This window comes from Enhydra lutris, unplaced genomic scaffold (assembly GCF_002288905.1).
Source record: "Enhydra lutris kenyoni isolate GAN:26980312 unplaced genomic scaffold, ASM228890v2 scaffoldscaffold38, whole genome shotgun sequence".
NCBI lineage: Eukaryota > Metazoa > Chordata > Mammalia > Carnivora > Mustelidae > Enhydra > Enhydra lutris.
In genome coordinates this window covers 878132-1108154 of record NW_019154122.1, presented here as the reverse complement: position 1 = coordinate 1108154, position 230023 = coordinate 878132, and the positions used below count along the sequence as shown (strand labels likewise).

General features: G+C 51.2%; 2 protein-coding genes across 4 annotated transcripts; both read left to right on the top strand.

Moving 5' to 3' along the window:
* Positions 1-31833: 31833 nt before the first annotated feature.
* LOC111154798 (low density lipoprotein receptor adaptor protein 1) lies at positions 31834-55108 on the top strand. 2 transcript variants are annotated; one of them, XM_022514715.1, is made up of 9 exons: positions 31834-31927; positions 41768-41910; positions 42744-42856; positions 44768-44882; positions 50275-50347; positions 50901-50987; positions 51535-51665; positions 53273-53304; positions 54822-55108. In XM_022514715.1, exons 1-9 carry the CDS (start codon positions 31840-31842, stop codon positions 54964-54966), a joined length of 927 nt encoding a protein of 308 aa, XP_022370423.1. In that variant the 5' UTR covers positions 31834-31839; the 3' UTR covers positions 54967-55108. The 2 variants fall into 2 exon arrangements, with proteins under 2 accessions (XP_022370423.1, XP_022370422.1); XM_022514714.1 differs by having other exon boundaries at positions 53270-53304.
* Positions 55109-93761: 38653 nt separating this feature from the next.
* Positions 93762-229546, top strand: LOC111154597 (mannosidase alpha class 1C member 1). 2 transcript variants are annotated; one of them, XM_022514271.1, is made up of 13 exons: positions 94459-95015; positions 146778-146874; positions 195126-195241; positions 195526-195669; positions 197040-197120; positions 203013-203107; positions 208111-208237; positions 211185-211278; positions 216221-216336; positions 221853-222072; positions 224849-225021; positions 226223-226338; positions 227287-229546. In XM_022514271.1, exons 1-13 carry the CDS (start codon positions 94476-94478, stop codon positions 227411-227413), a joined length of 2046 nt encoding a protein of 681 aa, XP_022369979.1. In that variant the 5' UTR covers positions 94459-94475; the 3' UTR covers positions 227414-229546. The 2 variants fall into 2 exon arrangements, with proteins under 2 accessions (XP_022369980.1, XP_022369979.1); XM_022514272.1 differs by lacking the exon at positions 195526-195669 and having other exon boundaries at positions 93762-95015.
* The last annotated feature ends 477 nt before the right edge of the window (positions 229547-230023 follow it).

Genomic DNA, 230023 nt, shown 5'->3' with positions numbered 1-230023 from the left:
AAGTTAGGGGTGGGGTTGGAAGGTAGTTTGCAAGAAAATCTTTTGAGAGCAAATTTCCTTCCCATTTTCCAGAATCTTTGGGGCCACTTGGTGACCAGTAGCCTGTTGGGTTTCCTATCTGCTCTGGATCCTGAACTGACCTCCGAGATAGCCACTTCTAAGTCCTCCTGTTTCAAGAGGCTTTGTCTGTTTTCATCTTCTGAGAAGCCAGCTGCCTCTCTCGGTCCCGGCTTTCCTCTCTTGGCCATTGTTACAATTGATCTTGGCTCCGGTTTTGGAAAATTCTGCTCTTGGCACCTCACCCTCCATCCCTGTTGCTGCATAGCCTTCCTGAGTCTCAGCCACTTCAGCTCTTGCAGACACGCCCCACTTAATGCCACAAGCAGGGCTCCCCGCCCCCCACTCCCACCCCAGGGAAGCACCTTGGCTTGGCTTTTGCCTTCACCTTCCCCGGAGGAATGGAGGGAGGTGTCTGCCTACAGCATTCTCACTGGCACGTTCTTTTCCCCCAGGAAAATCTCTAGTTGTTGTCTTTGTTGTTTTAGGCCCATGGCGAAGGGGTTCCACTTCTTAGTACACTGTAATTGATGACTTGCCATAAAGCCGTGTTTGCCATTCTGTATGGTTAAATGTTTACAGAAGGAGCGGGCTGGGTGTGTTTTCACTGGCTGAATAACCTCTCTTTATTGACAGTCCCCCAGCTTGACAAGGAAATAGCTGTCGCGTGTCCATTCTCTGTGCTAATCTTTCCTATAAAGTGGAAACAAACAATTCCTCCTGGCTCCGGGCCTGAAGGAAGGGACTAGTCCTCTCCTAACAATCCCAACTCGCCCTGCTCGCCTGGCTCTGTTCAGGGGGCCATGCCAGCCACCCGGGACTGCTGAATGTTCTCAAGGCTGCTGTCCGATGGCTTCTTGGCCAATTCACATCGCACTAGAGGGAGCCAAAGCAGGAGACCTGAAGCCTACCCAGAAGCCGATTCAGTGAAGCCCATCTTGGAAAGTGTGGTCAGGCGGCTTGGGCTGTGGTGGCTAGGCCCAGCCGGTTAAGTGCCTGGCCTTGTTTCTCTCAGTGCTTACCCCTGTGAGCTGGCTTCCTCGCTCTAAGGGCTCCAGGCTGCTCCGAAGCCTGGTGGCTTAGCCAAGCCCTCTAAACACAGATGGGAGTCTGCTCCCAGCTTCGAAGCTACCAGCTCCATGACCTCCCTTAACCTCTCTGGGTGGGTGTGGTGCCCTCACCTTTAAGGAGCGTAGTTCCTTGCTGCCCTGCCTCCTGGAAGGAGTTGCTGTGGGAACTAGGTGACACAAAAGAGTGTTCTGCAAACTATCCAGGGCCTCCCAGCTTCAAGTCCAGAACTGTAGCAAGGAGTCATGGCTGGGCAGGGAGCCGGCTGAATTCCTATTCCTGGGGCTAGTTCCCTCCCCAACAACCTGACTCCCTGGAGAGCTCTCCCCAGCAGCGCCCCCAATCTCAATCTGCATTTTAGCAAGATCCCCAGAGAGGATTCCAGTTGCTTTGCAGTGTTTATGGGCTAGAAGCCCCATCCTGAGCTGACTTCCCCAACCTGAAGATTAAACACTGTCCCTCCCTCTCTTCTGGATCAGGAAAAGCCAACACTCGGGGCTTTGAAAAATCAGAGCTAAGAGTTTGGAAGATGAGGGCAAGCTGGAGACGAAGAGCCCTAGGCTTTACCCATTCCGCTGATTTTGTGTATTATTCCCCCTCCCCCATGGGCGTGTGAGCTTTGTGAGAACAGGGGTGTCTGTTTACTTACTTGCTGGAACCCTGGAAACCAGGACAGTGACTGCTACGTAGTTAAGTGCTCAGGAAACCTTTACCGAGGGAACAGGTGAATAGGTTAGACATGTAATCTGAACGACTATGTCTTAACAGAGCGCCTCTCGAGCAGTACTGTTAGAATGACAGTGTACACAGAACTGTTTCTCGAAGGAGACGGGAAAATTTGAAGTGGCATATTTTCATGACATCTTCCATCTGCCTGTCTCTGGTTTCTGCCGAAACTTTGTTTTCTTGTCAGATTTTTCTCTACAAACGCCTGCCTGACTTCACCAGGTGCAGAGATTTCCTAAACAGCTGGATGCGAGGAGAACACTCGCTTCCCTGTCAGGGAAACCTCGCCGCAGGGAACCTGCTGGGCCCGTCCATCCATCCATCCATCACCCAGCTGGAGTCTCAGACCTGATTTCCCCAAGAGCTGGCCCCAGTGCCTCTTGAGTCAGTGTGGGGATTTTTCATTTTGACAGTAATCGAATTGTAAAGCATTTCCTCCAGGAAGGTTAAATGAATGTCTCGAAGATCTCCTTCCATCTGACTACAGAGGCCACCCATCTCTTCTTGCCTCGGTCCTTCCTTGGGCTTACTCTGTTCCTGCCTCATTCCTGTCTCAGGGCTTGCTTTTCACTCCTCTGCCTTTGCCCGAGGTTCAAATCTTACATCGCCTCAGGATGGGCATCATAGGGTTCTGGAATCACCCTGCCAGTGTAGCTCTGACCTCCGTCCTAAGAGTCCCAGGCTTAGCTTCACAGAAGGCGCTGTGGCCTTTAAGCCCCACCCGAGAAACCCAAGAAGGGTTTGTTTCGCCTGGAGACAGCCCAGTCTACCCGTCTTTCCTGCCTCTGCAGTGCCAGGCGCGCTTTCGGGTTGAGAGGGAGGCCACACAGCATGCCAGTGACCTTTATGAGATGTGTCTGGTCTCCCTGTTGTCCTATGCAGTTGCAATACGCTATCTGGGACCAGGCCTGTACTTACCTAGAACAATGGTTCTCAAACTTCAGGGTTCGTGAGAACCACCAGAATGGCTTGTTAAAACCTAAATTGCCGGGTCCCCCCCCGCAGTGTTCTGATTCAAGAAGTCTAGGATGACACCTGGGAAAGTGTGTTTATTACAGGTTCCCCAGTGAGGCTGGATCCTGGGACCCCACTCTGGGAACCACTTCCCTGGGGCCCAGCCCTGCCTGAAGCCATCCCCTCCAGCTGCCACCAGAGGGCACCTGCGGCCTTGGCCAGGGGTCTTCTCTGTCCTCCAGTGGCTGCGCCACTGGACTGCAGAGGCTCTCCCCTAAAGATCTCTTTCTAATTGTAATCTTTGTTGTTAGGGATCAAGAAGGAGAAGTGTTGATCCAAAAAACGAGGTAGGCTCTCAAAACCGGTCTCTGACAAGTATCAAAGGTCTGACGGACAAGCCTTTTGAAGGTGTCGAATCTCCCAGTTTTCAAGAAATGGAACTCTGTACCCCTGAGAGGGGACCCTTCTCAGCACACGCATGAGGGACTTGCTTTCAGAACACCCTGAAATCGTTCCCTACTCAGAATCCAAGGGACAGTTAAGATTATAGGTAATTTTCATTTTCTTCTTCATGCTTTATATTCTGAATTTTCTATAATAAATTAAATGTTACTTTTATAATAAAAAGCAATACTTGTTTTAAAAACACATTTTAAATGTAATGAAAACCCAAAAAACAACTCAAAAAAGCCAACAACAGCCCAAAGGGGATCTTGGGTGAGTAGCTTAAGGTAAAGAGAAACCCCAAATGGGACATGTCCCCCTCTCCTTCTGGTTGGTTCTGCCCAGGTGTCTGCTGGGGGCGGGGGAGTGTGGAACCCAGTAGGCCACGTGCTCAGGGGGGGTCCAGCTGGACCAAGGGATGATGACCTGTGAGGGCTCTGTCCTCTCTGTAGTTCACCTGATGCCCGAACTTGTGACCTGACACCCAGCCCAGGCACAGCCCCGAGTCCCAGTCAGTGCTGCTGTGTTCTCAGACTCTGGGCCTTCCCTGGGGCCGAGCAGATGGGAGCAGGCCAGAGATGTTAAAACTTAGAGACTTTATGGATCAGATGTTCCTATGCAGTGGTTTGCAGATATATTTGGTTGGGCCTGCATAGAATTGAAGAAGTTTGAGCTAACACTTAAAAATTGGGAGTACTATCCAGATTTTTTTTGTTTTGTTTTCTGATGAAATATTGGTAGATCTGAAATCCTAGGGCTGGTGTCCTTCCCCATGCTCTGCGGAGCTTGGGGGGAAGTAGGCCTCAGGTCTCAACCCTGGTTATTCATTACAGTCACTTGGGGAGCTCTTTAAAAATGCCTATCTCCAGGCCTGGCCCCCAAGGAGCCTGAATTAACGGGGCTGGGGAGCAAAAGCTTTGTCGTTGTGGTTGTTGTTATTTAACTCCCAAGAGATGTCTAACCCAGCCAAGGTTAAGAGACTAGGAACTGGAGGGTAATAAGTGGAAGCTTCTGTCCTGGCTGGGATCTGGGGCCTCACAGAGCACCCGTGGACCAGGACTTAAGGCATTGGGCTGGCCAGGTTGAGAGGTGAGGGAAGGGGGGGGGTGTCTGACTTCCTGCCTTCCCTGTGGATACCCTTGTCAACTCTCTTCATCCTCGTGAACCCTGGGCTTCCCTGCAGGCTCTTGTCCTGATTCCCCGCGCCAACCACATTGATTCCACTGAACTACCAATTTAAATTGTTGGCCCTTGGGTTTCCAAAAAGAAATTCTGCTAGCATCATTTCAAGTTTGTTATTATGTGTTCTTTTCTTATCTGAGGTATTTTATATTACGAATCATATGAACAGATTGCGGCCGGTGTAAATCCAAAAGGGAACTGAGTGGAAAGGGAGGCGAGCACATACTGGGTTGTCTCGAAGCTAAGAAGGCAGCTGGGAAAGAGAGCCGGCTGCCAGCTTGGGCCCTCGGAGGCAGAAGCTGCTCAGCGGGCCGGGGCCCTGGCCCTGGGGTGAACGAGCCCATGACCCAGTCTGTCTTGAGCAAGAGTCAGGAGACCGTGGTAGACTTGTATCATTGTTCCCAGTGATCCACTCCGTCCCCACTGAGAGAATGATCCATCCACCCTCCCGGGTGTCCGAATTGGCTCATGGAATGTGAGTGGACATCACACGGGCCCGATCTGAGCAGAAGTTTTAAATGTCCCTGAGTGGTTCAGGTTAGCTTCTCGTTCTTTCTGCCAGAACAGTATTTCCCAGACACGGGCCATGCCTGGCTGAGAGGTGAGCAGGGTCGAAGCCAACCTTCGTGCCTACGAGCCAAAAACAAAACAAAACAAAAAAAGCGGTATATGTGTGGCTAGGTCGGTTAAGCGGCTGACTCCTGATTTCAGCTCAGGTCATGATCTTGGGGTCTGGGGATGGAGCCCCTTATCAGGCTTCATCCTTTGTGGAGTATCTGCTTGAGATTCTCTCCCTCTCCCTTTGCCCCTCCTCTTGCTCATGCTGGTGCTCTCTCTCTTTATTTCAAATAAATCTTAAAAAACAAACAAACAAACTAAATCCTGAGATTTGGAGGCTGTGACCAGAGCAGCTGCTGACCAATCCAAAGAAAGAGTCCAAGCTTGGGTTCTAGGCCCTCCCCTTGGGCTGATCCCGGGAATGGAGAGCAAAAGCCTGGGGAAGGATGCGCTGCTGGGCCCTCAGCTCCCCGTGGAGACGGAGCTTGTGACCACCGCAGGCTGCACCAGAAACAGGTTGTTACCAAGGAGATACCAAGCGAGCTGCGGGGCTCGAGCCAAAGCCCGAGGCAGCAAGTCCTAACCTGCCTTCTGCCCTGGCCCCTTTGATGCCTTCCTTTCCTGTGAGCTCCTTGTGTGAAGGGTCCTCCCACCCCAAGCAAAAGTAACCTCATGTATTAATTCGGTACTCCCGGTATTGTGTTAGCTCAGAATGCCTCTGCCCAGAGCAGTTCCAGGGGAGCCGAAAAGCAGGAGAAATCAACCCCTCCAGGCACCCGGGCAGCCTTTCTGCAACACTAGAGCTGGCTTCGGGAACGCATGCAGCGACTTCCGGGCCTCTGGATATCTGGGCCCCGAGTACCACCAGCAACCTAACCCGCTCCCTCTGCGGAGAGTGTGTCCCTCCAGCTGCTGCCATGGGAAGCCACGGATGTCTCAAACACTGCAGGACCCTCAGGGGCATTTCGGGCACCGGGCAGGCTGGCACAGCAGGTGCGGGCAGCCCTCTTTGGGGAGGCCCTGTGGGTAAGGCTGCTCTGTCCACTGATCAGTCCTGACTTTGAATCAACTGAATTCCTTATGAGAACTGAGGGGTTCGATGTGACCCCCAACACCTCCAAAATGCTTTCTGCTGGAAAGTGGGGGGCCATGTTCACTAAACTCTCTGTGCCTCACTCTCCTTGTCTGTCAAATGGGGTGATGACAAAGGCTCCCAGGTTACAAGGGGTGCGTGGATGGCCCGCCCCTGCCAGACGCCATGCTAGGTAGCCCTTGACCCCCCCCACTGATGCAGGAGGAACATTCAAGAAGTGGTTTGGGGAGGTGGCTGCAAGGATGACAGCAGCCATGTGTGTTAAGTAACCATGTGCGCATGTGCAGTGCCAGCATTCACCCTGCCTCGCCCCAGGGGATCTCCCCACCCTGGCTTCCAGAGCTTTCCCTTCTGTTTCCTTGCTGACGACTCCCACATTCATAATCTGCCACTTAGACCTCCCTCCGCAGCTCCAGACTTGTATTTCCAGATGCCTATTGACATCTCTGGGATGTCTCATGGCACCTCTGACTCAGTCTGTTTAAACTGAGCTCCTAACTTGACCCAAATCTGTCTCCCTCCATCCTTCCAGTGGCTCAGGCTGTCCTGGGATCCCCCTTGACTCCTCTCTTTCTCTCACACCCCACATCTGACATCCAGTCAGTTCTACATCCTACAAAATATTTCCAGGATCCAACCCATTCTCGCCTCCTCCACCCACCATCTTTTCCAACCTGGACTTCTGCAGGAACCACCTCACTGGTCTTTCTGCTTCAACTTCTGCCCTGCATGGTCCACTTTGAACAGAGCAGCTGGAAGGATGCTGTTGGAACACAAGTCCAAAGATGTCAGAGCCCGCTAGTGGTTCTATAGCCACCTCGGAGCAAAGGATAGAGTCCTTCGAATTTCCCACCAGCCTGCACACAACTCATCCCCCACCTAACTGTCTGACCTCCTTACCCTCCACTCTCCCTTAAGCAATGCCTCCTTGCTAATCCCACCAGGCACACTCCTGCCTCAGGACCTTTGCACTTGCTGCCCCCCCCCCTTTTAAAAGATTTTTATTTATTTATTTATTTGACAGAGAGATCACAAGTAGGCAGAGAGGCAGGCAGAGAGAGAGGGGGAAACAGGCTCCCTGCTGAGCAGAGAGCCCGATGCGGGACTTGATCCCAGGACCCTGAGATCATGACCTGAGCTGAAGGCAGAGGCTTAACCCACTGAGCCACCCAGGTGTCCCATGCTGCCCCCCTTTCTGACCAACGTTTTATTTTGGGATAGTTTTAGAAGTACAGAAATACTCATAGTACAGAAGTTCTTGTATACTCCCCATGTAGTTTCCTTATCATTAACATCTTACATTAATATGGTACATATGTTATAAATAATGAGCCAGTATTGATACATTATTATTAACCAAGTCTGTACTTAGTTCAGATTTCCTTAGTTTTTACCCAATGTCCCTTTCCTGTTCCAGGATCCCATCCAGCATATCACATTACATTTAGTCATTATGTCTCTTTGGACTCCTCTTTCCTATAACAGTTCTAATTTTTTTCTTTCTAGAATGTTCTAGACTTATTTTCTTACCTCCTTATCTTTATTCAAATATGACCTTCTAAGAGCCCTTCCCCGACCAGCTAACCAATAGTCTCTATCTTCTCTGCTTTATTCTTCTCAGTATTTATTGTTACCTATCATATTTAAATTTTTTTTTAAAGATTTTACTTATTTATTTGGCACAGAGAGAGAGATCACAAGTAGGTGGAGAGGCAGGCAGAGAGAGAGAGGAGAAAGCAGGCTTCCCACAGGGCAGAGAGCCTGATGTGGGGCTTGATCCCAGGACCCTGGGATCATGACCTGAGCCGAAAGCAGAGGCTTTAATCCACTGAGCCACCCAGGCGCCCCTCATATTTAAATTTTTAAACTGATTTTGTGGTTCGTCCCTCCTGACAGAAATGCCAGTTCCAGGAAGGCAGGGATTTTTGTCTGCTTTGTTTACTGCTGTATCCCTCGGGCTCCATATCATGCTTGGCATATAGTAGGTGCTCAATAATTGTTTGCTGGTCATCAAAAGAATGAGCACTAGAATCTGACTGGGAGCCTCCTGATTCTCTTCCATCCTGACTCTGCACGTCCTCCCAACAAGTAGAGAAAATCTCTCTGAGAGACTCCCTTGAGCCAGGCCCCACATCCATATCTGCTTATTTACTCCCACAACAATCTGGGGATGCTGGTTCTCATGGGCGAGGAAAGGCTTGAGGAAAGCCCTGAGGCTCAGGGAGGCAGGATCACACAGGCACGAAGTGGAGAAGTGTTTGGCCCCCAATTTCCCAGGCTCCCTGAGCACCCCTCCTGCAGTCAGAGCAAGGGCCTTGTGCACAGATTTGCAGAGGGGCTGTGACTCAACCCTCTCAGAACACCAGGCACGTGCAAAGATAGGTCTAGGGGGCAAGGTGACTTCCTGGGCCTCACCTCCGTTGGACCTTCCCCACAGCCCTGAGCAGGTGAGCACACTGAGGCCGGGTCTGAGCTCGAGCACCCACAGCCAACAAGAGGAGGAGCAGGCAGGGGAGGCTGCTTTCCCTGACCCCGGAGGGGCTGGAGGGAGGCGGGGATCTGTCTGCAAGTTCTCAGCTTCCAGCAACAGGAGCGAGTGGCTGGTGTGGCCACCTCCTGGCATCTACTTGCCTTCTCCCACCCAGACCCTGCCTTTTGTTTAAGGAGTTTGCCTCTCTCACCCTCTTCACTGCACCCAGGCCTGGAATGAACACCTGCCCACTTCCGGGGGCAGAGTCATCTACCAATGGCATCCTTCAGTCCTCCCTGATTGGTTCAGGGATGGAATCTCAACTCAACCAGGGCCAAAGGTAGGCGAAGAAACATTACCCATCTTCTGCGAAAGAGCGCTTCCTCTCTCTCCCACCCAACCTGCCGCTGGGTATGAGGAGATGAAATTCAAGATAGCAGGAGCCAATTTTGGTGGGCGTCCCACAGGTTGTACACCAGGCATTGGGTGAAGAGCCTCATGCTAGGGCTGGCCAGGGTAAAGAGGGAACATAGGGCAGTGCTTTCCTGGTGCTCACTGACCACAGGGCCTAGCATGGACCAGGGATCCCATAGACATCCAGCATCTAGCTGCAGCAAAATATTCTTAAATAAATGGATGGATGGATGGATGGATGATGCCTGCTCTCATCTCCCCATGCCAAATGTCTCTAAGCCCGAGTTCCCTAACGCATAAGTGTAATACTAGTATCTACTCCTAGAATTATTGTGGAAACTAAATGAATTAACACGTATCTGGCACATAGTAGATACATAACAGATATCAGTTATCATCATCATCGTCATCATCATCATTTCCCCTCTGGGGCTTCAGTTTCCTCATCTGTGAAATGGGAATTCATTTATTCATTCAACAAACTGCTGGTCACTATCCATATGCCAGGTATTACGGTTAAGGTCTGGGGCAAGTACAGAGATGCATGGGCCACACTCTCTGCCTGGAGGAATTCACCTTCTGATGTGGCAGGGAGTCAGGAGTTAAAACCCAGGGGCGCCTGGGTGGCTCAGTGGGTTAAGCCTCTGCCTTCGGCTCAGGTCATGATCCCAGGGTCCTGGGATCGAGTTCCGCATCGGGCTCTCTGCTTAGCAGGGAGCCTGCTTCCTCCCTCCCTCTCTCTGCCTGCCTCTCTCTACTTGTGATCTCTGTCAAATAAATAAATAAAATCTTAAAAAAAAAAAGAGTTAAAACCTAGTGGGAGGAGAGCTGCGGTGTATGGAAAGTCTGCTATACAGATGTGGGGTGACCTGGGGTTTGGTAAGCAGCTACCTCTGGAGTTGGGCTAATTGAAGTGAGGGATGAAGCTGACTCCACTTCCTCTGATCTTTCCAGTATGTTGAGCTGGCATGAAAACATTAGCGATGGGCTCTAGTTGTTGACCCAAGTCAGGCAGAAGATTTAGAGTTAGGTGGCTAGACATAAATTAAAGGTCAAGGAAGAAAGAACCAACTTATATTCAGGTGTTTTCCCCTAAAATATCTTCATTTTTAAAAATTATATGACAAAATGTATAAATCTAATTCTTTAGACTTTTATCTTTTTTGAAAAGTGACTGAAAATTTTAATTTAATGGACGTTAATGTTATGAGCAGCCAAGTTACACCGCCACCTGGTGGCAGCATACTAAAGTCCCAGGTTTATTTACGATGAGCAAAACGCTGCAAGCTCAATTTTTGGCCCTGGCTGGAGATAATCAAAGCCATTCCCTACTCTCCTCTTCTCCCTTTCCTTTTGCTATAACCCAACCTCCAGAGCTGAAGCTCCTAAGCTCCCAGGTTTTTGCCTGAGCTGTGCCTGCTCCAGTTTCCCAGCAAAGAAATCTACCTGCTCCTTCTCCCTGTGTCCTGCTCTTCATCAGCCCTGGGCAGCCTTAAGCCCACCCATATTCCCTTGCATTCTCTATCGGTGCTAACACCTCCCCAAGCCCTCAGCCCCGCCCCCAAGGGGAATGTGGGAACAGAGAAAGAATCCAGCCCAAGGGTAACGGTTAGGAGTTCAGATGCTACAGACTGACGTGCGTTCAAATTCCTGCTGACCGCGTGCTGCTGGTGGGTCTGTGGACCTCTCTAAGGCCTCTCTGAGCCTCAATTTCCTCATCAGAGAAATGGAATGGAATCTGGATTCAAGAGACTTCTTATTCTTTCTACTCTATGTCTGTCTGTCTGTTTTTCTTTCTTTAAGATTTTAATTATTTATTTGACAGAGAGAGAGAGATCACAAGTAGGCAGAGAGGCAGGCAGAGAGAGAAGGGGAAGCAGGCTCCCTGCTGAGCAGAGAGCCCCATGCGGGGCTCAATCCGAAGACCCTGGGATCATGACCTGAGCCGAAGGCAGAGACTTAACCCACTGAGCCACCCAGGTGCCCCTACTCTATGTCTTTCCACTTCTCATCAGGAGCTGGAGTGAGCAGAGACCAAGAAATGAAGGGGAGGAGCGGGTGGAGAGGAGCACAGAGGCAGAATGGCCCCCGCATTGCCCTTCCCCCGCTTGGGGTCCCTTTCCAGAAATGGCCAAGCCCTCACTGCCTGGAGCTCCCTCCCAGGCTCCCCTCCCATCGCAGTCCATCCGCTTGCTCCTCCAGCCTCCCCCCAAGCCTGGTTCCTGACGCCCTGCCCCATCTCATAATCGGCTGGGTCTGAACGGGCGATGACTGAGCACAGGCCATCGGCCCCTCCTTAGCGTCCAGAGAGGGCAATGTTTCACCCTCTCACACGCCTCAAGTGCACTTAGGAAGGGAAGAGATTCAGGGCTGGGCTTCCCTGAGAGCCTGTCCTGCAGCTTAGGAAACCAGCCTTCCGGCCTGATGCTAAGGCTGCCTGGATCCTGTCCTGTGGCCTTGAACGAGTGAGTCACTTACTCTCGTGAGCTTCAAGTCCCCCGTTGGTAAAAGGAGGCTCTCCAATCTACTCCAGCTCCCATGACCTGGCTGCCAGGGCCACTGAAGGGGTGGACAGGGTTGGGGTGCCCTCTCCCTTCCATGACTCCTTGGGGGACCCCAGGACCCTGCTTAGAGGGGAAGGCTCTTCCCCTGGGGAAGTCAGTCCTAGGGCAAGTCTAGGATGCCCCCTACACTCTCTGTGGGCAGCAGTGCTAAGTGCTGTATTAATTATTACGTACTCCCCTAGGAAGCAAATTCAAAGAGAGGTCACCATGGTAACCTAGACGGTGGCAATGTGACCAAATATTTTAAGTGCTCAACGTGTTCCAGGCAAATTACCTTCCAGTGGAAGAGAAAAGAATGGGGCCTCAATCCCACACTTCAGTGGCCTGGGGATCCGGCGGGGGCTCCCTCCTTTCCACAGGAGCGGGTGAGGTGGGGGCAGGGCCTGTGGATAAGACACCCTGCCTTGCGAGGCAAGAGCAGAGCTGCGGATGACATCCAGGGCTCCACATGAGGCCTGGCCAGAGAGCCAGAGGCCCTGGTGGCAGTCCCAGCTCTCGTCCCATCTTGTCTGCAGCCCAGGGCTGGTGCCTTGACCTCTGTGAGCCTCTGGCAAAGCTTCACACAGCAGCATCTCTTAAAGGACCGAAGAGATGAGCCAGTGGGTTTTTAGCCTCACTTACTGGGAGTGGGGGTTACTAAGGGGGTGAGGGTTTTGCTAGTCGGACCCTCAAGGCACAGAGACTTGGATTCAAGTCCCACCTCTGCCACCCGGCGCGGTGTGACCTTGGGCTGGTGACTTCACCCCTTCGAGCTCTGGCTCCCTTACCTGTGAGAGGAGGCTTAACAAGAGTCCCTCTTGCTCAGTGTGGCTGACAACCATGGAAAGTGCTCAGGACAGCACCCTGTGCAGCCCAGGTGCTAATGGCATCGCTGTTGCTATCACTTACAAAGTGTCCTGTGTGCCCGGCTCTGAGCTGAGCAAGTCACACAGGATCTACCATCGAATCCTCACCACGTTCCTCCCATGATATGGGGGTTATTATTAGCCACATTTCACCCATGTGGGGGCTAAGGTTAGCCAGGGAAGGAGGTGCACAGACGCCCACGAGGTGGGACCTGCATTCTGACCCGAGTCCCTCAGGCTCCAGAACTCAACCCTAACCCTTCCCCACGTGGCCTGAGTATGAAATGGGTCATGTGTTGCCCACAGCTGGTGCTCGCTAGATAGTGAAGTGGTGGGCCCCCATGGGCACAGCCAAGTTTAGGTCATGGCCACTATATTGCCGTTGACCCCTATCTTCTTGGGTTTGGGATCCTGGGTCTGGAGGGCTCAGGCAGTGATGGGGAGTTAGTCAAAGGCAGGGACACCCAAGAGGGCTCCCTCTTTAGGCCATTGCCCCAGGGAGGTGCCCATAGCCATCTGCATTACAATGGTTCTGCCTGTCCCTGGGCCCCTGGCTGCTCTCACACTGTCTGGACACAGAGAGCCAGGAGCTATCTCTGACCTCATCCCACCCTAGCCAGTCTGGCCTTGCAGGCCCCCACCTACCCTTTCCTGCTGGGTCAGCATCCCACCCCACCCTACCCTTACAGCCGCCCCTGGGCAGAAACTAGCTTTCCCAGGACAGAATGAGGTCAGACCTGCAGAGTGATAGATGGATTTAATAACTGGCCATTCCTCCCACCAGCCCATTTGCCCTTCACAGTCCCAGGCCCATGTAGGGACCAGAGGCAGCCTCACCTGCCAGGGGAGAGGAGTCCGAGGGGTAGAGACCACCCTCCCAGCCAGCTCAGGGCCCTCCAGGAGCCCAGAGCAACTCAAAGCTAGAAACTTGGAACACGGACACCCTCGTTTTAGCCCTTCTCCTTGATGGTGGTACGTCCTTGAGCAAACCACAGCTCTTCTCTGAGCCTCAGTGTCTCCATCTGCGAAATGGACTGGCTAATCCCTTGTTTGGGTTTCTGTAAGGACAAGCCAGCTTCAGAATCTCACCAGGTAAATCTCCTTGCACAAAAAAGGGTGATTCTGGTTATTGATCATCTTGGCTGCTCTCTGGGTTGGGCTCCCCCAACAGCAGACTCTGAGATAAGGATGGGGAGAAGTTCCTTTGGGCAGTGATCCCAAGAAGCACCGGTAAGGAAGAAGGAAACTGTGGCAGGGAAGAAAGAATCCACGTCAGGCTAGCCTAGTGAACAGGCTGCAGTGGGGACAGGCGAGGCTCAGCCCCTCTGGAGACTTCCAGGAGACAGGGTGGGCCTCAGATCTGTCCTAATGAAGAGGCGAGAGGGCTGGGCTCTTTGCCCACCAGCTCCCACCCACCCTTGGCTGAGGACTGTTTCCAAAGACATCAAGGTCCCAGCACTCCCAGCCTGCTGTATGTTAGCAAATTGGCCCTGGCTTGGTGAGCATGCCCTCCAGCCAGAGGAAGCTTCCAGAGAGCTGGAGGTACTTCTAGGAGGCTGTCCTATGCATGGGGATGGTGGTCCCGAAAGCAGGCAGGGCTCCACATACATGATCTCATTCATTGTCCACAAGCAGCCTTGTGAAGGGCGTATGGTTAGTTGTCCCATTCTGCAGATGAAGAATCTGAGACTCAAAGGTGACATGCACTTGCCCCAGGCCACTCAGCTCAGCAGGGCAAGGATTAGACCCCGAGGCAGAGGCTCTGGTCCTCCTACTGCCTCTCAGATGGGCAGAACCCATTTGCATGTGGGTTGCAACCAGTTGCACGCTGATAACTGTATAACCATAGGAGAAAAAAAGCCCTGGCTTATAGCATTTGCTGGTTGCCATGGTGTAAATACTCCCACCATGACCAATTTCATGCTACCAAAGTGAGGGCTGTCACTGAGCGCAGAGCTGGGAAAGGTTGCTGAGGGCTGGCTCTCCAGCGCGGGTGTGAGCTGACTCCAGCACACCAGTGTGGCCCTCCACACCAATCACACCAAATCTCTCTGTAGCTTGCAGACCCATCGCCCTGGTTTTGCTCCCACCCGCTTGCTTCTGGAACTTCCCTCTGTTCCTTCCCTCTGGAATGTCCGTGTGTCCAAACCTTACTTGCCTTCTCAGAGCCCGCTCTGGTCCCACTTCCTCCTCCAGGCTGTAGTAGGGTGAGTACCACCAGCTGCTACAACAAGCAGTCCCATCATCTCTATCCTTCAACACAGTCTGAGTTCATTGTGGCCTCATCCGGCCATCCACACAGTGGTGGGCTGGGGGTGCTTCTTATCCCCCTGGAGCCCAGCTTCATGTCCAAGTTCACCACAGAATGGGAAGGGAGCATGCATGAGTTTTAGGGCCAGGCCTGGAGCTGACACTCATCACTTCTACCTCCTTCGTTGGCCAGGACCACCCCTTCTAACTGCAAGGAGGCCAGGAAAGGTCATTTCACTGGAAATGTGATTTTCTTCTGCAGAGAAAATGAAACCATGAAAACGGACTAAAGCCAGCTTCTGCTTCTACCTTCCTCCAACCCCAACGTCCACAGTCCAACCTACTTCCTTCTAGATTCTTCCACAACATACTGTCCAGAAAGTGTTGCCTTTGGTCTTTGACTCAGACTGTCCAACATGGTTACTGGGTTGGTTTCTTCTGCTTCCATAAACTCACAGGCTGAGCTAGGGAAGGTCCCTAGTAGCAGGGTTCCCAGGCCTTGCTTGGGGTGTGAATCACTTATAGATTTGGGATTCCCAGACCTGATAATGCAGATCTGGGGAAGGGCGCATCAATCAGTTTTTTTAAGCAGCTTTGGATGTCCAGCTAACATGGGAACCGCTGATCTAGTCAAAATATCCCATTTCATGGATGTGAACACTGAGGCCCAGGGAGGTGGAGGAATTTGCCCTAAGCTATGGAGTAAGCTAAAACAGGATCAGAAACTTGAACCCAGGGGCACCTGGGTGGCTCAGTGGGTTAAGCCTCTGCCTTCAGCTAAGGTCATGATCTCAGGATCCTGGGATCGAGCCCCGCATCTGGCTCTCTGCTCAGCAGGGAGCCTGCTTCCCGCCCCCCTCTCTCTGCCTACCTCTCTGCCTACTTGTGACCTCTGACTGTCCAATGAATAAGTACAATCTTAAAAAAAAAGAAAGAAAGAAGGAAAGAAACTTGAACCCAAGGCTCTCGACGTTTAACTCTGGGCTCAGTCTATAAGCTATGGTGTCATTTCCCTGGAAGACCTGATGGTCAATTCCAGCATAAGACACTGGTAGATGCCAAGTTGCTCATAGGTCAACAAGAGGACCTTTGTGGTCAAAAGATAGTGAATTGAACGTGAGCTCTAGAAGTAGGCAGACCTAGGTTCAAACTCTACCTTTCCCACCTATTTGTTTGGGGACCTTGGGCAAGTCTCTTTACTTCTCTGAGTCTCACTTTCCTCATCTGGAAATTGGGGGTGATAACGGTAGCTGTCCCAGAGGGTGGCTAGGAGGTTAACATATATACAAATATGAAAAGTGCTCGATGCTGTATCTGGCAGATTCTCTATCGGTACTTATTTTGGCTCTGATTATCTGCCAAGGGGAGTGGTTGTTCTCAAGGAGCACGAAGAGGCATCTGGAAACAACCTCCAGGGGGAGCCTGATCCACGACCGAGAGCCTCATCTGGGTAAAGTTTTGGCCACTGTGCGACAGAACCTTCGTGAAAATCAGTTCCCAAAATGTACTCGCCAAGCCTTTGGAAATTCAAGCCACACTGCCTGCCCTCAGCCTGACCTCAAGCTCTGCTGTGTGTGTGTCTGCAAGCCTGGACATTGATTCCATGCACAGAGGCGGCCGATGTCCCAGCCCATGGAAGCGCCATGGCCGTCAAGGAAGGCTGGGCACTGCGGCAGTAACAAACGAGCCCCAGTCTCGGTGGCTTCCAACAGCAAAAGCTGCTTTCCCAGGCACTGCCCGTGTCTTTCGTGGCTTGGTGGGAGCCCTGCCCCAGGCCAGCACTCAGACAGAGAGGCCGGAGGAGCATCTCCCGACTCAATCCATTCAGTCAACTCGACGGGGCCCTGGAGGGTCTCACTTTCACAATAAAGTGCTGTGGCTTGGAAGAGAGTTGCGTTCTCACGGAGTCCCAATGCACACAGCGCCGCACTGAGGCAAATCCTGTCTGCATAAAGAGGAATAAGAGGGTACCCCCCTCAAAGGACTGGAGCGAGGGGCTACGTGGGACGATGCTGAGGAACTCTTGAAACGGTGCCTCGGAGAAAGAACTTGATACATGATGGGTTATAATAGCCAAAAAGTGGAAACCACCCGAACATCCATCAGGGGACAAATGGCTAAACAACTCGTGGTGTGGCCATACGATGGGGCACTAGTCAGCCGTGAAAACGAGTGAAGTACTGATACATGATCATGGATGAACCTGAAAAACACTTATGCCAAGGGAAAAAGCCAGTCATAAAAGGTCTCGGGCGCCAGGGTTCCTCTTACATGAACTGTCCGGAATAGGCGAATCCAGAGAGACAGAACGTAGACTGGCGGCTGCCAGGGGCAGCGGGGAGGAAAGGACCAAGAGCAACTACTGAGAGGTACCGTGTTTCATTCTGGGGTGACGGAAATGTTCTGGAATTAGTGGGGCCGTTGCACAACATTGTGACCACGCTAAAAACCTACTGAATTGCGTACTTTAAAATGGTGAAGTTTATGTACTATGAATTCTATCTCAATAGTACAAAAAATTAAAATAAATAATAATGATGATAAATAATGATGATAAACAATGGGTAAACAATGGTCAAGTCCCCCCCCAGCCCCTGCAGAGTTGTTCTCTTCCACCCCAAAACCGCCAGTCCCTGTTATAATGCCTTTCTCTGTGTTGTTGTTCCTGCAAGCTGGCCTGTCTCCCTGGCCCAGGGGCCCTCCAAGGGCATGGTGGGGCCCAGCTCTTTCGTCCTTCTCTGTGGCCCCTGATCCTGGCCTGCACTGTCAGCTGTATGACTTGTGCTTTCTCTCACTTTCACTGATGGAGCTGTGCCCATGCCATGTGTGTGTGTTGGGGGGTGGTGTCTGTGTGTCTGTGTGGGAGTGTGTGTGAGTATGCGCGCGTGTGCCCTGGATCTGGAGTCTGCAGGGAACTGGGCTCATGTCTGTTCCTGCCACAGGGACGACCTCTCCTCTCCAGTCTCTCCAGTCACTTCTCCTGCTGCCCCCAGGATCCTGTGGGATGCCTGGGAAGGAAGAGCCCTTGGCAGTCAGATATCCAGCCCCTTCCATTCAGTAATGAGGAAATCCAGGTCCAGGGCTGGGGCGGGGGCTGGGGGGGTGTTGGCGATTTGCCCAATGTCACTCAGTGAGAGGATGGCAGAGCTGGACCAGAAAGCCAGGCACCCCCCAGCAGAGCCGGTGCCCCCCTGTGGTGGTGGTGCCTGAGACAGTGGGCAGCAGGGCGGGTCAAATGCTCAGAGACTCCTGGGACTTCTCAGAACGCCTGACACCAGACAGGTTACCAGCCTGGTGTGTGAGGATGTGGAGGAGACAGAGGGCTGGTAGGATCGAGGAAGGTCTCCGCTGCTTGATACTTCCTGTTTTTATCACCGCTTTAGTCGTGGGAAACAGTTGTCACCACAAAACTGTAGTGCCAAACCCACAAGCTTCTCTTGTGCACACACCCATCCCTCCCAGTGGCCTCTCTCTGGGACCATGTCTGCCCCAACCCTCTCACTCCAGGCCCACCGAACTGGGGTTCCCCCTGTCAGGGCTGAGGCTGGACCCTGAGATGAACCAGCCTCTCTGGGAGCCCCCACCATAGCCAGGCCCCCAGACGCTCCTGAGGTCTGACCCGTCCCTCTTCCAAGAGCTCTGCATTCATGCATTTATTGAGCGCCTACTATTGTGTCAGCTCCTACACGACTGAGGTTAAAGGGTATCAAGACCAGCCTGTCCAAGACTCGCTTGAGACAGGAGTAACTAGGCTGAGGCTGGGGTGTAGCTCAGGGCCCAGCCCATTCCCAGAACCAGAGGCCCAGGCAACTCCCACCCCAACTCTGAAAGGTAGCTCTTGTCCTATGATCGGGACTTCCTGGGAGCCGTTTTTTAAAAGGAGGGGACACATTTGTGAAATGGGGTAGATGGGCACGAATGCCACATTAAAGGACTCAGACTCAGAGTGGGAGAATATGGTTCCATTCCTGACATGAAAGGGGAGTCTCAGGTGGATACCATCCTTCTTTCTGATGTTTTTGACCTTTGCTAAGCTCCCTTTGAACACAAAGACTGGCCCTCGAATTCAGAACACTCAGGGCACCAGAACCCAGCCAGAATTTCAGAACACGACTCGATTAACATTGTCCTCATGCGATTGCAAAGCTTCTATGTATGGCCATCCTGCAAGTTTCCCGTTTACATAGTTTCCTTTGAAGATAAATTATTTAAGTGACAATGAGTTGATTTTTCTAAAAACACTGAGCAGCTATCAGCCCAGGCAGAAGGGAAAGTGGGTTTGGATGTTTGGGAAGTTCGAGAGGCAGTCAGAGGTTTTCCCCAGGTCCAGGAGGCAAGGCTGACTTCTTCCTGGCTTCCTCTGCTGGAGGGACCACTGCCTGGACATGTCCTAACTGACTCAAGATGGCCTGAGTCTGGAATTCACAGAGCATCAGGTGTCAAGTTCGCTGCCTGCAGAGCCACCCTGGGGTGGGCCTTGGAGGTCCCGAAGGTGGACAGCTGAGTGGAGGCCACGCTTGGAAGCTGCCTCCTCAGGGCCCAGAAGCATCGTCTCCTCTCAGACCTCTCAAATCACAAGCAAGGGACCTGGCTACTTGGCCCTCCCCTTCTTCCCCTACTGTTCTAGCTAAAGTCGAGGTTCTCGGGCACAGAGCCTCTTCTGGCACCCCACCCCATTCCCCGGACCATGGTCCACCTGCCCTGTGTCTCCTCTTCTGGGAGCAGTCCCCTCCATGGCTCCCCGCTGCTGAGAGAAGCCTCCCTTAGCAGGTCTGAGGTGGTTTTCCAGCACCTTCCATTGCAAAGCTACCACCACCCGCCCAGATCTGTGGGAACCCAACAGAATGGGGCTAGGACTAAGGTGAGGCAGGTGAGGTGCCCCGTGTGCAAAATTTAAGGCGGCACCCATTGTCAATGGTCACCGCGACCATGACTGTCTCCTTAACCATGTGCCCTAGGTGCCTGGCTTGCCCCATGTAAGCTCCGCACCTCTTGCAGAGCCCAGGAAAAAGGAAACCTGCTGGTCAGGAGGGTGTTCCAGGGATTATTGGGGTTCTGGGGAACCCCACAGCAGTTACCCCCTTGGGATCACACAGCATCTCGGGAGCTGATCTATAAAGCTGCTGCCTACACACAGCTGTGTGGGCTGTGCACTGAACAAGGGTGGGAAGCCAGGGTGGAAGTGTGGCTGAAATCTACCTGTCTCCACCCCATGTGTCAGAGCGTGGGGCCCGCATCAGCCTGGAGAAGGGGTCAACTTCCTGTATTTTGTCCGTCGGCAACTGAGCCTTTCAGTACTACCTCTGAGAGTGCAGACCATGCCAACGGTGGCCCAGCACATGGCATGGAACAAAGGTGATTAGAGAGGGACAGGGACTTGCCCTAGGACGCACAACAGCACGGCCACGACCTGAGTTTCTGCAATCTTTACTTCATCTTCTTCCCTTTGCTTTCCACCTCTTGAGCACAATGTGTTAGAAAATGGAGTGTTTCCCACAGGCAGAGGTAAACCTAGCACATGATGTCCCTTTTAAGTCCTTTCTTGCCCACCCCTCCCCCACCCTGCCAAGCCCGAGTTAATTCCCTCAGCGTCTTTTCAGCAGCTTGGACTTGCCTCTAATCCTGCATCTGTCTTCCCCACTGGACTGTGGATTCCTGGAGGGCAGAGAGCGTGTCCTGTGGTCTCAGTCTCAGCACAGGGCCTGGGAGATTACAAGTGCACCGGGCACGTGTAACCCACATTTCCAGGGACCCCTGGGGGCCCAGTCCCTGCACCACGAGGCCAGAGCACTTAATAAGACACAGACCATTAAGCAAAAGTAATTTAAAAATAATTCCCCCTGTGACTTGTGTCTCTCTAATACCCTTAAAATCCTCTTCCCACTGCATTTCTGTCCCTTTTCCTCTCTTTTCCACTCCATGACACAAAACCTGGAAACCAGATTGTCCAAAAGCCAGAGTCACCTTACGAGAAAGGAGGTGTTGCAGATCAGCGGGCTGTCCTCCCAACCCTGGGCCCCTCCTCCTCCGGGCCACAGGGCCGCTCTGCTAGACCTCCGGATTCCCCGCCTCCCTCCCTCCCAGGAGTGGCCCTGGGACCAAGTCCCAGCCACCAGAATGTCACTGCAGGGATGGAAGTCACTTTCAGCCCTAGGCCTTGGGTCACCGTGTGCCCTCTTCTTCCTCCCTGCTGGCTGAGGGCCCACAGGCCAACAACCCAGGGTGGGGCCGACAGAGCCTCGGGGCAGAAGTCTCCCAGGGAAGGGAGCAGGACTCTCTAGGGGCATACACTCCTGTCTTCCTCACCGCTGCTTTGTTTGGGGGTTTCTTTGCCTCAGCAAAGAGCAAGAGGTGGGAAAGGGGAGAGGCCGCCTGAGTAGTCACAACCTGAATGCTCTTTAGGAGAAAGGGGGAGCAGAGTCTGGGACTCCCACATGATCGGCTCTGACCCATCACATGTTTGCAGAATGACTGAATGGCCGGGGTTGCTTGTAGCAGCAGTGAAGCAGGACAGTTTCTTGTGTAACTGAAGGGGAAGGAATGGGGTCACCTGGCATCCGGGTTCAGTGCCAACAGACACTCACAGGCAACAGAAGCAACTGCCATTTTCTCCGCCATTGTTCTTCTAAAGGACTCTGCCCCCGCCGCCCTTCCCTGGGGGGAGGGCAAGAGCAACCCCTCTTCATCTCACAAGGGCCTCCCCAGAGGAAAGCTGGACGTTTGCCCAAGGTCACCCTGGCCCTTAGAGGCGGAAGGGCCAAGGAAACCCCAAGAAAGGATTTGGAGCCAAAAAGGATTTGGACCTGGACGCAGATGGGGAAACCAGCAAGGGAGCCCTCCCAAGGTGGAAAGACTAATTCAAGAAGCTATAACCAAAGACAATGGATGGAAATGACCTAAGGAATTCCAGGAAGGAGAGAAACCTCTGGTCCAGGCACCTGGTGGGCTCCTCACAGCCTGCAGAGCTGCCACCATTCACACTGACAGAGCTGGGGCTGGCAGGAGACACGAAAGCTCTGGAAAGGAAATGCTGGAACCACAAAGTTCTAATAGGAACCGTCTTGGCCAAAGTAGACAAAACAGGCCTTGGGGAGGAGCTTGGGAGCTGAAGGACCCAATGGGCCTCAATCTTCCCAGGTAACATCGTTTCGTTCAACATTCCCTGAACATTTCTGCAGTTCCTATGGTGTCCTGGTCACCTCGGTAGCCTCGGGACCCAGCCATGAACCAAACAGAAAAAAATGCCACCTTCCAGGGGCCCCACATGCTGGTGGGGAAGCAGACCAGAAAAGACAACCACAAGAAATAAGTCAGTTCTGTAGTGCCAAGATACAGCGAGTGTTGTAAAAACAAAACAACACAACAGGACCAGGAGTGCCGAAGATGAGGCTGACTCCATAAGCTGTGGAGCCCCGTGCAAACTGAGAACGTGGGGCTTGTTCTAAAAGCAGAGAAAACAAGCTGTTACATGTACACAGGAGATTTTTTTCTTCTTCTTTCTGCAGTCTCGCTTCTCTCTTATTTTTAAAGATTTTACTTATTTATTTGAGAGAGAGAGAGAGAGAGCGAAAGAGGGAACACAAGCAGGGGGAGTGGGAGAGGGAGCAGTTTCCATGTGGAGCAAGGAGCAAGGGTTCAGTCCCAGGACCCAGGGATCATGACCTGAGCCCAAGGCAGATGCCTATCGACTAAGGCACCCAGGCGCCCATCTTTCTCTGTCTCTCGATGTCACTGTTTTCTACTTGCTATTTAATGTCATGCAAGGTAAAGAAAAAAACTTAAATTTAGGGGCACCTGGGTGGCTCAGTGGGTTAAAGCCTCTGCCTTTGGCTCAGGTCATGATCTCAGGGTCCTGGGATCGAGCCCCGTATCGGGCTTTCTTTCTTTCTTTTTTTTTTTTTTTTTTAAGATTTTATTTATTTATTTGTCAGGGACAGAGGGAGAGAGAGTGAACGAGCACAGGCAGACAGAGAGGCAGGCAGAGGCAGAGGGAGAAGCAGGCTCCCCGCCAAGCAAGGAGCCCGATGTGGGACTCGATCCCAGGACGCTGGGATCATGACCTGAGCCGAAGGCAGCCGCTTAGCCAACTGAGCCACCCAGGCGTCCCCGTATCGGGCTTTCTGCTCAGCAGGGAGCCTGCTTCCTCCTCTCTCTGCCTGCCTCTCTGCCTACTTGTGATCTCTGTCAAATAAATAAATAAAATCTTAAAAAAAAAAAGGATTAAAAAAAAAACCTTAAATTTAAATTATCAGCATGGGTTTTACCTTTTTCTATTGTGCAATGCCAGCTTTGAAATGAAAATATTAGAGCATTCAACTCGTATGTGGAATCACAGAAGTTACACAATTTCTATTTCATGGCTTGTCCCCAAGGGTGCCCCAAACCTGCCAGAAGAGGCCAAACAGAAGGACTGGAAAGAGGAAGAGCTGATCTGCCCAGCCACCCAGCCAGAGTAAGGGAGCTCTCCTGGACACAGAGAGACCCTCAGGTCTCTGGGTTCCCAGGAACCCTGCCCCATTATAAGGGACACATCCACTCTCCAGAGCCTGATGGCCACCAAGCTCCCCCTACCAAATCATCCCTTCCACCAGATTCAGGACTGATGTGTATCACCCCAGATGAAGGTGGGGCCCGTGGATCTCAACCTCTTCCCATGGGTCTACTGCTGCAACCGTTGGCAGATGGGTAACACCAAAGGGTCTTTAAACTTCCATTCTAGAATGTGCTCAGTACCTGGATCAGGGTCTTACCCCCAATGAGATGTGGCCTCTGGCCAATCACATACCAGATGTGCTGTGACGCTGCCAGTGAAGGATAGGAATGGCCATGCCCTGGCCCAAGACACTGTGGGGTGCATGCCCTTGACCTCCCCTGCCCCGTCTGGTGCCTGTGATCTGGGTTCTGCCAGGCACCCAAGACAGCCACAATCATTGGGTGGGGCCAGAGAGAGGAGGCTGACTGGGGCCAGAGGTATGAATGGGCGGGGAGCAGGCAGCCTGTGTGTGAGCTGAGGCCAAGTTCCTGGTGCACACTCCCTTGTCCCATCAGATTTCACTTACAACACACAAATCCGAAGATAAGATTATCAAGAACCTTAAGACAGTGCTGGTGAAACATAAAGTGGGAAGCATGGGGCCCTTCTGAGCACAGGGTCCTATGCTTGTGGGCTGGTGGTGCTCCCAGAAGCCAGCCCTGGAGGGTTTAGGAAAAGCGGTCACTCCCAACAAATGTTCAGAGAAGGCTTTGGTGAGAACATGATGTTTGAGCAAAGATGAAGAATTGAAGGAACGAACCACGCAGATTTCCGAAGGAAGGGTGTTATGGGCAGAGGGAACCACATGTACAGAGGCCCTGGCTTGGGCGCGTGCCTGATGCATCCACGGGGAGGCCAGGAGGCCCTGTGTGGATGGAGTGATTGGAGAAGGGGCCAGTTCTGCAAGGCCCTGGGGGACAGTTTAGGGATGACGGCTTTTGGTCTGAGAGAAAGCGGGAGCCAAGGAAGGGGTTTCAGTAGAGGAGTGACATGGTCAGACTTAGGGGGGCTCCTGCAGGGTTCTGAGGAGACCGTAGGAGGCAGGCAGACAAACAGGGGGCCACTGCAGTTGTCCGGGAGACGGGTGATGGTGGCGTGGACCGGCCTGGAAGGATGCGTGGTCAGATTCTGGATATTTAAAAACAACTCATATAGTTCAGGCCCCAGGATGCCACCTAGGGTTCAAGGCTCAGGGAGTTAAGCAGGAGACCCTAGATTCCAGCTTCTGGTGAGGTGGGAGCAGGGCCCCTCCAACATGTCATTTGAGCTGAAATCTGAGAGACATAAGGAGCCACGGTGAGATCAGGGGAAAATCCTTCCAAGCACAGGGCACAGCATGGGCCTCATTCGGCCCAGGCTGTCAGAACAGAAGCTTGCAGACTGGCTGGCTGAAATGAAACTGTGGTGTTTTTTGTTTTTTTTTTGTTTTTTTGTTTTTTCACAGATTTGAAGGCTGGGAAGTCCAAGATCAAGGTGCCCGCCAATTCAGTTCCTGGTAAGAGCTCTCTTCCCGACTTATAGACAGGCACCTCTTTTGTTATGGTCTTCACCTAGCCTTGCCACAGCGCCCGCAATTCATCTCTTTCTTTCCTGTCCTTACGGAGGCCACCAACCTTATCAGATTAGGTCCCCACACTCTTGACTTCACTTAACCCTCATTATCTCCCGAGAGCCCCACGTCCACATATAACCACACCAGGGAGCTTCAACATATGAATTGTTGGGGGGATGCAGAGACACAATTCAGTCCAAAGCTCACCTGAGGGGGATGTGGTGCTCAGCCCCCCTCCCCTCCGTACAGAGTAACCCTTAGCTGGGCCTGGAGGATGGGCCCTCCACACTGGGAGGCCTCAGCAGCGGACACTGGATTCCATCCCATGGAGGCAGACTGAGTCCCGCATTGGGCTTTCTGCTCAGCAGGGAGCCTGCTTCCCTCTCACTCTCTCTGCCTGCCTCTCTGCCTACTTGTGATCTCTCTCTGTCAAATAAAAATAAATAAATAAATAAATAAATAAATAAAAATAAAAAAAAAAATTCAGGAACTTTGTAAGCGAGTTGTTAAACTTTTGGTAACTTGGCAGCCTTGGTGGGTATTTTTACTGCATGGAAACCAGCAAAAAAAAAAAAAAAAAATCAAGGATTTTTTTTTAAGATTTTATTTATTTATTTGACAGAGAGAGATCACAAGTAGGCAGAGGCAGGCAGAGAGACAGGAAGGGAAGCAGGCTCCCCACTGAGCAGAGAGCCTGATGCGGGGCTCGATCCCAGGACCCTGGGATCATGACCCGAGCCGAAGGCAGAGGCTTTAACCCACTGAGCCACCCAGGCGCCCCTCAAGGATTTTTTTTTAATCCATAGAGCTGGTTAATCAGCCCTCCTTTGGACAAGGGAGCCACAGGCACTAGTGATGTGGGAAAAAAAGGCAAAAGAAAATTTGTTTCCTTACCACCTATATCCCACTGACAAATCCTTGAAACAGGCAGAGTGACATTCCTCTAGGAACTCAGCTGCCTTGACGTTAATACTTTGCTAAGGGCAAAAGACAATCTTAGTCTTCTCCCGCCCCCCTTGCCCAGGATCCTGTAAGTCTACTTTAACAGAAGAATTCCTTTGGAAACTTCCTTTATTTCTACCTGCCGCCCTCCTCCCCCAAGATAAATGTTGGCAATCATCCCCCAAGCATATGTCGCACTGATACACATCGGAAGGGTCTCAGGACTCAGGTTTTATTAGACAGTAATAAATTACCTTTCCCCAACAACAGCTAGCCCCCTCAAGGTCCCAGAAACCTTGCTTCTACATTCCTTAAAGGCTTACGCTATCCCTAAACCCCTCCCAACCTGAAAGCATACACTACTGAGTCACTCCTCTGGACCTGAGTGCAGCTCTTTCTGCCCACAGGTCCCATCCCTGTGCTTTGATAAAACCACCTCCTTGCACCAAGATGTCTCAAGAATTGTTTCTTGACCTTGGGCTTTGAACCCTCAGGTCTTCCCTTACCCAAAACACACCCTCTGTGCAAAAGTCCCTGCACAGAACCTGGGAAACATCTAGCTAGATACATCAGACACTCTCAAGTGTCCCTGCTCTTAAGGAGCAACCGGTCTGTTGGGAGACAGAAAAAACAACCTGGGAAATCAACCAGAGAAATAATGTTAACAACAGTTGTCGTATCTCAGGTATCTCCCATGGGTCACAGTGCTGGGAACTTTTCACACATCATCTCTACTCCTCACAGCAGATGCCACTGAATAGATGGGAAAAATGAAACTCAACGGTACAAAGGCACCTGCCTAGGATCACACAACCGGCAATGTCAGGTCCACATCCCACATTGTTCTAACTTTTGAGCTTGTATGTAGACTTGGCCGCTACAACATCCTGTCTCTCAGTAGCATGCTGCACTACAGAGCCCAGGGCAGGTGCAGGGGTGGCACTGGGAAAGGCTTCCCAAGAGTGGGGACATTTGGTGTGGGCCTTGAAGGATGTATAGGAGTTTGCCAGTTTTAGGGCAAAATGAAGAAGGGCATTCCAGATGGAAGGAGAAGCATAGGAAAAGGCATGAATGAGTGAGAAGGCATGGGAGGTTCAGGGTGGGGGTGGGGGGTGGGGAGGCAGGGGGAGAGCACAGGATTGTATTAGAAGGTTGTGTCGTGAGGAAGGAGGCGAGATGAGAAAGTAGGTTGGGACTTTACAAGGAGGACCTTAAAAGCCAGGCTAAGAGATTTGGTCTTCATCCTGAAGGCTTGGGAGCCACAGAAGTGGAAGGTCCCTGGAAATCACACTCTAGAACTGTGTAGATGTTGTGACAAGATTGCTACCACGTCTGTTTTACAAGGTGCTCTAAAGCAGTGCTTCTCAAACCATCTGTGGAGAAGGACCATTTTTAAAAATTTCTAATCTGTTACAGACTAATACTTTTATGAAATGCAAGGAAAATGAATTACTTGAAAAATAAAATAAAAAAAATACAAGCCTTTTTTTTAAAAACTATAACATTCAAGACATACAATTGCGCTATCAAATTGCACTACAAATTTTCACCCTTAATTTCTGTGTTCTTTTTGATAGAGATGCTCTTGTCCCGGGAGTCTCTGTTACAGACACACATCTAGGACAAATAAGGGTTCTCCCAGTAAGAGCTAAGGGCTGTCAAACAAATCCCATTTTGGTGATGTTCAGAGAAGGTAAGCAGCCTGCCCAGGATCACACAGCAGAGGAGAGGCAGGGCTAGGACGTAAACCCAGGGCTGTCTGCCTTATTGAGACTGTCTACCTCAACCCACCTGGCAGCTCCTGCCTAGTCCCTCGGCAGAGCCCTTTGGCCTGGCCCCGCAGCCTTGTCCCAGCTCTTAACACAAGGTTAAGAGCCCTGCGGATGGGGAAATGGATCCAACGGAATGGAGTCCAGGGTCCCATGCAAGAGGGTGGCGGAAGTAGCCAGCCCTCAGATCTCCTGATACTAGTCTGTGCTCAGTTTCACCACTCTGCCTGCCCTAGGCCTGGCCTCCAGGTCAGATGGTGCCAAGGAGGGCAAAGAGAAGGAGGGGCAGGAAGAGGCAGGAGACTCATCAATTTCTGACACTTAACCAGTGCTTTGTCGTTCTTAATTAGCTCAGCAGCTCCCTAAGCAAAGAGCTCCTCGCAGAAGCAGGAGATAGTTGATGGTCCTACCCAGGTGGGTAGTCTGGGTGGGTAGGAGCCCCTCAGGAGCACGTTCACCATCCCCTTTAGGTGCTGCTGCTTCTCCAACCGCAGAGGGTCCTCTCCCCCCCCACCCCCCGCCTTGCTGGGCAAATGCTGATAACCAGAGGACAGAATATGAGTGGAGTCCTTGGATGTGTACTGGGCATCTCCTTGGTGCCAGGCCCTGGTCAGCTGCTTCAGGGACCCCTGGGGTGAAGGATAATTCCCAGCCCCCATGCCTGGGGCATGTTCAGCTGATGGAGGAGGTAAACAGGTTCACCAGGAACCGTAAAACATGAATGGTCACCTGACTTACCATTGACAGAGCACTTGGCCCCTGGCAGGCACTAGGCCAAGCATTTCCCCCATATTATCCAACAGAAGCCTTACAAAGCCCTCTATAGCAGCTTTATGCCCACTGCACAGATGGGGAAACTGAAGTCCGGTTGGCTGAGTTTGCATTTATAGAGACAGAGGATTTGGTTTTAGGGCCCAGCTCTGTAGAACGCAAAGGTCAAAGAGTTATCACTGTTTGCCAGGGAAGACAAGTGTGTGGGTAGCTGTGACCGGGTATCAGGGAGGAAGCCAGCTAGGTCTTTGGGGCAAAGGTGGGTAGTCTGGGAGAGTTGAGGAGGCATTCTGATTGGATGTTTCTGGAAGAGGAAGGATCATGGGAAGGCTCTGAGGAGGGAAGGGTTCAGAAGCAACTGGTTGGAGTGGCTGGATCAGTGGAACACGGTAGGCAGGAGAGGTCCCATGGGTCAGGCGAAAGGTCAGAGCCGAGTCTAAGCAGTAATCCCTGGGCTCCTGACTCACCAGTAACCCAAGTTTCCTCTGAATCCCTGTGAGAGGGCTGAGCAGTCAGGAGCGGGGCAGTGGGGTAGAGGGGAGGACTCTGGGGGAGCTCAGACTGGGCCAGGCTGGTTCCAATTGCAAAAGAGCTCCCTTCCCTGGGGGCCAGTAAAGAATTATGATAATAATAACCATTCCACTTTTACTGCTCATCCAGTCAGAAAAGTGATTCTAGTTTTATTAAAATATGCAACCTATGTATATAGCACTTATTATAGGCCAAGCATAATCCTAAACATGTTCCAAACGTTAACTCTTTTAATTCTTGCAACGATCCGTGATGTATAATCCCCATTTTACAGATGAGGAAACTGAGGTCCATGGAATTTAAGTGACCCACCTAAGATCATGAAGTAAAGGTATGGGGGAGACAGGATCTCGGGCTCCAGTATCCACGTGTTAAGCACTGTGCTCTGCTGGTGGGGGGCAAGAAAACATACTCTGTTGTAAGAACTACCGTTTTACAGATGGAAAAACTAAGTCCAAGCCAGGTAAAGGGACTGGCTCAGGCAAGTAGGGAGGACAGATCGCTTGAGAAAATCAGGGCTCCTGGTCCTAGGCTAGGCTTCTGTCCTCACCCCACTGCAAGTCCAAATGATAGCTGGAGAGAAGCCGAGACCCCTCCCAACCTGCATGCACCCACTATCTTCCTGGGGTTCCATGAGGGCCTCGTGGGGGAGAAAACAGTAAAATTACAATTCTGGTACCATTTTCCTAAAGACAAAAGCCAGTTATAACTAAGGGTAGCTTCTCCCTCTCTTTTATTTATTTAGTTTTCTTTCTGATTACAAAAGGCTATATGATCGTGGCAAAATTTTTTTACAAAGTTAGAGCAAATGAGAAAAAAAGAGAGATAGAGAGAGAAAAGAAAAAAAAATCACCTTAAAATTCTTCCTTGAATACTGGTGTATTTTCAAGATTTCTCTGCTCCTTCTGTTTTTATAAGCATCCAAGACAGGAAGCAAGAGATTTGGCTTCCAGTCCTGCCTCGCTGTGTGACCTTGGGCAAGTCCCTGCCCTTCCCTAGGTCTCAGGCTCCTCACCTGTGAAAGGAGGTTTTGGGCATGGTGACCTCAGAGGAGGCCCCTTGCAGCTCTGACCTTCTGTTTCTGCTTCTGTTCCTGGATTGGCAGAAGAGGCACAGGCAGACTGCCCCTCTGCAGGGGACGCATGGCTGACAGCTCCCAGCAAGTCACCTCCGGGACGATGTGATAGGCCTGGAAACAGCCTTCAGTGCAGGCTCAGTGTTCCCAGGCCTGCCTGCTCCCTAGGCCCATATGGTGCCCCCTGCCAGCCGGACACCACCAGCTGCCCTTCACCTGCCAGCCCTGGGTGATTGCTTTTCCTCCAGGCTCCAGAATGCTCTCTCTACTGCCCCAGGACCCAGAAGGCTCAGGGAAAGAGAGCTGGGGGGCTCAGCCCCGAGGACCTACGTACCCATTGCCACAGCACTTTTGGGGGAGAAGATAGCCTCATATGGTAAAAAGCTAAAGAGAGGGAGAGAGGGAAGGAGGGAAGAAGAGAGGAAGGAAAGGAACATTGCCTGTATTCCAGCTCATCTGGACCCCTTGCTAGGCATTCAGAAAATGAATCAGAAAAACTTATTGGCCTTGAAGGACCCAAAGTCTAGTGGAGGCAATCAGAGTAGACACAGGCAGCAACAACACTCTCAATGGTGAGAGCTCAGGTCTGTGGGATCTCAAAGGCAGAAGCCTAACAGATGGGTGGCAGTCAGGGAAGGCTTTCTGGAGGTGAGCTTTCAAGGACAGATCTCTGCCTTTCCAACTCATGAGCTCATGTTCTTAATTCTTACAGACAGCCCTGTGGCATAGGTGTTGTTGCTGCTTTTACAGGTGAGGCTCAGAAAGGTAAGTTCACAACCACCAAAAGAAGTCAGGTTCAAATTCCCAGCATTCCACTCTGGACTACAAGCCTCGGTTTGAGTTTGATCCCAACCTCTGACTTGTAGAGACCCTTCTTGAGTGCTTCTCTCCCAGACTTTGAAATCTTATCTATAAAGTGGGTGTATTATTGCTGGCTGCAGGGTTTTGGAGGAGCAAAGGACAGATGGTGGAAAAAGCACTTAGTTTAAATGTCAGCGGGGCCTCACCGTCCAGCTGGGGACAGCTCAGCCCCATCTTTCTCCCAGCACAGGAACAGGACTCTTGTCTTCTGAGCTAGCAGCAATCTTAGAGGCTGAAGTTCACCTTTGCCTAAGTTCCCCATCTAGAAGAAGCCAGACTGTGGCATGGAGGCATACGCTCTTTTGACCGCAAAGCCCAACAGTTGAGTATAGGATCCTAGAGAGAATTCTAAATCTTGGACTTCACACATCTGTGCTGGAGGAATTCTAGAATCCAGACTGCCGGCAAAATGCCTCCTACTAAGCATGGCAGGCTCTGGGTCCAGGTCATGCAGCACCTGACCTTGGCAGATTGGAAGGATCACTAGAAATAGGATCCCATCTCCTTTGACAGATAAAGATTAAGACCTAGAGGGGGGAAGGAATTGCCTCAGATAACAGAGCAAGTCAGTGTTAGACCCTAATACCCAGGCCATATCACCACAGGGGGAATGGAGTGGGGGGTGGGGCAGCCCTGGAGCCCTGATCCTGCCAGAGAGCAACCTGGGTGCTGCTGGGTGAGTAAAATGCCGAGGTGGTCTTACTAAGGAAAACTTTAATAGTCCTGCCCAGTTCCCAGCAAAGTCCTACTACTCTCACCTCTCCTTCTAAGCCTCCCATTGCCCTCCGCATTACCCTCCTCTCGGGCAAGACCCTTCTCTCCGACCCTAGGTCTAACCATCTGTAAAACAGTCCCCAAGTATCTTATAGCTGGGCTGCCTAGAAATCCTAGGAATAAGGGGATTGGGAGAGGGGGAAAAGAAGGGGCCACTCGGGCTTTGGGCCCTCTACGTCAGAGGTGCCCGTTGTGTGGACTCCCTGGAGAGCAAGAGCAGGAGCCCGGGCTGGGCGGGGCGGTCGGGGGCGGGGCAGGGGCGGGGCCTGGCCGGCCATCACCCCGCCCCGTCGGACGTCGGCGCGGAGCTCGCGCCGCGGGGGGAGGAGCGCGAAGCCCGCGCGCCGCGCGGCCCCGGCGGAAAGTTTTCCCTGACGGAGTTTTGGCTGTGGCGGCCGGAGCGGCCATGGACGCGCTCAAGTCTGCTGGGCGGGCGCTGATCCGGAGCCCCAGCCTCGCCAAGCAGAGCTGGGGGGGCGGCGGCCGGCATCGGAGTGAGTGTGTGTGCGTCCGCCGGGCCGGGCGGGGGCCGGGCGGGGGTCCAGGCCAGAGGGACCGGCCTCCCGCGGGCGCCGGGGGACAGAGGCGCGGTCTTCCCGGTGCCCTGCGGCCCTGCAGGGTCCTGCGGGGGTTGGGGTCGCCGGGGGTCAAGTCGCGCTCTGCCCCCGGCGGGGACACTCCTGTCCCCGCTCTGTGCGGCTGGGAAGGAGGGGCAGAAGCTGGGGGAGAGAGCGGAGCTCGGGGTCCCCAGGTGCAGACGGCAGTCGGAGGGGCCGCAGGTGAGGGGAAGAGACGTGCGCGAAGCCCGGCACTGGCCACTTCGCCTCGCTGGGCGGCTGAGGGGAAACAGTGCTCGGGGTAGGAGGAGTGAGCGCTGGGTTTGGGGAGATGCCTGTAGCCCTGCGCCCTAGATGCGAGGTCCGCGGTCGGTGGGAGCCCATTTGGCTCCCCCGCCTCCCGCCACCCCCTCCGCCAGCCCTGGAGGTCGTCTTTGGGCTCCCAGACGCCCAGAAACCGACTCAGGTGTGAGCGGGCTTCTCAGGTACCTACTTGAGTTGGGGGAGAGACTCAAGCCTGGGGTCTCAGGAGGTTTCACACCCCGAGTCGTCCAGACCCCTGCGGCCCCTACTCTTGGCTCGCGTTCCGGCTAATTTTTGAAACCTGTTTTCTCTCGCACTTTCCCCCTCGGGCTTCCGAAGTCCCAGGGCGCCCAGGCGTATGGCAGACTCGTCGCCACCTCTCCCCTCTCCCGGGGGCATCTGGGAGGCCGGGAGGCCCCCCCCTCCCCGGCTCTAATTACTCTCAGGGAACCCGTCACCTGGCACCTTCCCCTGAGGCCTGAGAAACCCGGCCTAAGTCCCTCTTTTTTCTCCAGGAGAAAGGGAGTGGATTGCCTGGGGTTACACAGGCCGTCCTGGTAGATGTGGAGCGGGAGCCAGGACTTCTGTACACGCCCACCCTCCTATCAAATACCTGGGACTCCAGCTTCTCCCCTCCCCCTCTCCCACCTCCCCCCGCCCCCCGCTAGAAACCACTGACAGTACAGTCACACGCCACCAACCCCGTCCTTCTTTCCAGGGCTCCGCCAGGGGAGCCCGAGTTCCCAGTGCCAGCGTGTCTGGGCCTAGAAAGCCCGCCCTGCCCCTCCCTCTTGCCCCACTCCACTGTTCCAGCTGTGGCCATCTCCTAAACCAAGACTGGCACTGGGAACACGGGCCGTGTCCTGCTGGTGGGGGTGGGGTCAGAGACCCTTTAGGGCTGATCAGGGCCAGGCCAGGGATGCACCATCTCCACTTATTGGCCCCTAAATGTAGCCCCTTTAAATACTTCTGGGATTTGACTGGGACTTCTGAGAACAATGATTTGTTCCAGTGGTGGAACCCTGCAGTTCGCCTGGGAAGGGGGAGGAAGAGGGGTGCTAGGTAAGGGAAGAAAGCTTTAAAAGCCTCTGATTCTGGGGAATGGGGAGAGGAAGCCACCTTAAATGGTGGGAAAGAGTTTCTCGTGCTGCTCTCATCTTGAGCAAGTCGTTTTCCTTTCTGGCTCTCAGTTTCTTCACCAGAAAAATGGGATAAAACTTCTAACCTGACAGGGGTGTTGAGAAACTTATGATGATGCTTCCTACTGGCACCTCATTGGTGGTTTCCTTCTGTCCCTCTCCCCCTTCTTGTCATGTGGAACTTCAGTGCGACTATTACTGTGATGAAACAAGTTTTGAGGGCTCAGAGCCTATCTACACCTGCAGAGAAAGGGAGAGGAGAACTCCCCTCCCCTGCGGACCCCCAGAAAGCCCAGAATGCTGTCCTGAGCCTTCTGGACCCAGAGTGATCTGGGTGGAATTTTCACTGTCCTTCATTATTGTTGGTTTTCTTATCTGTAAATTGTAAATAACGATAGTACCCAGCTCAGATTTGTGTGTGTGTGTTAAATGAAATAGTGTTTTTTTACCTGGAATAGCAAAGGGAATCAATAAAAAGTAACTACTGCTTTTGTCACTTTATGTTTTACGCTGTTTTTGCTTCTGTTTTTTCATTTGCTCCTGTGAGGTGACAGAGCAGGGATTTTTTTTTTTTTAAATAGATTTTTAAAATTAATTTAAAAATTTTTTTTATAAACATATAATGTATTTTTATCCCCAGGGGTACAGGTCTGTGAATCACCAGGTTTACACATTTCACAGCACTCACCATAGCACATATTTTTTTTTTTTTAAGATTTTATTTGTTTTATTTGACAGAGAGATCACAAGTAGGTAGAGAGGCAGGCAGAGAGACAGACAGGGGAAGCAGGCTCCCTGCTGAGCAGAGAGCCTGATGCAGGGCTTGACCCCAGGACCCCGAGATCATGACCTGACCCGAAGGCAGAGGCTTTAACCCACTAAGCCACCCAGGCGCCCCCAGAGCAGGGATTCTTACCAGACCCATGTCAGAGATAAAAGACTGGAGGTTCAGGCTCCTGCACAGCTTCCTAGAGGTAGCACTCCGAATCCCCAGCCCAGGGGGGCTCATCACCATGCCTCCTATGAGGCACCATGACTCTGGCCATGGGAGGAGCTGGAGTAGACCCCATCCCAGGTTGGGCTGACAGCTCCTGAGAACAGTAGTGGCCACAAGGCAGAGAGGGAAGCTGTGGGTATGTCTGGGGTGGAGGTGCTGGGGTAGCTTGGCCTGAGGTGTTGTTCCGGTCATCTGGAATGGAGCCCCGTGGTTGACTTTTGGGGCCAAAATGAAGCCTGTGGAGTTAAGGAAGGTTAGACTTGAAACCTGCTATCAGCTGTGATTTACACCTCCCCAAACCCCTCAAGATCCTCCGCTGGGATTAGCATGATCATTGTTTTATTTGTGGAGAAACTGAAACCCAAAGAAGGGAGGCAGCATGCCTGAGGTCACACAGCAAGCTAGAACCCCAGGCTGTTTTGCACTGAACCTGATGGCCCTGTCTCCCAGCTGGTCCTGAGTCTGAAGAACTACCTCCCTCTCCCACACACGGTCTTTTTCCCATCTCTTCAGGAGCCATAATATTTTATCTCAGTCCCTAGCCAGGGATTTTCTTTTCTTCCAGCAGCTTGAAAGGAGGCTCACCCTGGCCCCTCAGTACCCTTCTTTTCAAGAGGGGTCCCCTCTGATCCTCAAGCTCCTTCCAGGCTGTCCGAGGACACAGCAGGTAAAGAAATACAGAGCACAGGTTCCAGGAAAGCTAGAGTACGGTGGTTTGTGGGGAACAGAGGATCTATTTGTACTTACTTACAATATTTACAATAGAAGATATTATAAATAGACCCCCAAGTCATAATACTTACTGATCACAGAGTATGTGCCATGTACCGATAGGTGCTGGAGAGTCTGGTGAACAAGCACCAGACCGTGAGCCAGAAGTGCTCACGGTCTGGTGGAGGAAGCAAAATGACCAGGGTGCAGGCGAGTAGTGGTGACCCTGTGAAGAAGGATAAAGTGGTCTGTGAGGAAATGGCGGGGACCGCTTCCTTACAGTGGTATCTCCCTTTGGGTTCTTCTAGAAAGCAGATGCTGAGAGAAGGATCTGAGTGCGAGTTATCTATCTGGGAACAGACAGTAGGAAATATCTTTAGGAGAAGTGAGAAGGCAAGAGAGTCCAAAACGTGGACAATATGAAGCCAGTCGCCAGTGTGGGTGACTTGAGCGCCATCCCGTGGGGAGCTTTGGGAAGCAGTGGAGAATGTGCTCTTCGGTTACTCTGTTTGAGGGGCAGTTCCTGGCAGTGGTGGATTCAGGGATGGGAGCCCTGAATGCCCCAGTCTGCATGGACATCGGCCCCTCTGGTAGCCAGAGAGAGCTGCAGGCAGAGATGTGGCTAGTCAGGGGTGTGTGTGGAAATTATGTCCGCTGAGGGGATTGAGGTGGGGGCACTGCTAGTGTCAGTGCAGGCAGTCAGGCCTCTCCAAGAAGGTGACTTGGAGCACATGTGAGAATATAGGAGGGAGGAACCTGGGAACAGCTTTCTAGCCAGAGGGAACAGCAGGTGCAGGAGACGTTTAACTGGAGGCTGGGGCCCTGCTTCTCACAGGTCTGCTGGCTGAGGGAGGCATAGGTGCCTTAAAGGAGTCAGGTCATTCCATGCTCACGGAGCGGCACTCTGTTCAGGCAGCCCTCAGGACAGGACGCCCACCCCTCTGGGTCATCCTGGACCTGACCCCTGGCTCACATGGAAAGGGGCTTGGTGGGCTGCCGGTATGGGTGAACAGCACGGGCTGTGGGAGGCAAAGACCAGCATTGTCAAATTATGAGTCATGGCCAGACTCCTCTGAGCCTCTTTTATCCATAAAGTGAGAATCCTAATATATCCTTGCCTCTCCTCACAAAATACAGAAAATGGCTGTGTGCCCATTCAAGCCCTTAGCCCTCAGCCCTTGGTAATGACAGTAGCTCACACTTCAGTGTGCTGGGCATAGTTCTGAGCCTACCTGGTGTGTAAACTCACTTCATCCTCACAGCAACACTATGGGGTTGTCCCAGTTTTTAAGTGAGGAAACTGAGGACCAGGGAAGTGGAGTGACTAAACCCACAGCCCATCTCCAAACCCCAGGGTTTTAACCTTGACAGCTCGTTTTTCTTTCACAGAGTTTAGGTACCCAGGAAATGAGAGCTTATGCGATGATAATTTTTTAATTATTTTCTTTTGATAATCTTAACAACTTCTGAAATTTACCTGGCACTTTTTACATGCTGAACCTGTTTCTGATGATGCTCTTGAGGAACTGAACCCATTTGTCAGATAAAGAGACTGTGGCCTTAGAAAAGCAGCTACATTCTGGGTCATGGTAGAGCTTGAGTTGCCTTCTGAGATGTTACCCTGTGGCTTCTGAGGCCATCTCCCCACCAGACTGGAAGAGGCTAGAGGCCAGGGCGCTTGGAGGTTCCCCCTGGCCCATGGGTTTGGCTGTTGCTCTGATTTTCCAGACACGAGCCAGGCTGGCTCTCCCCTTCTCCAAGAGGGGCCCAGGGGCCCCCTGCCCAGCTCTGAGTCCTGGGCAGGGGGCCTTAATAAGGAAAGGGCACAGTTTGCAGCCGCAAGTTAAACCGGGCATATGGTCCGTCCCCAGCTAACCCTGACAGCAGGTCATCTGTAAAATTGCTAAGTTAAAATAGCGCAGTCATTATTCCACCACAGGGCTGAAAATAACCAGGACCGGAACAGGGCTGTGGACTCAGGCCTGTATTTGCCTGAGGGCCTCTGGGAGCTCTTCCTGAAGCCCTGGGCTCCTCCCCTAGGAGCCTATGGCCTCCAGCCCTAGATGGCTGGCTGGTGGGCAGGCTGAATGCGTTTGTCTTATCGAGTGCTCTTAGGTGTGGGTTTCTTCAGGGAGGGTGTGGGGCATGAGAGACCTTCCACCTCATTGAAGAGATGAGTCATGCCCAGAAGGACAGTATAGGAGCAGGGGTAGGATTCCCTTCCTTGAGGGGAAGGAGGATCTTGCTGGGCCTGGGAGGATGAAGGTAGTGGGAAGGGGGAAGAGGATGAAGCACAGCTGCAGCTTTGGACAGGAGTGCACCTTCTTCAGTTCCTGGGGGAGACACACATGACCAGAAGTCCTTCAAGAGGAAGACACATGGTAGACAGCTGCTGGGTGTGAGTGATGTGGCTGGAAGGAGGAAGGAAGAGAGGGAAATCCACGCTCAAGAGAGGCACAGGCTCAAGAAAGAAACGGGAGGCCAGCTCACGGAGGGAAGATGTCCCATCAGGGGGTGTGACCATGGGCTGGATCCTGTGCTAAGCACGTTATGTTTTATTATCTCATTATCTAATTTTATTATCTCATCAAAGGGTCAAAAAACAGTAGCTCTGTGAGCCGGGGACTTTTGTTTTCCCCATTTTATGGATGAAAAAACTGTGACTCTGGGAAGGTAATTAATTTGTTCAACATTACTCAATGTCAGACCTGGGGTTCTAGGATGAAGGCCTTTGCTCTTAACAGCTAGGCTATCCTGCCTTCAAGAAGGCTTCCTGGATGAGGATGGACGTAAGGGGTTTCAACCAAATAAAGGGAAGGACATTTCTGATAGAAGGAACTCCTTGAGTAGAAGCAACTCCCTGAGCCAAACCATAGAAGTGGGAAAGAAAATGTTAAACATCATGAGGAAGAAGCTCTGCATGGTTGCAGCATCCGTTGTGTGTACATTGCATGTGAATGAGTGTGTGGATGCAGGGATATTGTGGGAGTGGGCACTGGGACACCTGTGACTCCCCATTAGTCATTGTGGGAATTGCCTGTAGTGGATTAGGAGCTGGGGAGGCGGGGCGGGGTAAAGCTCTGACTTGCTTTGTGGTCTTGCAGAAGTCCCATTGCTCTCTGGGCCTCAGTTTCATCATCTATCACGTGAAGAGTTTGGACAGAGGGTCTCTATGGCTGATGAGTGGCAACTGGTCTACCAGGGCCCTCAGGAAGGAGGCCATGGAATAGGAGAAGGGTCAGGCCTGGGAAGGAAGAATGCAGAATATGCCAAGCATTTCAGAGGTCGGGGAGGACTGGGGAATGTTTTGACAGCAAAAAGGTCATCTCTGACCTTGGCAAGCTTTGGCCCTTTGGAATGGAAGGGGCGGAAGTGGCTTTGGAGAGGAGCCAGGAAAGGCTGAGCTGAAGGAAATGGGATAGTGGGGACATGAAAATGGCGGGAAGGAAGGATGTTTGCTGTAGACAGGGATGGATAGTGAGATGAATGAGGCCATCCCTGATTGGCCCCCCAACACCAACCCCTGACTGGGGTTGCTTGTCTGGAGCCTTATATTGAGAAACAGTCCAAAGCCTGTAAATCAGAGAATAGAGCTGCAATTGATTAGCAGTGTCTGCCAAGGAAACTAGTGATAGGGCAGCATGTAGTTGGCCATCCTTGCTTAGATGCATCTTGGGTTGAAAGCAGTAGTCTGAATACCTGAGGGGGATCCTCAGGAATTAGGAATTGTGGGAGGAAATATCTCTGGCTCTAGAAACTTCTTCCTGACCTTTTGCTAAAATCAAGGTGGTTTGCCTCATGAGAAGATAGTGATGAAGTTCTAGAATATAGGTGAGGTTCGGTGGGGTGAGGTCCGGAGCTGATGACCAAGAAAGAATTCTTGAGACATTTTTGGTGCAAAATGGTGGTTTATTAAAGCACGGGGACAGGACCCGTGGGCAGGAAGAGCTGCTGCCCCGGGGATGTGAGGGGGGGAAGTGAGGAGGGCCGGCAGGTTTTGTACCATGGACTTAGGGTGGAGGTGAGGAAAAGGGAGGTTTCAATAGAACTTTCATATGCTAAAGAGGACCTATAAGATACCGGATACCAGAGGCCTTGCCATTGCCAAGGTTGTTTTGCCCTCTAGCAAGGTATTGTTTGATTGGAGATTTTTTAAAGAATGTCACATATGTCCCACCCAGGAGTGGAGGGCGGGGAGGAGGTTGCAAGGTGTCAGCCTTTTGCTTTGTCCTTAGCCAGCCTTCTGTTCCCTCATCAATAGGATGGGCTACTGACCAGGAACTTGGGCTTTAGAGTCAGATAGACGACTAATGTGACGAATCACATGTCCTTTGAGCCTCCCTTCCCTCCTTTGAAAGGGGAATTAAAGAATGCCTGGCTGGAAGGTAGCTGTGAATGTTAGTAGTGGTCAGAGCTGCTTTGTTATTACTCTTGTCTTTGTTACTTGATAGCTCAGTCTTGCCCCGATGATGTGATGGCAGTCTTGGTGGCGGTGGTCTTGGTTTCTCTGAGGCTGAGGCTCAGGTCTGAGTTGCTCTGGGGCTTCCATCACCCAACCCAGGACTGGGTCACCTCCGGGATTTTCTGATTCTTTTTGGAGGATCAAATGGAACAGGGTCGTGATTGATACAGCAGAGGCTAGGGTTCCTTGGGGGTCTTCTCAGCGGGGACTGGGCCTCCTGTTGGGGTGGCGGCCCAAGTGCAAGGGCTGGAAGGCAGTGGGCTGGGGCCCACAGCTGAAGATGGTTTTGAGACATTGCAGACCTGAAAGAAGCCTTGGAGTTGTCCAGGTCATTTCTTCACTCAGCAAATACTGAGTGCCAGCTGCATGCCAGGCTCTGGATGACCGGCCAACAAGTCCCTGCTCACCTGGACCTCAAACAGGGGGACCGGGTACACCTGTAAGTTCTTGTAAGGAGCCCCTCCCCCCCAATACCCATGCATTCTTTTTCAGATGGGGAAGCAGTCTCAGAGAGAGACAGTGGCTTGCTCAAGTCAAAACCAAAGAGGTGTGGGTATGCAAGGCTTCTTTTGGCTGGTGGAAAAGAAGGTAGAACCCCTGGAGGAGGAGAACTTCAAGACAGTTGCTGGGAGGGGCAGCATGTGCCAGACAGGGTAGAGGGCCCAGTACTGCCACCTAGGTCCAGTAGCGCAGGAACCCCTGAGCTAGCCTGTGCCTTGTAGGCGGGGCCTGCAGCCCTGCCCGGCCTCAGCTGCCCTGGCACCATTGATGCCCAGTTCAAAGCTTTCTTCCTGTGTCTCTTCCATTAGAGACACTGAGGACTCCTGGATAAGCAAGGAGAGTACAGGGTTCTCCCGGCTCCTCTCCCAGAAAGTGGTCCAGGGAAGCTGGTCCTGCCTGCCTCCAATGGTGGCCCCTGGAAACTGATTCCTCTGTGGATCCTGCCCTATCCAAGATCGTGGGTGAAGCTGAAGAGCCGTTTCCTCCTCTTTAAAGTGGCTACAATCGTAATACCTCCTACACTGCATTATCAGAGAAGGGATGATAATGGACAGGCAAAGGACTCTGACATGCAGGAGTGTGGGGTTTTCATTAGTCTTGGTGATCTGCTTGGAAGGATCCCTAGAGACCTTCCTTCGATTCTGGCTTCATTGCTTCCAGCTGAGTGATCTGGGGAGAAACCCTAAACCCTGGGGATTGTTCAAACCACTGATGAAGACCACACTTGCCCTCCTGCCTCTCTGCCTGCTCAGGGCCCTCTCTCACATGGGTGGGGTGAGGTGGGAGCCTTCCAGCTCTCTCTCTGTTTAGTTTTCATAGCTCCCGTCTCCCAACCTTCCTGACCTCAGTCTCAGGCAGAGTTTTCAGAGGACCCTTCTGTGTGCTCTGCTCTGTACCCTGGCCTCAGCATTACCAGGCTTAGAGGGGAGAGGGGACTTTCCCAACACATGGAGGTGATGGGAAGCAGAGCTGGGACTTGAACCCAGGTCTGCTGGATTCCAGTAGCCTTCATAAGATGTCATTTGAGCACTCACCTCTCCCTTTCCTGCCCCTGCCCCCACCTCTTTCCTGGTCCCCCACCCCCGCCTCTTCCTCTCCATGGCTGTGGAGATGGAGGCCAGCAAGAGTAGGTTGGGGCCCTGGGAACCACCCAGGTTTGAGTTCTGACTCCCAACTCTTTACTCACTGTAGGTGGCCTTTTGATGACTTTGCTTCTCTGAGCCTCAGTTTTCTAATCTGTAAAGTGAGGATAGCATCCACCTCACAGGATCATGTAGAGAATTCCGTAAGAAAATAGCATGGTTTGCTCTCAGCAAGTATTGAAGTATAGAGTTTGGGTTTTGAACTTGAAAATATGGGCTCAGATCTTGGCTCTTATACTTGCTGGCTCTGTGGACGTGGTTGTGTGATTTCACCTCCTGGGGCTTCAGTGTCTTTGTAAGTGGGTAAGCGATAAAAGTGTCTGCCTCATAGGTTGTCATAGGATTAGTGAGAATATTTTATGGAAGGCTTCTTACCATGGTGCTTGGTAGGTACTGGAAAATGTTAGTCCTTTATTACAGGTATAAATAATGGTAGATGGACAACCCCAATACCCTTTGCTAGGTCTTCCTAGGAAATGGGTGCAGGGAGGACAGGGTCTGAGGGACTGTCCTTCTGCACAGAGCTGCCGGAGAACTGGACAGACACTCGGGAGACACTGCTCGAGGGAATGCTCTTCAGCCTCAAGTACCTGGGCATGACGCTGGTGGAGCAGCCCAAGGGCGAGGAGCTGTCAGCTGCTGCTGTCAAGAGGATTGTGGCCACGGTGAGCCCGTCAGGGTCGGGGAGCCATGAGCCAAGGGCGGCTGCTTCTTGGGGTACCGCTCATCTCCTGCTTACTACCCTGATGGGATGCACCTCAGTTGTTCCCATCCTTGACTCCCCTTGCATCTGGCTTAGGGACTCTGGTAGAGGAGAACCACTGGGCTTGTAGGGTCAGGGTCCATGTCCTCCTCTCCAGCTGTTGTGGCCTTGGCCTCTCCCAGCCTCCCCTCCCCCAACTCAGGTCCCTTACCTCAGGGTTGGTGACTTAGTGCCAAGGAATAGTGGGGAGGTTGCGGTCATGCAAGCACTTGCCCTCTGGCCTGAGAGATGGGGTAATGCACCAGAGACAGATCTACCCCCTCCCCAGCTCCCTGTCCTGAGTGAGCATGGCCCTCTAAATGTACCTCCTTGGTGGCCTTGGACCCTTCAGCTCAGACACTGTCAGGTCTAGTGGGTGGAGTGGAGAGTCCCCAGGAGTGATCCTGCTGGGTTGTGATAGCCCACTCCGTGCTCAGAGTCTGCGGGCCCTCCTAGCAGTGTGTCCTGGGGCAGCTCCCTTAACCTCTGAGCCGTTTCCTCCTCAGGAGAAGCTCTGTTGCCTCTAAGGACTACTCGAGGTCCAGTGCCTGGCAGACAGCAGGTGCTTCATGAGCCGGGGTTGTCCTGTGTTTATCACAGGAGCGTGCTGACTGCTGTCTTCCCCAGCGTGTCTGCTGTCTCTACGCTGAGGCCTCAAGGGGGCCTCGAGTCTAGGGCTTAGACCAGCTAGGTGTAGCCCATGAGAATAGGTCCCAAGTGGGGCAGGCAGGTTCTCTCACCCACGTCTACCCCAAGGCCAAGGCCAGCGGGAAGAAGCTGCAGAAAGTGACCCTCAAGGTGTCGCCACGGGGGATTATCCTCACCGACAACATCACCAACCAGCTCATCGAGAACGTGTCCATTTACAGGTATGCTCAGCATCCCCCACATTCACTCTGCTGCTTGTGGCAGTGGATGGGGCGCCCTTTCTGAACCTAGGTTCCACCACTTTCTGTCTGGGTGAGCTTGGAGCCTCAGTTTCCTCCTGTATGTGTGTTTGGGGGTGAGGGATGAAAACAGACACTGCCTCACGGTGCTGTTAGAAGTGCTGAGTGCACAGCACCTGGTCATAGTGGGTGCTCGGTTAAAGGGCGGCTGCTGCTGTCATTACTCCTAGTTGCAGTAGGCACTTGAGGCCTAGTGAGGACTGGGACCCCCTCCCCACTGCCTCTCCCCAGGCGTGCTGCTGAGGCAGGCTTGGAGCCGAGAGGTGTGGAGTCACTGCCTTTTCCTTCTACTGTGAATGCAGCAGCTCTGGACATCTGGCCAGGCATTCAGGAAGGCCTCAAGGCAGAGTCTGAGGCCAGAGTGTAGATGGTGTGGGGGGGTGGGGATGACACTGTTCTCAAGGAGGCAGAGCCCAGCCCTTGAAACTTCAAGCTCTCCCTGTTCCCTCTCTTGGCTGGTTGGTTGTAGGATTTTAGTGCTGGAAGGGACAGTCCATTTTACAGATGGAGAAGCTGAGGCCCAGGGAGTTGCCTGAGGCCCCACAGTGAGGTAGTAGCTGGGCTGGGACCAGGGCATGGAGGCTGGAGTTCTGTCCAGCAGGCACTCAGCTGCTGGGCGTTCCTCCGCCCTCTTGCTTTGTCTCCAAGCATGTGGCTCACCCCGCTGGAGCACAGGCCAGTACTAGGTTGGGGGAAGAGGGAGGTTGGTTTTAGTTTCTGGCTGGTGTCCTCCTCTCACCTTCCTGATTCTTCCTGTCTCCTTTAACTAAGGGAGGCTTTTGACCCAGCCCCTGTCAGCAAGGAGGGCGTGGAGGGAAAGCAATAGGAGAGAGAGTATAAGTATTTCCCAAGAGAGCAGAGAAGGAGGGGCTTGTCTGTCCTTACAAGGCCTCCCCAGGAAGGTGGCAAGAGGCTGGATCTGTTGGGATGGAGAAGTAGTTGCTGGCCTGTGGGTTCTAAGTGGTGCCGATCGCTGTGTCAGTGGCTGTGAAGGAAGCTGGGGCCGCACTAGGGGAAGGAGTCTGCTGAGCTCCGGTCCCATCTGGGGCTGCCAGTTCCTCTGCTGATTGACATTCCCAGGCCGAGCAGCTGGCAGGGAGGGAGCAGACAAGGGGGGTTGGGCCAAGTATTCCAAGAGGAGGGAGCTGCTGTGTATTCCTCCTGGACCCGCTGGGGCTCCAGGTCTAGTCATCCTCACACTCCCTCACCCAACTCCCAGCTCCTTGATCTCTGACCACAGCTCTAGGAGAACTTGCCAGCAGTCTCAGTCATCCTGAGAGAGAGGGCCTGGAACTCCTCTGACCTCTGGGCAGGGGCATGACTGGAGAGCTAGGAGGGAAGGCCTGGTGAAGGGCATGGGTGGCTGGGGCAGTGTCCTGCTTCCCCTGTCTGGTCAGTACAGACCCTTAAGGGAAGCGTGGCAGTGGTTACAACTTCTGGAATCCTCAGGAGATCCAAGACTGTTAGCTTCAGTTTCTCATCTGAAAAGTGAGGATAATAATAGAACCCATCTCAGGGCAGCTCTGAGAATTAAGTGAAGTCATATCTAGAACGTTGGCCTGGGATACAGGAAAGGTATAGCTATTACCATTCTGGAGTATGGCTCAGTAGAGAGGGGGGAAGTCCCCTCCACTCCTTCCTGCCTAGCCTGTGTGCCCCCCATTGATGGCTCAGAATGCCAGGTCCAGAGGCCAAAGCTGTCTCTCCAGAGTCTCCCCCTGGTGGAGTAGGATAGTCAGCTCTTGGGGAATCAGGGGAGATGCCCTGTGGGGCAACCCATATGTGGGCAGGCCCTTGTGCTGGGTTTGGTGACACTTCCCGCTTGCCTTTCAGGATCTCCTATTGCACAGCAGACAAGATGCACGACAAAGTGTTTGCCTACATTGCACAGAGCCAGCACAACGAGAATCTCGAGTGCCATGCCTTCCTCTGCACCAAGCGGAAAGTGGTCAGTGGGGAGAGGCTGGGGCCCAGGCAGGCTCTGGCCTTGGCAGCCCTGCCCTAGGGGGGAGGCAGGACCCAGAGGTGACTTCACTTAATAGGAGGAATGAAATTCCTGGGAACCCCACATGGATGCTGAGAGCACTGAGTAAGGCTGCAGTCAGTAGGCAGCCTGTCACTGTGGGCTGCCCTGAGTGGCCATCCTGGCCTGTGGGTGGTGACAAGGCCATGTCTTCAGTAAGTGCCCTAGTCCCTTCCTCTTTAGCATGATTGATTGTATTTGAAGGTGGGGGGCTTTCCTGTCAGTAGTACGGTCTGGGGGTTCAGGGCCTTATAGGAATCAGTCCTTGGAGACTGATGATCCGAGGGCTCAGGGGAAAGGCTAGGGGACCTGGCTCTCTATAGCCAGAGTGGGGAGGGAAATGGCCATTTTTTGGCACCTACCATGCCCCTCTGTCAGTGGTGGGCTTTAAGGGATCTTCTGTTTAGTCCTCATAGTTCTGTGGGGTGGCAGCTGCTACTAGCTTCGCTATTTTTCTTTTTAACAAGGAAGCAGATTCACAGAGGTCAGCTGTCTTGCTGAAGATGACACAGCCAGCTGGGCAGAGCAAGGGTTTAGCCCATGCTGCTTTTCCCCGCTGCATGACTGCAAGGAGCCCGGAGCTCCTTGCCCCATTTCCAGGCTACCTCCGGCCACATCCAGCTGACACGAGTGGAGACCCCTGTGGTCTCTGGGCTTTGTCTTGAACTTTGCGACAAGCAGGCAGAGTGAGTTCACATTTGGTGTTGAGGCTTTCGTTTCGGAGGCCTAGAGGTCTAAGCATCTGCTCTGAGGAGATTCTGATGTTTATTGGTTTAGCATTGGCCTCTGTTAACCTTTGTACAGAGCCCAGAGCCCTCCCCAGATCCTATGGTCCTTGGAAACAAGGAGACAAGATCGTCTCCCCTGCCCCTCTCATCACGGACACGTCAAGGACATCACAGTCTTTAAGTGACCCCCAGGCTTCCTGCTACCCATCAGGGCCTGCTCGAGACACGGTGTTAGTTTTCTATAACAGCTATAAGAAATTACTGCAGACTTAGTAGTGGTTTAAAACAACCCAAATTTATTCTCCTGTGGTTCTGGAGGTCAGCAGTCTGAAGTGGGTCAGCAGAGTTGGGAATCCTTTCAGAGGCTCCAGGGGAGAATACATTTCCTTGCCCTTTTTAAACTTTCTAGAGACCACCGTTCCTTGGTTTCTGGCCCCTTCTTCAACCCGAGGGCCAGCAGTTCAGCACCTCCCAGTCTTCCTCCTGCTTCCGTTGTCACTTTGCTTCCCTTGTCAGTCCATTGTCACTGCCTCTGACCCTCCTGCATGGCTCTTAGAAGGCTCCTTTTGATTGGGCGCCATAGGTAATCCAGGATAACCCCCACCTCAAAATCCTTAACTTAATCACACCTGTGAAGTCCCTTTTGCCATGCCAGCTAACCCTCACAGGTTCTAGGGATTAGGATGTGGACATCTTTGGGGGCCATGATTCAGCCTACCAAGGGCTTTTGGAGGGAGCACTGCAGGATGAGACAGATTAGGGGTGTGATTCTGGCTGTTGTGCTGTGTGACTGTGGATAAGACCCTGCCCTTCTCTGGGCTGCTTGCCCATCAGCAGAATGAGGAGGTCACCTCAGTGACCTCTAGGATTGTTCTGAAAGGCCCCTTTCTTCTGTGTACCTTGTTTCTTTCCTGCAGACTCAGTGTCGCCAGCCACTCACCCAAGGCCTCGTGATGCCCCAGGTCCCCGAACTGCAATAGCTTCTCCCATGACGGCTTTGTTCTCACAGACAGTGTCTCCTGGCTTTGTCTCTTATGAGGCCACAGAGACTTAAAAATACAGGCTCATTATGTCCCCATTGTTTGTCTCTTCCTCCTCACCGACCAGAGCAGGCACTGGGCAGGGGCAGCTGGCCCATAGCCACTGCTACAGAGTGTGGACCCTGGGCAGGAGGGGCGCCAAGCTCCAGAGGCTTCCTCTGGGAAGGGGAGCTGGGGGTAAAAGAAAGCGGATGCCCTCCCAGTGGCTGAAGGGAGGCCTGGTCTGGGGCCAGAGGACTTTAGACAGGCTTGAACAAAATCAGCCTGTCTCAGGCCAAGAGGTCAGTTATTGAGGAAAACAACCTGCCTGCGGCTTGGCGCTGACAGCCGAACCCTGGCCTGGCAGAGGGGGTGGCTCCTGCTGGACACCTGGGCCCAGGCTTGTCACTTTTCCTCACACACTTTGCTCTGTGTCAGGAGCTGACTGGCTCAATTATAGCTTATCCGCCTTTCCTTAGCCGGCTTTCTGCCTTCAGACAGCCCAGGGCAGGGCAGGGTAAACAGGCCACCCGACATGAGGGGTCTCACCCCTTCCCCAGGCCACCGCTGAGCCCAGGCTGCCAGTAACCTGGCCATGTTGGAAATCCTGAGCTTCTCAGGGCTTAGTGGACCTTTCTGAGAAGGAGGCAGAGGGTGAAATGGGGGTCTCAGGTTCTGCAGCCCCCCAGTGGTCAGGTGCCTCCCCAGATGTCCACTGCTGCCTGTCCTGGGTTGAGCCCTTTGTTGGGACCTGGGGACCCAGGGAATCGGCCATGGAGATACTAACAAGGTAGTGGGGCAGAAGGGCCAGGATTCGGTAACTGGAACCCAGGGGGCTCAGTTCTAGGGTGGAGGTCATTAAGTCTCACCAGAGGTCAGTAGGATTTCCCAGAGAAGGAGACATTTTGATTTCGAGCTTTGAAGGCTGAGTAGTGAGTTAAGAGTTTGCCGGCCGAGAGAAAGGGGGTGGGGTGGTAAGAGAGGGAGTGCACAGGAATCAGCATGTGCAAAGATGCAGGTGCAGAATTAAATGGTATGATTGGTGGTGGAGGACTCAGATGTGACTGGAGCCGGGGTGGGTGGCAAAGTAGAGTCAGCCTGTGGGGGAAACTTGAATTTGCATGCCAACATAGCCCCTGTTGCCTTTGGCTGGGGGCCCACAGTCTCCATGTATCCCTACCCTTTCTCTGGGCTAGAAGTCTGTGACCACCCAGGGTGGCGGGAAGGGGTTCCTTTCTGGTTCACCCCCCTGTTCAACTCAGCTCGGGCAGCACAGCCACCCGACCTCCCTCCCCCGGTGATTCCTGTTTGGCACGGCCAAGATGAGTTCCCCCAGAAAGAAATGCTTCTGTCTGCCCAACTATGAGGCCTCCGCCAGCCCTGCAGCCTCGGGATTCGGAAGTGAAGGTGGGGTTGTGGCTTTGATGTGGCCCAGGGTTGTAGTGCAGGTGGACTGACAGTAAACAAAGTGGCTCCGCACCCCCCCCCCCCCCCCCCGCCACCACCACAACCGATTCAACCCCGGGCAGGCTGGGGCAGAGCTGTTCTGCTGTACGTGGCCGTTGGCATTCCTCAGGTAATCCTTCTGGGCCAGCAGGGCCTTAAGGGACCCATGGCGGGACTTGGTCTGAGTACTAGGTTGGGGTCTGGGATCCCGGGTATCCTGAGCTAGACCTGGTCCTTTGAAGGAATTCACAGCCTGGTTACAGGGAACGAGCCAGAGACAAGAAAAACTGGGTGAGGTAGAACCCGGTTCAGGTGCTGAGGGACTCACAAGCCAGAGGCACTCCTAGGAAAGAGAAGCATTTAGCCTGAGGGATCAGGGAAGGAAGACCTCCCCCTGGGCAGGCTCGAGCAGTCCTTTCTTGTAATGCTGCCCAGATTCCGGCAGCTGCCCCAGAGATCAGGGCCCGCCCCAGCCCCAGCCTGGCCTGGGCTTGCAGCCACCTGCACACACGTGCACCCTGGGTTATGTTTGGTTTACTTGTAGCTTGGGATTTCAGGGCGAAAGGCAGGAATGTATGCAAATGAATAAGTAGATTGATGCAAAACCAGTATCAGGTTCATGGCCCCAAATATCCTGGAGGCAAAAATAATGGTGTTTCCATCTCCCTGCCACACTAGGTGACCAGCTGCGTCTTGGGTATGTAGTGAGCTGACTCCGGCTGGTAATCAGCCCATATTTTTAGTTCATGGGCAATTCTCAATGGTAACTGGGTCTATTAAACTTGATTCAGACGTGACAGCTTAAATTGTAAACAGCTGTGAAGAGTTTCATACTTAATTACCATATTTAAGTTTTGCCATAAAGCGCCCGTACTTCCATCAAAAATGTAAATGACGGAGACATACAAATGAGATTTTATACTTCGTGAAGTTTAATTGGCATGGATCAGTCAGCTTGTTTAAGAATTTTAAATTTTAGAAAAAAGAGTTTTAAAGGCAGTACCGCAGATTCATTTCTCAATTAAATCAGGTTGTCTGGTAGAGGGAAAGGGAATGGGTCCGAGCAAGGCTGATAGGCCTGAACTTGTGCACTTGAAAGAATCTGGTGCTTTCTTCTCTAGGCTCGGGCTGTCAGAAGGAAGCTGGATGTCGCTTCCGGCTACAGCTGAGCTCTGGGACTCCCACTCCCAGCAGCTGAGCTGTGATTAACCCTGAACTGGAAGCAGAGAGAGGAGGAGGCTGCCATGAATGTGGGCTGGGGGTAGGTCCTGGCTGAGTGAGGCCTCAGGAGGCCTGCCCCTTGGGCTAATGCAGTCTTGCAACCCTGGAGGGCTTGGCCTGCTCTGGGGATCAAGGTGTTTAGACTGGGTTCTTGCTTTAAGGAAGCACCCAGATAGGGTGACACAGGCATGTGAGCTGGTGCCACTTTGATAGGCATGTTGCCAGAGAGATGTTGGTGGGCCTGTGGGGCCCCAGTCCAGGTGACCTGAGAGAATTGGCGGGGTGCATGGGAGTTCCTCAGGGGGGAAGAGCCAAGGTGTGGCTCCCTCTTCCTGGTGCGTTATGGCCCTGAATGGTTTTTGTCCCCTGCCATGGGCATGCACTGAATTGTGGATCTAGTTGTACTCCCTCCCACCCGGCGTAGGGCTGCCCGGAGTTTAACCCTTGCCTCTAGAAGTTGGTTCAGACAGTGGCCAGGCACTTTCCATTTCTGGCTTTTCTGTTCTTTAATTCCAAGGGCTAAGTGTGAAGTCCTCAGGTAATTGGGGGGGGCTTCTTGGAAGAAGTAAGCCCCTAGTTATTTGAATATAGAGAAGCCCAAAGGAAAGGGGAAAAAGTAGAGGTGAACAGCCATTGCAAAATTGCAAACGTTGGGGCTGGAATACAGGTGGGAACCTTGGCTGCGCTACCTACCAGTGGTGAGGATGTGGCCCGGTCTGCTTGGAGAGGGTGTGGCCTTGTGACACCGCAGGGCTATTTTGGTGACCTGGAAGGGGCTGGGACTCTGCCTTTCCCCAACTGGCAGTTCAGGGCCTTGACAGAGCAGAGCCTCAGGCCTGCATTTCAGACTTGCTGTTACCTGCCTGACAGGCACCCCTCCCCACCCCGCTTCCTGTTTTTCAGGCCCAGGCTGTCACCCTCACAGTCGCCCAGGCCTTCAAAGTCGCCTTTGAGTTTTGGCAGGTGTCCAAGGAAGGTGAGTCTTGTTCAGGGACGCTGTGGGGGGTGGGAGTGGAACAGGGGAAGGTTGGCAGAGAGAGAGGAGTGGGGAGTGGGTACTAAAGGCCCTGGAGTCCAGGCCCAACTCTCCTCTTCCTCACCTACTTGGTGTGTGACTTTGGACAGGTCCCTTCACCTCCCTGAGTCCCATTGTCCCCCTGTGAAGGAAAGGAACAGCTGTCTCCCTCCCCCAGGATGCTTATGAGGGTCAGATCTGCAGTTTCTTTTCTTTTTTTTTTTTTTAAGATTTTATTTATTTATTCGACAGACAGAGATCACAAGTAGGCAGAGAGGCAGGCAGAGAGAGGCGGGGGGAAGCAGGCTCCCCGCTGAGCGGAGAGCCCGATGTGGGGCTCGATCCCAGGATCCTGAGATCATGACCCGAGCTAAAGGCAGAGGCTTAAACCACTGAGCCACCCAGGTGCCCCAGATCTGCAGTTTCTATTCTCCCTGCTGGACACCTGATGTGGGCCCCTGTCCAGTGATTGCTGGGGGCGGGGCCTGCAACCCTCTGTGCCTTTGTCCCACAGAGAAGGAGAAGAGGGAGAAAGCCAGCCAAGAGGGCGGGGACGTCCTAGGCGGGGGCCTCCGAGACAGCACCCCGTCTTTGAAGAGCTGTGAGTCTTGGGCAGGGGATGGGGCCAGAATCAGCTGCATGATTGGGGGCTGCCCTTCATCCAGAGGGCCCTACTCACTCCCTCCAGGGCTGGGGCAAACCCTTGTTTTTTTATTTTTGTTTTGTTGTTAAATAAATAATACATGCTCATCATAGATAAATTCGAAAATGCAGGTAAAAGGGAACGGTTGCTCTTTTTGATGAATGTTCTTCCAAATATGTCTGTGCAAATATGTAAATATGTGTATACCCCTCTCAGTACATTTAACATCTTATTTATGTGATCTCTTAAAAAACTTAACACCTGTTGTGAATATGAAAATTTTAACTTAAAACATTAGTTGGGGTGAAATTTGGGCCCTGTGGGCAGCTGTCCAGCCACTTGGGGAGGTGCTGGGGTGGGGCTCTTGTTGATAGGCTTGGGAAGGCCATGCCTGAGGATGGGGTCAGGACCAGGATGGCCTGGGAGGCTCTAGGACGGGGCTGGGAAATGAAGCCTGGAAATAGGAGACTCCTCCCACTGACACACCTGACCGGACCCCTCGTAGTGGTTGCCACTGGGAACCTGCTGGACTTGGAAGAGACGGCCAAGGCCCCGCTGTCCACAGTCAGCGCTAATACCACTAACGTGGACGAGGCACCGAGGCCTCAAGGCTTGAACAATAGCAGTGTTGTTTGGGTGAGTGGTCATGTGGCCTGGGGACCCCGGAGGGATCCAGCGAGCCTCTGCCTGATCCCTGGTTGAGGCCTAAGGCTTCTCTAGGGCCCAGGCCCTGGCACCCATGACTTCAGTACTATGGGAGGACCAGACTCAGCCCAGCAGCGCCCAGGCCCAGGGTGGGGGGTGAACAATGTCCCCTTTGAACTCGGGGCTGCATCCCCAGCAGGCTTGGCTCCTAGCACAGCTGTCTTCTCACAATACCCAACCTCTTGGTCTGAGCGCCTGTGGCTCGGCCCACCACAGGACCAGCCAAAGGCTCCCTTGTTCTTGGCGTGGGCACAGTTTGCTTCCGACACCCCTCCCTGCTTCGCCATCTGAAGGAGGAGCCTGAAGCCCGGCAGTTAGCAATTGGGCCCTGACTCACTCTGTGACTCGAGACAAGCCCCCCTGACCTCTCTGTGTCTCAGGTTTTTCATCCCCTCAGTAAAGATGACGACCTCGGCCTGCAGAATTTCCCAGAGGAAACTGTTTTTTTTTTTTTTGTTTTGTTTTTTTAAAGATTTTATTTATTTGACACATTGAGACATCACAAGTAGGCAGAGAGGCAGGCGGGGGGTGGGGGAAGCAGGCTCCCTGCTGAGCAGAGAACCCCATGCGGGGCTCAATCCCAGGACCCTGAGATCATGACCTGAGCCGAAGGTAGAGGCTTAACTCACTGAGCCACCCAGGCGCCCCTGGGTGGTGGTGTTTTTTTTTTTTTTTTTTTTTTTAATACAGAAATTTTTTGCACTTGAAAATAATTTCAGACTTAACAAAAAAGTTATAAAAACAGTACATAGCATTCCTGTTCACCTCTCATCCAAATTCTCCACATATCAGCATCTCACACGAGCACATTACAGTGATGGAAGTCATTATCAGTCCGACGCCGTGAGGTCAGGCACAGGCTGTAGTCACGTGTCCACCACACGTCCCCTTTTTGCTCTCGGATCACTTGCAGAATCACACGTTACTTTGTCATTTTCTTTAACTGTAAAATATCTGGAATGGTGATGGACTTGAGAGACTCAAATCCCGTTCCTTGCGGCCCCCTCAAGTAGGTATCAGGCCTGTTCTCTGCTGCCTGGGAACCACTCTTAGCACCTACCCATCCTCTCAGGGAGGCTGCAGGGAGCCCCGCCCATTGTTTACCCACCAGAGCTGTGGGGTTCCTGCCTTGAGTTATTCCCTCAGGAGCCTGGAAGTGGAGAAAAGCAAGAAAACCTTCTTCCCTACCGTCTTTGCTCTTGGAACTTGAAAGCCATCTACCTTATTCAGTCCAACCCCCTCATTTTATGGAAGGAAAAGCTGAGTCCCAGAGAGGAGCAGCAACTTGCCAAGGGGTCCCTTGTGTTACGGCAGAGCTGGGATTTCTACTCACCCCCCTGGTGCTCTTTGACCTGTTCTATACCCCACTTTTGGGCCTGTGTGTTGAGATGTGTGTGCCTGTTCCCCAGGCACCCACCAGACTCCTGCACTTGTGTCCCGAGTCCCCTTGGCTTACCCAGGGCTGGGCTAGGGCCTGGCTGTAAGCACGGGCTCCCCCACTGAGGGTTCATATCTCCTTCTTTGTTTTCCCCAAGGAGCTGGATGATGGCCTGGATGAAGCATTTTCGAGGTAACATTAGCTGGGCTCCTTGTGCTGGGAAAGAGGGCCTGGTACTTGTGGGCTGGTCTCTGGGGTCCTTTGCCATATCTGAGAACATGAACTCTGACCTTTGCCAGGGTGTAAAATCTCAACTCGAATACCTCCAGGGATGGGGAACTCACTATCGGGTTGGCCAGGTCTGCTAAAAGGCTCTTGCTGTTGAATCAAAAACTATTCCTAGTGGCTTCTCTACCACAGTCTGAGATGAGCTAAACACTCTGCAGCTCAGGTTGATTCCGTCTTTCTACAGCTGGCGTAGTCTTCCAAACCTGGCTTTATGCAGGCTTTGTTCTCTCCAGAGACTTTGCAGTTGTGGAAGGGGGCAGGGAAGAGGTAATGCTTAATGAAGTCCATGGAGCGATACATAGAGGAGGAATGTCAGGCACTATAGGGAGATATTTTGGTCTTGCACGAGGTTGATGGCCTTTCCCCATCTTCCCAGGGGCCAGCCCTGTAGCCATGGCTACCTTAGCTTGGGGACATGGCACTGAGAAGGCTGGGCTGAAGAGAGCCCTGGGCAGCTCCAGGTTCTGAACACTGGGCCTGGTCAGTCAGGCGTCCGTGTCTTTCTGGGAACCCTGCACAGCCGCCTGCAGCCCTCTCCTTCCTCCCCAACTCCTTCGCTGCCAGAACCTGCTTAGAAACCCCTGGGCCTGGCCTGGGCAGATTGGGGGTCGGCATGGGTGGCTCTTTCATGGAGACAAAGAGATTCTTTTTACCATCTTCCTGCTTCTCTAGCTGACTACAACCCCCTCATTTTAAGATAATCTTCCATTTGCTTTTTCCAGATTACTTAAGAACCTATGCCCTTTACTAACAACTTTGAAAATCAGCAAAGCATTAAGCAGGAAATAACACCATCCTATAATCCCACAGCCCAGACTTTTGGGTTTAATTCATACTAATCCTATACATATACATTTTCCTTTCTGCCTTGATCACTCACAATGGTATTTGCTTTGGGGATCCTGATTTTCACTTAACCCTGACCTATCGGGAGCATTCCCCCAGCCTCTTAAAATCTCCTTGTAAACACCTCATTTATTGACTGCCTCCCATTCCTCTAAGGACCTGGGCTGTAATTTAACTTACATCTCCTCTCTTCTTTGGATGCTTGGGCCGTCTTCCTTCCCGTAACAGAGTTCTCGCCGCTAATCCGTGCCCGGTTGTACTGCCTCCACCCCGCATGTGTCCCTCGCTGCCCGCACCGGCGCTGCCCTTCCCACCTGTCCCCGGTGGAGTCAGGGTCAGGGTGGCTCTGTGGTGGGAATTCCCCTGCCTGCCCCACAGTTTTCTCAGCTGTCTGGTCCTCAAGGGTAGACTCTGGTCAGAGGCGCCACCTGTCCTGATATCTAGGACTTTCTTCTCCGGCCCCTGTGTCCTGGCCTTCTCCCACCGGTGTGCTCTCACTTCTGCCCCGGCACTGCTGCTCAGGTTCCTGCCAGCCCCCTTCCGGGGCCCTGGGCTCACACAGCTCTGCCTTCCAGGCTGGCGCACTCTCGGACGAACCCTCAGGTCCTGGACACTGGGTTGATAGCACAGGACATCCGTTACGCCGAGTGCCACTCACCTGTCGACTGGGACAAGCCCGATGGCCGCGGTGCAGAGCAGGATGACCTCTTCAGCTTCTGAGGGCCCTGGTGCTGGCGGGACACGTGACAGACCAAAGCCACTTGTGACGGCGTGGGGCCGGCACCGGGACCCCTGGCCCTCTTCTGCTGGGTGGCAGCGTTGTCAGCCTGCGAGTCACAGCTGCCTCCAGTCAAGCAGGGGGGAAGGAGGACATTTTTTTTTTTTTTTGGCTCTGCTGTTTCTGTAAGAACTGAAGGATGCCTTGAATATTTATTCAGTGACTCCTGGTTCAACTCAGAAGCCAGTTTTGCGTCTGGCACGAGCACAGTATTTTAACCAGCTTTCTGCCCTCTCTCGAGCCAGCTCTCTCTGCTGTGGGTGTCAGGACGGTGACCAAAGCATTTCTTGTCCCTTCTCCCTTTCTAAGGACCCAGATTTCCCGGGCGGTGCCCCCACTCCTTACCGAGCACAGGAGGGCCCCACAGCCTCAGGAGAGCGCTGTGTCCTCAAGTGTGCCTTCGGCCGGGGCCCAGCAGGCCTGCGCCCCCGCCTCGGGCTCCCCAACGGAGGGGCTGCCCCTGACCAAAGACGGTGCGCAGCTGGCACTTTAAAGCACACACAGCAGGTGTAGCCCTCAGGGGTTCCTCCACAGTGCTGTACTGCAGGGAGCTTTCTGTCTGCCCTGCCACAAGAAGGCCCGAAGTCCCCGTGAGTAGGCCCCATCGGTGCTGGGAACCAGTGTAATTGGCTGCCCACGGGTCCCAAGAGAGACTGCAACAGTGGGGATCGTCTGTGACTGCCCTCAGTCGGGGTCCCCCGCCGTGCTCTTCTCCCCGACTTGGACGGGCACATGCCCACTCTTCCCGTTGCATCCGCATGGGGGTCTCAGCTCCAACTCCCCACGCCTCCGGGGACAACGTGTGGCACCAAGACTTGGTCGGGACTGGACTGCTTTGTTGCCATTTTACAGAGGAGGAGACAGGCCCCGAGTGTGGAAGGGGTAGAGTGCAGAGTAGAAGTAGATCTGATGCCAAAGTTGCCTCTCACTCTTGCCTCTCCTGGCTCACACCTCCCTTCTTTCTGGCTTTGTTGTCCTCCCAGGAACCAAAAACCCCAGCTATTTTCTGACCAAAACGTGTTTCATAACAAACCATCTGGTGCCTTTCCACACACAACTGGCTTGAGCCTCCCGCCCTGCTAGCTGTCTGGCTGCCGATTTCCGCGGAAATGAAGTGTCGATGCTAATTGGGAGGGTGAAACCAAACCACACTCTGAAGCATCACGCTCTTCTTTCCTGGCTCTTGCCCCTGGGTCAGGTCGGGGCGTGGTGGTGGCTGGCTGTCCTCAGTCTCCTGTTCTTCTCCCACTTTACCCCCCGGGGCTCCCAGCAAAGCTGCATCTCCACCTGGAGGTGCCTCCTGGGCTTGGCTTTACTGAGCTCAAGTCACTGATGCTTGCAGGTTGCACCAGCCGGGGAAAAACACACGCCATTTCTCAGAGTCTACTTCTCCAAGCACTTGAATCGGTGCACAGAGACAGAAGTGCCTGGCCGAGGAGTGGGGGGCGGGATTCGTAGAGTCTTTACCAGATACGGGAATCTGTTCCTTTCCTTGCCCTGCTCCTGCACCTTGCCGCCCACCCCAGACCTTGGTGTGGGCCCGTGGATTTGTTGTGAGGCAGCAATGGGTGGGCCCAACGCCAGCTGTCCCTGGCACCAGGGTCCAGAAGCCCCGAGAGGCTGTGCTTTGTGTGTGTGTGTGTGTGTGTGTGTGTGTGTGTGTGTGTGTAAGAGAAAGACCAAGAATGGGACTTGCCTTCCTTTGGGTCCCTGGCTGACAAGCTGTCCGTGTGCCCCCATGTGTCTGCAGATGAGTCTTGTGCTTTGCTTTGTGTTGTTGTAAAAGACGTTCTCATGAGGAAAAGATGGAGTAATAAAGGTTCTCTTTTTGAACCACAAAGAGCACTTGGAGGGAGTGGCCCATGGCCTGGTGAGCATGAAGCTCCTGCCTTCAGTGGTTGCGGTGGCAATGACCACAGGCTGAGGTGTGGTGGGGGGAATGGTCTGTGGTCCGCTGGTGGAAGCCCAGCAGGTGGAAGCCTTCTCACCCAGCAGATGTGGCCATGGGGTTAGCTCATCTTGGAGGGCTTGGGGCCACACCAGCGATCTGGAGCAGTGGGACCTAGGGCAGAGTCTCCTGGCCAGGAGGATGGAATGTGCGTGTGATTATGTGTGGATCCACATGTGTGTTTTTCTTGGGGAGCATGTCCATCGTTTCTGTCACATTCTTAACGTGGGTCCCCAACATGCATTCATTACATGCATTCATTACAGGCTCCCAGTGGACTCCAGATGGCGGCTTTGGCATGACTGGAGACGGGGGTGGGGGATGGTGGAAAGAGTTTTAGTGATGTGGGAGACCCAAGGCCTCACTCAGGCTCTGACACTGGATCGATCACTTCTTTTTTTTTTTTTTTTTTTTTTTTTTTAAGATTTTATTTATTCCTTAAGCCTCGGTTTCCCCATTTAGGAAAAGGCTACTGCAAGTTTAAACCCTCCCACCTCCCTGGTTTTTGTGAGACTCAGAGGTAGCCATTTTGTCACTGGTGGCTGCTGAGATAGCTCAAAGTTTATCTCAGAGCAAAAGGCATTCAGACCCTAAGGAAATCAAAGTAAAATTTGACAATAAAGACAGCTGCTGTTAACAGAGCTCTTACCATGTGCCTGGGGCTTTGCTAAACTTGAACTCGTCTGAGCCCATTGCTTTTAGCTCCTTTTACTGCTGCGGCACCAAGGCTAGGGAGGAAGGCTGTCTTGCACCTAGCACTTTGCAGAGCCACAGGCCAGACTGATCTGTGGACCGTTGACCCCACCACGTCCTGACCTCCCTGGAGCCACACCTGGAGTCATGCTGCCCATGGCATCCTGTGAGCCCCACTGTGCCGGCCACAGAAAGGCTCCCTCCACAGGCTCCAGCGGAGGTCTCCAACATGTATCTCTTTGTCCCTTTTAAACAGCAGTTTTTAAAATGTCCAGAACCCAGAGGCTGAGCCCTCTGATGTCAGGCAGACTCACTGAATTCTGAGTGGATCATAGATGACTAAGAAATGCTCTCCTTTCTTCTCCTCCCATAATCTGAAAGGACATCCAACAAGTTCATCTTTCGGTATAAATTTGGCCAATGTCTTTAGTCTCCGGAGGTCTCAAATTATGACTCCCAAGCACCCGCCGTCTGCTCTTCCATGCATAACAGATGAAGCCAGTAAGAACAAAGTCGCCTTTCAGATTTGTTGTGACCTTCAGCTTCACTGGGTGGATGTCGAGGTCTTGTCTCCCAGGAGGAGACAGCATCCCAGTTAAATCTCTCCAACAACTTCTCAGTAAGCCCAGATAGGGAATCGGGGTGCTCTCAGTTCTGGCTTTCCTCCTCCTGCCTCCCCGTGTGTACAGATCACGGTCTGCTCGTCTGTTAGGGTGTGAACCTTTCTCCAGCGCTTCATATGTGCCAAGCCCTGTTAGGTCCCTTATGCCTAACACCGGTGGTACTAATTCTGACAACTGCACTATGAGGTGGGTGGTCCTAGTCCCATTTTCAAGATGGGACAATGGAGGCTCAGGGAGGACAGACATGTGAATTGACCAGTCTCTCAGCCAGTAAGGAGCAGACCTGGGATTTGGACCCCAGTCTGTCTGACTCCAGTGCTTGTCTAGTTCCATGACCCTACCCACCCTGTGGAGTGAAGGGTAAAGCCGAGCTGCCCATGCCCAGAAATGGGCAGCCTTGCCCACGGGGCACATGGGAGCTGCTGGCCAATGGGTGTCTCCATGGGCAGAGTAGCGGGGCCTGGGCCAGTCTAGGCACCTAAAGCGGGGTCCATCTCCCAGACTGGCCCAAACATCCCTCCTGCCTCTAACTAGGTAGAGGCAGGCGCTCTGGGGCTGCTGCTCAGACACGGCGGCTTAGGACTTGGCAAGTCATGCCTCATCACACCCCACCGCATATTGCCCCTAGTAGGCATTGCCCAGCCTGGGACCGGCAGGGAAGGGGTGGCCAGAGTGAGCTTTGTGGTCCCTCAGAGGGGGAAGATTTCCTCTGCAGGCAGACTCAGTGTGTGGCTGGTGGGGAATGGCAGCCTCAGAGGCGCCAGGAAGGGGAACCCCTTTCTGGAACCCTGGCAGCACCTCCACACATTCGCCAGTCGAAGCTGCTGCACAGTGACAGGGCTAGTAGGCATCATAAGCTCATTTTAGAGACAGTGAAACTGAGGCTCACAGAGCGTATGTGACTTCCCAGCCTCCCGCAGATGGTAAGAGGCAGGCCTGGGATTCAAAGCCTGTGTGTTCTCCCCTGCCCCAGTGTGGCTGTGGGTCACTTGGAACATTTGGACAATACCTTGCTTGCGTATTAGGAGCTCTGAGCAGAGCTCCCAGCACAGAGGTGCTGGATCAGGTTGGTGCCTTTGCTTCCAACCAGGACAGATGTGAGCTGTGTCACAAGTCTTGGTTGCCAAGCAACAATTCTGACTGCACCTGCTGAGCCCCCGCATGGGATGGGGCTTTCAGGGCCTGTCCTGATCTCTTTGCAGTCCAGGGGTTGTGGGTCACGGTGCCCTGGAGAGCTGGGCATGACGTAGGTTCGCCTTGCACCATGGGGACGTTGGAAGTCAGCTGAGGAAGCCAACAAGGGCTTCTGGAAGAGGGAAGTGTTCCTGCTAGGCCTTGAAGGAGAGTACAAAGGTTGGAGACTGCCTTGGTTACCCCGAGCTCTGGACAGCCAGGGCGTGGGTTTGAGACACCTGTGGCCCCAGTGCCCAGCATGGCACCTGGCACCCAGTGACCGTCAAGGACCACAGTCAGCTCACCAAAAAGGAGACAGCTGGTCTGGCTTCCTGTGAGACCCTGCTGAGGAGGGGTCAAGACCAGCCTCTGTGGCATGATGGCCCACTTTGCAGAGTATCTATCTGTTCTAGAGGCAAACCCGTCCCATGGCAAGCTCCCCCAGTTACCCTGGACCTGGCGTTCTAGCTCTCACACAGCCCCGCCTGGTTTGGGAAAACTCCTTCACCCTGACCAAAGATCTTGGTTTTTAAAATGTCTTTAGAGCAGGATTCTAGAATTTAGTGCCAGAAGGGCCCCTAGTGGTCCTCCGGGCTACCTACTTTGTTTACACCTGGGATGCTGAGGCCCATAGAGGGACAGGACTCCCCCAGCCTGTGTGGGCAGTTACACAGAGCTGCGATTTTAGCCATAGATTTTTCCATGGGGCCCATGCTCAGTCCTCCACCCCAGAGGGAGAAAAGAGAAGTCCCTTCCCCACACTTGCTGGAAAGGGCCACGTGCTCAAGGTCTGAGGGTTTGTGGGGCAGTGGAAAGGATTATAAGGGCTGGAGAAAAGGCCTGGTGAATTCCAAGGCATGGAACGAGTGTCAACTCATCATCTGTCTCTTCAGCCCCCTTTTCAAGCCCTGAGGTCTCTACAGCCAGAGATGCTGGCCCAAGGCTGGAAAGAGAACCGAGAGTGGTGATGAGCACCGCCTCAGGCACCAGCCTGGGCCGGAATCTCAGCTTTGCCACTTCCTAGCTGTGTCGATGATTTCATAGTCTGGGTCTGGGGTTCCTTTCGGGTCAGGTTGGGGTGTTGTGAGGAGAGAATGAGTTAACGAAGACTTCTTGTTTATAAGATGCCCAAAACACCATCAGCTGGGGCTGTCCCTCTGTCCTAGTTGCTGCACAGGCCACTCTGGGGGCGGGCGAGGCAGGGCTGGGGACCAGTCCCCACTTAGGGGAGAGGCCCACTTGCCTTTCCCCGGGGCAAATGTCCCACCAGCTTCTACCCTGATGCCATTCAAGGGCACACATTGGCTTGTCCCCACCACCGAAATGTGCCCTCTGGGGAAACTTGAGAGCCTTTCTTGTCCATTTGGGATTCAGTCAGGGAAACATTCTACCCCAGCAGTTTTAAGTAGGAAATAAATCTCTTAATAAAGAGATTCCGCTCACAAAACCACTGGCAGGGCTAGGGGAGAGAAGGAGGCTCCTGCAAAGGCTCAGGGAATCAGGGAAGGCTGGGGTTGAGGGAATTTGCTGCTCAGGATCCCGGGGCCCTTTCGCCTCCAGCCCTCACGGGATCTGGTCTCACGGGCAGACTGCTCGGAGTCTGCCCAAAAGGGAAGTGGGAAAGTGTTTTAGAGGCATCTAGCCTTGAGGTACAAGAGGGCAACTAGAAGGGAAGGGAAGTATTGTGAGCAACCACCAGAAACCTGGCACCCTTCCCCCTCTGCACTTGGGTTGGGGGAGGGCAGTGGTCTGGAGCAAACCTCCCTGCCTCACCCTCCACCTGCCTCACACACTATCCTAATCCTCAGGACAGCCCTGTGAGAGCCAAGGCTGAGGATAGGTCCCTGCTGGGTGACAACCAGGACCGTACCCCTGGGCTGTCTGGAGATGAGCCTACCCCTGGCTGCTTTCAGGGATCTAGAGAGTCATTCCTTTAACACCCATTGACTGATCACCCACCACAGGCCAGGCAGCGTTCCAGGTAGTTGGAACACGGCAGGAAACAAAATGACACAAGTCCCATCCGTGTGAAGTTGACATTCCACTGTGGATGATTCTGGGAACTGCACCCTCTGTAAGTATGAATCAGTCCTCTAGGGTGCTCAGTCTCATGAAGGAGAAAAAGCAGGGGGAAATGGTAAACTGCCTGGTGGGCAGTGCTGCTTTACCCAGGGTGGGCAGGGACTCTCGAGCAGAGACCCCACAGGAAGTAGGGAGGCCAGCACATGGCTATTGGAGGAAAGAGCACTGGAGCAAGTGCAAAGTCCCTGAGGCAGACGGAAGTGGAATGTGGCAGGAAGGAGGAGCTAATCAGTGTGACTGGAGAGGAGAACTGGGAAATGAGGTCTGAGAGCAGGTCAGGCACTTGGGACTTCTGGGCTGTGGCAGGGGCCTTGGGCTGGCTTCCGAGTGAGACGCTCATCAGAAGGTTCTGTGCAGAGAGAGACAAGATTGCAGAGAGGTGGCACACAAGTGTGGATGCAGAGACTTCGGAGTTCCAAGGTCGCAGGCCCCAGAGGAAGCAGGCAAGTGGCTAGGAAAGAGGCAGCAGAAGATTGAAAAGGGAACTTTTCCTTCCTCTCTTTTCCAACCAAGGACAACACCATGCACTTGATCAGGGACCCAAATCTGCGCATCAGAGACCTTGTGGATTTCTGTGGGGCAGGGTCCAGAGTTTGCATCCTTACCTGATGTGCGGGGCTGGCATCTCTTGGTCCCTGCCAGCCACAAGGCTGTGGAGCCACAAGCATCTCCAGGCACATCGTGTCATTGCCTTGGGTGTGTGGAGCGAGCACATGTTGGCTCAGTGGGTCTGTGTGCATCTCAGGCGCACATACCTGAATGTGAGCCTGGAAACGTGAGTTCTGGGGAATGGAGGCGGAGGGAGCAGGCATGTGTATTCCTTTGTACATATGTGTGGGTCCCTGGTCGTCTGTAGGGGGCAGCATGGGGGAATGTCTTAGATTTTGGCTTAGTCACTGGAGCCCCTGCTTGCTTGACCTTCCACAGAGCTCAGCTCAAGTTTTTATAATGAATCAAAACTGATGGCCCCTGGGACCCAGTGGAGTTGATGTGTGCTTCTTGGGGACTTGGGTGGAGGGTCTGCCCCCTGGGGTCTCTGACAGCTGAAGTAGGGAGGACTCCCCCTCCCTCCCCAGTAACCAGGTTGGATCAGGGCTCCTTCCACCCAGTTAGGAAGACTGTCTGATGTTTGGGCCCTGACAGCCTTAAGTAACAGCCAGATTCCTGAACCTGAGGACCTTCTGGAAAAGCCAGGTCTTTAGTACTGTGGAAAGGACACAGAGCTAGGAATCAGAGGGACCCGGGTTCAAATCCCATTTCTGCCACTTCCTCCTTCCTAACCTTGGTTGGATGACTGCAGTTTCCTCACATGCAGAGTGGGGACCTCCTCCTGGTGTTGCTGTGGAGCTGAGGTGAGCACTCACTGTGCACCAGGCGCTGTGCTACGGCTTTACCTGGAGCACCTCATTTGGCCCATACACTAACCCTCTGAAATAGCTACTGTACCCATATTACAGAAGGGGAAACTGAGGCCCGGGGAGGTGAAGTTACTCGTCCCGTCACTCAGCTGGAAATGGACAGAGTCTGGGCTGGGCCAGGTACTCCGGCTGCAAAGGCAGGAACCTGAGACAGTGAACAGAAAGCAGGTGCCTGACTCCTGGTCGGTGTTTGGTTCATGGTGTGGTTATTGATGCCAAATGGCTATTCAGGATCAGGCTCCTGACCCCGAAGGACAGATCTGGACTCTATTTCCTCATTTTAAATAAAGAGGGTGGTGGAGAACCACCAGACTCAGGGGAACCAAAGTTCAAACCCTGGCTCTGTGACTCCTTCGCTGCTTGACCTCGTACCAGTCGTGTCCTCTCCTTGAGTGGGGAGCCGCCCTCCCGTCAGGATCCGATGAGCACAAAAGAGCTTTGCATCCTGTTATGAGTTGACTTGTGTCCTCCTGAAAAGCTATGTGGAAGTTCCAGCCCCCAGAATGCGGCCTTATTTGGAAATAGGGTCTTCACAGAAGTAATCAGGTTTAAACAAGGTCACTCGGGTGGGCTAATCGAACGTGACAGATGTTCTTATAAAAGGGGGAATTTGGACAGGACAGACATGCACCGAGGAAGGACTGAGGAGACGCAGGGAGTGTCATGTGGAGACCAGGGCGATGCTGCCATACTGTGGGGGACTTTGAGGGCAGTCAGGGGCTGACAGAGGCCAGGCACAATGCCTTCCTGCAGGGGACAGGGAGTGCGGTCTCCTGGCCTCCGGAACTGTAGATGTCAGAACTCGCGCCATGTTGCCACAACTGCCCTAAGAAGCTAACACGCAGGCTGTGACAGGATACCCACAATGCCCTCTGTTTTTCCCAGGGTTACACCCCTCTCCCCGCCCTCACTCACCCTGTGAAGAGACCCAGGCTCCCAGAGGTGACATCCGTGGCCCTATGACCGACCCATCAAGTGAGTGCAATGTCAGGACTTGAACCGAGGTCTCCCTGACTCCAAAGTCAGTATTGCTGTGCCAGGCCCCAGAGCCCGAGGCTGGGTGAGCCTGGGGCAGCCCAGGAACCAGGGCCCCGCTCTTTGGTTTTGCTCTGTGGACTCTCCCCTCCCTCTGTACCCCTGCCTGCCTCCGAGGCTGTTGGGTCTCACGGCCTGGGCCGTGTGGCACTTGGAGGGGCAGATGGCAGTTCGTGGCTCGTAGGTGTTGGAGCCTGACTCCTGCTGCCTGGCCATGGCACTCGAGCAAGTCCCCACCCCCTTTCTGAGCCCATTTCTTTGTCTGTGAAATGGGACCATGAATGGATCTCTGACTTCCCTGCCGGGAGGTGGTAAGATCAGGCATGGGAGGAAGCTCCTCGGGGCTGTGACTGGGCCCTGCTGCCTGGGCGGGGCCTGTGACTGAGGCTCTAGAGTCCAGCCTGAGGCCACCAGGGCACTGTGTCCCTACACTGGCTGACGGCTCTGGTCTAACCCAGAGTGGGAAGGCTGGGGCATCAGGTCTGGAAGATTCTGAAAGCTCTAAATCCCCCACCTCAGCTCTTGGTCCCCAGGGTTGCCATGGGGAAAGGGACATGGATTGGGATAATTCGTGGTCATAATTTATCAAGTACTTAGACTGTGCCTTATTTTTGGTTTGTTTATTTATTTATTTATTTATAAAGATTTTATTTACTTATTTGACAGACAGAGATCACAAGTAGGCAGAGAAGCAGACAGAGAGAGGAGGAAGCAGGCTCCCTGCCGAGCAGAGAGCCTAATACGGGGCTCGATCCCAGGACCCCGGGATCATGACCGGAGCCGAAGGCAGAGGCTTTAACCCACTGAGCCACCCAGGCACCCCTATTTATTTATTTTTTTTAAACATTTTATTCATATTTGACAGAGACTGAGCACAAGCAGGGGGAGAAGCAGGCTCCCCACTGAGCAGGAAGCTCGACATGGGGCTTGATCCCAGGACTCCAGGATCATGACCTGAGCGGAAGGCAGACACTTAACCAACCTAGCCATGCCAGCGCCACACTTATTTTTGTTTTAATGTCTCCATGACGGCTGTGCAGAGCAGGTGATATTGGTCCCATTTTATAGATGAGGAAACAGGCTCAGGGAGGTGAAGTGACTTGCCCTGGGCCATAGAGGCAGGAAGGGCCAGGGGCCAGGCCCAACTCAACACCCCGGTGAACTTTCTCTGTCACAGTAGCTCCCTCATGAGCATATAAGCCTGATGTTTGGCAGAAACTGGGCTGGGGCCCAGAGGAGAGATGGAACGTGTCTGAGGCCATGCTGGAGATGGGGCCAGACACAGGCCCAACCCTTTCTTCCTCTGTGAAGGGCAGCAACAGATGCCCGTGCACTTAGCAAACCCCAGGTCATAGGTCTGGAGCCTTCAGCAGCCCCTCCTGGTATGGAGAAGGCAACGCAGGGCCGTCAGGCAGAGGCCTTAAGGCTGGCTGGAGGCACAGGCCTGAAGAGGGCCGGATGGTGAGGTCCAGGCCAGTGCTTGATCTCTTAGAATAGACAGACCTCTGTGCTAAGCGTGGCTCTCCGTCAGGGGAGGCCTCAGCTGGACTGGGGGTGGCAGGCCCGTGGTTCCGGCCCACAGTGATGTCCTGTGAGCAGGGCACTCAGTGCCAGCTGCCGATCGCCACCCCACCCCTGGCAGGAAAGGCCCCATGCCATCTCGCTTCCATTGCCGAGAAAAGAGCAGGAGAGAGAATGTCTCAAATGCTGTTTTATCGCAGTAAGTTTGTCGATTCAGCTCATTACATTTCATTAGAATTATTTAATTAGAATCTTAATAAAAGAGTAAAGCAGGAAGGAGGCTGAGGAGCGGAGGTGGGGAAATCTGTGCTGAGCATGTGAAGTAGACCCAGCTGGGGAGGTGGAGTGGTGGAGGGGCTGCTGGGACATTTGCCTGCAAAGGAAGGCAGGGGTTGGCACGTGTCGGGCCCGCTAGGACGGGACCCAGCAGCGGGGGAGGGGAGGGTATGGAAGGCCCAGGTCTGGGATCTCAGCAAGTGGCCCCTGCATGCCAGGTCTGCACTCAGGACCCTGGGCATGTTGGGGGCAGTAAGACCCATTTCCAGGGAAACAGACACGAAGCCAGATAGTCATAGCACCCGGGGCTCGGGGCTCTGATGGGGGAGGCAGAGCTCATTGGGCCAGCCAAGGAGAGGGCGTTAGCCTGGTATGGGATTAGAAAAGCTTTCTAGAATGGAGATCCTTTAGTGACACCTGACCACTGACTTGGAGTTGATGAGGAGGGGAAAGGGCTTTAAGCAGGTTTGAAGAGAAGGCAGTAAGTTTGAGGTTCCTGTGGGGGGCAGAGGAGGGAGCAGAGCAGGGTGGAGTGGAGTTTTGGCACCAGGACCTGTAGCCAGGTAGCTGGTTCCCCATTCCAGCACCACCACTGTAGCCTCTGGCAAGTCATGCCCCCCCCCACCAGCCTCCTTTTCCTCATCTGTGGATGGGGGTGACAATAGCACCACCTCATACCGGCTCTTCTGTGGTTAGATGCGCTGGGATGTGGCCAACACTCTGTGCTCGAGCTGTTAGAACTGCCGTTCTTATCGCCCAAGCACAGATGTCCAGTCATGACCAGTTACCCAAGCCTGGCAGGGCGGGGGACTAGCTCTGGTCGTGGTCAGGGAAGCCACGGGTGCAGTTGGGCACCCTGAGAGGGTGTGGGGGGCCCTCATCCGGCCACTCGTCCTCTCTGTTCCATCTTTCCTCCTTCCCCGAAGGACCCATTTTGTTCAAAGATCTGCCCTCAGCACAGCCCGTGCTCTTCAGGGCAGCCGACCCCACACTCGGGCTCCGGAGAGGATCTGGGGAGACTCTGTCGGTTGGCTCATGGCATCCCGCCTGGTGCTGGTGCTCAGTGAGACTGAAAAACCGACCTGGTTCCCGAGTCAGGGGAGAGAGATCCTACCTTCCTCTGTCACTCCCCCTCGCCCTTTTGGTTTAAACACAAAGAAGCCAGTGGCCCCATTGCCACCCCTCAGGGCACCAGACCTAGCAGGAGGCCAGTCGTGGGCTGGTATACCACCTCTGCCCCTTAAAGAAAGAAGGTGCTGACTGGCAGCATTTGCAGATTTCCATGGTGTAAATACCCCCTCTGTGGCCACTTTCAAGCTGCGACAGGACGTCACTGAACGCAGACGAGGAGTGCATGCCATCCGCTCGGCAAGCCTGCATAAGCCAGCTCCAGCCCCTGCCAGATGAAGCCAGCCCCAAGGAGGGTGGAATGGAGAGAAGAGCAGAGGGCGCCCCTGACAGTGATGGGAGCCAGGGGGACCTGGGTCATGCCCAGGATCCCACCTGCCCCGGGCCTCCCCTTTTCCGGGGTGTTCAGTCACTCATGGCCAAATACACCCCGCACGCAGCAGGACGTGGAATGGGGAGAGCAGAGGTCCCAGGAAGGAGCCTTGACCCATCTGCGTGAGCGCTCAGCCACTGTTGCAGTCTGGCCATGCAGAGATCATGTTTGCGTCTGGTTTTCCTCAAACTTCATCCTGCCGCAGTAAAAGATAAGAGCACTTCTAGCCCAGCTGTAAAAAAGTTCCTAGGCTCCAGTCCATGCCTTGAGCCAAGAACGTTGGGATTAAAGCTGTTATTCTTTTAATTGTCCAGTGTCATGGAAGCAGCCGCCGGATCTTTAAAATCTCCGTGCCATTCATGTGTTCGGTGGCAGGAGCAATTCAGGCCCTCCAAGCTTTGCCTTCAATGGCACTTTTTTTCCAGATGGCCACAGGCCATAATGTAATTCATTAATTTAATTTAATTAGCTGTTTCACCACTGCATACCACAGCCTGCTAGATTCCCGTCCCTGGATACTAACTGGAGTTTCACTACCTTCAGATCCAGCTAGCCCTGATCATTATTTCCCCCATTTCCCTGCTGGTGTGTTGTCTGAAACCCACCCCTCAGACCAATTTCCAAACCAGTCAAGTCCCCGGTGGAAAACAATGGAGACTGACGCTCACTAATTGAAGCAGGACAGGAATTTGTTGGAAGGACACCAGCCCGGCTCAGGGAAAGGGCAGCTGTGGAAGGAGGCTGGCCACTCAGGACCCATGAAGGGGCCCCGAGAGGAGATGCGTGGTTCCGGTGCTGCTGCCCAGGCCACCGTCGCTGGATGCCACGTCCTGGGCACGGCTGCACTGTCCTCTGCACCCTGAATTCAGTGCTGGCAGGAGCCTAACGGAGCCCAGTCCCGTGCCTGCTCCAGGCTGACCTGGCGAGGCTCAGGCTCTGTCCTGGGAGGACAGCCGCCTCCCAGTAAGGTTCATGCCATTAGCTAGTCCCACAAGCAGGAAAGGGGTTTGAATGCTGAGCGGGGTGGGGGGGGGCCTAAAAACTGCCAGTGTTACCCTTGGCTAGGCACCATGCTGATATTTTTGCCTGCCTTTCCTCCATGGAATCTTTCACAATTGCCTTTTTGAAGGCTGTTACTTTTATCAACCTCATTTTATGGCTGGGGAAGCAAGCTCTGAGTTTCTTCATCAATAAGAAACCCAGATTTTGGTGGGTTCCTGTGAGGACTGGGCTATGCACCATGGATGCCAGATGTTTCAGAGCGAGGCTCCTGGAGGGGTTGTCCTGGATTTAGGCCAGCCTTGGTCACTGGGTCTTGCACAGGCCAAAGGAGCCTGTCCAGTCTGAGCACTTCCTAATTCTAGATGCTTCTGCTGTTGGCTTGTCAGAGACAGGTCTTGGACCAAGGCAACACCATCCCAGGGACTGTGACAGACACAGCTGAGTCAGAAAGCTTCTCTCCCAAAGCAGACAGACAGTACATTAGGAGCACGTGCTTTCTGCCAGGCCACAGCTCAGGATGAGTCTGTCAAGAAGCTGGTACCCACTGCTGTGGAAACAGAGAGATGCTGGTTTCTGAGCCCCTAACCCTATCAGCGGGAAGAGGAGGGGTGCCTGGGGGTGCTTAGTTGGGTAAGCCTCCGACTCTTGATTTCAGCTCAGGTCCTGATCTCAGTGTCATGAGACCGAACCCCACACTGGGCTCTGCGCTCAGCATGGAGTCTGCTTGAGATTCTCTCTCTCCCTCCCTCTCTGCCCCCTCCCCCTATTGCACTCTAAATCAATCAAGCCATCCATCAGTCTCAAAAAAAATAGAAGTCAGCCAGAGCCCAAGCATTGACACAGGGGCCTCCTGCTGGTGGCCCAGGTCTCCCCCATCAGACTAGGAGTTCCTGACTCTGAGATGTTCTCCCTCCTGAGACTGGGGAATCCTTCGAGTGGTGTGACTTCTCTTTCAGCTCTCAGGGGTTTTGTGTGCAGGGTAGGGCTGGGGCATCTAAGGGTGCGATGTCTCTTCCCTCAGACTAGGCAGGGCTGAGTGTTCTAAGAGGTCAGTGTCAGCAAAGCCAGACTGGAACTAACAGAACTGGATGGAACCTAATCATCTCCCAGGGGAAACTGAGACCCAGAGAGGGGCGGGGACCTGCTGAGTTCTTCTCGCAGAGAGTAGCTGACCAGGACAGTATCCCAGGGCTTCTGCCTCTCAGCCAGGAGGAATTAGGGTGACAGCGTGAGGTATGGTCTCGGGAATGCAGCTCCCAGAGTCAGTCAGGAGGAGGCAGCCCTATGGGGCCCCAGGCTTGGCTGCCAACCCCACCCATTGGAAGTGCCTTCTATTGTTCTATCCTGTAGGTTTGAGTTCTTGGCCAGCTTCCTGGGTGATTGCCTCATTCCACCAAGGCCAACAGATGTGCACAGCTGGAGGCTCAGCCATCAGTGGAGTTTAGCTCCGCCCATCATGGGCCTGGGCTGCAGGAGATGGAAATCTGAGTTCTGGTCCTGGCTGCCCCCTTTCCCTGGTTCTGTGGCCCTCAGCAGGGCCATGGCCTCCCTGGGCCTCAGTTTCTTCTCTGTCTAATGGGGGAGGCTCTTGATTCTTTCCCCAGACATTGAGGACCCGTGATGTGTCCAGCTTTGTGCTGGACCCCGGGCACAAGCCAGACCCAGTGGTCCCAGCCTTCAAAGAGTTTATGCTCCATGGGGGGCTGACATTGAGCATCTGTAGCCAGTTTGATGAGCTCCCTGACTATAGGGGCATTAACAGGAAACAGTTTCATTTTTCTCCAGTCACGGGCCCCAACTGTTCAGTGGCAGATCCCAGGGTCCCAGGGTCTCGTGGTCACACTGTTATCACATGGCCATCTGTTCGAGATCCTCATCCCAGGGGCAAGTCAAAGCTTTCCTTTCCTTTGTCTCCGGATGACAGACTTGTGGGACTTGGAGTGCACATGTGTGTGTGTGTCTGTTTGTGTGTGCATGCAGCGTGGGTTCTTTTCTGGTTCCTAGTATCTTGGGAGTATTTAAGAATACATAGTCTTGTTCTGGAATATTTCCCTCCCCTTGCCATTTTTTTCAAATTTAAATTTAAATGTTTATTTGTTTAAAATCGTGGTAAAATACATCTAACATAAAATCTGTAATTTTAGTACTGGCCTGAGGCACTAAGCACACTCGGTGTTATGCGGCCGTCACCTCTGTCCATCTCCAGAACTTCATCATCGCCCCCAAAGAAATCCACCTCCATTTTTAAATAACAGCAGTATTGAGCTATAATTCACGTAACAATTCAGTCGTTTAAAGTGCACACCTGAATGGGTTTGAGTATAGTCACAAGAGTTGTGCATTCAGCATCACAATCCCCCCTTCAAACATTTTCATCCTGCCCAAAAGAAATCCCCTCACCACGGGAAGCCCTCCACTACAGCACCCCACCCCCACAGCCTGCTGCCAGTCTATGTTCCACCTGTGGTCTGCCTGTTCTGGAAATTTCACGTATACAGAATCATCCAACACATGGCCTTGTGCGTCTGGCTAGTTGCACTCACTGCCATGGTTCTGACATGTGTCCGTGTGGAAACAGGTCCTTCATTCCCCCTCTCTGTTAAGACACAGATATAGAGGCTGAGGGAATCAGGGCTCACGAGATGACATCTCCTTGTTATCTGCCGTGGCTGGGTTCCTCCCTGGGGATTGAGCCTGCCCACTGCCGGTGCCCTCAACAGGGCAGGGGTCTGAATGCTGGCTCTCTGCTGGGCACGCGAGTGTGCTTTTTGGGGGTCTTGTGGGCTCCCCGGCCTCCAGAGTCCCCTGATATGGATATCTGTCCTCCCCAGGATATCCTGATGTGGATGACCTCTCCCCAGACGCTGATGGCAGCCGTCTGCCTTATGGTTCCTGCCACGGGACCCCTGTGTGGTGGGATACCTTCTTGGAAGGATACCAACGATGGTGCAAGCCCGGCTCTTTTCTGTGGCCTCTACTGACCCTTAGCAGGGCACAGGCAAGCAGGCTGCCCCCTTGCCAGTTCCTTCCAATGTGCCATTTCTCTCTGCTTCTCTCCTGCCCTGCTCAGGTGGAACCAGAACAGTCTGGCCCACCAGCAACTATTCCCAGGGGGGAGATGCCAACCTCACTTCCTGGCAGGGAACTTCTTACTTACATAACACCGGATGTTCCTGGCACCTCTCCCACAGGCTGAGGAGGGGTCCCTGTGTGAAAAGGGAGACCCAAGCAGGGTGTCTGTCCTGCCCCCTCTGCCCATTCTTTCTCTTATTATGTCTTTCCCTGGGAGCCTGCGTGGGGTGGGGTACGAGCAGGATGTTGGTCCATCTTAGAGACAAAGGAGGCCACACTGGCAAGAGTAGTAAGGGCCTCAGTGCTGGAAAGCCTGGGTTCTGGGTCCCACACTGTCCCTCCCTGGGCCGTGAGCCAGGAGCTGTCCCTCCCCTTTTGGATGGTCAGTTTCCTCCTTTGTGAAATACTCACCCTTCTTACTTTATCTCCATTTTACAGATGGCTCAGAGATGGGAAGCAAGGCCGGGGTGCCCAGGCCCCCCAGATCCAGCCCGGGGCTCTTTGCTCTATACCTGGTCGTCATCCTCCCAGGGGTCTGGGCAGGGCCAGTCCCGGGGGACTCATGGTACGCTGTTGATGTAGAGACCCAGATTTCTGCAGGCTGGTGCTCCTGGGGCTCTCATGATAGTCAGGCTTGGTGGGGGGGGTACGGAGTGTAGCCTGAGACACCCACCCCTTCCCTGCACACACCTCTGTGCCTTCCTGGGAGCTGGCTCTGATTTCCCTGGGGCTCCATCTGATCTGTGCAGACCGTTCCCCGCAAACACAAGACCAGCAGTGCTGCTGCATTCCCCAGGGCCTCGTACCTGGGTCCCTCCTTCCCACATACTGCATACTCACGTGAGCCTGCGAATGCCGGGCCCCGGGGGGTGAGTGGGAGGCAGATGAGTGAGGGGGTCTGGAGCACGGCACTGCAGCAGGGGTGGACTTTCAGCTGGGGGGAGGGCGGGGTGTGTCTCTCCTCACTAGGTTTCTCCTGCCTACTCTCAGGGCAGGTCTCAGGCTGAGAGGCAGGGGAGTCAGAGGCCTGATGGTCGTCAGTCCATCTGAGACACAGATTCCCAACCCTGAGCCCCAACCCAAGGCTTAACCCTGACTCCGTTTCCAGGCCAAGACCCAAACCTGCCCCTGGAGAGAGCCTTGCCCCGACCTCCGCGCTAAGCCCTGATTATTGTCCCTAGTCTGAGCCCTGGTCCTGGTTCCAGATTGGGCCCTGGCCTTATTCTAAGACTGAGCCTAAATCTTTTTTCCAGACTGCTCTTTGACCCCAGTTCCAGGCTGAGTTCTGACCCAATTCCAGACCATTCCTTGACCCTGGTTCCAGGCTGAACCCTTATTAGAGAGGAAGCTCTAAACCTAATCCCCAACTAAATCTTGGCTCTGGTCAGAAATTCAATCATTATCCAGCCGTAACTTCTAGTCCTGACCTCTGTCCTTCACTGAACTGTGACCGTGGCCACAGACTGATCTCGAATTTCCAAATAACAAGTCAATTCTTGACCTGAAACCTAACCCAGGCGGGAGCTAGGATCCCTTCAGATGGCAGAGACGGTGCTGGAACTAGAGGGAATAGGAGCGTTTCACTGGGCAGAACTGTAGGCACCGTGTGCGCGGGTGCGGAGAGGAGTACGGAGACTGCCAGTGGCCGTCTCAGAGAAGAGACTGACGAGAACAGCACCCAAATGGGAGTGGGGTGTGGGAGGGCTCTGGAATTGGGCTGCCCATCTCTGCTTCTAATCTGGGCTCTCTCATTTGCTGTAACCTTACTTTGGGCAAGTCCACTGGCCTCTATGAGATGGTTTCTTCACCCTAAAATGGACCCACTGCTTTCCTCAGGGGTTGTGTACCTCCCGAGAGCACCGCTGTCCCTCTGGCCCTTAGGTTTTTCTCAGGTACTGTCCGCTTTGCCTGAACAGCTATTCTTTCCTTGCTCACCCCTCCATCCCCAAGGTGAAATGCCCCTTCCAGGAAGTCCTCCTGAAGCTCCTTGTGGTGGACACACGATGCACCGGGTGGGTTGCCCTTCAGTGAAAGACTCAGTGTCCTGGGTCTGGGGTGCTGCCGCAGGCAGCCTGCACCCTCTGGCCACCACCCCGTTCAGGGCTGCCCGTGTCTGGTGACTGCTCAGTGACCACTAGCAGCAAGGAGAATCCGAGAACTCCTCCCAGCCATCCCAACCAACTCAGGATGACTGTGAAGGGCTGTTCCCACTTCACTGCTCCCCTAGGGGCCACTGAGGTCCTTAGACCGGGACTGGGGTCTCCCCTCTCCTCCCACTCCATTTCTTTCCCCACCCTTCCACAGGTGTTGATCTTAGAACCCTCCCTATTAAGCACCTACATGCTGACCTCCATCGAAACTTCTGTCTCAAGAGAACCCAGCCTGTGACTCCCCTAGTCCAAGTCCTAAGTCACTCCCACAGTGCGTGGTCATCTCCTTTGTAACACTCATCATAATTTAGGGCACTTGCCTGTTTCCTGTCTACTTCCGCTAGAGTTCTTGTGCAAGGGGGCACGCACACACAGCACTCGCACCCCTTGGGGGCAGGTTGAGACCACCAGGGAGGAACTGAGAGGCAGAGAAATAGTAGAGCATCTGCAGCCCCTCGAACTCTCCCCATCTTCAGCGTGGTCCTCAACATGGCCAGTGTTTCAGCAGAGAGGCGCCCCCCACAGCCAGTGGGCTAGACGTGCGACAGTTCCTGGGATGAAGGACCTACCCATCACTCTTGAGTTAAGAGGCAGGAGGGGACACGCAGTTTCTCTAAGTAATAAGAAATACATTGAGGGATGTGTGGCTGTGAGCCGCTCCCCAAGGACTCTGGGAGAACCTCAAGGGTCTCGGCATGCAGGAGCACCAGTATTTGCTGAAGCAGACATGGGTGGCTCCTGCCAGACTGGCCTGGTCCAGCCAAGTCAGCTCTCTGCTGAGCTACCAAAAGTGAGAGGGAAGCTGGACCCCACCAGAGCCCCCCAGGCTTGCTTCTCATAAGGGTACACACCTCATGAGGGTAGGACCTCAGTCTGTCTTGTTCCCTGCTCAAGAAAGTGTATGGGTGCCATACGAATAGATAATCACATAGATCAGTGAATAAGGGATGGAAAAGCAATTTACAAACCTGGAGCATTATGCAAGGTAGAGGATAATTGGGGAAAAATGCTTCTTCCAGGAGTTACTCCTTAGGAAGTGCAAAGAAAAAAAAAAAAGGTCTATTAATAGACCCGATTAATAAACATTCAGCCAAGGTAAATGTTAACAGGAAGTACCTCTACAAATGTTTCGGTCTCTCCGGCAGCTCAGGGTAGGCTGGCATGCAGGAAAAGAAGGCATCCTCCCTTCTGTTTGCTCAAGGCAGCCTCGTTCTTAGAGCGGCCTGCTCCTCGAGTCCCAGAGTGAGGGCCCCTGTCCAGGCTTGCTGCTCCCAGCTACTCTCGCTCCTTAGAAATTTGCTAAACGTACCACATTGGTTTGTACCTCAAGGCCTTCCCCCTTGCCATTGTCCATCTTCCCCTCACTTCCTTTAGGTTTTGGTACAAATGTCACCTCCTCAGAGAGGCCTTTCCTGACCCCAATTTAAAATAGCAGTCGCTGTCCCTCCCCATCACTACTCATCTCTCTCTCTCTCTCTCTTTTAATTCCCGAACTCTTTTTTTTTTAAATTTTTAAAAAAGATTCTATTTATTTATTTGAGAGAGAATGAGTGAGAGAGAGCATGAGAGAGGAGAAGGTCAGAGGGAGAAGCAGACTCCCCAAGGAGCTGGGATCCCGATGCGGGACTCGATCCTGGAACTCTGGGATCATGACCTGAGCCAAAGGCAGTCGCTCAACCAACTGAGCCACCCAGGCGCCCAAATTCCCAAACTCTTTTAATTTATTGAAGGGACTCAGTACAACCTGAAATTGTATATATGGTACATATGGCTTTTAAAAAACAATTCTTTATATTTGTCCCGTTCCGCCCTCTAGAATGAGGACAGGGACTTTTTCTTTGTTTACTGCTGTGTCCACTAAAAGAGTGCCTGGCCCTTGAGGAGGCACTCGGTAAAACAAATGAACAAATAAGCGAGGGGTGACCTGGACAGAGTCCCTGTCCTTGGCCAGCTTCCCTTCTAATAGGCAGCACTGGCAGCTAACCAGGCAGTCTCTCCCCTGCAGGCTGGCTGGGGTGGTGTGATGGGGGCACGAAGGATGCTCTGGGGGCAGTGAGGACAGCATAGAACCCTGCTGGGAGGGTGAGCAAAGGTGTCCTGCATGAGGCCACATCTCACCATTACCTGAGGGCTGAGTGGGATTCCTCCCAAGTGTGGAGGAGGAGGAATGGGTTCTGGGAAGAGGGATGTTCAGCCTGAAAGCAAGAGAGAGCCTGGTAAGCTGGAAGAAGGTAAAGAAATTTCTTGGGACTGGACCAGAGTGGGGAATGGAGAAGGGATGAAGGAGAGGCTGGGTAGTGGGCTGGGCGGGGGTCCCCTTATGAAGGATCTGGAGCAGACGCCAAGCCTGGAATGACATAACTAGATCGTACTTCTGCATACCAGTGTTTTCTCACTGTATCCAACATCTCTTGATCTCTTGTCCCAGTGATCAAGACTGATCACAGAATATTTTACATGTAACCTGACTCACTTTATGTATATGCATTCATTTAAAAGGGAAACCCTTTTTAACACTATCCTAATTTGTGTCAAATACACAAAGTGACAGTATAATGAAATCTAATGAAAATGAAACATTGTTACCTTCCATCTCCTGCCTAAGGCTCTGATCCCAAAGTCTACCTTTTTTGTTAAAACGGGAGATTAAAGAATCAGCAAGGCGCTGAAGACACAATAGCACCCGGTGGGACCTTCTCCTTGACGTGATCATCAGAAAGACAGAAAGAGGAGTCAAAGGGAATATCTTCCTTGCTACGTGATTCAACGTTACTTCAAGCTGTGTCTGGATTTCTTCTGAGATTATTTTATAACGACATAAAATAATTTTATGCACGACCACTGGAACAATTTCCACACATTGAGAAACTCACTGTGTTTCAGGTGCCTTTGACTGAATGGGAGTAGAGTATGGAAGAGGAAATGGGATAAATGGCCAAGAAAACTGAACAAACAAATCCAATTTTATCCCCTAAGCCTTCTTACGTTGGAAAGCCCACCCACCAATCCAACCACCTGGGCATCCACCTGCCTGACCCTATGCCCACCGACCTTTTTGCATGTCTGCTTGCCCACTCACAGATCCCACTTACTTACCCACTTGCTCACCTGCCTTCCATTTACCTGATTATATGCACCTGTCTCATCTACCAAATATATGCACCCACTCCCTTCATCTAATACTCTACTGAATATTCCATTCCTTTGTCTACCTATCCACCTACCATCCATCCATCCATCCATCCACCCACCCAATGTTCCATCTATCCATCACACACATTAAATTCCACACTTACTATCTTAACTCCTGGTTCTGTTCTTCCTAAAATAGAAACTGTGGCCATGACCTCTTAATATTACTGAGTTCTGACCTGAGGTTCATTACCTCTTACAAGCTTCAGTTCTCCCCTGAGCTGCCCCTTGTCCCTAAATGGAATCTCTGAAAATCACCTTATTCTTGTTGTCCCCAAGCTCTTCCCCTTACACACTCCTCCCCACCATGGGTTTTATTTACCATAACCTTACCAAGGCAGTGTCCTGGATTGTTAAAACTGAAAGGGACTGCAGAGACCACTGAACCCAAAGCTTTCAGCTTCTAGATGGGAGAGCTGGGGTCCAGAGTGGGCAAAGTCACAGGGTGATCCAGTCACAGGATTAAGAAACTTCTCTTTCCAAAGCTACTTTTCCCAAGGAAAAGTTTCCCAAAAAAACTTTTCTTTCCCCACAAACTACTCATGGTTTTCCAAAAGGGCAGGGCTTGTGGCATCTGAAGACATAATTTCCTTGAGTAGCTTTTCACTCAAGGACATGGACTTCACAGAACAGTGGGTTGTAAGTGGTCTGGTCTCTTACTTTCTATATCCCTATTTCCTAGAGGACAGGACATGTAAGATTTTTTTTATTTTATTATTATTATTATTTTTTAAAGATTTTATTTATTTATTTGTCAGAGAGAGAGAGAGAGGGAGAGAGAGTGAGCACAGGCAGACAGAATGGCAGGCAGAGGCAGAGGGAGAAGCAGGCTCCCTGACGAGCAAGGAGCCCGATGTGGGACTCGATCCCAGGACGCTGGGATCATGACCTGAGCCGAAGGCAGCTGCTTAACCAACTGAGCCACCCAGGCGTCCCTATTTTATTATTTTTTTTTAAGCGAGGGTTGAACTCATAGCCCTGGGATCAAGAAGCAGACATTTAACCGACTGAGCCACACAGGCGTCCTGTAAGATTATTATTTTTTTAAACACAGGTTTCTGGTGTTAAGAAACAAAGTTTAAATCCTTTGTTCTCATCTAGCACCCTCATTTCATGGACAGGGAATAGGTTCAGAGAGGAGAAGGTTCTTGCCCAAAGTCATACGGCAGGTAAGTGGCACAGCGGGTTTGCTAACCAGGGTTTCCTGGTCTTGTCTATTTCCTTTGCGGAGCATATGCTGACTTCAGAGGGACCTGAGTTGTGGCTGAGGAAGAGGGAATGCCATCCTTTTACCCAAGAATTTCCAGACCTAGCTTAGGGAGGGCAAGTGGTCCCATTTGCTGCTTATGGACTGAGGACATTGCTACATTTAAAAAAATCAAATGCAGTCTTCTGGACTCCTAGACTCCCTTCCGTGGGCTCTGACGGCCAAGGGCAGACAAGCAGGGGCACCCATTATACCCCAAGCCCCTCCTTTATGATGGCTCTCTTTCCTTAACAGCTGTCTCCTTTGCTCTACAAAATTCTGCCTGTTAAAGTTATGAGAACTGAGCACACTTTGTTCACTACGATTGTGGGTTTTGCTGCTGAAATTGATAATCCCTCTTGGGAGAGACATGAGATGCTTTCCTCCTTTGATATGCAGTGTGAATTGCTCTCTGCTCCCTACTGGAGGGTAGAAGTGTCAGGGTTCTGAGGACTCCTCTAGATCAGCTGTATTTGAAACTCAGCCTATCGATGTTCTTTGGGAGCTAGGGGCCAAGCTCCACAACATCGACCTTGTCCCAAAACCTTCCACCCGTACCGCCTGTCACTCTCAGAGTTCTCTGGGCTTGTCAACATTTGCTGAAGCATCATCCTTGTTTATTTATAGGGCGGCTGGATGCCATGCCCCTGGCCTTTTAACACATGTGAACTTGTCTTTGCCTGACATAATGCAGCTGTTAAGAGCAGACTCTGGAGTCAAGCTGCCTGGAGTTCAAATTCCAGTTGCCCTGTTTACTGGTTGTGTGCTCTTGGGCAAATTACTTAACCTCAGTGGGCCTCAGTTTCCTCATCCATAAAATGGAGACATGAACTTATAGGAAGATCAGAGAAGATAGGAGGTAGAAGGTAGGAGATAGAAGGTCAGAGATGTGAAGGAAGAGGAGAGAAAAGAGAATTGTGGGCAGAAGAGAACAGCATATGCAAAGGTCCTGTGGCGAGAGGACACAGAACTATTCCTAGGGACAGGAAGAAGGCCCAGGATGGTGGAGATCCTGTAGTTTGCCATGGTCAGCATCTTTTGTAGTATGCCTTCCTGTACTAGAAAGACCAAGAAGCTGGACTTCTGAAGCCAGGCCCCCAGATGGGATTTAGGTCCTAGCACCATTGATGCACCACAGACATTAACACTATAGACTCATGTCTCTCTGATTTGGGGGCAAGGAGACTGTTTATCTGCAGCAGCTGTTGCCGAGAGCCCAGTGTCTAGAGCCTCATCTGCAAAGAGCTTGGGGGCCCCCATTCACTCAGAGAAGGGATCAGGGCAGTTTTGCTCTGGAGGCAGCAGTGGTGGTGCCAGCATCCTGATTTCCCAGCTGCTTGATCATGGCGGAGGCTGCAGTGTCATTCCGGGATCATTTCTGGAAGCTCTGCCAAGAATCCACCTCTCCAGCCCTCCCCACAGCACCAGAGGTCCCTTTCCCCCATATGAAGTTCCTTTCTGCTTAAATGAACTGGAGCAGTTTCTGTGATCAGAAGCTGAGACCGGCTGTGGTGGATGAAAGAGGGCCACCAATTCTTCCCCATCAAGAAGTAGAGCTGCTTTTCCTCCCCTTCAACCTGGGCTGGGCCCATGACTTCTTAACCAAAAGATAGCGACAAACATCATACTCTATTCCAGGCCGGCCTTAAAGTTAAGAGCGAGGCGTTTCTGCTTTTTACCTCCTGGAATGCTCATTTTTGAGACACTCCAGCTGGCATGCCATGAGAATCCCAGGCCATAGGTAGTCCCCAGCTCACAGTGCCAGTTGTACTCCGAGGCAAGAGCCAGCATCTGTCACCAGAGAAGGGAGTGAGCATCTTGGAGAACTGGCCCAGTCACACCTCCAGATGATGTTCGTCTCAGAAGAACCACACAGCTGAGCCTAGTCAAGACCAAGAATCATGAGAGGTAACAAACAGGTGTGGTTTTAAGGCACTACGTTTCAGGGTGACTTGTTATGCAGCAACAGATAACCGAAATACTGACTAATGCAGGCAGAGGGAGTAAGAGGAAGTGAGACAAAGCAGGGCAGGTCAGCAGGAGTAGATTACATGGAACCTGGATGGCCACGGTCAGGAGTTCTGTTGTCATCCTGAGAGCTAAGGAAAGCTGTGGAAACATTGAGCAGGAAGGTGGCATGTTCGTATCTTCCTTTTCTATGGATCACCCTGCCTGCTGTGTGGATAACAGACTGGAGAGGTGAGCCAGTCTGACTCATCTGTTGTTGAGGCTATGGTTTGGGCTGGGGGAGAGAGGTGGGAATCGAAAGGGAGCAAGATGGGTGGCTCAGGGATACTTAGGAGATAAAATTGTAATGCTGGGTGATGGCTCAGTGACAGCTGGCCAGCTGCGTGGGCTCTACCCAATCTGTTCCTGCTTCTCTCAGGGTCCCTGTTACCTAGGGCCTCCTATCTCTACAAGGCATGAAGGGGAAGGAGCGAGGGCTCAGGTGTCACAAATACATTGGGTGTGAGTCCCCCATTCACCCCCTACCTTCTGTGTTACTTTGGACAAGTCACCTAACTGCTCTAGACTTCACTTTCCCTCTTCAGTCAAATGGAGGTAATAAGATGATCATAGTAATCCCATTGGTTTATCAAACGTGCCTGGTGCACAGTGGGCGTGCAATAAATAGTTGTTGAATGAATGAATGTAATGGGCTGGAACCAATGGCATATGAGGGAAAAATAGACTTATTTTTCTTCTCCACCTGGAAACAACTTCTGTCAAGGGAAGTCTTTCCTTCTCTTCACTCCTGATGGCCATCAGACAGATCCATGACTTTCTGGTCTCTTGGAGTTAAATAACAGTTTCATTTTGGGAATTAAAACTTACCTCCAGGAACTGCAAAGTCCACCCCAACCCAGTGAGGTATAACATTGTGATTTCCTGCCCAGCTCAAAGCTCAAACAGATCCCTCCTTCACTGAGTACCTACTATGTGTCAGACCTGTGCTGGGGGCAGGTAGAGTTGCCAGATCAAATACAAGAAGCCCATTAAATTTGAATTCCGGACAAATTAGTGAATAATCTGTTAGTATATGTATGTCCCAAATATTGCCCGGAGCATACTCACAGTAGAAATTATCAGTTAGGGGCCCCTGGTGGGCTCAGTTGGGGGAGTGTGCGGCTCTTGATCTCAAGGTCAAGAGGTCAAGCCCCATGTTGGGTGTAGAGATTATTTAAATGAATACACTTAAAAAAAAAAAGGAATCGTTGGTTGTTTATTGGAAATTCAAATGTAACTGGACTTCCTATATTTTTATTTGCTACATGGCAGCCCTCGTCTGCCTTGTCCCATCCCAGGGGCATATGAGCCCTCCCTGCCTCTGCCAAAGGCATTTGACTCTAGGTGAGCAGACAGGTCAAGGGATACCTTTCTATTTTCCCCTTGGCCCATTTGACACGACATGACTATCTACACACGGTTTGAGCGGAGCTCCTTTGTCTGTCTGATTGGCTCCACTACCTATAGGTTTCCACCATTACAGCTACATTCCTTTGGTCTTTGGAAACTTGTTTCTTTTCAGATGGTTAGGAAAGCACGTCTCCCTCTGGGGCAGATTAAAGCCCTATGGGTTAATCTGTTATGTGACAGGGGATTGGGAGTAGGAGTTTCTGAGAAGAGCACTTAGTGGTGATTTCCTGGAAGGGGTGGGGGGCGTTTCTGCCAGGAGGGTGGGGAGTGGCCTGACGGAGGAGGGAGAGGGACCCAAACCGTGGATCCTGGGCCCAGCTACTGGCTGAAGTGGATCCTCTCTACCCTTATCTGAGCGACAGGCTGAAGAGGAGGCACCCGGAGAGGGCCTGGAGAGGGCCTGGAGGAGGCCGCGGTCTGTGGGGTGGCAAAAGGGAAGCCCAGGGAGAGCTGGGCTGGGGACGTGGGAAGGGACGGGCTGAAGAGTGTGGATTTGGGGCAAGGCCCTGCCTCATGGGCTCTAGAGCTCCCGTCTTAACATGGGGTGTTGGGGTAGCCCACCAGACCCCCGTCCCAGTTCCCTTTGAACTTTTATCTCTGACTCACCAGGGCAAGCTGGACATCTGCTGGGTCCTGTGGTACCCCCGACCCCCACCAGGAGAGTCTGCTTCTGTGTCTGCCATCCTCTGCCACCATGGGCACATGGGGCCTGGCATAGTGTGGGCTGCACATGCCCATGGGAGGAACAGCCTTTTTCCCACCTGTCCTCAAGCCCTGACCCTGGTTTTCTATCCAGAAGCAGGAACCAGGTGTAGAGGAAGGCAAGGGAGGGAAGGAACCATGCTCCTGTCTTTAGCGCCTCCTTCCGCTGGCCTTTGAAAGTAACCACTGAGCCTGTGGGGGTTCCTGTCATGTAAGTACAGTTACTTCCAGCTTTCCCTTGGCAGTTTAGGGCTCGGGGTTCTTGGTTCCTCTAAGTTACAACCCATGGATCTGCTTTTCTGCCTTCCACATTTGTTAATGTTATCTCTCTGCGCTAATTAGCCTTGTAGTTTTATGCCTTGAAAAAAATCCCCTTTGCCTTTGCGTTAGTGGAGCATCAGGAGGGAGCCGAGCTGGGTGTGCGCATGCTCCATCTGTCTTCTTTAACCAGATTTCAGTCAGTCTGATTTAATCTTTGCAACGATACCAAGGGCCCACTTATTACCCTCATTTTCCCGGCGAGGGAACTGAGGCTCAGTGACGGTGTCCACAGAGCTACTGAGTGGCACGACCTGGGACCTCCCACAACCCTCTGTCTCCAACACTCTTTTCATTTTACACAGCACTCCTGGCAGTGCCCCGAGAAGGCCATGCCCTCTTTAACCCCCCAGAAGTCGGCCTCTTATGTTGCAAAATCCCAGTTTGTTGGAAGGACGCCTTGGGGTGACCATGCCTTCTCCCATCTGCGTGTGTGCTCTGCCTGAGCCTTCTGCAAGAGCCAAGGCAGCACGAGAGAAATAAGCTATTGTCGAACACAATTAACAATTGGAAATGACCTTAATGTCCAACAATAGCAGATTGGGTAAATAAATTACGGTATATCCATTTAAGAATTACTATCTGGCTGTCGGAATGATGAGGTAGAAGAATATTTAATTTCATGGAAAAATGCTCCTGACATATCGCTAAATCAAAAAAAGCACATTTTCCAAGCAGTAGGTGCCGTATAACAACAATAGCAAACACATATAATAACAAATTAATAAAAAAGCAATTAACACTTACTTGGAACCCTTGACCCTTGAGTGTAAGTTCCAAGCCAATATTCAAAGTCAGAAGGAATTCTCTCTGCCAGGATATGAGATCAGGTCCTAAAGCCTTCCACCCTTCCCCCACCTCTACCTGTCCTCCCCCCTGATCCTGAAGCTTATAGTTCACACCCTGTGGACAAGAAAGTGTACTGATCTTTCCCTCACCCTTACCCAGGGCTTTCTGAATCTCTACTCCTGAAATACCACAGGTACCGAGAACATTTTATTTATTTAGAGATTTTATTTATTTCTCAGAGAGAGAGAGAGAGAGAGAGAGAACACAAGCAAGGGGAATGGCAGGCAGAGGAGGCAGAGGAGAAGCAGGCTCCCCGCTGAGCAAGGAGCCAGTTGTGGGACTCAATCCCAGGATCCTGGGATCATGACTTGAGCCGAAGGCAGACCCTTAACCGACTGAGCCACCCAGGAGTCCAGAGAACATTTTAAATAGTCAAGTTTTTCTTTACCATCAAGCTGGGCCCCTCGAAAACACCCCCTTTTTTTTTCCTTTGAGGGAAAGGAGGGGTGAGTGCATGAGAGAAGGTGAGGGAAGTGGTGGGGAGTTGTAACGCTAGAAGGAAAATACCCCCACGGCACACTAAATGAGGAAAAATGTACCAGAAACGTAGCCACAGCCTACTTTACAAAACACTGGATTTCCTTTTCCAGAGCTCCTCCAGACGAGGATAAAGATTTATGTGTTGAAGATGCCTTAGAATAGTGTGCCTCAAAATCAGGATCATTAGCCATTACGGCTGTGCTGTCCAGTCCAGTAGGCACTAGGCACATGGGGCTCATGGCACACTTGAAATGTACCATAAATGTAAAAAACACACTAGACCATGAAGACTTGGTGTGTAAAAAAGAATGTAACTTACCTTATTACTGATTTTAAAATACTAATTGAATGTATAATATTTTATCTATTTTGGATTAAGTAAAATAGATGATTAAAGTTAACTTCACCTTACAGGATTGTTTAAGTTAAAAAATGTTTTTAAAGCCCTGTGGTCTCTGTGGCTTGACATGACACATATTAATTTTTCGTCTAAGCTCCATGCCGGTGCAGCCAACGCAGATGTGCAGAAGGTTTTGCTTGTCGTAATCAGGCAGGGACTCTGGCTGATGGAGCAGCTGCTGGCTCCAGCGCTCTAAGTCACCTTGTGAGAGGGAAAGCCGCAGCTCTGGAGGATCTGGCTCTGGCCATTAAATGCTCTGGCCTAGAAGTGACGCCTGCCATTCTGCTTCCAATTCTTTGGCCAGAATTAGTCATGTGGCTCCTCCGTTCAACTGCAAGGGGGTGGGACAATTCTACCACGTGCTCCAAAGGCAGACATCCAGAAATCCTTGGCAAACGGGACAAAGGACCCACTTTTTAAATTTTAAATAAATTTATTTAAAATTTATCAGCTTAAAAATTTTTTTTTAAATATAAAGAATACTAGATAAAGTAGAATGGAACAAAATAGGAAAGGGAGGGAATCACAAAGCTTTAATGTATATATGTATGTATGTATGTATGTATTTGACAGACACACAGCAAGACACAGAATACTGGCAGGGGGAGTGGGAAAAGGAGAAGAAGTCTCCGTTCCCGCTTCCCCCACGGCCCAACAGGGAGCCACATGGGGCGCAATCCTAGAACCCTGGGATCAGGACCTGAGCTGAAGGCAGATGCCTAATGACCGAGCCACTCAGGCACCCCATAAAGCTTTTAAATTATGGTGAGTCTCAATAAATATTTGTGGAATGTTGAAAATTCTTTGTGAAAAGGGATTGTAGCCACAACAAACATGTCTGTTTTTGCTTTTTTATTAACCAAGTGCTTGCCCACTGGTTATCTCAGATAGGGTATATGAAGGGTCCCCTTTATGAACAAATTGGTTCAGAGAGAAGAGTGATCTGCTCAGCTCATCCAATCAAATGGCAGAGCTGGGACAAGGAAGATAACTGGTGGGATTCCATCTTCAAAACCATCTTTCTTTTTTATCAACCTTGAATCCTAAACTTGCTATTTTATATTTCTTTGCACAATACAAATATTTAACATGTACTGAATTTAGTACTCACATCACTGTTATTTTTTAGCCAAGGAAACTGAGGCAGAAATAGATGAGATGACCTGCTCAAAGTTACATTGTCAATAAGAGGCAGGACCAGGATTCATTTGCGGGTCTATAAGATTCAAGGCTGTAACCACAATTCTTTTGTCACTCTGCCTTATTGATCTGGTGTTAGAAAACACTTGAATGGCATAATGGATAAGGCTTGAGGGTACTTCCTCAAGATTGTTTGGTGCATGTGGTCTTTGCCCAGCAACACCTGCCCAATGCCTCGGGCCCTTCTTAACATCCTAACACCATAAGAGCGGATATTTTGAGATCCTGCCTGGAATTTGGATCCTCAATAAGCAACCCATGGACATTAGAAAACAGACAGACAGGCGTGTCTGTGTGGCTCAGTCAGTTGGGCGGCTGCCTTCAGCTCAGGTTATGATCCTGGGGTCCTGGGATTGAGCCCCATGTCGGACTCCCTGCTCCGTGCAGAGCCTGTTTCTCCCTCTCCCTCTGTCTGTTGCTCTGCCTACTTGTGCTCTCTATCTGTCAAATAAATAAAATCTTTACAGAAAACAAACAAAAACTCCCTAATATTAGCAAGTGGAACCAGATGACTACATTACGCCAGGATTACATTTTAAAGATACTATTTCATTTCTAGCTTTATGGGCCTTGATGTAAGCTTTTGGAAGTGTATTTTTATGAGACGCAGATATTTATTTTACATGCTCTTGAAAAAGAGTGCTGTAAATAATAGCTAATATTTAGTTCTTGCTATATGCCCTGTACCCTGCTAAGAAATTAGTGTGGATAATTTCATTAATCCTCACAATGTTAATGAGGTAAATGTCACCCTGAATTTCAGGAGTGAGAAGAACCTTGACCCCTTACTATGCTTGTGAAAGTGGCCTCCACTGGTATTCTCAAGTAGTGAGACCAGCATCTGCTCTGCCTCTAACTACAAGATACTTATATGTTTTGATTCTTAAATTCCATATCTACCATTAAGCAGGATGATCAAGGTGTGTCTGGGTGGCTCAGTCGCTGTCTACTTTAGGCTTAGATCATGATCCTAGGGTCCTGGGATTGAGCCCTCCATCGGGCTCTCTGCTCAGCGGGAAGCCTGCTTCTCCCTCTCTCTCTGCTTGTGTTCCCTCTCTCACTGTGTCTCTCTCTCTCTCTGTCAAATAAATAAATAAAATCTTAAAAAAAAAAAGCAGGATAATCTAGACACTCTCAGAGAGGAGGGGTTTGCCTGATTAGGGCTTAGTACAATAGAACTTTCATCTGAAATGAAATCCATGTCTGAATTAATCTTCACTTGACAAATGAAAGTTCTCATAGGGACCATGGACAGAGTATTTGGAAATGGAGCTTCCCTTCCTGCAAACTTGGTTACAAAGTTTCAGTTCGGGTTGCTAGCTTGCTTGCCACTAAGAAATGAGGCAGCAAGTGATTCTTGTTCTTCATAACATCAATTGACATTGATCAAGTGCTCACTATGTGCCAGACTCTATGCTCAGTCATTGACAAGGATTAGCTCCCATAGTCCTCAGAACCACCATATGTGATGAGTGTTGTGAACCTGTCCATTTCACAGATGAGGAAACTGGGGGCTCAAGAAGTGGGCAATTTGCCCAAGGTCTCAGTGCTGGTAGGAGACTGAGTCCAGACTCAATACTGGTACTCCAACTCCAGGATTCTTTTTCTTACCATTCTGCTTTCCCTTTTCAAACATACAGAGGACTTGGGTTTGGGAGGCAGATCAAGAACAAGTCTGGCTCAGCTCCTGCTCACTTGGAGGATGAGCCTGACATTTCTTCAGTCTCTCTCTCTCTTTTTTAAAGATTTCATTTATTTGTTTGACAGAAATCACAAGTAGGCAGAGAGGCAGGCGGGGGGTGGGGGGGAAGCAGCCTCCCTGCTGAGCAGAGAGCCCAATGTGGGGCTCGATCCAAGGACCCTGAGATCATGACCTGAGCCGAAGGCAGAGGCTTAACCTACTGAGCCACCCAGGTGCCCCTGCTTCAGTCTCTTGATGGTCAGCTATCCCATTTAATTCTCACATCATCTTCCTGAAGTATGTATTACTATTGACACCCCCCCTTTTAAAAATTTTTTTAAATTTTTTATTTCTTTTCAGCATAACAGTATTCATTGTTTTTGCACCGCACCCAGTGCTCCATGCAATCCGTGCCCTCTCTAATACCCACCACTTGATTCCCCCAATCTCCCACCCCCCTACCCCTTCAAAACCCTCAGATTGTTTTTCAGAGTCCATAGTCTCTCGTGGTTCACCTCCCCTTCCATGACACCCCCCTTTTGACAGATGGAAAAACTGAGGCTCAGTGAGGTCAGACAAGTTGCCCAAGATCAACTGGTCAATGTGTGGTAAAATCAGGCTTCTCTGACTTCAAAGCCTTGACATTAGGCCAGGATTTTTCACCCTTGACACTGTTGACATTTGTGGCTGGACAGTCTTATTTATTTATTTATTTTACAATTTTTATTTATTTGACAGAGAGAGAGAGCGAGCACACAAGCAGGGGGAACCAGAGAGGGAGAAGCAGGCTGAGTAGGGAGCCCAATGTGGGGCTCGATTCCAGGACTCTGGGATCAAGACCTGAGCTGAAGACAGATGCTTAAATGACTGAGCCACCCAGGAGCCCTTGGACAGTTCTTTATTGTGGGGGGCTGCCCTCTGCCTTGTAAGATGTCTAACAGCATCCTTGACCTCTATCCACTAGATGCCAGCAGCACTCCTCTCCCAACTGTGATGGCCGAAATTCTCTCCAGACTTTTCCAAATGTTCTCTGGGGGTAACATTGCTCCCAGTTCAGAATTCTTACTCCTGGCTGACTGGGTGACTCCTGATTTAAGTTTGGGAACTCAGGGAAGATGAGGTGAAAGGAAATTTCATGACTTTCTTTTAAGATCTATGAGGGCAGGAGCGTTGGGATGATTTAGTTGGTTAAGCATCTGCCTTCAGCTCAAGTCTTGATGCTGGGGTCCTGCGATTGAGTCCCACATTGGGCTCCAGGGAGCCTGCTTCTGCCGCTCCCTCTGTGTGCATGCTCTCTTTCAAATAAATAAATAAAATCTTAAAAAAAAAATCTATGAGGGCAGGTGTTCGGGGCTCTGTGACTCTGAAATCAGTCCCCACTGCATAGAGAGATATTGACTAAGTCTTGTAGCCTGCTGGAATGAGCCCAGCTGTAGGGCCTTTTATCTCGAGACTGACGGGGTGCGCTCTCACTGGGCAGAGCCCCAGTCATCAGTGTCTCCCCTGCCCAGGGTTCAATTTATCTGGAGGCCATTAAGGAACCAGCTGATGATTATCTCTTGGCTTGAACTTGGCTTTATCTCTGGTCTTTGATTCTAAATAGGACTAATGACCACTTGAGATTCAGGTTGGGTACCAGCTGCCCAGCACCTTCTTGATGAACCGAGGGGAAGCCCCTTGAAGCCTGGTTCACTGCTCCCATCTCAACAAATGCTCCCACCTCCGGGGCAAGTTAAAGACCCGGGAGTCAGTGCAGATGTCTCCCTCGCAATCAATGTCCTATTTCAAGTATTCACTAAGTCCTATCAATTTGGATCCTAAATATGATTTGGATCCTGCAGTCCTGGTGACTGCCCCCGCCCTGGGCCAAGGCACCATAGACTATTGCAATATCCTCTCAAAGGCACCTACCTTGTTCACTCCTGCCTTCCATTCTGTTGCCCACACTGCAACTAGAGTAGCTTTATCATTATTTTTTTCTTTTTCTTTTTTCTTTTTTTAAGATTTTATTTATTTGACAGACGGTGAGAGAGGGAACATAAGCAAGGGGAGTGGGAGAGGGAGAAGCTGGCTTTCTGCTGAGCAGGCAGCCCGACACAGGGCTGATCACAGGACTCTGGGATCATGACCCGAGCTGAGGGCAGATGCCTAACAACTGAGCCACCCAGGCACCCCCAGAGAAGCCTTTTTAAAATGTTAATCTGAATCTACCCACCCACCTACCTCTCTACACACATTCCTACTCCAGCCCTAAATCATTCAGTGATGCTGCCTGTCTTTCCCCATCACTCTCTCTACTCCACAGACTTACTGGCTTTTCTGTTCTCAAAAGCACCATGTTCTCTCCACCCCAGGGCCTTTGCATGTGTTGTCCCCTCAGCTTTGTGTTCTCACTGTCCCTCTTTGCTTACATAGCTTCGTTCAGCCTTAGGGGAAGTCTTCCCTGACCACTTTGCAACCCCCCCCCCCCACTCAGTTTAGGTCTAGATCCATTGTTCCACATTCCTACAGCAGCATTTCGCTCTTTCCTCATTGTCATCTCAGGCTGTGTGCATATTTGGGGATTACTCATTTGTTGTTGAAACTCCTCTTCCCCTTGAAACTGTAAGGTCCGCAAATGGGAACAATGTGTCTATTTTTGCTCACCATTATATCCCTAAAGCCTTGTATATTGCCTGGAACATAGCAGGCACTTTATAGGTACTTGTTGAATGATGGTAATGAGCACATACAATCCTACCAACAAGCTTCTGAGAATTTCACCTGAGGCCAGTGCCCTGCTCTGACCCTCTACAGCACCTGCTTTCATGGCATTATAAGATGGAGAGCAGTAGACTTGAAAGACATAAAGGGCTCTGGAACCTGACTGGGTTCAAATCTTCCCTCTGATACTTCCCAGATATGGGACATTGGGCAAATTCTTTAACTTCTGTGTTTTAGTTTCTTCTTCTGTAAAATACCAGTAATAATAGTACCTGTCTTGTGGGGTGGTTGTAAGGATCCAATAAGTGAGCTTCTAGAACATACTATTGGAAGGTCTTGGTGCATAACGAGTGCCCCACTAATCTTAGTTATTATTAATATAATTAATAGAAGGAGCACAGATTCTGGGAGTAGATGAATCTTGTTTTCTGTCATATTTGCAAATCATTCCCTGTGTGACTTTGCATAAATCGTGTCACACCCCTGAGCCTCAATTTCTCCATCAGGATCTCAAGGCCTACTTCAGAGAGAGCTATCATGAGGGCCTGATAGGATGAGATATGAAGAACGCAGACCAGGGGCACCTGGGTGGCTCCGTGGGTTAAGCCTCTGCCTTCGGCTTGGGTCATGATCTCAGGGTCCTGGGATTGAGCCTTGCATCGGGCTCTCTGCTTAGCAGGGAGCCTGCTTCCCCCTCTCTCTCTGCCTGCCTTTCTGCCTACTTGTGATCTCTGTCTGTCAAATAAATAAGTAACATCTTTAAAAAAAAAAAGACGTTATTTATTTATTTGAGAGAGGGAGAGTCAAAGAGAGAGCTTGAGTCAGGGGGAGGGTTAGAGGGCGAAGCAGACTTCCTGCTGAGCAGGTTGCCGGATATGGGGCTTGAGCCCAGGACCTAGGATCATGAACTGATGAAGGCAGACACTTAGCCATCCAGGTTAAGTGGGTGGTTGAGCCACCCAGGCACCCTTCAATAAATAGATCTTTATTGAATAAATGAATCAATAATGGCAGGGACCATGCTTTGTCCATATTTGTGTCCAACCTGAGACTAGTGAAATACCTAGCATCTAAGTTCAATAAAAGTTTGTTGACAGAACAGATTTTTTAAATGCCTTTTCATTTCTGTTTCCCCGCCCCATTTGAATTTCTAAATTAAACTGAGAAAGATACTTGTTAACTTAGCCTATACCTCTCTAGCCTTAGTCTTCTTATCTATAAAATGAGGCTATAAATAAAATCCACCACATAAGAGTGTTCTGAAAAGTAAACAAAGCAATATATATTTGGCACACAGAAAATGTTAGTTCATTATTATTCCCTTTCCTGAGCCTCAATTTCCTCATCTGTGAAATGGGCACCCACGCACTCATTCGTTCATTGATTATTCAACAAACACAGTGCTGATGTGCAAGGCATTGTAATTAAGACCTAGGGCGGTTAGAGAGATGAACAAGCCATGGTCCCTGTCGTGAGGCACTGTCTGCTTCGGGACTGTATATAAATAGAAAAACCCAGTGATAAAAAAGTCAAGGTATGTGTGAGGTCTACAGAAGCTGGGATAGGGGCCCACAGGGTTTCAGTGAGCTCTTGAGGGAAAGTGAAAAAGTTACCAACTCAGTGTAACCACCAACATGACATCAATCTGAAATGGATTTGATCTCTCTGGGTTTTGGTTTTTGTAGCCTGGGTCTGTGGAATGTGCCAGTTTTGCTGCAGCTCCACTTTCTACCTCGGCTCACCAGATATGAGAGGCTGGTTCAGGTGTCGCAATCCCTCTGAGCATCCAGTTCAAACAGATGTACCCTTCCAAGACTCAGCCTTGCCTTCCTCCCCTTCCCGCTGGAACCTACCTTCTCAGGGGACTGAACAGTGATTCCCTTATACTCTCAACGTGGAACAACGGGGTGCCTCCAAGGAATGCTGGGCTCCTGGTTCTCCAAAGACAAGCCTGCCTCTTCCCGGGGTGGGACCCAGTGAGAGGATGCTTGGGCACTGGGAATAGGGACAGGCCAGGCCACGTGTCTGAGTTCCCGAATCTAAGGGGATCCCATGTTTGACTCTGATGTTCCCAGCTGGTTCCAGGGAACTGACTCCTGCCAATCAAACTAATGAAGGATTGAAACATCTGAATTAGAATTTTACATTCAAGCTAGGTGCAACTTGCTGGGTTGGGTGGGACTATCCGTCTCCAGTCGCCAACGTATTTGCACCTGTTACCCAGAGCAGTCTTTTACTATCAGGGGAGGGTCTGCTGTCAGTGGCTTGCCAGAGGGAGAAGGATGTCTGAGTCCCAGTGGCCCATCCTAGCAGGCCTCAGGGAAGAAGTAAGATTTATGAGGTGGGAGCCCGCCTGGGCTGCTTCTTCTAACCGTAAAGGCCTCCCTGCAGTATTTTCTGTCTCGTCAACGCTGCATTTCATTTTAAATTGCAGCTGAAAGCAGATATTTTCCCTCTTGCCTATTACACCTCTTAATTTGTCTCTCCCTCTGCTGTTATTTGTCTCTATAAAGTGTTTTGCATGAAAGTCCTACACAGCACAATGTTGCTTTGCCCTGGGTTAGCTTTAACAGGAAGGGAAAGCACATAGAGGCTTAAGTCCAAGGACGAAGGTGTGAGAGAGGGCCTTGGAGTTGAGACGCACACAGGTCTGGGAATATATGGCTGGCAGTGGGTACGTGTGCATGTTTTTGGACCTGTTGTGGGTCAGTGGGTATGTGTGTACACAAGTCAATATTCGTACTGATACGTTTAGATGTCTATGAATGCTCCGGTGTAATCACCTGATGTCCGTACCTAAATTAAGTGTATGTGTGCAAGTACTCACTCACATTCAATCCCCGAGCGCGTATGTATCTATGCATAGGAGCACACATGTGCACAGAAACACGCGGGCATCTAGGTATGCATGTCACATGATGCGTGTGGTCTGCACACAGGACCAGGGTTCTCTCTTCTCTGCCCTCACCTCGCATCTCTCCCTCCCCCACCCAGGGACCCTAGTCCAGTTTGGGGCTGTGGGAAAAGGAAGGCAGAGCTGGTTGGTGGGGGTCCAGTGGAAACACTGCCTTAGCCTGGTCCAACAGCGGCTACTGCTCCCCGGCTTGGCTCCAGCCACCTTTTCCTTAGCCTGGCACAGCAGCACCACCACGGCTTCTGCAGAAGCTCTGGGGACCCCTGGGCAGGCCCCCAGCTCCCTGCCAATCCTGGACTGGCACAGAGGGGTGACAGCGGTTCATGAACAATGGCCAGAGCCCTTCAGACTAGCCGGGTCTCCTGCCCCCACCCGTAGGCCAACGACCCTAGCGGAGCGGGTGGGGGGGGGCAGGCAAGAGGGCCTCGCGGTTGCTCCCGGTCCAGCGAACGCTGGCCACTAACCAATGGGCGACTGCAGCCCAACGGGGATCCCTCCGAGGCAGCCAATGACCTCGCTGCGCTCTCCACCCCGCCCTCGCCAACTCCGCGCAGCTGGACCATTGGTGCTGGTGGGATGGGGGGAGTGTGCGCGGCGCTGGCCACTTGAGGGAGGGGGCGTGGCTTGGAGTCCCCTTGCCTCTCCCCACCCGCGCTTAGGCCCCGCGCTCTCTACCCACCGACGCGAGGCCATTGGCCTGGCTGCGGCGCCGCGGCGGAGGTGGACCGCGGGGCGCGCGCAGTGGGCGTGGCCCGAGGGCGTGGCCCGGAGGGAGGCGGGGCCGCGGGCGCTGTCTCAGTGAAAGCGGAGCTGCGGCGGCGGCGGCGGAGGCGTCCGGGCGGGTGTACGCGAGTGTGGGCGCAGGCTCGGAGGCTGCAGCGGCGGCGGCGGCTCAGCCTGCGGCGGCGGCAGCGGCCCGTCTGGAGCGGCCGCTGAGAGGACGCCAGCTGCAACGGGAGAGGTGCAGCCGGGGCTGCGCGCTCCGCGGAGCCGGCGGGGGCCGGGAACAGGTGATCCCCGCGGGTTGCCGAGCCCTACCGAGTTGGCGGGGCGGAAGTCCGCACTCCCGGGCGCAGCTGCAGCCGCCCTGCCGCGGCTGGTCGCGGACGGCGCCCGGCTCCGGACCGCGGCTGGGGCATCCCTCAGCTCCCGGGAGCCCAGGAAGCCCCCTGCCCAGCGGGCTCAGAAGTGCCTGCTCCCGCTGCCCCGCGTCCGCTCCGTGGCGGAGCAAAGTTGTGGACGTGTCCCGATAGCCGAGCCGGGGGCTGTCGCGACCGCAGGGTCGGCGCGCTCTCGCAGCGGCGCTGACACGCCAGCTCCGCCACCGCCTCGCACCCTGAGTCGGCCCCTTCTGGAAACTGCTTCTGCGGCTGAAACTTTGGGGCGAGGGGCTGCGAGCGGCTCCGCGCGGGGACGAGGCCTGCCGGCGCCCCTCCGCGCGGACTGCCTGGGCGCCGCGGACGGCATGTGACGGCCCCGGCGGCGGCCGTTGCGCGGGAAGGCGCGGGCCCTGCGGGCTCTGGCCGCTGCGAGGAGGGGCTGCGCGGCGGCCGGAGAGAAGGCTGTGGTGCGCGGCCGACCCTTGCGGGCCCGGGCCCCGAGCCGTGCCGCCCGGCGCGCCCGGGCCCCGCCGAGATTCGTTGCGCCTCCGCCTCGGCGCTGGGGCATTCGCCCCAAACTCCCTGAACTTCAGGGGCAGCCCCCGAAGCGGCGAAACTCTCAGGGACCCCGCCGACCCCGGGCGGCGCCCCTCGACGACCTCCCCGCAACGAACCCCGGCTGGCCAGTGCCTGTATTCGGAGGGCCTCGGGGGCCCGGCCGGAGCTGACCGGCCCCACCCCGGGGCCAGGCCACGATGCTCATGAGGAAAGTGCCGGTCTTCGTCCCGGCCTCCCCGTGGGGGCTGCGGCTGCCGCAGAAGTTCCTCTTCCTTCTCTTCCTCTCGGGCCTCATCACCCTGTGCTTCGGGGCCCTCTTCCTGTTGCCCAACTCCTCTCGCCTCAAGCGCCTCTTCCTAGCCCCCCGGACCCAGCAGCCTGGCCTGGAGGTAGTGGCCGATATCGCCGGCCACCCTCTGGCCCGTGAGCGGGAGTCGCCTCCCAACCCGGCCCCCGCCGTGCCAGCCCCCGGTGAGGACGACGCCAGCAGCCAAGCCAGTACCCGCCGCCGGAAAGTGTGGCTGCGGCGCACCCACCCCACCGGGACTCGGGAAATGGCCACGGCGGCCAGGAGCAGCGGCAGCACCGCCCTCAGACCCCAGGAGGGGGGCATCCCGTTTAGCTTTGACTTCAACGCGTTCCGGAGCCGCCTCCAACACCCGGTCCTGGGGACCAGGGCAGATGAGACTAAGGAGCCGCAGAGCCTAGTTCGAGCCCAGCGGGAGAAAATCAAGGAGGTAAGGACTCTCCTCCCCCGGAAAAGGAGAAGACCCTCCGTGCTTGCGTCTGCTTCTCCGGGCCCCAGTCACTTCTGGTCCCTAGACTACTGCTCTAGGCCCTCACGGGACACTGCACCCTCCTCTCTCCTCCCAAACTTTCCACCTTCTCCTCAGTGGGCACTTTCCCACTGCTGGGTTTAGTTAATCATCCCCACCTCTGACAGATGGGAGCTGAACCACTGGGTCGACTCTCCCCCACCCTGAATCTGGTCTTTTCAGTCAAGTCCCCAACCCGGATGGGCTACACTCTGTCCCTTTGTGGAGTTACTAGTTAGCTTCATTAATGGACACCCACTCCGCCTGCCATGGGGCCAAGGGCTGCATTCTTTCTCACTGTATGTCCTTAAGCCCTGACTTCCCCCAAACCCCTGTAGGATCTGCTACCTGGAAATCCAGGATATGGGAATGGGGGGGTGGTATTTTGCAAGTATTTTGTAATCTAGCCAGCAACCTACAAACCAGAGGGTGTTGTGCATTCTTGCTAACCATTTCTGTTGAGCTTTGAAACACTTCTACATAAGGGCATGTGATGTAGGAAGGAGTGATCAAGAGGGCGGTGGTGATGTTACAGAAGCTCCGAGGTTATTGGCTTAATGAAGCAGGTCTTGGACTCGTTGCCCATAGGGACTGTACCAGGGAGGGGTTTAGAAGGATCACTTTGAGTGTCAATCTTGGTCTTAGTTTAAGAAACGAAAAGCAAACGCAGCCTCACCATGGCTTGAAGACTGTTGCCAAGCCACGTCTGGTAACTAAATATTCTGCTCTACCACTATTAGAGCTGCCTCCCTGAGGTTTTTGCCCAGCAATGCAGAGGGGGCTGCAGTGACACCTCCAGGCCACGAGGGGGCTGTGGGCAAGCTGTAGGCCAGGGTCTCCTCCCTAGAAATGAGAGGATGCATCCCCCACTCCCCATGGACCCAGAAGGAAAGGGTGGTTTCCGTCTGGACTTCGTGGTTTGCTGCAAAGGAGTCAGCCGGCCTGACTTCCAAGGGGAGCTGGCAGCAAGGATCGGACCTGACCTGCCAGGATCTACTCAGAGCCAACGGAGAGCTTAGCTATCCCTCTCTCCTTGTCTGGGACTATCCCCCATCCCAGTGTTCACCTCTGCCTTACTTCTTACCTCTGTTGGTACCCAGCCCTTCTGTGATAAGCCCTGTTGGGAGACTCTATCTTAACTAGCAATGACAGGTCATTTTGTGACGTCAAGATTGGAAGCCACAAAGACGAGTCCCTGTTTTGTGCATGTGCGCACTCTCGGTTTCCAAATTCTTGTTGAAATCTCAAAGATTAATTGAAGGCTGGAACTTGCAGTAGCTAAGAAAGGGACATCATTGCTCCCTTTTTGGTTAAGAACTGTGTTTTTGATTACTTACCTGAAGCTGGTTCTGAGCACATTAGCCCTTTCTACCTTTTTATACCTCCCCAGAGGGCAGTCACCCCCAGTGAAATTATGTATAAACTGCATGCACGCAGTTTCCCATGGGGTGTCCAGAGCTGCCATCATCTTTTCAAAAGGATCCCCCAAACAATTAAGAATTAGCTACTGTCCTCTTCAGAAGAGGGGCTTTCTGCACTTGCATCGAGATCTGTGACCTATTTCTGAAAGCCTGGGGTTGGGAACCATGGTAGGAAGAGTGGGCTTGCTAGGGAGGACTTGGTTCTGCCCTTCCATAACAGACAGCCTCCCTTGCTGGCCGAGGCTGCTGCTGCAGGGTGCAGCAGCTAGGGGGTGGTGGGAGGTGTGGAGATGCTGCTGTGTAGGGGGTGGTAAGATAACATGGTGGGTGAAGGTCTGCCCTGGTTGCCACATGTCTGGATCATTCAGCCTGGCATCTCTGAGCACCCCTGGTAGTAGCTGGAGGCCTGCTTGCATTTATCTGCAATTGGTGTTCAATGAGCCCTCTCTTAGTATCTTGGAGACCTTCAATTCCTCAGAATGGAGGAGGCTGAACTATATACACTATTATATTTCGAAGCCTATTGTCTCTTCAGGCTCCTTGAGTTTGGACCCCCCGCCTTTCCAAGCAACCTGAAAAACGCGAGGCAGAGTTTTTGGTTTAGCTGTTAATACAGAGTTGCCTTCCCTGGCGTCCTGCCTGATAAGGAATGCATAGGACTATGGCTGGAGGATGTCTTTATTTCCTTCTCATTTAAATTTGTATCTGTGCCATGCCCAGGGGTAGATCATTTTAGAAAGGTGCCTGTTTTCATAAAAGGGACTGTTGCTTCCCTCTCTGGCTTGTTTATTTCCAGACATGGATTGATTAGACCCCAGGAGCAGAGGGGGAGCTAGCATCAGATAAAAAGGGCTCTGTTCTTATAAGATGAGGTTTTTAAAGTGAAAGTAAATGTCAAGAGAGATCCAGAGAGGGTGATAAATGAGAGTGAATGAAGACTGGACACCTGGGCTCTAGATCAATGAAATATATTTATAAACATTCTGATTTGAGAGATGAACATGGGCATGAGGTCTGTGCTGATAAGATGGGTTGAAGCTGCATGTTCTGGGTGAACATACATCAGGAAAAAATCTGTCAGTAGGACCAACTATTTCTTCTCACTTTGCAGCCTTGGAACCTTGGAGGAGGCAGTGTGATGGAAAGGGGAAAGCCAGAGACTGTGGGTTCAAGTCCCAGCTCAGTTATCAATTGTCTGACTTTGGGCAAGCCACCTGCTCTCATCCCTGGACCTTATTTTTCCTTCTGTAAAATGGAGTGAGGGAGGGGAGAGTAGGGTGGTCACGTACACTCTTGCTCCCAGACCTGCCCCAAGCAGCTGCCAGTCTGGTCAGGGACTCCTTAGCAACTGGGCTTTTCCCAGCTCTGTATTCAAGGGTATTAGTTCCATGAAGTCAGAGACAATGGTGTGTTGTTGTTGACAATGGTGGTGGTATTCACTGTTGTATCCCTGGCACTTAGTCAAGACTAGATAATCATACAGTTGATTAAGTTAATTACTCCCATCATCCATATGGAACTTTAGAGACGGGATTGAACCATGACAGATCCTCATATTGGGATCATGAAGAGTAAAGGAGTTGGCGAGAATGTAAAACAGCTTGCTAGCAGCCTTCCCTTTCAGATCTGATGTTAACATAGGAAATTATTGTCATGATTATTAATTATAGGGGACCTTTGCCATTGGTGGATTTCTTACAGATTCAAGTTCAGCAGACTCTTCTCATTCATGACAAGAGCTGGGAGTGTATAGCTGGTCAGGGTTACATCCCAGTGAAAGCATTCAGACTCTCCTGGGTCCTCGATGGTTGATAGCTGACCAGGAGAACCTCAGTTGTCCCTTCCAGTGAAGGGGGTTTTGTTATGGGGAATTGAGCAGTCTGGGACATTGAGAATATAGTACTGGAATGAGGCTGCCCCTGGCAGAACATGGGTTGAATTTCCATCCCCATCCCTGTGCACCGCTGTATGTGGCAGTCCTGCTAAGAATCCAACCTGGGTTCAAGTCCTAGCCACACCATCAACTTTGACCTCAAAGAAAAATTCCAGTCACTGGGCCTGTTTTCCTGGTAAAACAAAGGGACTGCCATTTAGGGAACTCTGCTCTTTTCCTAACTCCCACCCATTTACTGGTTTGTTTATGGTTCTGCCCAACCACCTAGAAAAGGGTCAGACACCTAGTTGGAGCTCAGTTACTTGAATGAGTGTCTGTAGTGAAGATCTGTAAGCTGACAGCTGAAGTTGCTGGTGACAGAGGCTGGGTCTTCTTCCTGAAGGTACCCGGAGTTCTAAGTGTCAGAGGAAGGGCCATAGCAAGGTTGGGGACTCAGTTGCGGTATTATTCCAAGTGCAAGTCTACCTGGAAGGGAGTAGGGAGGTGGCAGCCATGAGTAAAATCTTTTCATGCCTGGATAGCAGGCGTCTGGAGGATGCCCGAGTCACCCTGTGGTGCCTGAGACTTGGCAGGGAGTGCCCCAGCTCTTGCTTTCTATGCCCTGCTGCCTTAAGCCTGCAGAATATTGCTGGTTATGATACGTGACTATGTCTGAGTAAGTCGTCTTGGCAGATGATCTTTGCTTGCCGTTAATGGGCTGGTTCGTTAGTCATGTGTGGTTTCTCTGTATATCCGATTTATCACCGCTAGTGCCATGGACAGGTAGGAAAATTAAAAGGCTTTGTGTTCTTTGTAGCATGTGAATCTGAGCCTGTGAGATGTTCAGGATAATTAATATTAGGAACACCTTAGATTTAAATAGCTTTCCTTTGAAGAGCTCGGTTTAAGTTGCCGATTCATCGAAGATCTTTTTCTCCCCTTCTCCTTCAGTTTCATTCTTGTCCTGCTCTATGATACATTTAATGTAGATAGGAAGACTGGCCTGTAATAACTGGACGGGTCCCTTGGGAGACCCTTCCATCCTGAGCCCAGTCTGAGCCCAGCCTGAGCCCAGCCGCACCTCAGCCTTCCTCCTTGGAATGGAGTACCGCAGTATAAAGTTTAGAAATTGCGCCCGCCCCCTGCCCCGCCCCACTGTACAAGTTTAACCTGCAGATTGGTCGGATCTCTTCTTTCATTTTGAGTTGTGTTAACATTTGGGGGAATCCGGTGCAGACATTCCACAAGCAATTGCCTTTTGGGCCTCACATCCTTGACTCTGTTGTTAGTGTTAGGTCTAGAAACAGTGACTTTTAAAAGTCAGTTTATTTCACACTGTAGTTAGCAGAGGGGTAAGAATATAGATTCCCCTGCGGTTTTCAGAGTGACTGATTTACATCCGAGCTCAAGAAATGCTTTTTCTCTAGCTTTCCCCATAGACTGATCCATTACTCTACCAAAAATAAATATTGTGATATATATCAAGCATACTTTGCTCAAAGGGACTTACATCTTTTCTCTTATTGAAAAAAATAAATCAGGTTCACAAATTGGAAAGTCCCATTCAGGGAAGCAGTTTGATTATCTCAGTGGGCACCTGGTCTTGTGGGTATTGCCTCTGGTCTTCCTGTACCCTAAATTGAGTCTGTGTTAAGGTAGGGGGTAGGAGCTTTAAGAAACTCTCTCCCTGCCTTGCTTTCATTGGCCCGGTCAGGAAAGCCTTAGCAAGGAAGTAGTGGACAAGATTCAGGAGAGTAGTTGTCTCTGGTGAATTCACGGGTATTTACTCCATTACTTTAAAAGAGAGACCACAGGCACCTTGGTGGCTCAGTTGGTTAGGCATCTGACTCTGATTTCAGCTCAGATCATGATCTCAGGGTGGTGAGATGGAGCCCCTTGTCAGGCTCTGCCCTGGTTATGGAGACTGCCTGGGATTCTCTCGCTCTCCTTCTTCCTCACCCCTACCCTCTCTAAAAAATAAATAAATAAGAAATAAAATAAAAGAGGGACCCGGCATGAAGCAGGGATGAGTGTTGTGAATCAAAGATTATTATTATTCTAGTCTGTATACCGCAGGCCAGAAAGACCAGGCTCATTTAAACAGCAAGGTCTGGTTCTTGACTTCTGACTACCGCATGGCCAAGGTCTTACACACAACTGTTTGCGTGATTTGGGGAAAAGAAAGAGCAGATGTTTTTTTTAGCTCTGAATTCTCATAGCAGATGATGACAGGACACCGAACTGGGGACTCCTCAAAAGAAGTCTGAGGAAGCAAGAGCCTAAATTCCTCTTTTCCCCCACCTCATCTCTAGAGGCTAGTTAATAGCTTAAGCAGCATGGTTTTGGTTCTTTTATTTTTTTATTTTTTTTTTTTTAAGTAGGTGCCACACACAATGTGGGGCTTGAACTCAGCACCCCGGAGATTGACGGTCACATGTTCCTCTGATGGAGCCAGCCGGGTGCCCCAGTTTTGGTTCTTTTAAATGCAGAGTGGATGTGGCTGAGATCACTGTAAGTTACACCGTTCTGCCATCTCCACCCTCAAAGAGAACAGACGCCGTGGAGCCCCCAGCCTATAGCTGTGGGCTCAGTGTGTGGTGGCCCAGGTGTAGGTGTTTTCTTCCCTGAAAAGGCTGTTTTCTAAGATTTGGGCTGAGAGCTCCCCAAACTTGGCTGGCAGGCAGGCAGTCGGAAGAGCTCTTACTCACAAGGAGGTCTGAATTATGTCTCTTAACTCCGCATTTTCATTAATTAAAGGCTAAGACCAGGGCAGTTGTCCATCTGTTTTAGGGCAGCACTGTTAGTGATAACTTTTACAGAAGAAACTTCGACATACCGATTCATGTTCTCCTTCTTCGATGAGCAATAATTGTGCTTTTATCTGGCATGCTCTGGGTATCAGCTGCTCCACAGGTGAATGTTACAGGCAAGTCGTTTTCACAAAATAGCAGCCATTTCCAGCGCCTGAATAACAGGAGGTTTCTCTTTCCTCCTTCCACCTCCGCCACGATGCGGCGGTCACCAAAAAATCCACCATGCGGGTACAGCAGTGTTCTGTGGGGCCCGCTGAGTGGTCTAGATAAGTCTGTCAGCCTCTCAATGCCTGTCCCTTGTGTTTGTTTTTTTACAACAATCCCACGAGGCAGACACTATTTATTTAAGTATAGTTTCCATACAGCAAAATACACAGATCTTAAGTATACAGTTGGCGGAATTGTAACAAATGCGGAAAACCATTGCAAAGTCCACGTGGAAATACGGATCATTTCCATCACCTCAGAAAGATCCCTCTGCTCCTTCCCAGGCAGTCCTCCACCATCCACCTCCCATCTCCTGTTTTAGTTTGTCCCTGGAGATGTGTTTTGCCTGTTCTGAAACTTTGGAGTACTACAACATATGCCCTTTTGCGCAAGGCTTCTTTCACCAAGGATGTTTTTGAAATTCATCCATGTGTGAATGCCTCCTTCATTCCTTTTTATTATCAAGATACATTCTGTTGCATGAATACACTGCAGTTTGTTTCTCTGTCACCTGTTGTGGACTTTTTGGTTGTTTCCAGTGTTTGACTGTTATGAACAAAGCTGCTATGAATATTTTATGTACAAGTCTTTGTATAGATATGTTTCCATTTCTCTAAATATGTAGTAGAATTGCTGTTCATAGAGTAGACATTTAACTTTATAAGAAAACTGGAAACACTTTCCCCAAGTAGTTAAGGCCATTTTATACCTCCGCCAGCAGCGTGTGAGAATTCTGCATCTTTGTCAACACTTGTTATTGTCCACCTTTTTGTTTAACCATTCTGTATGATATATAGTAATATTGTTTTAATTTTTGATTCCCTGTTTACTGTTGGTATTGAACATCTTTTCATGAGTTTTATTTACTGTTTCTATATCTTCCTTTAAGTGTCCAAATCTTATGCCCTTTTTTAATTAAAAAATTGGGCTCTTTATCATCTTACTGAATATAGAAATTCTTTACGTATTCTGGATATAAGTCTGTTGTCAGATATACATTTTATAAATATTTGCTTCCAGTCTGTGGTTTGTCCTTGCATTTTCTTAGGGGTAGCATTCAAAGAGCAGAAGTTTTAAATTTTGATGAAGTCAGTGTATCAGTATTTTCTTTTATGGTTAGTGCTTTCTGTGTCTACTTAGAAAAAAAAGTTTGCCTTCCACATTGTTATGAAAATAGTCTCCTATTAATTCCAGAAGCTTGATCATTTTAGTTTTTACATTGAAGTCTACCCTCTACTTCAAATGAATTTTTGTATGTGGGGTGAGGTAGGAGTCCAGAGTCATTATTTTACATTTAGATGTTCAGTTGTTTAGTACTTCTTCTTGAAAAGTCTTTCCTTTTCCCCTTGAATTGCTTTGATGCCATGTTAGATTTATCATATATATGTATGTGTGTATATATATATATATATATATATATATGGTTCTGTTTCTGGACTCGTCTACGGATTTATCTTTATACCAATGCATACTATCTTGATGCTGTAGCTTTATAATAACTCTTAAAACCAGGTCTTCTATCTTTAAGTTGCTTTTTCAAAATTGCTTTGGCTATTATCGGTCCTTTGCATTTCTGCATACATTTTAGAACAAGATTGTCAGTTTCTGTGAAAAATCCTGTTGAGAGTTTGATGGGGTTTGCTTTGAACCAGTAAGTCAAATTTCGGAGAACTGATACCTTAACCGTATTGGGTCTTTGATCCATGAATGTGGTATCTCTTTCCATCTATTTAGATTTTCTTTAACTTCTCCAAACAGTGTTTTGTAGTTTTCAATGTAGAGGACTTGAACATCTTTTATTAACTGTGTTTCTAAGTATTTTCTCATTTTTATACTGTTATAAATGGTAATCTTTAAATTTTTATTTTTAGGGGCACCTGGGTGGCTCAGTTGTTAAGCATCTGCCTTTGACTCAGGTCATGATCCCAGGGTCCTGGGATTGAGCCCCACATCAGGCTCTCTGCTCAGCAGGGAGCCTGCTTCTCCCTCTCCTCTGCCTGCCACTCCCCCTGCTTGTGCTCACTCACTCTCTCTCTGTCAAATAACTAAAAATATTTAAAAATAAATAAATTTTTATTTTTAAATTTTTGTTGCCAGTACATAGAAATGTAAGATATTTTTGTATATTGACTTTATATCATGTGACCTTATTGAATTCATTCAATTTTTTTTTTGTAGATTCTTTAGGATTTATTAGGTATACAATCATGTTATCCATCAGTCAAGACAGTTTTACTTCTTGCTTTCTAATGTTTATGCCTTTTATTCCTTTGTCTTCCTTGATTGAATTGGTTAGGACTTCCGGTTCAAGGTTAAATAGAAGTGGTGAGAACTGACCTCTTTGTTCTTGATCTCAAGGGAGGATCATTAAGTCTTTTATGTTAAGTCTGATGTTAGGTGTGGGTTTTGGTAGATGCCTTTTATTAGATTGAAGTTCCCTCCCATTTCTAGTTTGCTGAGAGTTTTTATCAGAAATAAGATCAAATTTTGTCAAATGCTTTTTCTGTATCTCTGGAGATGGTCATATTGTTTTTCTCTCTAATTCTATTAATATGATGAATGATATTGATTTGAAAAGAATGTTAAAATTGCATTTGATTTTCTAATATTTTGTTAAGAATTTTTGCACCTGTGTTTGTGAGGCATATGGGTCTGTAGTTTTCTTACAAGAGCTTTGTCTGTTTTTTGGCGCAGCGTTTTGTTACTTCATAAAATGAACTGAAAAATGTCCTCTTTTATTTTCTTAACAAGTCTGTGGGACACTATTATTATTATTATTAAATTTTTAAAAAGATTTTATTTATTTATTTGATGGACAGAGATCACAAGTAGGCAGAGAGGCAGGCAGAGAGAGAGAGGGGAAAACAGGCTCCCCGTGGAGCAGAGAGCCTGCCTGATGCGGGACTTGATCCCAGGACCCTGGAATCATGACCTGAGCCAAAGGCAGAGGATTTAACCCACTGAGCCACCCAGGTGCCCCTTCTTAAATATTTTATAGACCTTACCACAAGGGCTCCTGGGTGGCTCAGTGGGTTAAAGCCTCTGCCTTTGGCTCAAGGCATGATCCCAGGGTCTTGGGATCAAGCCCCACATCCAGCACTCTGCTCAGTGGGGAGCCTGCTTCCTCTTCTCTCTCTCTGTCTGCCTCTCTGCCTACTTGTGATCTCTGTCTGTCAAATAAATAAATAAAATCTTAAAAAAAAAAAAAAAGAATTTACCACTAAAGCCATCTAGGTTTAGAGGATTTGTGTGTGTGTGTGTGTGTGTGTGTGTGTGAGAGAGAGAGAGAGAGAGAGAGCGTGCGCGCGAGAGAGCGAGACGGAGGGAGGGAGAGGTTTTAAATTATCAATTCAATTACTTTAACAGATACAGGGCTATTCAGAGTTTCTGTCTCTTGTGTTGGTTTTGTCAATTTTGCTTTCAAGAAACTTGTCTATTTCATCCAAGTTGTAGAATTCTTTTAAAAAGATTTTATTTATTTATTTGACAGAAAGAGATATAGTGGGAGAAGGAACACAAGCAGGAGGAGTGGGGAAGGAGAACAGGCTTCCCGCTGAGCAGGGGCTTGATCCTAGGACCCTGGGATCATGACCTGAGCAGAAGGCAGATGCTTAACAACTGAGCCACCCAGACTCCCAAGTTGTAGAATTTACTAGCATAAAATTGTTCCTAAGATTCTCATTTTCCTTTTAACATTTGTAGGACCTGTAGTGGTGCGCCTTCTTTCATTCCTGATATTGGTAATTGTTTTCTCTTTTTCATTCTTAAAAATAGTTTAGCTAGTAGTTTACCAATTTTACTGATCTTTTTCTGGAACTGACTTTTGATCTTTTTAAAAAATATCCCTTAAAGGGGCACCTGGGTGGCTCAGGTCATGATCCTGGGATCTGGCCCTGCACTGGGCTCCCTGCTCAGTGGGGAGTCTGCTTCTCCCTCTCCTCTGACTGCTGCTCCCCCTGCTTGTGCTCGCTCGCTCTCTCAAATAAATAAATAAAATATTTAAAAAAAATTATCCAGTAAAATTTTTTTAGTATTTACATTTGTCTTTATTTCCTTCCTTCTTATTTTGGGCTTAAGTCACTATCTTCTTTTTTTTTTTTTTTTTTTTTTTAAGTCACTATCTTCTTATAATTTCTTTATCTAGTTTGACAATCTGCTTATGTCTACTTCCCTTCTTTCAATCTTCATTCTGTTGTTGTCATATAGTGTGCTTCTACATATATTATAAACCTCATAATACATTAGTAACTTTTTTTTTGCTTCAGTCAGTTATCTTAGATAAATTAATAAATTAGAGTCTTTTTATTCACACACATACTTACCATTTATAGTGTTCTTCATTCCTTCTTGCATGTCTGAGTTTCTGTCTGGTACCATTTCCCCTTCAGCCTGAGAAAACATTCTTAATATTTCTTGTAGTGTAGGTTTGCTGATCAATTCTTGCAGCTTTCGTTTATTTTGCCTTCATTTTAAAAGGATATTTTTGCTGGATATAGAATTTTAGGTTGACTTTTATTTTTCTTAAATGAAAGACCCATTGTCTTGTAGCTTTTTTTTTTTTTTTTTTAAGATTTTATTTATTTGACAGAAATCACAAGCAGGCAGAGAGAGAGGAGGAAGCAGGCTCCCCGCTGAGCAGAAAGCCCGATGCGGGGCTTGAACCCAGGACCTGGGATCATGACCTGAGCCGAAGGCAGCGGCTTAACCCACTGAGCCACCCAGGCACCCCTGTCTTGTAGCTTTTATTGTTTCTGATGAGAGGTTAGAGTATATTCCCCTGCATATATCTTTCTGCTCCCTTTGCATGTTACTAAGATGTTATCTTTCATACTCAGGAATTTAACTATGATGTGCCTAGATGTGGATGTCATTGTTATTTTTCTTGGGGTTTTTTGAGTTTCTTGGGGCTGTGAGTTGATATTTTTTCATCAAGTTTGGAAAAATTTTGGCTCATAATTTCTTCAGTATTTTTTTCTGCCCCAGTCCATCTCCTTTTCCTTTAGAACTCCAGTTACATATGAGTTAGATTGCTTGATGTTTTTTTAAAGTCACTGAGTTTCTTCATTTTCTTTTCAGCCTTTCTCTCTGTGCTTTGATGTAGATAGTTTATATGAACATGTCTTCAAGTTCACTGGACTTTTCTGTAGTGTCCATTTGGTTGTTAAGAATACACAGAGAATTTTTTATTTCAGGTATTTTACTTCTAGAATTTCCATCTGGATATTTTCCATTGTTTTTGTTTCTCTGGTATTTCCCATGTGTTCATTTATTGTTTCCATATTTTTTTTAAGTTCTAAGCCATATTTATAATACTTTTTCAAAAAGTCTTTTTGGCTATTTCTAAAATTGTTCCCATCATTGGTTCTGTATTTATTGACTATTTTATCTTCTGGTCCACATTTTTTTGTTTTTACATCTTCATGTGTCTACTCATTAAAAAAAAGAATTCTATGCTAAACATTGGGAATCCTACTTTTTTAAGATTCTAGCTTCATCTGCTTTTATGCAGTCTTTCTCCCCTCTTTCTGTAGCTATCAGGATACCTGTTCTGCCTGCTTTATTTTCTACTTTTCCTATTTTGTGGTTTTCTAACCTGTACTTGGCCAGGAAACCATTCAATCTAGCTTCTATAAGTTAGCGTTATATGTAACATACAAATGAACACTTTGAGTAGGTTTCTAAAGACTCCTGAATCAAGTGCATGAACTTTAATCTACATATTTTAGTGTAGTTTAGATATTTAAAGATTCTTATTTATTTTTGGTGATTGGTATTGGGTACATTAAACATAATTTTGTATTGAATTTATATCCTACGTAAAGACAACTGTTCTCAAAGGTCTCCTAATTTTTGGTTGATGTTGTCTTAAATGATTTGTGCATTTTTGTTCCTCTGTTTTTTTAGATGTTAGAAGAAATATTTGCTAATATCTTGATGTTCCAGCAGCCTCCATTAGTGTCACTTTCTTCCCAGGATTTGACCTGTCAAATATTTTCTCTGGGCTCCTTACCTTAAGTCTAATGACTACTTTTTAAAGATTTTTTCTTTAAAGATTTTATTTATTTATTGGATGGGGAGAGATCACAAGTAGGCAGAGAGGCAGGCAGAGAGAGAGGAGGAAGCAGGCTCCCCACCAAGGAAAGAGCCCGATGTGGGGCTCGATCCTAGGACCCTGGGATCATGACCTGAGCCGAAGGCAGAGGCTTTAACCCTTTGAGCCACCCAGGCGCCCCTAATGACTACTTTTTAAACCTTGATTTGTAAATGCCCACATTAAAAAAAAAAAGAACTGTTCACATAGGCCACATTACTGAATTACTGATCAGAAGAAAGCTAAAAACACATGGATGGAGGATTTCCAAGGTTCATTCTGTGAGATCTGATCTCTTATTTCCCCTTATTCAGTAAAGTTCAATGCAGAGGAAAGATAATATTTTATAGCATAGTCTATCCTTAACTTTATTTGTCTCCTTTGGAATGTGTGGGGTATTGAATAAAAGCTATCAATCAGTTAGTTATTTAAGATCCCTCTCCCCCATTTTTCACTCCTGGAGTGAGCTTTTCAGAGGTTAAACCTAAACTTTGCCAAGTCAATGCTGATCTCTTGGGAAGACATTTCAGCACCATTTTTGTTTTTTTATGTACTTGTGTTCTTAACCTAAATCAGCAAATCTGTCTCCTTCCCAGCTCTCCCAGAAGCTATTCTCCATGCCTATGACATACCTTACAGAGCTCTGGAGTGGTCTTGGTTTTTAACTATAAGAGTCAATGGGGAAAGAAGACTTTAGTTTCCTGCTTTCAGAGCAGCTGGACGTTTTAGAGAGCAGCCTATAAAATATAACCAATGTTGTTACTTTGGAGTATAAGGAAACCCTTTATAGAGAAACCTTTGTCTTTAGAAAAATAACAGCTCAGTCTAGAGACTTCTCTAGCAGTGTCAGATAGAGGTCTTGGGTGTATAATTATGTAAGAGGCAGAGACTTCACACTGATGTACTTGCAGAGGTAATAGCCTCCTTATAATCATGCTAGGAGGTCTGTCTGGTTATTGATCCTTGAGTAGCTAAGAATGGTACCAGAGTAGTGTCAGTCCAGATGGGGCCGAGGGAGACAAACAATATTAGACATTTCCTGTGATTAGGCACTGAATTAGATTAAAGCATATTAAGATTCTCTGTGCTGCTCTCAGTAAAGTGCTCTTGAACTCTGCACCAGTGGGAGCAAAGTTCCAGGTTTTCCAGCCCTGGTATCTGAAGTCCTCTTGCATGTTATAAAAACGGTTTCTGACTCTCTGGCCTCTGTACCACCCACTGGCATTTAAATCCCCAGGGAAAATCCATGGGGGTGGGGGAGTCTGCTTTGGAAGGGAGCGGGGGTTGGGCTGGGATGATGCCCACTTCCTCCTAGAAAACTGAGATCAAAAACTCCTTTTGTGTGTGGTATTTTTAGTAGAGCCCTAGCATCCCATTAAGAGTTTAGTTGATCCTCAGCACAGCCTGTGGCATACAGGGCATGGAGTATAATCCCATTTTATAGCTGAGAGAATGGAGACACTGAAAAGGCAGCCGCTAGTTCGAACGCTCATATATGATATAAACCTGCTCTCCTGCCACTTCGGTTGACATCCATTCTATTACATCATCTAAAGTCTCGTGGGTGATAATTTAGAGGAAGCGCTTTCACTTGGGGATGGAATTAAGTAGAAATTATCAGTCTTGGTAGGTATCAAAAGAACAGGTCTGATGAATCTTTAGAATAGGGATTCTAACCTTTATTATGGTCTGGAACTGAGGGATTTTAGTAAATACTTACACCCGAGTTCCTCCTCCAGAGAGCTTGATTTAATTGGCCCTGGGTGCAGCCTGAGCATTGGGCTTTTTAAAAACTTCCAGGTGGTTCTAATGTGCAGCCATGATTTTGAACTCATCTCCTGCAGTTTTGTCTTCACGTCAGCTGTGTCTCCTTTCTGGCTTTATTTCCCTTTCACCCACTTAGGGAAGAGGCTGGAAATTTTCTCTATTTATTCAGACTTGGGCCAGGATCAAGAAGGAAAAAATGAGCTGGGGAAATGACTCAAAACTGAGTTTTCCAGAGCGAGGAGCATATACTGTTAACATGATCAAGAGAAGCCATGGATTTATTAAAACTTTGAAGAAAAGGCATTGAAAACGACTATCTCTTGAGCTCCAGTTAGACACTGAAGGCTATATGAGCTAAAGAAAAGGCAACGATGAATCTGTGGCTTTAAGGAATTTTATAGTGTAATGTATGTGTCTGAATCACTTCCCACCATATACAGATGCACAGGAGGGAGACACTGGTTAGGTGCATCGTATTTGCCCATCCCACCTAAATCCTTTCGTGGGAAGCAGGTAGGACATAAATATCTGGGATGAAAATATTTGCTTGTCCAGAAGTAGATTTCCCAAAAGACCATCGCCCTCCTGCCCATGGCCTCTCTGCCGCTTTCTGGTTAACAGAGCGGACTTTTGACTTTGCTGTTTGGGCCTTACCGTGGAGTAACAAATGCTCAGGAAAAAGAAGATATTGAAGAAGTGAAAAGCTGAACCCAGCTCCCAGCGTTCAGACTCCCAGCAGCCAGGTCTGTGATTTCGGGACCCTCTCTGCCCTGCCAGGTGCTGGATGGGATTTAACCTGAGAATCGATGTCCTGGGTGATCAGATCGACTCTCCCCAGGCCTCCTCCGGCGGAAGCTGCCCAAAGAGAGACCAGCTACCAGGCAGTGGGAGTGTCCTCCCCACGGCTTCCTGACGGTCCTCTCGAGAGCTCTGTTTCCATGCAAGAAACCGTGGAATTCTCCACCTGTGCCAGATTGCCCTGTTTCTTCAATCTGTCCCAACTATTTCTAGCACATTCTTTGGCTGAAGCGGCATTTAAAGCAAGTCCTGTTTGTCCCAGTCTTATTTCATTCCAGCTTCCGGGGTGGACATTTAGCACGGGAGCATTAACGGAGATGCAGACTTCAGCGAAGACATTTCCTTCTGTCGTTAGATCTTATGTTAAACCGCGCTTACTCAGAGGCCGGGCTGCAGGAAGCGGTGACGGGGATGGAACTTGGCAGGTGGCTGCGGCTTTCTGGAGGCCTGTGTGGGGACATGATTGTTTGTATATTGGTTTTCATTTATGTATTGGTCTTATTTTCATCTTCCTGAGGTACCCAGATGCTATGGTGATAGATTGGTTGGAAACGACTCATTTGTCAGGGTTCCGTGGGGGACGTAGGCTTCCTTCTCGTGTGCAGTGGAGTCTAAAATGTTTAATTAGATGCTGAGGCATTTCTGCATGGGTCCATCTCTGCCAGTTCTCCTGGGTGAATGCCATCCCTAGGTTGGAGAGGGACTGGGCATTTCTGGGCCCGACCTCCCCTCCCCTCTTAATGCAATTCTCAGTCCTTTTTATTAGCTGCTGGGTCCCCCCCCCCCCCGCTATCTTTTTTGTTCTAGAAACTGCCTTCATGTGACTGCCGGAATTTGCAGAGCTGATTCGTGTTGGAAATCTAGTTGTCAAACAGGTCCAACCCGGACTTTATGAAATAATGTAGTCGAACGGATATGCAGTGAAAGGAATATTAACTACCTGCTGCTGGTCTGTTTTGTTCAGTGCGACTTTTTCAGAGAACTTCCTTATTCTTCCTCTCCGGGCAGTGCCTGGGTTGCTGGGGAGGCCGAGATGTGGTTCTGCTCTCAGGGGTGGAGCATCTAGTCAGGGAGCAGTGGATATGTACACAATTGTAGCACCATGGAGGTGCCCAGATAAAGGACACCTTTATCAGCCTGTGGCTGGAACCCTTTCCAAACAGCTGGAACCCTCCACACGGAGCTGGCCATAGAACAGGGAGGGTCCCTAATGAACCTGTCCTCCAAAGACTATCCGTGTCTATTGATGGGGAGTTCCATCCATTTGACCTTGGCTTGGGGAAAAGGACAGCATTTCAGGCAGATGTGGAGAATACCAGGGGTTGGGGGCTTGAGGGATAGTAGGCCGCTCCACATGCTGGACCTGGGGAGGGGTTGGAGTTGTGGATGTAGGAGGTGAAATTAGGAATGCCCAGGGTTTCGACCTGGGGTAGATGGGGACATCGGGGAGGGGAACAGTGAGAATTCCCAGGAGGGAGAGAGGTTGAATTCTAGGCATGAAAAAATGATACAGTTGTGAAATTGACACAGCCAGTGGGTGGTTGGAAATATGGCTTTGGGACTGGGGCCGATGGCACAGGAGACGCTCATCTAGATGTTATAGTGTGGCGTGGCTGGGGTCGAAAGCTGGAGTGCAAAGCCATTCAAGGAAAACTTCGGCAGCACCAGTGTTTAAAGAAGAAACTGAGATTTGGGGAGAAGGCAGAGTCAGGTGGCAGAGGGGCCAAGAGAGCCACATCCAGCCTGCCTCTTCCAGCTGGTTCTGCCACACCTGGCTGCCCGCCAAGCCCCAGGAGCAGCTCCCGGGCTCAGGCAGGCTTGCCTCGCTGTGTCCTCTCCTGCGAGGTCTGCCCTTCGTTTCCCCTCCTCACCCCTGCCCAGCCGCACAGGACTGTCTTTACTGGCCATAGACCCCTCCGCTGGCCTTCCTTGCTGGTGTCAAGGATGAGAGTCTGTTTCTCCCCTTCGTTTTCTCATGGGTCATCAGGACTCTGCTTCGGACCTCTGCTGAGAAGAGCTGGGTACTCTGAGTGCACTCTTACGCTGGGTGAGCCCAGCCCTGCAGCTCACTCCTTGTCCCAGAAGAGCACACAGCTCGTCCACCTCCTTTCTCGAAATAGGGTATGTGTGTCTCCAGCCTGGCCTTGGGCTGAAGATTTGTCCGCCAACTCATCAGTGGGAGGAGACCACGGGTGGAGGGAGGAGGCATAGTTGAATCTTCATTGCTGTCCAAGAAAGGAAGACCCTGCTGAGTAGTGGAGATACATTTTGTCTTTTCTCAGCGACCCCAGGCAGGCAGTAGCCAAAGAGATACATTCTTTTCAGCCTGTGGCTGGAACCCTCCACACGGAGCTGGCCATAGAACGGGGAGGGTCCCTAATGAACCTGCCCTCCACAGACCATCTGTGTGGCTTTCTCACCCTGGACACCCTTCCAGATTTTCTCATGGCATGTGAGCCGCAGAAGCGGTCCTGCTTTCTGGCCCCAGTTCTGGCCCAGGACTGAAAACAGGCTCCTCGGCTACACTGTGTCTAGAAGAAATCCGGAAAGCTCCAGTGCCAAAGCAGTTCCTGCCTTGAGGCCATGAGGTAACCTCAGCTTCTTCTGTTTTGCCTGAGTTGCTCTAAGTTTTCCTATAGTGGTTGGAGCATATTGGAGTTGGAATATTTAGGTCTGTTCGCCCCCCCCACCCCGGGGTAACAGGTGGGACGTGACCAGCGCTAATTCATTCGGTTTATCATGGCAGCTCTGAAAAGCGTGCGGTGTCTTTCTCCCCTGTGTCACTGTATTTTCACTGATAGCCTGTGTTGGGTAGCTCAGCCTCCTCAGGGAAGTGACAGAAGCTAATACAAGTTCCTGTTCTTTTCGTCCCTGCTCATCCTTACCGGGTTTATTGATGTTGGAGCAGCCCCACCAGCTAAGTTGAAAAGTGTCCAACTTCCTGACTCTGTACCTCTGTGCAGTGCGACCCCCCTGTTGGGCCTGGACCTTCTGCCCCAAGCTAGCAACTCCTCTCTGGTCCTGGAGCCAGCACCCTCACTGGTCCTGGAGCTCGCACCCCTCCGTCCAGTCCTGGAGCAGCATCCCTTCCTCTGGCGCCAGAGCCAGCAGCACCCTCTTCTAGTCCCAGAGCCAGCACCCCCCCCTGGTCCCGGAGCCAGCACCCCCCACCCTCCAGTCCTGGAGCAGCAACCCCTCCCCTGGTCCTGGAGCCAGCAGGTCCCCTCCAGTCCTGGAGCCAGCACCCCTATCCCGGTCCTGGAGCTGGCACCTCCCCCCACTCCAGTCCCAGAGCAGCACCCCTCCTCTGGTCCCGGAGCCAGCACCCCCACCTCCAGTCTTGGGGCCAGCACCTCCCTCTCTAGTCCCAAAACCAAAACCCCCATGTGGTCCTAGAACCAGCACCCCCATCCGGTCCTGGAGCCAGCATCCCAACCTCTAGTCCCAAAGCCAGCACCCCTTCTCTGGTCCCGGAGCCAGCATCCCCTTCTCTGGTCCCAGAGCCAGCAGCCCCCTCTCCCGGAGCTGGCACCCCCCTCTCTAGTCCCAGAGCCAAAACCCCCCATCCAGTCCCAGAGCCAGGAGCCCCCTCCGGTCCCGGAACTCTGGAGACTACAAAGTCTTACATTGGCAAGGCCATGGAGGCTACTGGGTGGCACCAAGGATTTGCACAGACTGTTATGAGGTGACTTTTAAAAAAGTGGGTAAAACATACATAACGTAAAACTTACTATTATAACGTTAAGCATGCTAAAGTGTACAATACAGTAGCATTAAGTACATTCACAATACTATGTGATTATCACCGCTCGCTAGTTCCAAAAGATTTCATCGCTCCGAGTGGAAACCCTCTACCCTTTGAGCAGCCATTCCGTAGTCCCTTCCCGACCACAGCGCCTGGAAACCACTAGCCTGCTTTCTGTCTCTACGGACTTTCCTAGTCTGGATGTTTCATGGCATCGGAGTCCTGTACCGTATGGTCTCATGATGTCCAGGTTCATCCGTACGGTAGAATGTGTCAATTTCATTTCTTCTATTCATTTAGAAATAACGTTCCTTGTGTGAGTATGCCACACTCTGCATATCCGTTCACCTGTCGACAGACTTCGGGATATTTTTCTGTTTTGGCTGTTGTGAGTAGTGTTGCTGTGAACATCTGTGTACATGTTTCTGGGTGGACCTTTGTTTTCGGTTCTGTTGGGTACCTGCCTAGGAGTAGAATTACTGGGTCATGTGGCAGTTGTATGTTGAACTTAATGAGGAACTTGCATAAACTCCTGCAGTGGCTGTACTGTCTTACGTTCTTAGCAGCAGCGTGAGGGGAGGTAGTGACTTTTGGAACCCAGCGTGCCAGCCCCTCTGGCATAAACCAAAAATGTTGTGCGGGGTGAGCCTCAGTGCAGGTTAGTGGGGGCCAGTGGCATCGGGAGGGAGCAGGGAGGGGATGCAGGGCCTGGGGAACATGGCCAGAGTTCATAAGCATACCTGGGTAGCTTGGGTAGCCAACCTTCAGGGGTGGCTGAGCCTCTCTAGTTTGGTGGCAATGTGTGACAGGAAGTGTAAGGGGCAGTGACGTGGGCAGGGAAGGACCATGTGGTCTGGGGTGGTGCTGGGAGGGCTGGGGAGGGCTGATCTGGGTGGTGTTTGTGGGCTGAGTCTGGGATGGGGGCAGAGGACGGCCTCACAGGGGGTAGGGGTTGGGTACCGGCGGGTGAGGCAGGGTGTGAAGCCTGGTTAGAGATCTAAGGCCAGGCCACAGATGAGGCTGATGGGGGAAGAAGTCTATGATAGGGGAATGGGGGTGCTTCACTGGATTCCAGTGTGGAGGGGCCTGTTTTACCCTCAAGCAATGCCCCTTTCCTGAAGCAGAGGCAGCTGGTTGCCCTCTACCCTGGGGTTAGGGTCTGAATCAAGCATGTGAGGTGAAATCACACATGTTCCAAAGTATCCTTGAAAATCTCTTATTATCGGGACCCTGGCCTGTGGAAGTTCAAAAGCCAAAATTTAGCTTTTCTGTTTGTTCTTCAGTGGTGGCTTCTCTTTCCTTGGGGCAGTGGAGGTCAAGGCCTAGTTTGCTTGAGAGAAGAGTAATAGGGAAAATAAAGGTTTGGGGAGGAGGTGGCAGATGGGTAGAATCAAGTGTCTGGGAATTAAATGTGTATATGATGCAATGCCTAGGTCTTCTGGCTGCTGTACTGATGGGCTCAGGCCGGAAGTAGGTGTGGTGGGGTGGGGGAGGACCAGAACAGCCAGCAGCAGGTCCAGCTCAGCACAGACGGGGCTGGGGTCACCCCTTCACCAGACCCAAGCTCCGGGAGCCCAGACTGCTACCCAGTATACCTGGGCCCAGTCAGTGCCACCATACAGTGTTACGATTTATCAGTGTTACAGTTTCATAGTGATACCTCCATATTCACTCCCTCCTTGAAGCATCTGGTAATAGGGAAGCTTCTTCCCAGTTTACAGATTGAGGCTTAGAGAGAGAATGGCTTCCAGAGTTGCCTGACGAGGAAAAGACAGAACTAGGACATACACCTGGGACTTCTGGCGTTCAATTCAGCGTTCTTTTTCTTGTGTTCCACTTCTTGAGGGGAACTCTCTGATATTGGTGCTAATCTTTTCCAACATGCTCTTTGTTAGAACAGAAGATAATCTTGGGGTCACTAGATGCTGAGAACCTAGGAAGCAATCAGGGTCATGTCTGCTTCTTACCCACATAGCTTTCTTTCTCCCCAGGCTCTGGTCAGACGGGAGATAGATCTGTTTTCTCTGTCTCTGCCAAGGCCATCTTGGCCCCCGGCTGTGCCCCCATCTGTCTGAGCCCCTTTCTGGGCAACAGCCTCCCGAAGAAACAGCCCTCAGCTCAAGTCAGCTGAGATTTTTGATTCGAGCCTCAATTCTGATGAAGCAGAGTTCGCCTCTCCTGCTGTAGCCCCAGCTTTCAGCAAATGATAAACTCTACTTGAGGGCAACATTCAATTATGAAAATCTGTTTCTCTTGCCACATTCAAAAAGTCTCCTAATGTGCCTTTGTGCACATACAAATTTAGTGACACATCACTAAATGTGTATGAGGTTGCCATGGAAATGTCTCTCTTCTAACATGGCATTCCAAGAGCAAAGAGAAGGGAAGTTTTCTTTGTAAAGAGAAGCAGAGCAGAACTTGGCTAATTGTTATCACATGAATCCCCAAACTGTCATTCTTCCCTGACTACCTGTCTCCTACTTCCTGTCAACAACCTAATGCTGGAAGCCAAATCAGCACGCCACATTTCCTCAGGAATTCCACGAGCATTGTGTTTAACCTCTATGCTGGGCACATCCCAGGAAGGATGCCAGGACTACTAATTCGAGTTTTCACCTAGCTTAGAAAGTGCACCTTCCTGGACCATCTCACACATGCCACTCAGGAACACTCAAGTCTCGCTCTCTAGCCTCTTCGTAGACCGTGCAGGCTGCGTGGGTCTTCAGAATAAGCTCGACATTTTCCACCCTGAGACCCTGAGCTTCAGTTTTTGTCTTTGTGACACATGCGCGATGTGACAGCATCCAGGGCATGCTAATACTAAGGCACCTTATGAATGTCAGAAATCCCAAATATTTTCCCAGTAGTGGTGTGAATCCACAGAGTGACGGGAAAAATGGAGAAGAACCTCAGAGACCTAAGTCTGACTGAATGCCTTCCTGTCTCTGGCTCATCTTGCCTTGTTTTCATCTCTGTCCTGTCGACTTTCTTCACTGATCCGATCTATGAACAAAGAAGTCATTGTATTTCTGGACTTTATTGGCAATTTCCGAGGTTATCCTTGATCTGTATGGGCTGACCCTTTGACTAGGTCATGGGGTTCACTGGCTTTCCCGGTTTTGGAGCTGGGTCACTGCTCTTGTTGGTTCTGAGGTCGAAGCTGATGGGTCTTTCTGCTACTGTCGTTCCACCAGCGGCAAGCTCTGAGGTGGGGACCTTAGCATCTTGCCCTGCACACCTGCCCTAGGAACCCGTCATTTCTGTCCTCAGTTGCTCTGGATTTCTCCGCAGTCCTGTTCAGCCTGTGAGGCTTTTCTTTCATTTCACAGGATGGTTTCAGGGCTCACAGGCCAGTTCACCCATGGCATGTTTCTGTTCTGGCATCCAACACACATGTGGCTCTTGGGCTGGAGGGTCCCAGAATGCTGAACTCTCAAGGGGACTTCTTGGTTCCTTGGGTTCTGAGAGCCTACTTGTTGCTTTGCTCCAGCTGCCCTGGGTCTGATGGAAGCATCTGGTTCCCGCCCAGTATCATAAGGTGAACTCTGGAGGTTGAACACGTTCCAGCGTTGTTCTTTTCATGTTGAAAATCCTAGGATGCTCCATCTCGCCTGGGGCCACACTAGCTTCCCAGAGACCTTTTGCCACTAGCCAAGCTGAGTTGCCCAAGTGGTGGGACAAAACCAGCTTCTGACTCCCAAGAACTAGAGGATATGTGTGCTGCCAGCCCCCAAGTACTCAAATCTGTATTCCTGATGGGATCCTACGGGGTCTCCCCTTCCCTTGGGTGTGAAGCGGGTCTTTCCTGCCACGAGACAGATTGTTCTTCTTGCTTTTATAAATGAGGTTCTCAGTATTGTTCCTTAGCCAACATTTATTTTTCCAGCTGTCAAGGGACAGACGAAGAGTCAAGTGGCTCATTGCTGACCGTGACCTTGCTGATCACATGTAAGCCGGACCATGAGCTGAGGGGCTCCAACCAGAAACTCTGTAAGGGCTTGGAGCCTTTTGTTATGAAGTCAGTGCCCAGTGCTCACTGTTCTGGGGCCTCTGAGAAACCTGTCTTGCTCTGCAGGCAGCTGCCACTCCAGGCTACTTCTGTGGTTGTTTCTGAGCTGATTTTGGGCCCTGTACAGGGAGCTTGTGACCTCCCCCTTGAGCGACCAGGTCAGACATTGCCTGCTTTAACTCTCAGATCTCCCTTCTAGCAAGGGACAGGGATTTTAACAATAGAAAACTCCATTTGGGGGCCATATAGGACTTATCTCTGATGTAGAATGTTCTGAATTCTCTTTCTGCCATTTTAGGCTGGGATGAATCTGCCACACTTGAGTGGTTAAATGTCTGCTAGGAGAGCTCACTGCCCCTTTTTGTTCTTGGCTTGTGCAAGTAAATATCAATTTAGTTCTTATAGAAGAAAAATAAAGGAGACTCAGTTGTCTTCCTAATCCACAAACCCTATAATTCTCACCTGGAAAATCTGGCTCTCCTATTTCAAATCAGTTCTAATGGCACAGGCTAAAGGGAGGCTTTATTGCTCTTATCTGAGCTTATTTCTAAACTTATTTTTCAACTTGTTCGTTTAGCAAATAAGAACCCCTCAGAAGAGAACTGGAGGGGATTGGCTTAGGAGAAAGGGCGGAAGGCAGTGATGCCCGTAGGAGAAGTTGGGGAGGGAAGCTTGGTTCTGGAGAGTTTCCGTCTACTGCACACCAATTAATGAGCAAACATCCTAGAAATCAGCAGATGCCAAGAACCAAGGGCCTGGCCACTGCCGAGTCTTCTAGAGCATCCCAGAGGAAAGCGCAGCCTAGCCCTTGCCAGAGACTTCTACTGGTGACTGGGCCCAGCTGGCGAGAAAGACACACTGCCCAGGTGGAGGGGTGCGAGGGCTCTTGGTTCTTCCAGGCCTGGGCCCTGAGCGTGCTCTGTTCTTCAGCTTTACTTTAAGCTTCTCGCCAAGCTCACTGCCTTCCTGGGGCCAGGAGGGGCCCACTCCAGGCTGCTCGTTGCCCTGCAAGTCTTTGAACTGGACCGATTCCTGGTCTGCCCCTGTGACTTGTGAGCAGCCTCCCAGCGGGTGGAAAGGGCAGCCCATGGCCGGCAGTGTGGACAAGGCTCTTGAAGGCATTCCTGACCCTTCTGTGTCTGTGGGGCCATGACCCAAGGCGAAACTCCTTATCTTCAGGTAAGATGCTTTCTGCAGGGAGAGACTAACGTGTGTTCTTCTGGCTCTTGTCACTGAGCAGGTTGCCCAGAATTAACATGCTCACCCTTTAACTGCAAGCTGATCCTTCTGGCCTGGTGGGACTCATTCTAATTCCCACCCTGGCGGGGGCCTGAAGTCAACTATCAGGAAAAGAGAGATGTTCCCCATGGGGAAAATCTGTGCTTTGGGGGGCTGTATCAGGTTTGTCTCAGGCATTTCCTTAGACTGCTGGATTTGGGGATTTAGGAAAGCAGTGAAGTCCTGTTCCATCTGAGACGCGCTAGCGACATGGTCCCACATCGGTGCCTCGGGAGGTACCGAGGGGGAGGAAAGACACGGCGGCCTGCCTGCTGTGGCCGATTGCTGAGTAGTCTGGAGACCCCGAGGGCCTGTCCTGCTTCCCAGCAACTGCTACCCAAAGCCAAGTGCTTTATCTTTTCAATTTGTCCCTTCAGCAGCTCTTGACCCCCAGGCCTCCAGGCACTTCCCAAGGACACCGGTAGTCACTCTGCTCCCCGAGGAACCAAGGAGCCTTGGCCCCGTGTGTCCGGGCTGGAAGGCCTGTGTGGCCCCTGGCAAGAGGTTCAGGCAGCGCCAAAGACTTCTGCTGCAGGACAGCTGCTGCCTTCCTGGTGGCTGTTGGGAAACAAATGGCTTCTCTAAGTGACACTGGGACGCTTGCGAGTACTACTTGCTGCCAAAGAAGTCTGTTCAGTGTGGCAGAGTGACGCTCTCCCGGGAAGTGAGACTCTGCTAATGTTTTCTCAAGTTCTGTTCCAGCTGGCGTCCGCCTTCCCTGCCCCACAGGCTGGGAGGCCCCCAGCACCGCTCCGGCACGGGCCCGAGGTGCCAGCAGCACCCGGCATGTGGCCGGTCGGCAAAGGCCGAAGCTGCGGCCGGCCTCGAGCCGGGCCATCTGTCCCCCGCCTCGTGGGCCTTGGGAGCTAGGCCCTGAGCCTTGTGAGGTGCTTTTGTGAAGCAGAGCTTGGGCCTGTCCTCCCAGAGACATGTGGGGGTGGGGGGGGGCAAGAGGGTACCTCAGGCAAGTCACAGACCTGCTGCCTCAGTTTCTCTTTCCTCACAATGAACTATAATGGAAACCATCCTTGAGGTTGGAATATGGTCAAGTGCTTAGCAGAGTGCCTGGCGCATAGGAGGGTGTTGCATCTATGTTAGCTCCTAGTGTAACTTCTCTGCTGAGACCCCGGAAAATTACCCAGCTCTCTAAGGGGCCTTTCTAGCAAACCACTATTTCTGTGTTGTGGTGTGACTACTGTGTGCCCTTCCTTCAAAGGCCTTCTGATCAGATGTCCTGTCCCTTGCCCTGGATGTAGTCCTCTGGCTTCTAAGGTAGGGAGCTCCACAGATGCCCGAATTTTTCTGAACTCTCTTGGACCCAACAGTTGTCAGTGTCCTGGGCTAGGGGCCATGTTGGAGAGGGTATTGGTGCTAAGCTGCTTTCCCCAGAACTAGGCTGCTGTGGCTGGCCTCCGTTTCCCTCCAGTTTGGCTCCAGCAGGAAATTTGCTGAGTGGCCCAGCTCTTGCCTGGGGGGCAAGGGATCAGGCATATTTGGGTTGACAGTGTAGGGACTGCCCCTGAAACTCACTGTCTATTTATTCTAGGGGTTCTCAACTGGGGTGATTTTGTACCACATTCCCCCCAGCCCCCGCCAGTCACTGCTGACGTTTGGCGATGTCTGGGGATATTTTTGGTTGTCACAACTGGGGATGGCTTTGTGGTGGGTTGAGGCCAGGGATATTGCTAAACATTGACAATGCACAGCACAGCTCCCACCAGTGAAGAATTATCCAGCACAAAGTGTCCATAGTGCCGAAGTTGAGAAACCCTGATCTGGTTCCCCCTGGATTCGAGGGAACAGCATCACCCAGAGAGATCAGCCTGGTTCTTCAGCTCTTCCTGTCCCCCAGCCCGAGAACCCAGGATCACTTATCTCTTACTAATGTGCTGTGCAACTGTGGACAGATTAGCTGCTCTGGACCTTAGTTTTCATTCCTTGTCCTCAGGGATCCTAGAGGCTGCCTTTCGAAATAGATGAAGACCTATCTGAGACTTCCAGGTCTAACATAGAGATTGTTATCTTAGGGGGTCCCAGGCTGTTAAATTGATTCGTGAGGCACCTGACTCCTTCCAGAGGGTAAGGCTTTGTAAAAAGAAAACAACTCTGACTTTTATTTTGGGGGACTGTTGAACCGGATCTAGACTCTGCATTAAGGAAGCTGTATCCCACTGGGTAGGTGGATACTCACCCCCCCACAAGCTCTCCCACGCCCTAGGACATAGCTGCTGCTGAAGCAGCTTTTCTTGCCTCCCAATAATTGTCCTTTCTTTATGTGGAGCGAGCTTCTAATCTGTGTGTGGCTGCATGGGGAAGCCTGACTTTATGGCAGCTGCGGTGGAACATAATCTGCTCACGTTTAGGCTGTAAATTTTCTGTGGTTCCAAAGTGCCGTGGAGTTCACCAGAACACATGCTGTCCTCTGATCGTTGAAGTGGCTTAAAACAAAGCAAGGCCTTATTGGTTTGAAATAAACCATCTTGCGAGCTAGGCTATTCTCAAAAGAAAACAAAACTTAGAGACTATCTTTGATGGAGGGCTCCAACTTACTTCATCCCCAAAGGTCATGGATTAAGGAATTAATTCACTCTGTGATCCGGGGCGAGTCCTTTAACGCCTCTGGTCTGAGTTTCATCTATAAAATGTGGGGCCCAGACTAGATCCCCCAGTCTCTCTCCTACTGCAGCCTCTCGCTCAGCTCCCGTGTTTCATGGAACTTAGGGAGGGAACCTAACGCTGCTCTTCCAGGGTGAAAATCACCCCTTCTGAGAGGAAATGACCCTCTTCTCCCCTCCGTAATTGCGATTCTCAGGTGCTCTCAAAATACCAAATGACTAGTTTAGTTACACGGAGCCGACTGATACTTGTAGTTAAAGTCTCTCCTCTTGACTTCAAGGGAGTGAGCTGAGTTTGACAAATACAAGTGGAAAACTATTCTGGCTCTTTCCCCTGACCCTTGGGGACAGAAGATAATTGATGTGTGGGGAAGAGCATGGCTGGTTAAAAAGTGGGCCCTTCAACCCCTGGTTTGTCTTGTTGGGTCTGTTGTCAGCCTTGTATCAGGGGGACTGATTTCCAAGTCTGTTGGTTGAAGTCTTTTCCTTTTTAAAACCCTCTAGAAGGGGTGCCTGAGTGGCTCAGTGGGTTAAGCTTCTGCCTTCGGCTCAGGTCATGATCTCAGGGTACTGAGATCGAGCCCCACATCGGGCTCTCTGCTCAGCGGGGCGCCTGCTTCCCTTCCTCTCTCTCTGCCTGCCTCTTTGCCTACTTGTGATCTCTCTCTTTCTCTCTCTCTCTGTCAAATAAATAAATAAAATCTTTAAAAAAAAACCCACAACCCTCTATGAAATGCCAGTTTTCCCTCAAGGACTTGTGCCAGAGGTTAATAGGACAATGTAAAGAAATTCACTCTTACTCTGAAATCTCAACTTTTCCTTTGCAGTGCAAAACCGATGTGGGCCTTAGGTTGGGATTATCATGACCTTCTGAAGGATGTCATTTCTTAATGTAGCTAGTTTTCCAGGTCTCGAGACTCTCCAGTTTCGTAGTCCTTCACCAAAGTGTTCACTGAAGCGCTTGCCCAGTTTGATAGGGTCAGCTTTGTACTTGGAATAGACACACCTGAGTGTTAAATTCCTTCTGGGTCTCTACCTTCTGCAGGTAAATCTGTGTGTGTTTTTCAGCTGCACGCCAGGCTGTGCTTCTGTCTGCTTGATTGTACTGGTCCCTTTGAAGGTGCTGCTAGAAGTGGAAAATGGAAGCAGAAGACACTTGTTGGGTCATGCCCACGCTGGCACCCTGCTCTTCAGATTCATTGATCAGGAGGGAGTCACAAAGAGGTGTGGGGAGGGGATCGAGAGGCCAACCTGGGTGGTAACCAAGCAGAGGAAAGGTCGTGTGCATGGATCCAGATGGAAAAGGGATCCCAGGGCCCTTAGCCTTCTAATGAGAGGCTGACACTGTCCTGCGTATTTTGACCCGGCTGGACGGTTCTGCATCCTGAAACCATTTTCTAGGGGTGAAGGAGCATTCAGACTGAGAAAGCAAGCCTCAACATGTGCCTTTGTCCTGAGGTTGGGGAGAAGGAGAAGTAGGGGTAAGGAGGGAGGCTGCTGCTCAAAGTATAGGAACAAAGAGATGAAGCCAGGCCCTGAGGCTTGGCGTGGCGGCGCCTCCTGCATTTGGTTGGAGATGCTCACCTTCTAGAGGATCGTCCCCCAACACAGCGGTTTGTGGTCCTCATTATTCTTTAGCAAGAAATAATTTCCTACTCATCTGTCACTTTAAGGCTAAGGGCCTTACACTCCTGGTGCTGAGAATATAGTAGCTCATCGTACATCAGTCCTTTTTATGTCCCATTTGGGGACTTGGCGGCTGCCCTTTGACAAACACGTAGAAAAGAGATTGATACAGCAGAAGCCATAGAAGAGCAAGGAGGCAGGACCAGGGAGCTCGGTAACCTCATGTCAGACCCTGTTACCCTCGGGGGCGCTGGCTACCACGGCCTTTTAGATGTCATCCTTACTAGAATAAACACACCCATGTAACTTGCATGGTGAGGCACCCGCCCTGTAGGGCGATCAGGGATGTGAGTTCTAGGCTGTGGAACACCACACATGGCGCCGGACCCACTCGCTGGACACCTGCCCATTTGAGGGCTTGTCCCCTTTCAGGGCATTACAGCCAGGCCCCTACTGTGCTCCCCCCTGTTCTCTGGGCCCACTTCCCAGCCCTTGATTGAGAGCCCCTCCTCTCTACCAACATCTGGTCTCCCTCTGGGTGGCCTGGCAGGTGTTAGTCCCCCAAAGCCACAACTCAGTGACCCCTATCAGAGGGTGGGGGGTCCTTTCCCATGGGTTATTCATCCCCATGCTGGTCCTAGGAGATGGAGATGATCGTTCTCCCTGTGTTACAGTTGAGGAAGCTGCAGCTCGGAGATGTGACGCAACATGCCCAGAGTTATACAGCTGGAAAGTGCCATGGCCAGAGTGTGAATCTAGAGTAGGACCCTTCCTTATCCCGCTATGCCCTTAGTCATAGGACGCACAGACTGTGGGCTGGAAGGGCTGCATGAATGGGGAGGGGGCCGGAGGTTTTGTTGGGAGTGAAGGAGGTTGGCCCAAGGGTTGGAGTGAACCCAGTAGAGACAGCCTGCTGCTCCTCCAAACCTGCCTCCGAAAATTCTTCCTCTTCTCTGAGATCCCTCCCATCTGCTCAGCCCATCACAGCTTCTATAGTCCATTTCTTTCATTTGATCTTGGAAATCATTCTCACAGTTGCCGTCTTTTTTTTTTTTTTTTCAAAGATTTTATTTATTTGACTGACAGAGATCACAAGTGGGCAGAGAGGCAGGCAGAGAGAGAGAGGAGGAAGCAGGCTCCCCGCTGAGCAGAGAGCCTGATGCGGGGCTCGATCCCAGGACCCTGAGATCATGACCTGAGCCGAAGGCAGAGGCTTTAACCCACTGAGCCACGCAGGTGCCCCCAGTTGCCATCTTTCCAGATGAGGACACCTGGGCCCCCAAGGTGGGCTTATGCAAGATGATGTGCAAGATGGAGCGTTAGTGGGACTTGGGGTCCTGAGTTGCGCTCCGTACTCTCCGTGCCAGCCCTGGCCCTGCCCTTCCCACTGCTGGTGTTTCCTCAGCCCCAAGGGTGATTGTCCCTGGAGAAGGACACCGCAGTGGGCCCTCTGAGCTCTCTCCAGACCCCATCAGCCTGACTCTCCACAGACTGTGTAGAAGCTTGGAGAAGCCGCACTGACTCCACACTTTACCTGCATCTTCCAGGCCTAGCAGTAGCCCCACAATGATGCTGGCCCTTCCTGCCTCTCCCCTGCACACCCTACATTGTTCCTGAGCCGACTGCCCAGGAGTGGAATGTCAGGAAGTTCAGGAGGCCATGGCAGGGCCAGGGGTGCTCATTCCCAGCACCTGACAAAGGACTTGAGCCATGAAGTCGCCCACTTGCCTGGGTGGCCCCAGCTGGAGCTTAAATGTGACCTGGGAAGTTGGAGTTGGGGATTTTCTTGTTGTCCCGGGCAGCCTTCAAAGTCAAGACCATTTTGTTTTAGATCCCTTGTCTTCTGGGACCTTTCCCCACTCCCCATGTCCCATGGTGTCCAACAAAGCTTATGGTTCTACTTCTTTAGCACACCCAGCTCTGTCCTCCCACCCCTGCCTCGGACCTAGAATTAACCTCTCTTCTGGCTGACTTGCCAGAGCTTCTGCTAGATCCTCAGGCCACAGTTTTCTGAAATATGCACTTTACTACCTAAAATGCACGGTACTGTCTGCATTTTTTTTGAGGCCTCCAAGAGCCGGCACCCTTCCCTCTGGGGAACAGAGTAGGCCCAGGGTGGGGCTGCAGCACAGTTTTTAGAAACCCTAAATCCAGGGAGATTAGCAGGCCCACAATAGAATTCAAAATTCTATTTTGTTTTTAATGACAAAACTCACATGTTGTATAAACATGACCACAGTTCTGGGTGAGTCCATTGCAGCTGAATCTCCTATGATCCCAAAGCAGAGTCTGGTCTGCTGGCGGTGTGCCTGGTGATGGGCCAGAGCTGAAGCAGGAGAGCCACTGTTAAATTTCCAGAAATTCTGGGAGCAAATTGCTGTTATGTAAAAATTAATTATATAAATATATAATTAAGGTATATAAAAAGCAAAGGTAGCCAATATTCAAAACTCCTCACTTCTTCATTAATTTACTACATTATTACTCATATGTGCTCTTGAGGGGACGTGTGTCTACCCTGTCTCTATCAGGTCTGTATAATGGCGCTCTTCTCCACATCTCTCCCTAACATCATGTAGGCAGTTGGAGATAGACAGTGGTAGGAGTGTTTACACCACAGAAACTAGAAAAAGCTATAAATCAGGATCTGATTTATTGTCCTGATGATTGTCTGGACTTAGGAACGTGGTGGAGAAAACGTTAATAATGCAGAGAAAACTTAACGTGTGCCATCGTAAATAGCACGAGAAATGGAAAATAACCCTTTCCAGGTTTCAAAAGCCGCTGTCCAGTTCAGCAAAGAATCTCCTACCGCCATCGACAGACAAATGGAATTCTGGTCTGTTTTCCATTACTTCATTTTTGTCTCACTCTAAAAGGTAAGCGAGAATATCCAGCAGAACTCCTGCAGGAAAGACACATTTGCCAGCCCACCAGTGGTGCAGCTCTGCCGCCCGTCCTGTGTATTTTGCCACCTGTCTGCCTCTGCCTGGCGTGTCCAAGTCCCCTTTCATTCACTGGCTCATTTAGCAAATAAGTATTGAGTGTGAACTATGTGCCAACAGCGAACAAAACAGACAGTAAACAGAATCGATGTCAGCTCCCTGGTATGCATTTTCAAGCTCTTCCCTGCTTCGAGGCACAAGGTCCCCCTTCTCTGTGTCTTGCTCTTCCCCACAGAGGGTGGCCTCTGCCTTTTTCAACCTTTCGCGGAGGGAGCCGAGCCTCAGTTCCAGGACCGAGTGTGAGCAGAGTCATGTGCGAATGGCTGGGAACTTGAACGAAGGCCCAGAATTGAATATCGAAGTAGCTTTGTGGGAGAAAGCCAATAAGAGGGAAGGAAAATGCATTTCTTGAGAGTTTGTGAAGTGGGAGGCATCACCAAGTTGGGTGATTTTTTAGTTCTCTGCGCTGTGGGCTTGAAGGAGATCTCCAGTGAGAGCTGTGTGCCTGAGAGGTATGAGCAATGTTAAATACAGGGAACAGCACAGGATAGCCTGCTGATCCACTCGTCTGTTTGTTCAGCAAATACACGTGCTCCCCATGCCAGGTGCTTGCAAGCTCTATGAGCTGCCATGCCCAGTGATCCGTGGTCTCTCCCCTTGAGGATTTTCAGACTTGTGAGGTGGTTTATAATCCAGATTGCTGGCTGGTGAGCACAGAAGCCTTGCCTGTCTCTCTGGAATCAGGCCCCCACAGGCAACCATGCTCTTTCTCCGTTCTCCCCCCTACTTAGCTTTGATCTCAGTTTGTAATGATATATCTCTGTATTTGATTGATGTCTGTCTATCTTACAAGAATGTCAGCCCTGGGAGGGCAGGAACCCGTGTTTTTCTTGCTTACAGGGCTTGGCCTAAGTAAGTAGGTGCTCAGGAAAGACTTGAGGAAGTGGATGAAGGGAGGAACAAGCATGGAGGAGGGAAATTGGTGTGGGGGAGGGGCCCAGAGGGCATCTGGAGGAAGAGGCTCGAACTGGAAGGACACAGCCTTCATTCTTTGACTCCAGGCAGGTGAAGCCGAGCCCTTGCATTTGCCAAGACCTTGCCCAGACGTCACCTCCATTGCATAGCCTGTCCTTACCCCTTCACTGTGGGTGGATCTTGGTGACAGAACAGCAGTTTGCATTATAGCTTTCCCGATCCTTAACCTGTCTTGAGTCACAGACCCCTGCACTTATATGATAAAAAGTATAGACCCTCCTCCCCCAGAATAATGCTAATGGTATGTGCATACATGCACAGAAAACGCGCCGTTTTTATGTACAGTTTCAAGGGGTTCCTAGATTCCAGTTCCACCCATAGACCCCAAATCAAGAACCTGCTTTAAAAAATGACTCCCCATAGTAGGCACTCATCCTGTCCCTCTGAGTCCCCAATATCTAGTACCATTCTTGGCATCCAGACCGTACTTAATGTGGAATATTGTGTGGGTGAATGGGTATGTTAGAAAGTGTCCTGATTTGCCATGACCTGTTTAGAGCTGAGCTAATAATTCCATTGAGGGAATTCCATCAGGGAGAGAAAGGTCAGCTGGAGCAGAGGATGGTAGCCCTCTTGACACCCTTGCTCTGTCCTGGCACTAGGAATATGGTTCTGCCCACATCAGGAAGCCCGCCAATGCCATAAAACCATTTTCCAAATAAAAACTTAGAACATGGTGTCTGACACATTGTCTAATAATGGGACCGAATATTTGAAATTGGGCCTGTCTCAGAGAATCAGAGACTGCACAATTCTAAAGGAACGTAACCTAATCCCGAGGCCGACTGGATTGTTCTTGGAGCTTCTTTGTGCTGAAAGGGATGGTCAGGGACTAGGCCGTGCTCCCCCCTAGAGCCCGAGTTAGTCCTCCAGCTCTGGGTAGAGGGGCCCAGCAGGGCGGGGAGACTGAGCTCCACGTTCTCTCCATGGTGCCCTGAGCTGGGTAACTAAGTAATCCCCAGCGGTACCTCTAAATGCTGCCTATCTTCTGCTCATTACTATCTCCCTCCACCCACCCCCGAGCCACCTCCCCCGCCCCCCGCCCCGCCACGTACCCACACACAGAAAGTGGTGTGAATCCCCGTATTTTAGAATTTTCAGCTCTGGAGGCTTAGTATTTATTATTATTATTATTATTATTATTATTGTTTTACTTCTGTTTTGATCCCTATTTTTCACATTAGGGCATTTGACAATGTTGATTTTTAGACGCCAGCATATTTCAAAACCATGGGAAAAAACCCCTACCGTACTAACATTTGCTTGGAAAACAGTTGTCAAGGAAATAGATTTTGCAAAACACTTCCTCCCAGGAGAGCTCTCTCTTTCCTTGTATCCCCACATTGAACATTATTCTCCTGTGCATTAGTGGTAGGCAAAGGTACCATTGGCAGGTAATTTGTCTAGCCAACATCTAATTATGAATTAAGCCCTTGCTGGCAAGTTCTCAGGTCGACAGCCGAATGGTGGACAAAGTTCAAGTTCAGTTTATAGTGCATTTGAAACATTCTTGGACTTACAGGAATGATGGAAGATTTCTTGGCTCTGGCCAGAGACTGGGGAATAGGATTCTGTAAACTCTATTAGCAGACAATGGAAGCGCCTGATAGATGGAGCTGAAATTGCAAAACGTTGTTCGATTAAAAGAAAAGGTGAAGGCTTGTGGTGCAGGGGCTAGGACTCAAGGCACTCACATAAGGAGATACTTATCTGATGATCAGAGTGCTGGCAGCCTCGGCACCAGCCAGTGGTTCTTTGAGAATCCATCATTGTTAGACGTGCCAGCGTACGTATGCGTGTACTGCTCAGTTGTGATCAGACCTCACAAGCAAGGCTAGCGGGTTTAATTATCACTTGTAAGAACTTAGTGAAGAAAGTGCTGGCCTGGTTAGAGTTACGGCCCCCCACACTGGCAGGTGGTTAATTACAGACTTGGCCCATACCACAGAAGCATAGGGTCCACGTGTAGGCAGGAGGACGGTTGCTGACAAACAGGCAGGGAGATGGCAGTGTCTCCATTATTCCCATTTGTGTTAGAATCCATTGTACTTGCAGTAATCTTTAATTATAAAAGCTATTACTATGGGATTGATTATCAATGTTATTCATTTCTATCATGTTGCCTGGTAACGTCCCTTTGTGCCCAAGACACACGTTTCTGTAGTTACAGGTTGAAGAAGTGAAACCTTCCTCTCTCTTAGCCACTTTGCCATCACCATATTTTAAAAAGCTATTTTGAGAGATAGCGGAGCCCAGTCTATGGTGTGAAAAATGGACTTGGTCTGACGACAGCCTGAGTCTTTGAAAAGACTCCATTTTAACCAGAGTAGTTTCACAATGCAGCATGCCCCAGTAGCAAGACAGGAAAACATTCCCAAATAGCTAACAGTTCTCCTCTTTCAGATGACGTTCTGTCCCATTACAGACCAGTCTCTACTGAGGGACCCATTTTGCATGTCCCTATGGACTGCGTGAGACTCAAGATGTGAATCTTTAAGTTTTTGGTGATTTCCAACCCAAGAAACAATCACTGATGGAGAAAATAGGGCCTTAGATACTGTAGGTAGTCTGTTCACACCTTTGTGAATTCAGGTTATCTCCATCACCCTGCTGGTTTGGGAAAATGCCCCATTAGTGGAAGAAATGGGGGCCGCGTTATCACCAGAGGTACTCAAAATCCTTCTCCTTAAAGGTCACACTGGTGGAGTTTTCAGATAACACTTGGCGTTGCTATTTCTTTCTTTCTTTCTTTTTTTTTTTTAAGTGGGAAAGCAGCTGCTCCAGGTCTGGGGAGAGGTCATGTTGTGGGTTTCAGGTCTCCAGTTAAGGCTGTAACCCCACAAAAGTGGTTATCGGTTAAAGATAATTACATTGCACGTTGTTTCTGCTAAACTCTTGAGATGGACTGATTGGCATATTTAAATCTCATCTCCCAGGCATTTGCTAATTATCATGGCCTCGTTGGGGAAAAAAAAAACCTAATCAAATAGCTGTTTAGAGATGCTTTGCATTTTAAAATTTTGCTGGGTTTATCATAAGAAGCGAGGAAATGTGCCTCTGATTTTCTTCTGGTTCTTTCCCTGACCTCAAGAGGGTTTAAACTTTCAATGGCTTAAATAGCCACAGCTAATCATTCAAAAAGCATTTTTGCACTGACATTCTCTCTTTCACATCATGTCCATCCCTGCCCCCCTTCTGTCCTCCTCTATCAAAGCTTTCTCACTTAGTGACTTCCTATGTGAGGGACCCCTTGGATTCCAAATAAGGAGGCTCGTCCTTTTTATTCATTTTAAGTGGCACCAGCCAGGCCCGGAGTCAGATCTGAGCACAAATGGTTACTCACATCTTTCTCAGGTACATAAATAGAACATCAAGTCCACAGTGAAAATAAGAGGCATTTCTTCCTCTTGCCCAGAAAGAAACACAAAGAGCAGCTTCTGGAGGCAGCAGGTTGAATAGAAGCCACTCTCCTTAGAGAAGGCACCCAAGACTTGTGATTTTATTAATAGCAACTGGAGAAGACCCCTCCCAACACCCCTGCACCCCAACTCCCACCCCCCTCAACCCTGCCTCTGCCGCTGAACTGATACCATTTTATGCAACGTGGGTTTTTTTTTTTTTCCAGCCACTGTGCTCTGAATTGGGAAAACATGATGGTTTTTCCTTTATACAGAATAAATGGCTGTCAGTGACAGAAATCTCACCGAGGCCTTTCTTTTGTAGGGCATGCCTGAAAGGGCCTGTCTTCGAGATTTATGAAAGAGCCCCAGTGAGCCACCATCACCCAGAGTAGTACCTCCAAAGCAAATGCAGGGAAGGGGAATTCTGTGAAGGTTTCATCAGGTCACCTGTCAGGGGCCATCAGTCTGCTTGTCTCCCTCCTGTGAAAGGGTCTGTTTTGCCCACTCGGCAGGAGCTGCCTCCTTCCTGCAGGGGGTTTACTAGACCCCAGCAGGGATCCGGAGGCAACTCAGGCAGGAGAAAACTGTGGTCCTGTTAGAAGCCAGAGCGGCAGACCAGCAGACCGGGGGCAGGTGCACCCAGTTATTTGGGACGCATGGATTTGAGGGAGGAGAAAGCTACACATCCAGCCAGCTGAAGGCCTGCCGTGAGCTTTGATTCTGGTCATTCAAACCATTCAAGAATCTGTGAAACTCTAAAGATCTGAGTTTTCTCTCTCTCCCAGTCTGTCCCATTAGCTCGTCAAGATTAGCATCTTTTGGTTTTCATAGTTAATTATTCTTTGGTATTCTCTTCCAGGGTTTTGAAATCAAATTGCTTGAAATCAAATCACTCTCTCCCATGTGATTAGGTTATCTTTTATAATAGGACTGCAATAATCCTTTCAAGAACACAGGGTTTCAGATCAGTGCTGTCAAAAAAAAAAATGTCCTGTGTCCCATGAATTTCAGTCTTGGGGGAGTGAGAAAACACCACCAGCCCCTTATTATGCATCCAGAAGTGCCACCCCATGCCGTCCGTCATCACAGACCTGGAGAAATGAAAAGAAAACCTACAGTGAGCTGTCTGATTAATGAAAACTCAAAGAGAGCTTAGGGAGTGGCAACTACTTAGCGTGGTAGGATGAATGAGCTCCAAGACCCCAGTCATCTTATACCGTGTTTATGAGGCTGAGCAGGTCTGTTTCCTGCTTTGGAATTCTCTCTCCTGGGGTGAACAGGTAACCTTATCAGTGGGTTTTGCCAGTCCTTCTAGCCAAAAAAAGAAACTATGTACTTTGGAATCTGCTGATGGAGACCTAAGAGGGATAAAGAGAAAAGTCAAGTGCATTTCTCAGGCTATACATGGAAAACAGAAGGAGCTTTGTTTTTCAGATAGTTAAGATCTCAGCTTAGTTACCGTCTTGGGGGCTTTCCTTCACCGTCTCCACCCACTCAGTCACCCATCCTCACCTGGCTTGGGTTTTTTCTTCACAGTGCTTATCAGCATTCAAAGTTTACCCTGCTTGCTTGTTTCCCCCTTATTTTGTGTTTCCCGACACGGGTATAGGGGCTGTGGTGGCAGGAACACAGGGTGCATGTTAGGGGATCGATACGTACTTTCTGAATGGTGTCAGGGGAGGGGAGGTTGAGGAAAGAACAGAAAGAGGCAGAGGTTGGAGTCAGACCTGGGTTTGTCTGTGTACCCTTGGAATAATTACTGAACCTCAGTATTCTTGTCCATAAAATGGGCATGATATCTGCTTCCCAAAGTAGCCATGGAGAATTAAATGCGGTAAAGGACATGATAACATCTGGCGCAGGGACTGGCACAGGGAGGTATGAAGTAAATACTAGCTCATTCTCCCAGCCTTGACTGAAACCGTTTTACTGGACAAGAAACAAGGCCGTTCATGGTCTGTGAGTGTCCAGTGCATCTCAGGCCTCCTCCTTGAGTCCAGGATGGGGATCTCCAAGAACAGTACTGATCCTCCCTGGGCTCTAGGAAGAACCACCAGATAATGTAGGTGGCTGCACGTGGTTCTCCATGGATGTGCTAAGGAGGGGGCCTCAGTGTTTTATACCCAAAGCTCGTCCTCACAAAATGGCGTCACCAACTAGGAAACAAGACTCCTGTCCTCCTGGAGCTTTTGTTGTCCTCTGCGGCCGAGGGCCTTCCTGTGAGCCCCAGAGGCCCTGAAATAGGTCCCCTGGGCTCCTCGCTGTCACTGGGTGCCACTCGCAGCCTTCAGCATTGGATGATCAAGGCCAAACTTCCAGATGTCAGATCATGTCACCTCCCTGGGACACGTGGCAGCGGGATTACTTCTCTCCATGCTCTAGTCACGACCTGGGCAGTGCTCACATCACTCTTTTCCTTGCTGTCACTTAAATCTGCTTCTTTCCCCCCTTTCTTTTTACAAAACCCTTAACATTTAGGCAAAAGAATGGGTTCTGCCCCTTTCACGTTTCCAGAGGCTCTCGCCTCTGCTGAAGCAGCTTTAAAGCGGGTCATTTCTTCCATTTCTTCAAGCAGCCTGAGCCTTCAGGAACTGGGAATGTGGACGTTTCTTGTTCTCAAAGAGAAACAGACCTCAGGGCGGGCGGTTGGGCCCAGGCAGCAGGCTGGTCCTCGGTCTGGTTCTCTGCGAGCCGCCTGCCGTCCGGAGGTGCCAGGTCAACGTTTTGTTCCTTCACTCGTTAGACAGCAGAGCAGCCTGGGGGATGGGAGGGACACACAGCCTTTTGAATCTGCCAGACCCCAGCTTCAAACACCAGCTCTACCCCTCTGCATAGCACCAGGTGTTGGGAAAAGGAGCAGCTCATCTCACGTGGGAGGGTTGTTGGGCGGGATGTGGTGTGCTGTTGTGCTTAAGAGAGTGGCCTTCCAAGTTGCCCTGCTGCGTCTGTGGCCTGGCTCTGCCACTGTTTGTTCTGTGTCCTCAGGCAAGGTAGCTAACCCTCCAGGACTTGGAGGACTTGACTGCATCGTCCAGTAGGACAGGGATAGTAACAGTAGCCCACCTTGCAGGGCTGGTGTCGGATGAAAAGCTCGTGAAGGGCCTACCTGGCTCTCGGCACACAGTAAATGCTCGGCACGTGTCCGTTACTGGACAGCAGAGGTAACGCATACAGCCCTTATTATTACTCATGTGCTGTGTTGATTGCCTCTGTTTGGCCAGCCCCTGGGCTGGCTAGGAGTCGGGGATGTTCTGATGAATAGATCCCAGAGCTCAAGAGCAGGGGAGGCAGACTTGAAAGAAATTATGACCCTGCTGGAGTGTTAAATATTACCATTGATGGATAGCAAGGGACTGCAGGAGAACAGTGAATTCCAGAATGCTGGTACCCATTCTGGAGTACCCAGAATGCTCCAGAATATTGGAAGTCCTTATGCAGAAAAATGGCCATGAAGGAGTAGGAAGTACATTTGGAGTTTTGGTGATTTGTTCACTCAGTTCTTCATTGGGAAGTGCAAAGGCCCTGAGGTAGTGGATTAGTCTCCTATACAGTAGCAAATCACACAAACTCAGTGACTTGAAACAACACAAATTTATTCCCTTACAGTACCAGAGGTCGGAAGTTGAAAATGTGTCTCACTGGGCTAAAACCGAGGTGTTGGTTAGGCTATATTCATTTCTGGAGGCTGTGGGGGAAAATCCAACCCTGCCTTTTCCAGCTTCCAGGAGGCACCTACATTCCCTAGCTCGTGGTGACTTCCACCATCTTCAAAGCCAGCAAAGGCCTGTGGAGGCTTTTTGGCATTTCACCTCTCAGACACTGACTCTTCTGCCTTCTTCCTCCTTTACTTCTAAGGACCCTTATCCACCAGGATAATCCAGGCTAATCTCCCCATCACAAGGTCAGCTGATTAGCAACCTTAGTTTCATCTGAAACCTTAATTCCGTTTCACCATAGGTAGTCACAGGCTCTGGGGCTTAGGACATGGCACCTTTGGGGGCCGTTATCTGCCTACCCCAGGCAGGACGGGGCTGGATGTGTTTGAGGTGTTGTCCAGAGGCCCCTGTGGTGGACACACACAGATCTGGGATCTGGGAGAGGCCAGAGCAGGCCTTTCAAGCCTGGAGCCTTGGGAGGCTCTCCGAGGCACTTACGCAGAAGAGGGGCATGTAATGGTTTACATTTGTAAAGGATCAGCTCCAGCAGTTGGAGAGAGGATGGGGGAAGTGGGGTGAGAGAGGATGCAGGGCGACTGGCTGATGTTCAGGGACAAGGGCCTGGGAGGGGGTGGGAAAGGAGGGGAACTGCAGGCGTTGGAGATGTCGGTAACAGCCTTGCTGGATATGAGGTGTGGAGAAGGCAATTCTGGTCCTCTTTCCTGCTGGGAGGGAAGTGATGCCCGTGGACCCCATGACAGGCGGTCACAGGTGCTAATGTGGATGGGTTTTCCATGCACTGGGCACTGTGCTGAGTGCCTTGTGTTGTAATTCATCCGTGCGGCACCCATTTGAGGCAGTTATGCAACTGCTTCCCTCAGGAGAGGTAGTGGTGGAGGATGGTGGCCAAGAGCACAGGCTGCCTGGGTTTGAATCCTGGCTCTGCCACCTACTTGCTGTGACGCTTGGACATGTGCCTCAGTTTCCTTATATGAGATTGGGGCAATGATATACGAATGTTATAAGGTTAAAATGAGGATTAAATGAATTATTATATATATAAATCCCTGGTGACTCATGGAAAACACTAGATAAGCATAACAGTATCATTTTTGAACAGTTGAGATCATTGAGGCACAGAGAGGTTAAGTATCTTGTCTTAGGACACACAGCTAGGGAGAGCTGGGACCCAAAGCCAGACTCTTAGCTCCTGTACCTTGCCACCTCCTCTCTGTAAGGGCCTTTCAGAGCCATGGTGAAAACTGTGTGTGCTAATACACCCAAAAGCCCTTATCATGTTCGGCACGTCATGTATGTTCCATAAATGTATGTATGTGGAAGTGTAGTTTCTTTTTCTGTAAAACGGGGGTGATGACTTGCACCCTGTCTCGCTCACAGGTGACCATAAGGCTCCAATGAGGAAGGGAAAGCACTTTGGGAATGGCAGAGCTCCCTGTGCGTAGGTGGGTTTTGTACTAAAATCGTTCAGAGGGCCTTGTCAAACCATTTCCCCTGGAAGTTCCCTCACAGATGAGCTGAGCTCATCCCTGCTGTCCTTCATCTCTGTTCTCCATGCCCTGTCTCCCGGTTCCTCCCTCCATACCCAGACTTTGACAGAACAGAGGAGTGGGGAGGAGCCTTCCCTTTGCAGGCTGGGAACCAATCTCAGTGCAGGGACAGAGCTCAGACTGGCTTGTGATCTTCTCCATCAGCTCCTTTTGTCCGGCTGCAGACTCTGTAGCAAGATCATAAAGGTATCTCATGGGAAAGTGGCTAGCTCATTCTTGCCATCCCCTGTGGCCTCACAGTTGGAGCTCTTCCCTTGTTGGGCCTTTGGTAAACCCTTGCTGAGTCAAAGCCATAGGTCAGTCAGTGTTTCTGTCCCAGGATTGCCCTTTCTCCATGGTCCTCATGACATGAGCAGCCCAGGGGAGCTCACCTGTGTCGCCACCATCCTTAGGCCTTTACCCAGCATGTATTCATGGAGGACCTGTGTGTGCTGGGCACTCCGCTAGGGGATGGGGAGCAATAGTGAGCAATGGAGACTATTTCCAGGGGGGAGAAATAGATACAAATTAATCAATCACACGATTAATGTAAAATTCTGGCTTGGATGATCTTCTATAACAGGGGAATTTGATTTGATCCAGGAAGCTAGAATTCTCTGGGACAGAGATGTAACGGATAAGTGGAATTTGCCAGGCAAAAAGAAGAGAGGGGAGTGATCCAAGGAAAGGTGCTGTCCTGTGCAAAGGCCCTGTGGCAGGAAGAGTTGTGGTTCTTTGAGGTTCTGAGGAGGAAAGCCGGCATTGTTAAGGCAGAGATAGGGAGGATAAGCTGAGGCTGGAGGCCTGAGTGGGTGGGACCTGCAGGGCCCGAGGAGCCGGATTGAGCTTGATCTTTATACCTAATAGAAGTGTTTAAGTGTGGGTTGGGGGTCAGGTAGAGATGCGAGTACATTTGCATTTCAAATAATCACCCTGCCTGCAGTGTGGACAACGATGTAGGAGGCAGAAGACTCCAGCTGTTGGTGGGTTAGGAGGCTGCTGCAGGAGTCCCGTGGAGAGATGGGAGTGCTTTAGATTAGACAGGTGGTGTAGGGAGAAAAGAAGGGAGGGATACTTAGCCGGTAAATTAATAGGGTAGTGAAGATCTTATGGATTTTTTTTTTTTTATTGAGCACATATTCTGTACCAGCTGCTGTGCTAAATGCTTTTCATAGGTTATCTTATTTACTCTCAGGATTATTATGAGGATTAAATATTCCTGTCTTTATTTCACAGATGAGGAAACCAAGGCTCAGAGAGGTTAGGTCGCTCACTCAAGGCCCCACAGCCAGTAGGTGACAGAGACCTACAGCAACTTCTTAACTTTAACATGCAATTGGATCACTTGGGGGGCTTCCTAAAATGGTGGTTCTAATTCAGCAGGTCCGGGTTGGGGCCCAGGATGCTTCGGTCCTGACGTGCTCACGGTGTATGCCCAGCTTCTAGTCCCTGGACCGCACTTTGAGCAGCAGGGGTCTAGCTCCAGGGCCCAGACTCTCAACCATGGTGCCTTAGAACAGCTACAGATAAGGTGAAATTTCTGAGACTGCTCAAATCTGCATCCCCGTGGGCAGGATGCGGGAGAGCTGTCTGGACCCCAGCTAGGTAGGGAGTGATACCACATTTTCATTTCCTACATTTGCCTTTCAACATCTCAAGCAAACCCAAAAGTGAAAGGAGGGAGGCAGCACCTCCCCCTTCTATTCCCCACCCCCCGCCCTTCACCCCTCAGCACAGCCGAATCCCACCTGTGTCCAGCTGCTGAATTAGACCAAGGGCTGGGTGTGTATTCACCGATGTCTCATTGGCCGGCACCAATCAGGTCGTGCTGTGATGGAGGTAGATTGAGGAATCTAATATGGATGGTTTTTAGGGACCAAGCTGTCAGCTGTCTCCCTGCACTGTGCTGAAAAGGAAGGAAAAAAAAAAACAAAAAACCCAACATTCTCATCTCTTTATCTGTGTGGTCATTAGATCCCAGGATCATTAGAGACCAAATCCTTTCCCACTCAGCCCCTGCAGATGGGGCCAGGTGTCACTGCTGGGAGACACCAATAAGGCTGCAAGGCATGTTGTGAGCACTTGTCTCTAATGACTGGGAAAATCCATTTCCCGTCTTGGCAGCTTTGAGACATTGTGGCGGTGGTTCTGGGTCACTGCCAGGCCTGATCCTGTCTGTGTGTGGGTTTTCTTTAAAACGGGGAATGTCGCCCCATTTCAGTGATTACTCCTTCCTGTCCAGTTGCCCCCAAAGAACTTTCCAACACAAACTCTTAGTTTTCCGGTCTAGAGGCAAACTGCCAGTGAGTCCCATTTCCTCCCCTCCTCATTGGCATCCTTTCTCTCATGGCTCTGCTGTTCTGGGGCTCATGAGCCGGGATGGGCGTCTGTGCCCAGGTGATTGATGCAGGGGATTCCAGTCACTTTTCTTGGGAGAGAATTCTAGAGCTCTGAGACAGGTGGAAAGAACATCTTAAAATAATGATGTGTACCTCAGACTAGTAAATATTTTTCATCTTAAGATTTCATGTCCTTGTAATTTGTTCAGGTGGACAAAAACATCTTTCGTCTGAGAAGGAACTAATGGGATGTTTTAGGATTCAGCTCCCATTGCTCTGCCTGTGTCTATCATTGGGGCTTTGTTTCCTGCCTTTACAGGACTTGGCAAAAGGAAGGCTCTGTGGTCTATTGTTAGGTGTTCTTTGAATCTATAAATCACAGACGGCTGGAAGGGAGGGGCTTCTAGAGACCATCTAGAGCCGCCTTCTGTCTCCAGCATGGACACGCGCGTATGCACACACAGATGATGACTGCCTGTTGTGTATTTCTGGAACCCAGTGGGGGCAGAGGTATAGTTTCTCTTGGTATTTAGTTCTCACGTCTCCTGGTTCTTGTAGTCATGTTCTTGAGTCCATCCCAGATCCCCCTTGCCGCAGCTCAGGCTGCCCCTGCTCCAGTCAGCCACATCACCGTCCTGGCCCATGTTCTTGGAGACAGGACCATGCCCTGCGCTGTTGACTTCTGCATCCTGGCCGTGGCAGATCACTTCCCCAGTCTGAGCCTCCTGTAGTTCTCGTAGAAGGTGGCTATGGGAATAGAGACCGTCTCTGGCGCTCAGATTCTGTTTGACTCTGAGATTCTGGCTCTGTGCTTCTGTTTATGTTGTTTCTCTCGCTGGTTGGCCTTGTCTCTGACTCCCAGCTGTAGAAGACCTTCTTCTCTTTTGTCAAACCTGGCTCCATCCTATCTACTCCATGGCCAACCACCCAAGCACTTTCTTCTGACTTAGGAGCAGCACCGTCTCATTGCTTCCTTATGTTTTTTATTCTAACAATCTTTAATTTTCACATTATAAATATTTCTAGATACTCATTGTAGAAAATCCAGAAGATATAAGTCAATTAGAAGGAAAAAATTACAACCACTGAACTTCTCACTATCAGAGATAATCACTGTCAGGGTTTGGTGTATTTCCTTCCTGTCTTTTTTTTTTCCTTCCTCTTCTTTAAAATACTCATACATAGTCCAAGAAGTTTTATGCTGTATCATTTGGTGCCCTGCTCTTTCCCTTGTTATGCAAGTAGCATTTCTGTAATCACTGTGCACTTGGAAACATTTTTTATTATCTGTTTATTACTTTACATCTCATACTTTATTGAGCTCTTGCATGATTATTTCTAAATGAGAATAATATCTATCCTGTCAAGACCACTGAACTCCCCAAATCAAGTGAGATAAAGTGTGCAAAGAGCTACACAAATATAAATGACTATTATTTAGTTTGATCTCCCCAAGCGAACTGCATTACTGTATTGTCAGAAGCTTGTTTTATATTTTTCCATTTACCAAGTGTTGCATCTTGATGGGCAAAACAAGGTGTCTGGATTTACTCTTTAAAAGGGAACATACATATTAAGATCTTTTAATTTTTTCCCCCAGCAATTTCTAAGAAGCTCTGGCCTAAATAACGTACTTGAAGTGCAGAAAAAGGAGGGTGCACGGAGATGTTCGTTACGGCATTATTTACAATAACTGCAAAGTAGAAATCACTGAAATGTCGGATTATATGGGGGGAAGGTTAAGTAAATGATGCTGAACCTACTTGTTATATGGCTCTTGAAAATGATGTTTGCAAAGCCTTTGTAATAAAATGGAAAATGTTTATGTTGTCATCCCTGGAAGAAGCAAAGATGAATGAGAAAAGAATAGAAAGGAAAACACCAAAATAGGAATGGTGGTTATAGTATTTGAATAATGGGTGGTGGTTTTCTTTCTGCTTTTCTACAGTGAACATCTATATGTTAGATACATTAAAAGATAGGTAGATAGATAATGGAGTCTTTATTTATTTATTTATTTTTTAAAAGTAAGTTCTACACCCACTGTGGGGCTTGAACTCACAACCCTGAGAACAAACATTGCATGTTCTACCAACTGAACCTACTGGGTGCCCCTTGAATGGGTTTTTTTAAAAAAATAATTTCAGATTTGTAGAAAAGTTGCAAATATCTAAAAAGGTTTCACTTTTACCCTTTACCCAGATTCCTCAAATATTAACATTTTACCTTTTGCTTTTTTTCTCTCTCCCCAACACACAGTTTTCTGAACCATTTGAGAGTAAGTTGCAACCATAATTCCCCTTAAATATTTCATTGTGTATTACCAAAAACTTAGTGCCACTTTTCTACATAACCATAGTAAAACCCTTCAAAGAAAAAATTAACAGTGGTATCACCGATACTACCGATTCCTACGCCCCGTTCAAATTTTGTCGGTTGTTTTGACAATTGTCTTCATAGAAATAATAATAATTGTTGTTATTTCTGCTCCAGGATCACATTCAAGTTTACGTGTGACATTTAGTTCATGTCTCCCTAGTCTCCTTTGATCTAGAACAGTCCCTTAGTCTTTCCTTTTCTTCTATGACCTTGATGATTTTGAAGAGTGAAGGTCATTATGTTGTACATGGTCTCCTGATTTCCGTTTGTGTGATCCTTCCTCATGATTCAGCTTAGGTTTGAATTTTGGGGCAGAATACTAGTGAAATAAAGGACTGCCTATCAAGTGGCATATGACATTGATCTGTCCCTACTAATAATTTTTAAAGATGCAAATAACTGTAGAGCACCTGGGTGGTTCAATCAGTTAAGCATCTACCTTTGGCTCGGGTCATGATCCTGGGGTCCTGGGATCGAGCCCCGCATTGGGCTCTCTCCCACTCCCCCCTCATGGTCTCTCCCTCGCTCTGTCAAATAAATAAATAAAAACTTTAAAATATATATATAAATAACATTATATGTATCATAAAATTCACCTTTTTTGAAAGTATAAAATTCAGTGATTTTGTGTATTCACAGAGTTGTACACTCCTCCTCATCAATTACAGAACATTTTCAACACCCCAAAAAGACCTCATTTCTACTTGCAGTCATTCCCTATATCTTCTTTACCCAGTCCCTGGTGACTACTAACCTACTTTCCATCTGCATGAATTTGCCTGTTCTGGACATTTCGTAGAAATGGGATACTACACTATGTGGCCTTTTGTGTCTGGTTTTTGAGGTTTCTCTCTGCTGTAGCATGTGGCAGTATTTCATTTCTTTTTTTTTTTTTTAATGACTGAGTACTATTCCATTGCATATATATGGTTTTTTTACTACATTTTGGTTCATTTATCAGTCAGCGGACATTTGGGTTTTTCACTTTTTCGCTGTTACGGGCAGTGTTGCTATGCATTCGCATATATAAATTTTTTGTGTGGACTTATGTTTTTTATTTTCTAGATATGTAAGGGGACCCCTAGGTTCAGTGATTCACCAGGGGACCTCATAAGACTCAGCACTTGGTCCTACTCCCAGCTGTGATCTGTACTGTAGTGAAAGGACACAGAGAAAAATCAGCAGAGGGAAAAAGGGCATGCAGGGAATCCCCGAGGAAACCAGGCACAGCTTCTAAGAGTCCTCTCCCAGCAGGATCATACAGGGTACGCCAAATTCTTCTAGCATTGAATCGTGACAACATGTGTGAGGTGTTATTTAATATCAGGGAAGCTCATTAGAGACTCAGAGCCAGAGGATTTTATTGGGGGCTGGTCACACCGGCCCCATTTTAGCACATACCCAAATCCTAGACTCCCAGAAGGAGAGCAGGTAGGTATCCAGCCTCCCAGACTGTACAGTCTAAGGATAGGAAACCACCTTCACCAGTTCAAGAATGGTGGACCACTCGTGGAATCCTCATTCCCAGGTGCCAGCCGAGGACCAGCCTTGCAGGCAGGCCTTTCTAGGGATGGGAACCTCGGCCAGCTGTGAGTTCTTTTCTGCACAGCTCCATAGGAGTGGAGTTGCTGGGCCCCATGGGAGCCTTCTATTTAACTTTTTTTTGCCAAACTGTTTTCCAGAAGGACTGCACCACTTTCATTCCCACCCGCAGTGTGTGAGGGTTCCAATTTCTCCCCATTGTGGCCAACACCAGTTTTTGTTCATCTTTTTTTATTTTATAGCCTCCTAGGAGGCACTAATAGGTTTTTAAGTTAATGATTTGCAAGCATTTAGAACAAAAAATGGTGATTCGTAGGAGCCAAAATGGATTCTCTAAGAACAAACCATGCCCATCTAACCCCTGATTTTCCTCATTAAAAAAAAAAAAAAAGCAGCAGGTTTATTTTTTCTGTACTAGCTATGCCAGGGGAGTGTTTTTGTGTTTCAGCCCTGTCCTTCACAATGTCTTCATGTTCCAAAATGGAGACACAGGGTTGTATTGATTGGTGGGTTCCTCACTTGCTGACAGGTAACACTCAAAAATGCAACATCCAGGAGGAAGGCCTCTGCGGCGATTTCCCCGATACTGTTCTCAGGCCCCTTGTTTAGTGTTTCTGTCCAAAACTCGAAGGGGAGACACAGATGGCAGTCCTATCAAGTTTGCAGATTACCCAAAGCAGGCAAACACATGCACATTGAATTGTAAGATCTGGTTCCAGAAGATCCTGACAGCACAGAATGGTAGGCAGAGTCCTACAACATAAAATTATTAGGGACAAATGGCAAGTTCACGCCCACAGGATCTGGTCCAGATGCAACCAGAGAGAGTTGGCACTTTGGTTTCTTCTCATTAACAAAAGTATAGCCAACCTTAACAAATGGACAACAAAGTCTTAGGGCACCCCGGAAAAACGCGGTGATGTGTGGGTCTGCAGTTTCAGGGAATTCAGAAATCGGCCAGGAGGAGAGTTGTTGAAGGAGCTGGGCTGCTCAGTGGGCCAATAGACAGCCTAAGGTGACTGGAGAGTTGGCTCCCCCTTTCTGAAGGTCTCTGGTATAAAGGCAGTATGAACTGTCTTTCCCACGGCCCATAGGGGAAAACAGATTTGGACTGATTAAGGACGCATTTTGTGAAACTGTAGTCAAATGGGCTGCCCGGTAAGGTGGTGAGCATCCCATCGCTGGGGGTATTCAAAGAAGCATTACTTAATCTTTAATTAAGGAACTTGCATGGGGCAAGAGGTAGTCTGGATGACCTCTGAGGTCTTAGAACTCCCTAGCATGAAGCGAGGATCTGTTCACCCCTAAAGTCCAGTTCAGGGGTCACCCAGCTCCAGAGTGAGTAGCCTTTCCGTGTTTCGTCCTCTTCCTGTGCCCCTCACAGTTCTCTGTGTCCATGAGGACACTTGGGTACCCACTTGAGACACACACTTGCCCTCTTCTCAGTGCCTCTGTTGCCCAGAAGCCCCTCTCCTCTGACCCATTACCTATCTTACCCAGGACATGTGAGGTCCACCAGTCTGCCAACCATGTGTTAAACTCTACAGCCATTTTCTTGTTCTCACAGCCATTCAGCAAATATTCGGGGACATCTAGTATGTGTCAGGCCCTGGATGAGTTGTGAGACATGCAGCAATGACCAGGGGTTTGGTGGGGGAAGGGGGGCCCACATAAAAGCTGACTGCAGGCTGCTGTGGGCTGTGAAGTCAGGAGTGTGGGGAAGGAGTGGGGGCCTGACTTAGGCATGGCTGGGGAGGTGGCCTCCTGCAAAAGTGCTGTTTCAGCTGGGATCTGAAGGAAGAGAAGCAGTCAGGGGAGGAGAACATGGGCCCAGAGCCGCATTCCTGCTGGGGCTGTAGCCCGGACTATCGCTGAGCACAGGACAGGACACCAGCTCGGGGCTTGCTTAGGATGCTTCAGGAAGAGAAGTACAGACTGCCTGGTGGGGGTCTTTTCCTGTCCCTTGCTCATCCAGTGCCCAGGTTGAGCCACTTGTGACCCGAGATGGGAGACCCGAATGCGTCCGCACGCACACACATGCTTATGTGTGTGAGTGTGAGAGAGAGAGAGAGTTGAGAGCCACTCTGGTTGCCTTCTGAATCCAGTCCCAAGTGGCATAGGGATTATTTGTGCCTTCATTCCCCTCCACTGGTGTGGATGACTGAGGTAATGGGTCCCGTTCCAAACGTCTCCACATCCCCACAGTGGCAGCTCCCATGGGGACATGTACAGACCTGTGATTCTCCTAATCTCTCGGGTACACCCACTTCTCTCTCTTTCTTGCAAGTAGGAGGGGTTTGGAGGTCCTCCCCCTTCAGACCTCTGCTGCTTCTTTCCTGCTGTCATGTATGTTTTACCAGCCTCCTGCCACTCTCCCCGCACCCCCTCCCCAACCTCAACTCTCATTGACTTAACTGAGGGAGCCTCCAGATGAGAGACACTGAGGGAGGAGGCCAGTTTCCCTTAAGCACTCATACTCAGCAATTAGTTTCTGTTATTGCCAATTCAGGGTAAGTAGAAAATAACAGAGGAATGGAACTAGGACTCAAAGCCCGTGCCAAGTGCTTGGCATGCGTTACCATGACATTTGCATGTGTGTCACATGGGAAGTCACATACCAGGCCAAGCACGAGGGTAGGTTTGGCCAGCCTGGGAGTTGAAAGAGCCTGGTTCCCAGCCCTGCTGGCTGTGTCGTCCTGACCACTTCCATCTCTGAGCCTCAGTTTGAACATCTGGGAAATGGAGAGGTGCTGCCAGATCCCTCTGTCATTTCACAGGGGGTGTGGGCCATAGACTCATCACATCTGCCCTCCTGGGCCGTGTATTTGGGTCACAATGGCAGGCACAGCAGAGGTCATAGTCCAGATGTGCCTGGGAGAGACTGCTTCTAAGCCTTGGCACCTGGAATGGCAGAGCATGGATGGTGAGGGTGGAGATGTCCAGAAGGAGGGGGCTGCAACAGGAAGGTGGGCCAGGAGCGAGAAGGAGAGAAGTAGAAGGGTGCCATACAGTGTCTGGAGGGGAGGTGAGAAGTAGAGACAAACACGTGGACCAGATGGGTGGTTCTCAGGCGTGGCCTGTGGACCAGCAGGATCGTGGGGGAACTCATTAGGAAGGCAAGTTCTTGGGCTCACCACAGACCTGCTGGATCCGAAACTCAAGGATTGGGCCGACGGGCTGATTCAGTAAGCTCTCCAGGTGATGCTGATGCCAGCAAAGTTTGAGAACTAAGGACAGGTGGAAGGAGGGATGGTGGTTGTGGTTTGGAGGACTAAGTGGGATTTTTAGAGGCTGAAGAGGGCAGAGGACTCGTGCTTGTCAATCACATGCCGTGGCAGGTCAGAAACAACATTTCCAGCTACTTTCTTTCACATAAACCTTTCAGGATTAGGGGTTAAACCTTTCAGCAAAACAGCCCTTGGTATCCCCATTTCCAAGAGAAGTCCACTGAGGCTCAGAGACCTTCAGTCACTTGCCAAGGTCAAAGAAGAGGTGAGAGGCACACACAGACGGCCCTGGCCTCGAACCCTGTGTTCTTTGCAGTAAACCAGCTACCTCCCCAGGCACCAGGTCCCCAGCTGTGCCTCTGCTGCCAGCCCACTGTCGCTCAAGCGGCCTGCCATGCAGAGGCGAAAAGGCAGCACTCTAGAGGGGTGAGCCTGGGGGCCAGGGGAGCAGGACTGAACGTCCATTCCTCTAGCCTCCAGGCTAAGTGCATCCGGGGGACCGAGGTGCTGGTGTGACGTTCCCTAGAGACTGACATAGTTTCCTTAAAGTACTAAGAACTCGTGCCCGGACAGGGGGACAGAGTTGATAAATATTCATTGCTGCTTACCTGTGCCAAGACTTGTGCTGGGTGCTGTGAGGGAAACTGAGGTAGGCATAGTTTCTGGCTTTGAAGAGCTTTTGGTTCCTAGCCAGGGAAACAAAGCCTGATAAGTGATTGGCTGGGGTGCTGGGGAACCTGGGATGGCCAGGGTGGGTCAAGCCAAGTGTCAGAAAGGTGCGGAGAGACTTGTGGCAACGTTAAGGGACAGAACAAAGGCTTTAGCGGGGGTGGCAGACCTAAGGCTTCAGAGCCACAGGGCATGGGTTCAGTTTGTAGCACTCTCACTGACTCTCTGGCTAACCTTGGACAAATTACCTCGTGTCTTTGCCTTGTCTTCTTATCTGCAGAATGGAGTCTACCATCCCTAGTTCAGGGGTTGCTTTGTACCAGGCATCACTCTGTGAGTTGTTTCCTTCCTTTCAGAGGATGGCTTTAGGCCAGAGCAAAGCAAGAAGTCTTCATGGAAGAGGTGGCTTTTCACTTTGGCACTGAAGGATAGCTAGAATATATTTATTGCTTTTTGTGTCTCCTCTGAGGAATCTGTGGGTAGACTCTGGGCTCATGGGGTCATCTGAGGAGAATGGCCGTCCAGGCAGCTGTCACTGTGAATAAAACTATGTGAGAGAGAAAGTGGTCTTCCTCAGGTTGGAAGATTATTATTATTTTTTTATATGGTTTCGAATCCTGTTGCAGAGGGCAAAGCCAGCGGCCAGCACCCGCGGTTGGGAATTGCCACACTCAGGTTCTGTTTCCTACTTTCTCTTACAGATGATGCAGTTCGCCTGGCGGAGCTACAGACTTTACGCCATGGGCAAAAACGAGCTCCGACCACTCACAAAAGATGGCTATGAGGGCAACATGTTTGGTGAGTTGGTGTGGGTGAGACCCACAGCCCCTCTGCTGGTTAGGTGGAATTCAATTTTGGCTCTTCTCCCCCCCCCAACCCTGCTGAGCTGTGTCCCTATTTCCCCAGACTCGGGGCTCCCGAGTCTGAGTTCCTTCTGGGCTCTTGAGGTTTCTGAGCCTTTTAGATTTGTGGGAAGCCAACACGCTTCCCTCTCACTTTACACTCTTTGTACACACTTAGCATCTGTGTTTTGGAGCAAACACACTTAGTCGTGTGACTGGGGATGGTGAGGAACGGAGACCTGTTTCCCAGGAGCAGGTCTGGGGTTCTGAAGGACACAGAGGACTGGGTTTGACTCCAGTCCCCCAGGTGTAGCTGTAAGACGATCTCAGGTGAGCTCATGAGAAACGGGACCAGTTTTTGATGAGGTGGGCGTGTGTGCCGCCTTTAGGGTCCTGCGGGTGCGTCTTGCACACCCCGCCGGTGGACGGTCGGGACTGTCGCTCATCAGGGAGCGTCATGGGCACTGCCTTGTGTTGGCAGCCCTGTGTGACCTGCCGCCTCACTTGCTCGTATCTCTTCCATTTCCAGGCACAGGTTCTCCTAACTCGAGAGCCTCTCTCAGCTGGAGAGTCTGTAGAGTGCCTTATTGTGGGTACGGCCTCACATTCCAAACTTAACACCCTTGCAAGTCGCCAGCTCTCTGCTCTGCAGGCCTTTCTCCAGAAAAGATGCCAGAGGCGGCCTGGCCTGCTTCTTCCCTGAGAGATGGGAGCTCTCTGGGGCTAGAGACGGAAATTCACCCGCTGTGTTCCTCACCCCTTAGAGACACAGGTCCCTGAGGTCCAGAACCAAAGAACCAAGTGAGATGAAAAGTCCCAGGAAAATCTTCAAGGGAGATTTAAAGGGATGGCCCCTACGTATATGGTCTTGTGAGAAGTGCCTGTGTTCCGGGAAGAGGGACACGGGACCTGCCTTCCTCCCTCTAACCAGTCAACATCACATCCTTTCTGGATATTCTAATAACTCACTCGCCTTGGGTGTGTGTCTGTGTGTCTGCGTGAGAAAGAGAGATTTTCGGTAACTTCTTTCATTTTTCTGTTTATCATAGGAACATAGGGAAAAAGAAAAGTATCAAAAAGTGAAAAACAGACAAAAAATAGCTTATTCTGCCACATACATGCAACCTCTGTTGACCTCTTGTTCATTTCCTTTCAATCTTCTCTGTGCCTTTTTTCTCCTCGATATACAATTTTATGTTCTCTCTCTCTCTCTGGCTTAATGTTACATCATAAGTGTTTCTCTAACTTACTCAAATTTGTCATAAAGGATGTTTTTAATGGTGGCAATTATTGCAGGGATGTGCCATGATTCATTTAACCATCCTGCTAATGTAGGACAGAAGTCGTTTCTAATTTTTTGCTATTAAAAATAATTCAGCAGTTGTCATCTTTGTGCATAAAATGTTGTCTTTGGATAGATTCCTAAGGAGGACTCCTGAGTCAGAAGAGAGAAAGGCAGATATTTCTTTAACCTCAAGTATGAGATGTGTAGAGTCTAGCTGTCTTCTCTGTCTTGGAACATAGACCTTCTCTGATGTCCCACATTAGCCCTGGGGAAAGGGGCCAGCGTGGGTCTCACCACAGTCGTTGGAGCTTTGGCTACCGGTATAAATCTGGGATGGAACCACGGAGGTTTCCCCTCTCCGTCTCGCTGACAGTTTGCAGATATCCAGGGAATTGGTGGAAGTTAGGGGAGGCTGATTCCTGAAACTGCACAGCACGGGCATAGCTATTGCTCAGACTGTCCATGGGAGAGAGGGAGCACTATGGGGAGCACTATTGGTAGGACTAAGTCAAGTCCCATTGTGTGAAATTCCTCAGGGCTGTCCTTTGCATCTCAACTCTTCATTCCCTTTTCAGTCACCAGACCTGATGGAGAAAGTGTGGGCAGCTAGAACGGTGGAAAGAAACTTGGACCTTGAGTCTGAAATACCTGGGTACAAGTCCTCATTCTGTCCTGAGCTATCTGTGTAGCCAAGCCTGAGTTGCTTAACCTCTCTGGGCCCCTGCTCATTTGTCCTTCATACTGGACTACTGTGAGAGCACGTATGAACATGCAAAGGGCCCAGTATTTGTGAGTGGTTTACAATTTACAGTATAATACATGCAGTCAGCGGTTGCCCAGGTGAGCCCGTGGGAAGTCCTGAGGTCTCCTCGGTGTCCGTCTCCCAGAGCAGCTGCTCCCCTGGGTGCCAATCCTCCGGTGCCTCTAGGAGTCCTGGCAGCATCTTTCCTGTGCAGCCAGCAAAGAGGGCGCAGTGGGCGGCTGGCTCCTGGGAAAGGTTTAGTCTTTCACTCAACAAATGCTTATGGACCACTTTCTGGTCCATAAGCTGTGTGATCTTAGGCAAGGCATTTCTCTGTGAGCCTGAGTTTTTCTGCATAGTGGTACTAATGAAAACGTCAGACTAGCAGCCCAGGGCCTGCCTGACACACAGAACCTACTTAATAGGTAGTAGCTATGACTGTGGTTACCCACAAATGTGTCTTATGAGCCAGAGGCTTATGGGAATGCACCCAGAGGAGGAGGTTCTAGTTTGGGGTGGATCCATAAGGGGCTTTGAAGCCAGACTATTCCCAAAGAGAAGGAGGTGAGCTAACCTGGGTTAAGCCGCTTGTCACCCTCCCCCTTCTTTTTCCGGAGTCACGTAGGCTGCTAGGTGGCATCATTGCTGGGCTCTGGCCACTGCCATCTTCATGACTTCACTACAGACTGAGCCCTGCCTGGGAGGCCAGGTGGCAGCAGCGCACCCCCGCCCGACCTGGCTGAGCTGTTTGGACATGGGCTCACGCAGGGCTGAGAGGGGTGCATACGGGGAAGAGTCACGAGTTCATGCTGGTGTCTGGCTTTGCAGTGAGAACATCAGATGCCGAGCCTGGTCTCCTCTGCAGCGTTTCACCAAATTGAATTCCGCTCCCAGCTGCCCATGCACCCCTCCCTGAATCCGTTCTCACTCCAAGAGTGAGACTGCCGAGTGATGTGTCTCTCGAGCCAGTTTTTGTATCCTTCACAATTCAGAGTCAAAGAGGCTTCCATTTTCCTAACCTCCAGCTCAGCAGGTCCATCAGAAAATGTTCCCAAGCCCCTCGTGCTGCGAGCAAGGCCTTAGCCTGCTCATTGCCTTGTGGCCCAGGCCATGGTGGATATCTGCCTTGTTCCCCTTCCTCTGAGAGGTCGCTCCAGTGTCCCTGTTAGTGTCCAGCCAGGTGGTGGAGAGAGTGTGGACTTTGGATCTAAGCAGGCCTGAGGAGAGCCTCTGTGCTGCCACTTAGTAGATCTGTGGCCTCACACCGTGAAGTGGGGCAGAGACTCCCACCCCCTGGGCGGTGGTGACAGACTAGAGACGGACTGAGGCCTCGCCCAGAGCCAGGTCCAGAGTGGGCACTCGGTGGCAGCTCTCTGACCACTAGTAAGTTGCAGGGCCAAGTCTGCCACTCGCAGAACGTCTTCGGGGAGGGATGGGAGAAGAGCCAGCGGTGACGCGGCAGCCGGAGTGCCACAAAGCATGATGGCTCAGTACACAGAGGCCCAGCTTCCTTACCTGCAGAAAGGCCTGCTGCTAGGACTGGGGAGGACACTCAATAAGCTGGCCGAGGAGCATGGACTCGGGCCGGATGGCTTGCATTTGCATGCTGCTGTGCCACTTCTCAGTTGTGTAACCTTGGGCAAGTTTCTTAACCTTTCTGGGCCTCATGGTCCCAGCTGTAAAGTTGGGATGACAATACTACCTACTCACAGGATTGTTTTGAGAACTAAATGAGTTAAGACATGAGAAGTGCTCATATTCATGTCTGGCATTCTTCAAGTCAGCTGCTATGAGGGTGACATAAGGCTCTTAGGACAATGTGTGCCTCTCTCATGTTGACTGGAGCATGTCCAAGACGCCTGGATCCAAGGACCCATGTGAAGGTTCCAGGGCTCTGCAAGACCAGATCCCTCCTGTCCTATTGCCCCAGCCCTGGAGTGCCCATGGCAGGGATCGTGGGTGGGCAGCCCACTGGTAGGCAGTGTCCTGTTCACTCCTTCATTTAAGCAGCTTACAGAGGAATTTTTAGGCAGGGAAAGGTTAAAGTTCAAGGCCATGGAAAAAATCAGCCTCCTACCAGGATAAGAGTTTCCGGGCATGTAGTAAGCAACACCTTGCACTGGTGCCAGCTTCCAGCCCTGAAGCACTTAAAGAGCGTTAATCCTCCCAAGAAGTCATAGTGAGCCCTGATAACTTCACCTTCCCTTGGCAGCAAGGAGAACCAGCAGGGACAGAGCCTTGGCGGGGGGGAGTACCACCAGAGAGGGTGAAAGGGCTTCAAGGCAACTCCCACTCCTTCCTCTGAGTCGGGGAGAACCAAGGTCAGAGAGCGGAAGGAACTTGCCCAAGGTGACACAGCACGTTAATTACAGGACTGGGGACTTAGACTCCGGTGGCCTGAGTCCCAGCTGAGTGCTCTTTGCACCACCCACTCTGAGATTAGCTAAACTGACCAAGGCCAGATTGTTGAAATGCAGGCCTATGGTCATGGCCAGATCACCACCAGGAGCTGGAAATTTGCAGAGCTTCAGAAGGGGCAGACTACCAGGAGATGTATGATTTGGGGGCAGAGAGCCCACCCACTTCCTGTACCTGCATCACACCGAGCACAGTAGCTACATTCTCTCGTGTCCTACTCACAGCCCTTGTAAGGAATGTATTACCCATTTGATCCCCATTTCACAGATGAGAACCCTGAGCCTAGGCAAGTTTTAGGACTTGCTTAGTCACCCAGTTATCAAGCAGAGACCTGATCATAAGGCTGTCAAACTTCAAAACCCAGTCCATAAGCCACTGTGCTGCCCTGTTCTCCAGTGGCCATATACAGTGGCCACAGAGAAGGGAACAGGGCAGAGGGTTGGTCTCAGGGTTGGTGGGGCTGCATCTTCTGCTCCCCTGCCCTGACGGGAGCCCAGAGAGGACACACACTTCCTAGGTCTGCAGCCACGCTTCTCCACGCATCATTAGTTAGTGGACATCCGCTGAGTATTTAGGGCTTGGAAAAAGATTCAGATGTTCCTCTTTTCTCCCAGTGTAGGAGAATACCTTATCCCCACCCAATAACCTGAAAACACAGAATCGCAAAGCATGCCATTGACTGTCCGTACCATGAGCCGAGGGTAGTATGGTTTTGAGAACCACGCCTGCTTGAGTTTGAATCCTGGCTCTGCCACTCATGAGTCCTGTGCCTGTGGCCCGGTTTCCTAATCTCTCTGCACCTCAGTTTCTCCATCTGTACAATGAGAATAACCCCTCCTTCACCCAGCAGTTGCGGAGATTAGATAAAGTTCCTGTGTAGTGCCTGCCCACGTGCCTCCACGTCCCCGTCTTTGTATACTCGTTAACCATAAGCTACTGCCGCTATTATTCTATTTCTTAAAAAAATACTTGGAGGGGCGCCTGGGTGGCTCAGTGGGTTAAAGCCTCTGCTTTCGGCTCGGGTCATGGTCCCAGGGTCCTGGGATCGAGCCCCATATCAGGTTCTCTGCTCATCGGGGAGCCTGCTTCCTCCTCTTTCTCTCTGCCTGCGTGTCTGCCTACTTGTGATCTCTGTCCAATAAATAAATAAATAAATAAATAAAAATCTATTTAAAAAAAAATACTTGGAAAAATAATTATATTCCAAGGAAAGAAACAGTGCCTGGCACATAACACATCGTGGGCTCTCAATACATATTTTGGAATGAATGAATTGCCCACCACTGTCTCTGCGTGCCCTGTTTCCCCTTAGCCCTTCGTTCTTGGTTTGGCTGGGAAGGGCTGGGTCCGGCTTTGTTCTCTTTCTCTCGTTCTCCTCTGCGGCCTTGACCTCCTCCTCTGTCGCAGAGCGAGTTTAGAATCAGCAGACTAACCCCAGAAGAGCAAGGGTCCTGCTTAGTCAGCAGATGTGCTTCTCGGGCGTCTTCTCTGTGGAGCTTGGAGGAGCTTGCGTGGCCTAGGCGGCCCGGGAGGACTGTGAGAGCCCCAAATTGGATTCTGCCTCTGTCTTGTGAATCCCCGATAGAACTGCCAACCAAATCCCCGTTTCGAGGGATGATTTATGGCCTTGGGTGAGTTAAGAGGCGAAATGAACACAGCATGATTTTCAGATCACAGGCTGGGAATGTTCGGCCTTGGCAGGGAGAAAAATCATCTTTGCCTTGTAAACGGAGCAAATATGATGTTGAAGAGGGAATAAATCCAGGTCCCAAGATGTCACTTTTACAATTGTTTTTTGGCGTGTGACTTAGTAGTGCCTTCTGCAAAATGCTCACAGTCTCCTACACACACACCCCGGTCTGCCTGGATCTTTCTGTGGGGGTGAGAGTTACTCCACCAGCATGGCTGCCTAGGGAACTGCACGCTTTGCCAGAGAGACCGTTCGCGAAAACCACCTGCTTCTGCAGTTTCCCCAAAACTCCATGTTGTTTCCACGATCTCGGAACCTGTTCCCGGGGGGCAGCCCTTTGATGTTAGAGGTATGCCTGGGGTCAGATCCTCAGCATTTACCAACTGAACGAAATCGGGCGAGTCACAGAATTCCCCAAACCTCAGTTTACTCACCTGGGAAGGTGGGGGCAGGGTCAGGTCGCCCCAGGACCCTGCCTGGCATGCATGACCCCCCTTCCCGGTCCCTCGCCCCCTTCCCCTGCTTTTGGGTAACAGAATGCGTTGACTTCTCTGGCTGAAAATGCCATATCCACTTTTATGAGTTTGGTTGTTTTTCTGAAAAAACAAACACCCAGTGTCCATCCATCATTCTTGGGAAATCGTCATCAGGCCATGTCGCTCACTGATTTTTAGCAGGCTGTGGTGCACATTCCTGACCCAGGCTCTGGGTTTGTTTTGAGAAAGAGCTGTCGTCTGCATCGGAAGTGGGGATGTTGCTCATCCTTGCATAGAACGGGTCAGGCGTAAGGGCAGCGAGCAAGCCTTCCGGGGAGTCACATGTTTTTGGAGCCGTGGCTGCTCCATCCGTAGGCTGGGGGGCTCTCAGAGCACAGAGGAAATGGATTGGAAGCGCCGATCACTGGCAGATGGGCTTTTAGCACGAGGAGGGTAATGGGATGAAAATATTGACCCCACATGTGAAGGACAGGCAGAACCGGCAGTTGCCAGTCGGATGCTGTGGTCACCTGCGGGGAGGGGGGGGTCTCCCGTGGCCTTGGATGACACATCCATGATTTTGCCTGCCACCACCTCCTAAAACCAGAAAGCCCCTCAGGTCACACTGGGTAATTATTGGAGCAAAGCGCTCCCCTCTGAACTAGCCTGCTGGATGCTCCCTCTCTCATGCCGCTGACAGTTCAAGGCATGAGGCTGGCCGCACCCTCCTCCCGCAAAGAATTTTTTTCTTCCCAAGCACTTTCTAATTAAGATGCATCTCGGCTGTTTTCTTTTTCTTTTTTGTTTAAAAGGCTTCCCACCAGCACAGAGCATAATTTATTTCTCTAAAAACTATAGTAGCAGGTTGTTGTAAAAAGAAAACTCGAGGTCAGGAGCCTCGGGTCCCCGTCCCAGCCCTGGCGCCAGCAGCCGTGTGAGCCGGCGGCCTCCTTTGGGCCTCGTCCGGTCTTCAATACAAAGAAAGATGCCCATCCCCTCTGTGATTCCTGGTTGGTTACCAGGTTGATTTCTTCTTCTTTTTCTTTTTTTCTTTTTCCGCCTCTGAGAGGCTATTTGGGCTGTGCTGGTTCTTTTGAAATCTGAAATTTTAGTAGCAAGTCTTGTCCCTGTCAGGGAGAAGTGAGTCAGGGTATCTATTCCCAGAGCAAGTTCGCTGGATGCCTGAGATGATTCATATCGAAAGTGACATTCCCTCCTGGAGGCGGGGTGTTCCCACCCACTTTCCAAAGACCTTGCCTTCCTTGGAAACAAGGCTGAGCCCACAGCAGACAGCCAGCCCCCTTTCTCTTCGCACCACATTGATGGCAAGCACTTGCCAAATTTCCCAACAAACTCAGTGACAAATAGGTATGTGAATTCGCAGAATCTCAGACTGTCAGTGCCAGTTGGATTCTTTGAAACCATCTGGTCCGATGTCTGGAGGATGGGGAACGAGGCACTCAGAGGGACAGGGACTCTCACAAAAGCCTGACAGCCAGGACTCGAGCCCTGGTCTTTTCACTTGAGCCTCTTTTTTTTAAAAAAAATGACCTTTTTAAACACTGAAATGTAACTTAGATCTTACCTACAGCAGAAGGCACAATCCCACTGAGTTTTACAGATGGGTACATCCTGTAGCTATGCCGCAGATCAAGGTAGCATTTCCCAGACCCCACAAGGTCCCCTCGGGCCCCTCCCACTCAGCCCCCCAAGAGCCGCTGCTATTCTGACTTTTGTTATCTTAGATTAGTTTAGTCGGCTTCAAAATTTCGCACCAGACTTTCTATCCTCTTTCATGGTTTGCTGCTTTTCACTCATAATTCTATCATAAACAGGAGTTCACTCCTTTACAAGTTTACCCACCCATTCTACCTTTGTTGGACATTTTTGTTTGCAGTTCACTGCAACTGCAAGCAAACGCCGTACCCATCAGCAGCCACTCTCTCCAGCAATCCCTCTCCTGCCAGCCCTTGGCAACCGCTGATCTACTTTCTTTCCCTACATAGATTTGCCTATTCTGGACATTGCATATGAAAGGGAACGTATGATATCTGGTCTCTTGTGACTGACTTCTTTCCTTGGGCCTCATTTTTCATGGTTCCTCCGCACAGTGGAATGTACCGGTTCCTCATTTCCCCTTACTGCCAAATAATATCCCGTCCTGCGAGTAGACCATATTTTATTTATCCTTTCAGCAGTTGATGGACATTTGGATTGTGTCTGCTTTTTATTTTTTATTTTTTGGCTCTTCCAAATAATGCAGCTCTGAACATTCATGTGCAAGTCTTCCGGTGGACGTGGGTTTTCATTTCTCTGGGGTGTCTGTCTAGGAGGGGACTGGCTGGATCATGTGGTATAGCTCTGTGTGTAAACTTCTGAGCAACTTCCAGGCTGTTCTGCACAGTGGCTGCACCATTTTACATTCCCATGGGGAGTACTTGAGGGTTACAGACACTTTTTTTTTTTTTTTTTAAAGATTTTATTTATTTATTTGACAGAGAGAAATCACAAGTAGGCAGAGAGGCAGGCAGAGAGAGAGGAGGAAGAGGGTTACAGACACTTTCGTACATGCTTTTTGGTGGAAACGAGCAGCCACTTACGCTGGGATTCACCCAGGGTTTGAACAGCTGGGTCATACCGTGTTGGTATGTTGAGCTTTCGTTGGATGCCGCCAGTCTTGCCAAGTGGAGAGGTGGATCAGCAGTCTCGCTGGCCATCGGGTGAGAGTTCTAGTCTCTCCATTATCCTTGCCAACGCTAGCTGTCATCAGTATGCTTCGTTGTCGCCTCCTACTGAATATTTCCCTCTTAATCGAGATGCTGCACCCGGGGTACCTGGGTGGCTCAGTCAGTCAAGTGTCTGCCTTTGGCTCAAGTCATGATCCCGGGGTCATGGGATGGAGCCCTACATCAGGCTCCCTGCTTAGCGGGGTGTCTGCTTCTCCCTTTCCCTCTGCCCCTCCCCCACTGCTGTGCACTCTCTCTCTCTCAAATCAGTAAATAAAATCTTAAAAAAAAAAAAAAAAAGCCACACCCTTTGTTCAAACCCCGAGCTTCCCAGGCATGTGCTCCCTGGAGCAGAGCTGTCCTGCACTGCCCCTCAGCCCTGGTCTGAAAGGGTCCCTGCTCTTCCCACCTCAACCTAGGTGTGAATTGGACCTCCCAGGCTGGCTGCCTCAAGGGCTCTTTGTAGCAGAAGGAATGGTTAGCAAAGTCTTCCTTCATTACCCCATCCCCATGCTATCTCCCAGTGCCATGGGGCAACCTCTCTGCTCTCCAGCCCACCCCAGCCATAACACACAGGTCCAAAATGGTGTGAACTGGACCTTCTTTAGTTCTGTTATTATGCCAGGAAGGGGGTCGTAATGAAGAAAATGCTGACCTGGGGTCAGAAGACTTGGAGTCTCCGAATCCTGGCCCTACCAACTCACTGGACAGGGGTTACATTTCTTTCCTGAGCCTCAGTTTTTCTCTTCTGTGGAATGCGGAGGTTGACATCTCATAGGATTGTTACTAGGATCTTATGAGACCACTAACTTATCTGTCTGTGATTGTTCAGTGCCTATATTGTGCCAGACACTGTTCTAGACACAGGAAGCAGGAGGAAGACATCCATGTAGACCGCCCAGGCTAGTGGGGAAAGAAATATATGAACTTGTAGTTTCAATTCAGGTGGTACAAGTATAGTAAGGTACTCACACTGAGAGCTCTTTAATTCCTTCTTGGAGCAATGGGCTTCAGAAAGTTGAAGCATGAAGGCAGAAGCATAAGAGAGGGGTCACAGGCACAGAAACAGAAGTGCAACAGCCTAGAGGGGGGATTGAATGAGATCATGGCCCCTCAAGGTCTAAAAGATGTCCAGTGTGGCCAGAGCAGGTGGGTATGTGGTAAGAGACTTCATGCAAGCAGTACTGGTGTAAAAATGGTGTCCCCTGAATGTAGCTCCCTGGTGTTTTCTCCCCATCCTAAACCTCAGGAACCAGGAGACCTGGCTTCTAATTGCTTCTTAACCACCAGTCTGCTCTGTGACCTAGGCGAGGCCCATTCTCTCTCTGAACTCATTTCCCCATCATACGGTGTGGGCATCTGGCATATGGACTCTCCTGTGGCTTCTAGGTCCTAAAATAGTGGGTGATTGCACTACTTTGGGGGTGTTTCACCCTGGCTGATGAAGGTCTGGTGTGGCTGAGCGGGCAGCGGGCTCTGTGATGGGGGCGGAGGTGTGGTACCAGCCACTGGTGAGGACCCCGCAATGGTTGCTTCTCTGGGCTGGGGGAGCCTGGACTTCACTCCCCCATCCCCCCTCCCTGCCACCCCCCCACCCCGGCCACTCAGGCTGGCAGATCAGTTCCCTGCTCTCCCCAGGCATGAGAACCAGGCAGGAATCAATAGGAATTGTTGAAAACCTCTGAAGGGAACGTGGAGGAGGACAAAGAGACCCGGAAGTGTGTTGTCAGCACAATTTAGGGCTAATACTCAAGTTTGTTTTTCTTTTCATCAAATCTGAAAGGCAGTTTGAAATCCACGGCTCCTGTTTTGTTTTGTTTTTTAATGACTGGATAAAAGCACAATTGCATTTTCTCCCCTAATAACTTTGAATTCTGGGAATAGACCATGTGGGGATAATTGCTGTTGTCTAATCCTGCCGATGGCCAAGCAGATGATTGGGGCAGGGAGGAAGGGAGCCACAGTGGCGGAGGCCCTCTTGCCTGCTCCTTACCCAGCCAGCACCGGCTCAGCTCCCCAAATAACACTGTTCCTAAAATAGCAGTTGCCCAGAAATGCATCTGGATGTCGTTTTGCAACAAGTAACCGATAGTGCTGTTGGGGACAGGCCGAGTTGGGATTATTTAAATCTTAATTCAGTTCTGCAACTTTGTATCAAGGACCTACTGTGTGCCAGGCTCCTAGGTGGGGATGGAGCCAGGAAGAGGGTGTGAAATGAGCAGGATGCCGTGAGCTGGTTGGAGAGAAGACCAAGGCCATCTGCCCATGCTGCCAGGCAGGACACGTGCCTGAGTGACTTGGCTGCAGGAGAGGGTGGCAGTACCCAAGGAGAGCTGCCGAGCAAGTTCCTGAAACTATTCGAAAAGTTCCCATAATGTTCCCCACATTTCAGTGCCGGCAGATGACAAGGCTGGTGCATCTGAGAGGAGTCGTATGGGAGGGGGCAGAGTTGTTGGGGGTAGAGTTTGCCAAGTGTCAATGAGGTCTCTCTTACAGGTGGGGCAGCAGCACGGGCCGAGCCTAGGAGGTCACTCTGGGTAGAGCATGGGTGCTGAGACAGAGGTGGGGGCACTGCGTGGAGTGGAAGGAAGCAGGTTTGGAGGGAAGAGCCCTGGTGCCGGCATCCAGCACCCAGCACCCAAGATGCCGCCCGTACAGGGCTGACTTCTTCATTAGACACAGTGCCTACAGCTCATAGAAGTATTGTAATTTTAATTTATCTTAAAATCAGAAGACAAAAATGAATATAATAATGAACCTAGCCTGGGTTATATTCATTTTTATACAAATGCAATTGTAAAAGATTTTTTTAGAAGATTTTATTTATTTATTTGAGAGATAACTGGAGAGAACGCGAGCTGGGGGGGGGGGGGGAGGGGGCAGAAGGAGAGAGAGAAGCAGACTCTCTGCAGAGCAATGAGCCCAACGTGGGACTCGATCCCAGGACCCAGGGATCATGACCTGAGCCGAAGGCAAACAGTTAGCTGACTGAGCCATCCAGGTGCCTCTAAAAGATCATTTTTAATATATTTTTTATGAAGTTGGGGCCCACAAAAGTCATAATGTAGCTCTGTTTCTGTGTCCTTTGCCAGGGGAGGGTCCCGAAAGCCTGCTACCACTCCGACTTGGTGGGAAGAATTCCTTCCTTCTCATTGTTGTTTTGAAAGCTGGCACAGAAACAACTCAGGGTCCGGGGCCGGGAGGGCGTGTCCCCAGGTGCCCACCTGCTTGCTCGGCTACCTTCTCGAGTTTCATGCCCACCCCCCCGTACCTCTTTGAAGTAGGTGTTGTGATGACGAGCACACTGAGATTTTGAGAGAAGTAACTTGCCCAAGCCTGCAAAGAGCCAGAGCTGTAGCTCCAACCCAGGCTTGCCTGCCTCCAAAGCCGGCACGTCTGGTTTCCTCTGCCGCTGGAACTGTGAACCCCCTGCGGGCCGGGACTTCCGCATAATCTGCCTTGTGCGTCCCTGGTATGGCATCGACCCAGCCAGTGCTTTAGCAGTATCCAGCGGTAACGGTGAATGCAAAGAAGGGTCCGTGTGTGTGCACCGATTAGAAGTGATGAGGGAGAAGAAGGCTAGCTGAGGACAAAGCATGAGTTGACGCCCTGCAGCCTCCCTGCCCACCCCCCGCCCCACTCCTGAGTGGGATCTGTGTGACATTCCTCCAGGAAGTTCCCAACTGGCTTAATGCTTTCTAGAGGGAAAAACAACCTTAGCTTGATAATAGCAAGGCCCCCAATATCTTGTAGGTCCTCCTTATCATATGAAAATTCTTTTGAAAACCTCCCTTTTTCCTTATCTCCCCCAGCTCCAAAGTATACAGTCAGCCATTCCACATAACCCCAGTGCGGCTCTTTCTGCCCTCGGGTCCTGTCCTGTGCTTTAATAAAACCACCTTTTAAAAAAAAAGAGAGATTTTATTAATTTATTTGAAAGAGACAGACAGAGAAGGAGCTGGGAGGAGAGGGAGAAGCAGGCTCCCTGCTGAGCAAGGAGCCCAAAATGGGACTCGATCCCAGAACCTTGGGATCATGACCTGACTGAGCCATCCAGGTGCCCCTAATAATACCACCTTTTTGCACCAAAGACATCTCAAGAATTCTTTCTCAGACTTTGGCTCCAGACCTCACTCCACCAAACCTCACCTATATCTCAAAACTACATCGGAAGGAGGCTGTGACATTTTTTTTTTTTAAGATTTTTATTTATTTATTTGGCAGACAGAGATCAGAAGTAGGCAGAGAGAGAGGAGGAAGCAGGCTCCCTGCTGAGCAGAGAGCCAGATGCGGGGCTCGACCCCAGGACCCTCGGATCATGACCTGAGCCAAAGGCAGAGACTCTAACCCACTGAGCCACCCAGGCGCCCAAGGCTGTGACATTCTTATTTTGAAACTGTTCAGCCTTTGTCCATTATATCCCTCTTCCCTGCATTAAAAGGAAAGCCAAAGTATTTATATATCTTTCCCAAACTAAGGAGGACAAAATCCCAGATAGCCCAGGTGAGGCTATTTACCTGACTCTGCCCAAAGTCTAAGTGGCTGTCACAGGGGTCTGGCTGGACTGGGAAAAGCTGCTGCTCCTGTTCTTGCCACATTCGGCAGTGGGGTCCTTCTTACCACCTGCAGCATGGCTTTATCTGAAGGACCTTGAACTCCACAGACATAAACTGTGCCCCGACCAGGGTATACATCCAAAAACAGGTCCCTTGGCAAATGACAGATACCCTCTAGGCTCCCCCAGGCTCCAGAGGTCAGGATGCAAAGCTGGGCAGAGACCACTCCCCAGAAACATCCCAGACCCTGCAGCTCAATCCACCCACTGGAGACGAGGCAAAACCCCTGAGGCAGGGTCCTGGTGGCTTGAGACAAGTTTGCCAGTTGGATAGGAACAGAGGGCTTCGGCTCCATTTCCTAGTTGTGTGACCTTGGGCAAGTGAATTAACCTCTCTGTGCCATAGTTTCCTCTCCTGGAAAAAAAATAACAATACCTATTTCATAGAGTGGTTGTGAGAATTCAAATTAGTACATGTGAAGGGCTTAGAGCAGCACCAGTAAATAGTGGAGACTGCCGTCATCGTGGGTGCCACCGTCATCTTTACCATCGGTACTGTCAAAGCCGTCCAGGGAAGCAGTGATTGTCTGTGTAACCTCGGACAATGCATTTTTCCCACCCTCCCTGGGATAGTCTCACTATCCATGAGATGAGCAGCTTGGGACCATTTATGGCTCTTAAACAAGGGTAGATATCAGAACTACCTACTGGACATTTGCAAACATGGATTTCCATGTTCCATCCCCAGAAATTCTTATTCAGTAGAGTTGGTAGCTGGCCCAGGGATCTGTGTTAAAAATAGAATCTGCCGGGGCGCCTGGGTGGCTCAGTGGGTTAAGGCCTCTGCCTTCGGCTCGGGTCATGGTCCTGGGGTCCTGGGATCGAGCCCTGCATCAGGCTCTGCTCGGTGGGGAGCCTGCTTCCTCCTCTCTCTCTCTGTGTGCCTCTCCGCCTACTTGGGATCTCTGCCTGTCAAGTAAATAAAGAAAATCTTTAAAAAAAGAAAGAAAGAAAGAAAGAAAGAAAAGAAAAAAAAGTACATAGTCTGTCGGTGGTTCTGATGCACAGCATGGGTTAGGACACACAGGACTTTCCCGGGCCTGAAGTCTGTCCTTCCTGAAGTGGTTGGTCCCCCACCCACAGCCCTGTTAGCCCAGGTGATGCCTTTGGCAAGAGTGAGCCCCCTCGGGTGTTGCCGTGTAGGCGGGTCCCACACTGCCAACGGAGTGGCAGGCCCCCAGTTCAACAGGAGGGCTACAGGGGCCTGGGCCGCTGTGTGAGGGACCAGCCTGTCTAGGGGTTTTCATTCAGCAGGTGTTGGATGAGCATGACATTGGCAAATCGCAGGCACAGCAGTTGTGTGAAGGGGGTACCTTCCAGCCATGTAGTCCTTGGGGGCCAATCCTCAGGGGATGAGGGCTATTCTTGGTATAACTTTGAACTGTTTCTGAAGCGTGGTTGAGAAGGGGCAGGGAGTGTGGCCCTAGGTCAGCCCCGAATTCCCGCATCTCCAGGGAGAGGACTGTGGATGCTGTTGATAAGAAAGCCTCAAAGGAGCTTTATTACCACACATGGCCCATCTTCTTGGGCGCTGGTGGACCCCCGATCCCTACCTTCCCCTGCTGGAGCTCACTGTCATGCCCAGCCAGGAGAGTAGGAAATCTCAGCCCCTGTCTGTCTCACACAGCCAAGTGGCATATCTAAACCAGCCATCCCCATTATCTTTTTTCCTGCCTCCAAGCAAATTAGATCCCGGTTTTTCTCTTTGAAGAACACGCCCTGCCTTCGAAGCTGCTTCCTGAAGGCAGGCACAGACCCTTACATCCGACTGCTGTCCCGAGACGCCGTCCCAGGGCAGCGGGGCCGTGCAGTCCCCGGTGTGGGCACGAGCTTGCTAAGGACTCTGGGTAGCTGGGATAGCTCACACAGTCACTGCTTCGGTCTGGCACGTGTCTGGAGGTGCTGAGGCAGCATCTGGTCCGCTGCAGCGCAGCTGACAAAGTTACGACATGAAGAATGTTTAGACTTTGCAGTTTCCCCCCACCTGCAGCTGATCCTGTGAAAACGTCCCTCCTCCCTCCAGAAAGCTGATTTGTGCCCCGTGCTTTCTCAGCTCAGCAGGAAGGGTCTCTTGGAGAGGTGTAAAACAGGAATCTGCTGTCATTCTGATACCCTGATTTTGTGTCCCCTGAGAGGAAGGCACGCTTCATGTCTGGTTTGTTGCTGTCAAGGTTGGTGTCCCACAGGATGGAGTGATGGGGAAGAACGGCTGCAGACACTTTTGTTTTTTAACTACTCTTAGACATTAAACCTCGAAATGTGGGATTTTTCCCTCTTCTTAAGGCTGCCATTCTGGGTGTCTCTTCTTAGTTGGAGAGTGATGAAGTTTGAACAAATCCCTTTATCCATGTTGGAATTATCTGAGTGTGAAAATCCTTTTCTACCCTTATCTATTTTTTACCTTTTTTTTTGAAAAATGATAAACGTGCCCATTGTAGAGAAATGAGAAATTACAAGTAAGAACCAGAAAGAAAAGCTCCTGAAGCCCCAGCACCCAGACACCCCATAGTGTCCCAGGTGAGGAAAGAAGGGAGTGTCTGTCTCTGCTCAACTCACAGGCCAGCCTGTGGGCTGAGCTGAGCCAGCTGTGCTAGGAGGCCCTGGGCTCTTCTTCTTTTTTTTTTTTTTAAAGATTTTTTTTAATTTATTTGACAGAGAGAGATCACAAGTGGGCAGAGAGGCAGACAGAGAGAGAGAGAGAGAGAGGAGGAAGCAGGCTCCCTGCAGAGCAGAGAGCCTGATGTGGGACTCGATCCCAGGACCCTGAGATCACAACCTGAGCTGAAGGCAGAGGCTTAAGCACTGAGCCACCCAGGTGCCCCGCCCTGGGCTCTTCTGAGAGCAGTTCCTCTCAGGAGCTGGGCTCTGGCTGAGGGGAATCCTCATGGGGAATCCTCATGGGCCACTCTGGGGACAGGTGGGCACACATAAGGCAGCCTGAGCCCTTGACAGGGAGTACAGTGGGAGAAGAAGGCTGTGAGCAAGAGGCAGATTCCAGGCTGGGGGCCATGGAGGTTTGCTGCTAGACCGGGCAAGTCCAAGGCCAGAGCACAGAAGGTATGGCCTGTTTTGCAGTTCACTCACCGGTGAACCCTAGGACAGGCTTATGGCCCTGAGGTGAGACCGGGGTGCTCTTCTCATGACCCTCACTTTGCCTGACTCATCTGTTTGGGGATAACCAGATTCTAGCTGCCTCAGTCCTCGAGGCTCTGCCCTGGAGCCAGTCGTGTCACATAGGCAGATCAAAGCACAGTGTCCCCAAGGAGCAGAGAGGTTCAAGGATTCCCGGCTTGGCCACCTTGCAGGGCAAGGATGTCTTGGCCCAGCAGAAGCGCCTGATGGGGAGGGTTTGCCCTCCCCTCAGCCCAGCCAGCTCTTCTTGATTTATCCATGGGCTGAGCTTGATGATCCAGACTCATATTCATTCAAATAATCACACGAGTTATTTCTGCAATTTAGGTCTTCGAATAAGTGTACTTGGTTGCTGAATATGTGATCAACCACAGATTTCTCATTCTTTAAAACCCAAGGAGCGGAAATATAGCCAATATAGAAAAGCCATCTTAGAATGGCAGAGATTTCCAAAGCAAGAAAATCAGGCTGCTCAGAGCTCAGGCCCCTGAACCTCCCACGCCGCTGTCCCTGACCCCATCAGTGTTCCTTACAGACCCCAGATTGAGGGGCTTTATCTGTAAAAGCCCCTGGGGGAATGACAATCAATGGAAAATCGGCTCACATTCATTTTACTTAACCAGAGAACTGGTTTGCCTCTGAAGTAACGTGATCTGGAGGAGAAAATGCATTTGAGGGTGTAGGTTGACTGGGAAAAGCCACTGTGGCTTTGAGGTTGAAAAGGTCTGTATGTATCTGCTCTTGCTACCCGGGCTCCACTGTAACCTTGAGCAGGTTCACCTCTCCTTCCTCCTCAGCACAGCTGTCCCCATTGGGGGCCCCCAGAACAAGGAAACAGTCCCTGGACAGGACTTACCATTCATTCATTCTTTCACTTGGTTGCTGTATTAGATGCAGTGATTTCAGAGAGGAAGCAGACCTGGGCTCAGCCCTTTCATTGCTCCTAATCTCATGGGGAAGAGAGCTGCAAACAGTTAGGATGTGGGTGTGGGGAAACAGGGGTCTGGAGGAGAAAGGAGGTGCCTCCAATCCCTGCCCCAGCATGGGTGCAGGCACCTGTTTCCCATCTCCAGGTGACTGGGATAGGCCATGTCAGAGTCTCAGACCGGCCATGGAGGAGAGGCTGTTCCTGTTCCTTTCTCATGAACCGCTCAGAAGCTGCAAACTGCGATGGGCCAGGGCTTGACTGATGCGAAAGGTGTCCTCTTGACAGCTACACTCTGTACCCCATTTGGATTCTTCCTGTTTTCCCAGGGCCAGTAACACTAACTCATACCCCAAAGCACAGAAGGGATGAAGTTCTTCAGCCCAAATAGGTATTTGGGGACAGAATCCACGAGGGGGCCCTAGGATAATAAGACATACTAGAGCTGTAATTCCAGGACAGCCTTGCATCCTTCTAGAATGGCAGCCTTATCTTGTTTGACCTCAAAATGTATATGGTTAATAGCAAAACAAAACCACTGGAATGACACAAGTGGCTCTTTTTCACGGTGGTCCTTTGGACAAGCTGGCTCACATTCCCTGATGTTGCCCAGCCTCAGACAGCACTATTCTCCCATCTGAGAGTGCCTTTCAGGAGCCGGTGCCTGAACCATGCAGTATTAGGTCATACTGATTCGTTGTCACTCACCAGACTGGGACCCCAGTAAACTCCTAGAAAGTTTCTAGAAAGTTGGGACTGTCTGCTGCTGTGCAGATTCAAAACATGGGTTTGATTTTTGCTTTGCCGTTTGTTACTATTATTACATTGGGCAAATCACCCAGCTTCTGTGGATTTGGTTCTTCCTCTGTAAAATGGGTGCAGTACCATCTCACCTAGTTGTGGGGAGATGACACACAAAATCTCCCCCACATCATATTTACGAATGGATATGAGATATATAGTGGAAAGAGCACTGGATTGAGTCAGGCAGGAAGCCTGTGTGAGCCTACGCCAGGAATTCACCTCTCAGACCTCAGTGGGCTATTACCTAAGTCTGGCCAGCCTCAAAGGATTAGGATTAGAAGGATCAAATAAGAAGAATCGTATGATGGTATTTTTAAAATACGAAATGTTGGACAACTGCCTGCAGTGGTGGGAGTTCATCTCAAGTCAGTATCAGGGGCCCACTGCCTTGGAAGGTATCTGAGAAAGTCCCAGGAGAACTTCACATTCAGTTCCGAATGGGGCTTGGGCATTTGCATTCTTCTGAGCCTAGGAGAGTGAGAGTCTGTAGGTCTGCCCAGCTGAAACGCAGCTAGTGACCCCTGGACTGAGTAACCCCAGGGCACTAAGCAATGGAGGGCCGAACTGGGTAGACCATCTTGCCCCCACCAGATGGCACCTGCCTTAATCACTCGGGGCTGCTATAGCAAAAATACCACAGGCTGGGTAGCTTACAGAGAAACATTTATTTCTCACACTTCTGGAAGCTGGGAAGTCCAAGATTAAAGTGCCAGCAGATTCATTGTCTGCTGATGGCTGGCTTCCTGGTTCATAAGCAGCTGTCTTCTCTCCGTGTCCTCACGTGGTAGGAGGGGAGCGGGCTCTCCAGGGCTCCTTTCTAAGGACACTCATCCCATTCATGAGGGCTCTACCCTCATGACCTCATCACTTTCCAAAAGCCCCACCTCCTAGTATGGTCACATTGGGAGTTAGGATTTCAGCATATGAAATTCGGGGGGATGCACATGTTCGGTCTGTTAATAGGGAAAATCCCTAGGCTCCCATGTGCCAGAGAGGGAACAGGCTGTCCCACTTGAGAAAGGAAAGTTAGGTATGATGGCCGTCCCTGTGGCTTTGGTTGTTCTAAGATGGTGAGGCTAGGATGGTAAGTGACATTTCTTGTTCTCAAAGAACAGGGACACCTGGGGACCTGGCAGGCTGGTTGAGTTTAGAAAAGTCCAGTAGGACCATCTGCTTACGCTGCAGCCCTAGAAGCTCCAGGCTTTCAATGCCTGCATAGAGCAGGTGCTCAGCGAAGTCTGCAAAAGCGTGACTGAGTCCTGTAGGTAGTAACAGTGCTGGATCAGACTGGTGCTCCAAAGGCTCGAGATATTTCTTGTTCAGTCCACCTCTAAATGCGTGCTTATAAACCACGACTCTGTGAGGCCTCTTCAGTTGTGTTCCTCGATCACACACGACTGAGGACATCGGTTGCAAAAGATGTCCTTTCAAGTACAAGAGCCTGGGATCTGGTGAGAGGGTAGAAGGTGGGGGAGACAATGCATGACGGGCTAAATGGTAGAGAGAACAGAGCCGAGTGAGCATGGTCTGTGCTCCCCACCGGCTTGCGTCAGGCAGCTGGGGTGACGCCTGCTCACCTCTCCCCAGCTGTACTAACCTGGGGCAGATCCATCCCGCCAAGGCTTGGTTTCCCCATCTGTAAGATGGGGTTGGTAACTGCAGTGATGTACGTAGCAGGCATGGCCTACAGCAGTGCTCACTGAGCGGTACTCATTCCTCTGCCCTCCAATGGCAGCGGGCACCAAAGGTTTACAAACAATTTGTGGGAGGAGAATTTAATAATAACAGCAAACAATCGTTGAACGTTGAACATTTACTACGTGTCAAACGCTGTTCCAAGTGCCTTTCAGAGATTACTTTTAATATTTAAGGTCTTACTGGTTTCCGTAATTTTTTGCAAATTGAGAAAAGGCCCTTGTGGTTTGATTTTCATGGCAGAACACATAGTTACAAGGTACAGGAACCCAGTGGCTTTCCAGGAACATGACGCTCGAACCTCAGAGGTATGACACCTGCTTTGCCTCCACGTGGGGGCTGATGACTTTCGTGTACGTGCTCCTGCCTTCTGCTCAGATCCTGAGGATTAATGACTTAGAAAGATGGAAGATATGGCTTCTTGAAGAATGATCAGTGTTCAGTAGAGTTGAAAGGCCCCGGGTGAGTGGTTCTCATACTTGGATTCTTGTCACCGGCCCATGCGGTTTTAGGGAAGATCTCTCCCTTCTCTGGGCCTCAGGGTACCCACCTGTTTGGAATGTTGAACTCAGTGTATTGGTTAGCTATTGCTGTATAACAAACCATCCCACAACTGAGTGATTTAAAACAAAACCCATGTGTTATTTCTCATGTGTCTGCAGGCACCTGGGAGCTCACCTGGGGGCCAGCTGGTCTAGGATGGCCTCGGTGGGATGACCTAGCTTTGCTACGTGTGGCCCCAGACTTCTCATGGCAGGCACGGGGTCTGAAAGAGCAGGTGGAAGCCTGCATGTCCTCTTAGACCCTGGCTCAGAATGAGCACACTGTCCCTTTCTTCACATTCTTTGGTCAAGCAAGTTAAAAGCCCAGCCTAGATACAAGGGCTGAGGAAATAGGACTCCATCTCTTGATGGGTACGGCGGGTAAGTCACGGAGCCTAAGGCGTGGGTACAGAGAAGGATGGAGAATCGGGAGTGCTTCTCCGATCCAGGGCACTCAGATTCCTTCCTACTGTAACACTTCTGAAGTCAAACAGCTCCTGGGTCTCCGTGGGAGAACAAAGGTAGGATCCCTGTCATCTCAGGCCCAGGCCAGATGCAGCTTTCCTGGATTTGGGATCAGCTGATCAGGCACCCAGTCACTGTTGGTGCACGGCTCAGATCCAGATGGACAGAATTAAAGACACGGATTTAGGGGCCCCTGAGTGGCTCAGTGGGTTAAAGCCTCTGCCTTCGGCTAGGGTCATGGTCCCAGGGTCCTGGGATCGAGCCCCACATTGGGCTCTCTGCTCCACAGGGAGCCTGCTTCCCCCCCACCCCCCACCTGCCTCTCTGCCTACTTGTGGTCTCTGTCTGTCAAATAAATAAAAAAAATCTTAAAAAAAAACAATAACACGGATTTATTCAGCTACTCCTTCTGCATTTACGAAGCACGCCTCGTGTGCCCGCTACTGAGCTAAGCCCCAAGGAAGTCGGTTAGCCCCTGCTTTCAAGATGCACTCGGGCCTTGAGCATAGCAGACAGGGCATTACGATGCAGCAGACACGGGTGTTTGTGGAGTCACAGAGAAGGTGGCCCTGGCTTTGTTTTCATTCGGAGCCAGAGAGCTCCCTGCAGTTCGGGCTTCCTTCAGCCCAATTCTGAGGCAGATCCATGGGCCTCTTTTTAGACCACAAACAAATCAGGGGGCCTTAGGGCCCGACAGTTCCACTGAAACTCCGTGACTTGGAGTTAGACAGCCCCATCCAGACCCTTCCAGCACTGGGCAGGCAGGAAGTGGAAAAATAGAACAAGGTGTCCAAGGCCTGCGTGTGAATTTGATTAGCCTCCTCCTGTGTTCCAGGACTGTTTCTGTCTGCTATTTGCAGCCGCAGACCAAGCCTACATGTTACTCAGTGCTTGCAAGCAACCGAGCTTCCGAGGGAGTTATATAAACCTTTGTGTTTCCCATAGCCCCTCCTCAAATATATACCCAGCTGGCATTTTTCCTTAAATATCACTCATTTTTAAAAGGGGGAAAAAATGGTGGTGGTGCTGAAATAGATCACACTTTAAAATGCAGAGTAGCAGAAGAGTCCGTTCAAATTATTCTCTTAATAGAGTTCTTCAGAGAGAGGAAGTGATGGGGGAACATAATCACTTCTTTTGTCGTTGGAGCAAAATCTAAGGACTGAAATCTGCAGTCCATTTGTCTGCAAATGTGTCTCTTCAGTACAAATTGCAGCAAGCAATCCATTCCCAGGGTAAATGGTCTTTAATTAAAGTCAGTCAGTTGTCTTGGGTGGTTGGGGGGAAAGAGGGTTGTTTGAAACCCAAACCAATATAAATCTCCTTCCCCTTAAAAATAAAAAAGAATGTATTTTTTTAATTACTTTTTTCCCCTGATTTGATAATTAGGGAGAAGCTTTATTGATAAGTAAAACTATTCTGGCTCTATTTGTGAATAAAAATTTTGATAGCAAGGCCTCAGAAAAGGAGTATAAAAATTTCTGTAGCAATCCTGGTAAAAACATATCCTCGAGCATTGATTTTTGTAGCTGAAGTGCATTATGCGTTTTGCATGAGCTTTTGAAAGCTTAGATAAATGAGGTGGCTCAGAAAGCAGATAAAAAAATGGGAGGAAATTATACTGATCCAAAAGAAGATAAATGTCCACTAATTCCCAGATTAACATTTTAGACTCCTGTGTTTTTATAGGGGAATTTTTGCAATGCTGATAATGTGAGATTGGTTTACAGTGTCACATACCAGGTAGAATCAACAAGGCCTTGTTTGAGTTCTCAGAGTCAGCTATACTCAAAAGGAAGTAGAGTTAATGCAGCAACCTGGTAGTGCCCTGGTACCTGTGTTAGGTACTATCCTAACACTATCCCCAAGATGATGTGTTTTAGGGGAGACATTGACCCTCAAGTTCAACTATGTTTGCACTCTTGAGTTGCAAAAAAAAAAAAAAAAAAAGACTCAAGCCTGTTTGGTTTAAGCCCAAAGGAATTTACTAGATCAACTGATTGAAATCACTAGGATTGGACTCCAGGCACCGCTGGATCCAGGCATCAGATGCTTTTAACCACTTCTAACATCAAGATATGGAATTTATTTTATTTGATTTTATTTTTTACCTCTGAGAGTTCCCTCATGCCCCATTGCAGTTCCTACTTCCTCAACTTCAGGCTCAGGCAATCTAGATTCACTTGAACCTTCTGGAGTTTCTTATAAATAAATCCTAATCTAATAATAAATATAATAAAATGAGTTTTATAAAAAACTCTCATGTCTTGCTCTTTCACTTAACATAATGTTAAGTTGTTGTACGTAGCAGTAGTTGGCTCCTTTTCATTGCTCGCTAGCGTCCCGTTGTGCGGGTGGACCCCTGCTGGTTTATCCAGTCACTGGCTGGCAGGCATTTGGGGTGTCTCCACTCTGGGGCTCCTACAAATAAGGCTGCTTTGTCCCTTCGTGCACAGGTCATTGTGCGGAGGTGTATTTTCATTTCATACGCCCAGGAGCAGAGCTGCTGGGCATTCTGTGAAGTGTCTGTTTAAGTTTGTAAGGAGCTGCCACACTCTTTTTCGTTCCAATTTTAGTATATGCACTGCCGAAGCGAGCACGGCCAGACTCTTTCCAAGTGGCTGTACCGTTTTCCATCCCCCCAGCTCCAGTTGCCTCACATCCTCACCGACACTTGGTATGGTTGGCCTTTTTTTTTTTTAATTTAACTATTCCGGTGGTGGATAAATATTGGTATCTCATTGTAGCTTTATTTACTTTACACGTTCATCTCTCTCCTTCTCCATCTCTGTATCTCTCTCTCTCTTTCTCTCTCTCTCTCTCTCTCTCACACACACACACACACACACACACTTCCCATTCACCATTCCTTCTGTTACTGAACGCTAACACACTATTGATTACTCGGTGTTTACCATCATCCTGGCAGCTCTTCGTGGCTGGTCCCGACAAGGCGTGGCTTCCTTCTCTTTCCTCCATATCTGTGTTTTCTGCAGTTTGTAACTGTCCTACTTGCTTCTGCTCAGTTCGTTACAGTTACAGCCTCTCCGCATCCTCCGGGCTGGGTGGGTTCCTCTCGGCGTGTTCAAGTGCATTAGGTGTGTCCTCGGTTTCCTCCTCTTGAGAGGCTCTCCTTGAGCCCCTGACTTGAGCTCCAATCCAGAGACTTGACCCCCCCAGGCCTGCTGCACAGCAGCTCTTCTCTGGGGATCTTTTGGCCTCTCTTGGTTTTATTTTTTAATAGTTAATGTTGACATATGAGTTATATGCCATAAAATTCACCCATGTTTAGGTGTGCATTCAGTGAATTTTAGTATATCCACAGAGCTGTATAAACAGTACCACAATCTAATTTGACATTTTCAGTACCTAAAAAGAAACCTTGTGCCCATTCCCACCTCCAGCCACAGGCAACTTTCCGTTTACTCTGTCTCTGTACCTTTGCCTTTTCTCGACATTTTGTAAAATTGGAACGATACAGTCTGTGGTCTCTTGCGCCTGGCATGATGAACATCATGTTTTCAAGGTTCCTCTGTGTTGTAGCATGCATCACTTTCTCTTTATTGCTGAATAATATTTCATGAAGGATATACTGGGTTTTATGTATGCATTTATCAGCTGATGGACAGGTGGGTTGTTTCCACCTTTGGGCTGCTGTGAGCATTTGTGTGCAGATTTGTGTGTCAGTGAGTGCCTTTATTTCTTTCAGATATGTATGCCCAGGAGTGGAATTACTGGGTCATGGGAGGCCTCTTTGTTGAACTTTTTGAGAAACTGCCAGATTGTTTGCTAAGGAACCTGCACCATTTTACATTGCCATCAGCAGCGTGTGAGGGTTCCGATTTCTCCACGTCCTGGCCAACACCCGGGGTACTCTTGTCATTCTTTTTATTCTAGTGACCCTAGTAGGAGTGAAGTGATCTCATCGTGGTTTTGACTTGCATTCCCCTAATACCCAAGGATGCTGAACTTCTTTTTATGTACTTATTGAGCGTTTGTAGATCTTCTTTGGAGAGATGTATTTCAGATCCTTTGCCCATATTTTAATTGGGTAACTTACCTTTTTTACTGTTGAGTTGCATGAGTTCTTTCTGTATTCCAGATACCAGTCCCTTTTGGATATACAGTTTGCAAGTATTTCCTTCCATTGTATGGATTGTCTTTCACTTTCTTGATGATACAGTTTTCATTTCTTTTTTTTTTTTAAGATTTTATTTATTTATTTGAGAGAGACACACACACACAGAGATAGCAATGGAGATACAAGAGAGAGCATGAGTTGGGAGGAGAGGGAGAAGCAGGCTCCCTACTGAGCAGGGAGCCTGATGCGGGGTTCAATCCTAGGACCCTGGGATCATGACCTGAGCCAAAGGCAGATGCTTAACTGACTGAGCCACCCAGGTGCACCTTGATGGTCTAGTTTTCAACAAAAGTTTTGATTTGGTTGTAGTCAAATTATCTATTTTTTCTTTGGTTACTTGTACTTTTGAGGTATCATATCTAAGAATCCATTACCTAACCCAAGGTCATGAACTCCTGTGTTTTCTTCTAAAAGTGTTTCAGTTTTAGCCCTTATTTTGGAACTGTGATCTATTTTGAGTTGCTTGATGTGTATGGTGTGAGGTAGGAGTCCAACTTCATTCTTTTATGTGTGGATATCTACTTGTCCCAGCACTATTTTTTGAAAAGACTATTCTTTCTCCATCAAGTGGTGTTAGTGCCCTTGTGGAAAAGCAGTTGACTGTAAGGTAAGATTTTATTTCTGGACCATCAGCTCTCTTCCACTTATCTCCATGCCTGTCCTTATGCCAGTATCACAGTGTCTTGATTATTACAGCTTTGTAGTTTTTAAAATGGGAAATTTGAGTCTTTCAACTTTGTTCTCCTTGTTTAAGATTGTTTGCACTATTGTTTGACTGTTCTTTGTATGAGTGCTTGTATTTCCTTATGAATTTTAAGATCAGCTTGTCAGCTTCCACCAAAGAGGACAACTGGGATTTTGATATACATTACATTGAATTATTTTGGGGAGTATTGCCATCTTGGCATTATTGAAGTCTTCTAGTCTACAAATATGGAACATCTTTTCATTTATTTAGATCTTCTTTAATTTCTTTCAACAGTGTTTTCTAATATTGGTGTACATGTCTTGGAATTCTTTTATTAAATGTATACCTAAACATTTAATTCTTTTTGGTACTACTGTAAATGGAATCATTATTATTAACTCTAATAGTGTTTTAGGATTTTTTAATTTTTAGGATTTTAAAGCTCCTTAGGACTTTTTTAAAGATTTATTTATTTACTTGAGGGACAGGGGTAAGGGGAGAGGGAGAGACAGTCCCAGGCAGAATCCATAATGAGTGCAGACCCCAACGCAGGACTCAGTCTCACCACCCTGAGATCTCAACCAGATTCTGACCAAGAGTCAGATGCTTAACTGATTGTGCCACCCAGATGTCCCAGTTCCTTAGGATATTTTATGTGTAAGATTATGTCCTCTAAGGAGACAAACCATAGGAGACTTAATCGTAGGAAACAGAGAGTTGCTAGAGAGGAGGGGAATGAGAGAATGGGGTAACTGGGTGATGGACATTAAGGAGGGCACGTGATGTAATGAGCACTGGGTGTTATATAAGACTGAAGAATCACTATCTCTGAAACTAATAATACTCTATATGTTAGTTGATTGAATTTTAAAACAAACAAAAAGATTGTCTTCTGCAAACAGATGGTTTTAGTCCTTCCTTCCAACGTGGATGCCTTTTGTTTCTCTCTCTTGCCTAACTGCCCTGTCTAGAATTTTCAGTAGTGGATGTCCTTGTTTGTTTCTGATCCTAGGGGGGAAGCTTTCAGCCTTTCACTATTAAATATGATGTTAGCTACGAGTTCCTCTTGTTATAAAGCCCCAATTTTCTGGATCCCTTATCTTTCTTTTCTTTTTTTTTTTCTTTCGGTTTACACCATCCAGTAGTTTCCTGGAAAAGAGTGCAATGGGGAGGATTGAGGGGGTAAAATATTTCAAACTTTTAAAATAAAAAAATCTCTCCAGTCTACTCTCGTGCTAAATTACTAGTGAGCTAAATAAAGAACTGTAAGATGAAAGTCATTGTTACTCAGAATTTTGAAACTGGTTCATTGTTTCTAGATTCTGGCATTCCTGATGAGAAGCCTGTTGCCATTCTGATACCTGATCACTTGTATGTGACCTTTGTCTTTTCTCTGGAAGCTTATAGGATCTAACCTTTGTTGATGATATTTTGAAATTTCATGATGACGTGTTTTAGCCACTGTGCTGGGAAATCAATGGACCTTCTCAGTATGCAAATCTATGTCCTTCGGTTCTGGGAAGGTTTCTTGAATCATTATTATTATTTTTTCATTATTTTCTTCCCTCCATTTTTTCTCCATTTCTGAAATTCCATTTCTGAAATTTGGATGTTAGACTTCCTGAGTTGGTCCTCTAAATGTCTTATTTCTCTTTTATTTTCTCTTTCTTTCCCCTTCTGCCACTTAAAAAAAATTTTTTTTGTTCCACTCTGGGAAATTTCCTCAAATTTATATTCCAACTCTTCTGTGAGTTTCTTATTTCTACTGTCAAACTGTGTATTAATTCCAAGAATTCTGTTTTATTTTACGAATGTTCTATTTTGAGTATCCCTTTCTTATTTCATGGATATAGTATGTCCCTCTGAGGATATTATTCTGTATAGTTTCCTTCCTCCTGCAGAGCCTCTGTGTCCTCTAAGTTTACTTGTCCTGTGTACGTGTATACGTAGGTATGTCTAGCTCACATGGTAGTTTTTCCGCAAATGTTTGGGGAACCTTGGTTGTGTGCTCGTGCTAAACGTGGGACAGAAAACAAGATGGTTGGAGCTCCAGTGTGGTGACTGGGCTTCACTGGCTGATACCTCACTGTAGGGCGATCTGACAGTAGACTACTTGATATAGGTTCTCGCTTTCTAAGGCTGGTCAGATTCTGCAGAGAGGATGTTTCCATTCTCCTACCTAGAGGTGGACCCCTGGCTCCAGCTTGCTGAGAGTAGGAGGGTAGGAGGGCTAGGGGACAAGTGGGATAGTCCAGAAACCTTTATCTAACCCTCATACTCTCAGGATAAGTTTCTGTGCCTCTTCCAGGTGTCCCACAGTCCAGAGGACCTCTGTCTTACTCCCTCTTGTGCTTCAAGTTCTAGTCTTCTGCTGGAGTGAGAGAGGGACATGTTCTTGACTGAGGAGGGGTAAGGAGGAGAGCTAGGCGTCTTACTGCCCTTAAGCTGACTTTAAACAAATCCTCTCATTATCCCACTTCCAGAGATGCCTGGGGTTGTCGCCAATTCCAGAGTCATTGAAGTTGCTGGTGGAGACCTGGTGTGTGTTTGCTCTCAGCTTCAGGACTTAACGTTCTGCTTTCTTGGCTTCCCTAAGTCATTGTTGCACACCTGCCTCCTCTCCAGCTGCCAGACCTTTCTTGCTGTTGTCTTTTCCTCTGTTTGCTTTGTCCTTGTGGATTGATGCCTTTTAAAAATAATTCTCACACTGTTGTTTTAGTGGAGTTTCAGGGGAGAAACAGAGGTTTTTGCATTTACCCAGCCCACTATCTTTGACCACAGTCTCTTGCAATCCTAATTGTTTGGTTCCCTGAACTTCGACGTCCTCACTGTGTCACTTACGTGTCGCCACGGTGATGCTGCCTAACAAACGCCCACAGATCTCACTGGCTTACGGCAAGAAAGTGTTTATTTAGCATGGGGTCAGCTGTTCCTGGCAGCGCCAGCTCAATGACTGCCGGTCTTGCTTGAATGGGGTCACCCTCGTGCCTAGGGGCGGCTGAATGTGGGCTCATCTAGGAGACCCTTGCCTGGGACAGCTGGGCAACTCAGCTCTGCTCCATGTGTCTTCCATTTTCAGCACGCTAGTCCAGGGTTGTTATCGTGTCAATGGCAAAGGCGCAGGAAAGCAAGGGAAATGTGCAAGGGATTTTTCAAGCCTCTGCTCACATCACGTTTGCTGTCATTGGTTAAAGTTAGTCTCATGGCCAAGCTCAGAGTAAAAGGAGAGGGTCAGACACCCCAGTCAGAGTGGTGAAGGGTACAGACACAGGGAGGGTGAGGAACTAGGGCCATTGATACAGCCTCTTTACCACGGGTGTCCGGGTTTGGCTCTGGAGCAGACTGCCCCCACCCTCGTTTTCTTTTACTAAACCCAGAGTATGTTGCTTAAACCAGGAACCTGGGGTCCTGCCACCCTGATCTGTATTCAGCCAACAGAGTCATTCCTTTGCTTACTACTTGGGAACGATGCTCTCCATCTCTAAAACAATCAGAAATGATCTCTCCGATAGAGAAATGTGCTCCCCAGGCACAGGCTGGGGCCGTAGATCACAGGCAACCGATTTAATCTGCTTAATTATTTGATTCAATCAGAAGTTGGCTTAATTATTTTCTTGCTTCTCACCTCTTTTTAATCCATTCTGGAAACTGATTATGTCTTTAACACCAACCCAGAGATAAGCGTTTCAATTGGGAAATGTAATTAGCCAAGGAAAATGAACATGGGTGCTGCCTTTTGTCAAAGCACCATTAAGACCCAACTCTGGTCAGTACCAACGTGGTGTGAAGACAAAGAGTACAGTTTGCATGTCTTGTGATGGAGAGGGGAGGCCCACGGGAGCTAAGGAATTAGGCATCTTGGGATCTTAGCAAAAGAGGCTCATTCATTCATTCATGAGGCATTTCTAGGCCAGTTCTGGGCTACGACTAGAGATGCACAGGTGAGCTGGCCATGTCCCTTGTCCCCAGAGAGTGTAGGGGGAAGGGCTACACAATTGTGATGCACTAAGTATGGGGACCACAAAGGAAGGAGCCCCTGATTCTACCTCTGGAGCTTCCTAGAGCCGGTAACACTGAGCTGGGCCTGGATAGCAGAGGAGAGGTGGAAGGCGCAGCAGGTGTAAGGGCGTGGCAGCGTGAGAGCCAGGAGTGCACGCAAAGGCCACTAGAGCAAGGCTGCCAAGGGCCTCCTGGGCCGTGCTAAGGCCTCCGAGAGCACAGGTGTGCGGCGTGTCTTTGAGCCATTTCACTTTTCAGTTCCTCTTTCTCTGCTAGGAGTACTAGGATTCTCCTAAAGTACTTGTTTTAATCAAATTTTAAAATATATGCCTTTTGAGGGAGAGACTGAATAATCTGAAGCCTGAGGGATGGATTCACAGCAACTGAGAACCACAAATGTGCATTCTAGAGCTTAGGAATAGGAGGGCAGGGGAAGGGAAGGCGTTCTGGACAGAAGGTCCAGCCTGAGCAAAGGCTTGGTGGTCTGGCCCATTGAATGGAGTATGACTGTAGCATGAGCTGAAATGTGGGTAATGAGCCAGCCGAGTGGGCAGGACGGGTCCACCAAGGGCCTTTTAGAGAGCAATTGGAGGCCAGCGGGTCCGCCTAAGTGTCTACAATGGGCGGCGGGGGCGCTGCAGACACAGGGGCCTTCCTAATGTGGCTTGGGCTGTAACTGCTGCTTCAGACCTCCTGCGAGTCTTTACTTTTTCAAAAGCTCTAGGTGCTCACATCAGTGGTCGCTGGTTTGCGTGGATCTGTGCCAGAGACCGAAGCGTGTCTGGAAGGTGGTGAGGTGGAAAGGTTCCCCGGCCATGTGGCTCCTGCACCTGGAGACAGGGATGGAGGACCCTCTGCCACGAGGCTGAGCCACCACACCTGCACCTGCCTGGTTCCTATTTACCTTAACCCTCAGCCATCCTTCCAGAGGAGAATTCGGCCAAGGGAGGCCACCCCTTACCTGGGGGCCACACTGGCTGTGCACTGCCTCCCTTGATAGGACCTTGTAACCTCTTTCCTTCCTTCCCCAGGTGGGACCCTTGGCACTGGGGAGACAGCTGGGGTGGGGAGGGAACACCAACACTGTAGGCACGAAGGCTGTGGATCCAGCTTCCTTGCTGTGTGGCCTTGGACAGGTCGCTCAGCCTTGTCATCTGGCAATGGAGATAACGTAGCCTCCTAAGCCATGGGACTGAAGAAAATGCTCGAGGTAGTGCTTGCCCTGCAGGGCGGACGGGACAGGTGGCTGTGACTGTGGTGGGAGCTCAGGACCCGGCTCCCACTGCTGCCTGGGGGATGAGCCGCATGGCCTTGGGCAACAGCTGTTAATCTCCATGAGCCTCAGTTTCCTCCTTAGTGAAATAGGGGACCCGGCACCCCTCAGGTATAAGGGTCAAATACACGCATTGCTGTGTGTGAAAAGACTTGGGAAATGGATGCTTTCTGTCCTTGTTGTTTCTTCTGTGTCTCTCCAGAGAGCTTAGTCCAGGCTGGGGAGGGTCTTCACTCAGTCAGGTGATTTGGGAGCTCGTCGGAGCCCCCAGCCAGAGCTGCCGAGCAGCAGTGGGAGAAGGCGAGAGCTCAGGAAGTAGAGAAGTTCTGGTCGGCACCTGCTCACCCCCACGGCAGAATGGGTAAGTGGGGCCCTGACTCCAGGCCCTGGAGGCTCGGGGAGGGGCATTCTGCACCCCTGCCCCCAGGCTGTGGGAGAGGAGGCCCCCTCATCAAAAGGACATGTAATAACCAGAGTCCTGTTAAAGTTGGGGATGGCCAGATCCAGCTGGTGACATCACGTATGGCACAGGCCTTCCGCCTCTCTCCCTGTGGGTCTCAGCACCAGTCCTGGGCTGGGAGTGCGATGCTGCCTCGGAGCAGCATGCAGGGGGAGCCTCAGCCACCCAGGCGGCCTTCCATCCTGAGCCTTGGGTCCCAGCCAGACTGGCTGGCCAAGCTCTCAGCCACACAAGGTTCTCAGATCTTCAAAGGCAGTGGGCGCGTGTCCTGAGCACAGAGCCTGGCAGGAGGACACCAGCACGGGAGAATGTGGGGCTGTGCAGAAACATGATAAGGTTTTGATACCAGTGTCTACCTGACATGTCTGAAAAATCGAGCACGCAGTTTCCTGCTAATGAGTTGTGAGGCTGAAACAAGCCATCAGAAGGCTGGGCTGCCTCCTTCCCAGGGGGCTGCCAGGAGAGGGAAGCCTCGTGCCAGCCCCCTCCCCTGGGGGCTCCGCTATTTGGGGATGATCTCTGTTGAGGGACAGAACTAAAACCTAGAGTGAGGTCAGGCTCTGCTGGGGAACTTGACCCCTTGCCTAGAGCTTCTCCAAGCCCCTGCCTGCATTTCTCCTGGCCCAGCAGGGTCTGTGCAAAGTCCGCTCTCCTTCAGGCCCTCGGAGAGATGGAAGCCAGAAACACCGGCAACGTGAATGGCTCCTCTCTGGTCCTTCCCTGCTTGCAAGGCAGCACTCCCATTTGTCCATCTTATAACATTCTGCATGAGAGAAACTGAGGCTCGGAGAGGCAAAACAACACGCCCAAGATCACTGCTTTGAGTGGGTATGTTTAAGGTAACGCTAGCTGCTATAACAGATAAACCCAGAGAGCCAATGGATTGAGATGACATTTATTTCTTGCTCATGTAAAGTCAAACTGACGGGAGGAGGAGGGGGTTCTGTTCCTCATGGTCACATGGGGACCCAGGGTGCTGGAGGCTGCATCATCTTCTGATGGTGACTCCCAAGGTTCCTTTGGCCTTGGAGCATCCCACAGGTGGGTCAGGCCTCTGCCCCAGCGAAGGGGAGTGGGGTCTTTGCTGGGCCTAGGACACAGTGTTTTCCTGGAACAGAGGCTGGGGACCCTGGATCAGAGTTTGTTGGAGCAGGGGTAGTCACTTAGAGATCAAGTGCCCGACATAGATGAAACCTAGAAGAAGACACAGGATGTTCCTGACCCTGTGAAGAGCCTGGACCACACACCGTCCCAGCCTTGTCCGCAGCCCCCACCCCATGGCCCCCCAGTTAGCTTCTAACCCATACAGCTGCCGCGGGCCTGCCCTTCAGACAGCCCCTGCCCCGTGGCTCCCCGCGGCCCTCTCGACAGGGTCCAAACCCTTTCATCTGGCATTGACAGACCTTCACAGGAGGGCTCCAAGTTAGCCTGCAGCATTCCCCCCCCTCATGCCCCCCCCATATGCTGTGCTCCTCCATGACTAGCCTCTTTCCGTGGGGCCTTTGCACATGCTCTGTGCCCTCTGCCTGGGTGTCTTTCCTCCAGTTCTTCACCCTGCAAACTTCTGCTCATCGTTCCTGATCCAAATCAAAGGTGGTCAGTGAGTCCCCCTTCAGCAGGGAGCTGCTTAGCCTGCTTTGATGGGCAGTTTACTGTGTACCAGGCACTGTACCAGAGGCCTTACAGGCATTAAGTCCTTCACAGCCTGCCAAGCCTCCGAGGTGGGCATCCCATTTTATAGAGGAGGAGCCGAGTCTCTGAGAGACAGGAACTTGTGTGAGCCCACGCAGCTAGCGAGGGGCACACGGGTTCCCAAGCCAGGTATGGTCGCTCACAGCTAAGACGACCACTGGCTATACTCCTGCCTTTTATTAGCACCTGTCACAGTACATCATTATTCTTCATTTACTTAATAGTTTGCCTAGAACGTGTTGTCTTTCTGAGAAGGCGGCTCCCGACTTCCTGCGGGCAGAAGTCACGGCCGATCCGTTCTGAAATCTTCCTCACCACTGTCCCCACCACCACCATGCTGAGGTCTGGGTGGCGATTTTCTCTCAAATAAATCCCTCGCCCTCTGCTGAGAAGCAGAACCAGAAATTCTTCAAGTTATCGTCTGTCATAATCCCCTCCCTGCTTGCCTGTCAGTTTTTGAAAGTTAACCTGAAACCATTTGAAAATGATCTGAGAGGCATAGACCGGCCTTCTCTTTGCATGATTAAGTACGATGGCTTTTTAATGATTTGAGCTGTGCCTTCTGCGGTTTGACGAAAATGGATTACCATATATTTCTGAAAACCGTGCCGCTGAAATCAGATTTTTTTCCATTTTCTCAGTCATCCTCACAAACCTTTGCTGAGAATGACAAATACTCTGGGCTTTAATTGTTCAGTCGCATGAGGGTGGCGTCTGCCGAGTTCCGAGAAATGCTCTCTTCAGGGAAAGCCTTGAAAGGCTCCTGGGGTTCGATCTTTAGGAAATTGAACTGTGTGTTTTCTCCGAAGTAGGGAGAGCTGTCTTCTGGGCTTGGCATATTTGCTGCATTTGTGAATTGCTTTGGCCCCAAGATCCAAAACAGAGGCAGCTTTTACCCTGGAAGCATGCTGGGGGATTGTCATACCAGGCGTGCGGAGTGGGTGGATGTGGGCAGGTGGGGTGAGGGGCCTCTCTCCCTGCTCAGCCCTCGCACAGACCTTCCACCTCCTGCTCCCTCTTCCTGCCAGACTCTGTGCCTTATCCAGGCTACCCGCACCTGCAAGGCGGGTGTTGTCAGTCTCCTTTGACAGATGTAGACTCACAGCTCAGAGAGGTTAAGTAACTTGGTTATGGCCACACAGCTGGTAATATACAGAGCCAAGTCTCAAACATGTAGACCAGAGGCCTGTGCTTTATCCACTATCGCAACTGCATCTAAAAACACCAAATTTAATCAAATGAAAGATGACTCATAGGCACCCCCTGCAGCCCATCTATGTTTAAAGAAATGAAAAAAATTTCACTGTACACCTCCCAGTGTCAGTCTCTCTAGTGATGTGCGTTATCTGACATTATCCCCATTTCATAGATGAGGAAGCTGAGGCTCACGTGGGTGAAGTAGCTAACCAGAGGTCACACAGGTAGGAATAGCCACGGTAAGGTTTGACTCAATCCCTGCCTGACTCCAAAATAATTTCCTCACCCCATCCTTTGTAGGAAGTAAAAATCTGTCCCTCTCATCTCAGTTAGGTGGCTAACACAGGTAAGTCTGGCAGGGGGATGCCTGCATTACTTTCTCTGTAAAATGTGTACAAGTATCTTCAATTAAGAAGGGGGCGTAGTGTGGCTTCTATTAGATTCTAGAAAGAGCCTATGGACCAACGAAGGGAAAGTCCCTGGTCAGTAGAGTGGGGTGAGTCGGTCCCCTCCTCTTCTCTGGATGCTGGAAGTGAATCAGGTAGGCCCATAAATGGCAAGGACCCCCTGGTCTGTGTTGTGGTTGTGCCTGCTCTGGCTCCTTCTCACCTCTCCAGGTTAACTCAGTACCTATTTACTCAGAACCTCCTGAGTGCCCAGCGTTATGCTAGGCTCTTTGATGACTGTAAAGAAGAATATGGTCAGGATCTCTGGCTTCTGGGGCTTTGGCCTGTCCGAGAGACAGACCAGATCCTTCTGTGAGCCCGCCTGAGCCAAGTGATTAGCAGTGGGACCCAAAACAGAGCAGGGAGGAAGCATAGTCCCTAGAGGGGATCTGAGAAGGCTTCATGGAGGAAGAGGGGGCCAGGCTGGTCTGTGTGTCATGGCAGGGCTCTTGCAGGGGGAGGCCCCAGCTCTTGGCACACAGACAGTGTCTTTACCCCAGGGGCATTGCCCCAGCCCACAGGCAAGGAGGGGACCTGGGAGTCTTGGGCTGTGAGCACCTCCCTGGGATCCTCTCAGACCCTCTGAATCTAGCCGGGGATGGCACAGCAAGGAAAGGCAGAGTCTCCGGAGCAGACGGCCTGAGTTAGATCCTGAATCCATCCTTCATCAACCTCGGGAAATGTTCATGACCGCTCCACGCATCAGTTTCCCCATCTGTGGAAAAGGGACGTGAATCATGCCCTCCCCATAGAGTTGCTGGAAGCTTACAAGAGGTGCTGCCCCGGAGCGGGGAGCGGGGGGCTCTGCAGCACAGCATCTGCCATGCCCACACAGGCTGCTGGTTGTGGCTTTGTGTCTGCGGGGGTCCTGTGGGCAGTTGTGCATCCAGTGTTGCACACACACTGTGACCGCCGCCCCCGGGATGGTTCTGGAAGGTAGAGCACAGATGAGAAAACCGAGGCAACTAGTAAGTGTGGCTCCAGGCTCACCCCTTTCTTTTGCCCGTTCCCTGCAGCTTGGCCATCCCAGCAAGTGGCAGGATGCTATCCTGGGCCGTAGCTCCGTACCAGGCTCTCCCAGCACAGCCTCTGCCATGTGTCTGTTTCTTGGGGTGAATAGGGCCTCTTTGATTTCCTTTCTTTTCTCCTTTCCAAAAATCATCACTCATCTTGTTATCAGAGCCTTGCATCTGTGTCTCTTGGCTCTGGTCCTCAGTCTGTGTTCGCCACAATCAATGCATAGCTGTGTGTGGCCACGACATATATCCAAGAGGCTGTTGTGACCCCGCGCCTGTGGGCCTGGGAGGACATCTAGAGGCTCCCCTGCTGGGGCTGAAGTAAGGCAACCAGCTGACGTTGCCCTGCACTCGGGGTGAATTCTTCTTGTTCCTGGACTGGTGAACAGCTGCCTCGCCGCTTGAGGGGGCACCACCAGTGGCTCTCAGACAGTCTCAGAGCACGGGCCTGGGTGCTCCCTGCCACTCTCCTGCCCACCCATGAATGACTAGTGGGCGCTCGCCAACCAAGAGGGATAGCTCCCTGAATTATGCCACATGGGGTCCCCTCTGGGTCCCCTTCCCACCCACTCTCTGCCCAGCAGCCAGAGGGTTAGGCCCGAAGCCGTCCAGGCCTCTCCCTGAGTCCCCAGGGCTGTGTGGCCTGGCCCCACCCCCATGCTCCCACCACGGTCCTTCTTCCTCACAGCGAGCGACCTCCGCTCTGCTCCACAAACGTGTCAAGACTGCCCACACGGGGCGCCTGGGTGGCTCAGTGGGTTAAACCGCTGCCTTTGGCTCAGGTCATGATCCCAGGTCCTGGGTTCAAGCCCCGCATCCGGCTTTCTGCTCAGCAGGGAGCCTGCTTCCTCCTCTCTCTCTGCCTGCCTCTCTGCCTGCTTGTGATTTCTCTCTGTCAAATAAATAAATAAAATCTTAAAAAAAAAAAAAAAAAAAAAAAAAAGACTGCCCACACGTCCATCCGGCTGATCTCTGGGCTGTGCATTCCGCCTGGCTCGCCCCCACCCGCCTTTTGTCCTGTGCTTCCTTCAGGCCTCAGTTCAGATGCCGCCCCTCCCCCGGCCTCTGATCCTTCTCTCTCTTCCTTTATCACGTACATTACTTTGTACCCAGATGTCGTCTGTGCGACACCTGGTTGGTGTCATTCTTCCCCCACCAGACCTGCAGCTCGTTGAGGGCGGGGACCGGGACTGTCCACTCCCCATCGTGCTTCAGCACCGGGCACGTCCTGAGCACTCAGAGAAGTGTCTTGGGGTGAAAATATAAATCTTGAGCAAGTGACTTAATTCCTTGTAGCCTCAGTGTTCATCTGTAAAGGAGGGACAATAACAGAGTTGTCACAAGGTTTAAAAAAGCTGTGTGTGAGACCTAGAGCGCGAAGCCAGCACTCGGCCAGGCTCGCTATGGTTACTTCTGTTAACCTCTGCCAAGGATGGGGTTGGTGGTTGGCGTGGAGGAGAACGCCACATTCGACAAGCAAACCTTTACGGAGTGCCAGCCCTTGGTCAGGACCTTGGGGTCTCATGGGGTTGGTCTCTGTCCCCCAGTACCTCGCACTGCGCAGGAACAGCCTCTGGCAAGGGGCGCTGGCTGTCAGGGAGGCTTCCTCACCTGGGAACGAGGTGGTGGGAGGATGGCAGCCATGTCTTCACTCAGCAAATCCCGGAGATGCCTTGCCTCTGCACGGCCTGTTCGAGCCTAGATTAACCAGACTTCCATTCAGCCCCGAAGACACTCACTTGCCAGGATGGACTTGAGAAAAGGACATGGATGACACAGATTATCATACGGAAAGTGGAAAGAAATTCTTTCATGAAAAGAGTTCAGAGGAGGTAGACCTCAGGTTCAGGTGGGGGAATCCGGGATGTCTTCATGGAAGCAGCAGTGTTTTCTCTAGGACTGCGATTAGCCATTGGATTGGGAGATATGTAGAGACATTTTGGGTGAGAGGAGGGCATTCCAAGCAGAGGTAATAGCTTGAGTAATGGGCTGGAAGCCTCAAAAGAGGGGACCAGAGAATCAGTAGTCAGGTTAGAGTGTGGAGAACATAAAAGACTTGAAAGAAACAAGGCTGAAAGGGTATTGTATCAGCCAGCCTCTTCCAAAATAATGCTGTGGAACAAATTATTGCACAACAAGTGACAGACAACAGTGAGCATTTCTTTTTTAATTGTGTGGTTGCAGGTAGGCTGGAGTTTATCTAGGCTGTGCTCAGCTGGGTTCAGTCCGCTCCCCCTGTCTTGGACCAGTGGCTGTTTGAGATTCGTTCTTCTCACAGTGAAAGGTGGGAGAGCAGGAGGACAAGCCCAACCAGGCAGGCTTCGTTCAAACTTCCATTCAAGTCATGTCCACGAATCCCATGGGCAAGGCTCGCAATCAAGCCTGAAATCAAGGGCACAGTTAATTCCCCACCCACCATGAAGCCAGAGCAGATTACATGGACACAACCAAGGTTGATGGGCCGGAGGTGTCTGCTTCTCCCCTGGAGGTAGAGGGAGGGTACTGAGCGATCCCCTAACTTGCAGGTAAAAGCCAGGTAGAAGCCAGTATATGGAGGGACTCAGGAGCTGCCCAGGCTGCAGCTGGACTTTAATATGATTTGGGGTGAGCAGCAGAAGACTCTGGCCTTTCTTTCCCCCCAAGGAGGCAAGAAGTATGTTGAGAATGCCACAGTGCCTGCCCAGCCCCATCCTGCCCTCCTGAGGGCTCGTGCCTCCTGCCTGCCTGGCATGAAAGCCGTGCTATTCTTTCCTGTGGGGCCAGGGAGGCCAAGGATCTGCTAAGAGTCCTAGCTTTGCCAGCCCCACTGTGGCTTGCTCTGCAGGAACCGAGCCTTATGATAAGAGACCCCTGCATCGAGCACCTAAGGTGGGGTGTGCTGGGTATAGCCTGTTCTCTGGTGTTGAATGCCTGCTCAATGCTCTTTGTATACCTTTGTTGGAATCGGCCACACCTTCCTAAAAAGAAGAACTTATTACCCCATTTTTCTGAGGTCAAGCCGGTTGCCCAACATCCCACAGCTGGGAAGGGACTAAACTAGGATTAGAACCAAGCCGACGGGATCGCATGGTCTGGAAGTTGATGTCTGCTTACAGCTCTGCCCTGCGCTGCTAAGCCGCTGTGTGACTTTGGAGAAACCACTGCGGCGTCCCAGACTCCATCTGCCTTTTCTTCTCTCAGAGCTGTTCTGAGATAAAAAGAAGTTTCGAATTTGAACCCCAGCTTCTTCGAGAGGGCGTTTTAAAAATGCACATTTCCCAGTCAGACGGCACCCTCAGGTCTGACTGAAAAACAACCAAATACAACAGTAACATGTTTAAAACAGGCCCTGTTTCCCCATGAGGGGCCCTGTCCGGCAGACCACTTCAGTGATCCGTGTCTGGTCGCTGGGTGCCCTGACCCTCATTCGGCTGCCGGCCACAGCAAACATTCCCCGGCTGGCTGTGGCAGCAAAGCATGGCATCTGTCTGGGAAGGCTGGAGGAAGCCATTAGTTCCACCAGCCGTGCCGTCTGCGGCATTTCGTCCAGGTGACTGTTTCCCTTGGATAGCTGGCCGCTGCTGCGCAGAGTGTTTTCTCCAAGGCCAAGAGGCCTTGTCAAGTGTCTGGGGAGCTCCAAGAAAGCACCGTCCTCGTTTCCACGAGCCGTTCGTTTATTCAGCAGCCCTCCGTTCTCACCTTCCCTGTGCCTGGCCCGGGGGTGGATGCTGGGCCACTGGGAAGAGTCGGATCCAGCCGCCAGCCCTGGGGTTCACAGGTGCATGTGGTGTGGTGGGGACGGTGTTGTGACCAAGACGCCTGCAGTGGAGCGGGACAGCCTGGCCTGGGAGGGAGTCGTCCCCAGGAGGGTCTGCTGGCTGGCTCAGGAATTCTTGAGTGAAGGCTCAATGCTCGAGCGCAGACCAGGACAAAGAGTAGGTGTTCCCCAAGCCAACTCGGAAAAGGAAGGTATCCCAGGCCTAGGGATCCATGTCAGCAGCCCCCCGGGGCATTTTGGGGGAGCTACAGAGCATCACCGCACAGAGAGCAGCGGAGTGGAGGCAGAGGCTGCCAAAGCCTGGACCGCAGGCACCTGCCCACGGTGCCCCGGGGACTTGAATGTGATTGAGGCCTTGATAAAGGGCAGGAGCATCATCAGATCTGACCATCTTCTATCGATTCACCTCTAGTAAGAACATTCTGTCAAGTGCCAGGAATAGTTCCTAAAAATATCTCTTTAGTCCTTCCAGAGGCTCCAGGAAACCTTTGCCTGGAAACACACATCCTCTGGATGCAACTTGATGTGATCAGAAAATAGCCATCATGGGAAGAGTCAAGAAAAATATTATTACTGGAGGGGAAAAAACCCCGCCCCAGACCTGACAGAGGGCAGAAGTCCTGATCCCTGAAAGGATTTCGTGCGGCCGGAAGACCTTGCCATACAAGACGGTGTGGTTTTACACAGTGCCCTTTGGGGTAGTGGGGATATCACTTTAATCATCCCAGAAACCCACATGACAGAACATTCCAGTTGCTTCTCCTTCATAACAAATCACTCCAAAACTTAGTGGCTTTAAACAATTATTTTATTATGCTCAGAGATTCGGTGGGTCGGGAATTCAGAAAGGGCACAAGAGGGACAGCTTATCGCTTTACCACCCTCAGCTGGAAAGGCCTGAAGGGGAACCTGATGGCTGGAGCCATCTGGAAGCTTTTTAATTCACATGTGTGGAACTGATGCTGGCTGTCAGCAGGGAGCTCAGGAGGGGCTGTGGTCAGAAAACATACACGTGGCCTCTCCCTGTGTTCTCTCCTTAGGGGCTACCTTGTGCTTCCTCCCCATATGGTGGCTGGTTCCAAGTGCCAGTGTTCCGAGAGACAGGAAGTGAAAACTGCCCTTTGCTTAAGGTCTGGGTCTAGAAACTAGCGCATCATCCTTTCTGGTTTATTCTGGCGTATTCTGGTGTATGCTCCTGCCCTTTATCAATAAATAAACCGGTAGTCACAAAGGCCCACCCAGGTTCACGGAGAGGAGCGGTGGGCAGAGTCCCTCTCCTGGGGTGGGGTGCACTGTGGCAGCCGTGTTTGGGAAATAAGACCTGCCCCAAAGCCACACTGGTTTCTTTGGAAGCCGAGAAAGAAACAGTTGTGTTGTTTCTTTACAGATTAAGAAAAGTCTCTGAGGATTATGTCATCAAATTAAACGCAGCCGTTAGAGTATGGCTCTGGGGATGCTCCAGTAATAGGCTGTGCTCTGGGTGATTTTTTTTTTTTCCCTTCTGAATGTTTTTCCTGCAGTTTATGTTGCCCAGCCTGACCCGTTTCTCTTTGCTAGTGTAGCGTCCCATAAAAACCTCACCGCCATTAACATGGCAGAGTCGGGAGAGGGGGTACAAACCTCAGTCTAGCAGGGCAGGGCTCCTGCCCAGGCAGCCCCAGGGGGAGGAGGTGACAGGAGCAGGGGAGGGGGAGCCAGTCCCTCATGGAAACAGAGCCACATGTGACCAACAGCTTCCCACAGGACGATGTTACACACCCACTTAGCCACCCTGGCTGACCTGGCCTCAGCCTGGTGGCAGGGCCTCCCCTGACTGCTGGTACCAGCCCCGGGAATAGGCAGTTCGCCTGCCCTGGGCGTGGTCCCCACAGATGCCTGCATGGTGGGCTTGGTCTGTTCAAACCAACACGTTTACCTTTAACACTCCTGGGTGCCAGACTGTAGCCGGGAGCTGAGAAATGGGACTGAGCCACAGCCCGCTCCAGACCCTCCCCACCCAGGGTGAGGGGCCCTTTACTTGCAGATGCTGGGAAGTGTTCTAGGCAGTGGAGGACAGCAGTGAACAAAACAGGGCTCTCCCCTCCAGAGGCCTGTGCTCTCTTAGGAGAAGACAGTAACAAGGACACAGATCCACGTGCAACGTCCCTGGGATGAAGGTGCTGAGGAGAATGAGGAGGTGAGGGGGAAGCGACAGGGTGCTGTTGTGGCAGAGTGACGGGAACTGCCAAGGCCTGACACAGAGCAGGCTCGGAGGGCTCCAGGAGCAGCAGGCAGCAAGGGCAGAGCAAGAGAAGTGGAAGAGGGAGAGGGAGATGAGGCCGAGAGGAAGCCAAAGCCAGATTACAGGGCCTCCGAGTCTGATGGGAGCCATGGGAGGATTTTGAGAAGGGGAACAGCATGCTGGGACTGGCATTTTCAACGGGTCCTTCTGGCTGCCATGTTGAGGACAGATAGATGGAGGTGTGGGGGGTGGGGGGAGAAAGGGAAGAAGCCCAGAGGCCAGCTAGGAAGCTCTTGGAATAAATCCAAGAGAGAAGAAGGTGGCTGGACCAAGGTGGGAGCACAGGGGAGGTGAGAAGTGCATGGAGTCTGGAAATCTTGTGAAGAGGGCCACCAGGATTCGCCATGGGATGGGACGAGGGGAAGAGGAATGCGGAGCAGAGTCAAGGGCTGGGGCACAGCTCCTGGAAGGAGGAGCTTGGCGTTGACCACTGTGGTCGAGGAACAGATGTGGAGGAGCGGGTTACATGTGAGCTGTCTGTGACCTCCTGGTGGTGATAGGAGTGGGGACTACTGGTTAGGGGAAGCTGGGGCTTGAGGCCAGGTCCTGGCTGGGAGTGGACATCCGGGAGTCCCCAGCGTGCCGGGTGGTACTGAATCCTAAAGGAATGAGGGCGGGCAGAGAAGAGAAAAGGCCCAACCATACGGAGCCCGTCCGTAGAGGTTTGGAGAAGAGGAGGGACCCACAGAGAGGACTGGGCAGGCCCAGTCACAGGGTTAGAAGGAAAGGCAAGAGGAAGAGTGTTGTCCTGAAGGCCAAGGTCAGCTCAGAGCAGGCGCAGCACCGGGGAGAGTACGTGCACCTGTCAGGGACGGAACAGCCTGCTCCCAGCCTTTCCTCTGCCCACTTTCTTTTTTTCTTTTTAAAGATTTTATTTATTTGACAGAGAGAGATAGAGACACACAGCGGAAAAGGGAACACAAGCAGTGGGAGAGGGAGAGGGAAAAGCAGGCTTCCCAACGAGCAGGGAGCCCAATGCGGGGCTTGATCCCGGGACCCTGTGATGATGACCTGAGCCAAAGGCAGACACTCAACTGACTGAGCCACCCAGGTACCACTCCCTGCCCGCTTTCACTAGGAGCTGTTGCTGGAGCCTGGAGACCCATCTGATGCAGACCAGAGCCCTGCTCTTATGGACGGACAGATCGACAATTTCTCTGTGATGTGAGGACAGGGAGGCAGACCTTGTTCTGGAGATGGGGTGCACAGAATAGGGGCCCACAGTGAGGGCCTGGAAGGGCTGGTGAAGATTTCTCAGGAGAGGAGGGTCGGGGAGGCAGAACCTCATGAAGGCCGAGGGGTGGCAGTCTTGGTGGCTTCCTGGGCAGGAGGGCACCAGGTGGGCTCTAGGTTGCCCAGGAGAAGGTGGGGTGGGGGAGGCGGTTGCTAGCAGTCTACAAAGAGTCGCAGAAGGCAGGGCTATAAAGTGGCCCACTTGAGCTGGGGGCTCTGGCCTTTGGGGCTGCTTGGAGACAAGGTGCTGAAGAGGGGCAGAGAGGCAGTGGGGACCCTTGAGCTCAAGGAGCTCGTGGTTAGTTAGAAGGTGAGCAAGGCCACAGTGCTGGCGGGCAGGAGTGGTGTGCACATGATAGGGAGCTCCCTCAGCACGAGGGGGTTAGCTGGGTGGAATCAGGGAACGCTGCCAGGGGGAGGTGGGCCTTTGAGGACACATGGGCTTTGGGGCTTTGAGTATGCCCAGCTGCACAGAACAGCTGCCTTGGCGAAGGAGAGCGTGCGTGCAAAGGTGTGGAGGCCGGAGGGTGTGGCTCGCGTCCAGGAGGCACAGCTGGATGGGAGATGAGATCAGCCAGGCCCTGTAGCGTCAGACCCAGAAGCTTCAGCCCTCCCTCCCTTATCGCACAGGTACTCGGAAGCTGTTGCAGCTGCTGAGCTGAGGAGGGAGTTGGATGTGGTTTTAGGAAGGCAGGTCAGGCACCAGCGTGCGGGGTGAATTTGAGGGGAAAGGCAGAGGTCCTGGAGGTAGGAAGACCTTTTGAGAGGCCAGGTGCAGACCCAGATCGGGGTGTTACTGGCCTCCGAGGCAGACGCAGGTAGGACCCAGGTGACCCTTTTCCTTTCATTTGGGCCAAAGGTTTTGCAAGCAGCACTCATGCCACACGGCCCTGTAGGCCCAGGAGGCACCAGCGATGCAAGAGCACCGCAAGGCCTGGGTGACCCCCGAAGACTTTGTGGAGGGGCTGCTCAGGGCCATTGTGGGGGAAGGAGGGCCACGCGGTTGGGGGAATAAGCTCACACGTACCCAGCCCGGCGCCAGCTCCTTTCCATCCACTGCCCCATTTAGCCCTCCCTGTGGCCTTAGGAAGTAGGTCCCACTGTCGTCCCCATTTCGAAGACGAGCAACGTGAGACTCAGAAAGGTACGGTGACTTGCCTTGGCGCACAGCTGGTACGTGATGGAACCAGAATTTGAACCCACAGCTTCCTGAAAGGGCCAGTGTTTCAAGAGAAGCTACAGGACACCGGGAATAAGAACAAGGAACTGATTGATTGAGCGCTTATTCTGTGCCAGGCATGAACAGGTGTCTGTATCAGAAAGGCCGGCACCCGTGTGCTGCGTTTATCCCAGCTCAGGAACCTGCAGTGGCTCCCCAGTATCTAACCTGGTGGTCTTCCCTCACTTTACAGATGAGAACTTTGACAGTCAGAGCAGTTGTGTTGCTGGCCCAAGCTGGGGTTTGAACCCAGGGTTGTTTTCTTTTAACCCACCTCCTGCCTGGCAGGCAGGGGCCAGGGGCTGGGCAATCCTTTGTGCACCGCAGGGGTTCAGAGCTGGAGGTGGGAGAGTGAGCCAACCTGAACCTGCCTCAGGGCCGAGCCTAGTGGAGCTTCCAAGCCAGCTGCCTGACTTTTGTCCCCCTTTGGCTCTGTGCATAGAAACCCTGTGCCTGTTCACTGAATCAGGGTGTGTGTTCCCCCCCCCCCCCCCGGGGAGCCGACCCAGGCCGGCTGCAGGTACGGATAGAGTTGAATTCAGGACTGGGCCTTCTTTCTTGCCCAGCCTGGCCACTGGGTAACCTCTGGCCTGGGATGAAAGGCTTTCCAATAAGTGCCTCGCTGGCCCGCAGCCCAGCTACACGTAGGTGTGGGCCAGGGTGAGAGATCATCGGAGGGAAGAAGCAGGAACCTGAGAGCAGAGTGGAACCCTGCCAGTAAATCCCTCAGTGATCTGCCTTCTTAGCCGCTGGCCCCGGAGCACTTGGCAAGAAGAATGGGTCACCGGGAGCCCTGGCTGCCTTTCTGCCCCAGCCTAGGCCCTTGGGCCTCCGGGCTCAGGCTCAGCCCATGGAAGGATGGCCCGTGGGGTGAAAACACCAGGCAGCGCAGGGCAGGATTTGGAAATCAGATACTCTGGCCTTGGGCTTCTCTTCAATCCTTCTCAGGTCACAGCGGCCTCCTGCCCCTTTGGGGGCTGGGGCACGGTTAGCAATCAGATCCGACTGTTTTCACAGGGAAACAAGAGAACTTGGGTTCTTCTTTGGTCTAATCCTAGGCATGTCCCAACCCCCTCTGGGGGTCCTCTGTGAAATTTAGGGACAGGGCAGTGGGGCCTTCAAAAATCCCTAAAAAATCAGGTGTGAGGGCCTGTGGTATAAGCTTCAGAGCCAAGAGGATGGACGCCAGGCGGGCACTCCGTGGCCGGGCGCATCTCAGCATCCATGGTCTGTCAGTGTTCCCAGGCCTCACGCCTCTACCTCACCGTAAAGCGTTCCTGTGTTTGATCTTTGGCACCCACAGGGGAGGCAGCCAGCACAGACGAGGGGAGATCGACTTTGTTTGGCTTTGGGTGTTTTTCTACCAATCCTTCAGTGTAGGAGGGGTTGACATTCTGGAAATTCACTTCCACCTCAATACTGAAACCGTCCTGGGATGCCTGACTCTGGATTGGGAAACCCCTGCTTCCGGAAGTGGATTCTGAAACCTCCAGGCTTATCCTTCTCCCAGTGACTCCTGATCTCCCTCCCATCCTTTTCCAGGCCATGCCCTTTATGAGACCTTGCCCGGCCCAGAGAGGTGGTGGTTTGAGTTTCAGGAGTCTCTGCCTGCAAAGTCAACACAAGCAAGCAGTTAGGGAAGCACTAATTAAGGAGATTAGATGCTAACTCTGAATGCAGGTGTGCTTGCAAAGCCCAGGCTCACGCTTCAGACTCTAGAGGGGCTCAGCGCCCTGGGGAAAGATGGAGCCTGTGGTTCTCACTGCTTTTGAGCCTCCTCAAGGAGGACACTGAAGAACAGTCAGACCTCTTAAGCTGCATGCTGGTCTCTAAAGGAAATTACTCCTAACTGTAGTTTTAAGGAGTTGATGGGAAGCAGCTACCTCTTCCAGGAAGCCCTCCGGATGGCCCCAGGCACCTCTCCTTCTCCCTCCTTTCCTCCTTCACAATACTCTGCAGTCAAGCTCTGGTTGTGCCACATGGGGAGTTCTTCCTTTTCACTCTCCTGCCCAGTCCGTGGTGTGGAAAGCTATGATATTTTGCACCATTATTTCAGCCTTTACTCCCAGGACAAGAGTCTAAGGCCCAGTGGCAGGGGCCAGGTCTCACAGCTTGTGCTTTTTGTACTCCCTGTCCTAGAGCCACAGAATCTTTGCTTTGTGCATTTGTTTGGTTTCTTTGCCCAAACTTTTTTTTCTCAAATGGAAATACATTTCTGGTTGTAAAAATAATCCATGAGCTGAAGAAATAAAAAAGCACCTGTAATCCCAGCACTTGGAGGTAACCATTGAATCACATGCTGCCAGACTTAGTTCTGTGCGAGCTCACCACATTCAGCATACAACAAAGAAATTATACTGTGCTTCTTTTCTTCTTCTTCTTTTTTTTTTTTTTTTTGCAACCTACATTTAAAAAAAATATTTCATTTATTTGATAGAGAGAGACACAGAGAGGGAACACAAGCAGGGGAAAGGTCAGAGGGAGAAGCAGGCCCCCTGCCAAGCAGGCAGCCTGGATGCGGGACTTGATCCCAGGACCCCAGGATCATGACCTGAGCCAAAGGCAGCCGCTTAACAACTGAGCCACCCAGGCGCTTCTGCAACCTACCTTTTTTAACTTAACAGATCCTATGGATATTTCCCCAGTAAACACGGGTCTGCCTCACCTGCAGGAATGGCTGCATCGTGTCCTATTTTATGTTTGAGCCACAATTTATATAACTAATCCCTTATTGTTGTATTTGGAGCTTTTCCCCAACTCTTCCCATTGTATATAGTACTGCAGTAAATATCTCCCTGGATAAATATTTGTGAACATCTTTTTATTTTATTTTATTTTATTTTTTGGTCTTAGAATAAAATAAAGAATGGCATTGAAAAGTCAGAGGACTGGAATGTTTGTTAAGATCGTGTAAACCCAATGCCGGTTCACCGTCTCCCCCGTGTCACAGAAAAGTGGTAGGCGCCTGGCCGGTACTGATGGTTGACTTGTGGACAGATACTCGTAGATGAAGGTCTGGGGAGTGGTTCGGCCTGTGAACTTGGTGTCCCAGCCCACTGCCCATTGTCCACTGCCCAGAAAGCAGCCTGGGGTGGGCGGAAGGGGACACACTTGCTCCTGGACCCCCGCTTCAAAGACTGGTGGAGTCTCCCTGGGTCATGCCTGGGCCAGCCTTGGCCTTAGAGCCTGCCCAGGCACTTAGAGGGGGCCAGGGAATGGGGGCTTGTGTGGCTGGGGATGAAAAGGATAAGAACGAGCCTGAGTCATGCCTTCGATCTCTGTGCCTACAGGAGGCCTCAATGGGGCAACCGTCATTGACTCCCTTGACACCCTCTACCTCATGGAGCTGCAGGAGGAGTTCCAGGAGGCCAAGGCCTGGGTAGAAGAGAACTTCCACCTAAATGTGGTGAGTCAGAGACCTTTGGGGTGTTAGAGCCAAAAGGCACCTGGAAAGACAGGGGCCAGCTCCATCCTATCACTTCGGAGACCCAAAGACCCTGGCCCCAAGCTGTCCAGCAGAGCAGTGCTGGAAGTGGGGCTCCGTGCACTGTCTGCTTTGTCCTCTCCTAAAACCAGCCTCAAGGTGGGGCACCCCTCCAGCCCTGGCCAGCCCATGCGTATCTCCTAGCCTGTTCTCCTCTGGGAGAGAAGATAGCCAACAACCTCTCTCTCCCTTGCCTGGGGTGCCAGGTCCCCAGGAAGTCCCTTCTAGGGCTGAATCTGTCGCACAGAACAGCAGCAACAGGGGAAGTGACTCTGGAGGGGAGAAGTGGCTTATCTGCTCAGAGAGGCTCTAACCTGGAGCCCCGCCCCATCCTCTGCTGCCCTCTAGAGGTAGGTGAGAGGATGGGGAGCCATCGGGATGACCGTGACAAAGACAATGCCTAATTCACAGGCTTGTTGTGAGGTTAACTACCGTGGAGGGTTAATTACACTGTCAAGTCCGACATGGAGGTAGGGTGGTGTCCTCCTCCTCCTCATTATTACCATAATTTTGAGGCACGTGATGCCTCTGGTGGTCTGTGTGAGGAAGCTTAGAATCCTCCCATTTCCTACCATATTGAATGGGAGAAAGGCCGAGGCGGGAGAAGGAAGGGATATCTTCCTGGGCGCACGCGGCCCCTGGTGGATGGGGGAGAGAGAATGGGCATCCGGCAGCTACCTAGGGTGCCAGCTGCTGGCAGGTCCGGGGAGCCTGGGGACATTTCCAGCAGGCTGGTGCAGGTTAGGGAGGGTTCTCGGAAGAAGGCAAGTTGGGGTCACATCCCTTCTCTGAGCCTTGGCTTTCTCATCTGGAAAACGGGAGCAATGCTGAAAGAGAGAATGGCTTCACGGTGCTCTTTTTCAATGGAAAGCTCTCCCACATGAAGGGCTGGTCATTGTGTGTGGTCAGCAGTAAGACTGTGATGTGGGGAGCGCTGGGTGCAGGGGAGGTCATAGCGGGCACCTCTGGGAAGCCACGCGGGGCATCAGGTAGGCATCTTCCCGTACCCCTCAGAGCAACCCACCTTGGGATGAAGAACCCTGAGCAGAGAAAAGTGACATCTCTTGCCTGACATCCCAAAGCCAAGTAAGAGGATGAGGTGGGATTTTAACCTAGAGCTGGTCCTTGGCATGATGCCCCAACATCCCTGATTGGCAGTCCAGACCCAAGAAAGAAAACGCGGATTAAGCCAAGTGTGGACATGCCCTCGGGCTGCAGACCAGAGGCTGAGAAGTCTGCTTACCAGCAGGTGTCTGCCTGGCACTCTGGCCTCTCAGCCTCAGCTTGGCCCTGTCTGCCCCAGAACCACCTCAGAGAACCTTCCCCTGGCCCTGTCTCCCTGCCCTCCTGCTAAGCTAGGACAGTCCCTCAGGAAGGGGGTGGCTGGATTAAAGAACTTGCCTCCCCTCAGGCTAGGCGTTAACCAGCAGCTCCCACCACCCTCTCGAGCCTCTTGGAGAGCCACCAGGCCTAACTTTGCTCTGGCGGCCTCGGGCGAGGGCTAGGGAAGGAAGCCAAACCCAGCATTTATTCGTAATGCTGTCCACATGCTGTAGTGGCCTGCCCTGCGGGTGCTGATCCCTCGCAACTTCTCTGAAAACCACCGCCCAGCACAGCCTGGACTGTCTCAAGGGCCTGGCTCTCCCCTGGAGCCCAGCCGGCATCTCACAAGTGCCCCCCCACCTTCTGCTCTCCCCTTCTCTCTCCCACTGCCTTGCAGAGTGGAGAAGCATCCCTGTTTGAGGTGAACATCCGGTATATCGGAGGCCTCCTCTCCGCCTTCTACCTGACCGGAGAAGAGGTAAGTTGACCTTTGAAGCCCCTCGACCATTCAGGTGTGAGAAGACTTCGGAGAACATCTGATCTCACTCCCTCATTTCCCCAGTGAGGAAACAGGGATTCAAGGGGATTTGCCTGGGGCCACCCAACCTCCATGGGGCCACCTGCTGGCCCTTCCGCCTCTTCTGTCTGATGCTTCTGTTCTGCTGCCCAGGTGAGCCCCACTGGCTCCCATGGTTGGTAGTAAATTCTCTAAGGACGATGACTAGTCTCTCGACACCATCCACGCAGCTCCTCGCACAGCACCCAGCAGGCTGTGGGCTCAGTCGGGGCTTGTAGAGCTGCCAGACTGGTTTTTGCAGGTGTTGGTTTTCAGGATGGAGGAAGTCAAGACTGTTGTTTCATGATTTCCACCTGTGGGCGCCTCTTGTCCCCACCGCCACCCCTCTGCTCCCCTCCTGAGCCAGCCACCAGACAGACACCACTTCAGGTCTCCAGTGGCAATGGGAGATGGGCAGCCACTGCTGGTCACATACCCTGAGTGCAAGGCCTCAGGCCCCAGGCAAGGTGCCTTGGCTTCCAGCGGAAGGGCTGAGAAGTGTGGGAAGGCAGAGCCCTGGGCACAGAGTCAGAAAACCTGGGTCTTATCCCCACACCATACCTGCTGTGATCTTGAGCAAGTCCTCTCCCACCCCTGGGCCTTGCTTCCTTCTCCACCGTGGGGATCGGCTCACAGAAATCTTGAGAAATGAGACAGGAGAGATAAGGTTTGACCCCGAGCTGACCAGCTCCAAAGCCCGTATTCTCCAGGCTGCAAGAGAATTTTAGGAAAACCACAGAGCTCTGTAGAAATGGGAGGCTCTTCTTCCCCTCGTCACCTCCCATGAAAACGCAGCCCAAGTATCTGCACACGAGGTTGGCCAAGTCCCCAGGACCTGGGTCATCCACTGTTGTGCTCCCCGTTACCCAGAGGGCCGCGTTGCTCAGCACAATCCCTGTCTGGGGCTGGATGCCTGGGCTTGAGCCCTTTCCCTTCCCTGCACTTCTCCCTGCTCTGTCCACCCCGAGATTAACATCATCCCCACTCCCTGTGGCCGGGGGACCCAGAAAAGTCCCCACTAAGCCCCAGTGCTGTTGTCTGCTGAGGTCATTTCTGCAGCCAGGGGTTCAGAAGCATCAGGTGCCTGCTCTTCCTCCCCAGCCGCTTCAGGCCTCTCCCTCGGGCCTCATCTCCTCAGCAGAGATTACCACTTGGACCAATTCGTCCCCAAGTAATTGTAGTTGGGAGCCCTTGGCTTTGAGCCAAATGAAGCCTGAATTTCATTTGAAAACCCAAGAACAGGAAAGTGACATGGAGCAGAGAAAGGCACCGTGTTCTTCTAGGTACTTGCCCAGCCTCTCTGCCACTCATGGCTCTGGGAGGTGGCCACAGGATGTGGGGACTGGGCTCACAGGAGTCAGTCTGGGGGCCAATGATCTGTGAGGGGCAACTGGAGTCCCTCAGTTCTGATGCTCGACCCTCCCCCTCCCTCCTCTTAGAGTATCTGTGATTCTGAGAACTTGTTTAAGGCCTTGGTTAGTGATGTAATCTGGCTGGGTCTGAGGACAGAGGAGGAGTGGTCCCTTGGGGTGGTCCTTGGCTTCATGAAGGATAGAAGTGGAATGTGAGCCAAGAGGAAGTGAGAACTGAGTTTATTGAAGACACAGAGAGAGAGGGAGGGTACAGACAGAGCATCTGGGAGACTCAGAAAGGAAAAGGAGAATGAGTCTCTTCTTTGCTTAGGATCTGCAGTTTTTGTTGAGGATTGTGGTCTGATGTCCATGTGCTCTCAGCATCTAGGAACTGGTCATAGCAAGGACGGGGTCTAGGTGCCTCCATAAGTCACTTATTCCTCGGCACGAGGGGGTCTTGACATTGAGATGTCTGGTGTCAGTGTCTAGGATATGCACAAGGCAGCCTTGCCTGGTCATTCTTGCCCAGACAGTCCTTGGATGGTATCTCCTGCACTGGAAGAGTCCAAAGAAATCATTCGCTCCTTGATCCTTACAAGGATGAAGCAGGTATAAGGCGGGGGTGTAGGTGCTCGCATGGGTCGAGGCAGGTAAGGGAACGTAAAAAGCAGTCCTTTGTGGGGTCACTTCGGTTCCCCCGTGTCACTAGAAGGGTCATCAGTCTGACTGTCTGGGATGCAGAATGGATGCTGGGGTGTGGACAGGAGGACAGGAGAGACTGTGATTTAGAACTAGGCCACAAAGTCCCACTTGGCTCAGAACCCCTGAGCAGGCAGGCTCCTGAGGTTATGGGCACAACCCTGTCCTCCAGCCACGCCCTGCTGGTCCCTCTCTGTCCGTAGCACCTCCACATGGCAGAGACCATACCCGATGTGTCCTGTCTCACTGGCCCCCAAGCACCCCATGCGGTGGGGGGGGTCTTTGCCTACTTGCAGATGTGGGAACCGAGACTTAGAAGGAACTCGCTCAGGTTGCATTCCCTGATGGCCAAGGTGAGTTGGTGCCTGACTCCGTGGCCTTTCTGCCACAGGCCTGGGTCACAGCCCCCATGCAGCCCGGCCCGGTGTCCCCACTTGTCACCACCTCTCTGTCCGGCCCGGTGTCCCCACTTGCCACCACCTCTCTGTCCGGCCCGGTGTCCCCACTTGCCACCACCTCTCTGTCCGGCCTGGTGTCCCCACTTGCCACCACCTCTCTGTCCTCCATCTTGCACACAGTGGGTGCCTGTGGCTGAGCCTTTTCATTCTTCAGATTTCCCACGAGTATTTGTGGAATGGTGCCTGAAACCCCAGATCCCTCCTGGGCTGAGGCCTGTCTTTGCAGCAGGGGGAGCCTAAGGGAGTCACCCCCCTGCTGGGTAGGCCAGCGCTACCGCACGCCCCTGAGAATGGCAAGCCTGGTGACAGTCACACCAGGTGACGTTTGCCCAGCTCTCTACAGTTCATGCAGCCCATTCCCTTATGTACCTTCTCCCACTTGAGTTCTAGAAGGACACCGGGAAGCATCTAGGGCACGTGAGCGGCTCCATTTTGCACAAGAGGGTCAGAGTCCCTGAGGTCACACAGCTGCCAAGTGGGAAGATCTGAACCCGGGCTCTGACTCCCAGCCCGGAGAACTTTCACGCTGCAGAACATACTTCTTGCTAGTTTCTCTCACTCTGCTCTGGAACCTCTAGGCACCTGACTGTGGCTTACCGTGGCTGCCTGCAGCCGCATCTCTCCGTGTTGGAAAGGCAGGCAGCTCGCGTCACTTCCCAGCTCCACAACCTTGAGCAAATTGCTTCTCTGAGTCTCGGTTGTATCATCCTCAGAGTGGTCAACACCCTGCCCACAAGGCTACTGGGGACTGAAGGTCATGTAGAGAAGATGCCTGGCATAGTGATACTTTGTGATTTATAATAAGTAATATGTTTTTGGTCTTCATCCCATTTCTGGCAGAGCTCCTAAAACCCTTGGAATTTCCTAAGCACTGAGAGCAATCATTGTGTCTTTTGTTATGTAAATTGGGCGACTCTTGGACCCCACCTGAGGATAGAGGCTCACTGCCAGGAAAATGAACCAGAAGGTGAGAGGGTAGTTATTTTCAGTCCCGTGCCCTGACTTCCAAGGGACGGGAGAGAGCCAGGAGGTTGAATCAGGAGCCAACTGGCAGTGGCCTAATTAGCCGTGCCCATGTCATGAAACCTTCATAAAACCCCAAAAAGGAACTGGGCCATGGAGCTTCCAGGGTGGCTGAGCACTGGGAGATTTGGGGAAAGCTCCAGTCCTGGAGAAAGCATGGAGGCTCTGTACCCTCTCCCCAGACCTTGCACTAAGCATCTCTTCCGTTAGGCTGTGCCTGGGCTACATCCTTTTATAATAAACCAGTAAGTAAACATGTTTCCTGAGTTCTGTGACGCACTCTAGCAAATTAATCAAACCCACAGAGGGGTTGGTGAGAACCTCTGACTTAGAGACGGTGTGCAGAAGCACAGGTAACAGGCTAGACTGAGGACTGGTGTCTGGAGGGGCGGAGGGAGGGGTGCGGCAGTCTGGTAGGACTCAGTCCTCAAACTGTGGGAACCGATGCTGTCTCCAGGAAGATAGTGTCAGAACTGAGTTGAATTGTAGGGCACCCAGCTGGTGTCTGGCGAATTGCTTGCTGGTATAGGGAAACACCCCCCTGCCACACACACACGGAGTGGAATCGGGTTCAGAATCTGTTCCACACCTACTCACTTCCAAGAGAATAAGTAGACTCATGTTCTTCTTTTGCCGGTGGTACCCCTCTGGTCCACACACACTCACTCAGCATCCTTCCTGGTGGGGTTGAGACCCTGCAGTGCCCGCCAGCGACAGGCTTTCCAAAGGTGGAGAGGTGGAAATTCCTAAGAGCGTTAAGAAGACACCGCTTGCAGTCCTCGGGGCAGACGGCAGCCGGTCAGCTGTCCGGAGTGGGCTCAGGTGCAAGTTGGTTCCTCTGTACTGCACTGCGCAGCCTCCCGGGGGCCCAGTGACACTATCCGGAGCCTCAGATGAGAGCCCTTTGTTGTTGCTAAACCGGTGGCTTCTGGGCCAAGGCTTTGGAATCTGGGTTCTAGAGAAACTCCCGCCGGGACTCTGATGTGGGTGGCCCCTGTGCCCACTCCTGGGACCCACTCTCTGGCGGGGGACACTATCCTCTTCTCCCGCCCATCCCTGCCAGGCCCCTGGTGCAGTTCTTCCCTTCCCATCTCTCCCCTTCCAGGCAAGAGGCACAGCTGCCCTCAGAGGCCCCGCTGCCTCGTCCCAGCTAGCCCTGCAGACCCCCCACCTCAGGCCCTCCGCAGCTGCCTGAGCCGTTCAGGGGCCCATACTGGGGCCTGGGGACCCAAGAAGACTTGGTTTTGCCGCACGCGGGAGGTCAGTAGACTGGATCGGCCTCGAGCTCGGAAGCGAAAGGAAACGTGTTGTTCTACCCGGAGCAGTTGCTAAGGAACTTACATCTCACGTTATAAAAAATAAATAATATTTACTGTGGGCTTGCTTTTATTATTAAAAATAGCGCAGAAAGAGAGATAAGCCAAAGGAAGAAAATTCCTCTCTGAGCCTACCCTGTACCCCTAGGCGAGTATTGTTAATATTTTGGTGTATTTCCCTCCCAGCCTTTCCTCACGCATCCGTGTGCATGTAATTTTTACTAAAGTTGAATTACACTATTTCAAATTATACTTTTCTTTTCATAAGCTATAAACCCTTTCTTTGTTATGAAGTAATAGTCTATATTATTCCAGTGGCTGCCTGGTCTTCTGTTGCATGGATAAGTCCTAATTTAACCACTTCTATATTGTTTGATGTTTAGAATATCGTCATTTTTCCACGATTATGTTTTTATTTATTTATTTATTTATTTTTATTTATTTATATTTATATTTTCCACGTCATATTTCCATGATTGTATTATAAACAATGCTGGAATAAATAGCCCTTAAATTCAACATTTACAATATCCTTGATTACTTGTTTCCTTAGAATAGATGCCTAAGAGGAAAACTGAGGCATCAGAAGGTCACAAGTGCTTCTGAATTAGAAGAACAGTGTGAGGGGGTCAGAGCCTCCAGCAGGGCCCTGAGGCCTGGGGCCTCCTTACGGCTCCTTACAACCCCCATGTCAGTAGTTTAACTGTTCACCTTCTCTGCTCCTTCCCGTCTGTAAAATGGGAACGATGGGAAGATTCACGATGTCAAGGGGGAAAGGCTCTTTCCCTGGTTTTGCACACGGGGCGGCAGCACTTTGCTGAGAAGCTCCCAGCAGTGGCACGGTGAGGCAAGGACTGGAACCCGAGCCTCCCACCCACCCCCCAGCCCGCAGCTCCTGGGCCCCTCTGCCGGCAGGAGCGCGCCCACCCAGACCCATTCACGGTGCCCGTGCTGCTTCCTTTACAGGTGTTCCGAGTGAAGGCCATCAAGCTGGGAGAAAAGCTTCTGCCGGCCTTCAACACCCCCACGGGTATCCCAAAAGGTGTTGTGAACTTCAAAAGGTAGGCCATCTTCTGGTTTCCTGCTTGTGGCTTTGGGTACATCTATGTGGAAACTGAGGCACGGAGAGGACAGGACCCGCCGTGGGAATCATAGTGAGTCAGCGGCACAGCAGAGACTAGCCTTAGCCGAGGGCTCTCCAGGGCTGATGCTTGTCACCAAACCTGGGGCTTAGGATTCATAAGGCCCGATCTTCCCTAGGTGGGGAGGGGGCAGCTAGTCTGTGATTGTCCCCTAACACTGCCTTGACTCACAGCCCTAGGGTCAGGAGCCAATAGGCACATCACATGCTCCCGCCACGAGGAGGTACCCCAAACTGCTTGGGGGTCTCGAGCCCCTGAGCAGAGGGACCCCTGGGCTGGATCTCAGGAACTCAGTGTCAGAGCCCAGAAGCTTGGACTCCAAGGAAGAAATGCCCTAGTCAGGTCGAATAAGCCAGTAGCCGGCCATTCCTGGGCACAAACCTGGACTTCCAACTCCATTTTTAATAATACTTATTGGAATTACCCCCTCTTTAAAAATAGTAAGTTTTCATTGCAGAAAATATGGATTATACCACAGAGAAAACTCCTGCGTGGTTCCACTAATCAAAGAAACCACCAGTAATGCTTCTTTCTACTGACTTGGTTTTAAAACATTCATTCTTATTGGCTGCTTCCATGATTTTCCTTCCTGACCTATTGCTTAATCCAATGTGTGAACTAAAGACTTTCTGGGTAGCCACTAAGTCACAGAATGTCAGAGTGGAAGGCACCCTGGGCCGTGCAATGAGAGAAGGATAGAGCTGGGTCTGGGGCTGGGTCCAGCCCCAATGCCTGGGGGTGCTTACCTGCCCCGCATGAGGCTGCCCTTCCCTCTCACAGGGATGAGAGTGTGTTTATATCCACCCATTGTCCAGATGTGGTGACTGAGACCCAGAGAGGGGAAGGGGTGGGGTCAGAGTCAAGAGAACTAATGGCCAGCCAGCTTAATGATGGATGAATCTTTATGAGCACGGGTCTTGCTCCTGGGACCCCCAGTGCCCCATTGTCTTGCCTTTCCTCACTCTGTCCTTCCACTGGTCCCCTTCCTCTCACAGCTTCCCTAGCCGCCAAAGGCCAGCTGCCCTGCCATCTGGGCCACGAAAACCAGAAGCCTCTCCTGGCCTCCAGACAATTTATCTGCCTCCTTATGGCCTCAGCACGTGCCTATTCATGTTCCCTGCTGGCCTGGAAGCCTCCTGAGGGCAGGATCCATGTCTAAGTCTTTGCTCCTTCCTTCAGCAAATATCCATGTTCAGGCCTGTGTGCAGGATAAGAGATCGGCCATGCGGCTGCACTGGCCGCTTACTGAGCAAGTCCACGTGCCCGGCATTGTGCTAAGAGTTTCCGCACATTGCCTCCCCCAAGTACTCCTCACAGCAACCCTTTGAGGGTAGATATTTATAGTACCCGCATTATTCAAACAGAGTCTCAGAGAGGTCGACTAACTTGCTACTAGGTAACTGGGGATATGATTTAAGCCCGTTTGGTCAGAGATTGAAAGCTCTGCTCTTAGGGCCTGCCTGGCCGTCCCTGGGACAGGAGCCCTGCCACCCTTGTGCTTCAGGAGCAGCCCCCCCGGGAGATGTTGCAGAAGGCACCCAGGAGCTCCCCGGGGCCGTTCTGGAGGCTCTCCTGCAACTCCAAGTCTGGGGGAAAGGTTGTAGTATTTCCATCTCACCAGACTTCCCCATTCCATCTCCTGAAGTGATGTCTTCCCTCCGGACTCTCCATTCACCAGCGGCGCCCCCCAGTGGCCTGGTAGGGAAGTAGAGGCCCTGGGCTCTGGTCAAGCACCTCAGTGCCGCTGCCTTGGCTTCCTTGCGGTCCTGGGCAGGTCCCACTCTTCAGGTCGGCCCGCATGGGGCCTCACAGAGGAGAGGGGACTCGGTCCATCCCTGTGGTCCGAGAGCATTCCTGGGGTGCGACCTCACATAAGTCTCACCATAGGCCACAGGGGGCCCCTGGAGCCAGTCGAATCCCATTCTCCATGCTAGGATTGACTTCTCAGAGCTGGACGTTTGGATCACTGTTCAGATTCCTGTCCCACAAACACTAATCCTGGAGAAACACAGCCACAGCTGTCAGGGAGCCGAGACGCAAACGCGCTGTCTTTGTGGTTCTCTGTCCCAGGGCTGGCTTCTCGGTCCTCACTGCCTGGAGTCTGGGAGAGGACCTCAGCTCAGCCCTCCTTCCCGCATCTGCGTCTGTGCGTGGCCCTGTGCTGGCTGCCTGCCTTACCCCGGTCCCTCAGAGCCCAGACCGGCTGCGACACAGATCCTGACATTTCTGATTAAGAAAATGCATTTATTTTTAGGCTATTTGCCTGCTGCGGGTGCTGTATACATATGTATGTATATGCATATTTCCTGGCAACGCCTCCCTTTCATTTTCTGGGTAAGAGAGTCTGTTGCTAAAAAAACGCCTCCCTGTTCCAGCCGGGGGAATGTCAGGGATGTTTATAGCCCACGGGGTGCTGAGTTTGCTCTTTGCAGAGGGGGCCTGCTGGTGGGAGCTGGGCTGCACACCGCCACCCAGCCTGGGGCCCTCCAGGAGGAAGGGCCGGCCCAGGTCGCTGCAGGAGGGATGGGTAACAAGGCCCTGCCCCAAAGTGAGCCTGAGTGCTCCTCCCATCTGAGAGGCAGAGGCAGGGACAGCTGTGACCCTTGACCTGCAGGGACCACTGAATCTGAGAGAGTGGCAGTGTCCAGTCCAAGGATTAATCTGTCACACACACAGACTCACACACACAGACGCACTCGGCTGCCACCCACCCGAATCAGCAGGCTGAGATACACAGGTTTGCCTGTGTCACACACTCTTGCCGCCACACACTCCCACACAAACATGCATTTGTGTAGACACGCTCCCACCACACACAGATAGCCACATCTTAGTAATTGCTCGTGTTTCTGGAGCATTCACTGTGCACCACACACCATGTGAACACGTGATCTGGATTCTCGCTCTTCAACCTCACAGTGAGCACAAGGACTCCATTTCACCAGGAAAGACACTGAGGCAGGGAGAGGTGAGGTTGCTCACCCAAGGTCACACAGCCGTGGAGTGAGGTCAGAATTAGCCAGGTCTGTCTTGCTCCGACATTCACAACTGTACCATACACAGGAGCACGCATACAGACATACACGTACCCATGGGAGCTTCTGCCATGCTGGGGAGGGGTGTTGTGGAGTGACCCCTTCTGTGGGGAGAGAACACAGGCTGCAGACCCACTTGTAGGCTTACCAGACTGGGAGGGAGGCAGGGGGCAGAGCCTCTATTAGCCCAGGGCTTCACAGGGCCAATCAGAAGCCCTCCTGGTCTCTGGAGGCCGCCCAGAACAGGTGCATTTGGAGCACAGAGTACTTAGGATTTGGATTTGGATTCAGCTCTACCAGTTCTGTTCCATGCTGTGTGATCTTGGAGAAGTGTCTTCCCCTCTCTGAGTCCGAGCATCCTCACCTATAAAATAAGAATCGTGGTATTCACCTCCGAAGTTGTGAAGATAAAATAAGAAACTACAATGTCTGGCACCCATCAGGAACTCAGTAACTCAAACAATAATTTTAATAAACTACAAACACGTGATTTATATGTGCATAATTACCTAATGTGAAAAATGACAGTAATTACATGCCTAATTTATACCTCCCAATAGCTCTGTGAGGTGTGGGTACTGTCATTTAACAGATGAGGAAACTGAGGGCGAGAGAGATCAGCTGACCTGCCTGAAGCCGCCCAGGCCGGGCACCGCGGGAGCCGGCATTTGAAGACAAGCAGGAGAGGGAAGGTGCCCACCCACTGCCCGCTACTGTCCAGCCCTGGTCTGCGTGTCTGCCAGGCTGGCCCCCCTGCAGGGAGCCCACTAGGCAGGGAGGGAGAGGAAGGAGAGGCTCATATAGGGGAAACCGAGAACAAAAGACAGCTGGCTGATTAGTGGCTGTTTTGACCTTGAATGTCTCTTCCAGGGCAGGAAGCATCCATTATTCAGGAAACCCTCTGTGGGTACCCACAGCTCCCACTGAGATAGCTGGAGGGAGAAATCTCACTTGGCCTGAGGGGAAGAGGGACAGAAAGGGGATACCTTCCCCTTCCCTCTGGGTGGATGCGGGGCCATCTGGGTGGGAGACCATTAAGGGATATGCAGAGCCCAGTCTGAATCTGGCCTCCACCATCTACCAGCTTCGACCTTCCTGATAACAACTTACTTCCCCCTCTGAGCCTCAGTTTCCTCTTCGTGTATTGGGATGAATGATGCTTTACCTTGTGGGCTTTAAATGACGTCAAGATGCAAACAGCTTGACCCTGTGTCTGGTATCTGTAGTGGCTCAGTACACAGAAGCTGTTTTATTTTTTATCTGTGAGCCAAGTCTCCCCTCTCTGTGCAGCCCATCCCCCCCCCGCCCCCAACTCAGGGAAATACCCAGAGAGGTGGAGGCGGGAAGAAGGTGGGGTCCCTGCTTTTCATCTGCCCCCGTCCCGGCCCCAGCCACGGCAGTGTACCCCCCCCTACAGCGTCACAGACGGTAGCGGCCAGATGGCCTTCAGCCAGAGGACAGAAAGTGTCCCGCAGGGTCTTTATGGTCCCTGACAGCATTGTCCATATCACTTATAAATTTAGCGTAACTTGGGTGCCCGATCTTGGCCACCAAGGCAGCTCTGGCCCCATCCTAGAGCCCACACATCTCCCAGGGGCTGGTTGATGAAAGGAAACAAAGAATAGTGCCGGTAGACAGGCCTAGCTAGGTTCAGATCCCCTCCAGCAAGTCACTTCACGGACATCCATGTCTTCATCAGCAACTGGGGCTGTTACTGGTACTGACTCCCAGGATGGAGTAATGGAGATCAGATGGCGGGAGCTCCCAGGACAGGGCCTGGTGAGCGGGTGCCCCCCCACTGAGCAGTACCCCCCCCCACATTACTCTCAGCAGGGGAGCCAGCCCCAGCAGCAGCAGGCTGACAGGGGTGCTTCTGTCTTTTCACAGTGGCTCCAATAGGAGTTGGGGCTGGGCCATGGCCGGGAGCAGCAGCATCCTGGCTGAGTTCGGGTCTCTGCACCTGGAGTTCTTACACCTGACCGAGCTCTCTGGCAACCAGGTCTTCGCAGAAAAGGCAAGTGTTCTCCCTGCTCCCCCACCCCCAATGGCTCCTCCCTTTTCTCCCCACTCAGCAGGTTCCCAACCAGAAGGGGGGGCCTCTGGTCACCACCGTTGCTGCCTGCGGGAGCCCTGCGCGTGCATGCCCAAAGCCAGATGGCAGGAAGGTGTGTGCAGGGAGTCATCAGGGTTCTGCCGGGGCAGGGAGGAGATGAGGCTGCCGGCGAGGTTCTCACCGGGGCTGTCAGCTCGGTGGCAGCCACGCACATGTGGAATCGGGAGAGAATGCATGAACTGAAATCCAGGCACCCGCTCCCGTTGGCAGGAATTGGCCACCGGGTGCAGAAGGCCCCTTTCCAGAGACAGTTAACTTTTTCATGTGCGATCTGCCGCCTTCTCCTTCCAGATGCCTGCCTAACTCACGTTGTCAGCAGGCTGGCAAAGCGATTGCACTCCACGGCAGAGGCACACGTCTGCCCTTCCTGTTTGTTACCAGGCTGGCTCAGGGCACAAGGGGTGCTGAGAGCTGGCCTCCAGGCTGTCAGCCCGCCTGACAGCTGCCCGCTCCTGCCAATCTGTGAAGCCCTCCGGAAGAAGGGGTTCCTCCACGTGACGGCCCATGGCAGTCGCCGTCGTCTAGAAATGTCTCCTCGGGTCTAACACTAAACCCCAGGAAGGGAAGGGTTCACACAGACCCTCAGAGGGCGCTTGGGCTCCACCAGCAGCTGTCCCTCCCTGAGTCCTGCCTAAGGAGCTAAAGTCCCGCCTCCGGGAATGTCCATTTGGAGGCCTCTCCCCTCCCAAAGCCTTCCCTTCTCTGAAGGTTAGACTCTTGGGGTGCCAAGGGAGCTGGGAGATCATAGGTTCACACCTCTACCCAGTGGCTCCCAGTCGTGTGTCCACCAGCCAGCCTCCAACATCTCCCTGCAAGCCTAGAGGAAACACATCTCCGGGCGTCACCTAGGCCTGGGAATCTGCATTTTTAATAAGTGCCCATGTGCTTTTTGATGCCAGATTTAAGAGCACTGCTTATTCAGTATGGGACTCTCCCTGAGCATTCTTAGGAAGCTCAAGAAGTGCTTTTCAGCCCCTTGATCACTTCCTCTGTGTTGGGGTTCACTACCCCCCCCCTTAAATAGCTTGTCACGTCAGACCTGCCTTCAGAGCCTGTACTGGGAGGACCCTGGCACCCTGTGACACCCCGCCTTTCAAGTTCGTGAAAGAGGTTCCATCCCACTTCCTGATGGGTCTTATTTGCTGATCCATTTTCCTACCTCCAAGCCTTCCCGCCCCCAGCCTCCCCGTTTCCTTTGCTCTTGAGTCAGACTCCACTGGGAAGGTTGTGAATGGCTCACGCTGGAGCGGGACAGAGAGCTCACTCTAGTCCCTGGTTAGTCTGGACAAACTTGCCACCACCGCCCCAGCACTTGCTATGTGTTGGGTACCTTTATAGTGTTTCTGTCCACCCCTCCAGACCCTGAGGTGGGTCTTCTTGTTACCCGCATTTTACAGAGGAGGAAACTGAGAGAGGTCCAGTCACTTGTCCTGGTCATCCAGCTGGTAAGCGACAAGGATCCAAGCCCAGGACTTTCTGACTCCAAAGCCCACGTTCTTTGAAGACCAGATTAGTATAGCAGGCTTCAGGCTTTCCCCCTCAAGTCCATCTGCCTGTCTCTCTGTCTCCCTCTACATTTATATTCTCTGGCTATTTTCATCCCCCAATCATGCCTCCCACAGAGGCAATTATTGGCAGTCAACAAATTGGCCCAAATTCTAGAAGCACCCGTACCCTCCAGGGGAGCTAATTTAGCCTGCTTCACTGCTCACCACCAGGACAGTCGAGAATAACTCAGGTACAAGCACATTCTTGTCCCCTATAATGGACTCCGTTAACATAAATGGATATGAAATCTCGTGTGGTAAAGCAAAGCGCCGTTCCCTGGAAAGAAAGGTCTGACAGCTGAAAGGCTGCTCTCCCTGCTCCTCGCCTTGTAGGTAAATCTACAAGCATGGTACAGTACTGTCCCCGAGGGCCTTGCTGTTCTCGAGGATTCTGTGCCGGAAGGATTATGTGTCCTGCCAGAGAGCAGACCCCAAGGGATAAAGCCTTCCCTCTTCTCACCCTTTGTAGCCCCAGAGGTTGCAAATCTAGCCTCTTCCTGCTCCAGCCGGGCAGCCTTTGCCGCGTGTTACCGCACGGTCCCTGCCCTGACCCGTGTCGAGCACAGGGGCTACTCCGTGTGGCCAGCCGAGCCCTGCCTTGTGTCCTGGCTCTGGCACTTACGAACTCTGACCATGGGCAGGCCGCTGAAACTCCAGGATGCGGGTTTGTTCCACAGAGATAATACCAGATGGATTGTTCGAAGGTTCCAGGGTGATGCAGGTGATGGGTCTGGGTCAGAAGGACTGAGAAATGTTCACAGCTGTTGTTAGGGCAGGGGTGTGAAGGAGCCCAGGCCTTTCCTCTGCAATGGTCCTATCATGTCTGACACAATGATTTATTCCTCGGTTGAACCATATGAAATGGCTGGTATTGACCATTTCTGACCTATTAAAAGGCAGTTTTACCCGTAGTTCTTACAAACGGGCTACTATCGCTTATAGGAACCATCCCCACTCCCCACCTGAAAAGGCCCATCCCCCAAAGCAATGCACAGTGAGGAAGGGGTGAAGTGAGGGGAGCGTGGGAGGCCTAGCAGGGCCCCAGGCAGAGGGGTCAATGCAAAGGCAGTGGCCAGGCTCCCCTGTGGCCGTGTCCTGCTGTGCCTCACACGTGGGCCCAGGGCGTGGCCATCTCGCCACCTCCAGGCTGTGGCCTGCTGTTGTCACGCAGCTCCCCTCCTGTCTCGGCTGAGCGGTGTCCTCTTCGGATCCGAACAAGCTCCCTCCTTCAGCGGCCACCGCTGAGCGCTGCCGGATCCTTCCAGAAAGTGAGGGTGTGTCTCTTGTCCATTTCTTGGCAGGTCAGGAACATCCGAAAGGTCCTCAGGAAGATCAACAAGCCCTTCGGCCTCTACCCCAACTTCCTGAGCCCAGTGAGTGGGAACTGGATGCAACGTGAGTATGGGGAAGCCGCCGCCTGCCTTGCGGTCACTGCCACCAGGATCCCGTGCGAGGCACCTTGGCCAAGTGAGCAGGGACACATTTGTTAGAGCCCCAGGCCAGCGAGGCCTTTGCTCCATGCTCCTAGATGCCAGCCACCGTGGGGGTCTTCACTGGCGTTGTGTTTTGTGTCATCCTGTGTGACAGGTGTGGTGGCTGCCCCGTCACGAGGCCTGCCCTCTGCACACTCGCTGCCTCCAGGCTTCTGTCTCTTAGGGTGCCGCTGAAGCCTCTTTGGTCATCCCCCAGACTAGTGGGGCCATTCCACACAGCACCATCTCTCTACTCCAGGGGCGGCCCCAGGAAAGACCACGTGCCCTCTCCCAGCCCCTTGGATCAGTTGCCCCACCTCCAGCTTTAATCCAGAGCCCAACTATATAGTGATAGAAAAATCATGAACTTACCGCTGTATCTTACGCGGGCCGGAGTGGGTCCTGGGATTCCTGCTGTTCTCTGTTCAGTGGCTTGTGCCTCAGCCAGGTGGGCGTGGGCCCGGGGACCTCACTGATAGCCCCCAGCTCCACCCACAGAAACAGAACGGGGTTTGCGGGGACATGCAAGCTGGAGGGTGTGGAAAAGTCTCCCAGGACCCTGGGATTGCTCCTGTCAGGAGGTCACAGCACGAATTGGTGGCGGGGCAGGTTCCTTTGGCCCTACCCACCCCCCCCAACACCTCCATCATTTCTGCTGATACAAGGAGCCCTCTCCCTCTCCCCTGCCACCAGCCCTAGTTGTTACGACATCAGCAAGGGCTTGGAGCAAAGCATGGGAGACTGATGACTGCCTGGCTCCAGGAAATGCCCTTCCTCACTGCAAGCCTTGGTCTCCTCTCTTGCAAATGGGGGAAGAGCTCGAGATAGCTTTTTTGTGCACCATGGAGGGTTGGGGGAGTAATGGTCAGAAGCTCCAGGAAACAGATTTCAGTTCATCTTCCAAAGATGATATGTGTTGTGCCAAAAGGTAGTGAGTAAAAGTAGGCAAGCCGGGCCTGGGGGTCAGGCCAGCCTGCAGGGACACCGGGGAGAAATTGCGGAGGCCTTATTCTCGCAACCCTGGGCCTCTGTGACTGCAGGTCCAGGAGGCCCAGAAAATGTGACCCAAGGACTTTTCCCCCGTGATGATCTCACCCCCAAATGGCCTCCTGCAAGAACCACTTACAGAAATACAAGGTATTTTTAACCAAAACACACCGCCAAATCCAAAAGTGCAGGGAGAAAATGAAGGTTTGAATTACAGATTATGGCCATGGGAAGACAGTTCAATAACTGTTACTGTTTTTAATTGCAAGGCCTGACTGGGTAAAGAAATAAACTACCCGACTGCCAGCCTTAGCTGCTCCGGGAAAACGCAGCAGAAGCCAACGCAGCAGAAGCCACCGGGAGGGAGAGGGGCGTGACCTCCCTGTTTGAGCAGCTACCTTGGCAAATTCCAGGGAGCCTCCCCACCCCCACCCTGCTGAGAAGAAGAACTTTCTTTTCAGGCTGCACCAGGGGTCGCAGGGCTGAGCAAAGTCGGTCACATATGGAAAATTGTTTCATATTAATAAAACATGAATCTGAGGCCTGCTAAAGGGCAGAGGGAAAGCTAGAGTTCTGCTCCTCCGGGCACCTGCCTGCCTCGTCCCCGACCCCCAGCTCCGGCAACAAGGCTCATCTCAGGTTCTTTGTGGTTTCACTGGGATTTTTTGGTAATTGTGTGTTTTTCCAACGGACGAGAACATTCCCAACTTGCGTAAGTTCAGTGTGTTTACTTTCTCTCCTCTTCTTGAGTCCTTGGTTAGCCCATTTGCAACCACAGGAGCTGCAGCTTGGGGAGGGGAAGTTGGGGGTGTGTCCTGGTCCCATGCCCCTGCTCCCGCTGCCCCCCACTCCTGCTGGACACTGAGCTGCAGGGTAATGGGGGAGGCCAAGACCCTCCTGCCACTAGGACTCATGGCCAGGGTAAGTCCACCAGGCTCCTGCTGGTACCTGGCACAGATGAGACCCATCCTCGCAGAGCCACGTAGAGCTCAGAAGGCTGCCGGCCAGTCAGCGTGACCCCTGGAGGGGCTTGTCTACCTGGTCCGCTGCCTGAATCCCCACTTTCCTCAGCAGGAGGGTGTGGCAAGTCCACATTCTCCCCAGTGGGGTTAGCAATGTGAGCTGCCCATCAGCCCCAGCCTGGCATCCTCTCCCGGGTTCTTGGTACTTTCCTACCACCCCGTTCCCAGGCTGTATGGTGACCACCTCTTGCTGCCAAGTGTGATGACAGTATTGACCTACACGGTCAGCAAGCAGCAGGGCCCATCTCTGCTCAGGCTCATGGACACCAACCAGTTCATGCTCCTCTTGCATTTTATTGATCAAAAGGTGGAGGCCCAGAGAGGAAAATGGCTTGCACTGAGCTAATGGCAGATCTTTGTCTTCCAGTTCCCACTCTGGGCTCTCTATGTACCACACGGTGCTGGCGTAGGACACCGCAGGCACACACTAGCCAGAAAGCAGTGGGACCTCCAAATGAGAATCATTCACATATCCCCAAGAGGGTGTTCTGTTGCAGACACCCGTAGAATTCCCCGGGGCTTGACTCCCCTCTCCTGCACACACCCGCCGGGTGGAGCCCTCAGCCACATTCTAGACACACTGCAATCACATGATGAAGTCCCAACTCTTTGGCTTGGCATTCAAGGCCCTTCCCAGCACAGCTCAAACCTCCCTTCCTTTCTTTCCTTCGGGACTCACTGGGTGTCCACGGTGTGCCATACAGTCAGCGGGTGTAAAATGCGAATCATACTTGCCCCCTCCCCATAGAGAGCCCACAGCCTGGCGGAGGAGGCAGACACAGAAGCAGACACGGACACCACAGCTCTGGGAGCCGCCGCGGGCAAGGCACACACCCAGCAATGGAAGGATTGGCTGTCACGGAGTGCTTCCCACGTGAGGCACCGTGGGGCCAGATTTGCGTGCACCTTCTCTCACCCATTCCTCATGGTCCCCCCCCGCCCCCAATAGGGAAGGATGATGAGCAGGCTTATGAGAATACCGAGAAAGGCCTCTCTGCAGAGGGGATGCCTGAGCTGGAGTGTAGCAGTGAGAAGGTGCTAGCCATGCAAGGGGTGGCAGGGGTGTTCCTGGTAGAGGGGTCACCACAGGTGGGAGATGACTGGGGAGGCAGGGGGCTAGGAGTGTTCTGGGTGGCAGAGAAAACAGTGACGGGTGGCAGGCCCAAAGGAGTGTGGAGATGGCAGCCCCCCCCCCACCGCCGCTGCTGGCCCGTGTGCCTCTTCTGTGGTCTGTGATCTGTGGGGGGGGGGGGTCCCCTCAGCAGAGGCCGGCCTGGTTTGACTTGCAGCCTTCCCTAACCCCTGCCAGGCACATACCTCCTGCTCCAGCTGCGGACGCGGCATCTGCGTGCTAGGCCCGGCGTGCTCCTGCCCCTTCCTCTGTGCTCTGTCCACCGTGTAGCAATGGGGGGGTCGGGGATGTGCTGTGTTGCTGAGTATCTCTTCACACATCAGGGTCCAGCCCCCACAGACCCCCTCCTGCACTTTCCCGAGGCTCAGGATTTCTCTGGTCTGTTCCAGTTTTTACAGGTCCTGAGCCCTTGCTGGGCCATGATTTATTTATGGGGCCGGAAGGAGCTGGAAGGGCTGGTTTACTCTGGGTATTCCTCTCAGCCCACTTTTCTGGTCCCCACCTGTCTTTACCCTCTGACTTTGGGTCCCGCTCTCCTCACACTTGTCTTTTCTATCTCTAGGCAGAGAAACAGCAGGCGTTCGTGCTCTGGTTAGCTGTAAAGTAGCAGAAAGCGAGAGCTCTGCCACCTTGGTGGCCTTAGAGGAGCTCTGCAGGCCTGCCCAAAGTTGTCCCCTCCGGGAGAGGGGTTGGCCATGCCCACCTTGCCGGGTTCTTGGGAGGTTGTTACAGATAGTACAGTAAGGCTCCGGGCCCACGTAGACCCTGGAGAAATGACAGCTTTTGATGGATTCTCTGTTCCTTTCTCTCTTCCCTCCACCGACTTTCCCTCCTTTCTCTCTTCCTACCCCCACTTTCTCCAGAGGAGCTGGAAATACCCTCGCCAGCGACCCCACCCCACTTTACTCTGCTCCCATTTTCCTTCCTCTCTCTGTCTCTCTGCTTAAGTGCATCTTAACAGGGAGCTGAAGTTTGCTCTTTGTTATAGCTATTAAATGCCTTTATGTTTCCCTGTTATTAATTTTTAAAGCACGTGCGTGAAGTGCTGTCCCTGTCTCGATTCTCTGGTTAAATGCTCCTGGTTGACCATCCTTCTCCAGAGATAGCGCTGGGCGGAGTCACTCAGTCCTGCCCCATGGGGGCCACTCCAGGCAGATGCCCCCAGGGCAAAGATGGGCTCCTCAGACCCAATTCTCCCCAAGCCCCTGCTCCTTGGAAACTCCATTTCTCCTAGTCTGCTCAGCAGAAGCTTGGTTTCTCCAAGTGGCTCCATATTCTGACTCAATTAAGCCTCCCGTTCCTCCTTTCCGTGGCCTTTTATGAACCTGCCCAGCATTAATTACCATGTTTGTCACCGGATAATAAAAATCTCTGAACTCCCTGCCACCAGATTATCTTTTTAAAGAAATGCAACTCATTTACAGTTAATAACCAGAAGCCCTGCCATCCTTGGCCTGCTAAAAGGACATGATTTATACACCTGGGTGAGCCGTGCGCTCGTGTGCCAGACAGCAGTGCTCAGGATGGTCCTGGGTTCCCCAAGTCCCGCCCCGGGGCTTCCTGTCTGCCCCTGCTCCCATAGGGCTCAGAGGCTGCCCCACCTGCATGTGGCCCCCAGGGGACGGGGTGGGGGGATACTTGCTGCCCCGGTGCATTCCCTCCGGGAGGCCGGCCCAGCAGCCTCAGCAGTTGGAGGTAACAAGCCGTCCTCTCTCTCCTCACAGACCACGTCTCGGTTGGAGGCCTCGGGGACAGTTTTTATGAATATTTGATCAAATCCTGGTTGATGTCAGCCAAGACAGATGTGGAGGCTAAAGATATGTACTATGAAGCCTTGGAGGTAAGAGGGGCGCCTGCTCCTTCGTGGGCAGCTGGCCATTCACCCTAGCTCTGGCCCTGACCCCTGAGTGTCAGGGCCTCACCCACCCCTCCCCCATGGCGAGCTGGCCAGAAGAACAAGATCTTCTCCCTCCCCGCCCTGTGCTTTGCACAGCCAGCTGTGACTACTCAGATGCCTTGAAATTAGGGCCACGTTAGCATCCTCGTTTTACAGACACAAAACCCACACTCGAGGCGGTAAAGCCATTTGTCCGAGGTCTTACAGGGAGCGGCAGTTAGTCTGATTCAGAAATCATGGTGTCTGGGCTTCCATGAATGTGTTAGAACCCAGAACACAGCCAGACACTGGCCGGGGAGCCCCCAAATGAGGCTGCCAAAGCAAGACCCTCAGCCATTTCCCTGCAGAGCCCGAGGGGCTGTAATTAGCCTATGTAAGCAGGGAAGGGCCTCCTCCAGTAGATCGTCCAATTCTGCTCCTTCTCTTTATGGGGATGGAAAACAAGGCCCAGAGAGGGAAAGGCACTTGCTCAAAGCCACACAGTACAGAGCTGGCAGAGCTGAAGCTAAAGCCCGATCTTCTAAGACATTCCCAATATCCCCTCAACTGTCTCTCCCCACCACTGGTCTGTCTACAGGGTGTGAACTGAACAAGGCGTGGTAGGCTGAGATGAGTCTCTCCAAAGAGAGGGAGAATTAGGATAGAAGAGGAAGGTGGTTAGCCTGAGCTATTGGAAAGGTGTTATGGAATCCCATTAACCCATCAGTAGGTACTTCGGAGCCCAACTAAGGAAAAGGCACTGGGTAGGTTCCAGGCCTCAGTTTCCCCACAAAGTAAGTTGAGCAACTTGGCTCTATCTGCCACCACCTTGGTCTGAGGTGTCATGTCCCCTAAACTAGTCTTCTTGATCCCCTCCCCATTGAAGTCCATTCTCCCTCTACAAAGCAGCCAGAAGAACTAGAAATTCATGTCCATACCTCACTGGCTCCCCTTCTGCATTTGGAAGAAGCTAGACTCCTCACCTTTGCCCACGTGATCTAGACCTACCAATCACCCTGAACTCTTTCCCCCTTTACTCTCAGCTCTGGTCCCCCGCCTTCCTCAGACACACCAGACTCATTCCCACTTCGCAGCTTTTGTATCTCCTGTCCTCTCTACCTGGAATAGCATTCAAATGGCTGGGCCCCATTTATTGGTCAAGTCAAATGCCCCTGGAAACTGGCCTTTCACAGCCTCTCTCTGTCACATACACCAGACTTAGGCTTTTCTTCACCTTCATCAACATCGAAAATTACTCCGAGCGCATGTTTGCTTACTTGTTCATTGTCTGTCTTCCCCAAGTAGAATGTGAGCTCTCTAGGAGCAAGGATCTCATCTAGTCACTCACCGTGTCTGCCTCACTCCTACAATAGTACCTGTGCATAGGAAGTGTACAATAACCATGTGAGCAAATGAATACATGATTGCTGAAGGGATGCATGGATGGATGGATCCGTGGGTGGAAGGATTGATGGGTGGATGGATGGGTAGGTAGAAGAATGGATGGGTGGATAAATGGATGGATGGGTGGATGGTTGGATGGATGGATGGGTGGGTGGATGGATGGGCAGGTGGAAGGGTAGATGGGTGGATGGATGGATCCGTGGGTGGAAAGATTGATGGGTGGGTGGGTGGATGGATGGGCAGATGGAAGGGTAGATGGGTGGATGGATGGATCTGTGGGTGGAAGGATTGATGGGTGGATGGATGGATGGGTGGGTGGATATGTGGGTGGAAGGACAGATGGGTGGGTTGGTAGAGGATAGATGGATGGATAGGTGGATAGGCAGGTGGAAAGATGGATACATGGGTGGATATGGTGGATGGATGGGTATGAACAGTTGGATAGATGGATGAATGAGCTATAACTATCCTCTGACTGCATGAATCTGGCCAGGAATGGTAGTGCTTAAAGGAAACCCATTGAAACAAGCCTCCACAGCCATGGACTTTTTAAACTGTAGGCTTGGTGATGAGTTTTCCCCACCCAGCTCCCCAGCACCAAGACCTTGGTCATGAAGCGGCTGCTGGGGCTCCAGTCCCATCTCCGTCTGCATCTCAGCCCCAGCTTAAGCTTCAGCTGAGCTCAGACCACAGCCAGTGTCTGCTGTCAGGGGATCAGTGTTCAGCCTGCACAGAGTGTGCTGCTGGCAAAGGCCTGTCTGCGCTTTCCACCATTCCTTGCAGGGTAAACATGAAGTTAGCAAGCAGCCTGGTTCCCTGCCCTCAGGGCACACAGTGGTTGAGGCTTCAAGGGAAGAAATGGCCATGAATTATTCAAGCAAACTGGGAGTTTTATGGAAAGCACTTGATTGAAGAGGAGAGAACCTTGGCTTTGCTCCCCTTGTTTGATATCCCCAGTGAATAGCCTGGAGTATCTCTGACCCTGGGTAAAGACTGGGCCTCTGGCAGGTTTGGGACTTTGAAGAATATTCTAGTAATTCTCAACCTTGTCCACACATTAAAAATCACTGGGGAAGCTGTAAAATCCCAGTGTTCAGGCTGCACCCTGACAAGGCTACATCAGAATGTCTGGGCCCGGGCCCAGGAAACAGCCTGGAAAGCTACCCTGAGGTGGGGTGAGACCACTGTCCAGCTGGGGTGAGTTGGGGACGATTCAGACAGGCCAACAGGGCACACCCCTGAGTGTCAGAGGAGGAGGGGCAACAAGAATAGGGAGAGCATCTGTCGCGGTGGCCTCCTCCAGGCAGGTGCCTTGACTACCTTGTCTTATTTAGTTAGCCCCATCTTACAGATGAGAAACTGAGGTCCCACGGCAGCCAGTGTCAAAGCCAGGGTGCAAACACAGATCCGACTGACTCCAGATCCAGTGCTCCTGCCAACCACAAAGGAGCCTGGCTTGCCTGAAACCCCTCTTGGGAGTGAGGCAGATGGGGTCCCCTCCAGGAGGCAAAGGAAGGCAGAGTCTTTGAATAACCTCACAGCCATCCCAGGAATTATTCCCTTGTTACGGATTAGGAGAGGGAGTCTTCAAAAAAGGGAAATCATTTGCGCAGAGTCACCCAACCCTCACATTGCAGAGCTGGCATCCAAGCCCAGGTCTCTCTTCCCCCTCAGCTCGGCTGGTCTCCTGGATGATTTAAGCCTAACTGGTCAGTTGCCAGCCTGTGCTGTCTTGTGTTTTGCTTAGAGTTTTAGAAAGCCTTGGTGTGTGTTTTTTTGTTTTTTCAATTTTTTTTTTCATCTTTACACCTATCTGCTTGTCTCAGTTGTGTCCTCACAATGAGACTGGTCTGTCATTTCCTCTTTACCATGATTACTTAGCTTGGGGTGAACCCCAAATGGAAGTAACCCATGAGATCCAGTCTTGAAGGGACATTCTCTGCGCCACCAGGGGAGACATCTCCCTGAGATGTCTGTGTTTTCCCCCAAGCGTCCACAACGGGTGGCTGGACCAGATTTCTGCACCCTGGACTAGCCTGCCACCCCTCCTCCCCACCCGTGCGGACCACGCTCTGCCCAAGAGCAGACCCAGCCCGAGAGTGGGCGGCTCCCTAGGCCCCTTCAGTCTTCCGTCCCCCATGGCACAGGTGGTCTGCCACGCACATCATCAGAGCTTCCCCACCTGCTACCCAGTGAAGGTCCTAGAGCCAGCCCAGCATGTGGGACCTTGCAGGAGGGGGAATGGAACAGATCCAGGAGCGAATGTTGCTTGAGGACTTACTGTATGCCTGCTCCTGGCTGGAGAGTGGGGGTAGTGATGGCTTCTGCCGTCAGGCAGCAGAGTCCTGGGAGAGAGACAGGGTTGCCACAGACCATGCACGGAGGGATGCACAAGGTGGGGAGAGCATCGCGTGGAAAGGGAATGGGAAGCGAGCACCGCGGCATGGCCAGGATGTGTGGCGCATGCGCAAAGGCAAGCTGGGGCCGTGGAGTCGAGGCGGAGCATGTTTCTTTCAAAATGCTGACCACAAATCGTAATTCCCCTGTGTGTTTGATTTTGTTGGGAATCTCCTAACAGGTGAACTCCCCGAGTCAGGGTCCAGGCTGCATGTTTTCAGGGGCTTCATCCCCTGCCCTGAGCCTCGGCTCATGGAAAACTCAGTGGGAGGAGAGGGATGTGACTTCGAAGAGGCTGGGGCAGGGGATGGACTGGAGAGGCACTGTCCGAGCCAGCAGGTGCTGAGGACACAGTGTGAGCAAGTATGCTGAGCTCTGCACGCAAAGCGCATTTGATCCTCACAACCGTGTGAGGTGGTTTATGTCCTGTTCCCCTTTCATACATTTACTTGTTAATCAAGGCCCAGAGCGCCCACAGAACCCACCAATGTCACACAGCTTGGAACTGACAGAAGTAGGATTTGAACCTGAGGAATCGGCTCCTGGGAGCCATGTCTGTGGCATCAGGTTAAACTAGTCCGTTATTTACAGAGAGCAGAGACCCCTGGAGAATAGATTGGAAGGGGCAGGAATGCATGAAGAGGCCTGGCCAGGGTCCCAGCAGCCCGGCCCGGACCCAGAGCCACAGGCACTGCCATCACCTCTGTCTCCAGGCTTCCAGGGACTAACAGCAGGGAATGGGGGGCACCCTGGCCTGACACCGCATCCCCCAACTTCCTTAGAGTCTTTACCAGCCGTATCATCTCCTGTGGAAGTTGGGGATGGGGGCCCTCAAAGCCCCTTGCTACCAGAAGGAGCAGCCGTCAGGTAGTAGAAAATGCCCAGTTTGGGCATCTGGGGGCCCTTGTCCTCGCATGGCTGGGTGACCTGGGATAAGCCACTTGATCCTTTTGTCTGTAGAGGGCATGACAGCCATGTGCCAGGGTTGTCGTGGGCATCAAATGAGAAGGTGTGTGATAAGGGCCTGTAGAGAGCAGCTCTTAACTTTCCATGGGTCCTTTTCAAAAACCAGATAAAATATAGGGACCCTCTTCCCAGGGAAATGCACATACACGAGAGTGTCACATACAATTTGAGTGGCCTCTGGACCCCCTGGAGCCTGTCCACAGGCAAGCTGGGCTCCAGGTTAAGATTCCCTAACAGAGGACATCGTGGAGAATGGATAAAAATTTTTAAAGATTTAAAAAAAATATTTATACATAGAAGATATAAAAGCTTAAATAAGAGGGGCACCTGGCTGGCTCAGTTGGTAGAGAATGTAACTCTTGATCTCAGGGTTGTGATTTTGAGCCCCACACTGGGTGTAGAAATTATTTAAAAATAAAATATTTGTTTAAAAGTCTAAATAAGAGACTCAGTCCGGGGAGCTGCCTTGTGTCCAAGACCCCAGCAGGCACCAGGCCTCAGCCAGGCGAGTGGCAGAACCTCCTACGGCTCCATCAGGGACCACCGCCAGCTGCCAGCCAAGGTCAAGGACCTCCTTTGCCTGGGATGGAGGGCTCAGCAGAGCTGCGTTCACTGCTGTCTGCAAAATGTTCATTTTTCCGTCCTCTCCCCCTCCCTTCTCTGTCCCCCCTCCTATACCCCTCCCCCTTGTCCAACTCCCACCTTGCTCCCAGGCAATAGAGACCTACTTGGTGAATGTCTCTCCTGGGGGGCTGACCTACATTGCTGAGTGGCGAGGGGGGATTCTGGACCACAAGATGGGGCACCTGGCCTGTTTCTCTGGGGGCATGATCGCCCTCGGCGCTGAGGATGCCAAGGAAGAAAAGAGGGCCCACTACCGAGAGCTTGCAGCCCAGATCACCAAGACGTGCCACGAATCGTACGCCCGCTCAGGTAACCCTGCAAGGGGAAGGGGCGGAGGAGAGACTGAGGCTAGACACCAGGAAGAACTAGAAAAACCAGTAGAGCGGCAGTGAGTGACTAGAACACACGGTCTTAGGGCAGTCTTGCCTTGGAAATTTTGGAGAATTTGTACAAGGGGTGTGCTGTCGATGCACTGAGACTGTAACCTGAGTGAAAAGGAAAATAGGGGTGATGTATCAAGCACCTGTGCCCAGTGTTGTTCAGCATTTGACCTGCACCATTGCTGAACCTCACAACACAGATAAACTGAGGCCCAGAGAGAACTTGGCCGAGGTCCGGTGTAAGGGGCACAGAGTGAAGGGTCCTCCAGGCTTCCTGAGCCTAGTAGATCCCTTCTCCCTGGGCCCTTACCCCTGAGTGTCTCTCTGCCTTTCCTCCCCGGCATCCCTCCATTTTGGGGGGTCTTACCACCTCTAGCACCACCCCGTGTATCACCCTCTTTGAATCAAGATCACCAGAAGGCTCGAGAGCCTCTTGACCTTCCCCACCTAACACTCATTGCAGAATTGTCAAACGCTAGAGTGAGAAGGCACATTAGAGAACACGAGCCTTGTCTTACACGTGGGGAAACTGAGTCATCCCAGAGCAGGGAAGTGACTTCGCCAAAGTCACACGGTGCGCAAGTAGCTTCTGATGTCATCTGAGGTCTTCTGATGCCCAGCTTCTTCTTGTGTGCTGCCTCTGTAGACCGTGCCCTTCAGAAAAAGCCCTCCCCCGGGGGCCCCAAGAGGTGCCCACTGCTCTGGGTGTAATCCCAGTCTTGGTTAGAGGAGAGGACCCAAGACTTCCCATAAACCTGGCTCAGGTGCCACTCTGCCACTCACCAGCGGGGTGGCCTCCATTTTCTCATCTGTTCAACGGGAGCAATAACACACGTCTCCCGGGATGAGATAGAGGGTCCCATAGAAAGCACATCTCCGGCCGCCTTTAGCCCCAGCATGGAAGGCATGTTTTAGCTTGAAAGGCCTTGAAAGGCATCTGCGACCCTCCAGTGGAATGTAGAGCTCCCGGAGCTGGTTACACGAAGCCTGCAATTCACAAGGGGTTTCTCACAACGGGTCCGCAGTTCCCTTCAAAGACCCAGAACCGTAAACAAAAAGGAATTCTCAGGAATAATAAAAAGCTCACAATTTGTCTGGGACAATCAACCCAGACCATAAAAGACATCCACGTAAGAGAGCTTGCTGTGCCAGCCAGCCTGCCTGTCCACGGACAGCCACGGTGGGCGCTTGTGCCCCGACCCCGTCCGCAGCTTGGGCGAAATGGCTCTTTGCTAGCGGCCAGGAGCAGCAGCAAGCATCTGAGAACTCGACGAGGCCGCGGTCCAGCTAATGGCACAGCCCTTCTGTGAAGCCCTCCATGGAAGAGTAGGATGTCCTTCGAGGCTCTCGTCATCTAAGAACAACCTGGGGCTTCTCGGGGTCCTGACCTGATGGGAAGAAGGAAGGCACACTTAGGACCAGAGCCTGGCACTTGACCGACTCAGGGTGTGCAGGTGCTGAAGGGAGGAGAAGCTGACCCCTCTCGCCTAAACTTGGGGCCTAGAGTCTCAGACCCAGGAGGGAAAGAACAAGAGCACAGTCCAGGGAAAGGGCATCAGACAGATCCAGTGTCACATTCCAGCTCAGTCACAGCTCGCTGTGTTACCTTGGACAAATTACTTAGCCTCTCTGATCCTCAGTTTCCATATGCCTGATAGCAAAAGAGACACTAATATCTACCTTAGAAAAAAACAAAAGAAGAAGAAAACAAAAACAACATTTGTTAAGGATCAAAATAATGCACCTAAAGCACCCAGCACAGCCCTTGAAATCAGTGGTGGCTGTGGTGGTTATAATTATGGCCGTCCAGCAAATAGGCACCAAATTGTCCAAAAACAAACCAGTGACCAAAAAAACCCACAAAAAACTGAGGGCTGCCTGCATGGCTCAGTGGGTTGGTCCTGGGATCAGCCCCACATTATTGGGCTCCCAGCTCAGCCGGGAGCCTGCTTCCCCCTCTGCCCCTCCCCCGGCTCTGCTCTTTGTCTTTCTCTCTCTCTCTCTCCCTCCTGCTTCCTCTGCCTCTCTTTCTCATACATGCTTTCTCTCTCAAATAAATAAATAATCTTAACACAAAACAAAACATCTCAGACCTCTTTAAGCCCTCTTTATGTAGCTGCCTCTGCCTGAGTATGTGCCTTCTGGGCAGTTCTTCCCCTGTCTCACCTCAGCATCGTCCCAGCCTGTCGCCTCTGGAAGGCTCCTTCTGGGAGGTGGGAAAAGCATTTCCCTGAGAAAGGGGTCTTTCTCTGTGGAGAAGCAGCACCGCAGATCAGCAGGTTAAAGGACCTGCTAAGTCCCGTAGACAGGAGACTGTTTCACTTCATTGACCTTCTGTTCCCCAAATGTCCTTAAATCTGAGATCCTTTCCTGGCTGGTTAACATCTTTCAGACTTTATGTCTCAAAACACAAGTTGGGGAACATCTCCCAAACCTTTCTCTCCACAGATTACTGGATAGTTCATTTGGACTCTCAGATTCTAAAACTACACAATGTTCGAGGCCTCAAGGGTCTTGCTTTGGTCTGCCTAGGCCAAGAGGGAAGCTGGGCATTGCCAGGCTCGGCAGTGCAGGCAAGGGCTCGGCCTGGGCCAGTCAACCTGCCAGGGCTTCCAGGCCACTGAGAGCACTCCTGGGGCAGCTGGGTCCTGAAAAGCAGGAGCTGGGAGGTCTGACCCAGGTCCTCTGCTTGGTCCTCCCCGCAGATACCAAACTGGGGCCCGAGGCCTTCTGGTTTAACTCGGGCAGGGAGGCCGTGGCCACGCAGCTGAGCGAGAGCTACTACATCCTGCGGCCCGAGGTGGTGGAGAGCTACATGTACCTGTGGCGACAGACCCACGACCCCATCTACAGGGAGTGGGGCTGGGAGGTGGTGCTGGTGAGTGCGCTGGGTGGGAGGATGGGGGGCCGACTGCGTGACAGGTGCCCCAGGAATTCAGGCAGGGTCCAAAATCCCCTGAGCTCAGGCACAGAGAAGAAGGTCACACCAGGTTGACATCTGGCTCAGGTTCCGAATGCAAAGGGTCGAGGTGTAGTCGCAGAGCCAAGAGTCCCCGGCTGGGCAAAAGTGGGCCGGGAAATTATGGAGAGGGTTCTGGGCGCCCACAGCCTTTGGGGCCCAGGCTTCAGGGCCAGCAAACTTAGAGGGCTAAAGGCAGGGCGGGAGCCAGAGGGACACAGAGCACATGTGGTCACTGCCCTCTGACCCTGAAGCCTGAGATGGTTTCAGATTTCTCCTCTCAAACAGGAATAGGGTACCAGACCGACAGATCACCTCCCTCCTCTGCCCAAAGCCAGCTGTGCCCTGGGCGGCCCCCACCTGTCTCTGGGCTCTGTTCCCCACTACTAGCTCACTTGTCCCCAACCACCCAGCAGGGAACGGGTGTCAAAGGCAAGTATGGAAAGTCCAGAAAGATGGGTCTTGAGGGTTGCTAAGTCTTCTCTGTCCAGCCCCTTCCCAACTTTCCCTAGGGCCCCCTGCTCTCAGAGGCATAGACTGTCCTGGGGAGAGCCACACCCAGGACATTATACTTGGGGAGGGCCGAGGTTCACCTATGTGGTTCAGAATCTCCCTGCTTCCCCGAAGGCCCCTTTCTCGACCAGTGAAAACCAAGTAAGTGTTCTGTGCTCCTGGGCCCTCAGTGTGTAAAAATGGCATTTATATACAAGAGCAGACAGTCGGGGGCCTCCCACCTCTGGACGAGGGACCGAATCTCCACAGGGAATCCGTGGGGTGTGCTAAGTCCAGTCCCCAAGTCCCAGCCTTCCGCTGCCTTCCTCTGTCCACCGCTGTGGGTGAGTCTGTCGGCTCAGCCTGGTTCCCTGCAGGGCCAAAAGAATGTCCTCTGAGTTCAGACCAGGAGAAGAGCTCGAGCTGGCAGCCAGCTGGGACTAAGCTCTCAGCCCCAGTGGCAGGGCGGCTGAGCCCTTGAACAATAATTTGGCTTTCTGCTTCCACAAATGCCAGGGGTCCCCAGCAGAGTGGTCCGGGGTCTGCCTGTTCACGACCTGGGCAGGCACGAATCTTGCGCGGGGGGCCTCTCCTCTCCCTGCACCAAAGCTGCCTCCCTTTCCTTCAGGCCTTGGAGAAATACTGTCGGACGGAAGCTGGTTTCTCCGGGATCCAAGACGTGTACAGCAGTATCCCAAACCACGACAACAAGCAGCAGACTTTCTTTCTAGCGGAGACACTAAAGTGAGTTGGGGTTTGGCTGGTGTTCTTTCCAGAGGGAAACTGGGACTTTCTTAGGGATGGAGAGAGGAGGAGGGGTCAGCAGTCCCTCCCTTCAGCAACAAGTTCTGCCATCACAGGGGGGCCCACAGCTAGGGGGCCTGGGGTACCCAGGATGCCCCTCAGGCCAGGTGGGTTTCTCTCCTCAGAGAGAGACCAGACAGCACCCCAACTCCAAGTACTAGCGGTGTGCTTAGTTTCTGTAACCTGTCTCCTTGGGTCCCTTGGATCTCTGAAACCATGTCCTCTTCTGTAAAATGGGAGGAATGATAGCAACAGTGGTCACTGCTGTTGACCCTCCCTCTACAGCTTTGCTCCTGCACTGTTCCCTCACTTTCTGGGGGTAGAAGTCAGCCACCCCGTTTCCTTGCTGTTTCCCAAACCTTGTGTTTTACCCTTTGCAATGGATTGGAATAGTCCATTCCCTTGGCTTAGGGAGCTGGAGTTCTGGAGTCACAACTCCCTATTCATTTTAGAGTCCTAACATCCGCTTTAGTCTAGAGTCTCCTGGGGGGCACATCAGGGAGCTGCTCAAGAGTTTGGACTGGTGCAGTACTCAGGCCACCATGAAAAGAAAGAAGAATCTAAGCCATAAGGGGACCTGGCCGGCCTCTCCTACAGGGGGCGCAAGTACCTGAGTGAAGGCAGATGGGTACGACGTAACAGAGGAAGGCCAGGGGCAGAGCCAGAGTTAAACCAGGTCTGACTGCCCCAGATCTCAGTGCTCTCCTCAGCATCCACAGCACCTTCCCTGGGACCAGTGCGGCAGGTAGACCCTGGATCTCAAACCTCCCTGCACCCTTAGCCACAGGCCCGTGTTGCAGAAGCCTCTGAGACTGGCTGCCATTGGTCCCCTGTTCCCCAGGGCCCTCACCAGCTTGTCTTGCTTCCCTCCCTACCCCGGGGGCACAGGTATCTCTATCTTCTGTTCTCTGAAGATGACATGCTCTCCCTGGAAGACTGGGTGTTCAACACAGAGGCCCACCCCCTCCCCGTGAATCACTCGGACAGCTCCAGCAGGGCTGGGGGCCGACTCTGACCCGTCTCCCTGCCGCACCCGGGGCCCCGGAGGGCTGCCTTGCCTTTTCAGGATTTGGGACTGTTCTCAAAGGGATTGGGAACATAGGCCCCATTCCTGGCAGACCCAGGGCAGATGTGTCGGACAAGAAACTTCTTTTCCTCTGTGAGGAGACAGGACTTGGAGACGCAGTGATGTCCCCCCAGGCCCAGACTTTCCTTTCTACGGAGAATTTCTATGAAACCCACTCACTTGCCATTGTAGGGCCCAGTGAATGGAGGTTTGCATATTGTCCCCATGCCTTTGATTCACTTCCTCTCATTTGGGGAAGGGTTTTTTTGTTTGTTTGTTTATTTTGCTTGATTTTGCCTTTTCTCTGCAGTTGTGTTTTATCACAAATTACAAATACAGTTTCAGAATCATGGGCTTTCCAAAGCAGCAGCATCTTGAGAAACTAAACCTTAAAGTGTTTGCACACAGACCTTGACCCCATTTTCTAGATCTTAAATGCCTTCTGCCGAACATTTACTATACGTTCAACTACGTGGCATTTACCTTATAATTTGAGGGGGCGTTCCCTTTTTATTTGGGCCTCAGTGTTAACGAATCACTAGTGCTATTTTCATTATTGTAATGGGAAAACCTGTAAACTTACAATAAAAGAGTTTATTGAATAAGAAATACAACTGGGTTCATTGCACACCAGTGACTCCTGGGAAAACCACAGCAATGTTATCACCCAGAAAAATAATCAACCAGCAGTTGATTTGACATACAATTTAGTCACGACTCCAACTTCTAATGCCTTCCCTTAAATTTGTCTTAAAAATTCAGGAAGGTTGAAGCCAATCCTTTAAATGGAGTTGGATGTTTATACTTAAGGCTTGGAAGAGGCCCAGAGAGGGCCAGCAGCTTGCCTGAGGTCATCAGCTGGTAGAGGCAGGGGGGAGCCCAGTCCCTACAGTGTGCTCAGGACCCCCGTTGTGTGTCCATCAGTTCTCATTCAGGAGACACGTGGTGAGTGCCCGTAGGAGACCAGATACTGGGCTAGCTGCTAGGGACACAGCCGGGAGTGAAACAGTTGTAAACCCTGGCCTCAGGGAGCATACAGCCAAGCAGGGGGAAGATGGCCCATAAAGTAGACGGACAGATAAGCAACATGACTGCGAGTCACGTGAACTGCTACAGAGGAGATGTGGGGCCGAGGCATCTGTGGCCAGGGATCATCTTAGGGCAGCAAGGAGAGCCTCTCGGAGCAGTTGACTTTCAAGCTGAGACCTGGAAGATAAGAACGAGCAGCGGGAGGAGTATCCCACAAACCCACTCTCCCCAGTGACATTACCTGCTCCCCCCACCCACCCAGAAGCCCAACACCTTGAGGCCATGTGCAGAACAAGGAGTTGAGGCAGGTTGTCTCACAGCTGACCACACAGGGGCATTCTGAACCCTCCCCCACGCTCAGCTGCTTCATTTTGGCCATTATAAACTTGAGTAGCCCCTGGGGTATTGAAGCCCTAGGCCAAGTGACCTGGCTTTACGTCCACACAGTGGGACCCTGGATAGGTCACCTCACCTCTCAGGCCATTCTTCCATCAAACAGAGGGAGGAACCTCCCACATTCCAAGGTTGCTGTGAGAATAAGTGGGAACCACTGGCGCCCTGGCCATGTGGGAAGGCCTTCTTCCTTGTTCTGGAGACACAGATGCTTCCAGAATCTTCTTAAGCAGTCAGAATTATGAGGGAGCCATCCCCGTGGCAGGAAACCTGGTGTTTGGTGAGTAAGTCCCTGCCTGAACGCAGGAAGTCACTTCACTTTTGACAGGCTCTGGAGACCTGCCTGTGTCCATTAAAACAAATAAACAAACAAAAAGACACACACAAAAAACAAAAGCAAAACAGAAAAACCCACTGTACAAGCATTGTGGAAAAGGTGAGGAATATCTTTATGCTAAGCAGAAAGAAAACCATCCACCATTCTACCCTCCAGAATGAATACTGTTATATTTTCTTCTAGATCTTTTTCTATGAATGTACAGAATATATTTTGCAACATGGCACCTTACTGTGCATACTGTTCTACTGTAATCTGCTTTTGCTCTCAACTATATTTTGTGAAGACCTTTCCAGGTCAACAAATACACCTTTATCACTGTTCCTGGCTGTGGAATGTTCCATCGTGTTCTGTATCATGCGTTCTGGATCTAAGCCCCTATTTCTGGGCATTTGGGTTTGTGACAGTTGGGGCTCTCAGTTACAAATAATAGAAAACAACACTGTCTAACTTACGCAAAAAAAAAAAAAAGGGGGAGGGAGGTGGGAGGGAGAGAAGGAAGGGAGGAAGGAAGGAAGGGGAAAAAAAAAAGAACATATTGAAATGCTTTGCGGTGACTCATGGGATCTCAGGAGAGTGAACAGTCGGACCACAAGAAGGACTAGGAAGAGGACGTGGCCAGGAATCCAAGCAGGAAGAACCAAGGGGGCAGTCTCCCCAGTACCCCCCCATCAGGACAGGTGAATTCAAACATTTCCAGATCCTACTGCCGCCCTTCAAAGAAGCGGGCTTCCCATTGGCCCAGCGTGAGTCACGTGCTCCCAGCTGGCAGCCGTGGGGCATCCTGAATGAGGGACCCA

Bases quoted from the DNA above. Each gene is read 5' to 3' on its own strand.
- LOC111154798 (XM_022514714.1), top strand. From the start codon at position 31,840: ATGGACGCGCTCAAGTCTGCTGGGCGGGCGCTGATCCGGAGCCCCAGC. The intron at 31,928-41,767 runs GTGAGTGTGTGT...CCTTCTGCACAG, and splicing joins GGGCGGCGGCCGGCATCGGA to AGCTGCCGGAGAACTGGACA. The intron at 53,305-54,821 runs GTAACATTAGCT...TCTGCCTTCCAG, and splicing joins CTGGATGAAGCATTTTCGAG to GCTGGCGCACTCTCGGACGA.
- LOC111154597 (XM_022514271.1), top strand. From the start codon at position 94,476: ATGCTCATGAGGAAAGTGCCGGTCTTCGTCCCGGCCTCCCCGTGGGGG. The intron at 195,242-195,525 runs GTGAGTCAGAGA...CTGGGGTGCCAG, and splicing joins AGAACTTCCACCTAAATGTG to GTCCCCAGGAAGTCCCTTCT. The intron at 222,073-224,848 runs GTAACCCTGCAA...TCCTCCCCGCAG, and splicing joins CGAATCGTACGCCCGCTCAG to ATACCAAACTGGGGCCCGAG.